Source organism: Doryrhamphus excisus, chromosome 4 (assembly GCF_030265055.1).
Source record: "Doryrhamphus excisus isolate RoL2022-K1 chromosome 4, RoL_Dexc_1.0, whole genome shotgun sequence".
In the NCBI taxonomy this organism is placed as follows: domain Eukaryota; kingdom Metazoa; phylum Chordata; class Actinopteri; order Syngnathiformes; family Syngnathidae; genus Doryrhamphus; species Doryrhamphus excisus.
In genome coordinates this window covers 20508013-20796370 of record NC_080469.1, presented here as the reverse complement: position 1 = coordinate 20796370, position 288358 = coordinate 20508013, and the positions used below count along the sequence as shown (strand labels likewise).

Sequence of the window (288358 nt, the reverse complement as noted above, 5' to 3'; positions counted from 1 at the left end):
GCTGGTGAGATCCGGCATCAGCTTCCCGTCCCAGTGGACTACCAAGGGGCCTTCTACTCGCAGCTTCTCCTTGAGGGCGGAGGCCAGTTGCTCGCGGTGACGACGGCGCTGGCTTTGGATCGATGTCCTGTTGATGTTGTACTCAACTAGACATAACACATAAAGTATGTGTGGTATTTACATGATTAATAAGGGCAATGGAGGGAAGAGTTTCAATAAATTAAAAGAGGAATTCCTTCTCAATCAGAACGCACTCCAGAAACATGCAAACACGTTGAAAAAGTACTGCCAAGCACTAGACAAATCCTACACAGAGGAAAAGGAGCACTAGACGAGAGTTGCCACACACAGTCCTTGGTCCATAGTCCACCAACGAGAGCACCTGAGAACAGAGCCGCGGCATTTGTCACCGACAAAGCCCCTGTATCGTTGAACGTGAAAATGATCTTATATAGTAAAACTTTAAGGTCGTTGAGCACCGGGTAAATATTATTCGATTTAAAAAAAAATTACTCGCGTGGTTTTCTCATGGAGTGGAACAAGAATCCGGGTTTGGAGACTGAATTTTCAAACTTTCGAAAATAAGGGCCACCCTAATGTGGGAGGAAACCGGAGTACCCGGAGAAAACCCACGCATGCACGGGGAGAACATGCAAACTCCACACAGAGATGACCAAGGGTGGAATTGAACCCTGGTCTCTTAGCTGTGAGGTCTGCGCGCTAACCACTAGAAAAAGTCATTTTTAAATAAATTTTAAAAATTAAATTTTTTAAAATATATATCATGGAAGGTGGCACGGCGGTCGAGTGGTTGGCGCGCAGACCTCACAGCGAGGAGACCAGGGTTCAATTCCACCCTCGACCATCTCTGTGTGGAGTTTGCATGTTCTCCCCGTGCATGCGTGGGTTTTCTCCGGGTACTCCGGTTTCCTCCCACATTCCAAAAACATGCTAGGTTAATTGGCGACTCCAAATCGTCCATAGGTATGAATGTGAGTGTGAATGGTTGTTTGTCTATATGTGCCCTGTGATTGGCTGGCCACCAGTCCAGGGTGTAGTGTCCAGTCCCCCGCGACCCTCGTGAGGAAAAAGCGGTAGAAAATGAATGAATGAATATAATAGAACACATAATAGACTAAAGTGTAACATATATTTCAAATAAATAATAACTCAATTTTTTCTAAATAAATAAGTGTACTGTACCTAATCCTGCACTTCCATAGTGTGTGAAAGCAAACTACATTGAATGAGTACCTACAAGTGAGATTAAAATGTTCATTCCCACTTTAAAGGTGTAAAGAAGATGGTGGTGATGGAAAATCGTGTGTACATTCTGGACACAGAGGTGAATTTTCGCTGCTTGTTGACATGCAAAATGATTTTTTTTTAGCTCTAATAATCACCTTGCATTACTTGGTGATGTTCCAGGAAGTCCTGAGCCTTTGGGAGCCGGGATTCCTGTCCATGGTCTGCTTTTGGCCAAACGTTGCTATTTTTGACTTTGAACTAACCCTCGAATGTGGCTCCGCGGCGTTGGTGGGCCGGTACGTATTATCCATGCACGATAGGCACATTGCAGCTACAAAACCGTCCAATGCGGTCACCATGTTGTCATGGTTCCTACTTATTCCAGTCAAGTGGAGGACAGCGTGAAGATGATTACGCTGGAGAAACAAGGAAAGAGTCAGGTAAGGACGACATTGGACAGTTTCTTGGTGAGAACAAGGACTTTTAAACATTGTGTATCTTTTTTTTTTTTTTAGCTCAATTCGCTACGAATCCGAAGTTTACCTTCGATGACTGTTTGCTACTGCCTGGATGTCTTCTCAGTTTCCTGCCTGGTCCACACCAAAATAAGTATGGTGAGTAGTTTGAGGAAAGCAAAAATGTGGAGAGCCCTGTTCAACGTCACTAGTTTCCCCCCCATAATTAGTAATTAATTAGTATTTTATGAAGATTAGCTATGGATGAATCACTTCAGAAGTGAAGTCAAAGTCAACATAGTGAGAAAACTTGACCGGAACCGACCAAAGTGATCATGGAAAACGTACATGATCTTCCCACAGTAAGTTGTGTGCTGCAGTGAAATGCGTCCACGAGGAAACGGCGGAGCAGCATTGTCAAAATTGTGGGGGTGGCCACTGAGGTGGCCAGAGAGTGACCAACGGACAGCCACTGGCTGATGCATGGTCTTCTTTAGACAGCAACCAAGATGTAGTGAAGTAGGAATCACTTCCACATAATCATTCCTTCAGATACTACTATGCCTGTTTCTCCAGGCTTACCTGCCATTCAAGTGCAAAAATAAGTTAACCACTGTTTTTCAGCCCTTTGTATTGAGATGTGGAGTCCTATAGAAAAGCTACAAACAATAATCAGCACTGAAAGCTTTCTAGATCTTGTAGAATCTGCACCTATTCCAGCTGTATTTCCTCGGATTTCCAACACGGCCTGTTTTAATTTACTGTATTCCAAGCACCTTGTACAGCTAACACCTTCACCAAGGCATGCCCGTATAAGGACGTTCGGCTCACTGTGACGTCACAATGAACCAGGCTTCCTTATATGGGATGTTAGGGGAAAAAAACCCTCTGAAACCCAGCATTCAGAGCCATCCCAAACTTCTCTCAGGGCTCACTTCCAAATGCAAACCTCATTATCTGAAACTCTGGCATTGTTTAACACGAGAATACTACATTCTAACTACCTTTATAGATCAGAAAAGTGCAAAAGCATAATAGGTGCCTTTTAACTTTGAGTTTTGGTAAAAATTAAATTTTTGTACAGCCTCCCTAGCGTTGGTGTTCACCAGTGTTGGACACGTTACTTTAAAAAAGTAATTATAGTTACTAGTTACTTCTCCAAAAAGGGAACTGAGTTACCTACCTAGTTACTCCACTCCAAAAGTAACTAGTTTCCAGTCAAAGGTGGGTTTGAGTGGGTTTGAGTTGCTCACACAGGACATGGACAAAGTTTTTTTTTCGGGGACATAATGTACATTTTACCTTTGACGTCAACGAGGTTAAAGTAGTGTCTGTACTTCCATTTGGCAAATGCCGTCTTCTCACTAGAGTCCTCCTCACTCGCCATCTCTCGCTATGCTGTCGCACTTTGGACTTGCTCTAAACACCCGCCCACCCAAGTTCTCTGATTGGCTGAAAACGCAATCTTACTAAACCTTAGCGAATCCTCATTGCTTATTTGCTCTAAACACCCACCCACCCAAGTTCTCTGATTGGCTGAAAACGGAATTTTACAAAAATTTAGCCCAGCCTCATTGCTTATGTGACTGTAAACACCCGCCCACCCTTCTCTGATTGGCTGAAAACGCAATCTTAATAAAACCTGAGCCAATCCTCATTGCTTATGTGGTTGTCTCACTCCCTCCCTTGTCGATCTGCACCACTGTCACTCTCTCACTGCGCTGCAGATTATTTATGAAGTCGGTGATATATTTTTAGGCGGCTTCAGTAACGTGCAGTAAAGGAGTCGAAAATGGTAACGGCGTTATGCTGACAGTAAAAGTAATTAGTTAGATTATCCGTTACTGAAAAAAGTATGCCGTTATTCCCATCACTGGTGTTCACTGTGAATGGTTTCAACTTTTGCATATGAGAATATCGGCACATCATAATATGCAATGTGTTTTATTCCAGGACACCATTTATTTTGCAGAAGGGATTGGTACGGCCTCAGAAAGGTGAATTGTGTGGTTTTTTTTTTAATTTTGTAATATTCAGCTCAATACTAAGGCAAACTAATTCCTTTTTCCATCATTCAGTCAGGGAGAGTGTGTATCATCTGTCGTCGTGCGATGCATGACTGAGGCCATACCTGAGAACAGGTTGGTCATTTCAGCGCCACACTGTAATATTTACACCCCTGTTGTTATTCATGTGATTATTCATGTCACTTCTTTCCAGGCTGAGTCGACTTCTGCACAAGCACAAATTTGAAGAGGCGGAAAGGTTTGCCACGGCCTTTGAACTGGATTTAGAAGTACGTTTGTGTCCCTCTTCCTGTGGAATAATTATTGTAAATAGAGCTTCAAAATGCAAAAAGAAGAAGCTAGTTTTATAGGCTGATGAAAAGTTGAAGAGCACAGCCTCTAAAAGCCGAATTGAATGGCATTTTTCATACTGTCATGATCTCTTGATGGCAAAGGTAAAGATGCTTTCTCTCTTTGTGGTGGGATTGTTGAGCTGCATAAATAAGCAAGGCCTTTCGCAGCGTGCCATTGCTGCTGAGGTTGGACGTGTAAGGCAGTCATTTCAGACTTCTTCAAACACCCTTGAAGCTTAAGGAACACAGCCGGAGGATCCCATCAAAACACAGGACCATCCTCGGCCCAACCATTCTCTTACTGGTGCCAAATGCAGGCCAGTAACCATAAGACGGCTTCTTGGGAGAAGGTTTATAGGAACAAAATAAGGCCTCGTCTGCTTTTGCCTGTTGGGAATTTGAATTTGTGAAGAAAAAATTTAACGTTGACGGCCCTGATGGCTTCCAACGTGACAAGGAGATCCCATCATTGGCGCCATCATGATCCTTCAATGGAACAATGGAGCTTCAGGTTGTGCAGGGGCGTGAAATGGCAGCCGGCTATGAGGAGGTGTTGCAGGGGGGGCATCCCTCATTACTGAAGGCCCTCGTCTGTGTGGTAATGACACCTCACAAAGGACTTCTTCCAGAGGAATAAGCTGACTCCTTTGGACCATCCTGCGTCTTTCCCTGAACTAAATCCACCTGAGAACATCTGAGGAAGGATGGCAAGGGAAGCTCACAACAATGGACATCAGTTCAGACAATGGATGCCCTTCATGAAGCCTACATGAAACACTGGCATCAAGCATGCCTAAAGCCATTTTTGAGATGATTAACTGACTATTTTTTATCTCACTGCTCCTTAAGCTCCTTAAGATCTGGAAATTCTTGCAATTTTTCAACCTGTCTTAAAATTTTGATCAGGTGTGTACATCTGGAGGTTACCTACAGCCAGAGCCATCAATGACTTTTGACCAAGTGCTACTGGTTTTATGGACCACACACCTGGAGATGTCAATTGGAGCATTTACGCTATTCATTCATTCATTTTCTACCGCTTATCCTCACGAGGATCACGGGGGGTGCTGGAGCCTATCCCAGCTGTCTTTGGGCAAGAGGCGGGGTACACCCTGGACTGGTGGCCAGCCAATCACAGGGCACATATAGACAAACAACCATTCACACTCACATTCATACCTATGGACAATTTGGAGTCGCCAATTAACCTAGCATGTTTTTGGAATGTGGGAGGAAACCGGAGTACCAGGAGAAAAGCCACGCATGCACGGAGAACATGCAAACTCCACACAGAGATGGCTGAGGGTGGAATTGAACCCTGGTTTCCTAGCTGTGAGGCCCGTGCTGCTATTGGAGCATTTATTATTCATTCATTCATTGATTCATTTTCTACCTCTTTTCTTCACGATGGGTGGTGGAGCCTATCCCAGCTGTCTTGGGGTGAGGGGCAGGGTACACCCTGGACTGGTGGCCAGCCAATCACAGGACACATATAGACAAACAACCATTCACACTCACATTCATACCTATGGACAATTTGGAGTGACCAATTAACCTAGCATGTTTTTGGAATGTGGGAGGAAACCAGAGTAAAACCCACGCATGCACGGGGAGAACATGCAAACTCCACACAGAGATGGCCGAGGGTGGAATTGAACCCTGGTCTATTAGCTGTGAGGCCTGCAGGTTAACCGATGGACTTTCCTGCTTTTTGTTCAGCTTGTCTACAAAGTGAAGCTGGGCTTCGTGCTGGAGCAGCTGGCCTCGGCATCGGTGGGCGTCTACGGGCAGGAAGTGTGGTCGGAGCTTGTGAAGGAGGCAGAGATCAACCTGATGAAGATCGCCGTGAGTGTCTTTTCAAGACACCGCGTGAAGCCCAATGAAGAATGTTTTGGAGAGTCTTTCCATCGTCTTTTTGCACGCGTGTCTAGGATGAGCAGTACGTGGTGGAATATTGCCTCACCGTTCCGTGGCCGGCCTTTGAGACCGCAGAGAAAATGCTGAACTACGCTGCCACACAGTACTCGTCTTTGCAGGTCCAAGAGGCTTTAGCCAGACTGGGGACCTTCTGCAGCCTTTACGGGCAGGAACAATTCAAGTAAGGCCTTCACAGTCTTGACTGCATTTGCTGTTTGTTGGAAACATAGCACATTTTGCTATATTTTTATTTTTTCTTTAATTCACAGCGGCATTGCCTGGATTGAGTTCCTGAACAACACAGACATGTTAGGAGACATTTTGACCCACCTAAGACAGGGAGACTTGAGGGGTGCACAGCTCCTTTGGCTACGAAATGAGGTACCCAGAAGACCCTTATACACTCGTACCCTGAGAAATGAACTAGTGATGACCACCATCCAACCGTTATTGGAATAACTGGACAGTATGAAAGCATAGCTCCCTTTCACCACATGGTCAATCAGGTTGAAGTGTATTTCGCAACACAGCAGCAACAGAACCAATGTTGTAATTGTGGTAAGGCGCAAAGTGCTCAGCCAGCATTAAAAGTACTGATGAGTTCTTTGTAAACGACACCATGGGAAGTGTAACATGCATGAGTTTCACGCCAACAGCTGTGTAATCGTACCAATATTTGAAAGCGCACGCAGAGCTAGGTAAACTCCTGCATGTCGACCACTCATCAGACTTAGAATGCTGCTACTGCCACCTTGTTTCAGATGCAGCAATTCATAAGACAAACCCACACAGATGTTCAAATCAAATCAAATCAACTTTATTTGTATAGCACTTTTCCTGCAAAGACATGCAACACAAAGTGCTTTACAGAATTAAAACAATTACCACAATTAAAAGGAAAAAACAAAGAAACAAAAGAAAGCCCCTCCTTCCCACCCTCCATACTAGACCCGCACACACACGCACACACACACACACAATCACACAATGACACACAGTAGGGAGACATGGCATGGCACTGAGGAACAAGGAAACGCCACCTTTGGGGCCGTCCACACTGGGAGGAGCTGCAGGCCGTGCCATCGGAGGACCAGCACCCGGGCCCCCGACTCCGACAGACAGGCGGAGCCCCACATTAAAGGGAGGAACCCCCAGCCGGCCGGGTCGAAGGGACCCAAGGATGGCACCCCCTCAGCAGACCCGACACAGCCCCCAGTGTGGAGGACCCCCCCTGAGGAAACACTCGAGTTAAAAGCTGAAGACTAAGAGCATAAAATAGGACTAAAAAGATAAAAAAACATAACACTAGAGTTAAAAGCTGAAGACCAAGAGCATAAAATAGGACTAAAAAGATAAAAAAACATAACACTGAGTTAAAAGCTGAAGACCAAGAGCAAAAAATAGGACTAAAAAGATAAAAACATAACACTGGAGTTAAAAGCTGAAGACCAAGAGCAAAAAAAAATAGGACTAAAAAGATAAAAACAAAACACTGGAGTTAAAAGCTGAAGACCAAGAGCAAAAAAAAATAGGACTAAAAAGATAAAAACAAAACACTGGAGTTAAAAGCTGAAGACTAAGAGCATAAAATAGGACTAAAAAGATAAAAACATAAGAAAAGTTTAAAAATATTAGTTAAAAGCCTGATTAAAAAGGTGCGTCTTTAATCTTTAAAAAAAAAATGATCTTAATGATCTTCCTGTTATAGGTTGCTAAAGACGTATAATATGTGGGGGGGTAGGGGGTACATGACTTCCAGTCATATATCTGAAGGGGTTATGCAACTGTGAAAGGTTTGGGAAGCACTCATGTAATATTTTGGTCCAGGGCCAGATTGCCGCTGATTTCAGCGAGAGCAGCCTCCAGGCCGTCCTCGATGCCATTCCAGAGGTTCTGCCATCCCAGGACCTGTGCCCTTGGTTTAGGACGGTGTTTCTTCCTTTTGTGGGAAGAGTTCTGCCAGCAGGACAGGTTGGGATACCTTGAAAAACACCCACCTTCAGTTCCAGGCTATGTAAACTTCAACCTGTCCTTGTCACAGAGAATCCTGGCCAGATGGATAGAGCAGCGGGCACGCAATCTGGAGTTAACAGAAAAGGTAGCGCTACAACTCGGGAGGTGGAAATGTCTTTCCGCGCTTGAAGGAAGTTGACAATATCAGTTAAACATTTTTTTCCCAGAGCGCTTGGCCCCAGAACGGTTTGGACCTGGCCCAGCTCGGACTGCCGTCTTTATGGTCACTGATGAAATCTGTAAGTTATCATGTCATGATGATGATCATTATTATTATTACATTTACTAGCAAACATTATGTCCTATTGTGCTCTTTTCTCAAAGGGTGCCAATGGTGGCTCAGAGGAGGTGAAAAAACTCACGACTCTGGTGTCCAACCTGCGTCAGTTGCTTGACCTGCACAGGAAATATAACTGCAGACTTTCACTCTCAGAGTTTGAGAAGGTTTGTGGGGGCTTTTCTATACCGTGCGAACGCTGAGAGACGAAGTAGCTCACAGTATCGAGGCTGACGGACGTCATGTTGTCCTTTTAGTACAGTGAATTAGTTGAGACTGACTCACCAGCGCCTCTGCTGGCTGCAGCCAAGTAGTGCACTCCCATTTTGTTCAAGACGTTCATAGTGACGGACCAGTTGTTAATAGGAACCAGAAATGCTGTCATTACAGCCTTTATTTACCTACACTGATAAGAGGGTTCATTGTCAATTGTAGACTTAAAAAACTCATAACTTCTAAGTATAAACTTTAATAGTATAGTCGTCTCTTGCTATGTTGTGGTTTGAATATCACACGCTTTTTCTATTGTGGTTTTCAAATATGAATTCATAAATGAGCACTGTTTCAGGGTCCAATATGGCTTATTATGAGTAAGAAAATGCATATTTAAGCAAATTGGGTGTCTTAATGGCATCAATTAAGCATTCATTAATTCAATCATTTTCTACCGCTTATCCTCACAAGGGTCGCGGGGGTGCTGGAGCCTATCCCAGCTGTCTTGGGGGGAGAGGCGGGGGTACACCCTGGACTGGTGGCCAGCCAATCACAGAGCACATATAGACAAACAACCATTCACACTCACATTCATACCTATGGACAATTTGGAGTGGCCAATTAACCTAGCATGTTTTTGGAATGTGGGAGGAAACTGGAGTACCCGGAGAAAAGCCACACATGCACGGGAGAACATGCAAATTCCACACAGATATGGCCGATATGGAATTGAACCGGGGTCTCCTAGCTGTGAGGTCTGCGCGCTAACCACTAAACCACCGTGCAGCCCCAAATTAAGCACTTCAATCATAAGAACGAACTAAATTAACTGAGAGGCATTTTAATTGTATGTACAATTCTACATTGGCCACTAGGTGTCAGTAATTGTCAGTAATAAAATCGTATCCAGAAGATTGTAAACAGGTTTTCTGTGCCATAACTAAGAAAATATTTCATTTATTCATATTGAATTCTAGTTCAAGGAATGATTAATGATGAGAGACGAGTCATGATTTTGAGTGCATGAGAAAGTGGGAAGAAAAAAAAAAAAGCTTTGTCTGACCACATATTACTCAGTGCAGCAGAAATGGAACCAAGTGCAACGCAGTAAGGAGCAAACTGCTGAGCCGGCATTAATAGCATGACTTTCAAATGCTTTTACTGCCATCTTGTGGAGTAAAAAAAACTACACCAGGAGGTTGTCTACTGCCACAATTGTGTCTTTTTTTTTTGACTTGGTGCTAATTTTATTTGGTAGACCACACACCCCGCTACTTTATAGAACTCTGGTTAATTGGAGCATTGTATCAATTTAAGGGAAATGTACGCCGGGTGGCTTTCCTAATGCTTGACAAAGTGGCGGCGCCGGAGCTGATCTCCGCCACCGTCAACAACAACATCCTGCCTTATGCTGAGGAGCATCACATTTCTTTGGATGAGCTTCTCTTACAGTATATCAAGGTACAGTACCCATCAATAATGTGAAATTGTATGAACAGTTTTCATTTGTAAATATGTGTTTTTTTATGAATTATGTTTTGCCAGGATCTGCTGTGTTGCAGCTCTCAAACCACAACCCTTTTCACAGGATGGCAGGCCAAAGCAGTGGCTGTCCTGGGATGCATGACTGATACCGATGTAAGTACATTTCCTTGTAACGTCCTGTGGCAATTGGTGAAATGTACAATAGAGCAGGTCTTGGAACATGACCTCAGCGATAAAATGCTAATAATCCCTAATAATGGCAACTTTTAAATATGCCTCTCACAGTTATGAAACACATTTTCAATTCAGTTGCACACATTAAGAAACAATTACAGGCATATCATATTCAGCATTGTACATAAAACCTGTAGTTCAGTGGCCTCAAACTTGCGGCCCGCGGGCCAAATGCGGCCCGCAAGATGCTAGTTTGAGGCCCCCACCTTGATACCAAAGTTTAATGTTGAAATGACAGCTTAAAGCTGTGTGCACACCGGACACAATTAACATGATTTTGCCCCGCCCATACTGTCACCCCGCCCTGTTTTGTTTTGGATTAGCAATGAAGCTAAAGGCTTATGATGCTGGGTACAAATAAATGCAGGAAATGATTTGGAATAAAACGGAACATACAAGTCGAGATAAAGCATCTCATCAAACATGTTGTTAAAGTTACGACGCTGCTCCCAAATGGAACTGAGTACGATGCTAACTTGCTAATTGGGTCAAATTATTAAGTTTCATTAATGTTCATGTTAAAGGTTAAATAACTGTTAATACTGTACATTTGAATCTGAAAAACATAATTTCTCTACCAACTATGTGGTTTCTTACGTTTTTCTTATTTGCTGTTTTATTATTATTTTACTTATTTATTACTGATTGATTGATTTATTGTCTTTATTCTTTGTTTATTTATTTTTTTTATCTTATTTTGTGTATAGAAAAATCAAAATTAAGATATTTGAGAACAGTGGAATGTTTTATCAGATACTTTGGTGTGGAAAACCATTGTTATTATAGTTATTACTGATTGATTGATTTTCTTAATCTTGATTTGTTTATTTATTTTTCATCTTATTTTGTGTCGAAAAATAAAAAGTAAGATATTTGAGAACAGTGGAATGTTTTATCAGAGCTTTTCTTGTAGAAAATTGGAACCAAAGCTAAGTTCTTTTTATTTATTTTTTGTTTTTAATAAATGCGTTTTTTTTTTTTTTTGAAAACCTGATGTGGCTCAGTCTCACCCAGACCCGAGCTCCAGTGGCCCCCAAGGAAATTGAGTTTGAAACCCCTGGAGATGGCCGAGGGTGGGATTGAACTCAGGTCTCCTAGCTGTGGTGAGGTCTGCACAGACCACTCGACCACTGTGCAGCCTTTATGCTTCCATAAAAAAAAAAAAAAAAATTTCATTTTGAGGCACACTTGCCACTCTTGGACTGTTATTTGTAACTCCTCCCCTCGTTCCGTGCAGCTGATGGTGGAAGCGGTGCTGGAGATCATGCAGAAAGCTGTCTTACCCTGGAGTGATGTGGTGGAAAAGCTGGTTCAGCAGTTCCTGGACATGAACGGCCCAAAGTAAGTCACTGAAACCATCCATTTGTAGTTTCTCTGATTTTCATGATTATTTTTCTTTCTTTTGCTCCAACAGACAGGCCCTTCTAAAGGAGAGCTACTGTCTGATGGAAATCCGTAAACTCCTCGGGGGCTACGGCATCCGCAACTACAGCCTCTCAAATAAGGGTCAAGTCATGGTAATATACTACCGTTATTCATTTCTGATGCATTTCTCCCTTTAAACTCCGCCTGATATTTTCTGGTAGACGTTAGTCAGGTACATTCTCAAGCAAGACTCGCCAACGTTCCTCGACGACGTCCTGACTTTGGCGCAAGTGTACAAGCTTCCAAAGTCAGAGATCCACTACTTGTATCTCACACAGCTGATACGCCGAGGCACGGTATGTGTGCGAAACGTGTCAATGTCTGCATTTTTCATTTCAAATAACAACGTGATATCTTTTAATTTTTGTATTTTAAGAGAGAAGAGTGTGTCATGGCGCTGAGGAAGCTGCCGGCTGCAGAGGTGGAGTGTGTGATGGAGCGTCTCACATCCTGGGCTATGCTGCAGCTGGAGGACAAAGACCACCTATCTGAGGAGGTGAGATGAAGTATTTTTTTGAAAAAAAAAAAAAAATATATATATATAGATGTGCTAACAAGTTATATATATTTCTATAAGATATTTGCTGTTCTTTTAATATATACACTACCGCTCAAAAGTTTGGGATCACTTGCAAATGTCTTTGTTTTCCAATGAAAAACACATTTTCATGCATTTCACTAACATTTTTTTCCATTTCACCAACATTCATTCATTCATTCATTTTCTACCGCTTTTCCTCACAAGGGTCGCGGGGGTGCTGGAGCCTATCCCAGCTGTCTTTGTGCGAGAGGCGGGGTACACCCTGGACTGGTCGCCAGCCAATCACAGGGCACATATAGACAAACAACCATTCACACTCACATTCATACCTGTGGACAATTTGGAGTCGCCAATTAACCTAGCATGTTTTTGGAATGTGGGAGGAAACCCACGCATGCACGGGGAGAACATGCAAACTCCACACAGAGATGGCCGAGGGTGAAATTGAACCCTGGTCCCCTAGCTGTGAGGTCTGCGCGCTAACCACTCGATCGCCGTGCCGCCCCATTTCACAAACAATTAAAATTAATCAGATGATTTTCAAACAACGATCTACATTTTTGCATAGAGGCCTACTATCAATAACTGTCAGTCCTCTGTATCAATTTCCTGGTATGGCTGCTAATCCAAGTTATGGTAATGGTAATGGTTTAATTTCATTTGAACATGCATCAGATTACAATTGAGTGCATCCCATAATCAGTTCCCAGTTCCACATGTCCAAAAGGAGTAGGAAGCAGCAAAGCTTATTAAATCCTACCCCTCCATCTGGTACTTTTACAATCAGTAACTGTTACATTTGTTCACTTCCTGCTTTCCTAATATAATTATTTTTTTTAAAATGTAGTCTATTTTTATTTTTTATTATTATTATTTGGTATATTTATTATTTTATTTGTATTTATTTTTTTGTTTTTATTATTTATTTATTTTTATTTTTTGTCACGTACCGAAGTATGAGGTGATATGACCATCCAATGACATAATGGGTACCATAGTAAGTGTCAATATAGTGATATATATAGCACATCATGACTGGTTCAAGACTCTTCATCCTTGTATTTAGCAAACATCAACTGCTTGTATTGTTTCTTGAATTGGCTCATCGTTGTGCATTGTTTGAGGGTCTTACTCAATCCATTCCATAGTTTGATTCCACATACTGAAATGCTATAGCTTTTTAACGTAGTCCTAGCATATAAGTGTTTCAAATGTAGTTCTTCCCTGAGATCATAATTCTCCTCTCTTGTAGAGAAGTATTGGATGACATATCACATATAGCTGTTTGAAGCTAAAAGCACATGATTATATACACGTGCACATGCTCTACGGAAGCTACTAAGTTCATCATTTTATAAGGCTAATAGATGATTAGAAAACCCATCTAAAAAATCTAAACTAAAACTAAAATCTCTTACCATGCTGTTAACTACTCCCTTCAGAGAGCAGCACAAACTGGGTCTAACAAGGACAGAAAAACGCTGCACAACTGTGCAAGAAGACAAATATCTGAGAGTGTGTAGTTTAAGACAGGTCGTCACCTGCACTAAATAGTACCCGTCAAACGCCAGTGTCAGTATCAACGGTGAAGCGGCGACTTCAGGATGCTGGACTTCATGGCAGGATTGCCAAGAAAAAGCCATATCTCAGATTGGCCCAAAAAAATGTCCAAGTGATCCCAAACATTTTTAGCGGTAGTGTATATTTTTTTATATTGTGACATCAAGTGAATATTCACAAACATGCCTGCTAGTTGAGCGTTCATGAAATCGGAGTGGTTGCCCCCCATGTGCTTGTCTATGTTAGCACAAGAAACAGAAGATGGTGACTGCTCAGGTGATGGTGGAGGCACTGAAATACCAGCTTGCATTACAGAAAGGTAGGTACCTGATTTACTGATTTACTCTACGGTAGTGATTTTCAACCTTTTTTGAGCCACGGCACGTTTTTTACATTGGAAAAATCTTGTGGCACACCACTAACCAAAAATGTTACAAAATGTCACCACGACCTCACACGTGCATCAATAAGTCTATCGGAGGAACAAGGTAGGTGTTGCCACACGGACCAATATTACATTGCTCTGACAGTCTTTACACCACAGACACTCCACAGTAGCCAAATTTTTACATGACCAGTTTTTCTCTTTCCGAATGACCTTTCGGGAAACAATGGTATCCATAGAAAGGAATATTCCAATCTCTTGTCTACATGCGCCGTGAAAATCCAACAGAATAGTCAATAGGGCATGCCCAGTAAAACGTAAACATAAACATCACGTGATACCGACTTCCCCAAGTTTTTCTTTCACTTGTTTTCGTCTGTCCAGTCTTGAAATTTAGTTTGAATCAAAAATTATAGTCATTTCCACCAATCAAATGTGTCCCCGAGTAGAGCGCTCACATCCTCACTTCCTTGTTTACAGTGACAGCGAAAAACGAAATGACGAAATGTAACGTATCATGGACAGTGTGCCATAATTCTTCCAATTTTTTTTTTATTTTTGGCTGAATATTGACAAAAAAAACAGAGAAATAACCCAGAAATACACTAAAGTAAATTAGCCACGTTTACATGAGGAATTTTTCCTCCTTCCGAATAGAATCTTTCCAAATGACCTTTCCGAAAACAATGGTATACATGGAAAGGAATATTCCAATCTCTCATCTACATGCGGCGTTATAATCCAACAGAATAGTCAATGGGGCATTCATAGTAAAACGTAAACATCAACATCATGTGATACCGACTTCCCCGAGTTTTTCTTCCACTTGTTGGAATAACTCAGTATTGCCGGTTTTTCCTTCGTCCAGTCTTGAAATTTAGTTTGAATCAAAAACAACTGCTTAGTAGTCCAGTGCCGATTGCTGGCCTCCATTTTTAAAAGTGAAGAACGTCTGGATCTGCGTGTTACGTCATATCTGAGCATGCGCTGAAAGAACGCACCCGGGATAAATTTAAACAGGAAAAGATCAAATTCAATCTTGCTAATATTTTATAATTAAACTCAGGACATGTTTTATATAGATATATATTTTCTTTTTTAATAAAACTGCACTTGTGAATGGTGTATAGAAGGGTTTAGATTCTGTTCCACAGATGGCGCTAATGCATACGAAAGCTGCTTGCCAACCGCCAATAAACAACAGAAGAAGAAAAACACCACGAAGAAGAACGCACCCTGACAACTTTCCGTTTGAGCGGATACAAGATACCTCAATCGGATTGGTTAAAGGAATATTCCATCCCTGTTCAATTTTTTCCGTTTGAGCAAATAAACCAAATCCAATGTATACTATTGACATAATGGCTATTGACATAATATTTGCAAATGATGATTAATAAATGTTAATTATAAAAAGTGATATTGGATAATTCCTCACTGCACACCTGACGGTTTCTCAAGGTACACTAGTGTGCCGCGGCACAGTGGTTGAAAATCACTGCTCTACGGTAGCTACTAAATCACAAGGAAGCACATCAACATCCAAGAGTGATTCCCATCTTTCACATGTCCTACAGATGATACTCTTAAAAGCATCGAGTGCGAAAACAACCTGAGCACATTCAAGGTCATCGCCCACTTGCAGGTGAATGTCCCACACCTCAAAGTGTTGCGCTATTTTTCCGTTGATCTTAACATGCCCTACTTTTCAGGAGGATTTTGATCTCTTCATCACCCCCTCCGAATATGAAGATGGCAACATACGCAAACAAATCCAGGAGCACCACATCGCCGCCTACGAGGGAACATGTGGGAAACGCTCATCCGAGAGCAAGGTCGCGGCCGCGCCGGTGGTGGCCAACGATCCCGACGGCAAGACCAAGACCATCTCCACTGAGGCCGGCCTGCGTCGTCTGGGGAGGCAGCTGCAGCGCACCGAACAAGAGCTGTGGTCCGATTTGGCCATGCGCGCTCTGGGGGTGGGCAAGGTGCACAAAGCCCTGAAAATCCTCAGGTAAGCGTGTGTGGATAATGAAGTGGCTTATTTAGACAGAAGGCATATTTAGAATCAGTAAAGCATTTCATAGACAAGGAACAATATTTAGTCCAACCGGATGCCATATTACAGTCCAGTATATCCAATTAGCAAATTAAAGCTGCTAATACAAAGCCGGATCATTACCGTAATTTTGAGGAGCCAATCATGAGGTATGAAAAAACTGACGACGAGCTTGTCAACCCATTGGAAATTGGATATAATTCATTTGATGTAGGGCGGCACGGTGGTCTAGTGGTTAGCACGCAGACCTCACAGCTAGGAGACCAGGGTTCAATTCCGCCCTCGGCCATCTCTGTGTGGAGTTTGCATGTTCTGCCCGTGCATGCGTGGGTTTTCTGCGGGTACTCCGGTTTCCTCCCACATTCCAAATAAAACATGCTAGGTTAATTGGCGACTCCAAATTGTCCATAGGTATGAATGTGCCCTGTGATTGGCTGGCGACCAGTCCAGGGTGTACCGCACCTCTCGCCCAAAGACAGCTGGGATAGGCTCCAGCACCCTCTGTGACCCTCGTGAGGACAAAGCGGTAGAAAATGAATGAATGAATGAATAATTAGATATAATGATCTGACTTACAAAGAACGCTAAAATCATCACACAGCAACTTAACAATCAAAAGGTTGCTAAGTAGTGTACAATACTAGTAGCAATCATGCATTTCATTGGATATGGCTGACGGGGCGCTGCAGTGATTCATCAGCTGCCTCTGTCCACCAGAGGGAGCCCTCTCCCCTGGAAATGTTATCCAGGGACAAAATGCATGATGGGGAGCCCTTAAAATAGGTGTTTACTATTTTAAACTTGCATTGGTACGTGTATATTTCTTAGCTACCTTTTGAGTGTTAATTTGCTGTGTGATGATTTTAGTGTTCTTTGTAAGACAACACCAGACCTCCTGCCTCCATTTCCAATCGTTTTGAGTTTTTTTAATAGCTCATGAGAGGTACCTGGTCCTCACAAACTGGTGTGTGCAACAATCTGCCATTTTATGGATCAGCTTAGCATCTTCGTTTGTTGGCAATGTCAGGGAGCTGTATGAGCACCACTACAACACCAGCACGGGGAAGGTGTTGTTCACGGCTGCCAAGACGTTATGTCAGATGCTGGAGGCGGACGTGCCCATGGTGCTGCCCGATGAAACGGACCTGCCAGCAGTCATCCATGAGCTGGCCTGCCAGGCCATCACCGTGTGCCACCCGGGTAACAGCAGCCGGCTACTTGATTGACGTCTTGCTGATTGTTAGCCCAGCATGTTTGTCACCTATTTTAACACTATTGCAGACCTGCTGCTGGACTGCTTGGAGCTTTGCAAGTCTACACGGATCGCCATGGATGTCTATCATCAGTGTCAGTTATCAGACAACTACGGCTTTGTAGCCAAGGTTATCTTTTTTTGTTGAATTCAACCAAATAATTGAATATCGTGTAAACAAAAATAATAAAATATTTATTTTGTGCACAAAGGATTTGGCGTCGGATGCAGAGAAAGATGTTTATTCTCAGTGGAGCTTCCAAGATGTTTTTAATGAAGACTGCATCGTTTTGGATCCTGTGTCTGCATTACCGGTCCAGTACGAAATCACCAATTGCTTGCTGCCTGTTTCTCAAGGTAACACACACTCAAAGCCGCTATATCAGGGTTTTTTTTTCATTGGCCCCTCAGCACTAATGTTATTTTGGCAGCCATTTTATTTTTAATCTTGTTTGAGTCACATTTTTGACCATTTCCATATGTGATGGTTTTAGTCCAGATTCAGTCGACGGAAACTAAAAATGTTTTAGTCTAGTTTTAAAGATTAAACCGTAAAACCTTTTTAAAAAAACAACAGTCATTTTAGACCGAAGCTATCCTCCTCAACTATAAAGGCCCCCCCTATAGACTTCGGCCCCCTCCAAAACAACATTCGTCCCTCAGCCACCCGCCTTGGCGTCATAATAGACAGTGATTTTAAACTCAACAAACAAATTAATGCAGTTATAAAATCCTGTTTTTATCATCTTCAGCTTTTATCTAAAATTAAATCTTTGCAACACCTTGAGCAAGTCATGCACGCTTTTATTTCATCACGTCTGGACTACTGTAATGCACTTTACTCTGGAATTAGCCAAAAGTCTCTCTCCCGCTTACAGTTAGTCCAGAACTCTGCGGCACGGCTTTTAACAGGAACCAAAAAGGGGGAGCACATCACCCCAATTCTGACCTCCCTGCATTGGTTGCCTGTTCGTTTTAAGATGGATTTTAAGATTTTATTGTTTGTTTTTAAGGCATTGAATGGGCTGGCCCCCAAATACATCTCGGACCTCATCCAAGTTTACTCTCCAGCGTGGTCACTGAGGTCTGAGGGCCAGCTCCAACTTGTGGTGCCTAAGACGAGACTTAAGACCAGGGGGGACCGAGCCTTTTCTGTGGTTGGCCCCAGGCTATGGAACTCTCTCCCCTCCCAAGTAAAAAAGGCCCCCAACATCGAAAGCTTTAAGTCTCGTCTTAAAACCCACTTTTATTCTCTGGCTTTTAACTCGGAGTGAGTCGTATGGTCCTGTGTCTTTTAGTTCTTCGTTTTTATTGTAATTGGTTTTATTTTTTATACTTTTATTGCTTTGTTTCTTGTTTTTAATATTTTAATATCTATTTTACTATTTTATTTCTTAAATGATATTTTAGTTTTGGATGATTACTTTTTATTTTTACTAGTCTGTGCAGCACTTTGGAAACTCTGTTTATAAAATGTGCTATATAAATAAAGTGGATTGGATTTTTACAAGAATATTAGTATAAAAATAGCATGAAGTAGAAATACTAAACACTAAAATGATTTTAAATTTAATTTAATTATTAGTTTATAAGTAATAATTTTAAATAAAAAAATGTTTCTTCTATTATGAGAAACAAAACACAGAATAAAGTAGATTTTAAAATATTTTAAATATAGTCAAAATATTAAGCGAATAAAGACAATATTACAGGAAGAAAGGCGAAACAAGCAAAAAAGTAAGGAGAAAGTAGTCAATCACAAAACATAAAGCTCATCTGGAGGCTGTTTTTTTCTTTAAATATTAAAAAAAACATCTCAGCATATCTTCATGGGTTGGCTTAAAAATTGTATCACTGTCCCTGCATCCTTGTGTTTTTAGAATGCGGCCCTCGATGGAAAAAGTCTGGACACCCCTGATGTATATTTTGTGCACTCAGGATAGGTTGGACCCCAAAAGATGCACATGGGCAGGTGGAATTGCGGTAGAAGAGTCTTTGTGGCTCTCGGCGACCAAACAAGCGAAAGAAAAACAACAAGAAAAACTATGGTGCGACAGTAAAAAAAAAAACACAAAAAGACACCACGAAAAAGCCTAATAAAAGAAACACAAACTGCGAGGAACCATGAGCAGGGAGGAAACAAACAAGCAAAACAACCCAAGAGAAACCAATGAGCTGATTGGTGACGTTGCACTTTGAGAAGTTTTTATTGAGAATACTTGTTTCCTGTCATTGCAGATGCCAAATTGTATCCACTGGACTGCTCCTGCCTCTCACACTGCTCACTTGACGCCGGTAGATATTTACTTTGGTTGTTCAAGGATCTGGCGGCACCGAGGTCGAGTGGTTAGCACGCAGACCTCACAGCTAGCAGACCAGGGTTCAATTCCACCCTCGAGTTTGCATGTTCTCCCCGTGCATGCGTGGGTTTTCTCCGGGTACTCCGGTTTCCTCCCACATTCCAAAAACATGCTAGGTTAATTGGCCACTCCAAATTGTCCATAGGTATGAATGTGAGTATGAATGGTTGTTTGTCTATATGTGCCCTGTGATTGGCTGGCCACCAGTCCAGGGTGTACCCCGCCTCTCGCTCCAAGACAGCTGGGATAGGCTCCAGCACCCCCGCGACTCTCGTGAAGAAAAAGCGGTAGAAAATGAATGAATGAATGAATGAATGAATGAATGTTCAAGGATCCCTTGAAGCAAATTTTGCACGTTGAGAGCTTTTTCCGATCACCTTTTTGTTCTTATTGTGTACAGGTTCAAATTACCTGCAGCCCCTGTTTAGTCCTCTAAACATCATGATGCAGATGTTACAGGAGTGCAGTCAGCTGGAGCTGGCCCTCAGAGTGCTGGTCAGCTGCTACAGCAGCTGCCTGCAGCATGTCACCTCCAACCTTATGGACACAAAGATTACAGTGCGGGTACGCGACCGACGCATAATTTCTTTGATGCATTCTGTCTCATTAGCCACGTATACATGGACCCAAATATGCCAATTCCATTCGGGTTATTAGAATGTAACCTTTGTATACACCTCATATATATTCCGAATGAATATATAATCGGATTCACAGGGGTGGAATATTTCTTTCCCCAATCCGATTGAGGTATCTTGTACCCGCTCAATCGGAAAGTTGTCAGGGTGCGTTTTTTTCAACGCATGCTCAGCTGTGACGTAACACGTAGACGGCTCTGAGGTTTTGATGGTGGCAAGCAGTCAACACTGGACTACAGCGGAAAGTTCGCTTTTGATACAAACTTTAAAAGAACTGAACGTTCAAGAGGGCAGCATGGCGGTCGAGTGGTTAGCGCGCAGACCTCACAGCAAGGAGACCAGGGTTCAATTCCACCCTCGGCCATCTCTGTGTGGAGTTTGCATGTTCTCCCCGTGCATGCGTGGGTTTTCTCCGGGTACTCCGGTTTCCTCCCACATTCCAAAAACATGCTAGGTTAATTGGCGACTCCTTAGGTATGAATGTGAGTGTGAATGGTTGTTTGTCTATATTAAGATATGCCTTTATTCGTCCCTCAGTGGGGAAATTTGCCCTGTGATTGGCTGGCGACCAGTCCAGGGTGTACCCCGCCTCTCGCCCGAAGACAGCTGGGATAGGCTCCAGCACCCCCGCGACCCTCGTGAGGAAAAGCGGTAGAAAATGAATGAATGAACCTTCAAGTTGCTGCTTTAAAAAAAAGCGTAGCAACTATCCCAACAACCGTGGTAATCACACTCTCGTCCGCCATCTTGGATGAATCACGTGATGTTGTTTACATTTTACTGCGCATGCCCCATTGACTATTCTGTTTCATTATAGCTGTGCATGTAGACAGGAGATTGGAATATTCCTTTCCATGTATACACTGTTTTCTGGTACGTCATTTGGAAAGATTCCATTCGGAAAGAGGAAAATCTTCCCATGTAAACGTGGCTAGTGTAGTTGTTGATGATGCACTCATCTTGCTTTTCAGCTCTATGACCCAAAAGAGCTGAGTAAATACAACGTGTCCTTGAATGACCTCCGTACGAGCACCAACTCGGCCCTGAAAAATGTCGCCGTGGGCCTGCTGAACAAGGTGAGCCCAACTGCGCTTTTGGTTATGCGCCATTTAGCATTTTTCCGAGCTGCTTTCTCTTTGATTTGTCCATGGGATGCAGGTGTTGAACTGGAGGATGGTGGATTGTGATTTGGCCCTCGGGTTGTGTACGCTGCTGTCTAAGGAGGAGGTCATGAAAATTCTCTGGAAGGTTATCGACAACACGTGGGAAAACTTTGATAAAATCTTGGTATGTGATATTCCAGAAGAAAAACGCATCTTTAATGCACAAATTGTGTATCAAAGTGGCCCCCCCACAGCCTTGGAGAAGTTTTGGATACCCCCTGGTATTGATGATTACGTTGTCATCCATCAGTTTCTTGATTTATTTCAGGCTGTGGCGAAGATTGGAGCAAATCTGTGCTGCTTGTATGAACAAGCGGCAGCGGAAAAACAGAAGTTTCTGTCTGTCATCACTGAGGCGGAATGGGGCATCAAGCTTGCCAAATTAGAGGTAATGCAGCGCTTATATATATACGTATATATATATTTTACAATACTGTAGTAGCCCAGAGAGCTAAATCACTCAACTGCAGAGGGTGTTGAATACCGTCCATGGGGTGGCTGGGCAACCCCTTAGAGATAAGGTGATAAGGTGGCTCGTGGGGAGGTGTTCTAGCTAGCAAGCCCCAGGGAAGACCCATGTAATGGTAATGGTTTCATTTCATTTGAACATGCATCAGATTACAATTGAGTGCATCCCATAATCAGTTCCCAGTTCCACATGTCCAAAAGGAGTAGGAAGAAGCAAAGCTTATTAAATCCTACCCCTCCATCTGGTACTTTTACAATCAGTAACTGTTACATTTGTTCACTTCCTGCCTTTCTAATATAATTTAATTTTTGTTGTTGTTTGTTTTTGGGTGGCACAGCGGTCGAGTGGTTAGCGCGCAGACCTCACAGCTAGGAGACCAGGGTTCAATTCCACCCTCAGCCATCTCTGTGTGGTGTTTGCATGTTCTCCCTGTGCATGCGTGGGTTTTCTCCGGGTACTCCGGGTTCCTCCCACATTCCAAAATTATGCTAGGTTAATTGGCCACTCCAAATTGTCCATAGGTATGAATGTGAGTGTGAATGGTTGTTTGTCTATATGTGCCCTGTGATTGGCTGGCCACCAGTCCAGGGTGTACCCCGCCTCTCGTCCGAAGACAGCTGGGATAGGCTCCAGCACCCCCGCGACCCTCGTGAGGATAAGCGGTAGAAAATGAATGAATGTTGTTTTTTTTATTATTTTATATTTTTTGTATATATTTCCAAGATTTATATGATTTATAGGTAATTGGTTATTTTTAGCCTTATGCATTATTTTAGCTGTTTGAAGATGAACTATATCAGCAAGTTGAAGTATTAGAAATAAGGAGTTAGTATGTTCTCTGTAGGCGGCATTATGAATTATCCTTACTGACCTTTTTTTGCAGTACATTTAGCGAGTGAAGATTGCTTTTATAGTTATTAGCCCATATTTCCACACAATAAGTAAGATATGGTAGAACCAGAGAGCAATAAAGAGTGTGGAGTGATTCCTGATTGAGAACAAATTTTGCTTTGTTCAATATTGAAATTTTTCTGGCCACCTTTATGTTGTATATTTGTAATATGAGGTTTCCAGCTCATATTTTCATCTATTGTGATCCCCAGAAATGTATTTTCCTTCACCCTTTCAATGTCTACACAGTCTATTTGTATTTGCTGGTGCGTGTTCTTTCTGCTGTTACCAAACAGCATGATTTTAGTTTTACTTAGGTTCAAGGACGATCTATTATCATCAAACCATCTTTTTAATATGACCGTCTCTCCTCTCTCATACATTCAAGTCTGTTCCCAGTATTTAATTTGGCCGTTGTGAGTTCATTCATTCATTTTCTACCGCTTATCCTCACAAGGGTCGTGCAGGGGGGCGTAGTGAGTAAATATTTAAAAATGCCCTTCGTCTCATACGTCTCTCGGTTTTGTTGTCTTTGCCGTCCCAGATATTCATCCAGCCCGAGTTTCGCCAGTGGTCTGACTTGAGCATTGTGATCCCCATTCTGGTAAAGAACAAGAGGATCACTCCAGATATCATCCTCGAGTACTGCAGGTAAAATTGCTAAACTTCCTCCTTCCCCTTTTAGTCGTTGCATTTTGCTCTCCTGATAATAAAACTCCTTTCCTCTACATCATCTGCAGCACATTCGGTCTGGACCGCGACGGCGTCCTCAACCAGTACATTACCACCGTGCTGCTGCTGCAAGAGGAAGACGCAGAGGAGCTCCCGGGTCAGGGCGAGACAGACGCCCAATCCTTGTGTCACGCGGACGCACTGGAGCGTGTCCTGAAGATCATCTCCAAGTTGCATCAAACCAGCGAGCTCATCAGCAATCTGTCTGCTGCTATTTTCAAGGTGCGTGGACATCTCTACCGCTGGGTGCTTGAAAGCCTTCAGAATACTTCAAAGGTCCCTGATGATGCAAAATTGAGTTCATAGTGATGTTATAACAGTAACGTGTGTCCACAGAGCACCAAATGTGAGCAAAATCTATCCTCACACTCACTGCTCACTACTGCAGACACGGGAGTCAGTAAATTTGTACCAAGATGGCTCATTAGCATTAAAGCTACAGACACACAAAAGTCGGTGCTCACTAAAAGCACTTTTAGCAGCAAGACTATAGATTTTGGACAACACACTTCCAATACACTACTGTGGGGCCTCTGCGAAGGTTGAAAAATAGCCAACTACGGGACCTTTACGTAAAAGCCCAATCTACCATTCCAAAATGGGTCTTAGCATTAAAGCTACAGACACACAAAACATGTTCTCCCAGTTGGTGCTCACTAAAAGCACTTTTAGCAGCAAGACTATAGATTTTGGACAACACACTTCCAATACACTCCTGTGGGTTCTCTGTGAAGGTTGAAAAATAGCCAACTACCTTTACCTTTACGTCAAAGCCCAATCTACCAAAATGGGTCTTTGCCATATATAGTAGAATATTTCTGAATGCAGGACTTGAATAATCAGTGGACTCCCATTGTCTTCCTCATGCAGCTCAGTCCTTACAACTACGAGAGGATCGAGGTGGTGGTCAAGATCCTACAGGTTGTAGATGAGAACGTTGCGGTCTTCTCGGTCAATCAGGTAAAAGAAAAAATGCATACATTGGAAATATGATTTCAACACAATTTTTTCGTACTATGACACACCAGCGACCGATGTCTTGTTCTCCACAGGCAATGGGCCTCCTCCAGCACTTAAAGTCCTACAAGCGAATCTCTCCCCCATCGGATGTGGAACAGACATACTTTCTGGAGAACAATCTGCAGCCAAGCCCCCTGAACAAAGTCAGGCTGCCTTTCCACCTGCTCGTGCAGAACAAACACTACTGGAAGATCATCTGTGAGTTGCATGTTGAATGATATGCCTTTATTCGTCCCACAGTGGGGAAATTTGCATGAAGGGGGGGACAACACGAGGAGAGGGGAGGGGAAAAAACAACAACTCCAAACTAGACTCTTAGATGAAGGAGTACAGTGTGGGACCGTTGTGTTGTTAGTAAGACGCTGTATATGTTGTAGATTACAGAGCTGTACAACTTCGCTGCGTTATACACAAACATGTTTGTAGAATCATTCTAGGCCGCCAGAATATTAGAGCAGTGCCAACGACAGCCATCATGTGCCTCACCCACAATGTCAATCAAAGCTAATCTTTGCAAAGGCGCCATTTTACATACAGTTTGTGCGTACAGTTTTCACTGTACCTCATAGTGTGGCTAGGAGATTCTCAAATGTGTTTTGTGTGTTTAGCTCCGGAGCTCAACGAGGAGACCTTCCCAACTCTGCTTCTCATCAGCAAACTGATGAAGGTACGTCTAGTCTCATGACTAGATAGGACACCTCTAGTCAACTAGATAGGCTGTTCTGTCTAGTCAGACAATCCGTCTGTCAGTCTAGTCCAGGGGTCTCAAACTCAATTTACTTGGGGACCACTGGAGCTAGGGTCTGGGTGAGACTGGGCCGCATCAGGTTTTCCAAAAAAAAACAATAAAAACGCATTTATTAAAAACAAAAAAATTTAAAAACTTTGCTTTGGTTCCAATTTTCTACAAGAAAAGCTCTGATAAAACATTCCACATTCCACTCAAATATGAATATTTTTCTACACAAAATAAGATGAAAAATAAATAAACAAATCAAGAATAAAGAAAATCAATCAATCACTAATAAATAAATATAATAATAATAAAATGGAAAATAATAAAAACTTATAGAAAAACTTATATAAGAAACCACATATAGTTGGTGGGTAGACAAATTATTTTTTTCAGATTAAAATTAACAAAGCATTATTAGAGCCCTGTAGACATGACAAAACACGACTATAGTCACATTTATACTCCTTTTTATTTACAACATATTGCGCAACTGCAGGGTCTTGAGACACATGCTAACTCGCAAACTAGAGAGCTAGCGACCTAAACGGTAGCCTTCAAGTTATTTCCTTTAAACTTAAATAGCCAAAAACTTACCACTTCCACACGGATAGGGAGGATAACTATTAACAGTTATTTAACCTTTAACATGAACATTAATCAAACATAATAATTTTTTCTGGGTACATGATACCATACAGCATCCATATCAAACTTGCGCGGGCCGCACTAACATTAAACTTTCATATCAAGGCGGGGCCTCAAACTAGTGTCCTGCGGGCCACATTTGGCCCGCGGGCTGCGTGTTTGAGACCCCTGGTCTAGTCTCTGGCTCTCAAAGTAGTCCATCAGTTTATGCTCAATGACTAGACAGAACAGCTCTAGTCGTGAGCTGTCCTATGATGAAGCCCACTCGGGTGAGAGACAAAACATCTTGGAAGACAACCGGAACAATCCGGTTGTGATGAATTCCATGTCCTGGGAAACGAAATGACTGATCAATCCGCCCCTCCACAGGTGAGCCTGGATAAGCTGTACATGCTTGCAGCCAATCACATGTTTGACACAAAATTGAAGCCCGTGGTCCTCGAGAAAAGGAAGCGGGTTGGCGCTCAAGGTTTCAACAAGGAGACGTTTGAGGTGGCAAAGACGATGATGACGTACATCCACAACATCCAGAATCCGGAGTGGGCGGCAGCCACCGCCCACAAGATCACCCAGGAACTGCCTCCAGGTGAGACCGGCACAAGAGGCACCTGACCCTTTTTGTAGACTAAAATCTTCCTCTGCTCTGCAGGCTATGAGAAGGCACAGTCCCTGAAGTTCTGCATGGCCCTTGGAGATGCCTGGGTCAAGGATCCAAACCTTGATGTGAGGATTTTTCCACAAGTTTGTTTGCAAGAGTTTCTTTAATCCTGCAGCCGTCTGCTCCCCACGCAGGAGGAATCACGCACCCGAGGCGGGGCCTTTCTGTCCAAGCTGAAGCTGCAGCTCCAGCGGTCGGCAACAGAAAGCACGTTGATGGCCAGTCAGCTCAACAGCCCCGAACTCCTCAAGCTCACAGCAGCTCCAGACAAACTCATTACGGCTCTTTACGAGCACAGCAGTGTGGATCAGCGCTTCAGGGACTCTGCAGGACCAACTTATCCCGGTGAGTAAACCTTTCAAGGATATGACATGAGACAAAGAGGGATTCAGACCTTATGAGAAACACCAAACACCCAGATGTGGGACACCGGGGCCCAGGAACACCAGAGGAAGGCCTCACAGGCAAGAACCTGGTGGTCTGGCTTGACATGTGGTGCCCAGCCCAAAGAAGCCACACGGGATCCTTATAGTTTTAGGGTGAGGGGCTCAGAGGAAGCAGTTGAGGTGGTTCGGACATCTCGTCCTGGGCGCCTCCCTGGTGAGGTGCTCCGGGCATGCTCAGCCGGGAGGAGCAGACCTAATACACGCTGGATGGATTACGTCTCCTGGTGGAGCTGTAAGAGGTAGCCGGAGACTGGGAATGTTGTGCTTTATACTACTGACACTGCTGCCCGTGACCCGGACCCAGATCAACGGAAGAAAATGGAACGCATCAGTAGTATTCTGTGATTGAACTTGAACAAGGGTCGTTTCTTTCAGACATACATGCAGTGGTTAAGGAAGTAGCCTCCATCAACAAAGTGGATCTTCTGAAAGTCCGTAATATGATGTTGGAAAAGTGGATCTGCAGAACTGGTCCTGCTGTGGCAAAGGTTTGTCAGGCCTGCAATTGTTTTTGTTTTGTTTTTTTTATTGTTTGTTTATTGGTTTATTGGTTTTTGATGAATTTTGTACTTGGATTTAGGATACCGGCCACTATGACTGTGTCAGCAGCTTCAAGGATGACCCAGACTTAATGAGGTACATTTTAAGATTTATCCATAATACGTCCATCAATAATCAAACTGTGCTTCCGGTATAACAAACAAAAACAGACAGTGTATATATTAAGGATCGACCGATATATCGGGCCGATATTTGCGTTTTCTCCCTGTATCGGCCGATACACGCATGGGTTTGCCGATGTATTTTGCCACCGCATGATCAGGCATCCGCCGGGGCAGCTTTGTGTTGCCTCGGCGGCAGAGGACCCCGCAATAAACGCAGTCGCGGTACTCCGCCCCCACTGTTGAATCACATCAAGGGTGCATTTTCACAATAGAGTTAGCTTGCTTTTAACACTTTACTAAGCCCATCACATTTTAAGTTTAAGTCACGGTGTGACAACAAGAAAGCCCAAAAACATCACATACCAACGCAACAGACGAATAAAAGCACTCTCACTAGTTGAGCAGAACAAGAATGAACAACTATGCAACTTTAAATGCGTGTCGTGTTATGTGTGTGCGCTCTCTCCGAGCACGCACGCACACACGCACAGAAGGAATTGGAGCAGCCGTGTCTGCTTATGAGAGGTCTTTATCGTGCACAACACCAACTTTAATGATGAGAGAAATGTTTTATATATCGTACTTACAGTGCATCCGGAAAGTATTCACAGCGCTTCATTTTTTCTACATTTTATCATGTTACAGCCTCATTCCAAACTGTATTAAATTAATCTCTTACCTCAAAATTCTACACAAAATACTCCATTATGACAATGTGAAAAAATGTTTTTTGACATGTTTTGAATTTATTAAAAATAGAAAACAAAAAAATCACATTTACATAAGTATTCACAGCCTTTGCTTAATACTTTGTTGATCCACCTTTGGCAGCAATTACAGCCTCAAGTCTTTTTGAATATGATCCCACAAGTTTAGCACACCTATCTTTAGGCAGTTTTGCCCATTCTTCTTTGCAATAAGTCTCAAGCTCCATCAGGTTGGATGGGAGACGTCTGTGCACAGCCATTTTCAGATCTCTCCAGAGATGTTCGATCGGATTCAAGTCTGGACTCTGGCTGGGCCACTCCAGGACATTCACGGAGTGGTTCTGAAGCCAATCTTTTGAGATCTTGGCTGTGTGCTTCGGGTCGTTGTCCTGCTGAAAAATGAACCTTCGCCCCAGCCTGAGGTCAAGAGCGCTCTGGAGCAGGTTTTCATCCAGGATATCTCTATATATTGCTGCATTCATTTTTCCTTCTATCCTGACTAGTCTGCCAGTTCCTGCTGCTGAAAAACATCCCCACAGCATGATGCTGCCACCACCATGCTTCACTGTAGGGATGGTATTGGCCTGGTGATGAGCAGTGCCTGGTTTCCTCCAAACATGGCGCCTGGCATTCACACCAAAGAGTTCAATCTTTGTCTCATCAGACCAGAGAATTTTGTTTCTCATGGTCTGAGAGTCATTCAGGTGCTTTTTGGCAAATTCCAGACGGGCTGCCATGTTCCTTTTACTAAGGAGTGGCTTTCGTCTGGCCACTCTACCATACAGGCCTGATTGGTGGATTGCTGCAGAGATGGTTGTCCTTCTGGAAGGCTCTCCTCTCTCCACAGAGGAACGCTGGAGCTCTGACAGAGTGACCATCGGGGCCTTGGTCACCTCCCTGACTAAGGCCCTTCTTCCCCGATCGCTCAGTTGAGAAGGCCGGCCAGCTCTAGGAAGAGTCCTGGTGGTTCCAAACGTCTTCCATTTATGAATAATGGAGGCCACTGTGCTCATTGGGACCTTCAAAGCAGCAGAAATTTTTCTGTATCCTTCCCCAGATTTGTGCCTCAAGACAATCCTGTCTCGCAGGTCTACAGACAGTTCTTTTGACTTCATGCTTGGTGTTTGTGCTCTGACATGCACAGTCAACTGTGGGACCTTATATAGACAGGTGTGTGCCTTTCCAAATCATGTCCAATCAACTGAATTTACTGTAGGTGGACTCCAATTAAGCTGTAGAAAGATCTCAAGGATGATCAGTGGAAAAAAGATGCACCTGAGCTCAATTTTGAGCTTCATGGCAAAGGCTGTGAATACTTATGTAAATGTGATTTCTTGGTTTTCTATTTTTAATAAATTCAAAAAAAGTAAAAAAAAACAACATTGTCATAATGGAGTATTTTGTGTAGAATTTTGAGGTAAGAGATTAAATTAATACAATTTGGAATGAGGCTGTAACATGACAAAATGTGGAAAAAGTGAAGCGCTGTGAATACTTTCCGGATGCACTGTAATTGTGTCAGTGTGATGTGTTGTGTGTGTGGAGGCGGGGGGCAGTCATCACATTGATGCTAGATAAATTTAAACTACGACAGAAATGTTTTGCACATGGTTGAATATTTATTCCTTTTAAAGTTCATAATGCCGTTTAAATGTGTGTTTAAGAAAGCTGAATCCTACTGTGTTCCGTGTTTACATTTCAATAAATATTTGTTTAAACTTTAGACCTGTAATATTTATTATCACATACTACAGTATTAATTGTCCCTGTACCCTAGAAACCGCCCATGAATGATACGGGAAAAGGCCGAAATGATACTGTGTCAAAGCCCAGGGCAGTGATACTGATAAAATATAGAGTTTAACCATGTCCAGTATCAGCCCCCGTAGCTGTCCACTCAGAGCGCGCTACTCTGGTATCGTGCCCGTGAAACAACCAATCAGAGAACAGCGCACGAGCGTGAACACACAGATATTATTGTTGAAATATTTTTGCAATTATTGTGTTTACACTGTTTAGATATAATACATGTAATAAACTGAACATTTTCTGGAAACAAAATGGTCTTTTGATTAAATAGTACATGATAATAAGCTCATGATTAAATAGTATGTGATAATAAGATCATCACATGGTTTGTCTGGTATCAGGCTCAGTATCATGCCCCCGCGTGCCTCGGCTGATATTGACACTTGGGGGCATGATACCTGGCCCGATACCAGACAAACCATGTGATAACCTATAATTATCATGGTCATTTTTTTGAGGGATCAAAAGCAGTATCGGCCCAAGCAAAATCGGCATCGGCCCCCAAAAAAAACATATCGGTCGATCCCTAGTATATATATTTATAATGTATATTTAGTTTTTTCATTTTTAATAGATGTGTCTACACCTTCATTCATTCATTCATTTTCTACCGCTTTTTCCTCACGAGGGTCGCGAGGGTGCTGGAGTCTATCCCAGCTGTCTTTGGGCGAGAGGCGGGGTACACCCTGGACTGGTCGCCAGCCAATCACAGGGCACATATAGACAAACAACCATTCACACTCACATTCATACCTATGGACAATTTGGAGTCGCCAATTAACCTAGCATGTTTTTGGAATGTGGGAGGAAACCGGAGTACCCGGAGAAAACCCATGCATGCACGGGGAGAACATGCAAACTCCACACAGAGATGGCCGAGGGTGGAATTGAGCTCCTATCTGTGAGGTCTGCGCGCTAACCACTCTTCCGCCGTGCAACCCGTGTCTGCACCTTCTTCACCAAAACAAATTCAGAGTATGTGTTTGATCATACCTGGCAATAAACAATTTCTGATTCTGATCATAAATTAGGGCGGCATAGCGGTCTAGTGGTTAGCACGCAGACCTCACAGCTAAGAGACCAGGGTTCATGTTCAGACCAGGGAGCATGTTCTCCCCGTGCTCCAGCACCCCCGCGACCCTCGTGAGGAAAAGCAGTAGAAAATGAATGAATGACTGACAGTAAATAAAAAACCAAACATCCAGGCGAGGGTAAATAAAAGATTGTTCTGAGTGTTCAGGCCAGGAAAAATGAAACCTCGGACCAGACCAGGGAGACTGAAACATGAGTACAGGCTACGGTAAAGCATCCATCTACATCGGGAAAAAAGAAAACATCTTTCCAGGCTAGGCTGAATGAAAAGTCTTGCTAGGCAGGGGTCAATGACGAAAGCTCCTGCGGTCATGGCGTAGAACTGAATAATTTTTAATACTAACCACGTCACTGCTATTTGCTGCTGTCAGGGTGGTCTACATGCTGCAGGCTTCCACCACAGCTGATGCCGTTTGCCTCCTCAGCGCCATCTTGTCTGCTGAAACCTGGGTAAGTTCTCCCTTTTATCTCCAGTGTCTGTATCTGAGATCTTCTGTGTCTTATGCTCTCCTACCTGTAGCCTCTTAGCAGCTCCGGGCCGCGTCTGACATTCTGCCATAGAACCCGAGTGCTCCTTTGTTTCATGCGACTCGCCGACGCCGCCACACTTGAGACACAGTTAAAGATCAACAGGAGTGAACTGGAGTAAGCCGGTTACACACCATTTGATTGCAATGCATTCTTTTCAAGATGTGTAAAAAGCCTTCCATGTATACGTATCTGCAGCTACTACGTGAAGTGCTACATCTTTGTTTCCCGGCTGGAGGCGTTGAACATCCCCCACACGGTGCAGTCATTCCGCAGCAGCCCCAAAGAGGGCTTGATCAAAGGCCTGTGGAAGAACCACAGCCACGAGCCACAGGTACTTTCTGTTTATTAAGTGCCGGGTAATTCAACTGGTGGTCCGCAAGCCACACCCGGCTAATAAAAGTCCTGTTTCTGTGGTAAAATCCTGAAATCATTCAATCCAAAAGCCATCCCCATGCCTACAGGGTAGGGCTGTTTTTGCTGCAAATCCTTAAAAATCTTCTTCTTTGCTCTCGTCATATCCTTGGCAGCCATTATTGCAGGTTATCCTGCAATATCATTAAAAACTGTATCATTAAAAACAGCGGATCTGTCCTGACTCGAATAAAGCAACTTTGACGAATGAGTGGTCCATATATAGAGGATCTTCATGTGCCGTGCTCCTGTCATACTTTAATGTTTGGCTGGCGTTGCCAGGTATGATCAAACACATACTAGGAATTTGTTTTGGTGAAGAAGGTGCAGACACATCTATTAAAAATGAAAAAAAATAAATATACATTATAAATATATATACTAGGGATCAACCGATATGTTTTTTGGGGGGCCGATGCCGATACCAATTTTTTTCCATCACCCGATATTTGTGGCCGATACTGCTTTTGATCCCTTAATTTATATGAAAAAATGACCATGATGATTATAGGTTATCACATGGTTTGTCTGGTATCAGGCCAGTATCAGTCAGTATCAGTCAGTCAGTATCAGCCCTCTGATACTGACACTTGGGGGCATGATACTGAGCCTGATACCAGACAAACCATGTGATGATCTTATTACCACATACTATTTAATCATGAGCTTATTATCACGTACTATTTAATCAAAAGACCATTTTGTTTCCAGAAAATGTTCAGTTTATTACATGTATTATATCTAAACAGTGTAAACACAATAATTGCAAAAATATTTCAACAATAATATTTTATCAACAGTCTTATCTTATCAATGTCTGACAATTAAAGTTCCATTAATCAAGTTTGGGTTTTTTGGTGACTGGAGAAGCACTAGGCACTAAGCACTCGTGTGCTGTTCTCTGATTGGTTGTTTCACGGGCACGATACCAGAGCAGCGCACTCTGAGTGGACAGCTACGGGGGCTGATACTGGACATGGTTAAACTCTATATTTTATCAGTATCACTGCCCTGGGCTTTGACACAGTATCATTTGGGCCTTTTCCCGTATCATTCATGGGCCGTTTCTAGGGTACAGGGACAATTAATACTGTAGTATCATTTTATTGTCGGACTTTATTCCTTTTATTTATTTGTTTTTTAGAGAATGTCCTTTTGTGGAAAATGCCATTTTGTGGATTCCCTGGCCTTGCTATTAAGTGCTTTATTCAAACACAGGTCTTAGTCCTTAGCTTTCTGTGAACCATCATGGACCCTGAAACCCTAATTTAGGTTGGGTTTTTTTTGCACTTGACTTGACCAGGTCTGTCATACTAAAGCAACTTTTTGGTCTTTTCAGGCCGTGCATTTGGTGGCAGACCTGTGCTTGGAGTACAAGGTGTACGACACTCAGCTCTGGAACAGTCTTCTTCAGAAGATGCTCGGCTTCAACTTGGTGAGTAAACGTGCGCCATGCGTTGATTCATATTCATGGTTTGAGTGCCAGTCATAGTTACAATGAATAAAATAAACGTGTATGTTTCTCGACTCCGGTTTCCTCCCACATTCCAAAAACATGCTAGGCTAATTGGCAACTTCAAATTGTCCATAGGTATGAATGTGAGTGTGAATGGTTGTTTGTCTATATGTGCCCTGTGATTGGCTGGCCACCAGTCCAGGGTGTACCCCGTCTCTCGCCCAAAGACAGCTGGGATAGGCTCCAGCACCCTCTGCGACCTCTGGAAAAAACGGTAGAAAATGAATGAATGAATGAATATTTCTCGCTTCTCTCAGATTAGTGATCTCCAGAATGTGCTGGAAGCAGTGGTTGCCGTGCCAGCTCTATGGAAGGTAGTGTTTCACATAAAAATAAAATACATTTTAAAAAGCAATATGTACAGTCTTAATTCTGTCCTTTGTTTCCAGATTTCTAGTTTCTCCAGGACCTGGAAGAGTACGCTTCTAGCACCTTTTGTCTCAGGTATTCCCTGAATATTGCATGATTAACACAAGCAAGAATACTCTAGTACAGGGGTCACCAACCTTTTTGAGGCCGAGGGCTACTTTGTGAGCACGGATAGTATGAAAAGCTACATGACAAGTTTGTGGTGAACTTCCAAAATGACAAAACTGCACGGATCACTTTTTAGTAATCATAACAAAAGGAATAGTAGTAGTAACACTATGTGAAGCGACTGCTCACATATCAATGTTAATTATTTTCCACAATAATTGTAACATTAACATACTTACATACAAAAACATACTTTTTATTTTTTAAGAAACATTTATTTATGTGCTCACATATTTGAAAGTCAGAGGGAACACCTTTCTGTGATTTTTTTCACCTGCCTAGTGAAAAAAGTCCTTTGTTTGTCCAAAGCTGCCTTTAACAAACGGGCCTTTTTCGTCCTTAATTGAAGCTTTCGTGACAAGTTTTGAAGTGTCTCTCGACATTGTGCCGCTTTGGTATTGCAACAGTCGTCCCGCAAATAAGACACATAAATTTTTCTTCAAAATACATAAAGAAAAATTCTTCCTCCCAATCACTGTGGAAAAGTCCTTTTTCGCTTTTCTGTATATATCAGTACTATATCACTATGTACTATATCAGAAAAGCGGTCAGGGGACGCGTGCGAACACATGAACTTTGACTTGAGGTAAGAGTTTGTTATAAAATATTTTTGTTTTAATTTTTGATGTTTTTAAAAAAACGATTAAAAAAAATACATTAATGTAAGCAATTCTGATTCAAAATTTAAAGCACAAAATAACAATGATAATTTGTGACCAGTGCTATTTTTTAGAAGATGCCTCGCAGGCGCCTTAAGTGGTCCACGTGGGCGCATGGTGACCCCTGCTCTAGTAAATGTCTTTTTTGGATTTCCATTGTACTTTCCACTGCCAATCACAGTTGTGCAATACATATACGTATATATATCTCCATTTTAAGACCAGTTGAAAAATTCCAAGAATTTCCATTTTTGCACGGTTGGATGTTCACAAGCTTGGAAGTAGAGCTCAAAATGCAAAAACAAGAAATGGTAGTGAGACCCCAAAACATATTGGAGTAACACGCATTCAACTGAACTGGGCTGTTCATTAGCTGATCAAAGGTTGATCAAACACCATAGCCCCAAAACGCAAATGCCATCCAAGGATTATTGTGTAGTGGACGGATAGCCAGGGCCCCTGACAGGGGCGTCACTAGGTTCTGAGGTCAGGTGGGGCTTAGGCCCCTGGAGACGCACAATGAATGTAGTAGACATTCAAAAAATAATTTTTTTAAATCGAAATATCCAAGAAACTAATAAGGAACAAGAACCGGGATATAACTTTCCCACTTTTGGACAGATTTAGTTTACGTTTAGTGGACGTTTACACAAGTACACACAATCTACACTGTAAAACCAGTGGACAGTGATCAATTATATAATAATCATTATTATATTATTAATTAGCCTATTATTATTGCTATCATCATTATTCTTCTTCTGATTATTACTACTACTAGTACTAGTAGTAGGCTAGTATTAGCCTGCTTATTGGCTTGCTTATTAGCCTGCTTTTGCCCTATTATATGAAATTTGTCAGAGATTTTTTTTGTAAAAAAAAAAAAAAGAAGAATCAATAAAAAATATCAAATTATTTAGGGGGCCTATTTTTTTTAATCAATAAAAATAAAAAAAATAAAATTATTGGCCGCTGATATTTAGTTTGGGTATACCACTTGACAAAAAATGATGTTTGAAGAAGTTTGAAATGACCTTACTCGTCCAACCTCAGCAGCAATAGTGCACTGTGGGACGCCTTGCTTCTGCAGCTCAACCAAATCCACCGCGTTCAAAGAGAGATAGCCTTTTTGCCTTTGCCATCAGATCATGAGATCATGACCGTGTGAATACCTGACAGAAAACAAGATTTTGGCTTTTAAAGGCTGTGCTCTTCAACTGTTGAACAGCCTTTTTAAAGTTCTACTCAGAACCTCAGTTCTCGTCTTAAAATTTGTCATCGGGAATGTCTAAAATGTAATCGTACCTGCTTTGGTTGCAGCTTCTTTACCTTTGAGCTCGGATCAACAAGCAATACTCTACAGGACCTTTGTTCTCCTCCTCAAGTAAGCACCTTTTTTGTTTTTTTCTTGCATGAACAAATATTCTATATTTCTTCAAGTAGTGGCCTCTGCCTTTCCCCAATAAATGTGAAATATTTACTGTATTTTCTGGACTATAAGTCGCACAAGGCCAAAAATGCATCATTAGGTAGAAAAAAAACATCCATAAGTCGCACTGGAGTATAAGTGGCATTTTTTATGGGTAATTTATTTCCCAACTACTTGACCAAAACAGACATTACGTCCTCTTGGAAGGCAAGTTCTAACAATAAAAGAATAGAGAACAGGCTGAATAGGTGTAAGATATGCTAACACAATGCTTATTCAGCTACACCAAAAATAAACATGAACAGAAAAGGTGTCCAGTGTTTATGGAACATCAACACTTTTTTCATTTATAAGTCGCTCTGGAGTATAAGTCGCAGGAACGGCCAACCTATGAAAAAAAGTGCGACTTATAGTCTGGAAAATACGGTACTTGGAAAAAATATAGATATAGTCATCCCTCATTTATCACGATTAATTGCTTTCAGACCCAACTGTACCTAGTTTTGTACTCAGAGCATCGAAAACGTAGAAACGTTTACAAGAATCTAAATACAGTTGTTAACATTATTAGAGACCTCTAAGCTGCACAGTGGATGAGTGGTTAGCATGTACACAATCATGAAATCGGGAACACCTGTGTTCGAGTCCCGCCCCTCCCCGTGCGTGGGTTTTCTTTGGGTACTCCGGCATGCTAGGTTAATTGGCGACTCCAAATTGTCGCTCCGGAGTATAAGTCGCACAAGACCAAAAATGCATCATTAGGTAGAAAAAAAAACATACGTAAGTTGCACTGGAGTATAATACCTAGTTTTGTACTCAGGGCATAGCAAACCTGTTTACAAGATTCAAAATACAGTTTTTAACATTATTAGAGACCTCTAAGCTGCACGGTGGTTGAGTAGTTAGCATGTACACAGGCAGGAAATCAGGAAGACTTGGGTTCGAGTATCCGCTTGAGCATCTCTGTGTGGAGTTTGCATGTCCCACCAAGGCCCCCGGGCGTGGGTTTTCTTTGGGTACTCTGGTATGCTAGGTTAATTGGTGACTCTAAATTGTCCATAGGTATGAATGTGAGTGTGAATGGTTGTTTGTGCACTGTGATTGGCTGGCCACCAGTCGGGGGTGTTCCTAGCCTCTCGCCCGAAGACAGCTGGGATAGGCTACAGCATAAGCGGCATAGAAGCCATTTGTCGGAGATGCTCAAAGTTGAGGTTTAGCTTGGAGCGCAACAGTAGCCCATGTTGTTATTGAAGATTTTTACGAAGGGTTATTGTGTCTGTTGTGAGATCATTCAAACCTGCAATAGACGCCTGTTATTCTGGCGATCAGGTCTGGTGTGTGTGTTTCACTGACCCAGTGACCAGGGTAGAATCCTACATATCCGTCAGTGACTTCCTGCGTTCCTCTCCAGCACCAAATACCTTAACCCTTCAGTCTCACCTGTGTGGTATTTTGGCCTGCTATCCTTTCCAAGGTGTCCGTTCTTGTTGAATATGGAACTGATCGGGATGGCCAAAGGCTTTGCACAGTTCAACCTGCTAGCCTTTGCCCTGGGAACGCTCCTTCTCATCCCCTCGGCCAGCAAGAAAGCTCAGCAGATTCAAGTACGTGAACCTGTTTCTCTTCAAGTCCGACCTGCTGCTTTTTGGTTCTGAGCTCAGTCCTACTATTTCTTTCAGTTTTTTGCTTTGGGCTCACCTGTGTTCCCTCAGACTCCAGTCTATTTGGCTCTGATAAATAGTCTCATCTGTGTCTCTATAGACTTTGGGTCCCATTGGTGGTGCAACCTTGGTCTGACCCGACCCGGCCTACTATTTCAGTTTTTTTATTCTTTCTTTTTTCAGTTGAGTCCCCATCTGCAGCTCTTGGCTCAGATTTACTTGTACCACATTTGTACAACTTTTCCAACCCAACCCAGTGATTTGGGGTCAGATTTCATTTTTAGTCTCACCTCTATCATCAGACCTGATGTACAGTGTCTGGGTCTTATTTTTAGTATCATCTGTTTTAGTTTAGTCTACTGTATTCTTTCTTGTTGTTCTTGATGTTCTCTGAACATTTTCTGGAAACAAAATGGTCTTTTGATTTATAGGTTATCACATACAGGTTATGCCAGTATCAGCCCTCGACCTTTGATCTCGGGCTGATACTGACACTTGGGGGCATGATACCTGGCCTGATACCAGACAAACCATTCGATGATCTTATTACCACATACTATTTAATCATGAGCTTATTATCACGTACTATTTAATCAAAAGACCATTTTGTTTCCAGAAAATGTTCAGTTTATTACATGTATTATATCTAAACAGTGTAAACACAACAATTGCAAAAATATTTCAACAATAATATTTTATCAACAGTCTTATCTTATCAATGTCTGACAATTAAATTTCCATTAATCAAGTTTGGGTTTTTTGGTGACTGGAGAAGCACTAGGCACTAAGCACTCGTGTGCTGTTCTCTGATTGGTTGTTTCACGGGCATGATACCAGAGCAGCGCGCTCTGAGTGGACAGCTACGGGGGCTGATACTGGACATGGTTAAACTCTATATTTTATCAGTATCACTGCCCTGGGCTTTGACACAGTATCATTTGGGCCTTTTCCCGTATCATTCATGGGCGCTTTCTAGGGTACAGGGACAATTAATACTGTAGTATGTGATAATAAGATCATCACATGGTTTGTCTGGTATCAGGCCCAGTATCATGCCCCCAAGTGTCAGTATTAGCCCGAGACCAAAGGTGGCCTGATACCAGACAAACCATGTGATAACCTATAATTACATCACGTTTACATCATGTTTTTGCTGTTTGCAGGGCTTTCTGTCGATGCGTGACCCCGTCACTGTGCTGGATCAGGAGGAGGAGCTTATGAACACGGGGGAATTAGCGGGTATCCCCTCTCAGGTTAGGTGCTCGACCTCTAATTAATTTCTCATGATTGAAGCGTGTTTGATGGGAGAGTAGAATTATAGAGTAGCAATAGAAGTGCCTTGTAGAGGCTTCTTATTAAGTCGGGGCTCTTGTGCAATTGGGCGACACGTGACGAGAGCTGCAAAAGAGGAAACTCAAAGCTGGTTTGATGGTGAGAAGATATGCCATTATTGTTATCCAGGTCATAATATTAGAATTAGGCCAGTACACATACTGTAAACAATCAAAATGAAAAAGTATTTCATCCTAGTAGGGCGTTTGATTAGATTGGATCGGATTGTTACAACACATCTTATTTCTTTTCTACGTTTCAGATTCGGGACACCGTGCTGTCTTTCATCATCCAACATGGCCAACACAGCAAGCTGGTGAAAAGCAAACACTTCTCACGTCTGAAGGAGTTCATGGTGACCAACGGCCAACCGGAGCAGATGGAGGACATGGCCAACTACCTGGTCAACATCAACTGGTTAGTCATGATTAGTAGCTTGGTTAGTTTATAACACTTGCGACTGGGTGGTTCTTTGTCAACAGGTTGCCATGACAACGGCTGTATGGTGTGTAACGTTATTGCTCAACAAGATATTTCCTCATTTATAATTGTGTAATCTTGATATGATCCACCACTAGAGTTTATGAGAGGGTGGGAAACTATCTCCATCATACATTGATGGAGATAGATGTGGCGTCTATGTACCGTATATGCTCCATATTTACCGTACTTATGTTGCATCAACAAACACGAAGACTTTTTAAAATGTACCGCCATTTCCCAACTATAGAGCGCCCCAGTTGGCAAATACATTTAAAGAGGAAAAAAAGATATGCCGCACCTGTTTATAAGTCGCTGGTGTCCATGTTGTATGTAACCTGGGATATTTAGTTCACTGAAAAATTGCAAATTTTATGAATTAAATGAATGCTTTATTTCGGAACTGTACATGAAATATGACTAATTAATAAGGGAAGTCAGTCATTGCTATCATCCTCCTCCTGGGAACTAAAACCGCTAACGTTGTCTTCTTCAGCATCACAATTCAACAGCGTCATTATTCCTTCATCACACATGTTGTCAGTCTCTGTCTCTCTTTTGTTGTCGCTATCGGTGTCACTTTTGCCTGGAGGCAAATTAGCCATTTAGCTTGAGCTATCCTCTTTGTCACGTAGTAGTAGTCCAGCCTTTCGAAACCTGTTGGTTGTAGTAGTAATTATGTTTTTTTATTTAACAATATATGTAATGTGGCTGGTTAAACCGTAGTCGACCACAAAAGTCATTAATTCCTATGGGAACTAAAACCACTAAAGTCGTCTTCTTCAACAACCTTATGATTCCTTCATCACACACGTTGTCAGTCTCTCTCTGTCTTTCGTTGTTGCTCTTGGTGTCACTTTTGCCTGGAGGCAAATTAGCCATTTAGCTTGAGTGATCTTCTTCGTCACGTTGTAGTCCAACATTTCGAAACCTGTTGGTTGTTGGTTTGATCAGTCCAAACAGAAGCTGTAGTAATTCTGTTTTTTTTTTGTTTTTTTTTAGCTTTTAATTAAATGAATGTTTTTTTTAACTGTGTGTAATGTGGCTAGTTAAACCGTAGTCTACCACAAAAGTCATTCATCCTTATGGGAACTAAAACCACTAAAGTCGTCTTCTTCAGCATCACAATTCAACAGCCTCATTATTCCTGCGTCACACACGTTGTCAGTCTCTGTCTGTCTTTTGTAGTCGCTCTTGGTGTCACTTTTGCCTGGAGGCAAATTAGACATTTAGCTTGAGCTATCCTCTTCGTCACGCCTTTTGAAACCCGTCGGTTGTCAGTCCGAACAGTCCAAACAGAAGCTGTAGTAATTCTGTTTTTTTTTTAGCTTTTAATTAAATGAATGGTTTTTTTTTTTACAGTGTGTGTAATGTGGCTAATTAAACCGGAGTCTACCACAAAAGTCATTCATCCCCATGGGAACTAAAACCACTAAAGTCGTCATGTTCATGTTAAAGGTTAAATAACTGTTAATAGTTATCCTCCCTATCCATGTGGAAGTGGTAAGTTCATCATCGTGCACCAAAATGACAATGTTTACTGTGGTCCTCAGTCAGGACGAGGCTCGCTGGCTGGCTCAGGAGTACACCAAACACAGAGAACATCTCACAGGCAAGCACTGACCCCCCCAGCCCCCCACCTGGAGGTAACGACCCTTATTGACGTAAGTTCATACAATTATTACAGTTTTGGTTAAAGTGAATGTTTTTTCCTCTAGGACCATGCAGACTGGAGTTTGTTATTGTTCTTCTGGATGAAAAGTAATATTTATCATACTCCCTCTTTCATATTCAAATAAATATTTCTCCATTGTTGAATATTGTCAGGTGACATTCCTGTATGAAAAGTACTATTTTTATTATACTACTGGAAATGCTCCAATTAGCGCTTCTCATTAACATCCTGGTCTCCTTTAGTGGCTGGGTCTCTGATTAACACCGGGTCAAAAAACATTGGCACCTGTGGCTGTAGGCAACCTCCTGATTTAATTCCACAATTGGTCGAACTGGTCAGCCAGTCCCACAGCTTTATCTCTGCATGCGCTTTAAAATGTTGCGACTCAGCTGTGTGTTCACTTGCCATACTCTTGTTGACCCTGAACTCATCGCTAGTAATGCTGGCTGAGTTCTGTGTTGCGCAATAGACTTGTTCATAAATGACAAAGTCAGAGAGAGCTACGTTTTCCTTTCCACTTTATCATGCACTCCAAATCATTATTAGAGGTACACAAGTAACATACACATACAGTCATCCCTTGTTTATTGCCTTAATTGGTTCCATAAGTGAATTTTTTGATCTTCTAAATATGTTTTTAACATTATTACAGCCCTTGGGACATGATTGTCACACTAGACACAATCTAATAGTCATCATGTGACATAAATAAGATAACATAGACTCGCACGTTAGCACTTCCTTGTTGATTTTCATCAATGCGTTGTAAAGGCGGCTTTAAATGGCTTTACGCTCGTTTTACCTAATATAGTAGACATAAGAGTAAATAGGCTATTTATTCCTATTTATATATTCCTATTATTTTATATAGGAGTAGGCTATTTGAGACTAAAATGTTGTGTGTTGCAATAAATGTGTTCCCTAGGGGACTTTAGTGGCAGGTGGACAGATGTGTGAGGGGACAGGAAGTGGTTCAGAGTTGAGTTTTAGCTTGTCGTGGTTGATGGACCCCAAGAGTAGTCTGTGTTATTATTATTATTATTATTATTAGTAGTAGTAGTAGTAGTATTATTGTGCCTGTTGTGCAATCATTTTAACCTGCAATAAATGCCTGTTCCGGTGATCATGTCTGGTCCTTGTGTCACCAAACAATTACTGACACCTTGTGGCCAATGTGAGATACTACATTCACAATTACAATGCTTCTTCTGCTTTGTGTTTGTAGTTTAAGCTCATTGAGCTAGTTCATTTAGCCATTTTTTATGCTTGAAAACACCAGGAATTAGCGCATTTTGCTTCAATATGCCTTTTTTGAGGTTATAACAGCCTCTCTTCAATTCCTCCAATGAATGGACTCGGTTTTTAGCACTCTTATATACGTACTATTCAACAGAATAAGGTTACTGTGTTTTTGTTGCATTGTTCTCACATCAGCTTCTTTTGACTCTTGGATGACAGTTAAGAAAACATTGCATTTTTGTTTTGTGATGATCACAGTTTGACCCTGGAACAGACTTTTTCCTTGTCAAATGTGAACAAATTGGAGTTCAAGCAGTGGTCTTTTATGTATTTTATTCCAGACAGGACTTGCCCACATTGCATTTTTTTCCTTTGAAATTGTCGCCATATATGGGTCATTTATGAAAGCATTATAACATATTTCAGGCTCTTGCAGCCATTTAAGGAAACAAGACTTGTTTCTGAATGAGCAAAGGAAATGCAGAGTCATCATTGTCATGGTTGCGTTTTTTTGGACAGTTTTTCTATTCTACAGAAGTGTGAATGCTTCAATGGTCTTTCTATGTCTGCCCTGCAATTGGCTGGCGACCAATCCAGGGTGGACCTCGCATCTCACTAGCCATGACCCTGAAGCCTTTCTATATCAACATCTGACATGTCACCACCTTTACTCAGAATCAAACTATTTCATTTCCCCCACTGCTTTTCAGTCGGGGAAATACACTGCAATGTGCTTTCCAGCGTAGAGGTGTGAAATTGGGGGTTTGAATATTTGAAAAGAAAGGAAGCGTGCAGCTCTTATTGGTGATTTTTTTTTTTTTTTGGGGGGGGGGGGGGTGATGTTCTCAGTGTTTATATTGTTTGTTTTTCCCAGCACAATCACCAAAGATGGTCAAGGCCAAAAAATATTTGAAAATGTACTAGGAAATACCATATTTTCTGGACTATAAGTCGCTCCGGTGTATAAGTCGCACACGACCAAAAATGCATCATTAGGTAGAAAAAAACATCCATAAGTCGCACTGGAGTGTCATTTTTTGCGGGTAATTTATTTTCCAAACTACTTGACCAAAACAGACATTACGTCCTCTTGGAAGGCAAGTTCTAACAATAAAAGAATAGAGAACAGGCTGAATAGGTGTAAGATATGCTAACACAATGCTTATTCAGCTACACCAAAAATAAACATGAACAGAAAAGGTGTCCAGTGTTTCTGGAACATAAACAGTTTTTTCATTTATAAGTCGCTCTGGAGTATAAGTCGCAGGAACGGCCAACCTATGAAAAAAAGTGAGACTTGGCAGTTGTGATGTAAAAATTTAAAAATTGCTTTAAAACAGGGGTCTCAAACACACGGTCCGCGGGCCAAATGTGGCCCGCAGGACACTAGTTTGAGGCCCCCGCCTTGATATGAAAGTTTCATGTTAGTGCAGCCCGCGCAAGTTTGATATGGATGCTGTATGGTATCATGTACCCAGAAAAAATTATTACGTTTGATTAATGTTCATGTTAAAGGTTAAATAACTGTTAATAGTTATCCTCCGTATCCGTGTGGAAGTGGTAAGTTTTTGGCTTTTTAAGTTTAAAGGAAATAACTTGAAGGCTACCGTTTAGGTCGCTAGCTCTCTAGTTTGCGAGTTAGCATGTGTCTCAAGACCCTGCAGTTGCGCAATATGTTGTAAATAAAAAGAGTATAAATGTGACTATAGTCGTGTTTTGTCATGTCTACAGGGCTCTAATAATGCTTTGTTCATTTTAATCTGAAAAAAATAATTTGTCTACCCACCAACTATATGTGGTTTCTTACGTTTTTATCATTATTATATTTATTTATTTATTACTGATTGATTGATTTTCTTTATTCTTGATTTGTTTATTTTCCATCTTATTTTGTGTAGAAAAATAAGAAGTAAGATATTTGAGAACAGTGGAATGTTTTATCAGAGCTTTTCTTGTAGAAAATTGGAACCCAAGCAAAGTTTTTTAAATTTTTTTGTTTTTTAATATATGCGTTTTTTTGTTTGTTTGTTTTTTTGAAAACCTGATGTGGCACAGTCTCGTCCAGACCCTAGCTCCAGTGGCCCCCAAGTAAATTGAGTTTGAGACCCCTGGTCTACTACATTCATTCATATCCTGTGCATCTCCCCAAGCCCCCCTCCTCAGAACCTAGTGACGCCCCTGGATTTAGATGAGGGGAACACACAGGATGCGTCGTCCTGTTGAAACAGCCAGTCATTACCACACAGACGAGGCCCTTCAGTCATGTGGGATGCCTCTTGCAACATCTCCCTTTGACGCCCCTGCACAACCTGAATGTGTGTATGTGAAGGGTGTTAAACAACAACAATTTGGGCCATGTTTATTTGGTGTAAAAAAAAAAAAATGACACGTCCTGTTCCGAGCTGAGTCACTGCAACACGTTACCATGACTTCCTGCACAGGTTGACACCAAAAGACGCTCAAGCGTTGCTCATTCAAACGTTTGCCTCCGCAGCAGGCAAGTCAGCCACTCCTCCAGGTCTTATTTCCTCAAATCTGCAGCCGGCTAACTCGACATGCACTGCAACTTCACGGGGACGCTGCTCGTCAGCACGCTCCCCACCATTTTGTCCATAGAGTTTATTTTGGGGGCGCTGAGCAACGGCCTGGCTCTGTGGATCTTCTGCTTCCACCTGAGGCCCTGGAAGAGCAGCACGGTGCTGCTCTTCAACCTGGCCATGGCCGACTTCCTCCTCAACATGATTTTGCCCTTCCGCGCCAGCTACTACAGCTCGGGAATCAAGTGGAGATTCGGGAAAACGCTCTGCAACATCTCACAGTTCATGCTGGCCCTGAACCGCACGGGAAGCACACTCTTCCTGATGGCCATCGCCTTGGACCGCTACATCCGCGTGGTGCACCCGCATCACTTCATCAACTCCATGAGCCCCTCCAAGGCAATGTGTGGAGCGGCCGTGCTGTGGTTGGTCACCGTCTGCATGACCGCCAACGCTTTGACTCTGCAGAACTTCCGCTCGGGCTACTGTGAGAGCTTCCTGGTGGAAACCACGGCCAAGGGGAACCGGCTCTGGCACAAATTCAACTTTCTCTTCTCCTGCTGGATGCCTTTGCTCGTTATCCTGTTCTGCACCATTCGCATCATCTGCCAGCTGAAAGGTAGACAAATGAGCCAGCACGGCAAAATCAAGAAGGCGCTGTGGTTCATCACGGTGGTGGTGGTGGTCTTCACCGTCTGCTTCCTGCCCAGTAACATCACGCAGCTCCTCATTTGGATCGAAACCCAAGAGGCACTTAAAACCCTGCCAGAGTCGGAGGTGTGCGACGCCATGGACAGCCTGACCGTGGCCTTCTACATGACCGTCAGCCTCACTTATCTCAACAGCGCCCTGGACCCTGTCATCTACTACTTCTCCAGCCCGACCTTCAAGAACATCTGCAGGAAGTCCCTCCACCTGCCGCAAGCTGAAACCACAGAAAGCACAGAGAAGAGGACCCGGGAGACTGGTTCGCACTCGTGCAGCCAGATTTAGAAAGCTACAAGAACTCTCGGACGGAAGAAGTTCACTCGGTGTCCGAGGCACTTTCTCTTCTTGCTGTTCTTCTCATCTCTCATGACGCGTTCAAATGATGACCGTACAAGCATAATTAGCCATGTGTTTGTTGCATTCAATGTACGCACCGATGAAAGGAAGCTATTGCTGCTAATTCTGGCATATTTACTGGGATGCTTGTGCTCACGTGTTCATCAATAATTCAATAAATAATGACTTTGAGACCAAGTATTCACATTCGTGTTCATACATCACACTCAAATTTACATGCTGATATTTTTTTTTGCAATAATGATGGTTCGGACGGCACGGTTAAAAACAGAAAAATGAATAAACTTTGCTTTGGTTCCGATTTTCTACAATAAAAGCTCTGATAAAACATTCCACTGTTATCTTAATTTTTATTTTTCTACACAAAATAAGATGAAAAATAAATAAACAAATTAAAAGTAAAGAAAATCAATCAATCAGTAATAAATAAATAAATATAATAATAAAAAAAACTTAAGAAACCACATATAGTTGGTGGGTAGACAAATTATTTTTTTCAGATTAAAATGAACAAAGCATTATTAGAGCCCTGTAGACATGACAAAACACGACTATAGTCACATTTATACTCTTTTTATTTACAACATATTGCGCAACTGCAGGGTCTTGAGACACATGCTAACTCGCAAACTAGAGAGCTAGCGACCTAAACGGTAGCCTTCAAGTTATTTCCTTTAAACTTAAAAAGCCAGAAACTTACCACTTCCACACGGATAGGGAGGATAACTATTAACAGTTACATTTAACCTTTAACATGAACATTAATCAAAGGTAATAATTTTTTCTGGGTACATGATACCATACAGCATCCATATCAAACTTGCGCGGGCCGCACTAACATTAAACTTTCATATCAAGGCGGGGGCCTCAAACTATTGTCCTGCGGGCCACATTTGGCCCGCGGGCCGCGTGTTTGAGACCCCTGTAGTAGACATTCAAAAAAATCCAAAAAACAAATAAGGAACAATAAGGTCGCGGGAGGTTGCTGGAGCCTTTCCCAGCTGTCTTCGGGCGAGAGACGGGGGTACACCCTGGACTGGTGGCCAGCCAATCACAGGGCACATATAGACAAACAACCATTCACACTCACATTCATACCTATGGACAATTTGGAGTCACCAATTAACCTAGCATGTTTTTGGAATGTGGGAGGAAACCGGAGTACCCGGAGAAAACCCACGCAAACTCCACACAGAGATGGCCGAGGGTGGAGGGTGAAATTGAACCCTGGTCTCCTAGCTGTGAGAACATTTTAGGGGGACTGAATCCTTCCTAAAATAGGCCTAATGACTCCACTGTCTAAGTCCAATAGAGAACCTTGGACTCAATACGTGGTCGCCATGACTACCAGTCAGATGCTAACCTGCCAGGCCGCACTGTGGTTGAGTGGGTGGCGTGTGGGTGGCTTAGGTTTGGGTATTTTTTCTTCTCACACCCCAAAACACATCCACGTCTAAATTGTGAATTGTCTTTGTGTTCCCTATGATTGACAAGCAGAGTGGAAAATGCATAGATGCCACACTGCCATCTACTGGCTGTTATGAGAGACTGCATATTCACTAATTATGTCTGGAGTGTTTTTTTTGTACTTTTGACACGTGAGCACGACTAAATAACAATACATTGTTACATTGTTTTTTTAAACAAAAGCAAAAACTGCATAAACGTACATTGGGAATAGTTTTGAGCGTATGTAGTAAAAAGCTTGAGAAGAAAGTTTAAAAAAGATGGATTTGGTAATTTTTTCTTAGGCTCTAAAAATAGCGTCTCCTGCATTATGACGTCATCATCAGCGGCCTGTCATTTAGCACTTCTGCTGTGTTGGGCAGCTTTTTGTAGGTGCAGAAATGTGACCAAGCCAGTTTTGGGTTTTTTGTAGTTGTCCCGTCAGGGCCCCGTACTTCCTTCTACATTCTTGGGAACAAACGACACGCCGCCCCGGCAGTTCCACCCACTTCAGGTAACGGGAAATTCTAGTCTAACATGTTGACAGTTCTTCATTCACTCAACTGTGGGGACATCATTAGATCTTTTGGTTGTTGTTGTGATGCTAATTAGCAGCAGGCCTCATGGTACAATAGTGGCTAGCATGTCTGCCATGTTGGAAGATCCAGTGGAGCATCTCTGCATGGAGTCAACACGTTACCCCACCTTCCTCCTGGGGGGACGGGGGGGTCTCTGCCTCAAAGACAGAATCTGGGGTGCCCAAACAATGATATTTGGTAAAATATTTCAAGAATAAAAACTGTATTTCAGCATTTCAGGTGAAATTAAATGACATTATTTTCTTCATCGTATCACAAGTTTAATTTTGTAAAATTGCAACCAAGTATAAAATTACGACTTTCTACTTTTTCTTTCTCATGATATTATATTATTACATGATAACATTTTTTCTTTAATATTTAACTCTACAGGTGGCACGGCGGTCGAGTGGTTAGCGCGCAGACCTCACAGCAAGGAGACCATGGTTCAATTCCACCCTCGGCCATCTCTGTGTGAAGTTTGCATGTTCTCCCCGTGCATGCGTGGGTTTTCTCCCGGTACTCCGGTTTCCTCCCACATTCCAAAAACATGCTAGGTTAATTGGCCACTCCAAGTTGTCCTTAGGTATGAATGTGAGTGTAAGTGGTTGTTTGTCTCCAGCACCCCCCGCGACCCTCATGAGGAAAAGCGGTAGAAAACGAATGAATGAATTAATTTAACTCTGCTATTAAAATTACATTTTTATTCTAAATATTACAAATATATTTGTTTTTTCTTATTTCATTACAATTTTTTTTCTTTACGTTTTCTCTGGGGTTTTTTTTGTACTTTTCCATATACTTTTCAATTGTCTTCTGATAATTATATTTGGACTTTTCCCCCATCCTAGTTTTCCATATAAAAGACTTTGTTATTTTTTTGTTTCTCACACTATTTCCACAAAAATACATTTACAAATATTTTAATATTTAATGACATTATTTTTACTCATATTTAGTTTACCTTGTAAATTTGCAACCTTTTTTTCTTAGAATATAAAATTTTGCTCTTAATATTTTGACTTTATAAATTCCTTTGTAAATTCCTGCTGTTAGTTAAAGAAAATCCAAATATTTCAACTTTTGGGGGGGTTAAAATTTCTTCACATGAGTAGAAATTTTCCCCAACCTAATCTGACCAAAAATGACAACTTGACTCAAAGTTCTTAATCGGGACAAATTAACCACGCGCGGGCTGCAAGCGGTGCCCTGGCCACACTTTGGACACCCCTGGAGGAGGGTAATTTTGTGTAATGGACTTTCCATAATCCCTGGCGGCAAATGCCTGTGTATGTACAGTATGTAACCATGAAGCATAACGGCAGTATAATTCATAATATGATTGAAAAGTACTACATAAAATGTATAAAATGGCCAACCTAAGAAAATATCTGCTTTGAATTAAAACAGAAACATTGACATTATTTTGTTCGATTAAAAATGTTCAATGTTTCAGGAAAGTACTTTAAATGAATGAACGATTATTTAGAAGCTCAACAATATAGCGAGAGATGGGAGGCCGATGACGTCACGATACATGGCGGTGGGAGGAGGCTCTTCCGGATACGTCAGAAGGCGCCCGGGCTGCAGTTTCCTGCTTTTTGGCCGCTCTTCATCACCGAAGAGGCGGCCCGGGAATGTCTCAGCAGCCGCTCTGAAGAAGGAAGGAGACGGAGAGCTGATAGCGACGTGAACCCGCGTGTCCTTGTGTTTTTTTTCCTTTGTTATCATTTTGACTTTTATGGGGATTCGCTTTATCGGAAGTGGAGGATGAACAACCTCTCGACGCGGGTCAAGTCCAGGCGGACTGAAGCCAGCCTCGGAGCCGAGAGGGAGCACTTTGACAAGCAGCAGGTAAGACAAAATACGATTTGTCATTCATTTTGTTTTGTGTGCGTTTGTTATGAAGAGTGCGTGTCGCGTGACCTTCCAATTAACTCATCAATCAAAATGGAGGTCTCACCTGTGAGTCTCCTGCCTATCACTTACGATATTGGCTGAAAGTGACCCAAAAACGGCATGGCGCCTATAGAATCATTTCTAGTCAAATAGGACATTTGGGAAGCGAACACACCGAGGGTGCTGATCTTGTTGGTCCGGTTTGGCCAGCTCCCTTCAGGATAAGTGTGCTACCGCCTGCCAGCAAGTGCGGAATGACTTATTTTTCTCTCCACCTGACATTGAACTGTTGTCGGTTAGCAGGGTGACACGCAATCCACGTCGAAGGACATTTTTGCCATTAAAGGGGTTCAGGCACATGTAGGGGTCATCCTCGTTAGGGTGTTTGGGCCTTGGTGGAGGTTTCACACCCTCACACACTCCCACTCGTGTGATGAACGTGGGAACCTGAGATTCAAGATGGTTGAATAAAACCGCCACAGTAATAATAGTAAACTTAGTTAAAAATACCCTAGCATACAAAAGCCTGAAATGCCACCCCTCGTTTGTTTGCTCCACATTTGACATCTTTTTATAAAGAAACTAAATCTAGGCTTCGCTACACATCTTATAACAACAAACAGCTACGGACGTTTGCTAATTTTGTTCAGCAAATAGGCTAAGCTAGCATCGTGTAGCTGTTAGCATGTGAGTGTAATGTTAGCACTGAAATGTTTATTGTCCCACAAATTGATGCAAAATGATATTATTTGAGACCAAATACTGCAATATAAAGAATGAATGCTGTGAAGTTGTGGAATTGGCATTTGTCATTGGGCAATTGGTGAAGTCTGTCAAATGTTTGCTGCATTTCTTGAAATGCCACCCCTTGTTTGTTTGCTCCACATTTGACATCTTTTTATGAAGAAACTAAATCTAGGCTTCGCTACACATCTTATAACAACAAACAGCTACGGATGTTTGCTAATTTTGTTCAGCAAATAGGCTAAGCTAGCATCGTGGAGCTGTTAGCATGTGAGTGTAACGCTAGCACTGGGGGGAGAAGAGGCAAGATTTTAACCTTTAACCTTAAGAAAAGTGCAATGAAGAAATATGAATGAACTTTTTCCAATGCAGGTGCGTTTTTAAATGTTTATTGTCCCACAAATTGCTGAAACATTATTTTACTGCAATACAAATACTGCAATATAAAGAATGAATGTGTCATTTCATGCTGTGAAGTTGTGGAATTGGCATTTGTCATTGGGCCATTGGTAAAGTCTGTCAAATGTTTGCTGCATTTCTTGAAATGCTGCCTTTTCAACTGTATTAAAGAGCAGCACCTCTTCTGCGATTACGCACCGGCTCGTTCGTTTTGATGCGCTCCCTTTATTTGCTCATTTTATTCAGCAAATGGGCTAAGCTAGCATCATGTAGCTGTTAGCATGTGAGTGTAGCGCTAGCACTGGGGGGGGCAAGATTTTAACCTTAAGAAAAGTGCAATGAAGAAATATGAATGAACTTTGTGGAATTGGCATTTGTCATTGGGCCATTGGTAAAGCCTGTCAAATATTTGCTGCATTTCTTGAAATGCTGCCTTTTCAACTGTATTAAAGAGCAGCACCTCTTCTGCGATTACGCACCGGCTTGTTAGTTTTGATGCGATCCCTTTATTTGCTCATTTTATTCAGCAAATGGGCTAAGCTAGCATCATGTAGCTGTTAGCATGTGAGTGTAACGCTAGCACGGGGGGGGGGAGATTTTAACCTTTAACCTTAAGAAAAGTGCAATGAAGAAATATGAATGAACTTTGTGGAATTGGCATTTGTCATTGGGCCATTGGTAAAGTCTGTCCAATGTTTGCTGCATTTCTTGAAATGCTGCCTTTTCAACTGTATTAAAGAGCAGCACCTCTTCTGCGATTACGCACCGACTCGTTAGTGTTGATGTGCTCCCTTTATTTGCTCATTTTGTTCAGCAAATAGGCTAAGCTAGCATCATGTAGCTGTTAGCATGTGAGTGTAACGCTAGCACAAATGCTGTAGCATTTGGCTTTGCAAGTGTCTTTTTCCCTCCTAACTTTTAGTATGTTACCTTGCATTCTTCCTCATAACGCTACAGTCTTTTGCTGTGTCTATGCTAGCGTCTAAGAGGTCTGAACCAATGCATTTATTGTTAAATTAGCACTGTAGCTCACATAGCTATGCTAATGTTTGTCCTGCATGTGAATGCCTCCTTGTCCGGTTTGACTCTGCATCGTGCCCAAAGGCACGTGTGCTGGCTTAAAATGAACACACAAGATAGTGAAGAATCTGTATTTATGTATTGTTTAAATGTTGTCACGTTGTTGCGTGTTTTCAGTGAAAATAAACTTTTCTAAGCGCATGTTTTGGAAATACGAGCACTGACAAACACAACAAACGCATCACTGCTCTCCTCGGCAATGAGCAGGAGAAGGCCGAAAGCATGAGGAGTGTAATATTCCCTCGCCACACTCTCACCCAGGCGCTCTGTTTATTCACCACCATCCCGCCTCAACCCTCGCCCTCCCCCACCCGCCTCACCGGTGCTCACTCGGGCAACGAGAAGAGCAAAGGAAAGCAAACACCGCGCCTACACACACACACACGGAGGACGCTGTGCGTATCTGAGATGTTTCACCTTGACTTGAGCGGAGTTCAGCCATCTTTCCCGCATGATTCAGCTACTTGATCACATGCTGCTTCCTGCTTCCTTCTACATAGAGTACATGACGACCTGTTCTTAACAACGTCCTGGCTTCATGGAATGCGTGTCTGTAGCTTTAATGCTAATGAGTAATGTTTGTCCACACCTGTCTTGGACAGATACGCTGTTGTGTATTTCATCTCTGCAATTGTGCAACATAATTGATGCCATATGCCAGGGGTCTCAAACTCAATTTACCTGAGGGCCACTGGAGCTAGGGTCTGGGCAAGGATGGGCCGCATCAGGTTTTCCAAAAAAAACCCCAAAATGCATTTATTAAAAACAGAAAAATATACAAACTTTTTCAGTGCTTTGGTTCCGATTTTCTACAATAAAAGCTCTGATAAAACATTCCACTGTTCTCAAATATCTTAATTTTTATTTTTCTGCACAAAATAAGATGAAAAATAAATAAACAAATCAAGAATAAAGAACATAAATCAATCAGTAATAAATAAATATAATAATATTAATAATAAAACGGCAAATAATAAAAACTTAAGAAACCACATATAGTTGGTGGGTAGACAAATTATTTTTTTCAGATTAAAATTAACAAAGCATTATTAGAGCCCTGTAGACATGACAAAACACGACTATAGTCACATTTATACTCTTTTTATTTACAACATATTGCGCAACTGCAGGGTCTTGAGACACATGCTAACTCGCAAACTAGAGAGCTAGCGACCTAAACGGTAGCCTTCAAGTTATTTCCTTTAAACTTAAATAGCCAAAAACTTACCACTTCCACACGGATAGGGAGGATAACTATTAACAGTTATTTAACCTTTAACATGAACATTAATCAAACGTAATCATTTTTTCTGGGTACATGATACCATACAGCATCCATATCAAACTTGCGCGGGCCGCACTAACATTAAACTTTCATATCAAGGCGGGGGCCTCAAACTAGTGTCCTGTGGGCCACATTTGGCCCGCGGGCCGCATGTTTGAGACCCCTGCCATATGCGATATCACTTATAGCAATGGAACAGTGTGAACAGATACATTTCAAGCATTAAAAAAAATTCAAAAATGTTGTTTTGCACGAATATAAAAATGTATTTACAAATATAAAATGAACCATTTACAATTTTCACATTGGATGTGTTTGCTCATGTGCAGACCAATTTCCCTTCAATCACGGTGGACCTCACATCGCCAACAAGTGGTCTGGCACGAGTATTGCAGTGTTTTAACTGTCAGATTGTTTGTCCCCAACAAGTGAAACTTTTTTACGCCGACATTGTCGTATAAAGCGCAGCTAAGTTGTGCCAGTTAAGTTCACTGATCTTTTGGGCCAGATCCCCTGCTGTTGTGTGTGTTTATTTAAGCTGATAAAGAGCCGCACACAGGGCTATCGTTGTCATCGCAGCAGTTTTGTCCAATGAGAAGCAGAGTTTTGAAAATGTAGATCTGAACAACCTCTCAGTGGGTTCCCCACATGCCTCTAAAGCGCACGGGTGGTGGGTGGACACAAGAGGACACAAAGCAGCATAGATGAGTGAATTAATGGCATTAATTAACAATAATGCGAGCTGGCAACCCACCTTATGGCAGATGGGCGGAGATTAGCTCAGGCTTTGCCTCCTTCTCACTTGTCCTGCACCGGTTATCACCTTTTTAAAACCAATGTGGGATCCTATCATTATGGGGAAGAAAATGTTGTAAAGATTTCCCGTTATTAGTGATGTTGTCAAACAAAGTGTCGTATTTTCTGGACTATGACTTATAGTCTTATAGTATACAAGGCCAAAAATGCATAAGTACGTAGGTAGAAAAAACATACATAAATCGGACTGGAGTATTAGTGGCATTTTTTGCAGGTAATTTATTTTCCAAACTACTTCATCAAAACAGACATTACGTCCTCTTGGAAGGCAAGTTCTAACAATAAAAGAATAGAGAACAGGCTGAATAGGTGTAAGATATGCTAACACAATGCTTATTCAGCTACACCAAAAATAAACATGAACAGAAAAGGTGTCCAGTTTTTTCATTTATAAGTCGCTCTGGAGTATAAGTCGCAGGAACAGCCAACCTATGAAAAAAAGTGCGACTTGGCAGTTGTTGTGATGTAAAAATGAATAAATAAGTTAAATAAATGTGTCTATACTGTGTGTGTGTGTGTTCCGGTCGATCTGCCCCCGTTCGGTATCGGCCGATATCGATACCGTCCTTTTTCACTGATATATACTTGCTTTAAAACAGGGGTCTCAAACACGCGGCCCGCGGGCCAAATGTGGGCCGCAGGACACGAGTTTGAGGCCCCCGCCTTGATATGAAAGTTTAATGTTAGTGCGCCCCGCGCAAGTTTGATATGGATGCTGTATGGTATCATGTACCCAGAAAAAATTATTACGTTTGATTAATGTTCATGTTAAAGGTTAAATAACTGTTAAGTTATCCTCCCTATTCGTGTGGAAGTGGTAAGTTTTTGGCTATTTAAGTTTAAAGGAAATAACTTGAAGGCTACCGTTTAGGTCGCTAGCTCTCTAGTTTGCGAGTTAGCATGTGTCTCAAGACCCCGCAGTTGCGCAATATGTTGTAAATAAAAAGAGTATAAATGTGACCATAGTCGTGTTTTGTCATGTCTACAGGGCTCTAATAATGCTTTGTTAATTTTAATCTGAAAAAAATAATTTGTCTACCCACCAACTATATGTGGTTTCTTAAGTTTTTATTATTTGCCTTATAGTCTTATATTTGACTTATATTCCAGAAAATACAGTATGTCTGCCTTTTATTGGCAATGAATTCAAGAAAGACCCTTGAGCAAAGTAAAGAGGTAAAGGTTCCTTAATTAACTCAGCTTGCAGGGGAGACTGTTTTAAGGGAGACACACAACAGAGAGCGAGTCAGGCCGATGTGTGTAATGATGATCACACCTGCTGAAGTGTACAATAAAGTTTAAGTGGGCTCCAACCGTACGTTTCTAACGGGCGTACATGGAACGTAGTCTTTCTTCTGGCACCCTTTGTGGACTTTTCAACAAAATGCTTTGGGAGCTGGGTCGTCATGGCAACAACTGAGGCCACTCTCCTCCTTACAAGCCTTCATGATGCGCCAAGTAGTTGCCAGTCCCAATAAAAAATAGAATGTACAAAGCCGTTTTGACTGCACTTCCAGCTCTACATGTAGATGGAGTCTTCCACTACTACCACCACCACATTACTACTCCTTTTCCCCCGCGGCCTCGCTGCTCAAGCGTCCATCTGTCAAGGTCTCTGAGCCAGCCTCTGTGTGCCAGAGTCACCCCCCCCACCACCTCCCCCCCCGCTGCATGCCACCCAGCATTCATCCTCTGTACGCTGGCTGCTTTCCTCCCACAAAAACCAACAAGCCCCTCATTGTCACAACGCCATCCACGCCGCCGCCGTCACACTCGCCCTGTGCAAACCGAAGCGAGCGGAAGCTCCATTTGCGTCACCGGGAAGTTTACGCTCACTGTGCTGCTCCAGAAGACCCTCTTTGTGCTTTGTTTTGCTGATCGATAGCCTGGGATGTAGCATTTTTCAAATAATGTACACAGACGGGTTCCCATATATAGAGCAAGGGCTTCACAACTGATCTCACCACATTTTCCCATCAACATTTACAGACGTAAAAGCAGGAATATTAGATTTTTTTTTTGTCATATAAAAATTACCTTCAAAACACATGCAGGTTTTTAAACAAAATACTGTCAACTGTAAGTGCAAAATATATTTCAGAACACATTAGTACATAAAATTAAAAAATTATACATTTGTAAAATATTTAGTATATATCAAGGAAGAAGATACAAATAAAAAAATCTATTTTGGATTTCAATATGAAAAGATTTCTTCAGAATATCAACTTCCATTAATTTATTGCTTATTATTTATTCATTTTATTAACATTGAATTAAATCTTCTAATGCATGATATCATTTATATTTAAAGGGGAGCTATTTTGCTCATTTTTGGGTCCTTTGTATTGAGTAGTAAAGCAGCTACACAACATAAACCTCACAGAAAGCTTTCTAGTTCTTCCAGAATCTGCACCTATTCAGATGTATTTCTTTTGATTTTGTGGTTTCTAATGCACATTAATTTCATTATATAGTGTATATTTAAATGAAATACAGATGTTTTTGGAAATTTGTTGTTGTTTTGAAATACAAATATTTAAAATTACGTAAAATATTTTAGTTTTCTGAGGTAGTTTTTTTTAATATACATTTTGAAACCCAAATATTAAAAATATATATAATTTCTGCCCTTTCTGAAACCCACCTGGAACGGGGCTTTGGGTTATTAAAATATATGTATATTCTAAATGTAATATATTAAAATATATGCAGTATATTTTACAGTCATCAGTGTGGAATCATTTAGGCAAAAACAGATAGTCGGAGATTAAAGTCACATGGGGATTAATGCCTCTACTGGATGAGTGCCTTGCATAACACTGCTGGTTTTGTGTGCACACACACGCACACACACACACAACTCACAGCTAATGTGCAGGCACAATATGTAAAAAAAAAAAAAAAAAAAAAAAAACCATGTAAAAATAGTTGCCACTATTGGCAGTTGTTGCCCGTGTTGTTGTTTTTCTGACAGACACACCACGTGGCGTTGCGGTTTCTAAACCCCATTAGTCAAATGGACTTTGCATTTCTCACACAGCTGAACGAAACACCCACGTTAACTTTGGGATGTTCCGCCCAGTCGTTTGGACGGTCCATGTACAGAATGAATACGTTGTTGTCCCTTCTGTTCCGGGATGGAGCAAGTCAAACGTTGGCACCTGATCTTTTGCGTTTCTTCCTTCCTGTTGTCCTTTCATTGTTGAGTCTTGTCTTACCTGCTGGACCGGTTGCGGAGGAAGCCGAGATCTAGTCTCTTGGCTTCCTTATCTGCACAATGCTTTGTGATATCATCTTCTTGTGTGGGATCATCAGACCTGTTTGACTGGCGATGTACAAGGCCAACCATGCAAATGACTCAGGAGATGCCTTATAGTATAGACTGCAAAAAGATACTGATTGTCCCTGGTGCTTTATAGTTCATACAGAGTAGTCATGCACAAATCCTATACCAGGGGTTTTCAAACACGCGGCCCGCGGGCCAAATGTGGCCCACAGGACACTAGTTTGAGGCCCCCGCCTTGATATGAAAGTATCATGTTAGTGCGGCCCACGCAAGTTTGATATGGATGCTGTATGGTATCATGTACCCAGAAAAAATTATTACGTTTGATTAATGTTCATGTTAAAGGTTAAATAACTGTTAATAGTTATACTCCCTATCCGTGTGGAAGTGGTAAGTTTTTGGCTATTTAAGTTTAAAGGAAATAACTTGAAGGCTACCGTTTAGGTCGCTAGCTCTCTAGTTTGCGAGTTAGCATGTGTCTCAAGACCCTGCAGTTGCGCAATATGTTGTAAAAAGAGTATAAATGTGACTATGGTCGTGTTTTGTCATGTCTACAGGGCTCTAATAATGCTTTGTTCATTTTAATCTGAAAAAAATTTTGTCTACCCACCAACTATATGTGGTTTCTTAAGTTTTTATTATTTGCCGTTTTATTATTATTAGATTTGTTTATTTATTACTGATTGATTTTCTTTATTCTTGATTTGTTTATTTTTCATCTTATTTTGTGTAGAAAAATAAAAAGTAAGATATTTGAGAACAGTGGAATGTTTTATCAGAGCTTTTCTTGTAGAAAATCGAAACCAAAGACCCTAGCTCCATTGGCCCCCAAGTAAATTGAGTTTGAGACCCCTGTCCTATACAGTCGTCCCTCTCTATATTGCTTGGTTTTCATAATGCTAGACTATGGTCTGGTATTAGTTGAAACATTTTCAAATCCAAGTGTTAACCCAAAACATTCAAACATTACATTGCCTTAACACTGCATGGTTGTTTTCCTCCCATTTGTGTGGAAGTGGTAATTTGGGGGCTTCTAAAGAACAAATTTGAGGCTAACTGGTTAGCTTGCTAACTAGCTAGCGGCCCTCACGAGTCCCTGCAACATATGAGTTACGTAAACAAAGAATAATAAGAGTGTAAAGGTGCAAATAGTTGCATTATTTCATGTCTGCAGGTCCGGAACCAGTTAATTGCTATAAACCAGAGACAACTATAATATTGTTGGATTTATTTACTTATTTGTGTTCTCCTCCCCCTCATTTCAGCTGAGCAGCATCAGCAAAGCCATCAATTCTACAGAGACCCCTGTGAAGGAGAAACATGCACGACGTATCCTTGAAAGAAAGGCAAGAGGAGAGACCTCCTCCAAACTTGAACAGTCCGATCTTGACACCTGAATTTGGATATCTACCGATGTTGATGCAATTTCGATAGCGGACCCATGTTGTTGCACTCCAGTTCCACAGGGGGCGGTAATGCACATTTCCAAGTCCTTGACGACTTGTTAACACCTGTTGGAACACTTCAAGACCATGTTTGTTGTCGCAATTTAAGACCTTTCCGTCAGCTCCCTGCTTCAGTTTTATAGCGATGTCTTTCCGTGACGGTGTGAGCGTCCTTAACTGCGCCGTCAGGTATCATCCTGGGCACCCACAGGGAGAAGGGGGCCTTCACCTTCTGGTCCTACGCGCTGGGATTCCCCCTGGCCAGCAGCTCCATCCTCAGCTGGAAGTTCTGCCACGTGCTACACAAAGTCCTGCGTGACGGACACCGCAATGTGAGAAACTCATTATTTCAATTGTTTATGTTTTACAGTGCTTCTTGGAGTGTTTGTTTTGGTTCCATAGTTTTACTATATCTTGTATTCTAAATATTATATGATATATGTTTTGTATTTCTTCATTTGAAGGTGAAATAACTGCATATTTGGGTTTCCTTCACAGGTGCTACAAGACTGCATGAGGCATTACAGCTCTATTGTGGAACTTGGACAGCTTTGGGTAAGTCTGTTCTTATTGGAGATTCATTCATTCATTCATTCATTTTCTACCGCTTTTCGGGGGTCGCGGAGGTTGTTGGAGCCTATCGAGAGGCGGGGTACACCCTGGACTGGTCGCTAGCCAATCACAGGGCACATATAGACAAACAACCATTCACACTCACATTCATACCTATGGACAATTTGGAGTCTCCAATTAACCTAGCATGTTTTTGGAATGTGGGTGGAAACCGGAGTACCCGGAGAAAACCCACGGATGCACGGGGAGAACATGCAAACTCCACACAGAGATGGCCGAGGGTGGAATTGGACCCTGGTCTCCTAGCTGTGAGGTCTGCGCACTAACCACTTGAACACCGTGCCGCCCTATTGGAGATTCATCATATTTCAATTCAACGTCAATGGATTTACTATTTATCTTATTTAAATGTAACTTATTTGAATGTATTGCACTATAATACTTTTTAGCCTATATTTCATAAGTATTCAAATCTGAGATTTGGAGAATATAAAAAAAAAAGTGTAAAGTTTAGAGTGTGCGGCACAAAAAGCAACCAGAAATGGCCCCAGTGCCACACCTGGACACACCTGCCATATTTGATGGCCTATTTACCAGGTTTCCATTTCCAGGGAAACCTCCATGACAGATACGGCCAGCTGGTGGCGCTCTACTCTAAGCTGCTGTGTACCAAAATGCAGTTTCACGCCAAGGTGAGTGCGTCCTCGGTCGCATGACGTGTTGGCATGTTGGACGTGAGTCTTAAACTCGTGCTTTGTGCAGCATTCTGACATTCCGGCCAACTTGGAGGCCGCCGACGAGGTGCTGGAGCGCACGGCGGGAACGGACATCAACAACGTGTGAGTTGAGGAGCAACGATTCAGTCGTGGTGATGTTGAGTGTGCGCCACACAGCCGTGTCCTCCCTGACCACAAGGCTATCAAATTGACTCCCACAGGTTCCAGCTGACTGTGGAGGTGTTTGATTACATGGACGGCGAGTTGAAGTTGGCTGAGACAGGTACAAAAAAAAAACTTCCGAAGACAGGAAACGTGGAGCTGCAGCTTCATAGCGACAGTCTAATGACATTACCCATTCATGAACTCAACTCAGTGCATGGATACTTTCTTTATCACAGGGGTCTCAAACTCAATTTACCTGGGGGCCACCGGAGCTAGGTTCTGGGTGAAGCCGGGCTGCATCAGGTTTAAAAAAAAAAAACAAAAACCCAAAACATTTATTAAAAACTGGAAAAAAAAAAAAATCAAAAAAACTATCTTCAATGCTTTTGCTTCTGCTATACCCTACACTTTTTCAGTACTTTGGTTCCGGTTTTCCACACCAAAATATCTGATAAAACATTCCACTGTTCTCAAATATCTTAATTTTTATTTTTCTATACACAAAATAAGATTAAAAAAAAATTAAGAACAAAGACAATCAGTAATAAGTAAAATAATAATAAAACAGCAAATAAGAAAAACATAAGAAACCACATCCAGTTGGTAGAGAAATTATTTTTTTCAGATTCAAATGTACAGTATTAACAGTTATTTAACCTTTAACATGCACATTAATGAAACTTAATAATTTGACCCAATTAGCAAGTTAGCATCATACTCGGTTCCATTTGGGAGCAGCGTCGTAACTTTAACAACATGTTTGATGAGATGCTGTATCTCGACGTGTATTTTCCGTTTTATTCCAAATCATTTCCTGCATTTATTTGTACCCAGCGTCATAAGCCTTTAGCTTCATTGCTAATCCAAAGCAAAACAGGGTAGGGTAACAGTATGAGCGGGGCAAAATCATGTTAATTGTGTCCGGTGTGCACACAGCTTTAAGCTGTCATTTCAACATTAAACTTTGGTATCAAGGTGGGGGCCTCAAACTAACGTCTCCGCGAGTTTGAGACCCCTGCTTTATCATGTTCTTTTTTTTTTCGCCACATTATATTAGGAAGGGAAGTTCCAACATGCAGCCTCTAGGCTTGATGAGGAAATGCCTGCAATTAGAGGACATTAGTTGCATTTCCTGCAGTTGAGTTGAAATGGTAGACGCCCAGGGAATGTTTTTTCATGGGAATTAATTGCAGGGGTTTCACGTGACAACACTTACGGATGTTGTCGGCCCCACCTGAAAGAGATGCAAGGCCACACAAGCGTATTTGTAGTTAGCGGCATTTGAAACCATCGCACATGAGTTGGTCTCTGTGTAAAAGGGGCCCAAATCCACATTGCACAATACTCAGTGGGTGTCTGCATCATTATTTGAGGATTGCTTTGGAGGCCTATATATATGTATATAAATATATGTGTGTGTGTGTATATGTATGTATATATGTGTGTGTGTATATGTATGTATATATATATATATGTATGTATGTATATATGTGTGTGTATATGTATATATATATATATATATATGTGTGTGTGTATGTATGTACCCCAAAAAGTCCAGTTTAGAAGCATCATTGTCATGATGTCCGATGCCGAAGATGACCTTTCACTGCTTTTCCATCGTGTTTTGTGTCTTCATGCATCACACCGTGTACACTCTCATAAGTGGAGCAAATCGCTTCAACAACATGCACTCCTATTGGCTTTAATCTCCAACGTATTGCACACACGTAGTTGAAACGTAGATCCCCACCTATTTGCTCATCCCGATAATCTTTCCTCCGCTTCCAATCTTAAATAGCAAGTGGCTTCCCCCAAGGTGTACTATAACCTTTGTGACGTGTGAGTACTACACACCGTATATGACGTAGTACATGCTCTGCGCTCTGTCCCCAGTACTCCGACAGCTCAACTCGTCCATCGCCATCTCCACGCTGACGTCAGGCCAGTGTCGCCTGTCGCCGCTCATCCAGGTCATCCAGGACTGCAGCCAACTCTACCACTTCATGGTCAAGCTGCTGTTCAAGCTGCACGCCTGTGAGAAAAGCACCCAACTCACACTTTCTTTGGTTAATTCAGCATATGCTTAATCATTGCTGACACATGCACCCCCCCCCCCCCCCCCCCCCCACACACACACACACATTTGGCCTATTTTACGCCAAATCGCATTCTCAGAACTGAGCCTTTTGTCAGCAAATGTCCAGAAGATGTACCAAGTATCATTTTGTGGATTCCAGGTCTCCCTGCTGACACGTTGCAAGGACACCGGGATCGTTTCCGGGACCAGTTCCAGAGGTACGTGGACTGTAGCTTCAGCACGTCCTCAAGAGGGTAACAAGTGGTGTCAAGTGACGCCATCAAAGAAAGTGTGACACACAACCCGCCATGGACCATTACGCCTCACGCTTCACCCTTTTTTTGAGTCTTCACATTCTCTCATCGACAAGAAAATTGTAGGCGACGGGCCTCCCACTTGGTCCCATGAGCACAGTTCTGGTGGGATTTTGATGAGGGAACGGGGGTGCAGTTGTGGCACAGCGTCAAAGCTTTCGCATCCAGGAAATAATAACCTTTCACCAATTATCACCTGCTTAGCACCTTGTATTATTTGCGCTTTAGGTTAAATAAACAGCCAGGCTGTGATTGGAGCATTTTATAGTCCAAGAAACCCAACAAAGTCTTGCTTCTTCTGTCCCACAGCCTGAAGACCTTCTTCAACAGAGCCAGAGAAATGTACTACTTCAAGAGGCTCATCCAGATTCCCAGACTACCTGACGTGAGTCACAGCAGCAGCAGCTCGCATGTTTTCTGCTAACTGGCTTATTTTTCTTCCAATCAACTGTCGGTGTCCTCCTCAGTCGCCCCCAAACTTCCTGCACGCGGCCTCACTGGCCAAGCACGTCAAGCCCGTGGTGGTCATCGGGGACGAAGACGACGGGGAAGACGACGACGATGACGCCGAGCCGCTCATCGACATCAGCGACTCCAGCAGCTCGCAGACGCAGGCCGCCGTGACGCAGCCCGACATATTCGATCAGACGTTCGGGCCGCCCAACGGGGGCTTTGACGACAGGTATTGAAGTGTCACTTCCTGTCTGCTGCTGTTGATGCATCGTCTAAGGGTGTTTGAGATTCCACACACATGCATAGTTGTAGAACACTATTCTATTTTTAGAATATGCATTAAAGTCCTAGATGTTGCTAGTTTCTCTGACTGATTGAAGAAACGACAAATGTGTTTGTTGCGGACCACCAGAGACCTCCAGATTGAGAGCCTGAAACGGGACTTGGAGCTTCTGAGAGCAGAGCTGGAAAGGGTGAAAGCAGAGGTGAGGAATGGTGATGATGACGAGGCATTCTGTGTGCACAGGAATCTGGGACACCTGTTGGGCGGGTGCAAATGCTCTTCCTCATACGTGGAATGTGGGCCAACGATGAGTGCATCCAACTCGTGTGTCATACTTCCTCCTCCCCGCATTACACATTGCGTCCTCATTGATCGTGTCAGAAGTGGTCAAGCTCGCACTACATCATGTGATGGTGATGTCATGATGCACTCACACAGTTCTTCGTCCTCCCCAAGGCCCAGCGCTACATCACGCAGCTCAAATCTCAGATTAACAGCCTGGAGGCGGAGCTGGAGGAGCAGCGGGCGCAGAAGCAACGCGCGCTGGTGGAGAACGAGCAGCTTCGAATGGCGCTGGAGGCCGCTCGCCGCCGGAACGTGGAGCACGACAGCCTGCAGAGCACCTTCATGGAGGCAGAGCGTAAGATGGTGGAGTGGTCTCCACGTGATGGAGTGGTCTCCTTCTCATGCCTCTCATGCGTTTGTGTGCAGAAAGGGCGCTGGCCACAGAGCAGCGTTACAATAAGCTGAAAGAGAAGCACACCGAGCTGGTGGCCAGCCATGCTGAACTTCTTCGGAAGGTAGAAACGAGACCCATTCACGTACACGGAAAGCACCACGAACATGGCATGAAGTCAAATCACTACACAGCCTGAGTACTTTCTGTACTTAATGCATACTTAACGCATTTTAGCCATTTTCCTCATTTTAAATTTACAGTATAGTGGAACCATGTTAGCGTCGTCAATTTCCCCTTGGTTTGCATGCATTCTCCGGTTAGCGTCTTGGACCTATTATGCTAATTTTTGCATGGCAAAGTATAATTGTGAAACTATAAATAAAAACATTTTTGTCCTTCTAGACAAATTTATTTGATGTACTTGATTTTTTATGGGGAAAAATATATTTGGTTAACATCCATTTTGGTTAGAGTTTAACCTTTTTGGAAGCATGAAAATTACTCTAACCAAGGTTCCACTGTACCTGCATAGGGTGAAGCACTTTCTAGTCTATCTAGTCAGGTGGTAGCCTGCAAACTGTTAGCATTTTATCTTGTTCATGCTTGTCTAAATGCAAATATGTACATGATATGATGTAGGAACATGAAAGGACTGTACTTTTAGGACTTGGAGCTATCTAGCTAGGTGTGCTTTGTTTATTTACCGTTTGCTTCCAGAGTGCAGACACCGTGAAGATGCTGTCGGCCACCCAGCAGACTCAGGAGGAAGTGGAGAGGACCAAGCAGCAGTTGTCCTTTGAGGTGGATCGGATCAGGCAGGAATCGGACATGAAGGTCGGTGGTAGTTTTTTTATTGTGGAATCTCAAAACCCCAAACGTGGAGCAGGTGCTTGATCGGAACGTTGTATTGTAGCTCGAGGAGCAGAAGTTTGAGATGGAGAAGCTGAGGAGAGAGCTGGCAGAAAAGATGGCGGAAATAACACGCATCAACGCCTCCCTGCAGAGCAGCGAGCAGGTAAGCGTGTGTAAGCTGTGATTGTAAGCACCTCGTCGCCGTTGTGTGCCGTTTCACACTCCTCGATCTCTCTGTTGCAGAGTTCGGTGCAGATGAACAGCTCCATGACCGCTCTGCAGGCGGAGAAGGAGCGTCTGATGCGCTCGGTGAGCGAGAAGGAGGCGGAGCTGTCGTCGGTGCGCCAGAGCGCGCAGCTGCAGCAGTCCACTGTTCAGCAGGAGCGAGATAAGAGCGGCAGGGAGCTCAGCGAACTGCAGGCCAAACTCAAAGAGAAGGTTGGTGGCTACAGTGGAGCTCACAATTGAGATCCCCCTGTAAAAATCCCTGATACTTTGTATTGGCCACAGAAGTCCATCAGCAGAGGTAGTGGGGTCCGTAGGTGCGTCACTATATTATACTCAGCTGTAAGAAAAGCTACTGTCATAATCTGTGTACAGGGGAACAGGTACAGGAGTTATATACACATGCGTCATCATTGTAATCATGCATCCTCCTCATCTGCAAAGAGCGACTGCAGTGAGAAGATTAAAATGAGCAAAGCATTATTAGAGCCCTGTAGACATGGCAAAACACGACTATAGTCACAACACTCTTTTTATTTACAACATATTGCGCAACTGCAGGTTCTTGAGACACATGCTAACTCGCACACTAGAGAGCTAGCGACCTAAACGGTAGCCTTCAAGTTATTTCCTTTTAAACTTAAAAAGCCAAAAACTTACCACTTCCACACGGATAGGGAGGATAACTGATAGTGAGAAGATATTTAAGGAAGCTCATCCAGCGCGCCGGGGTGGTTTTGGGATTAAGAGAAAATTTGTGACGTCACACGCCGAGGGGATGCTGAGAGCCGGCGTTTTAGCCACGAGGACCAACTCTGTCAAGCGGTACTTGATGGGATTTCCTTTTCCCTCTCGACTTGAGCTGTTGGACTTTGGGCAAGGTTCCGGACCCAGGGATTGGACTGAGAAGTGGATGCGTGTCCGTGAGTGGAACTGCTTTCACCTCTGTTTTGAGGACAAGCACTGACTCTTTCGGGGTGGGGGGTAAACTTTCGGGATTAATTTGGTGTTTCATGGTTGTCTTTGTTGGCAGGTGGGAGTTAGTTAGTTAGTTAAGTTGGGAGGGGATGATGATGCGGGGTTTGGTTTGGAGTGATTAAACTGCCATGGTGGTGGCAACCAAGCATTTTCGACAGTGTTTCCTTTTTTTTCTTACAGCTGATATCCGCTCCCCCCGCGACCTTCTTGTTTGCGTTGTAGCCTCGTTACCTCTATAGGAGGGTGCAATCGTTACAACTTTAACCCTCATAATATGCCCCTCACAGCCGTGAAATACATTTTCAACTCATTTTAAATGGTTATACACAACTTTTTTTTTTTCTTTGCGCCATCCAGCGTCTTTATTTAAGTCACTATTAAAAACCACAAATAGCTGGGATTCTACTGAATGTAATGACAGATGTTTCAGGTTTGGCTCTGGGGGGACCTCTTGCTGTTGGAAGGCCTTTTGGGCATTGTGGCCATTGAGGACTCAAGAGTGTGTTTGCTTGCAGGCCAGACAAGAGGAGCTGCTGAAGCAAAAGCTTCTGGACGAGCAGTTTGCGTTACTTCAAGGTACGGTGGCAGAAGCGGAGAACATCATTCAAGACGCTGTAGCCAAGCTGGACGATCCTCTCCACATCCAATGCACCAGCTCCCCAGGTCACACCTTTGCTCTTAAAGGAAAACTGCGCCCATCATCCGCAATCCTTTTGTGAGACATAAACATATCTGTGTGTTCTAAAGATATACAAACAGATAAAGAGGGCGGTAATTAATGCATGCAAATCCTGCTATTAAAACCGCTCCAGTAAGGTTTTATATCCAAGAATATTTATGTAGCATTACATTTCAGTCATAATTGTGAGTGTGTGGTGAAGTTAGCCGCTGTGGCGCTACGTCAGTAACATATTTCTTTGGCATAATGTTAACCATAATAAAAACAATGTCGCTGTATCTTTAATATGTAGGTCACATAATATATAAATGGAGCGTTGGTCACTGTTTTCTGAGCTTTTTCAGAAAACTTTATAGGTGGAATAGGTGTGTCCCATGACCTGCATTCTTAGATCTATCTCTTTTTTTTATACATATATATCTTCAGAAAGTACAGCAGTTCATGTCTCACATCTGTAAATGATGGGCAAAATTCCGCTCAAAAGTTTGAACTGGTTGTTGCTTTTTCCAACACAGATTACCTAATAAGTCGAGCGGAGGCAACATTGGGCTCCATCGATAAAGTGAAAAAAGGCCATACGGATTATGTGAGGAACATGAACGGTACATTTCCTGCTTGTAGTACTCGCACAACTACGTACCATTCCTATTAATAGTAATTAGTGACTGTGTGTGACTAATGTTGTGTTGTCGTATTTAGACGCTGGAGGGCTGCTGAGGTCGCTGACCCAGTTTTCTCACTCTGCTGCTGACACCATCATCAACGGCAGCGCTACGGCACACATGGCGCCCACTGATCATGCAGATCGTAAGATACATGTTTATATGTCCCATAATACATTGAATACAATCTGCTCCTTTTTGTAATGTAGAAAACATTCATTCATTCATTTTCTACCGCTTTTCCTCACGAGGGTCGCGGGGGTGCTGGAGCCTATCCCAGCTCTCTTCGGGGTACACCCTGGACTGGTGGCCAGCCAATCACAGGGCACATATAGACAAACAACCATTCACACTCACATTCATACCTATGGACATATTGGACCTAGAATGTTTTTGGAATGTGGGAGGAAACCGGAGTACCAGTAGGGAACCCACACATGCACGGGGAGAACATGCAAACTCTACACAGAGATGGCTGAGGGTGGAATTGAAAAACCTGGTCTCCTAGCTGTGAGGTTTGCGCGCTAACCACTCGACCGCCGTGTAGCCCCACTGTAGAAAACAAAGAAAATATATTTAAATGGCTCAACTTCAGAGTTTTAGATGGGTACAATACTCCCAAAAACATGATGCATTTTTAAAATATTTAAAATATGAAATGTCGATACAGATAGTATTCCAGAAATTGTAATATAATAAGTTTGTCAATTTCTGTACTTTCCAGAAAAAATATCTTAATATTGTCAGGAAATATTCCAAATATTCTCATTGTTATTAACTGTTAGATGGCGGAAATACAAATTAAAACATGCTTTCTTTGTTAAACTAGAACCACGATGTAGTCCCCCCCCCCCCCTCCCAGAAAGCAGATCACACTAAATCAGTGGTCTCAAACACGCGGCCCGTGGGCCAAATGTGGCCCGCACGACACTAGTTTGAGGCCCCTGTCTTGATATGAAAGTTTAATGTTAGTGCGGCCCGCGCAAGTTTGATATGGATGCTGTATGGTATCATAATAAAAAAAAATTATTACGTTTGATTAATGTTCATGCTAAAGGTTAAATAACTGTTAATAGTTATCCTCCCTATCCGTGTGGAAGTGGTAAGTTTTTGGCTATTTAAGTTTAAAGGAAATAACTTGAAGGCTACCGTTTAGGTCGCTAGCTATCTAGTTTGCGAGTTAGCATGTGTCTCAAGACCCTGCAGTTGCGCAATATGTTGTAAATAAAAAGAGTATAAATGTGACTATAGTTGTGTTTTGTCATGTCTACAGGGCTCTAATAATGCTTTGTTAATTTTAATCTGAAAAAAAGAATTTGTCTACCCACCAACTATATGTGGTTTCTTAAGTTTTTATTATTTGCAGTTTTATTATTATTATATGTATTTATTTATTACTGATTGATTTTCTTTATTCTTGATTTGTTTATTTATTTTTCATCTTATTTTGTGCAGAAAAATAAAAATTAAGATATTTGAGAACAGTGGAATGTTTTATCAGAGCTTTTATTGTAGAAAATCGGAACCAAAGCACTGAAAAAGTTTGTATATTTTTCTGTTTTTAATAAATGCGTTTTGGGTTTTTTTTGGAAAAGCTGATGCGGCCCAGCCTTGCCCAAACCCTAGCTCCCGTGGCCCCCAGGTAAATTGAGTTTGAGACACCTGCACTAAATGGACTGTTGTTTCTATTTGCGTCCCCTGCAGGCCTGACTGAGAACTGCAGAGGTTGTGCCACTGAGTGTCTGCAGTTCTTGAAGGAACTCAAGTCCAAGGGCACCCTCCAGAAGGCCGACCCGGCCTCCATTCAAGTCATCATCCACAAGATTCTTCGCTTGGGCCAGGCAAGCACCGATAATACCACTTCCTGTATCTACTGTAGACGCCATCTTTACATCTCCTTGCGCTCAATGTGCAGGAGCTGCGACCAAAAAGCTTGGACGTACGTCAGGAGGAGCTGGGAGATCTGGTGGACAGAGAAATGGCGGCGACGTCGGCAGCCATAGAGGAGGCTGTCCGCCGGATTGCCGTATGTTGCTGCTGTTATTGTGTCTGTCGTGTTCATTTCCTGCCGCCGATTCATCTCTGCATGTTGTATTTGCAGGAAATGATGAACCAAGCCCGAAAAGACACGTCAGGAATCAAGCTGGAGGTCAATGAAAGGTTTGTGTCTTTCTGTGGGAGGTGCCATTTTTTATTTGTATTTTTTTATAGATAAAGCCAATGGGCTGAACCACTAAAACAAAAAAAGTGGGGCCAGAATGATTTACAGGAACCAATTTGGGGGGTTTCCTGCTTACCCAGACTGGGATTCTGTGGAAAGGCAAAGTCCATTGATTTTGCCTGGCGGTGGCTTAGTTAGTTAGGTGACTTAGTTTGTTTTGTTATTAATTTTTTATCATAGGTCCTTTTTTCCTTTGCAGAATCCTGTACAGCTGCACAGACCTTATGGAGGTACCGTGTGGTTTTACTTTTTTTCCCGCCTGGCCCATTTCCTCGTTTCTCATCTTCAGCGTGTTGTTCTTGTGCGTGTAGGCCATCCGCATGTTGGTCATCTCCTCCACCGACCTGCAGAAAGAGATAGTGGAGAGCGGGAGGGTGAGTTGTCCTCCTGTACATCAATGAAAAGCACGCACACACAGAGAGAGAGATCATAAAATGTTGTTTTTGCAGGGTGCAGCCTCCATTAAGGAGTTCTATGCCCGGAACTCTCGCTGGACCGAGGGCCTCATCTCTGCTGCCAAGGCTGTGGGATGGGGGGCCACTGAGATGGTGTAAGTTAGTCGTTTTTTTTTTTTTATTCCAATGCAAAGAGGAGTGAGTTGTGTGTCCCCGGCCCACGTTGATGCCAACAGGAACTCCGCTGACAAAGTGGTGCTACACACCGGCAAATACGAAGAGCTGATCGTTTGCTCTCATGAGATCGCTGCCAGCACAGCACAACTGGTCGCCGCATCAAAGGTAATGTCATCCATTTCCCAAAGTTGCTGGGTCTAAACCAGGGGTCTCAAACTCAATTCTCACATCAGGTTTTCCAAAAAAAAAAAAAAAAACGCATTTATTAAAAACAGAAAAATATACAAACTTTTTCAGTGCTTTGGTTCCGATTTTCTACAATAAAAGCTCTGATAAAACATTCCACTGTTCTCAAATATCTTCATTTTTATTTTTCCGCACAAAATAAGATGAAAAATAAATAAACAAATCAAGAATAAAGAAAATCAATCAATCAGTAATAAGTAAATAAATATAATAATAATAATAAAATGGCAAATAATAAAAACTTAAGAAACCACATATAGTTGGTGGGTTGACAAATTATTTTTTTCGGATTAAAATGAACAAAGCATTATTAGAGCCCTGTAGACATGACTATAGTCACATATATACTTTTTTTATTCACAACATATTGCGCAACTGCAGGGTCATGAGACACATGCTAACTCGCAAACTAGAGACCTAGCGACCTTCAAGTTATTTCCTTTAAACTTAAATAGCCAAAAACTTACCACTTCCACACGGATAGGGAGGATAACTATTAACAGTTATTTAACCTTTAACATGAACATTAATCAAACGTAATAATTTTTTCTGCGTACATGATACCATACAGCATCCATATCAAACTTGTGCGGGCCGCACTAACATTAAACTTTCATATCAAGGCGGGGGCCTCAAACTTGTGTCCTGCGGGCCACATTTGGCCCGCGGGCCGCGTGTTTGAGACCCCTGGTCTAAAAGCGTGGCAGGTTTATCTACCTCTGTATGCGCTTTAAAATGCTGCCACAAACTTTTTAAAAATGATTCTTTTGGTACTATATACCATGTCTATATAGCTCTAGGACACAATATGTTGCGTGCCTTGAAAAATCAGTCAAAATCATCAAAAATGGCTGAGTTGCTTTAAGAAAATGTTCTCTCTCCAATTATGGCCTGCTTCCAATTGTTTTGTGTGTCGTGAATGCAGGTGAAAGCCGACCGTCACAGCAAGAGGCTGACGACGCTCCAGCAGGCTTCTCGTCTCGTCAATGAGAAGGCAGCCAACGTGGTGGCCTCCACCCGCACGGGCCAGGACAACATGGAGGAGAAGGGTACGTATCAATGGAGTGCATATTGGAGTATACGTATTTTTCTATGAGCATACAGTAGATATAGGAGTATATGTATTCTTCTATGAGCATACAGTAGATATTCCAGTGTGCAAGCGTGGCTTTGTGAATGATGCAATTGTTGATGTGCAGATACCATGGACTTCTCTGGAATGTCGCTCATCAAATTAAAAAAGGAAGAAATGGAGTCGCAGGTAATGTTTGGACATCACATATAACTCACTTTTTTTATAGGTCTTTTTATTTGTAATGGACTTTTCCTTTTAGGTGTGTTTTTTCCAGTTAAAATATTATTATATTATATATTATACATATTATATTATATATTGTACAGTAACTTTCAGTTGTATTTTTCATTTGACATTCATTTGAAAAGCGCTATACAAATAAAATGTATTATTATTATTTCTTCTTAATATTTTGATTTTAAAAGGCAGACTTTTATGTAATTGTAAATAATGTAAAAAAAACAAAAAATTTGTTCTCATTTATTCACAATTAAAAAAATTCATTGATTATAACTATTGTAAATAAATAATACATTTGTAAAAAATTATAGAGTTATTTTATTTTATAAAAATAAATAGAAAATAAGTACATTATTTATATTTATAGTATTTGATGTATTTGGAAATAATAATTGTATAATTATATTTAATACAATTCAATTGAATGTTATAATAAATATTAAAATATTATTCTTAAAATATTTTCTATATTTATATTACCCACGTTTTGTTTCATTTTAAAATTAAAATTTTCTGTTAATATTTTTGGAAGGCAGAAATCAAGTAGCACGACAAAGCCTAATTTGAAAAGGAAATGGCAGACGTTTCCTTGGAAAGGCAGCATAGAAGTCAGAGAGATGGATTTGGGACAAAACACGCAAGACAAGTTTGTTTCTGAATCTGCCCTTGATGTACCAACCGCCTCAGCAAGTTGGAAGGAAATGGAATATCAGTGGACCCGTGCTAACATTTCTTGGCCGTGAACCCTCAGGTGAAGGTTCTGGAGTTGGAATCTCAGCTGGAGAACGAGCGTTTACGTTTGGGCGAGCTGAGGAAGCAGCACTACACCCTGGCTGGGGTTCCCCTGGACCAGATCTCCGACGGGAACGGCGAAGCCAACTCTCTGGTCTCCATGTCACCAAAGTTTACCAAACCGGCGCTCATGAAGAAGCCGGCGCTGGCCCAGAAACCCAACGTCCTTCTGAAAAGTCCAGTAAGTCTAACACCAGCTAGACTGTTGCCATGATGACTTTGCATCACCAACTTTTGTGAGCTGTTCAACAATTGTTCACATTCTTTCACCTCACCAAATTGGTAAGAGTCAGAAATATACATATACATTTAAACAAAAGCAATACGTTTATAAGTCAAATATCTTCTATATGACAGGAGCGCTTTGCAGTTTTTAAAGATCTACTTAAAAAATGATACTCAAAGATCCTCTATTTGATGTGTTCTACCGTTTTCAAACATCTACTGCAAAAATGCTTGCCAAAGATCCTCTAGTGCTGCTACTCCAAGATCAACTCCAAAGATGCTAGTCAAAGATTCTCCATGACAGGAGCATTTTGTCGTTTTCAAATATCCACCCATCCATTTTCTACACCGCTTTTCCTATTTACTACAAAAATGCTTGTCAAAGATCCTCTAGCGCTGCTGTTTTTAAAAATTCTTTTTTTTTTACCACTTATCCTCACAAGGGTCACGGGGGTGCTGCAGCCTATCCCAGCTTTCTTGGGCCGAGAGGCGGGGTACACCCTGGACTGGTGGCCAGCCAATCACAGGGCACATATAGACAAACAACCATTCACACTCACATTCATACCTATGGACAATTTGGAGTGGCCAATTAACCTAGCATGTTTTTGGAAGGTGGGAGGAAACCCCCCAACACTAGGGGGAGCCCTGGGGTGTAAACTCTACTGTGTGCCGTGAGACCATGACTTAATGATGCTTTAAACCAGGGGTCTCAAACTCAATTTACCTGGGGGCTACTGGAGCTAGGGTCTGGGCAAGGCTGGGCCGCATCAGGTTTTCCAAAAAAAAAAAAAAAACGCATTTATTAAAAACAGAAAAATATACAAACTTTTTCAGTGCTTTGGTTCCGATTTTCTGAAAAATAAATAAACAAATCAAGAATAAAGAAAATCAATCAATCAGTAATAAATAAATATAATAATAATAATAATAATAATAAAAACTTAAGAAACCACATATAGTTGGTGGGTAGACAAATTATTTTTTTCAGATTAAAATTAACAAAGCATTATTAGAACCCTGTAGACATGACAAAACACGACTATAGTCACATTTATACTCTTTTTATTTACAACATATTGCGCAACTGCAGGGTCTTGAGACACATGCTAACTCGCAAACTAGAGAGCTAGCGACCTAAACGGTAGCCTTCAAGTTATTTCCTTTCAACTTAAATAGCCAAAAACTTACCACTTCCACACGGATAGGGAGGATAACTATTAACAGTTATTTAACCTTTAACATGAACATTAATCAAACGTAATAATTTTTTCTGGGTACATGATACCATACAGCATCCATATCAAACTTGCGCGGGCTGCACTAACATTAAACTTTCATATCAAGGCGGGGGCCTCAAACTAGTGTCCTGCGGGCCACATTTGGCCCGCGGGACGTGTGTTTGAGACCCCTGCTTTAAACACTCACATCCACATTTAATCTGCAGTTATATTTGTGTGACTTCTGTAATAACTTTTGTATTTTTGTGTGTTGCAGTTTAAATAAAACGGCACCAGAGGAAGTGAAGTGAATGCCTTCCGAAAACATTTAATTTGCTTGCTGACAATCCTGCATGTTCTATTTTCCTTCTTTCTCCAAGTGGCATCTTTTTCACCTAAGGCTGGATATTTTTTTTTTTTTTTTTTTTTTACTATTCCTTGGTGCCTATAGACGCTATTACGTTTATTTTAGCATTTGAGAACGGGGAGGAGAGGGCATGTGTTCCAATTTTTAGGCGCCGATCCTGCTTTTAAGATTTTATGATGTTGTACTTTAACAACCTTGAACGATTTTAGTGTTAGAAAGGATGCTAGGAAATGACATCATGTTCCGACCATATTCGACATATACCTCCTGCATTGCCTTCACGATGAATAATGTATCGTCTTCTTTGCAAAACAGTACACTGTTGCCTCGGACTTGGAATGTACTGCACTGATGCATTTATGATTCATAGTAGTAATAATAATAATAATAATACATGTTGTACAGCAATCATGCCAACAGCTTCTCTTGAATGTCTCACTGGATGCTACACGGCAAAACACACACATAGAGTGAGTCAGATGTAGTTGTCCTTTTATTTATCAACACTTCTTTTTAGGATGAATGTAAAGATGCAGGGTGGATCTGTACAATAATATGAAGGTTTCTGTTTGTCTTTGGGAGTTTTTCCTCACAGGGTAGCTCATAATTAGAATAATAATTGCATCTTTTTAATGTCTTCTTTTCCTTCCCCTTCTCTTTATACGCTGCGATCTAGTTGGATATATATTTTAGTAAAGGCAGTGGTGTTTCTTCCTTGTATGAAGTGTAAATGTCAAATTAAATAAATGTTTAATGTAATACCTTTTTTGCATGACTGTTTTTTTTTAATTTTTCTGAAGTTATTCCCTATAAATTAAAAGACAAAGAATTTTCTTGTTAAATGTGGAAGTATTGAAACATTTTTTGGGCTACAAATGTAATAATAATAATACATTTTATTTGTATAGCGCTTTTCAAAATACTCAAAGACACTTTACAGAAGAATGGAGTTGAATAAAGCAAGTAAACAGAGTAGAAGACACACCAAAATACAACATTCATTCGTTAATACACAGTTAAAACATGAGTAAAAGCGGAGCGGGGTACAGCAGTCAGATATAAATATATAAGATAGATAGATATAAATGTACTGCGAATGTGACAATATTCGGACATGCGCAGTAGTCTCTTCAGCCAGCACGGTGGGGGCTGCTACCTTCAAGAACTGTTGGACAGAAAGTCACTTCTCTTTAAACGTAACATAAAAGTATGAAACATTTGCTTCGTTGGCATGCATAATATAAGTAACTGTTGCTTTATTAGAGTAAAGGTGCTGTTATTTGATTATCACAAGGCAACTTTGGAAACGTGTAAAATTACAGCTGCGGTTTCAATATATATAATTACGAGCTTTGACGAGAGTCCTGAACGCAGCACCTAAAGTTGAACCTGTCAACAAGAAGTAGTTCTCCTGTCAACAAAAAAAGTTCTCAAGTACTTCATGGCGTCTTATAGTTCGCCTTTTCTTTAAAATGTGAGTGAAAATATCCGAGAGGAAGACGCAGGTGAAAACCACAGGTGTAATCGTAGCGCGGACACACAACATTAAGGTAATGTCGGCGTTGGATAGGCCAGCGAAAGAGCTGACGGTGTTGGACGTGTATGACATCGCGGCAGTGCTAGCTCAGGAGTTCGAGCGGACCATCGACAGGTTCGGCTGCGAGTCTCTGGTCGGTGTGGTGCCGAAGGTGGTGCGTGTTCTGGAGCTGCTGGAGAAGCTGGTGAGCCACGGGGCCGCCGGGCAGCAGGCCGACGACGAGCTGCAGAGGGAGTTGCTCCGTCTGCGGCAGGAGCGCAGCGACAGGCACGCTCACGAAAGGAAGCACCACCAGGTGGGTGACGGTAGCCGCCCACGGCCCCGTTTTCGATTTAATAGTGCTTTAAAGGAAGACAGTGGATGTATTGTATCATTGTTTAAAAATTAATTAAAATTGTTTTGAGTTAATTTGTTTTTTTAAACTTATGTCGCATATCTACCTAGCTAACACTATCTGCGCATGCTCAAGATGTACACAAGACTTCGATAAATCGTTTGAAAAGTGACAAATTTAGTATATTGCCTTCATCCGACACACTTTAACTTTTAAGAAACGTAAAACCGTAAACTTAATAATGTAACTTAATAATTTAACTGTTAAATATCACTGTTCGCCCTGCTAGCACTTTGCCGCCAGCTAGCTATTTTATGACAAATTAGCAACCAGAAACAGACTATGAATATTACAGCGCCACCTATGGTAGTGGAGGTCACTTCGGCCAACATTTACTCATGCTCATGGCTTTCTATTGTCTCTAAATGTCACTTTGTTTTATTTGTCATATGTAGTTCATGTTTGCAGTATTTTGGCTGTAAACAAACGACTCTAACGTGTCCATAGGTGACATGCATTAGTGTTGTAAGTACACACAGAAGGCCTGGAGCTGTGAGCAAAAGAGCATTAGACGCTATAAAAGGCTATAGCAACAAGTGAGAGCAGAAATATCCTATGCTATTCTACACACCATATATTGAAATAGGAGGCTGACATGCAACATTGTGGCATTTGTAGCCATACATTGTTGGTTTTGTGTTTTGTGGTGTTTGCGATGTTTAGGAGTTGGAGCAGGTGGAGGATGTGTGGCGGGCAGAGGTGCAGGAGCTTCTCTCGCAGGTCACTCGGCTTCAGGCGGAGAACAAGAAGCTTGTGGTGAGCCTCTCGTTCGGTGAAGCTCCGGTGGCTGAAGAAGACGTGGAGAGGCACGAGGGTGGGCATAAATATCACCGTTGATGAAATGTTTTACATGACACAACATACAGCTCCTACTGATTAGCTTATGTTAGCTTATGTTTGCACGTTGACAACCAAAACACAGCACTCATGCGGCAAACTAAACTGACATTATTTTCCTCGTAATATACTGTACACGTTTATTCTTGGAAAATTGCATTATTTTTCTCGTTAGAATACAAATTAATATTTTGACTTTATTTTTGTAAAATTACAGCAGTTTTTTAAATTTCTGTTGTTTTTCTCATTTTTACTATTTTATTGTTTTTTTCAATTTTATTTCTCATAATGTCTTTATATATTTACCTTATTCCAATAATTTTATAAATTTTTTCCCAACCAAGTTTTGTGAAAATTACAACTTTTTTGTATTTTTTCATAAGATTTTGACATTAAATAATTGTTTTTTCTTTGGAATTTCAACTTTATGGTACTAAAAGGATGGTATTTTTCCTCATAATTTTACGACATTATTCTTGTAAAATTCTGACTTTTTCTCATTAGATTCCAACTATTTTTATTTTTATTTATTCATTTATTTTGAGCTTTCTTGTTCAACTAAATTTTTCAAATGTTCCACGGGCCAATAAAAAAACAGCTACCAGCCACAACTGGCGCCTGGGCCACAGTTTGGACATCCCTGCTTTATGGTACTGTCCCCTGAGAAGAGGTACTGTAATGAAAAGACACCATAACATATCTTTGTCCCTTCTCCAGCTCCAGACGCGCGTTGACAACCAAAACACAAGCTATGAGCTAGCAGAGGGGGCTATTTTTGAACAGCAGAATGTAGCTCCTGGGTGACACACTCGGCTATATTTACAGCGCACACACACTGCTTGTAAACGTGTCACGTACAACATAAAGCCTCACTCAGCAAATGTCCTCCATATTGTTTTGGACTTGGGTCCAGAAATGTTTGGACACTCTCCTTGATAGTCTTAATAGAATGTCTTGGATCAACAACACAATATTTTGGTCCCCACAGGTACGTCGGAGGAGGAAAGGCAAGTGACGAAGAACCTGAAAGACTTGGTGGACAAACAGCGGGATGAAATCCGGGCTAAAGACCACGAGCTGATCCTGAAAAATGACGACATCGAGGCGGTGAGCGTCCGTCGCTTTTTTTGTAGCGCATTACTACGACTTTGTCTGTCCCCTCAATGAACCGCATCTCCCCCAGTGTCGGCAGCAGTCATGCGGCGAGACCATGACCATTTTGCTAGCTATTTAGACAATAATGGCGGCATGTTGACTCGTTTTCATTTTCCAAACTTTTTCCAGCGAGGGCCACGTAGTGACTTTTTTCGTGGAAATTTCTGTTATATTCTGTAATATTTTCGTAATGCTTTTTGTAATATTATGACTATATTCTCACAATATTTTGACTTTATTCCCATAATATTCTAACTTTTTCCCAACTAAATTTATTTTGTTTTGTTTTTCCTACTATTATGACTTTTAAAAAAAATAGCATTTTGTCTATAATATTTCTACTCTACGCTACTAAACTGACATTATTTTCCTCGTAATATACTGTACACGTTTATTCTCTGAAAATTGCATTCTTTTTCTTGTTAGAATAAAAATTTATATTTTGACTTTGTTTTTGTAAAATTACAGCAGTTTTTTAAATTTCTGTTGTTTTTCTCATTTTTACTATTCTATTGTTTTTTTCAATTTTATTTCTCGTAATGTCTTTATATATTTATCTTATTCCAATAATTTTATAATTTTTTTCCCAACCAAGTTTTCTGAAAATTACAACTTTTTTGTATTTTTTCGTAATATTTTGACATTAAATAATGTTTTTTTTTTCTTTGGTATTTCAACTTTATGGTACTAAAAGAATGGTATTTTTCCTCATAATTTTACAACATTATTCTCGTAAAATTCTGACTTTTTCTCATTAGATTCCAACTATTTGTATTTTTATTTATTTATTTATTTTGAGTTTTCTTGTTCAACTATATTTTTCAAATGTGCCACGGGCCAATAAACAGTCACAACTGGCGCCCGGGCCACAGTTTGGACATCCCTGCTTTATGGTACTGCCCCCTGAGAAGAGGTACTCTCATGAAAAAGCTTGCGAGACACCATAACATATCTTTGTCCCTTCTCCAGCTCCAGACGCAGCAGCATCGCCTGATCAGGATCAACCAGGATCTGCGTCACAGGTTGGGTGTGATGGAGGCGCAGAGCAAGGCGGTCATGCAGCAGCGGGCCCAGCTGGAAGCGGCGGCGCAGGCCCGTCAGCAGGAGCTGCTCGCACTGCAGGTGGAGGCGAGGCATCTGAGGACGGAGCTGCGAGAGTGGGAGCTGGAGAGAGAAGTAGTGAAGATGGAGAAGAGCTGCTTTTCCTCCACGTGCGCCTCGACCTGGTCTCCATCGCCACGGGTGAGAGTCAGACAAGATGGTGGATCGTGAGCAAACCCGATCACGTGATGATGTTGCTTTTGTGACACCTGTTTAGTCGGCCAACGTGGCGCCGTCCGACGATGCGGTGAAGCCGAGTTCGGTGTGGGCGGAGTGTGGAGGAGATGCTGGCTGCTTGGAAATTCACCACAGTTCCTCCTCCATCATGAGCTCACCCGGGGCAGAAAGAAATGGCGGCACGAGTGACCGAGAGGACGACGTGTCGGCGCTGCTGCTGGTAAAACACTGCAGAAAAGACACTACATTAGGTACACCACACTTTTTACAGCGAGGGCCACAGGAAAGGAAAAGTGAAAGGATGCAACTTTGCCCAAAATTTCGACATTCTTCTTAAATAATCTTTGTAAATTTGTAAAAAAAAAATTTTTTCTAATACTGTGATTTTATTTCCATAATATTTACACATTATTGTCATGATATTATAACATTTTATAACGACCTCATTTTCCAAAAATTACAATTTATTTTTTGTTTTTCATAATATGATGAATTTTAGAAATATTTACACTCTGTGTAACTAAAATGGCTTCATAATGTTATGAGTTTATTCTCTTGTTTTTTTTTACATTTCCAAATATTTAAACTTTATTCTGATATAATATTTGTACATTTTATTTTTGTAATATTATGATTTCATCCCCGTAATATTTTGACTTTTTCCCCATAATATTCTAAGTCTCCCCAACGCAATTTTCCAAAAAATGACTTTGTTTGACTTTGTTTGTTTGTCATATTCCGGCCAATGTATTTTTTCTTGAATAATTCAAATCTATACTACTAAAATGACATTATTTGTCCTCATTATGTCATGAGTTCATTCTCATAAAATTTTGACTTTTTTCTTGTTAGAGCTTTTTTCTCTTAATATTTTTACATTATTATTATATTTTATTTTTAAAAATACTGCGGAATTTCCCATTTCTGCTTGTTTTTTTTGTTTGTTTTTTACATTTTCCAAATATTTCGACTTTATTCTGAAATAATCTTTGTACATTTTATTTTTGTAATATTATGATTTCATCCCCGTAATATTTTGACATTATCCCATAATATTCTAACTCTCCCCAATGCAATTTTCCAAAAAAAAATGACAACTTTGTTTATTTGTCATATTCCAGCCAATGTATTTTTTCTTAAATAATTCAAATCTATAATACTAAAATGACTATTTGTCCTCATTATGTTATGAGTTCATTCTCATAAAATTTTTACTTTTTTCTTGTTAGAGCTTTTTTCTCTTAATTTTTTTTACATTATTATTATATTCTATTTTTAAAAATACTGCGGAATTTCCCATTTCTGCTTGTTTGTTTTTTACATTTTCCAAATATTTCAACTTTATTCTGAAATAATCTATGTACATTTTATTTTTGTAATATTATGATTTCATCCCTGTAATATTTTGACATTATCCCATAATATTCTAACTCTCCCCAATGCAATTATCCAAAAAATGACAACTTTGTTTATTTGTCATATTCCAGCCAATGTATTTTTTCTTGAATAATTCAAATCTATATGACTAAAATGACATTATCTGTCCTCATTATGTCATGATTTCAATCTCATAAAATTATGACTTTTTTCTTGTTAGAGCTTTTTTCTCTTAACATTTTTACATTATTATTATATATATATGTTTTAAATACTGCGGAATTTCCCATTTCTGCTTGTTTTTTGTTTGTTTTTTACATTTTCCAAATATTTCAACTTTATTCTGAAATAATCTTTGTACATTTTATTTTTGTAATATTATGATTTCATCCCTGTAATGTTTTGACTTTTTCCCATAATATTCTAAGTCTCCCCAACGCATTTTTTTCCCCAAAAAATGACTTTGTTTGACTTTGTTTGTTTGTCATATTCCGGCCAATGTATTTTTTCTTGAGTAATTCAAATCTATACTACTAAAATGACATTATTTGTCCTCATTATGTCATGGGTTCATTCCATTAAAATTCCATTGACTTTTTTCTTGTTAGAGCTTTTTTCTCTTCTCTCTATTTTTACATTATTATTATATTTTATTTTTAAAAAATACTGCGGAATTTCCCATTTCTGCTTGGTTTTTTTTGTTTTTTTCCAAATATTACAACTTTCCTCTGAAATAATTTTATTTTTAATTTCCATATTATACATTTTCCCCACCCAATTTTCCCAAACTGACAACTTTAGCAGATTTATTGCACGACGGGCTCATTTCCTGCAATTCTCTCAGGCTGAATGAACAGCAGCAATAACATGACAATAAAAGATGACTTCATGGCTGTGTCAAAACATGTTAGTCAACCAATTACCGGCAGAAATGCAACGCTGGTGACTCTCATTTGAGCTGCTTATTATGACATGACAAAAGGAAGATTTTGAGTGTGTGTATTGTGGGCAGGCGGAGGCCGAGGGGGAGACCGGCAGCCTGGAGCAGGAGTCGGACCGAGCTCCTTGCTTCACCCTGCAGGAGCTCCGTGATGTCCTGTACGAGAGAAATGAACTCAAGTCTCAAGTGTTCCTCCTGCAGGAAGAACTGGCCTATTATAAAAGGTACCAAGTCTTTTTCAACTACAGTCGTCCCTCGTTTACTGTGCTTAATTGGTTCCATACATGACTGCAATAAGTGAATTTCTGCCAAGCGGGGATCAATATTAATAAATGGAATATTGTTGGAGTTATGGCCTAAAAAACAGTCTACCACAGGGGTCTCAAACTCAATTTACTTGGGGGCCACTGGAGCTAGGGTCTGGGTGAGACTGGGCCGCATCAGGTTTTCAAAAAAAAAAAAAAAAAAAAATGTTTTTAAAACTTTGCTTTGGTTCCGATTTTCTACAAGAAAAGCTCTGATAAAGCATTCCACTGTTCTCAAATATCTTACTTTTTATTTTTCTACACAAAATAAGATGGAAAATAAATAAACAAATCAAGAATAAAGAAAATCAATCAATCAGTAATAAATAAATATAATAATAATAATAAAACGGCAAATAATAAAAACTTAAGAAACCACATATAGTTGGTGGGTAGACAAATTATTTTTTTTTCAGATTAAAATTAACAAAGCATTATTAGAGCCCTGTAGACATGACAAAACAGAAACAGAAAGAAACAGAAACAGAAAGAAACAGAAACAGAAAAGGTTTATCGCCAGGTATGATCAAACACATACTAGGAATTTGTTTTGATATAGTAGGTGCAGACACATCTATTAAAAAAGAATGAAAAATACAAAATATGAAAAATACAAAATATACAGAATAACAGTATAAATATATGTACACAGTCTGTTTTTTGTTTGTTATTCCGGAAGTGCAGTCTGATTGTTTTTCCTAAAAGTCCAAACTGGGCGTTAATGTAACGCATATAGTGAAAGTGTCAAAGTGGCAGGATGAGGCAGAGGTGGGGTGTGAAGAGTGTCAGGTGGGGTTCCGGGCCTTGTTGATGAGACTGACAGCAGACGGGAAGAAACTGTTCTTGTGGCGTGAGGTTTTGGTCCTGATGGACCGCAGCCTCCTGCCAGAGGGGAGCGTCTCGAAGAGTCTGTGTCCGGGGTGAGAGGGCCACAATCCTTTCTGTTCCTGCTTAACTTTTGCCATTAAAATGCCATACACGTCAGGTTTCAAGTTACATTTTATTCATTCATTCATTTTCTACCGCTTATCCTCTTAAGACGCTTAAGAGGTGGGGTACACCCTGGACTGGTAGCCAGCCAATCACAGGGCACATATAGACAAACAACCATTCACACTCACATTCATACCTATGGACAATTTGGAGTGGCCAATTAACCTAGCATGTTTTTGGAATGTGGGAGGAAACCGGAGTACCCGAAGAAAACCCACGGGGAGAACATGCAAACTCCACACAGAGATGGCCGAGGGTGGAATTGAACTCGGGTCTCCTAGCTGAGAGATCTGGCGCTAACCACTAGACTGCCGTGCAGCCAACTCGTATTACTGATACAGTAAATATAATATGAGTAACCGAGTCCTGTAAGACATAAGTAAAATTCCTGCTTGCGTGTGTCACAGTAAAAGTGTTCCTAGGGGACCTTAGTGGCGGGTGGACAGATGTATGGAGGACAGAAAGTGACGTCGGAGGTTTGAGCTGTGTTGCTGAGTGTGTGTCTCCAAGAAGCACTATTATATATTTTTTCCATAAGCACAGTAACTGTACTTATCCAATGTAATAGATGCCATACATCACATCAACAAGGTAGCATTAAGGAATGGGACAGGAGGACACAAATGTTAGCAACACTAGCATATGACATTTTAATAGCAACATCATGCTAGGTCGCTAAACAAAATGATCAACAAACTTACAACTCCCACGTTTGTAGCCGATTGGTAGATAGTTGTCGGTGCTCCAGAGTTTAGGTTAAGACAGGAGTCTCAAACACGCGGCCCGCGGGCCAAATGTGGCCCGCAGGAAACTAGTTTGAGGCCCCCACCTTGATATGAAAGTGTAATGTTAGTTTGATATGGATGCTGTATGGTATCATGTACCCAGAAAAAATTATTACGTTTGATTAATGTTCATGTTAAAGGTTAAATAACTGTTAATAGTTATCCTCCCTATCCGTGTGGAAGTGGTAGGTTTTTGGCTATTTAAGTTTAAAGGAAATAACTTGAAAGCTACCGTTTAGGTCGCTAGCTCTCTAGTTTGCGAGTTAGCATGTGTCTCAAGACCCTGCAGTTGCGCAATATGTTGTAAGTAAAAAGAGTATAAATGTGACTATAGTCGTGTTTTGTCATGTCTACAGGGCTCTAATAATGCTTTGTTCATTTTAATCTGAAAAAAATAATTTGTCTACCCACCAACTATATGTGGTTTCTTAACTTTTTATTATTTGCCGTTTTATTATTATTATTATTATATTTATTTATTACTGATTGATTTTCTTTATTCTTGATTTGTTTATTTATTTTTCATCTTATTTTGTGTAGAAAAATAAAAAGTAAGATATTTGAGAACAGTGGAATGTTTTATCAGAGCTTTTATTGTAGAAAATTGGAACCAAAGCGAAGTTTTTTTATTTTTTTTGTTTTTAATAAATTTTTTTTTTTTTTTTTTTTTGAAAACCTGGCCCAGTCTCACCCAGACCCTAGCTCCAGTGTCCCCCAAGTAAATTGAGTTTGAGACCCCTGGTTTAGCGAAGCCTTTTTTTTTTAACAAAATGAAGTGATGGATTAGTGTTTTATAACAACTCAACGGGAGTTTTGTTGTGCTCTCTTCAAGCGAGGAGTTTGAGGAGGATGGGCATGTTGTTGGTGCTTCCTCATCTTCACCGTCGCCTCCTCCACCATGCGGCGCCTCCTCTGATCAGCCCGAATCGGGAATTCGACGCCTGTGAGTGTCACGTGTTTTTATTCGATATATTCCAACGTCACCTTAGCAAGTTGATCATGTCCCACCAACAGGATCTTCACTGCCATCATGCCCATGGTTGCCGCCGGTTTAATCGCAGACGATCCCACATTGTTGCCCATCCGGCGCCTTGTTTCTTTAGTATGACCTTCAAGTTAAATCATTCTCTTCAAATGTTTTTTACAAATGAATGTTTAATTGATATTTTAAGCAAATCTGTATTTATATTTAGGTGTTTATGTCATGGTGACATCGTATGTTATGATTATGTCACCATTATGTCATCTTATCTGTTGCTATAGACGCGCTTCATGAACAGTAAGGGAGCTTTGTATAAGTATGCACTTGTTTTGCATTTTGAGCTCTTGGCTCTTAAATGAACAACGAAATGAAGCCAAATACCAAAACATGTGCAAGCAGGCGACACAATCACCTGTGAAATATTTGTTTAATGTCGTAATAAAGCCTTATTTTCCATTTGTATGGTTTTGTCATATCATATTTGCAATGGGAAAAGTAGATTGGATTCAAATTCCTACCAAATCTGGATCAGATCTGAATTAATCTTGTGACACAGCTTCTCACCCTATATGAGCTCTTTGGGGAAAACAATCAAATCACATAATGTAACCGTTTATTATTTTCACAAATTATACTTCATATATATATATATATATATATATATTAGGGATATTTTATCACACACAAAAAAACAAAAATCAACAATTTGGTCTCAGCCCACAGAAAGACTAAAGTGTTTTTGTGTGTTCACTGATTCGGAATCACTCTGGCATGCTTGTGATAGCAGGTTGCCATGGTGATCCGTCCGGTCAGAAAGGAGGGGGCGGAGCTACTTCGACCGAATGACCCAGCATGCTATTGGCTAACTGTTCAGCAGACCACACCTCAAAGCACTTTTTACGCATCAAAGCGTCGTTGGTCGATTACCTACGGTAACTCTTTTGGGGGGGGGCATGGTTACGCGGAAGTTACTATAGTATTATTGTTAAAGTAAAAGTACTTATAATGGGCTTGAGGGGGGAAAGGAGTTTGAGTGGGAGCGAGCGGTCTTGACTCGGCGTGTATACTCTTTGTGCTCACCTGTAGCTAGGATACTTAGCCCTCCTCTGCTACCGGGCAAAGGACGCCATTGGCGGAAGAGTGATGGGGGATGTTCCGCTCGTCTGGAAGTCACCCGCTCCCACCATAAACACCACTGGAATCGAACAACGAAGCTAGCAAACGGAGTTCCCACACACTCCTGTTGAGTTTTTGTGAGCGGTGGGTGGGCCGCTAACATGGACTTCGCCGAGGAGTCGTCGCCCGCCTTGGCGTTCGAGAAGGACGCCTTCGAGCTGACAGTTGAGGACGTGTACGACATCTCCTACGTCATAGGACGGGACTTGTTGAGGATCAGCCGCACCGGAGAAGAAGTGTCCGACCTCCAGTTTAGGATAGTCCGCGTTTTAGAGATGTTCGAGACCCTGGTCAACAAGTACAACTTGTCCTTAGAGGAGCTGAAAATGGAGAGGGACAACCTGAAGACCGAGCTGGACCGCATCGTCACGGAAAGAGCCACCGTCCAGGGAAGGGTGAGTAGATATATTTTTTTTAAGTCATGTCCCATCTCAACTTGACTGTTTTATATGATTTTAAAAGGGCAACCCGACACGAAAAGTGACAGATTTGTTTATCCTGACCAAAAACCGCTGAAAATGTATTTTATTTTTTTATTATTTATTTTACCTGTAAAAACCACTGTATGAGTTGCTGTCACCAGCATTGTGGGAATGACAAAGATTCATTCATTCATTCATTTTCTGCCGCTTTTCCTCACGAGGGTCGCGGGGGTGCTGGAGCCTATCCCAGCTGTCTTCGGGCGAGAGGCGGGGTACACCCTGGACTGGTGGCCAGCCAATCACAGGGCACATATAGACAAACAACCATTCACACTCACATTCATACCTATGGATAATTTGGAGTGGCCAATTAACCTAGCATGTTTTTGGAATGTGGGAGGAAACCGCAGTACCCGGAGAAAACCCACGCATGCACGGGGAGAACATGCAAACTCCACACAGAGATGGCCGAGGGTGGAATTGAACCCTGGTCTCCTAGCTGTGAGGTCTGTGTGCTAACCACTCGACCCATGTAATACTTATATTTAACATTTAAATTGAGCTCATTCATTCATTCATTCATTTTCTACCGCTTTTTCCTCACGAGGGTCGCGGGGGTGCTGGAGCCTATCCCAGCTGTCTTCGGGCGAGAGGCGGGGTACACCCTGGACTGGTGGCCAGCCAATCACAGGGCACATATAGACAAACAACCATTCACACTCACATTCATACCTATGGACAATTTGGAGTGGCCAATTAACCTGGCATGTTTTTGGAATGTGGGAGGAAACCGGAGTACCCGGAGAAAACCCACGCATGCACGGGGAGAACATGCAAACTCCACACAGAGATGGCTGAGGGTGGAATTGAACCCTGGTCTCCTAGCTGTGAGGTCTGTGTGCTAACCACTCGACCCATGTAATACTTATATTTAACATTTAAATTGAGCTTTTAAATATAATATTTGCATTTAGATTTAAGGTACAGACCGCTCCAGGGTGAACCCCGCCTCTCGCCCGAAGACAGCTGGGATAGGCTCCAGCACCCCCCACGACCCTCGTGAGGAATGAATGAATGTATTTTGTTTTTTTATTATTTATTTTACCTGTACAAACCACTGTATGAGTTGCTGTCACCAGCATTGTGGGAATGACAAAGATTCAGTTTGTATTTAATATTTAGATTTTTATGCCATTTTTCTTTTTAACATTTGTATTTAGATTTAAGATATAGTTTAACATGTAATACTTATAATTAACATTTAAATGGAGCATTTAAATATAATATTTACATTTAGATTTAAGGTACAGATCGGTCCAGGGTGAACCCCGCCTCTCGCTGGGATAGGCTCCAGCATACCCCCGCGGCCCGAATGAGGATACGCGACACAGAATATGGATGGATGAGTTTATTTTTAACATTTATATTTATATTTATTTTCAAGTATTTGTATTTAGAGTTAATATTTAGATTTTGAGTTAAGTTTTATTTTTTGATTTATATTTATAGTTAAGATTTAGTATTGAAATTTAACATTTAAATTTAGCATTATATATGATATTTAGATTCAGATGTTAGATTTATTTTTGCCATTTGTATTTATATCTAAGATATATTTTTAACAATTATATTTAGATTTAAAGTATAGTTTAAGATGTAATACTTATATTTAACATTTAAATGAAGCATTTATATATAATATTTACATTTTGATTTAAGGTACAGATCGGTCCAGGGTGAACCCCGCCTCTCGCTGGGATAGGCTCCAGCATACCCCCGCGGCCCGAATGAGGATACGCGACACAGAATATGGATGGATGAGTTTATTTTTAACATTTATATTTATATTTACTTTCAAGTATTTATATTTAGAGTTAATATTTAGATTTTGAGTTAAGTTTTATTTTTTGATTTATATTTATAGTTAAGATTTAGTATTGAAATTTGACATTTAAATTTAGCATTATATATGATATTTAGATTTAGATGTTAGATTTATTTTTACCATTTGTATTTATATTTAAGATATATTTTTAACAATTATATTTAGATTTAAGGTATAGTTTAAGATGTAATACTTATATTTAACATTTAAATGTAGCATTTATATATAATATTTACATTTTGATTTTAGATTTATTTGTACCATTTGTATTTAGATTTAAGGTACAGATCGGTCCAGGGTGAACCCTGCCTCTCGCTGGGATAGGGTCCAGCATACCCCCGCGGCCCGAATGAGGATATGCGGCATATAATATGGATGGATGAGTTTATTTTTAACATTTATATTTATATTTACTTTCAAGAATCATTTTTAGCATTTGTATTTAGAGTTAATATTTACATTTTGAGTTAGTTGAATTTTTTAGATTTTTTAAGATTTCGTATTTATATTTGACATTTAAATTTAGCAATATATATAATATTTAGATGTTAGATTTATTTTTACCATTTGTATTTATATTTAAGACATATTTTTAACAATTATATTTACATTTAGTTTCAAGATTCGTAGATTTAGATTAAAAAAAAAATATTTACAAATATCAAGTTTAGAAAAAGTGTATTTTAGGTTTATTACAGGCTAATTATCTTTGACGTTTATGATAACTTAAGTAAACCATAACTACCTGTATTTTTTTGGCACAACAAAAACTATAAACAAATGGTAGAAACTCCAATGAAAACATCATTTAAAGATATAAGTATTGTTTAATGACAAGATTCTTTTTGTGATTGTCTCTATCAAGCAAACAGTGGGCCCAAACCAACTAGTAGTGGACCTAAGTGACCCCAACAGGCCACGCTTCACTATGCAGGAGCTGAAGGAGGTTCTTCAGGAGAGGAACCAGCTGAAAGCCCAGCTCATGGTGGCCCAGGAGGAACTGCAGCTCTACAAGAGGTCGTAAAGTCTTTATGTGTACTCGAGTGCCCTCCCCATGCTATGATAATGAAGCATAAAAACAGCTTTTATTGCACCATCATGTGTTTTGTCTCGTAAACATGTTTTTTTGTGTTTGTGCAGTGGGATTCTGCCACCAGGCCAAGCTGCCATGGTGGAAGTGGACCTGGACGCACCAGCAGCACCGGAAAACAGTCCGACGGCGAACAACCATTCGAAAGAGGAGAAGACGGCCATCAGTAAACTGTGAGTAGCGTAGTATTTTATGGAAACTTGTGTTAGAGCAGGGGTCTCAAACTCAATTTACCTGGGGGCCACTGGAGCTAGGGTCTGGGTGAGACTGGGCCGCATCAGGTTTTCCAAAAAAAAAAAAAAAACGCATTTATTGAAAACAGAAAAATGAATAAACTTTGCTTAGGTTCCGATTTTCTACAAGAAAAGCTCTGATAAAACATTCCACTGTTCTCAAATATCTTAATTTTTATTTTTCTACACAAAATAAGATGAAAAATAAATAAACAAATCAAGAATAAAGAAAATCAATCAATCAGTAATAAATAAATATAATAATAATAATAAAACGGCAAATAATAAAAACTTAAGAAACCACATATAGTTGGTGGGTAGACAAATTATTTTTTTCAGATTAAAATGAACAAAGCATTATTAGAGCCCTGTAGACATGACAAAACACGACTATAGTCACATTTATACTCTTTTTATTTACAACATATTACGCAACTGCAGGGTCTTGAGACACATGCTAACTCGCAAACTAGAGAGCTAGCGACCTAAACGGCAGTCTTCAAGTTATTTCCTTTAAACTTAAATAGCCAAAAACTTACCACTTCCACACGGGTAGGGAGGATAACTATTAACAGTTATTTAACCTTTAACATGAACATTAATCAAACGTAATAATTTTTTCTGGGTACATGATACCATACAGCATCCATATCAAACTTGCGCGGACCGCACGAACATTAAACTTTCATATCAAGGCGGGGGCCTCAAACTAGTGTGGCCCGCAGGCCGCGTGTTTGAGACCCCTGTGTTAGAGCTTCAAGGTTTACGAAAACTTGAACCTTAAAGACTGTGATATTTACACAAACACTTGTTATGTCTTGGAAAGAGTGATAACTCATTCAATCCCAGCCACTGGTGGCCAGCCAATCACAGGGCACATATAGACAAACAACCATTCACACTCACATTCATACCTATGGACAATTTGGAGTGGCCAATTAACCTAGCATGTTTTTGGAATGTGGGAGGAAGTCCCTGGAGAAAACCCACACATGCACGGGGAAAACATGCAAACTCACTACACCAACATAAACAACACAAAAACTGTTGTTTTACATCCAAATATCTATTTAGTTACAAATCTAATATCATGAACTATGTACAATATTGACATTTAGAACTCAGCTATGTGTGTGCATCAGTGGCGATTGCTGCAACCGAGTGGGTTGTTCAGTTGCAGAAACTGGACAGTCATTGGATAAATGCTAGGCTTGGTCCCACCCATCCATCGGACGCTCTCAGGCTGTGTTGGAAAGCGCATACTAATTACTCCATACTTCCATGCTCATACTATCCACACTCCATACTGCATACCCAATCCATCAGACAGTATGCAAAGCGTTTACACTACAGTGTACTACATGATAACCCACAATGCATTGCGCTCCTACCCAGGCTGAAGCTGATTTCACTTTAGCTCTAAACTTTTTAAATACATCACTTTATTGAGATTTTATTTTAAATCAGGCGAGAAAGTGGCCGTTTAGATCCCGAGTGTGCCATTTATTTGTTCAAATACCAACCGTTTACAATTTTGTTCAGACGAATCCGGCAAAATTTAAGCTAGCCAAAGTGAGCAACGCACTTTGTTGTTTTCACAAAATAAAACACCGCCTTACTTTTCTCATACAAAAAAACATAGTGATAAATCACTGCTTTTACTTTGAAAAAAAGAAGCGTTAGTAAAAAGAAAAAAGTAGAAAAAGTTAGTATGAGTAGTAGCTAAGTATGCGTTTTTTATATATATTGGTTGGTTCGCTTCTTGTTTTCAAAGTAAAAGTAGTGATTTATCACTATGGTTTTTCAATCATTCATTTTCTACCGCTTATCCTCACGAGGGTCGCGGGGATGCTGGAGCCTATCCCAGCTGTCTTCGGGCCAGAGGTGTGGTACACCCTGGACTGGTGGCCAGCCAATCACAGGGCACATATAGACAAACAACCATTCACACTCACATTCATACCTATGGACAATTTGGAGTGGCCAATTAACCTAGCATGTTTTTGGAATGTGGGAGGAAACCGGAGTACCCGGAGAAAACCCACGCATGCACGGGGAGAACATGCAAACTCCACACAGAGATGGCCGAGGGTGGGATCGAACCCGGGTCTCCTAGCTGTGAGGTCTGCGAGCTAACCACTCGACCGTCGTGCAGCCCACTATGTTTTTTTTGTATGAGAAAAGTAAAGGGGGTGTTTTATTCTGTGAAAATAACCAAAAGTGAATTGCTCACTTTGGCTAGCTTAAATTTAGCCAGATTCGTCCGAACGAAATTGTAACGGTTGGTATTTGGACAAATAAATGGCACACTCGGGATCTAAACGGCCACTTTCTCATCTGATGAAAAAAAAAAGTCAATAAAGTGATTTAAAGACTTTAGAGCTAAAGTGAAATCAGCTTCAGCCTGGGTAGGAGCGCAATGCATTGTGGGTTATCATGTAGTACACTGTAGTGTAAACGCTTTGCATACTGTCTGATGGATTGTGTATGCAGTATGGAGTGTGGTATAGTATGGACATGGAAGTATGTAGTAGTTAGTATGCGGTTTCCAACACAGCCTCTGTGGCCCGGATGCTCAACCTCTGCATGGTAATTGGATGATCTGTCTGAGGCGTAATCCCTTTTTTTTGATTGACAGTGAAATGAGCGAATCAGCAATCTTAACATCTAAACCTCATTTTCCAAGTTTTTCATTCCATTGTTCGGCGACTTTAAAGATCCCCAGCAAATTTGTCTTTGTTAAAACAACTAGCGTTGTGTTTGGCGACTCTCTTCTGTCACTCTGCGGTGTGTTTCCCACGGTCACTGACTCAACCCTCACATTGTCGCCACGGCAGCGGCTCCAGCCGCTAGTAAGCTGCACATCTTGGCAGATAATAGAATTGATATATAAATAAACATTTATAATGTAGGCTCCCCCCTCCCAGCCGCCACCAATGTGTCCTGCATGTCCCTAAAATGTCATAGATCAGTCGTCTATGGGGTAGGCTCCAGCTTCCCTGTGTGTGTGTGAACAGGATAAGCAGTAAAGAGGAAGTGTAACGCAGTAAATCTGCCCCATGACACCGTGTTACCGCATGAGGATGAACTCATCGGTGTCCTAACGATATACTTGTGACCACATCCACTCATGCCGCTGATGCAATCCGCGTTTGGTGCCAACTTTACACTTTCTCTAAACCACCCTTTCTCTCCCCTAGGTTTTCATTTAAACGGAAATGAAGACGACGACGGCGAGACGTCTGGAATACAAACTGGATTTGGTTGCAGGTTTTTCATTGAGTTAACTACTTTCTATTTTTGTACTCGAGGTTTTATATGCAACGCTAACATGGTAGGAGTCTATCATCAAGAAGATCTCTGGACACTTCATTAGGGACTCCTGCACACCTTTTACTGTATTGGATCCAATTCAGCAGTTGTACCTAATGAAGTGTCCGGTGTGCTTATTTTTAACTTTGACTGAAGAGTTCGCCAAGCGATGCCGTGTGATTGGCGCACGTTTTTAACTTTATTTGTTCCAGATGAAAACAAAATGATGTGAATATTTGTGTGGCTGTGACCATGAATATCAGCCACTGCACATTTCTGCTCATAGTGTCTTTTTATTCCGAAGTGTACAGCACAGTTCATAATTTACACACGTGGCCGTGTTAGAAGACATGTAACCTTCCATATTCATGATTGTGGAGGCTACAGTTTCATAAGCAGTTGTAAAAAAAACCCAATAACAGGATTAAAATTTGCAAAAAAATGCACATTCCATTTTTTTTTTACAAGTCATTTAAAAAAATGTAAATTGGAAGGAAATTCATAAGATTTTCCCCCGCATGTGACAAAAAAAAAAAAAAAAGTACCGGTTAGTATCCATGCAAAGTATTCAGTGCTTGAGCCACGGGTGAGCCAAGATGGACGCCTTGCTGCGGTCTCCATAGTCGTAGAGCAGCTCCTCGTCGGCCTGGATGTCTCTGGACGCCACCAGGATGAGGTGAGGGACGCTGTCGATGGCGTGCAGTTTGGTCTGGCAGTTGCCCGCCTTGCTGTGGTTGATGAGTCTCCCCAGGCGGCTCGTCTCCTCGGTGGCGTCCACGCTGCCAGGTGGCCGTAAATTAAAAAAAAAATACAAAAAAATGAATCCTTGGCCCATGTTGTGAGAAGTAAATGCCATTTTAGGACAGTCGTGACCCACCAGTAAGTTTTGGAGTGGTACTGGAAGTAGTACATGTAGCAGCCCGTTCGGGGGTCCTGAGCGTAGCGGGCCTCTCGCTGCTTGGCCTCGGCCAGTTCCAGCAGGTCGCCGTGGTACTCCACCACAAAGTCGCCCTTGGTGAAGGCTCGGGACGCGAACACACCTCGACCTTTGCCCTCGATCACTCGCACCTGTGGTTCACAGATATCAGCAATAGCGCAACAACACAGCTGCAACAGAACCAATGTTGGGACAGTGATGACAGTCGCCATGGCAACGTTCTGTAAAACAGGGAAAAGCTGCTAATGCTGAATACAAAGTGCAGCTGTTTGTTTATTGGCCCATAGCACAGTCTAAAAATAACTCAAAAATTGTACAATTTGCGACAATTTAACAGGAATAAAGTCAAAATACAGAAAAAAGTTGCAACTTTTATATATTTAATGGTCTACGAGGGACCAAGTTGTAAAAAAAAAAAAAAAAACAGTAATAACAAAATAAGTCAACTCTTTTTGCCGAAAACACACATATATATATATATATATATATATATATATATATATATGCACACACATATACACATAAAATATGCAGATATTGTCCAAACGCTCAAATTTTGACACAGATATTGAATGTGTATTGCTTACATTGTATGCATTTTTTTAATATTGTGCTTCATGGGAAAAATATATATTTTATCGGGCCAGTAATTATGGGTACTGATCATTTTTGGAAAATCAAAATATTATGGGAATAAAGTCATACTCTAACATGGCTGCTTTTTAATGAGAATAAACTTGTAGCATGAGGAAAAATGTCATTTTAAAAGGAGACCCATGATGCTTTTTCCACTTTCTGACCTATAAATATAGTTGGAATGTTATATTCTCATGTTAAACCATGCCAAAGTTTCCGATTATGACGTTTATTAATTTGGAAGCGACCCCTGAAAAACGTTTGGGATGTCTCAAAACACTCGGTTTGAAGAGGCGTGGTAAAACTTCCTTTGTGATGTCACAGAGAAGTGGCCTTCATTGTGCTCACTTTTTTTTTTCCCACGTAATTAGTTCCTGCCCGTTAAGGCGCTACTTTTGACAGCCCTAATAATGACCCGAAGTCCCTGCATGCACCGAGGTCGCCTTTATAGCTGCCAAAGAAGAGCGTCTCACCCTTCCGCCGCTAAACGGTAGCCTTCAAGTTATTTCCTTTAAACTTAAATAGCCAAAAACTTACCACTTCCACATGGATAGGGAGGATAACTATTAACAGTTATTTAATCTTTAACATGAACATTCCGCGGGCAACACGGTGGTCGAGTGGTTAGCGCGCCGACCTCACAGCTAATTGACCAGGGTTCAATTCTACCCGCTGCCATCTCTGTGTGGAGTTTGCATGTTCTCCCCGTGCATGCGTGGGTTTTCTCCGGGTACTCCGGTTTCCTCCCACATTCCAAAAACATGCTAGGTTAATTGGCCACAGGTATGAATGTGAGTGTGAATGGTTGTTTGTCTATATGTGCCCTGTGATTGGCTGGCGACCAGTCCAGGGTGTACCCCGCCTCTCGCCCAAAGACAGCTGGGATAGGCTCCAGCACCCCTGTGACCCTCGTGAGGAAAAGCGGTAGAAAATGAATGAATGAATGAATGAACATTCCGCCATGTGTGGGCCATTCCGCCCACAATGCAGACTCGCAGGTACATTTTCATGCCCAGTTCCATCTACTGACCCACGCAGAAGGGTGGTCTGCAGAACAACTGGGCCTCCCATTATTACTAAACTTATTAAAAAATTAAATTTGTATATTTTTAAATTGTACTTTCTGGTGGAATTGCATCAGATTAACTGGACGGGTTGAACAATTTCCACCGGTTGGGTCGCCGCTGGTGCAGCCTCAAAGTCTACTACGGCCTGTCAAATGTTACAAGTGTTTGAAATGGTGCCGAGATGCAATGAGAAGAACGGTGCTGCAAATCATTACCTGCATTCCGTCCTCGACGCCGTTCTTTATGAGGTCGTCTAAGTGCTTGTGCTCTTCATTCTGTTGGCAAAGAGACATGTCAATTATTGCAGCTTATTCAGGTGGAACACTTGGTACCCTCGCTGGCCACCACACCGAAACATGCTAGAGCAGGGGTCTCAAACTTGCGGCCCACGGGCCAAATGCGGCCCGCAGGATGCTAGTTTGAGGCCCCCCGCCTAGTTTGATATGGATGCCATATGGTTTCATGAACCCAGAAATGACAGCTTAAAACTGTGTGTACACCGCACACAATTGACGCCATTTTGCCCTGCCCATACGCAAGCGAACGAGCCCGCCTGTTTTGCTTTTTCTCTCATCATCCATGACTGAGATCAAAGCACTGAAAAAGTGTTTTTTTTTTTTTTTTGAAAACCTGATGCGGCCCAGCCTCACCCAGACCCTAGCTCCAGTGGCCCCCAAGTAAATTGACTTTGAGATCCCTGAGCTAGAGTGTACCTAATGTAGTGTCCGATTTGAGGGCCCCACTAACCTTGAGCTCTCCTTTAGTTTTTCTATGACTTCTCCTGATGGGAAAGAAGTCTGTCACCTTCCTGTTTTGGGTAGCGTTATTCTCCGTCCTGAACACACACACACAATAACTACTTTGTCTTTTCTTTCTTCTCCAGTGGAGAGACATGAGTTGGTTCCTCACGCACTTTTTCCCTTTGACCTTGCGAGGGTTCCGACTGCGGGATTTGGGTGGCGACGCCTTACGGTCTCCCACAGGGGTGACGTTTAAGCGAGTCGTCAACTCTTTTTGCTGAGGTTGATGCGAGACTTCTTTCGACACGCGGTCGTCCCGCTCGGCCCCGCCCACTTTGGCTTCACATACAGTAGATTGGAGCTCATTAGGGATGTCTAAAAAAAAAAAAAAAAAAACAAAGTACACACTTAGCACACACACACACACACGATAGTGTTATTATATTCTAGTCATTTGCCACTCGCCTTTCTTGACATTGGACGCAGCTTCCACATGATTGACGTCTGATGCGTTGCCGTCCTGAATCAACATGCTTGACGTGTCACTCAGAGGCAATCGGGGTTTGCCGGGACCATGCAGACTCTGGAAACTGGACTGTGCTTTTCTTGTGCAGTCCTGTCGGGTTAATTATTCAATAAGCGCAGCTGCAGAGTTAATTGTGCATACTTTTGGTGTTGAGTTGTGTTGACATTTAACCATTGAAACCACTTAAGAAGTTACACTTATGTCAGATTTTTTTTTTTACTTTCTCGGCATCAAATATTCAACAACTTCACACCTAATCATAGTTTCATTTGATTTATTTACTTTAATATTTTTCGCTTTTTGCCATTACCAAAATGTGAAAAGAGGAATATATCTAAAGTATAATTGCTCAGGATTTAAGTACTGTTTTTTTTTAGAATTGGGGTTTAGTGGGAACATCATACTTAGTCCCTGCCAGTAAGGTAAACCAGAATATTAGGAACACCTGCAGTATGAAGTACCTAATTATCCAATTAATTAAAGTGACAAGTGGATTTGATTTGTGCATCTTAAAAGCAGTGTTTTTAATTTTACACCATACTCTAATCTATACCTAAACTAATCCAATATGTATTTATAATAGATTTTATACACAATATCTGGAAGTAAATTAGGTAAATATTAAAAGGGGACATGAAGTTGCATCAATGGTGGTTGCTAGTTCGCGGAAGGATACCTGGTTGGTGGACTAGCGAAAAGAACTATTTGTTTCCGCTTTAGCCGTCAAATATACCTTCTTACTTGAAGCCGGTTGGTTTTCTTTTGTGTCCTCGGCGGCGGTTTTCTGTTCTGGGGTGTTTTCGAGTTTTTTGTCCGTCTTTACTTCATGTTGCTTCTCTGTAAAGCATAAAACACCAGTGCCCGGTGTCGTTATCCATCCTTGTTGTTAGCATGTTAGAGCTAGCCCAGACACCAACAAGATAACATTAAAGCGTTTTTGGGTACCTTTTGCCATTTCAGTTTCACGGATGCATGCCCGGCTTGAGTGGTGGTAAATGAAATATACCCCCCTCGATGTCCGCTTTCCGGTTACTCGTATTGTGCGACGGCACAAACAAACTACTGTGCGGTGGAAACGTGGAGTTTAAAATCCTCCGGCGACTCCGATTGGTCATTTCGTACATATGGGCGGGGTAGTCGCCACCAAGGGCGTTCTCTCATTGGCTGCATTGGAGCCCATGTTATAGTAGTGAGGAAAGTCCGTTTTCTCGGGAAGCTTTTTAGATGAGATTTGATACACCGGGAGAAAATATCAGCATGAAAATCACTCATACTCGGAACCACAAAAAGGGTCACGCACTGGTTTCCCATGCAGTATGCAGCAATATTTAAAGGGACACCATTATGCTCACATTAAAGGCTTTATTTTTCTCATTTAAATTCACGTAGGCTAAAAAATATAAATAATAAAAATCCTTATCCACCAAACAGGCACGTCGGATTAATTGTATGAAACACGGCCAGGATTATTACGTTATATTGTTTTATTTAAAAATGAATGTAGATAATAGGTATTTGTCTTTAGCAACCCTGCTAGAACTGATGAGCTCATCATCCTCATGTTCTGTTTGGGCTGAAGTTGTACAAAAGATTGAATGCTCTTATGAAAGACACCATTTTGGGACTTCATTTTAAAAGGGGCCTCGGGAGTGAAAGTTATTTTTAGCCAGCATTTGCACACATAAAATGACCCAAATGCTTATGTTTTCATTCATATTATTCCAATGGATTTTAAAGAGTGTCATTCCCGGGCTTGGCCTCAGCAAGCAGGGCACCTTTAAACAGTCTTTTCCTCTCCAGGTTCTCATTGGCTTTTCTCCGTTTCTCTTGCTTCTTCGCTTCAGACGCTCTCTTCCTTAAGAGGACTTCGCTTTGCGAGCCTTTGTGAAAAACATCCAGTTTCTCTTGCATGATTTCCCGGGCCCGCTTTCGATTGATGTCCACCGATCTGGTTTGATGACACTGCAAGTGGGAAATAGCATATATTTACTAAATCATGTAAGTATATTATCACTACATGCTGCTGCTGTAACATTGCTGTCAATTGCTGCTACAACTCTTGCATTGGATCTCAATGGATTGTGCAACTGTTGCATAGAGTTGTCTAAATTAAATTAGGTGCAGCATTCAGTGTAGTCACAAACATCATGTGGTATTAAATACTCGGGGAAGGGTAAAAGACACACTAGGAATATAAACAAAAGTATGTCTAACCTTCACCACAAGCCCGGAAGGGATGTGCTTGAGTACCACGCAGTTGCTGGTTTTGTTGGTGGCCTGTCCACCAGGTCCAGAGCCTCTGACAAACTGCTCCTCCAGCTCGCCTTCATCCAAGACGGGGAAGTCGATCAGGTCCTTCTTGCCGGCCACCACGACCCATGTGAGGCCAGCTGGAGGCGGGTAGGGGACGCCTAGAGAGTTCCCCCTCCACGTAACTCGACTCCGTAAATTATTGTACATGTAGCAGAAGAATGAGGGAAGCCGCGACATATTTTAAGTACGTCTGTTGAAAAACTTTAAATATTTAAAGTTTAACAGGGTAACACAAAGCCATCTACAGTCCTTGGGAATAGGTCTTATCGCGTTACCTGTGTTTACATCCGCCATCTATTCTTCTTCATGAACAAAGCATCACAGTGGTATAGACTTTGTCGCCCCCAGCGTCAACTAGCTGAACTGCAGCTGAACTGGACGACAGGTAATTTAACTTAATACGTTTAATTTTACATGAAAAACCACAAAACCACAAGTCCTATTATTAGGGATTAAACAAGATGTGGTATCAAGCATTGTATTTTTCTGCAACTTTAACCCCTTTACCATATTTTAAATCAGTTACTTTTCTATTTCTATTCTATTTTTTACACCTACCAATTTACAGTGTACGCGTTTCACCAGCAGGGGGCGATGTTCTGCTTTGCGCTGATTAATTCTGTCAAGTTGGGGAAAGTCGACAGTATACCGGAAGTTAGGCATCCATAGAGACGGAAAGAGAAGCCAGAAAGAAAGACTCATAGGGTTTTTAAAAATATTTATATGTGTGCAAAAATCAATTTGTCCGTACACATCGTAACGTCCAAAAAACACATTAGCCCTTAAAATGGGTGACTAATTGTGTAACTGCAACCGGAAGTCCTGTCGTGACTTGACACTGTGACGTGCTTGAAAGGAGTGTGAGGTCTCGCATTGCTTCATACTTACTGAGTGGCAACTTAACGATGGCGGACCCTCTTCTGGTTCTCTTACTCCTCCCTCGTCTTCATGCGTCTCCTGTCCTTCGCCCCGCACACTACGGCGGCGCTTCACCTGAGCACCAGAGACGGGTCGTGTTTCCCGGATGAGCCTGGCCGCCAACTCCCGCCAAGCGATGCTAGCTTATTCAAGGACATTTTTTGGTGTTTAAGCTAACTTTAGCCATTTCGGCTGCGGTCTCTTCCGCGTTCACTTAAGATGGGAGGGCAGTGAGCGTGTCAGCAATTACAAAGACAGCGTGGATGTGGACGGTGATGACGACGGCGATGATGATTGCGGACGCGGCATCTGTTGATGTCGAGATGAGGGTCCAAACAGTCGGCGTCGTCAAGGATAGCGCCTGCTGACTTCTTTTCGGAGGGGCACGCTCGTTTCACTTATGGCCTCCTTTGTGGACCTCGCCGGGTGGGCGGTGGCTCCTGCTTGACCCCTGAGAGACCCCCCTCCCCGACATATAAAGGTGGATGGACTTTGGACTTGTTTTTATCCTGTGAAGACTGACAGTGAAGGTGTCGCATCTCAGGTATGTGAAGAGACAGCAAGACACATCACTTTGTCATGACTTGTGCTGCCATGTTGCTAGGTAACTAAGTGCTGGGTTTACTCTCGTTCAAATGCACCTTGGTAAAAAAAAAAAACAACAAAGCAAAACACGGCTTGTTCTCACCTACTTCCTTTTGGTTTCATTTACAAGCCAGTAGCATCAACCCTGGTCATAGGTTGAGGCTCAATCAGTGGATTTTCCTTCCAGCAAGTGCTTGCACTCTCTGCAGTTGAATCCCACCCAAAACACTGGCATCAATCATGTTGTGAAGCTAAAGTTGAACATTGCAAGGAAATGTCCTACGTAAGTAGCAATATTTGTCACATGAAAAAGGATAAAAACATAATATTTGGATAATGAAGACTCATATTTTTACTGGAAGCATCTTATCTTAATCCAGGAATACAGAAGTCCTAATAATACTGTGGTACTACTATGTTATGACAGAAAAAAGGTATTTTTAATTGACTAAAATAACAAAATTAAAGTCCTGTTTTTACACCAATGTGTAAATAAAGCTGTAATATGAGGTCTAAGTTGTAATTGACAAAAGAATGCAGTCGTAATTTCATGAGAATAAAGTAATTTTCAAGGGGGAAAATAAAGTAATATCCAAAAGAAGGTCTGGATTTTATCAGAATAAAGCAATATTACATAAAAATGTACAGGCTTTCATAAGAATGAAGTAACATTACAAGAAAAAAATGCCTGATTTTATGGGAGTAAAGTAATAGCGGGAAAAAAGTTGGGATTTTATGAGAATAGTCATATTACAAGAAAAAAAACAAAATATTCATGAAAATAAATTAATACTACAGGCTTTTATGAGAATAAAGTAATATTATAAGAAAAAAATCCAGCATTAAATAAAAAAGTAATTTTACATTAAAAAAAATGCATGATTTTATGGGAGTAAAGTAATAGCGGGAAAAAAGTTGGGATTTTATGAGAATACTCATATTATAAGACAATAAATTAATACTACAGGCTTTTATGAGAATAAAGTAATATTATAAGAAAAAAAATCCAGCATTAAATTAAAAAAAAAGTAATTTTACATTAAAAAAATGCATGATTTTATGGGAGTAAAGTAATAGCGGGAAAAAAGTTGAAAAAAAAATCAAATATTTATGAAAATAAATTAATACTACAAGAATAATTACAGGCTTTTATGAGAATGAAGTAATATTATAAGAAAAAAAATCCAGCATTAAATTAAAAAAAATAATAATTTTACATGAAAAAATGCATGATTTTATGGGAGTAAAGTTGGAAAAAAAATATTCATGAAAATAAATTAATACAAGAATAAGTACAGGCTTTTATGAGAATAAAGTAATATTATAAGAAAAAAATCCAGCATTAAATGAAAAAAAAAGTAATTTTACATGAAAAAAATGCATGATTTTATGGGAGTAAAGTAATAGCGGGAAAAAAGTTGAAAAAAAAATCAAATATTTATGAAAATAAATTAATACTACAAGAATAATTACAGGCTTTTATGAGAATAAAGTAATATTATAAGAAAAAAATCCAGCATTAAATAATAAAAAAAAAAATTTACATGAAAAAAATGCATGATTTTATGGGAATAAAGTAATAGCGGGAAAAAAGTTGAAAAAAAATCAAATATTCATGAAAATAAGTAATACTACAAGAATAAGTGCAGGCTTTTATGAGAATAAAGTAATATTATAAGAAAAAAATCCAGCATTAAATGAAAAAAAAGTAATTTTACATGAAAAAAATGCATGATTTTATGGGAGTAAAGTAATAGCGGGAAAAAAGTAGGAAAAAAAATATTCATGAAAATAAATTAATACAAGAATAAGTACAGGCTTTTATGAGAATAAAGTAATATTATAAGAAAAAAATCCAGCATTAAATAAAAAAGTAATTTTACATTAAAAAAAATGCATGATTTTATGGGAGTAAAGTAATAGCGGGAAAAAAGTTGGGATTTTATGAGAATACTCATATTATAAGACAATAAATTAATACTACAGGCTTTTATGAGAATAAAGTAATATTATAAGAAAAAAAATCCAGCATTAAATTAAAAAAAAAGTAATTTTACATTAAAAAAATGCATGATTTTATGGGAGTAAAGTAATAGCGGGAAAAAAGTTGAAAAAAAAATCAAATATTTATGAAAATAAATTAATACTACAAGAATAATTACAGGCTTTTATGAGAATGAAGTAATATTATAAGAAAAAAAATCCAGCATTAAATTAAAAAAAATAATAATTTTACATGAAAAAATGCATGATTTTATGGGAGTAAAGTTGGAAAAAAAATATTCATGAAAATAAATTAATACAAGAATAAGTACAGGCTTTTATGAGAATAAAGTAATATTATAAGAAAAAAATCCAGCATTAAATGAAAAAAAAAGTAATTTTACATGAAAAAAATGCATGATTTTATGGGAGTAAAGTAATAGCGGGAAAAAAGTTGAAAAAAAAATCAAATATTTATGAAAATAAATTAATACTACAAGAATAATTACAGGCTTTTATGAGAATAAAGTAATATTATAAGAAAAAAATCCAGCATTAAATAATAAAAAAAAAAATTTACATGAAAAAAATGCATGATTTTATGGGAATAAAGTAATAGCGGGAAAAAAGTTGAAAAAAAATCAAATATTCATGAAAATAAGTAATACTACAAGAATAAGTGCAGGCTTTTATGAGAATAAAGTAATATTATAAGAAAAAAATCCAGCATTAAATGAAAAAAAAGTAATTTTACATGAAAAAAATGCATGATTTTATGGGAGTAAAGTAATAGCGGGAAAAAAGTAGGAAAAAAAATATTCATGAAAATAAATTAATACAAGAATAAGTACAGGCTTTTATGAGAATAAAGTAATATTATAAGAAAAAAAATCCAGCATTAAATAAAAAAAGTCATTTTACATGAAAAAAAATGCATGATTTTATGGGAGTAAAGTAATAGCCGGAAAAAAGTTGAAAAAAAACCCCAAATATTAATGAAAATAAATTAATACTACAAGAATAAGTACAGGCTTTTATGAGGATAAAGTAATATTATAAGAAAATAATTTAAAAAATCCAGGATTTATATAAAAAAAAAGTAATTTTACATGAAAAAGTACAGGTGTTTGTTTGTGAGAAGAAAGTAATATTGCATGAAAAAAAATACAGGATTTTACGAGATAAAGCAAATTAATATTGGAAGAAAACAACAGGGGTGTTTCTTCTATTTTCTTTATTTTACCCAAACAGATGTGGACAGGTGGACAGGTACTGTATGTCCACAGCATCCATAATAGTGACATGAAAATGCATTAATGCATTCATGCAAATTAGATAATGATGCAAAAACACAACCTGGAAAGGATTGCGGTCCTGTCGGCTGTTTCCTGTCCACCTGACTCAACCCCGCTTGCTTACATGATTGAGACACAGCAGGAAGTGGCATGAAACCCTCCGCTGATCTGAAGTCAAGCGCCGTCTTGCACTCACGTCTGTGGAGAAATGCAGCAGGCTGGTGTCAAGACAGTGTTATTGGGAGGGGGGCATGTCGAGGCCCGTGTGCCCCCCCCCCTTCTTGAAGTTGCATGAAATGGCAGCAGTTGAGGGCAGGTATGTGATTTTCTGCAGTGATTAGACTCGTGTTGTCCCTGTTACAAACATATGCAGATTGGACGTTGACATCATCACCGGCGACCATGCCGCCATTAAAAAAAAAACGAACAAACAAAAACAACTCTTTCATAATCCTGCTGTAAACACGGCAGCTCCACAATGCATTTGCCGAACCAGTTTCTAGAATGGGGCGTGCCCCTTTTAGCCCGGAGGAGCTTCTCACACGCGAACGCACACGCAGGGCGTGGCCTGCTCAGTATGCAACACAAGAATCTCTTCATCAAGTTCTAACTAGGCTTGATTGAAGACTTAATACCTAGTCTGTCTCAGGTTATATACTGCATCGTGGAATCAGTAGGCAACGTTTACATGGACGCACGTATCCGGATTGAAAGCCTCAGCGGAATTGCACCAGTTGGGAATATTGGGACCCCGTCATGTTGAGGCAGGTGTGTCCCTTGATGGTTTGTTTGGAGGGTTTCCTCCATAAGTAGAATTAGCTGTAAAGTCTCAGCAATGTCTTTGTTTAGTCGTCCGCATCATGGTGAAGGTGTCTGGGCCGGGGACCACCAGTAATGTTTAGGTGATGCGGGGGGTCGCCATGGCAACAAGAGACACAGTTTTTATAGGCTCGTATCATATGTTGTCTTTATTTATTTATTTATTTATCAGCAGACTGCATTTTACACCTCCCTTGTTTGTCTTCATCGCTCTCGTTCGTCGATGGACACTTTATTAGGTACACCAGCACCGTTTATCATTATTAAGCCTGAGCCAGTGCACAAAATAAGAAATCAACATCATTTAAATCAAAATTTTAAATGGAATGAACATAATGAGAAAAACAAGCACACCTTATGCTCATAGTAATTCTTATAGTAAATAAATATGATCAATAATAATAAATCTAGGCCACCATTCCAGGGTGTACCTCGCCTCTCGCCCGAAGACAGCTGAGATAGGCTCCAGCACCCCCGCGACCCTTGCTAGGAAAAGCGGTAGAAAATGAATGAATGAATAATAAATCTAAATGAAAATAATACCCAGTTTTGATTTATATGTCTAAATGATTGAAATAATTCTTCATATTTTATGCACTTATATTATAAATTACTTTGTTAAATGTCCCCTCAAAGCCGCTATATACAGTAAATCCGTCCATCCGTCATCCATCCATCCATTTATCCGTCCTTCCATCCATTCATCCATCCATTTATCCATCCATCCGTCATCCATCCATCCATTTATCCGTTCTTCCATCCATCCGTCCATTTATCCGTCCCTTTATCCGTCCATTCAGCCATCCATTTATCTGTTCTTCCATCCATCCATCCATCCATCCATTCATGCATCCATTTATCTGGTCTTCCATCCGTCCATCCATCCATCCATCCATGTATCTGGTCTTCCATCTGTCCATCCATCCATTTATCCATCCATTTATCCGTCCATCCATCCGTCATCCATCCATTTATCTGTCCTTCCATCTATCCATCCATCCATCCATTCATCCGTCCATTTATCTGTTCTTCCATCCGTCCATCCATCCATTTATCCATCCATTTATCCGTCCATCCATCCATTTATCCGTCCTTCCATCCATCCATCCATCCATCCATTTATCCGCCCATCCATTTATCCGTCCTTCCATCCATCCATCTATTTATCCATCCATCTGTCCGTCCATCCATCCATTTATCCATCCATCCATCCGTCCATTTATCCATCCATCCATCCGTCCATTTATCCATCCATCCATCCATCCATTTATCCATCTGTCCATCCATCCATCCATTTATCCATCTGTCCATCCATCCATCCATCCATTTATCCGTCCGTCCATCCATTCATTTATCCGTCCATCCATCCATTTATCTGTCCATCCATTTATCCGTCCTTCCATCCATTTATCCGTCCTTCCATCCATCCATCTATTTATCCATCCATCTGTCCGTCCATCCATCCGTCCATTTATCCAGCCATCCGTCCATTTATCCATCCATCCATTTATCCATCCATCCATCCATTTATCCATCTGTCCATCCATCCATTTATCCCTCCGTCCATCCATCCATTTATCCCTCCGTCCATCCATTCATTTATCCGTCCGTCCATCCATCCATCCATCCATCCATTCATTTATCCGTCCATCCATTTATCCGTCCATCCATCCATCCATTTATCCATCCATCCATCCATCCATCTTCTATACCGTTTATCCTCACTAGGTATGCTGGAGCCTATCCCAGCTGGGCGAGAAGCGCGGTACATCCTAGACTGTTTTCAACCGTTGTATTGTTTCTCTCTAATGTGATTGGTGTTTTTCAAACATGGCCGCCACTGGCCTGTCACACGGGTTGACAAACGAGCGTTGAGGAAACAAGCTCAGGCGTGCTTCCTGTCAGTTGGAGTTTGAACGCGGCCACGTGAGAGAGAGATGCGTGAACTTTCTTTCTGGGTGGGCAGCTAGCGAGCTGGAGTTATGTAAGGTAACGTGCTTTTTGTGTCTGCCTTTATCAGCGATGGTCTTGGCTCCTGGATGGGAGCAGATTGAGGGCTATTTTGGAAGCCGGCGTCTTGAATCCCGCCTACTTCACATCCCGCACACCCCAAAGGCAAGGCGGCGGTGTGAATCTTCAAGGGATGCTTCTTCATGCTAGCAAACACAGCACTTGTACCCATCATGCCTCTGGAGTTCTTTAGCTTCCTGTGACGGCTTTATTGTTTGTCACATGAGCAGTCCACAGGCTTTAATGACAAAAACAAGCATCCATGTTCTTTATGCTTGTGTGTTTTGTTTAGTTTTTTACCCCCACGTAGCTAATAACACATAAATGCAAGGACGCACGCCTTCTCTGCGTCACTTGTTTGACAGTCAATAGATTTTTATTGGCACTGACAGCACTGCGGGGGATTCTAACACGTTGTGCCTATGTTTTCCCCTCCAATAGAGCCCACCTGCTCGGGAGGACAGCAGCTACATGAAAGTAACTGTTTATACGGGCCTTTGCTGTCACCTTTTACACACTGTTTTGCCCGCAGCGCTAATGCACTCATGTCCGATGGACAAGGTCAAGGTTGCTGTGTGTGCTCAATGTTCAAATGAAGCTGTTTTTTTAAATTAAATTAGCTTTAATTACACAAAAACACAACGCGGCAATATATTATGATGATAGGTCATGCTTTTTATAAATATAATAATATAATGCACTAGTCAGTGATGCTCAGGAGGACTCATGCCTTGTATGCATTTTCTGGTATGCAATCTTGTGTTGAAATAGGGATGTAATAATGTAAAAATGTCATATTATTATTATTATTATTATTATTATGACCACAGGTATATACAGGTACAGGGTCTGTGGACCAGGCCACACAGTCAGGAGATCGGGAAGACCTGGGTTGGAATCTCCGCTTGGGTATCTCTGTGTGGAGTTTGCATGTTCACCCCCCCCCCCCCCCCCCCATTCCAAAAACATGCATGTTAGGTTAATTGGCGACTCCAAATTGTCTGAATTGAAATTTGATATGGTTTTATATCGTCATATCATTAATTAATTCATTTCATTTCAACCACTTAGGGTGCTGGAGCCTATCCCAGCTGTCTTCGGGCGAGAGGCGGGGTACACTCTGAACTGGTGGCCAGCCAATCACAGGGCACATATAGACAAACAACCATTCACACTCACATTCATACCTATGGCCAATTAACCTAGCATGTTTTTGGAATGTGGGAGGAAACCGGAGTACCCGGAGAAAACCCACGCATGCACGGGGAGAACATGCAAACTCCACACAGAGATGGCCGAGGGTGGGATTGCTAACCACTTGACCACCGTGCAGCCCCGTCATATCATGATCCGTACCAAAACTATCTTTAAGGTCCATATGGCCCAACCCTAACAGTTTATCATTATTATCATAGTATTGTTGAAGTACTGATGCACACTGAAGTTTTATTTTAAAAAATACATTCTTGGCCAAGCCCAACATTGCAAACTGCTACTTCTAGGACTTGAAAAGCCATGTGATGGTGCAATGCATTGTGGGCTATGGATATACAACCTACAGCAGGGGTCTCAAACATGCGGCCTGCGGGCCAATTGTGGCTCGCAGGACACTAGTTTGAGGCCCCCGCCTTGATATGAAAGTTTAATGTTAGTGCGGCCCGCGCAAGTTTGATATGGATGCTGTATGGTATCATGTACCCAGAAAAAATTATTACGTTTGATTAATGTTCATGTTAAAGGTTAAATAACTGTTAATAGTTATCCTCCCTATCCGTGTGGAAGTGGTAAGTTTTTGGCTATTTAAGTTTAAAGGAAATAACTTGAAGGCTACCGTTTAGGTCGCTAGCTCTCTAGTTTGCGAGTTAGCATGTGTCTCAAGACCCTGCAGTTGCGCAATATGTTGTAAATAAAAAGAGTATAAATGTGACTATAGTCGTGTTTTGTCATGTCTACAGGGCTCTAATAATGCTTTGTTCATTTTAATGTGAAAAAAAAAAATAATTTGTCTACCCACCAACTATATGTGGTTTCTTAAGGTTTTATTATTTGCTGTTTTATTATTATTATTATATTTATTTATTACTGATTGATTGATTTTCTTTATTCTTGATTTGTTTATTTATTTTTCATCTTTTTTTGTGTAGAAAAATAAAAATTAAGATATTTGAGAACAGTGGAATGTTTTATCAGAGCTTTTCTTGTAGAAAATCGGAACCAAAGCAAAGTTTATTCATTTTTCTGTTTTTAATAAATGCGTTTTTTTTTTGTTGGAAAACCTGATGCGGCCCAGTCTCACCCAGACCCTAGCTCCAGTGGCCCCCAGGTAAATTGAGTTTGAGACCCCTGACCTACAGTAACTAACAGCTGCTTCTCCAGGAAATGAGGAATGTTGCCGGTTTTACAATCATTTATTTAATCATCCAATCACAGACGGTTTTCAAAAGTGTCCCCCTCGCTAGCGGTCATTTTTGATGCTTTTGACGGATTTCTCAAGGCAGACAGAATATTGTGTTCTTGGGGTTTATAGACATGGTGTCAACCAAAATAAACATTAGACTCTCATCATGCATCAGAAAGAAAAGTTTGTTTCTAGCTTCCTCTGTTCTTTAGTCATTAGCTGTAGAACGTACCATCATGAAAAAAAAACAACTTTGTTTCTCCAGTTTCTTCAGCTTCGTTTTTTCGACTTAAAACTGCACCAAACATGCTCTCTTCCATTGTGGAGTTGCATCATCACCTCTTTGTATAAATTCGTCTTTGTGAGCGAGCGGTCGGGGTTAAAAACAATCTTTAATGGCGAACTGGTTAATTTTCGATGCTGGTCTTTAAAGGATGCAAATCTATCAAGTAAAATCAGGCCTCCGGTCAATAATATTCACTATGATTGTGTTTTTTTTTCCTCATTTGCATGCGCTTTCAGTGCAGCAAGGCACCCGCTGTGACAGTGAAAGGAAGCCGGCAATGAAACATGACGCCACCGTCCCATTGGTGGAGAAAAGTTTGTCATCAATCAATCAAAACATTTGAGGAGAAAGGGTAACTCCTACCCTGGACTGAAATGAATAGTTTTTTTTCTGGTAAATTAAATAGAAAGAGGTTTGATGGCGCTATCCGCAGGTGAAGGACTGCTGCAGCTATACGTTAGAGCAGGGGTCTCAAACTCAATTTACTTGGGGACCACTGGAGCTAGGGTCTGGGTGAGACTGGGCTGCATCAGGTTTTCCAAAAAAAAACAAAAACGCATTTATTAAAAACAGAAAAATGAATAAACTTTGCTTTGGTTCCGATTTTCTACAATAAAAGCTCTGATAAAACATTCCGCTGTTCTCAAATATCTTAATTTTAATTTTTCTACACAAAATAAGATGAAAAATAAATAAACAAATCAAGAATAAAGAAAATCAATCAATCAGTAATAAATAAATATAATAATAATAATAATAAAACGGCAAATAATAAAAACATAAGAAACCACATATAGTTGGTGGGTAGACAAATTATTTTTTTCAGATTAAAATGAACAAAGCATTATTAGAGCCCTGTAGACATGACAAAACACGACTATAGTCACATTTATACTCTTTTTATTTACAACATATTGCGCAACTGCAGGGTCTTGAGACACATGCTAACTCGCAAACTAGAGAGCCTTCAAGTTATTTCCTTTAAACTTAAAAAGCCAAAAACCTACCACTTCCACACGGATAGGGAGGATAACTATTAACAGTTATTTAACCTTTAACATGAACATTAATCAAACGTAATCATTTTTTCTGGGTACATGATACCATACAGCATCCATATCAAACTTGCGCGGGCCGCACTAACATTAAACTTTCATATCAAGGCGGGGGCCTCAAACTAGTGTCCTGTGTGCCTGTCTGGCACGTTAATTCAGTCAATATTTTCCAGCAGGACAATGCTTTGACATGGCTGTGATTGTGTAATACTTAATTTAACAATGGAGTCATATGATTGGGTTTAGTGTGTCAAAAGTAATTATTATTATGGATTTCCCTTATTTGTGTTTTCTGGTTGTGGAACGTCATGGCTCGTAAATAGCCAGGATCTATTGCACTATTAGCCCATCTGTATAATAGACAATCTAAGTTTATCACTCCTGAAGGTAGGAGTGCTGCTTGTTTCTTTGCTTTCTGAAAATGCGAGCTACTTCAACACACGCTAACATTTGCGGTGACTGATAAGAGATGTCCTCTCCGATGTGCAAGGACAGCCGCAACGTTTTCCTTTTGAGCTCGTCATCTTGAGTAGACACTCATCTCGACGGCGTTTCAAATAATCGTCCATCATGCGCTGGAGAGCGTCAGCCAGCGCGGCGCCCAACGGAACATTTTGTTTCCCTCCGTCTATAACACCGAGCTGGCTCAACCTGCCCTCCCACCTCCAGCCAAAGCAGGTGATGCCGCTGTTGATGTGTTGATGAGCCGCCTGATGAATGGAGCTTTTAATGTCGCCCGCGGGGCTGCAACCTGTGTCGGGTCTCCTTCACGCAGCAGCGTTACAAGCGTTACGGCGTTACACAAGCATTTGGAACATGACCACTGTCTTGTGTCCTCCTGGAAGTACGCTATGTGTGCTGCTGTTTCCTGGTGAATCATTTGGCTCCCTGCACGTGAGCTGAATTCAAAGTCTTCCTGCTCACATGACTTCCCTGGAAGGAGAGTTCAGAGGTCGTCAACAGAGATTAACACTGTTTCTGTTCGTCACACTCGTGGATGGTGCTACTTATTTATCTCACAAGAGATGTCATTGAATAGATTGCTACTTTATTGATCCCCTTCAGGAAAATCGGGTATTCGGTTGCTCCAAAAATCTATTAAAAGTCCTAAAACAATACAAATCTCTGCCGTGCTAGTATAAATTTTGCATAAACTTAATCAAAACTATCTAAAATGTAAGAATAATAAATATGAGCATAAATAGAAACTATGAGAAATGGAATCAACATTCAACTTTCATATTTTGGCTGCAGGCATAACTAATATTTTGGTGCACCAAATATTTCTGATATTTTAGGTCTTCCGAATACTTAAGTCTCTGGTGTACCTAATAATATGACAGTTGTTGTCATAATATGTTGGGTGTACCTAATTCTGGACTTGTATGTGCGTTCCTAATAATTTGGGATTCCCAACAATTTCGACCAACGGTGTACCTAATAAATTGGCTGTACCTCACAGTTTGCATAGGGATCCCTTGATCCGAAGCTGATTTCAATCGGCTAGAGCCCATGTGATCACAACAATAGTGTTTGCTAGGATGCTAAAGAAGTAGCAAGAGTGAACATAAAGCGTTGAGTCCGGTGGGTGGTGAGTAAAGTCCGCTTTAAGTGCTTACCTGAGCACCCCATACCTTGCTATATGATGCCTAGCGGCCACTACATTGTGGATAGAACTCTACCATTGTTCCTTCCGTGAGTAATATTAGTTGATGAAGCCTTTTTTTTTTACTGTGATTAAAATGTAACTTGGCTGCACGGTGATCGAGTGGTTAGCGCACAGACCTCACAGCTCAGAGAGCAGGGTCAATTCCACCCTCGACCATCTCTGTGTGGAGTTTGCATGTTTTCCCCGTGCATGTGTGGGTTTTCTCCGGGTACTCCGGTTTCCTCCCACATTCCAAAAACATGCTAGGTTAATTGGCCACTCCAAATTGTCCATAGGTATGAATGTGAGTGTGAATGGTTGTTTGTCTATATGTGCCCTGTGATTGGCTGGCCACCAGTCCAGGGTGTACCCCGCCTCTTGAGCCTCTTAAGAGGATAAGCGGTAAAAAATGAATGAATGAATAAAATGTAACTTGAAACCTGACATGTATGGCATTTAAATGGCAAAAGTTAAGCAGGAACAAATCGGTAGGGTTCTTAGGGTTTTTTGTCTTGGGCGGGGTGTCACTTCCTCTTTCCTTTCCTTTCCACAGGCCACAGACACCACACGTGGACTAAAAATAAGACCACCAGCCCCCTTCCCAGTGTTGCCCCCTCACCTCGCTGTCATAGTACACACTCGTGTCCGTGTTATGAGCATTTTTCTTGTTCAAGGATTGCAGACCAAACCCTTTCTGGTATTGTGTGTGTGTATATATATGTGTGTGTGTGCATGTCCCTGAAGGTGTCAGAGTGATGGGGACCAATTGGTTTTATAGTCTTTGGCTCTGATAAGAAAAGGTGATAAAAGTCTTGTTTTTCCACACAACTAAGAACTTAACCTCTGAAGCCAAAGAGAGGTTTGGGCCAAGTGGCCTTTTATGGTTAAACAGAGAGAGAGAGTGAGAAAGAGAGAGACTCAGCGGAAAGAGCAGTTTTGGGAAGAGAGCACGGTGTGTAGTTCACAGGAGGTTCGGGGTATTTTGACTTGAAGCCAGCAGAGCGTCTCGGCTTGAGCAGCCCTTCCAAACCTTTGTCCATTTTCACATTTGACCGTGTCGGCTAATTCTCCGCAGACCCGCCCTCTTAACCGATGACTCATTCCATATAATAACGAATGTTAGGAAAATGATCATGGCTGTCAGTATCGTCACTATTTGATGAATAGATACACAAAAATATCTCCCAACGCCTTCGGCCATGTTTCATTACAACAGAGTAAACGACGTCTAAAGGCACACTGATAAATCCGATAACTAACATGTTGCAAATGGCCACATCCCCTACACTCACTTGTAAACAAACATGGCGGCAATCGTGTGGGAACTCTCGCGGTTTCAGAAAAAGACATTTTGCCACATGTTCCAAATGCTTTGCAAACAACCCGTGATTAGGAGAAAATGCCAGCATCGTTACGGCGCCCGGGGCTTGTTCCTATTGCCGCGCCATTTGAGGACAAAAGGGCTAAAGGAATCTTAGCAAGTAATTTTATCAAGGAAATGATAAATGAAATAAAATAAATTGTACTGTTGCTAATAGGAGTGATGTCATGATATGTGGTAAAGACAAATCAGCAGGTACGGTTTGTCAAATCCAGGTTTGTTTGAGTCCTTCCTACCTCCAGGTGTTCACAAAGTGCAGTTAAATCCCATTTTGAAAAATAATACTACCGACCTTGAATAATACTTTTACAATCAGTAACTTACATTTGTTCACTTCCTGCTTTCCATAATACAGTTTAAGGCAGGGGTCTCAAACTCAATTTACCTGGGGGCCACTGGAGCTAGGGTCTGGGTGAGACTGGGCTGCATCAGGTTTTCAAAAAAAAACAAAAACGCATTTATTAAAAACAGAAAAATGAATAAACTTTGCTTTGGTTCCGATTTTCTACAAGAAAAGCTCTGATAAAACATTCCACTGTTCTCAAATATCTTAATTTTTATTTTTCTACACAAAATAAGAGGAAAAATAAATAAACAAATCAAGAAAAAAGAAAATCAATCAGTAATAAATAAATATAATAATAATAATAAACCGGCAAATAATAAAAACTTAAGATACCACATATAGTTGGTGGGTAAACAAATTATTTTTTTAAAAATGAACAAAGCATTATTAGAGCCCTGTAGACATGACAAAACACGACTATAGTCACATTTATACTCTTTTTATTTACAACATATTGCACAACTGCAGGGCCTTGAGACACATGCTAACTCGCAAACTAGAGAGCTAGCGACCTAAACGGAAGTTATTTCCGTTAAACTTAAATAACCAAAAACTTACCACTTCCACACGGATAGGGAGGATAACTATTAAAAGTTACTTAACCTTTAACATGAACATTAATCAAACATAATATTTTTTTCTGGGTACATGATACCATACAGCATCCATATCAAACTTGCGCGGGCCGCACTAACATTAAACTTTCATCTCAAGGCGGGGGCCTCAAACTAGTGGCCTGCGGGCCACATTTGGCCCTGGTTTAAGGTTTATTTATTTTTGAAATTTAAATGTTTTGTCCCAAGTATGAGGTGATATGACCATCCAGTGACATAATGTGTACCATAGTAAGTGTCAATATAGTGATATATATAGCACATCATGACTGGTTCAAGACTCTTCATCCTTGTATTTAGCAAACATCAACTGCTTGTATTGTTTCTTGAATTGGCTCATCGTTGTGCATTGTTTGAGGGTCTTACTCAATCCATTCCATAGTTTGATTCCACATACTGAAATGCTATGGCTTTTTAACGTAGTCCTAGCATATAAGTGTTTCAAATGTACTTCTTCCCTGAGATCATATTTCTTCTCTCTTGTAGAGAAGTATTGGATGCATTATGACTTCCGCGTGACCACAATCGCTGAATTAGCCAATAAAAATGGAATGTACGGTCAAACGTGGACAACAAGACCTTTTCTCCCACACTGCACCGATGCAGGAAGGCCATTTTCCATGAAGGCAATGCAAACCACCTCAATGTGACTTCCTATCAGGTTGCTCACTCCTGCTTGTTTGCATAAATAAACCTCGGGGACCGGTCTGCTGCCTTCATGAAAAGGGGGCATGTCATGATTTGCATGGGAGCGCAGGATGTGAGCCTCATGGCCAGTAGCAGCGATGTCCACCCCATCTTTGCTCTGACAAAATTCCATTTTCGCCTCAAAATAAGTCACTTTTCTACCAATTACAGTGCATTGCTTTTTGCAAGCCTTTTCCCAGCCTTCCAGCCTCCAAGCTTCAAGGCATGTAGCAGCTGTTGTTGTCAGTTTGTCTCAGCTGTAAGATGTTTGATGTGATGTGATGCCACGCCCACACTCCGTCTCCTCCGCCTCACGGTTGTGGCTTTAAACCTGCAGCATACCCTAAATCAATCATTGGTATATACAGTATATATGCGTATGTATATTCTATCTGAATGGAAATGATCATAAGCAGAGTGTGAAGGCAGTAGATGCAGCAGCAAGAATCAGGCGCTCGTGGGCTCCACTTCCCTCGTCATTCTGACTTCATCCGGGCAGCCAATGAGATGAGAGGCCTCGGTGTCTCCATGGCAACCCCCCTCCCCTCCAAGCAATGATGGAGAGGATACAGGGGCAGGGAAGAGAATACATTTTGGCCTCAGGCGTAACATTTTGCCTCACGAGGTTGGCAGATTGTGTTCCATATTTGGTGTTTATTTTCCGTGCACTCAAACTCATCGCTGTCTTTTTCAAGCGCGGAAAAGGCAGTCCGTCAGTCTTGATGCCAAATACGCACTGAAGCTGCAAAAATACGCACAGATTTAATTGTGGCGATATGCTACGGGTGAACATGTCAGTGTTGGTAAGCGATGAAAAAACTGAAAAAATATATATATACTTTATATATTATTCATGTTTTTATCTAGATTGTACTGAGCAACCAGGACAGAGATGTGTCAAATATACAAATATTTCCTGGCAGAAATTCTTTTGTGAAATTATGAATGACAGATGTAGTGATGAATAAAATAAGTTTGATTTCTGGTTGGGCGGCACGGCGGTCTAGTGGTTAGCGCGCAGACCTCACAGCTAGGAGACCAGGGTTCAATTCCACCCTCGGCCATCTCTGTGTGGAGTTTTCTCCGGGTACTCCGGTTTCCTCCCACATTCCAAAAACATGCAAATTGACTCCAAATTGTCCATAGGTATGAATGTGAGTGTGAATGGTTGTTTGTCTATATGTGCCCTGTGATTGGCTGGCGATCAGTCCAGGGTGTACCCCGCCTCTCACCCGAAGACAGCTGGGATAGGCTCCAGCACCCCCGCGACCCTCATGAGGAAAAAGCGGTAGAAAATGAATGAATGATTTCAGGTTCGGGCTGCACGGCGGAAGTGGTTAGCCCGCAGACCTCACAGCTAGGAGACCCGAGTTCAATCCCGAGTTCAATGTGTGGAGTTTGCATGTTCTCCCTGTGCATGCTTTCTTCGAGTACTCGAGTACTCTCCCTTTTTTTGTTTTTTTACTGTGATTAAAATGTAACTTGGCTGCACGGTGATCGAGTGGTTAGCGTGCAGACCTCACAGCTAGGAGACCTGAGTTCAATCCCACCCTCGGCCATCTCTGTGTGGAGTTTGCATGTTCTCCCCGTGCATGAGTGGGTTTTCTCCGGGTACTCCGGTTTCCTCCCACATTCCAAAAACATGCTAGGTTAATTGGCGACTCCAAATTGTCCATAGGTATGAATGTGAGTGTGAATGGTTGTTGGCCACCAGTCCAGGATGTACCCGAAGACAACTGGGATAGGCTCCAGCACACCTGCGACCCTTGTGAGGATAAGCGGTAGAAAATGAATGATTGATTTCTGGTTCTGTGGCTTTCATCACAGTTTCTGTCTTTGCTGTCAATAATATCATTTATGGCGTTTGTCCTTTAAAGAGCACCCATGTTTTACGATCCTGGAACATGAATACATATTTCTTTAGAATTTGAACCGTGACGTAGCAAGGGACGACTGACACTGCATTGTGTGTAAAATGACGGTTTGCTGCCTTAAATGTAGCGTTTGAGTCAAATATATTTTACACACACACAGTAAGGGATTCCGGCAAGACTTCCCTCCCAGCTCTTCAGTCACGTTTTAGAGCTGTCAAGTGTACTCGTCACAAACATCACACAGCCCTAAGGCCCCGCTCTGAATCAGCATCTTGTTGCCAGCACACACACACACACACACACACTCATACTCATAGAGGGTTTGATTGTGATGTTGAAAGGAAAAAGAGTGTGTGGCGAAACAGAAGCCTTTGCCGAGAGCGGCCCGTGGGCTGAATGAATTAGCTAATGGGCTGGTCAGAATGCCAGCACAGCCACGCTTTCCGTTACCGGGCCCCCAAGTTATGTAAGAACGTTCCTCGTGGAGCTGATGTGGGCTGCCTGAGCGATCCTCGTTTAACCTCCACACGTAACTGATTAATGCGAGTGTAATTTGCATACAAGGTCATCTAATTTTGGACGTTGATGAGAGTGAGGTATGCGACGGGCCCTATCGGGAAATGTCAGGCTAATGTGCGCCGGCGAGGCGTAAGTAAACAATGGCTCATTTTTTAAGGTGTGTGTACATTTTAATTACAGCAAATATATCTTTGAGAGGCAAAAATGCACACACGATGTTCCCAAAATAACCGTATTGGCAGTCTAGGGACACACTAATCATTTAGGGGGATGGACCAAACCCCTTAATTCTCCATCATTTGCTTCCAATTTTGTAGGTGGTAACAGTTGGTGAAGGCCTTTCCCAAAAGAGCAGACGTTTCTTTTGTGCAACTTCCTGGTGGTGGAATGGGAACGCAGCCCAATGCTTTTGGTTAATGTGTTGTACTTTACACACATGCCGACTCACACTTTTAGAGGAGTTGGTGTGAGTGGTGGGTCCTACCTCCAGGATTTTGCAGCTCTCGCAAATTTCAACCATTTGCTAATTATAGTCATTTCCACCAATCAAATGTGTCCCTGAGTAGCGCGCTCACATCTTCACTTCCGTGTTTACAGTGACAGCGAAAAACGAAATGTAACGTATCATGGACACATAATTCGTTCTCACTTTTTTATTATTGGCTGAATATTGACAAAAAAACAGAGAAATAACCCAGAAATACACTAAAGTAAATTAGCCATGTTTACATGAGGATTTTTTTTTCCTTCCAGATAGAATCTTTCCGAATGACCTTTCTGGTATACATCAGGGGTCTCAAACACGCGGCCCGCGGGCCAAATGTGGCCCGCAGGACACTAGTTTGAGGCCCCCGCCTTGATGTGAAAGTTTAATGTTAGTGCGGCCCGCGCAAGTTTGATATGGATGCTGTATGGTATCATGTACCCAGAAAAAATTATTATGTTTTGATTAATGTTCATGTTAAAGGTTAAATAACTGTTAATAGTTATCCTCCCTATCCGTGTGGAAGTGGTAAGTTTTTGGCTATTTTTGTTTATGTATTTTTCATCTTATTTTGTGTAGAAAAATAAAAAGTAAGATATTTGAGTACAGTGGAATGTTTTATCAGAGCTTTTCTTGTAGAAAATTGGAACCAAAGCGAAGTTCAAGTTCAAGTTCCCGAGCTCCAGTGGCCCCCGAGTTAAATTGAGTTTGAGACCCCTGGTATCATGGAAAGGAATATTCCAATCTCTCGTCTACATGCGGTGCTGTAATCCAACAGAATAGTCAATGGGGCATTCATAGTAAAACGTAAACATCAACACCACGTGATACAGACTTCCCCAAGTGTTTCTCCCACTTGTTGGAATAACTCTGTATTGACAGTTTTCCCTTTGTCCAGTCTTGAAATTTAGTTTGGATCAAAAACAAACTTTGCTTAGTCCAGTGCCGATTGCTGGCCTCCATTTTTAAAAGTGAAGAACGTCTGGATCTGCGTGTTACGTCATATCTGAGCTTGCGCTGAAAGAACGCACCCGGGATAAATTTAAACAGGAAAAGATCAAATTCAATTTTGCTAATATTTTATAATTAAACTCAGGACATGTTTTATATAGATATATATTTTCTTTTTTAATAAAACTGGATTTGTGAATAAACTATAGAAGGGTTTAGATTCTGTTCCACAGATGGCGCTAATGTACACGAAAGCTGCTTGCCAACCGCCAATAAACAACAGAAGAAGAAAAACACCACGAAGAAGAACGCACCCTGACAACTTTCCGTTTGAGCGGGTACAAGATACCTCAACCGGATTGGGGAAAGGAATATTCCACCCCTGGGAATCCCATTATATGTTAATTTGGATTGGCACTTTTCTTTGGGAATGAGGTGTATACAAAGGTTACATTCTTAAAAAGTCAAATAAACCGAATGCAATCGGAATATTTGGGTCCATGTATACGTGGCTAATGTGTATCAATGCAGATGTCTGCCCATTGGCATATACACCTTCTTGGGTGACTTTTAGCAAAATTGTTTTGTCTGAGTTGGGTCAAAATGGCGGCCTGTAAATAAGTCGCGTAGCTTTGATTGATTTGTATTTTCTTGTGACAAGATGCAATAAAATAGTGACTGAAATATGAGGCATGTGCTCACTTTTGGGAGGTACTATAAATGTTTCCTTTCTAAGTCTATTTTTAAGAAGCATTCCTTACTGTAGGAGGAAAAGGAGGCGGAGGAACACAATGGAGAAGATGCTCAGAGGGTGTCGGGGTATTTTTAGCTCATCCCCTCGTACTGCAATGATGACTAAAGAACAAGGGCAGGTTGCACATCCCACCTCCTTTTGAGCCTGTGGAGATGCTGCTGCTGCTTCTTCTTCATCTTCATTGTGGTGGTTGGCGACACGATAGCCTGTTTGTTGAGCTTGGCTTCCCACACCCTTGCCCTACCTGTCATATGAGGTTAAGATGATTTAGTAGAATGTATTTGCTGGCACTGCCTGAACATCATTGACGTCAAACGGCAAACTTTGTAAGAAACCACAAAATAGTTGATTGCAGCATTTCACAATTTTTACTGAGTGAAAATACAAATTTATATTGGAAAAATTATTATTTTATTATTATTATTTTGTTTTAGGTTGCATACAGTTTATTTCCAAAATAATTCTATGCAGTTTTCCCTATAAGAAAGTACTGTAAATAGTTCCATATTCAGTTCCAGAGTCAAACTGATACCACCTAAAAACCTGTGTTAACTTTACAGGCCTTTTACAGTAACATGAAATGTAAAGGCGGCACGGCGGTCTAGTGGTTAGCGCGCAGACCTCACAGCTAGGAGACCAGAGTTCAATCCCAAGTTCAATGTGTGGAGTTTGCATGTTCTCCCCGTGCATGCGTGGGTTTTCTCCGGGTACTCCGGTTTCCTCCCACATTCCAAAAACATGCTAGGTTAATTAGCGACTCCAAATTGACCATAGGTATGAATGTGAGTGTGAATGGTTGTTTGTCTATATGTGCCCTGTGATTGGCTGGCCACCAGTCCAGGGTGTACCCTGCCTCTCGCCCGAAGACAGCTGGGATAGGCTCCAGCACCCCCACGACCCTCGTGAGGAAAAAACGGTAGAAAATGAATGAATGAATGAAATGTAAAGAGTAGGTTACAGTCAATTCCAGACTATAAACCACTCCTTTTTTCACATGCTTTGAACCCTGCGGCTTCCACAACAAAGCGGCTAATTTATGGTTTTAGTTGCAGTTCCCATGATGCTTCAGGAAGTAGTGAGTTGGATGCTAATGTCACGTTTTGAAGTCTTATGGATCTGACAAATCTAAGTGAGTTTGAGCAAGTGGAGAAGTTTTTGCACGGGCTATTGCTGGTAAGCAAAAAAACACGGCATGTCTCATGAGAGATGACTAGTGATGCCGGGAACAAGTTTTATAGTGTGTATTTCTGTGTGAATATCCCATATTGCAGTGTGTACACCTCTATGCACTTTTCTTTTTTTAAATTTGATGGATGTGGCTTACATTCAGATGCACTCAATAGTCTGTAAAATAATACGTTAACCACTGAGTTGGTTGTAAAGGTCCTCCATTATGCACAATGTTGTGTCTTAAGAGCCTGTTTATGAGAAGCAATCATGTTTTAAGGGTGCTGAAACGCTCACGTTTGAAGTTGTGGTTTTTCATGACATCATGCTAGCAAGATTAACCTGCCTCTCGCATACGCCCACCACTTTGTAAAACAAGTCGCCAGCTATCCGTCAGTCAGCTTCAGATGTGGGAGCTGCAGGGTTGAACACTTGAAACTACAGCGTATAATAAAAGCACCTTTAAACCAAACTGCACCACCATAGATAAATAGATAGATCAGTAAATAGTAATAGTAAATAATAATAGAACTAGTAAATTGCACAATAAATAATAGTACAGTAAATTGCACAAATAATTTAAATAAATAAATAATAATATAATAAATAAAAATTATTTATTTATTAAATTAGTGAATAAATAATAATAATAATATAATAAATAAAATTATATTATTTATTTATTTATTGTAGAGTTACAGCTGTTTATTTCAGGGTTTTTTTCAACTATTTCAACATAGATAGATAGATAGATAGATAATCAGTAAATAGTAATAGTAAATAATAATAGAACTAGTAAAGTGCACAGTAAATAATAGTAGAGTAAATTGCACAAATAATTTAGATAGATAGATAGATAGATAGATAGATAGATAGATAGATAGATAGATAGATAGATAGATAGATAGATAGATAGATAGATAGATAGATAGATAGATAGATCAGTAAATAGTAATAGTAAATAATAGAACTGGTAAATTGCACAATAAATAATAGTACAGTAAATTGCACAAATAATTTAAACAAACAAATAATAATATAATAATAATATATTAAAAATTATATCACATATATATTTATTAAATAAATAAATAAATAATAAATAAATAATAATATAATAAATAAAATTATATTACATATTTATTTTTTTATTGTAGAGTTACAGCTTTTTATTTCAGTTTTTTTTCAACTATTTCAACTTAGATAGATAGATCAGTAAATAGTAATAGTAAATAATAGAACTAGTAAATTGCACAGTAAATAATAGTACAGTAAATTGCACAAATAATTTAAAGAAATAATAATATAATAAATAAAATTATATCACTTATTTATTTAATAGACATCAAATATAAACAACAATGTACCGCGTAAACAGTAAATTGCACATATAATTGAAATAATTTTGAATAAATGATAATAATTTCAAGTTTTGCGTGTGGAGACGGATACGGATACTTCCGAACACACTATTGTTGGACATCTGTCCCGTACTTCAAAATGGTTCTAATGTGGGACCTTTCATTGACAAGAGGGGCGCCAATCCAACGTGTACCTGGCCAGTCTTTGCCCATGTAGACCGTCTATATCTGTCTCATTTTATCCAGCTTAATTTTCCTTCATGCTTTGCTCTCATTAGACCGGACAGAAATCACAGAACACACACATTGACACACACACACACACAGTATTGTCGTAAGCCCTTTGACATTTTAACTGGATTGGCGGATAAGCGCATCAATCCAATCAAGGGGTGTTGTTGTGTCGGGCCTGCGGCTGTCCTGGCAGCGGTTGCTATGGCTGAAGTTGTCCCCCACCACCACCATGCCCAGGCAGGGCCAGTGATTGATGGTATTTTAGACGCGCCACGTAACAATTTTCCGAGCGTGTTCAAGGGAGAGCATGGATAGCGGAGTGAGAGGTGGAAAACAAGACCGTTAGTCTTAGCCCTTGTAGGCCAAGATTTTTGTTGTGCCTTGTAAATGGAACTTGTGGCGCCCTGATGGGTTGCTGTCTTTGGAAGACATGCTAGCATACATAATAATACAGATCCCAAAATGGTATAATCATTAGACAAATGGTTAATGACTTTAGTTTGTTTAGTTGAGTTGCTATGTCCCCCCCATGCCCCTGCGAAGACGTTTTGCTTGAAGTTGGCCATGTTTTTCAACCATTCATTCATTCATTTTCTACCGCTTTTCCTCACGAGGGTCACGGGGGGTGCTGGAGCCTATCCCAGCTGTCTTTGGGCGAGAGGCGGGGTACACCCTGGACTGGTGGCCAGCCAATCACAGGGCACTGTGCTGATATCAAAACTTGGATGGAACAAAATTTTCTTAAACTTAATAGTGACAAAACAGATATTATCATCATCGGTCCCAAAAACACCACAACACCCACCCATAACTTTTATCTTCAGTTTGACAGCGCCACCCTCACTCCATCCCCGCTCATCCGCAACCTTGGTATCCTCCTAGACCCCACCCTTTCATTTGAACCCCACATCAAACAGTTAACCCAGACTGCATTTTTCCATCTTAAGAACATAGCCCGACTCCGTCCATCACTTACATTCTCTGCCACTGAATCCCTGATCCATGCATTCATCACAACCAGAATGCCACTTATACTCCAGTGCGACTTATATATGTTTTTTTCTACCTAATGATGCATTTTTGCATTTTTGGCCTTATACTCCGGAGCGACTTATATTCCAGAAAATACGGTAATAATATATGTATCTTGGTTTTTCAAGTTTAAAAAAAAAACAAAAAACAAACCCTGCCTGCTTTTATTTTATTGTGCCACTGCGCCGTAATCAATTCATGTAGCGGAAACCTTACTTGGGGTTCTGAGCTAAACCTCCAAATGTACGAGCAAATGAAGGTGAACAGAGTGTACTATATATGTTGGAGCTATTTGTTAGTGTGTTCCTAGGTTTTTATATCTGTTGATTTATTTTTTGTTGTTGTTGTTTTGTTTGGATTACTTGATAATATTTTCTTGTTAGTTATTTATTTGCTTATCTATCATATTTTGTTGGGGTTAATTAGTAGTTAATTTGTGGGTTTATTTCATTGGATAACACCCTGGGCGTCTGCAATATATTTAGGTAGGCATTGCTCACAGGACCAGCATGCACCGGGGTGGGCCTATGTTTTGTACCAGCGCAAGAGAGGCAACAGGAGACAAGGCCCTTGTTCCTTTTTTGTTTGTTTGTTTGCTTGCTTGGTAATAAAAGGAAAGAAGAAGAAACGGAACAAGATTGTTTGGGCAATGACTCTCTTGCCTGCGTAAAACACAACCCGTGGTGCATCAGTGGCCTTTTGATTATAGTTTAAGTTACGTTATTTTTTGAAAGACAAATAGCCACTACAATATATGTTTCATTCGGCCCGTTTGGGTGGCCGTAAGAAACGGTTCCCATGATGCAACAGTGAATTTCATCATTACTTCATTGCCTCAAGCTTATTATGCAACACAAACAAATGTCAGATGTCCTGAGTTCTTATGATCAGTTGCTTTGGAATCAATAAAACCTGCCTGTCGCTGCAGTTTAATCCTCTCTGTCATAGGAAATAAAATACAAATGGTCTTTTTTGTGTCACAAAAACATTGTGCAGAATATTTTTCAAGACATCTTTATTCAAAGTTTTCTAGATTTATTTATCAGTCCCTAATGGAGCGTACCAATTTCAGCTAAACACCCGAAAGTTACAGTGGCTGTGTTGTAGGGCTGTGAGAGAGATTTCAAGCCAAAGCCAATTATGGGGTCAAACCTGTTGTACCGGTTGCCCTGAGGTACCTCGGATGGGTCAGGACCTTTTCCAAGAAAGCAGCTGCGATGCCGAGACCCCCACCCGTCTCGTAAGGCTCCGCTTAGCGGGAGCGGGGAACCTTGTTAGCTGCTTTGCGATGAGCGGCGCTGTGTGCTGCTCTTGCGTCACAGCCTCCGGGGGAATGGTGGGGGCGGGGGAGGCGGGCTGTATTTTTAGAAGGGAATGAGCATATTCTCTGAGCAAACAACGTCAAGCATTCTGCTTGCGTATGGTGGGATTATTGTGACTGGGCTATTTTTATGCTCCGTGTGTGTGAGTGTTTTTTTTTTTTTTTCTGGGTCAAGCACAGTACTTGCACACTGGAGACTGGCGAGTGGATTGAGGATTGCAGGTCTTGCAAACCACCAAGCAGCGGCGTTTGCACATCTCTGGAATGAGGCTGCTGGAAAAGCGATGACACGTATCGATTATGTTAATGGAGTAGCCAAGCTCCGAAAGCCTCATCAATGGAGTGCAATGGAGAGAAGAGGCTGCATGCTAAATAAGCCAAAAGCTGGAGTCAGCATCGCCACGGAGTGTCTGTGGGCAGAGACAATCTTCCATAAAATAGGACATTATTTAGTCATGGTTATGTTTGTTTTGAATATGAAGGAACATCACACGATTACACTTGCACAATTTAGCATGCCCGAGATTGTTTAATCGTACTCTTTCGCCATGTCTCTGCAATTACTGATACAGTGGAACCTGTTTATTTTGTAGGCATACCCGATATTGACTCAAACTGGTCCGGTTCACTTAGACCAGGGGTGTCCAAACTTTTTCCACCAAGGGCAGCATACTGAAAAATCAAAGGATGCTGGCGCCACTTTTGAATTTTTGAAACCAACCCATGCAGGGCTCGACAATAACGATGTACCGATGGCCCGGGGCAAGTTAAAACAAAATTTGGGCAAGTAAATCCAATCAGTGATATTCCCGTTGGGCAAGTGCGAAGAGTTTTTTTTAAAGCGGTTCTTGTTGGGTGTTGGTAAAACACGGACTGCGTAATTCCGGTGGTAATTTGCAAACCAATCCTTGCAAATCTTGAAATGGACCAATCAGAATCGTTTATTTAGACCGCGGTCCGCGGTCCGCGGTCCGCAGTCCACGTTTAACCCACACCCGTTCTTGTTCACGATCAACCAATCAGCGATCGTTTAACTACGAAAACATCTATCATGGCGTCCCTGCCAACAACACGATATCATTATGGCAGTTTTTTCATTTGACATGGGGCAAGTTCGGGCAAGTAGTTCTCACCTTAAGGATTCCCCATGGGCAAGTCATTTTTGTTTTTAATGTAGAGCCCTGCCATGTAGATAAGCAGAGACGTCTTTTGTATGTAAAAAAACAAAACAGACCCTCAGCTTTGCGTTATCGGTAACAAAGCATATTAATATGAACTTTTTCTTTTTACAATTTCTTTACACTTTTTTTTTGCTGTTTAAAAATTTTTTTTTACAAATATTTTTTATTTATCCTCTTATTAGTATGGTTTTATTCTATGAATATTTTGACTTCATTATCATAATATTCAAACTTTTTCCCCAACCTAATTTGCCTAATTAGTCCCCCCCCATATTATGAGTTTTCTCCTAATATTATGACTTTACTTTCTTATAGGCGTAATTTGACTTGAAGCAGTTTGACAGCCCCATCGGCAGTAGCCACGTATACATGGACCCAAATATTCCAATTCCATTCGGGTTATTTGCTCAAACGGAAAGAATGTAACCTTTGTATACACCTCATTCCCAAAGAAAAGTGCCAATCCGAATGAATATATAATCGGATTCACAGGGGTGGAATATTCCTTTCCCCAATCCGATTGAGGTATCTTGTACCCGCTCAATCGGAAAGTTGTCAGGGTGCGTTCTTTCAGCGCATGCTCAGCTGTGACGTTCTCTCAGGTTTTGAAAATGGCGGCGAGCAGTCATCACTGGACTACAGTAGAAAGTTCGTTTTTGATACAAACTTTAAAGAACTGAACGTTCGGGTTGTTGCTTAAAAAAAAGCGTAGCAACTGTCCCAACAACCGTGGTAATCACACTCTCGTCCGCCATCTTTAATGAATCACGTGATGTTGTTTACGTTTTACTGCACATGCTCCATTGACTATTCCGTTTGATTGTAGTGGTGCATGTAGACAGGAGATTGGAATATTCCTTTCCATGTATACACCGTTTTCTGGTACGTCATTCGGAAAGAGGAAAATCTCCTCATGTAAACGTGGCTAGAGTAGTGTATCAATGGTGACTTACCCCCCCACTTTGTTCTTTGAGCAGCGTCACAAAACCGTTTCTAACAAAAAAGTCTATGTCAGGGGTCTCAAACACGTGGGCCAAATGTGGCCCGCAGGACACTAGTTTGAGGCCCCCGCCTTGATATGAAAGTTTAATGTTAGTGCGGCCCGCGCAAGTTTGATATGGATGCTGTATGGTATCATGTACCCAGAAAAAATGATTACGTTTGATTAATGTTCATGTTAAAGGTTAAATAACTGTTAATAGTTATCCTCCCTATCCGTGGGGAAGTGGTAAGTTTTTGGCTTTTTTAAGTTTAAAGGAAATAACTTGGAGGCTACCGTTTAGGTGGCTAGCTCTCTATTTTGCGAGTTAGCATGTGTCTCAAGACCCTGCAGTTGCGCAATATGTTGTAAATAAAAAGAGTATAAATGTGACTATAGTCGTGTTTTGTCATGTCTACAGGGCTCTAATAATGCTTTGTTCATTTTAATCTGAAAAAAAAATGGTCTACCCACCAACTATATGTGGTTTCTTAAGTTTTTATTATTTGCTGTTTTATTATTATTATTATTATTATATTTATTTATTACTGATTGATTTTCTTTATTCTTGATTTGTTTATTTATTTTTCATCTTATTTTGTGCAGAAAAATAAAAATTAAGATATTTGAGAACAGTGGAATGTTTTATCAGCGTAGAAAAAGTTTGTATATTTTTCTGTTTTTAATAAATGCGTTTTTTTTGTTTTTTTGTTTTGGAAAACCTGATGTGGCCCAGTCTCACCCAGACCCTAGCTCCAGTGGCCCCCAAGTAAATTGAGTTTGAGACCCCTGGTCTATGTGTTCCATAGTGTTGATGTGCGGGAATGGAGACTGCCGTGACGAAAGAGTCCCCAGTTTATTCCAATTTGTCTCATTCTGCCACACTAAAATATTTCCTAAACATCCTGGCTAAGAGGAAGCGTCTGAGGGAGTTCTCAGAAGGTGGTAGCAGCATCAGCCGTCGTTTGAGCTGCTGCCACCGAGTTGATGCATGCTCCAAGTGGAACAAACCTTGTGACCTTCCCCTCTAAATTCAGCCTCCTGCGTCCTGAGACCTCTCGGGCTTCGATGCCGCAGGCTTTCCTTTTGGGCCTTTTCAGCTTAGCCTACTTATATCCTCGCTTCTCCCGAGAGGACAGTTATTCTCGGCGAAACGTGGCGCCCTGCTCTGATTTTGATCCACTGCATTGCAACGATGATATAATTCCAAAACAAGCATTGTAGCCTGTTAGGTAAGCGCTTTGGTTGCACGCGTCCGCAAGCTTAGAGTATAAGGGCGCCCACACAGGAACACGGAAGACCAGAGCTCCGTGCGACTCCAGGTGCCTCACCAATGCTGGCCTTTGTTTGCCGGATAAGTGACGCGGTGGGAATATTAGTGCGATTATGGCTGCCTGCCAAGGAAACGTGGTCAGGAATGAGTGGACATTGAGCTTATGCAATGCAACTGTTTCTATGTGCAGCTACTGTTTTCTTATGGTGTTGATAAAAACCCCATCAGGAGGTTGCCTACAGCCACAGCTGTTAATACAAATGTTTTCTGCTATTCAGACATGCTATTTTAATATATTTTGTTGCCCACGCACCCGGCAACCACAGGAGTTAAACGGGACATTTAGACTACATCACAAAAATAACAAATATATAACATTTTTCACCTTAGAGGTGCCCTGACTGGTCCACTAATATTATTTAATAATACATCAGGAGGTTGCCTCCAGCCACAGCTGTTAATATGAATGTTTTATGCTATTCAGAGAAAATATTATATTTTGTTGCCCACCCACCCGGCGACTATAGGAATAAAATGGAACGTTTACACTACAGCACCAAATTACATCACATTAGAGGTGTCCTGGCTGGTCCACTGAGTCCACTTTTTCTCTCTACAAATGACACCGACACAGATTATGGGGAATGGGTTGGAAAGGTGGTTTGAAAGGTGGTATCAAACCTGGGTCAGGGTCTTTTCCAGACTAAATTGACTAAATTCTTCATGAAGTTATGTGATCACTGGATGCAATGTGGAGGCACACGTAGTTAATGGTAGAATCCCCAACGCAAAGGCATTGAAATGCTGTTAGGGTCAATGCGGGACATTTGTGACAACGTTGGACATCCATTTTTTTTGGCGTCTCTCATTTTTTTTGTAGACTTAAGTCTTTCCACACAATGATGATGTTTCTTCACCTGTCTTGAAAGCGTTCTTTCTATCAGGCTTGTGCAACTCACACGCCACCCACATGTTGCGCATGTATAACCCACGCCACCGCCTTCCACCCTCACCCAGCGCTGGCCCGGCCTGGGCTATTTGTGCAACCTCAATCATGCACTGGGGTAGGAGGAGATTGGGGCGGGGGGACTTTTACGTAATGCTCCCCCCCACTAAACTGTAATCCCTTGTATGCTGAGTGACCCCCCCAACATGTGACATGGCTGAAAGTTTGGGCGATTGTTAGGGACCGTTGGCGAAGAAGGCTTTAAGGTCCGGCCACCCGCCCCCTCACACACACACACACACACACACACACACACTCACACACCAAGCTGTGGTCCTGTGTATAAGTAGAGAAGTTTACCAAGGGAAGTGCTTTACTTGGGAGATGCTGGATGGATGCAGCACATCCCACTGTGAGCCTCCACTTCTTGGAATTTGATCCTTCGCGTGCTTTTTTTTTTTTTTCTTCACACTTCTGAGTGATGGATGCTGTCAGAGAAGGACTTTAGTCGGTCCTTTCTTCTTTTTTTTATTTTTAACTCCATTGATGAGGTGTTATTATTAATTCTCCAAGTACGGCTTCCTTGGTTTCTTAATGTCTTCCTTTCTTCTCACAGGAGCCATCAATGTGGACCTCAGCGGCTGGTTTGACGAACCGTTTGTAGGAGCCTCCGGAGTTTCCCACCCTACTCCCTTCCCTCCTTCCCTAACCCCCCCTTCCCTTCCGTCCTTTTCCTATACCACTCCTTTTCCACCCCAAGTCACCATGCTTATCAAGGAGTACCGCATCCCCATGCCCATGAGTGTGGAGGAGTACCGCATCGCCCAGCTCTACATGATCCAGGTGAGGTCCCGCCATCACCCGCACCACCACCCTGACCCCCGTAGCCCCGCCTTTTCGTCATCCAGCGCTCACACTCCCAGCAAGTGTGACCAATTGTGAAAACGGGTGCTGGTATGATGTTGATGCTGGTGGCGGAGTAACGGAACAAAGAGCCCTTGTGTGCGGCTTAGATTATCCAATCTAAGCCGCCCGTTTCCACCCGTCATGTTTCCTCTCGAGGAGGGAGGAGTGGGGGCACACATACTGCAGTGTTTGGGTTCTGACCACAGCTAACTTTTTAGGGTCAAAACGCTTCAAGGTTACACCTTTTTTTGTGTGTGTGTGGGGTGGCTTCATCCACTGGAAACAGACTTTCTTCTCATTTGGTGTACGCACATGCTGGAGGATTTATTTAATCCAGCGGCGCTGCCAGCTGATCCTCCCTACACAGGAGAAGCCGACTCAGACCGTCATAACAATCTGCATGATTTAACTGTGGCTGAGTGGCCAATATTTTGCAGATGTGTTATGTAGCTGGACTTCAACGGAAAAAGCTACTGGACCATTGACTGACACTTGTGGAGCTACCTGGAAATTCACCTTTCCAATCATTCATTCATTCATTTTCTACCGCTTTTCCTCATGAGGTTCGCGGGCGGTGCTGGAGCCTATCCCAGCTGTCTTCGGGCTAGAGGCGGGGTACACCCTGGACTGGTGGCCAGCCAATCACAGGGCACATATAGACAAACAACCATTCACACTCACATTCATACCTATGGACAATCTGGAGTCGCCAATTAACCTAGCATGTTTTTGGAATGTGGGAGGAAACCGGAGTACCCGGAGAAAAGCCACGCATGCACGGGGAGAACATGCAAACTCCACACAGAGATGGCCGAGGGTGGAATTGAACCCTGTTCTCCTAGCTGTGAGGTCTGTGGGCTAACCAGTGGACCGCTGTGCAGTCCGATCCAGAAATCATTAATTCATTCATTTTCTACCGCTTTTTCCTCATGAGGGCCGCGGGCGGTGCTGGAGCCTATCCCAGCTGTCTTCGGGCTAGAGGCGGGGTACACCCTGGACTGGTGGCCAGCCAATCACAGGGCACATATAGACAAACAACCATTCACACTCACATTCATACCTATGGACAATTTGGAGTAGAGGTCGACACGGCTGTGCTTTTCCTTGGCCGCCCTGCCCCACAGCCGTGGCACGACAGCCACGGAACAAGAAACAAATGAGGCTATCAGTATTTTTTTATATTAGTTTTCCATAGCTGTGGCCACAGCCGTGGCCATGTTCTTGAGATTTCTTCATCCTGCCCTGCCCCGTTAGCCGAGGAGTCCAGCCAGCCGCTCCGTGTAGACCTCTAATTTGGAGTGGCCAATTAACCTAGCATGTTTTTGGAATGTGGGAGGAAACCGTAGTACCCGGAGAAAACCCACACATGCACGGGGAGAACATGCAAACTCCACACAGAGATGGCTGACGGTGGGATTGAACCCTGGTCTCCTCCTTTCCAATCATTATGTCAGGAAATGGAAAAGGGAAAAGGGTCAATCTGTGTCCATTATAAACAATGTATGATTTAACATGTACCGGCAATGTTTTATCTAACATTGTAACATAATAAGTGTCCTATACAGATATCCTCAACAAATGATTAATGACTTATGGACAATTCGTGGTTAAGTCCCGCCCGTTCCCCTGCAAAGATGTTTCGTTTGATGGCGGCCATGTTTTTCAATCTTGCTCAAACTTCGCTTTGGTTCCAATTTTCTACAAGAAAAGCTCTGATAAAACATTCCACTGTTCTCAAATATCTTACTTTTTATTTTTCTACACAAAATAAGATGAAAAATAAATAAACAAATCAAGAATAAAGAAAATCAATCAATCTGTAATGAATAAATAAATATAATAATAATAATAAAACAGCAAATAATAAAAACTTAAGAAACCACATATAGTTGGTGGGTAGACAAATTATTTTTTTCAGATTAAAATGAACAAAGCATTATTAGAGCCCTGTAGACATGACAAAACACGACTATAGTCACATTTATACTCTTTTTATTTACAACATATTGCGCAACTGCAGGGTCTTGAGACACATGCTAACTCGCAAACTAGAGAGCTAGCGACCTAAACGGTAGCCTTCAAGTTATTTCCTTTAAACTTAAATAGCCAAAAACTTACCACTTCCACACGGATAGGGAGGATAACTATTAACAGTTATTTAACCTTTAACATGAACATTAATCAAACGTAATAATTTTTTCTGGGTACATGATACCATACAGCATCCATATCAAATTTGCGCTGGCCGCACTAACATTAAACTTTCATATCAAGGCGGGGGCCTCAAACTAGTGTCCTGCGGGCCACATTTGGCCCGCGGGCCGCATGTTTGAGATCCCTGCCTTAGCGCAACAGTGGGTGTTTTGTAAAGCAGCGCATTGAGCTGTGTTGAGAAATTTCAAGTTGATCCTTAGACTTATGGAGTCGGACTTTAATAAGTGGTGTGTTTGTCAGACAAATAATAGCACAGGCAGTACAGTAGGCCTGCATGTTTTGACAAATGTTCACACCTTTGTTTGCAGTGGTTCAGGATTATTGTAATTTCCGGACAATAGAGCACACCGGTATATAAACCACTAAATGACCTCTAATGATCTATAAGCTGCAGGTGTGCACGTCATAACATGGGATATTTGGTAATGGTAATGGTTTTATTTCACTTGAACATGCATCAGATTACAATTGAGTCCAAAAGGAGTAGGAAGAAGCAAAGCTTATTAAATCCTACCCCTCCATCTGGTACTTTTACAATCAGTAACTGATACATTTGTTCACTTCCTGCTTTCCATAATACAGTTTAAGGTTTTTTTTTTTAATAATGTACCTTGCACCAAAGTACAAGGTGATATGACCATACAATGACATTATGTAGACCATACTAAATGTCAATACTATATATTTAGTATACAGATAGATTTTTTAAAACTTTAAATTAAATAAATGCAGTGATGAGCTGTGCATGTAACACGGCCGGTTGAACGGTAGCCTACCAGAACTAAAACCCCTTAAGTCATCTTCTTCAGTGTCAGAACCAAACAGCCCGAAAATCTCTCCTTCTTTCGTGTCACGATGAGTATTGATGTGCTGATCGATACGGAAACATTGATACCTTCAATATCAAAATGTTGATTGTTCAGTCATTTAAGGTAATGCATATCATTAACAGGAACACAGTTTATTTTATGAGCTATGCTCTGATTTGAAAGACAATACTTTTTAATATGCACCCGTAATTGCACAAAGCATTGGTATCAGATCGGAATCGGAAAAGGACAAAAGAGTAGCAACTTATACAACTGAAATGAGTTAGCTTACATCAACAAAACGTTATTGCGGTTAACATAATTAATATAAGTCATTTCATTCACAACTTCAGTTTGTATTCCATCTGCTTTTGCTCATTTGTTTTTAAACATATTTGCTCTCCATAGACTCCCATCAAAATTGTTTTAACACTGTGGTTGCTGCACAGCGATGGAGTGGTTAGCACGCAGACCTCACAGCTAGGAGACCCGAGTTCAATCCCACTCTTGGGCATCTCTGTGTGGAGTTTGCATGTTCTCCCCGTGCATGTGTGGGTTTTTTTCCGGGTACTCCGGTTTCCTCCCACATTCCAAAAACATGCTAGGTTAATTGGCGACTCCAAATTGTCCATAGGTATGAATGTGAGTGTGAATGGTTGTTTGTCTATATGTGCCCTGTGATTGGCTGGCCACTAGTCCAGGGTGTACCCGAAGACAGCTGGGATAGGCTCCAGCACACCCGCGACCCTCGTGAGGATAAGCGGTAGAAAATGAATGAATATTTTCTTTATTCTCTTAATCTTTTGACGTTATTATTTTAATATTAGAACTTTTACCCAAAGTAATTTTCCTAAAATTTCGTTTGATTGTCATCATAGTATGACAAACGTATTTTAGTCTTGAATATTTCAGCTTTACATCTTTTTTCCCTGAATATTATGACTTTATTGCCGTAATATTTTGTCTTTATTCTTATAAAACGACTGCTCTTTTTAAGCCGCACTTTGGACACCCCTGCTGTAGATTGTTTTTTTTGACAACATGACTCAGTGGCTCATGCCCCAAAGCAATCAGCAAACTAATCGTGCATCACGCAGTATCTGCAACCCATTGACTCAAATGATTTATAATTGTAGTGATGTTATGCATTTTTATGTGTCAAGCATGCATAGGAGGGGAGCTTGTACATGAGTGGCCTGTAGTTACCGTTCCCCTGACCTTACCCTTGCTGCATCGCCTCGTTGCTGTGAGGCTTCGGTCTCCATGGCAACCGTGACATCAGCAGCAGCAGCAGCAGACGCGTGCTTGCGGTCAGGAGGGGTTGAATGAAGGAAGGAAATGGACGACGGAGAGAGGAGAGAAAAGTTCTGCATTCAGGGTTTGACTTGTGCCTGTAGATTCCTTGGCTCCGTCGCTGCCTGGTTACCAGGGCAACTGCAGCATTTAAGGCCTCCCCGCTTGCCTGCAAGCCGTCGTAGTGGTATAGACGGAGCTGTATATAATGGCCAGGTCGTACATTCTCTCCTCCCTTTTAGTCTCCCGTCTTCTTTTGACAACTCATTTCAAATTCATCATCGCCGCATTGGGATTTACAAGCGTGAGGGACGTGTGACAAATGAAATATGGTCGCATCTCGCCGCGTCTCCTTCTCTCACCTCGCCCGCATCCATGGCGTTCTGACCGCTGTGTCTGCGGAGCCAAGTGAAAAGCTGCATCTCAATCAGGAAACTCTGTGAACTAACTTGACGCCAGGAAGGGACAAAAAGAAAAAAAAAAAAAAACAGGATGTGACTCCCATCCTGTCGGAGAAGTCGGATTTTAACACATACAGCAGCAGCCTTTCACGGTGACGGATGGCGGTAGAGCGAAAATGTGAGGTTGACAGCGCAGTGTGATGCAGCATTTCTGGTAGAAGCCCCAGTGTGCTGCTGTTCAACCAAATTGTCCACCGATCACCAAATGGCTAACACGGTAAAAATTATGCTACTGTAAGCACTCCTGTAATACCGAGCAGGGGGCCCCCAACCACCGGGTCTGTAGGTGGGGCCGAACCAAGCCGCTGTGATTCAAAATACTGCACACTTGTAACATGTAAATACCGTATTTTCGGGATTATAAGTCGCACTTTTTTTCATAGGTTGGCTGTTCCTGCGACTTATACTCCAGAGCGACTTATAAATGAAAAAACCTTTTCTGTTCATGTTTATTTTTGGTGTAGCTGAATAAGCATTGTGTTAGCATATCTTACACCTATTCAGCCTGTTCTCTATTCTTTTATTGTTAGGACTTGCCTTCCAAGAGGACGTAATGTCTGTTTTGGTCAAGTAGTTTGGAAAATAAATTACCCGCAAAAAATGCCACTTATACTCCAGTGCGACTGTTTTTTTCTACCTAATGATGCATTTTTGGCCTTGTGCTACTTATACTCCGGAGCGACTTATAGTCCAGAAAATACGGTAGTTTGTAAAATAAATTACCCGCAAAAAATGCCACTTATACTACAGTGCGACTTATGGATGTTTTTTTCTACCTAATGATGCATTTCTGGCCTTGTGCGACTTATACTCCGGAGCGACTTATAGCCCAGAAAATACGGTAACTACATTTAATTTATTCATTCAGTAATTTTCTACCACTTTTCCTCACAAGGGGGTTGCTGGAGCCTATCCCAGCTGTCTTCGGGCGAGAGGCGGGGTACACCCTGGACTGGTGGCCAGCCAATCACAGGGCACATAAACAAACAACCATTCACACTCACATTACGGTACCTACCGGAACGGTAACTACAGGCCACTCATGTACAAGCTCCCCTCCTATGCATGCTTGACACATAAAAATGCATAACATCACTACAATTATAAATCATTTGAGTCAATGGGTTGCAGATACTGCGTGATGCACGATTAGTTTGCTGATTGCTTTGGGGTATGAGCCACTGAGTCATGTTGTCAAAAAAACAATCTACAGCAGGGGTGTCCAAAGTGCGGCTTAAAAAGAGTAGTCGTTTTATAAGAATAAAGACAAAATATTACGGCAATAAAGTCATAATATTCAGGGGAAAAAGATGTAAAGCTGAAATATTCAAGACTAAAATACGTTTGTCGTACTATGATGACAAACAAACGAAACAAAGAATAATGTTGCAATTTTAGAAAAATTACGTTGGGTAAAAGTTCTAATATTAAAATAATAAAGTCAAAAGATTATGAGAATAAAGACATAATATTAGAAGAAAATATTCATTCATTTTCTACCGCTTATCCTCACGAAGGTTGCGGGGGTTGCTGGAGCCTATCCCAGCTGTCTTGGGGCGAGAGGCGGGGTACACACTGGACTGGTGGCCAAACAACCATTCACACTCACATTCATACCTATGGACAATTTGGAGTCGCCAATTAACCTAGCATGTTTTTGGAATGTGGGAGGAAACCGGAGTACCCGGAGAAAACCCACGCATGCACGGGGAGAACATGCAAACTCCACACAGAGATGGCTGAGGGTGGAATTGAACTTGGATCTCCTAGCTGTGAGGTCTGCGCGCTAACCACTCGACCGCCATTCAATTTAATGCATATCAATTTAAATATGGTCCATTATTTATTCCCCCTCAAAAATATTCGGTTAAAAATCCCCCAGTTGCATGTTTATGTTGTTTTGTTTTGTTGTTTCAGCGAGCGCCAAGCCTTGAATGCACCGTACATTGATTTTCGCTGTTTTTTTCTGCGACTACGTTGGAATGCATAACGCTGCCTTTTGATGATGTTATTGAGGGAGTTAATGTGCTTGCCGCCACACACATCAAACGGCGACATCATAATCTCTCTGAATAACTCTTGGAGTAACTGCTGGATGGCGATGAGTCTTATTCATTGTGTGATTTGATGTCGTTCCTGTCTTAGTTTGACATAATAAGATTGCTCGAGGTGTATGTGACTGTACCACGCCTCCTGGCGAAGGTTTGCGGGAACACGAGCCTGTCCGTGGATCCAAAAAGGATCTTTTGACTAGTGTAAACATATTGCTCATGTGCCCATCAAAGCTCTCCACCATCACGGGCAAGACCAAAGAGCTGTCGAAGGACCTCAGGGACAAGATTGTGGACCTGTATAAGACTGGAATGGGCCACAACAACATTTGGGTCACCCAGGGTCACCTAGAAAAAGGTCTGGACTCGACTCGGCGTGTTTGGAGGTCGAAACATTGTGCTTTGCAGCAAGAAGTCCTGATATGGATGGTTGAATATCGGATGAGAACTCCAGCATGGCACTGACCCAAAACATGCAGCCAGACCTTTTCTGTGGCGTCTGGGTTGCGTCTGCGTTGCTGTTGAGAGCCGTGCCAGTGGCTAATGAATGACCTGTCAGAGATAATGAGGTCTGGTGCGCCGGAACGCCTCGTGTTCTTCTCCTCCTCCAGCAGACTCCACAGATCCCTCGGAATTGACTGTAGGCATCAGGTTGACAATTACTCCACGCTAAATGTTGCAGGCGCTCCCGTTGTTAAGCATATTTGACCACATTGGACAACGACTGATAAGACATAATCCTTTAATATTGTTTATAGCTTCTCGCTCTTTGCTATCTGTCAGCACTTGGACTATGCCCAAGGTTTTACAACTGCCAAAGTTCCGTTTTGAATGTTGTGTGTGTGTGTGTGTGTGTGTGTGTGTGTTTGTGCTCAACTGCACCCGAAGGCGCCACCTCTATGAGCACCTGGAATGCAAATATGGAAAAGGCGTGGCACCTTGTTGGCTGTCAAGACTATAAGTCGAGCGAAGCATCTGAATAAGGACAATCACGGCTTGATGCCTTTTGATCACTTGATCACTACCATGTACCATTTCACAGACCAAAGACAAAATGTATGCAAACTGTACACATTTTGCCTACAGTTAAGCATTTTAAAGCATAGAAAATGCAAAATTAACTAAATATCAATAATATTCATTCATTCATTTTCTACCGCTTTTTCCTCACGAGGGTCGCGGGGGTGCTGGAGCCTATCCCAGCTGTCTTCGGGCGGGAGGCGGGGTACAAAAGATATATTTTTTAATATTAAGATAAACAAAACAGTGAATGAAGTTCTAATTTCTGGGAAATTTGGTTGCAGAAAAAGTTAAGAATAAAGTATGGAAATAAAGTCATAATTATGAAAAGACATCAGAAATCAACAGCAGAAGTGCGGAAAAGAGCTGTAATTTTTTGGAGAATATAGTCAAAATATTAAGAAGAAAAAAGGCATACTCAGGAGAAAAATAAGCGGCAATTTTACGAGAATAAATGTAATTAAAAGACAAAAATATTGAGTCATAATATTACAGGAAACAAAACTAAATAAAGTTGTAATTTTTTATGGGGTTGGGGGAAAGTTATATTAGAATAATATGAAAAATACATAATATACGTATATATAAGTTATATTAAAATAAAAGAATAAAGTAAAAAATATGAGGGATTAAAGTCATAATGTGAAAAAAGTACAAATTTATATAAGTAATATAATCATAATATTACAGCAAACAAACAAAACTAAATAAAGTTGTAATTTTTTATCGGGTTGGGGGAAGTTATATTAAAATAAAAGAATAAAGTAAAAAATATGAGGGATTAAAGTCATAATATGAAAAAAGTGCACCCTGGACTGGTGGCCAGCCAATCACAGGGCACATATAGACAAACAACCATTCACACTCACATTCATACCTATGGACAATTTGGAGTCGCCAATTAACCTAGCATGTTTTTGGAATGTGGGAGGAAACCGGAGTACCCGGAGAAAACCCACGCATGCACGGGGAGAACATGCAAACTCCACACAGAGATGGCTGAGGGTGGAATTGAACCCTGGTCTCCTAGCTGTGAGGTCTGCGTGTTAACCACTAGACCGCCGTGCCGCCAATATCAATAATATATATATATATATCTAATATATATATATATATATATATATATATATATATATATATATATATATATATATATATATATATATATATATATATATATATATATATATATATATATATATATATATATATATTATATATTAGATATATATTAGATTTTCTCAAATATGAACACATGTCAATGTAATATATTTGTTCTTTTTCTTTTTCTTGCAGAAGAAGAGCAGAGAGGAGAGTTCTGGCGAGGGCAGCGGGGTGGAGATCTTAAAAAACAAACCCTACACGGATGGTCCTGGTGGAAGCGGCCAGTACACCCACAAGGTTTACCACATTGGCATGCACATTCCGAGCTGGTTCCGCTCCATCTTGCCCAAAGCGGCACTTCGGGTTGAAGAGGAGTCGTGGAACGCCTACCCTTACACCCGCACCCGGTGAGCTCTGGCAGAGGTGTAGCGTACAACCTTGTGAAGCTTTAAAGGTCCCATGTAAGACTATTTTTTCAACCATTGAAGTGTCTCAAAGGTACTACAGCAGTGTATTGGAAGTATGTTTTCCAAAATCTAGCCTCAGTGCTTTTTAGCAAGCCCCACTGGGGCCCTCCGTAGCTTTAATGCTAATGAGTTTGTATCTCCAATAAGCATTATTATATTTTACTGTGCACATAATAGATACATATAACATATATGACACATATAAAACCACATTGGTAGCTCCCTTGTCTGTGATATTGCTGAAAAAGCCTGTTATTAACTTATTATTATCAACTTTGGTCTTTGCTCTTTTTTCCCTTTTTAATTTTTTGGTAATTTCCAAATATTTCAACTTTTATTACTATTTGAATTTACTCAACCTAACCCCCCCCCCCCCCCCCCCCAAGAAAATGTTTTGTGTGTTTCTCATAATATTATGAAGTATTTTTTCTTTAATATTTCAATTCTATGCTACTATAATGATATTATTTTTCCTCATAATATTCCAAGTTTGTCATTTTTCTTCTTAAATAATTTTTTACTTTTTTTCATATTATCACTTTAATCCCTCATATTCTTTTTACTTTATTCCTTTATTTTAATATAACTTTCCCCCAACCGCATAAAAAATTACAACTTTAGTTTTGTTTGTTTCCTGTAATATTATGACTTAAAATAATATTTTTTTTCTTTTAATTACAACTTTATTCCCGTAAAATTGCCGCTTTTTTTCTCCCGAGTATGCCCTTTTTCTTCTTAATATTTTGACTATATTCTCAAAAAAATTACAGCTTTTCCACACTTCTGCTGTTGATTTTTTTTCCCCCCAACTTTTTCAACTTTTTTTCTCATAATTATGACTTTATTTCCATACTTTATTCTTCACTTTTTCTGCAACCAAATTTCCCAGAAATTAGACCTTCATTCACTGTTTTGTTTATGTTAATATTAAAACTATTAAAAAATATATCTTTATTCTTTAATAGTTGGACTTTATCATACTAAAATGAAATTTTTTGGGTGTTTTTGTATTGTAGTTTTCTTGTTAAATAAATTTTTTTTCTTTTAATTACAACTTTATTCCCTTAAAATTGCAGCTTTTTTTCCCTCCCGAGTATGCCCTTTTTCTTCTTTATATTTTGACTATATTCTCAAAAAAATTACAGCTCTTTTCCGCACTTCTGCTGTTGATTTTTCCCCCCAACTTTTTCAACTTTCTTCTCATAATTATGACTTTATTTCCATACTTTATTCTTAACTTTTTCTGCAACCAAATTTCCCAGAAATTAGAACTTCATTCACTGTTTTGTTTATGTTAATATTAAAACTATTAAAAAATATCTTTATTCTTGAATAGTTGGACTTTATCATACTAAAATGAAATTTTTGGGTTTTTTTTGTAATTGTAGTTTTCTTGTTAATTTATATTTTTTTCTTTTAATTACAACTTCATTCCCGTAAAATTGCAGCTTTTTTTCCTCCCGAGTATGCCTTTTTTCTTCTTAATATTTTGACTATATTCTCAAAAAAATTACAGCTTTTCCGCACTTCTGCTGTTGATTTTTTTCCCTCAACTTTTTCAACTTTCTTCTCATAATTATGACGTTATTTCCATACTTTATTCTTAACTTTTTCTGCAACCAAATTTCCCAGAAATTAGAACTTCATTCACTGTTTTGTTAATCTTAATATTAAAACTATTAAAAGATATATCTTCATTCTTTAATGGACTTTATCATACTAAAATGAAATTTTTTGGGTGTTAGTTTTCTTGTTAAATTATATTTTTTTCTTTTAATTACAACTTTATTCCCGTAAAATTGCAGCCTTTTTTCCTCCCGAGTATGCCCCACTTTTTCTTCTTAATATTTTGACTATATTCTCAAAACAATTACAGCTTTTCCGCACTTCTGCTGTTGATTTTTTCCCCCAACTTTTTCAACTTTCTTCTCATAATTATGACGTTATTTCCATACTTTATTCATAACTTTTTCTGCAACCAAATTTCCCAGAAATTAGAACTTCATTCACTGTTTTGTTTATGTTAATATCAAAACCATTAAAAATATATATCTTTATTCTTGAATATTGGACTTTATCATACTAAAATGTTTTTGTATTTGTAGTTGTCTTGTTAAATTATATTTTTATGTTTATATTTTTATGGGCTGCAAATGACCCCCAGGCTGCACTTTGGACACTCCTCCCCTATAGGGTACTAAAGTGTATGTACATTCTACCTTGACAATACAACACAATTTTAGCTTGTGTACTACTTTGAAGTCGATGCCAATCATTCACAGCGGCACCAAGAATAAATTCAGACTGACATCAGACATCAGAACAGGTGTAAAAGTATTTCTGAAGGAGCTCCCAGGCCGTCTGATCTCCCGGGCTCTCTCGTTTGGGAGAACGCCAACATACAGGTGCCAAAAAGAGCCCGCCTGCCTGCCCTTGACTGTACTGTCGGGGACTTGATAGACTACGAGTAAGTGCCTTGTTGACGCGTGCATTCAAGCACTGACAGTTCAGCTGCAGGCGCCTCAGATGGGCACACGTTAATCCTCAGCAGCGAGAGGGCGTTGTCGCTCAAAGAGAGACAAGCAGTTGTGATTACGAGTAAGACCTGCCCCATGTAGTACGGGTTCAAAGTAAGACCATAATGGCGCCCAGAGTCAGGAGTGATGCAAAATTTGTCTTGTCCTTTCAGATACACGTGTCCCTTTGTGGAGAAGTTCTCCATCGACATCGAGACGTACTACATGGCCGACACCGGCACCCAAGCAGACGTTTTCAACATGTCTTCTGCAGACAAGAGGCAGAGGACCATTGGTGAGACCATTGGCTTGTTCATCCACAAGCATTTCATATCATCTTCCAATTCCTGCATCAACCTTATTGTTACCTTTTCATGTCAAAAAAATATTACCAAATGTTGTTCTGTGACTTCTTACAATGGCTTCATAGTTTCTCAAGTTGAGGGGCAGCTGAGGCCCACTTGTGGCCAAACTGTGCTACTACGACTATTTTGCCAATGTTTGCAGTGAGAGCGGCAAATGTTATCATGAGCTACGTTTGGCGACCATTACATATTATTATATCTGCTATTACCAACATTCCTTCCTGGCTCTGCCCAAGAACATAAGGTGGCCAGAAATATTTCAATATTGTACAAAGCAAATTGTGTTCTCAATCAGAAATCACTCCACACTCTTTATTGCTCTCTGGTTCTACCATATCTTACTTATTGTGTGGAAATATGGGCTAATAACTATAAAAGCAATCTTCACTCGCTAAATGTACTGCAAAAAAGGTCAGTAAGGATAATTCATAATGCCGCATGCAGAGAACATACTAACTCCTTATTTCTAAAATCACAAATACTTCAACTTGCTGATATAGTTCATCTTCAAACAGCTAAAATAATGCATAAGACTAAAAATAACCAATTACCTAAAAATGTCATCCAATACTTCTCTACAAGAGAGGAGAAATATGATCTCAGGGAGGAACTACATTTGAAACACTTATATGCTAGGACTACGTTAAAAAGCCATAGCATTTCAGTATGTGGAATCAAACTATGGAATGGATTGAGTAAGACCCTCAAACAATGCACAACGATGAGCCAATTCAAGAAACAATACAAGCAGTTGATGTTTGCTAAATACAAGGATGAAGAGTCTTGAACCAGTCATTATGTGCTATATATATCACTATATTGACACTTACTATGGTACCCATTATGTCATTGGATGGTCATATCACCTCATACTTCGGTATGTGAAAAAAAAACCTAAAATTGTATTATGGAAAGCAGGAAGTGAACAAATGTAACAGTTACTGATTGTAAAAGTACCAGATGGAGGGGTAGGATTTAATAAGCTTTACTTCTTCCTACTCCTTTTGGACATGTGGAACTGGGAACTGATTATGGGATGCACTCAATTGTGATACTAAAGTTGTGTTGTATTGTCAAGGTAGAATGTACATACACTTTAGTACCCTATAGGGGAGGAGTGTCCAAAGTGCAGCCTGGGGGTCATTTGCAGCCAATAAAAATATAAACATAAAAATATAATTTAACAAGACAACTACAAATACAAAAACACCCAAAACATTTCATTTTCGTATGATAAAGTCCAACTATTAAAGAATAAAGATATATTTTTAATAGTTTTAATATTAACATAAACAAAACAGTGAATGAAGTTCTAATTTCTGGGAAATTTGGTTGCAGAAAAAGTTAAGAATAAAGTATGGAAAAAAAGTCATAATTATGAGAAGAAAGTTGAAAAAGTTGAGGGAAAAAAATCAACAGCAGAAGTGCGGAAAAGAGCTGTAATTTTTTTGAGAATATATTCAAAATACTAAGAAGAAAAAAGGCAATTTTACGGGAATAAAGTTGTAATTAAAAGAAAAAAATATTATTTTAAGTCATAATATTACAGGAAACAAACAAAACTAAATAAAGTTGTAATTTTTTTATGGGGTTGGGAGAAAGTTATCTTAAAATAAAGGAATAAAGTAAAAAATATGAGGGATTAAAGTCATAATATGAAAAAAAAATCTGATAATCATTGTCACAAAATAACATTTGATGCCATTTGGTATCATAAAAATAAAGTTATATTGACATTTTTTTTTGTGTGTTTGTTTTGCTGCAGACCCCATCGACATCGTGACCGACCCTATCCCTCCTCATGAGTATAAAGCCGAGGAAGACCCTCGCTTCTACAAGTCCGCCAAGACTCAAAGGGGTCCTCTGATGGATGACTGGATCGAAGAATACAACAACAATCCCGGAAAGACCCCCATCATGTGTGCCTATAAGCTCTGCAAGGTGGAGTTCCGCTACTGGGGAATGCAGTCCAAGATTGAACGCTTCATCCATGATGTTGGTGCGTGCTCAGAGCTTCGAGCAGCATCTTTGAATTCTTCAGGCTTCTAAAGTTTTTTTTGCCCCCAGGTTTGAGAAAGGTGATGGTGCGTGCCCACCGGCAGGCCTGGTGCTGGCAGGACGAGTGGTACGGCTTGACCATGGAGGACATCCGGCAGCTGGAGCTGGAGACTCAGCGCACCCTGGCCGCCAAGATGGCGCAGTTCTGCCAGGTGGAGGAGGCCACCGAGGCCAACGGAGGCACGGCGCCGCCGGTCATAGAGCAGGAGGCGCAGGATACAAGTAGCTGCATCGAGGCAGAGGAGGTGGTCGTCACCACGGTTACAGACACCCTCCAGCCCCGAGGGGTGCTCACCAAGCAGTGGTCCACCTCGTCCAGATCCTCACGTTCTTCCAAAAGAGGAGGTGAGTTGATGTACCGTATCATAGCATCACTTGATCATCACAGCTATCTTAATGTTGCTGTGTTGTGACAATGCCTTACCTTAGTACTGTCGCTCATTAGTTATGCTAGTGTTATGTTATGTTAGTTTGTGACCTCGGTGCTTGTCAGACGCACACAAAGGCATGGAAAAACACAGCTCATTAGCATTAGCGCTACAGTTGTATACTAACTGTGTGGAATTGTTTATTTGAATACAGGCAAAGTGGAGTTCTGGTCTGTTTTTTAATAACGATGAATAAAATCATTGGAAAATATGGCTTCCCTGTCCCGCCATGCCCATTGGATAAATAAAAATTCACATTACAACAACCCAACTCGGCTATAAGCCAACCCCCGCGACCCTTGTGAGGAAAAAGCGGTAGAAAATGAATGAATAATTCTAATTATCACAAGAAATGCTACATTTCCTCCATGACTACAGGAAAAAAAAATGTGAGATATTTAAATATAGCTATCCTTATGACAACACATCTTCCTCGATTATGAGAAAATAAATTATATCTATTAAAATTATACATACTATATATATTTGTATTCCAAAAACATGCTAGGTTAATTGGCGACTCGATATTGTCCATAGGTATGAATGTGAGTGTGAATGGTTGTTTGTCTATATGTGCCCCGTGATTGGCTGGCAACCAGTCCAGGGTGTACACCGCCTCTCGCCCGAAGACAGCTGGGATAGGCTCCAGCACCCCCCGCGACCCTCGTGAGGAAAAGCGGCAGAAAATGAATGAATGAATGAATAAATACATATTTATTTCTTATATATTATTAATATTATTATTTTATCTATTTGTATTATCTTTATTATCTTGACCCATTAAACATGAAATGCTGATTTAACAGCAAGTATTTCCTTCATGATTAATCATTAATTGGTTGCTCCCAATCGACAGCATTCATAACAATCAGTTGACTAAATGATTAGTTATAGAGGTGTTTTGCGTATTGTAGCTCCTTGTATTGTTAAGTAGGTACCCGTAATCCAAAAAGCGAGCGTTATTATCTTTATAAAGGCAGCTCTGGTATCAGATGTCATGCGATTGTGCAGCCAATGTTGTAATAGGCCACTCTATAGACCGATGGAGCCTTATTAATTGACGCATGTTTCCAGCTCATTAGCATTAGCGCTACAGTTGTATACTAACTGTGTGGAATTGTTTATTTGAATACAGGCAAAGTGGAGTTCTGGTCGTTTTTTTAATAACGATGAATAAAATCATTGGAAAATGTGGCTTCCCTGTCCCACCATGCCCATTGGATAAATACAAATTCACATTACAACAACCCAACTCGGCTATAAGCCATCCTCCACATTCATAGTATTACGTAACTTACCTCCAATCATCACTCACAACCTGTTGGGTTACTTTTAGCGCCGCTCTCACCCCCTGGCTTGTGGTGGTGGTCTGCCAGCTGTACCCCACCCCACCCCACTCTACACACACTCACACTCGTGGTTCCTCTTTGGCTATTCTTAGCAATCTTGCTGACATCACAGACTTGGCAGTGACAGCCACAGCTGTAATCCCACCGCCCCTTCACAGCGACGCCTCTCAGTGCATCCCCCTGCCGCCATTGGCTGTAAGCGCTCACGATTGATGAGAGCTGCTTTTAGTGTGCATGGACAATTTCCTCTAATTTGCGCTGAGCCTCTCTTTTCACACACCCGCATGACCACCGAGCAGTCCATCTGCCGTGAAACAGTGCACCACAGAGACTGTTGCATGTTTATATAACACTGTGTGTGTGTGTGTGTGTGTGTGTGGGCCAGTGGAAGCAATATTTCTTTGGTCTTAGAGAGTGTGTTAAAATAGGGAATGAGAGGGAGACTCGAAACACATGTCCCACTTCAATAACAGCTAATTTATGTGTTCCCACAGTGAGCCCATCCCGCCACAGCATCTCGGAGTGGAGGATGCAGAGTATCGCGCGAGACTCGGACGACAGCTCGGATGAGGAGTTCTTTGATGCTCATGGTAAGCGGCGGGCTCGGATCGCCGATTTGTGCCGGCACGAGCTGTATGACAAAGTCTGCCTTTATAAGAAGAAGCACACCCGAGACATGTACGTGAGAGATGTTCCTCTACAGTCCTGTAGGTGGCAGTCATGCGTCTTACATAGTGGCGGCCCCAATTGACCCCAATGCAAGCAGATTGTAACACAATTTAAAATAATTATTCATAATAAATTTTGTGGTTTTGTTTACAAATGTAACTCTTTTTTAATTTATTAATTAATTTTTTAATTAAATTAATTTATTTTTTATATTTATTTTTAAAAATGTACAAAAAATAATTCAAATTATTAATTAATTAATAATTAATTCTAATTATCACAAGAAATGCTACATTTCTTCCATGACTACAGGGGAAAAAAAATTTTATGTGAGATATTTAAATATAGCTATCCTTATGACAACACATTTTCTTCCTCGATTATGAGAAAATAAATTATATCTATTAAAATTATACATACTATATATATTTGTAGATATATAAATAAATATTTATTTCCTATATTTTATTAATGTTATTATTTGATCTATTTGTATTATTTTTACGTGACCCATTAAACATGAAATGCTGATTTAACAGCAAGTATTTCCTTCATGATTAATCATTAATTGTTTGCTCACAATCGACAGCATTCATAACAATGAGTTGACTAAATGATTAGTTATATAGGTGTTTTGCATATTGTAGCCCCTTGTGTTGTTAAGTAGGTACCCATAATCCAAAAAGCCAGCGTTATTATCTCTATAAAGGCAGTTCTGGTATCAGATGTCATGCGATTGTGCAGCCAATGTTGTAATAGGCCACGCTATAGACCGATGGAGCCTTATTAATTGACGCATGTTTCCAGGAAACTGACTCTGCATGCATCTCTTTAACCACAGACCAGTTCTTAAGCTTCCCAGATACCCAGCATGCTTTGGGCTGCAGTTGAAATAACGTCCGCCTCACCCAGCGCTCTCTGCCCGATGAATCTGGCCGAGGACTCATCGTAACGTCAAGTTCATAAATCACAAGCACATTTAGTCCCAGTCATGATACACCCCAGCAATAAAAGACCCTCACCACCTCCCTCAGTGGTCCATTATTGATTGTTTGACACATTCTCTGTTTGTTTGATCCATCTGAATAAAGTTATCACTGCGTGCCTTCCAAATACGTCCTTCTAACCTTACATTATCCACGTCTCATAAAGTGCAGTGGCTGTAGTTTACCATTCACAGATATCCTTTCTGCACATTGAGGTGACATCCCAAAATACTTTTAATGATGATGACCGGATCAAGTAGTACTGTCACTGTAATGAATGCTTGATCTTTAAATGTACAAACATGATACAGTACATTCAGCACATTACTACAGGAGCATCTGCTATTGGAATAAAAAGCCAGTCTTATTTAATATACATACATATACATGTACTGTTATACTGTATGTATATTACACTCAAAGAACGAAATATTAAGCTGGTAACACTTTACAATAAGGTACACAAAATTACAGTACCAAAGTTAACAAGGAATGAACCCACCTAACCACTACTCACAGTTCCTTTGTAACTGCTCATTAGTTCCTCGGTAACTACTCTAGATGTATGTGCCTTAGTTCCTCAGTAACTACTCTACTCATTTGTTCCTTGGCAACTACTCTTAATTGTCTGTGCCTTACTTCCTTTGTAACTACTCATTAGTTCCTCAGTAACTACTCTAGATGTATGTGCCTTAGTTCCTCAGTAACTACTCATTTGTTCTTTGGCAACTACTCTTAATTGTCTGTGCCTTACTTCCTCAGTAACTACTCATTAGTTCCTCAGTAACTACTCTAGATGTATGTGCCTTAGCTCCTCAGTAACTACTCTACTTATCTGTTCTTTGGCAAGTACTCTTAATTGTCTGTGCCTTACTTCCTCAGTAACTACTCATTAGTTCCTCAGTAACTACTCTAGATGTATGTGCCTTAGTTCCTCAGTAACTACTCTACTCATTTGTTCTTTGGCAACTACTCTTAATTGTCTGTGCCTTACTTCCTCAGTAACTACTCATTAGTTCCTCAGTAACTACTCTAGATGTATTTGCCTTAGTTCCTCAGTAAGTACTCTACTCATTTGTTCTTTGGCAACTACTCTTAATTGTCTGTGCCTTACTTCCTCAATAACTACTAATTAGTTCCTCAGTAACTACTCTAGATGTATGTGCCTTAGTTCCTCAGTAACTACTCTGCTCATTTGTTCTTTGGCAACTACTCATAATTGTCTCTGCCTTACTTCCTCAGTAACTACTCATTAGTTCCTCAGTAACTACTCTAGATGTATGTGCCTTAGTTCCTCAGTAACTACTCATTTGTTCTTTGGCAACTACTCGTAATTGTCTGTGCCTTACTTCCTTTGTAACTACTCATTAGTTCCTCAGTAACTACTCTACATGTATGTGCTTTAGTTCCTCAGTAACTACTCTATTCATTTGTTCTTTGGCAACTACTCTTAATTGTCTGTGCCTTACTTCCTCAGTAACTACTCATTAGTTCCTCAGTAACTACTCTAGATGTATGTGCCTTAGCTCCTCAGTAACTACTCTACTTATTTGTTCTTTGGCAACTACTCTTAATTGTCTGTGCCTTACTTCCTCAGTAACTACTCATTAGTTCCTCAGTAACTACCCTAGATGTATGTGCCTTAGTTCCTCAGTAACTACTCTACTCATTTGTTCTTTGGCAACTACTCTTAATTGTCTGTGCCTTACTTCCTCAATAACTACTCATTAGTTCCTCAGTAACTACTCTACATGTATGTGCCTTAGTTCCTCAGTAACTACTCTACTCATTTGTTCTTCGGCAACTACTCTTAATTGTCTGTGCCTTACTTCCTCAGTAACTACTCATTAGTTCCTCAGTAACTACTCTGCATGTATGTGCCTTAGTTCCTCAGTAACTACTCTATTCATTTGTTCTTTGGCAACTACTCTTAATTGTCTGTGCCTTACTTCCTCAGTAACTACTCATTAGTTCCTCAGTAACTACTCTAGATGTATGTGCCTTAGTTCCTCAGTAACTACTCTATTCATTTGTTCTTTGACAACTACTCTTAATTGTCTGTGCCTTACTTCCTCAGTAACTACTCATTAGTTCCTCAGTAACTACTCTAGATGTATGTGCCTTAGTTCCTCAGTAACTACTCATTTGTTCTTTGGCAACTACTCTTAATTGTGCCTTACTTCCTGTGTAACTACTCATTAGTTCCTCAGTAACTACTCTACATGTATTGCCTTAGTTCCTCAGTATCTACTCTATTTGTTCTTTGGCAACTACTCTTAATTGTCTGTGACTTACTTCCTCAGTAACTACTCATTAGTTCCTCAGTAACTACTCTAGATGTATGTGCCTTAGTTCCTCAGTAACTACTCTACACATTTGTTCTTTGGCAACTACTCTTAATTGTCTGTGCCTTACTTCCTTTGTAACTACTCATTAGTTCCTCAGTAACTACTTTAGATGTATGTGCCTTAGTTCCTCAGTAACTACTCTACTCATTTGTTCTTTGGCAACTACTCTTAATTGTCTCTGCCTTACTTCCTCAGTAACTACTCATTAGTTCCTCAGTAACTACTCTAGATGTATGTGCCTTAGTTCCTCAGTAACTACTCATTTGTTCTTTGGCAACTACTCTTAATTGTCTGTGCCTTACTTCCTTTGTAACTACTCATTAGTTCCTCAGTAACTACTCTACATGTATGTGCCTTAGATCCTCAGTAACTACTCTACTCATTTGTTATTTGGCAACTACTCTTAATTGCCTGTGCCTTACTTCCCCAGTAACTACTCATTTGTTCCTCAAAGACTACTCTATAAATGTCTGTGCCTTAATTCATAAGTAAACACTGTACTCCTTCTACATCACTCCATCAGTAACTAGTCTAAATGTATGTGCCTAAGTTCCTTAGTGACTACTCTACCAATTAGTTCCTCAGTAACTACTCTAAATATATATGCCTTAGTCATTAGCTCCTCATTAGCTCTTCATTAGTTCCTAGTAAGTACTGTATTTTTGTGTACCTTATTGTAAAGTGAGACCATTAGGCTCTCTAGTTTGGTCACCATATAAATATATAAAGTGACTACATACGTGAAATACCTCTCATTATGCAATGAAATATTGCTATGATTACAGGAATCCCTTGTTTAATCCCATGGTTAATTGGTTCCAGCCCCAGCCGCGTGTAAGTAAGTGAATTTCCACTAAGTGGGATTCCTGAAATGTGTAGCTATGGCATGGAAAACCTGTTTATGACAGATTTGAAAATTATTAGAGCCGTCTAGACATGAAATAACACCTCTATAGTCACCTTTATACTAACTGGGGATGTAAAGATTACCGGTCTTAATGATTAATCGTAGTAAAACCCGTGGCAGTAGTACCATTTCAAATGAATATTATTGTAAAATCGTGATTGATAAACGTACTTGGATAAACTTGCAGACCAGTGGCACTGTTCATTTCTTGTTGAAGCAGCCATTTCTTATGTTGTGTATGTCTCTCTCTCTCTCTCTTAAAGCACTAACTCTGATGTCAACAAAAGCTCTTGCCCTCAAAAATGGCACCCGCAGCTGCCCACAATACATTGTGCCCTTTCGAGCGCTATACGCAATACTACATTGACAATTTCAATGCGTCTTCCTTATGCCTTATATTTGTATTTAGCTTGATTTTATGCTTGGAAATTCTTTATTGTGGGTGGCACGGCGGTCGAGTGGTTAGCGCGCAGACCTCACAGCTAGGAGACCAGGGTTCAATTCCACCATCGGCCATCTCTGTGTGGAGTTTGCATGTTCTCCCCGTGCATGCGTGGGTTTGGCGACTCCAAATTGTCCATAGGTATGAATGTGAGTGTGAATGGTTGTTTGTCTATATGTGCCCTGTGATTGGCTGGCCACCAGTCCAGGGTGTACCCCGCCTCTCGCCCGAAAACAGCTGGGATAGGCTCCAGCACCCCCGCGACCCTTGTGAGGAAAAAGCGGTAGAAAATGAATGAATGAATGAAATTGTCCATCGGTATGAATGTGAGTGTGAATGGTTGCTTGTCTATATGTGCCCTGTGATTGGCTGGCAACCAGTCCAGGGTGTACCGAAGACAGCTGGGATAGGCTCCAGCACCCCCGCGACCCTTGTGAGGAAAAGCGGTAAAAAATGACTGAATGAATGAATTCTTTATTGAGGCTAAAATGCATACAATATTTTCTAATAATAGGCTAAAAATATTAAACCACAAAACAGCCTTATTTGTTAATATGTTTGAAAACCAGTGATGGAGTAAAGCTGTGAAATTGGAAGCGTGAGGGACTAAAAGTATTGTTAACTTACCACAGATGCTACAGTTGGTGAGTCTCCTGTGGTGGGTGGGTTATCTACAAAAGCCAATAACTGCCAGGGACTAGAATTGGCGGCGGGAACAGAAACAGTTGTGGCTGTAAGCAACTTCTCGACGTCCTGCAACATGGTCGTATCATGAGTGGCCAGCTTCATCTCCCTCTTTTCACCGCCTCTGTACTTTTAGTCAGGCAGAATATTGATACATTGTATAAATCGTACACAGGAAGTGAAGCTATGAGAATGACCTCCACTGTATTATGTAATTAAAAAGCATGTGTCTCCTGCAGAGGACTTCTCAGACGGTGAGGAGGTCTTACCCAAACCCATCACCAAGTGGAATTCCAATGAATTCATAGACAAGATCGAAGCTTCAGACATGGAAGAAACTCCCGGTAAGACAGTCACGGCATCTTAATGTCAACATCCAGGCTATGATGGCGAGTCAAAGGTATCATGTGTGTTTGTGTTTGCAGGTGAGATAGCAGTGGACTACGACACAGTGACCAGCGGGGAAAGGCTAGACGAGGTACATTTGTGTCTTATGACGCTGGCTGAAAAGCGACTCCTCTCCAGAACTCCACATCCCGATGGAAACCCCAATTACTTTTGGAGAGGGCTCCTACGTCCCTGAGCCCCTCTGTCCTCTTGTGTTCAGATGCGAGGCTGCGTTAGCGTCCCAGCCGATAGCTCTCCCATTCCTACCATCACAGTAACACCACACCAGTCAGTAAGTAGCTCAGACCCAGTAGTTCCCACAAAGTCCTCCCTGACTTACTATCCCACCCCCCCTTCCCGCCCATCCGTGTGCCGTCGCCCAGAACCCAGTCCATGGTACTGCTCGACTTCACCACCTTGTGTTCAGCTCCTGTGTCCTTGTAGCTGTGACCTTGTTTACATTCCCAATGTGACATTTTGGGTCAAACCTGTGCAACAAGACTGCTTTGTGGTGTTAGTTGAACAGCAAATTGACTCCGTTTTGTTTCCCTTCGTGTTTGGTTGTCTGTTGGATGTTCTTCTTTACGTACCGGCGATAAAATAGAACTAGGAACTAGCCCTCACATGTCATTCTATTTTGTAACAGGACCATATGACAAAGAGTGAACATGGCTATACTTGCTATACTATAGGTTATCACATGGTTTGTCTGGTATCAGGCGGTCTCGGGCTGATACTGACACTTGGGGGCATGATACTGCGCCTGATACCAGACAAACCATGTGATGATCTTATTATCACATACTATTTAATCATGAGCTTATTATCACGTACTATTTAATCAAAAGACCATTTTGTTTCCAGAAAATGTTCAGTTTATTACATGTATTATATCTAAACAGCGTAAACACAACAATTGCAAAAATATTTCAACAATAATATTTTATCAACACTCTTATCTTATCAAAGTTCCATTAATCAAGTTTGGGTTTTTTGGTGACTGGAGAAGCACTAGGCACTAAGCACTCGTGTGCTGTTCTCTGATTGGTTGTTTCACGGGCACGATACCAGAGCAGCGCGCTCTGAGTGAACAGCTACCGGGGCTGATACTGGACATGGTTAAACTCTATATTTTATCAGTATCACTGGCCAGGTATCATGCCCCCAAGTGTCAGTATCAGCCCGAGATCGAAGTTCGAGGGCTGATACTGGCACGTGGGGGCATGATACTGGGCCTGATACCAGACAAACCATGTGATGATCTTATCACATACTACAGTATTAATTGTCCCTGTACCCTAGAAAGCGCCCATGAATGATACGGGAAAAGGCCCAAATGATACTGTGTCAAAGCCCAGGGCAGTGATACTGATAAAATATAGAGTTTAACCATGTCCAGTATCAGCCCCCGTAGCTGTCCACTCAGAGCGCGCTGCTCTGGTATCGTGCCTGTGAAACAACCAATCAGAGAACAGCGCACGAGCGTGAACACACAGTTTACACTGTTTAGATATAATACATGTAATAAACTGAAAATTTTCTGGAAACAAAATGGTCTTTTGATTAAATAAGATATGCCTTTATTCGTCCCTCAGTGGGGAAATTTGTAAATTTGTAAATAGTATGAGATAATAAGCTCATGATTAAATAGTATGTGATAATAAGATCATCCAAAAAAAAGAAAATGTTCAGTTTATTACATGTATTATATCTAAACAGTGTAAACACAATAATTGCAAAAATATTTCAACAATAATATTTTATCAACAGTCTTATCTTATCAGAGTGTCCTCCTCATTAATGGTGATAAAACGTTCCATTTCTAATATTCTGTTTGCTATTTTCCCGATTTGTCTTTCGCCGGGAGTGTCAACCGCTGACATGTTGACAGAGCACAGACGGCAGCAAAACAAACGCTGTGTGTTCACGCTTGTGCGCTGTTCTCTGATTGGTTGTTTCACAGGCACGATACCAGAGCAGCACGCTCTGAGTGGACAGCTACGGGGGCTGATACTGGACATGGTTAAACTCTATATTTTATCAGTATCACTGCCCTGGGCTTTGACACAGTATCATTTGGGCCTTTTCCCGTATCATTCATGGGCGGTTTCTAGGGTACAGGGACAATTAATACTGTAGTATGTGATAATTTAGAGTAGTCAGTGTACAGCTTGTATAGCTTTACTGTTATTATGAAAACAGCCGGCAACACAAGTTAGAGCAATGTGATCTTATTCCTCTTGGACATGGAATTCCCTAGATTAGATTATAATAATTCTGACTACTGTTAAGCTTATGCAAGATCCAAATAAAAGTGGGACCTGTTTTGTGCTTCAATACCCCAATGAAGCCAACGTATCCTCCATTATCGTATTTCATCATCACTTTTGCTTCTGCTCACAGGAGAGCTCGGCCCAGCAGTGCCTGCAGCCATCCAAGATCCACGTACTCATCCTGGTTCTCCACGGAGGCAATATCCTCGACACGGGCGGCGGCGAACATAGCGGCAAGCAAGCCGACGTCAACACCATCAGCACGGCTTTCGAGACGGTCATGCGTGTTCACTACCCGGCCGCTCTGGGACGCCTTGCCATCCGACTGGTCCCGTGTCCCGCCATCTGCGCTGAGGCCTTCTCGCTGGTGTCCAAGTAAGACGGCGCTCATAGTTGCTTCAATGCTTCTGGTCTTCCTCTACAAGCTGGTTTAGGATCTGTTACATTTGTGCAACAGTAAATCCTGATTATCATTGGGGTTTTCTAGTTCCAGCTGGGATAGGCTCCAGCATTACAAGCGACCTTAGTGAGGATAAGCGGCATATAATACCATGCCCAGTTAGTAATGCTGCATATGGCAATTGGCATTCCCTATCACAGTATTCCTCACTTTTTTATTTTTTTTAATTTTTAATTTCTGTTTTATTCTCTGGATTTTTTTTTTATTATTATCATGGTATGACTTCATCCCAAAGTAATTTATTTTTTATATTTATTCTTTGAATATAACAGCATTTGTACCCTAATTGCACATTAATTTTTGTTGTTTTCTCACAATATTCCATCTTTTAGTTCTTTGTTTCAAATCTATGCTTATAAACTAATTATTCCCTCATATTACTTTTTTGAATTTATCTTATTTTTATAACTTTATTCTCCTAATATTTTGACATTATTCTTGTGAAATTACTGTTTTTGTCGTCCAGTTTTTTTTTTGTTTTTGTTTTCCTGTTTAATTCCTGTTTTATTCTCTGGATTTTTATTTTTTTTTATTATCATGGTATGACTTCATCCCAAAGTAATTTATTTTTTATATTTATTCTTTGAATATAACAGCATTTGTACCCTAATTGCACATTAATTGTTTAGTTGTTTTCTCACAATATTACATCTTTTAGTTCTATCATCGTGTTTTAATTCGTAGCAGCGGCAATCTATAATTCTTAACAACATGCAGCATACCATACATTAGCGTGACTCTCCAGCAACTACCGCTAACTTTAAGTTGGCATCTGGGTAAAAATCAGTTAGCCAATCATAACTAGAGTGTTAGCATTCCTTGTGTAGAGTCCAATGAAAACGTGTCATCTTTTGCGGCAGCCTGAGCCCATACAGCTACGATGAAGGCTGTCTGTCCAGCATCCAAGATCACATCCCGTTGGCGGCTTTACCCCTCCTGGCCACCTCGTCGCCACAATACCAGGATGCCGTAGCCACCGTCATCGTCAGAGCCAACCAGGTGTTTGCCGACTTTATCAAGTCTCTGGATGGGGCCGCTTTCTCGGGCCAGGTTGGTTACCGCACCTTCATATTTGCTTTTTCTATTGTTGTCATTGGTTCCTGAAGCAATTACATTGAGGCTGAATATTTGCTTTCAGGTCTGCCTCATCGGGGACTGTGTAGGAGGAATATTAGGGTTCGATGCTCTATGCAGCAGCAACCAGACGGTCAATGAAAGCCAGAACAGCAGCCGGCGAGGCAGTATAGTCAGTGTCCAGGTAAGAAAGAGTCAACTTCTACAAAAGCATCTAAACGTCTCACATTTGTGTGTGTCATTACACGCAGGACCAGGACCTCCTCTCTCCAGGCACCATTATGAATTTCGGACCAGGTTCCGCCTCACCGACGCTGGAGGGCAGCCGCCACTTGAGTCGCAGTAACATCGATATCCCTCGTACGATGTCGGGCGAGGAGAACAAGAGACAACTGGCACGCAAGAGGAGCGACTCCTCCACCTACGAGCTGGACACCATAAAGCAGCATCAGGCCTTCCTGTCCAGGTACGTAGACGCTGAAGAACAATGCTGGTCCCTGAATATTATGATAGTCTCCGGTATGATTTAGTATTTTCCTTCCAGTTTGCATTCCAGCGTCCTGCGGAGTGATGCCACCTCACGCAGGTCCAGCAGCAGCACCATGCTGGATGGGGGCGCGCAGGGGAAGTTTGAATTTGAAGTGTCCGACTTTTTCCTCTTCGGCTCGCCGTTGGGGTTGGTGCTGGCTCTGAGGAAGACCGTCATTCCAATGCTGGATGGTAAGCCGCAGTACTGGAGTCGTAACAATCTCAGTTTATGTTTAGGCGGGGGTGGCCAACCTCAAAAATACACATCAAAAATACACTTAAAAAATACAATCAATCAATCAATTTTGGAACTAAGGTCATCGTTTGATTTTTAAAATAATATACAGTTACAAATACCTTAGTTTTTGCACATATGAGTTGTTTGTTGCGAGTGGCGAACCGCTTCGTTTGTGGGTCCTTGAAGTCCTTATATTGCACTTCTTTGCTCATTGTTGTGTTTTACATTTTTCCCCATCTTTATTGTCTGGATTTTTTTATTATTATTATCATGGTATGACTTTATCCCAAAGTATTTTATTTTTTATATTTATTTATATAAGTATTTTTGCTTTATTCTTTGACTATAACAGCATTTGTACCTTAATTGCACATTAATTATTTAGTTGTTTTTTCACAATATTACATCTTTTAGTTCTTTGTTTCAAATCTATGCTTCTAAACTAATTTTCCCCTCTTATTATTTTATTCTTATCAAATTTTCGAATTCATTTATCTTATTTCTATAACTTTATTCTCCTAACATTTTGACATTATTCTTGTGAAATTACTGTTCTTGTCCTCCAGTTTTTTGTTTTTTTTCCCGTTTCATTTTCCTGTTTAATTCCTGTTTTATTCTCTGGATTTTTTTTTATTTATTATTATCATGGTATGACTTTATCCTAAAGTAATTTATTTTTTATATTTATTCTTTGAATATAACAGCATTTGTACCCTAATTGCACATTAATTATTTAGTTGTTTTCTCACAATATTACATCTTTTAGTTCTTTGTTTCAAATCTATGCTTCTAAACTAATTTTCCCCTCTTATTATTTTATTCTTATCAAATTTTCGAATTCATTTATCTTATTTTTATAACTTTATTCTCCTAACATTTTGACATTATTCTTGTGAAATTACTGTTCTTGTCTTCCAGTTTTGTTTTTTTGTTTTTTTAGTTTTCTTGTTTAATTTTCCTGTTTAATTCCTGTTTTATTCTCTGGATTTTTATTTTTTTATTATTATCATAGTATGACTTTATCCTAAAGTAATTTATTTTTTATACTTATTATTTGAATATAACAGCATTTGTACCCTAATTACACATTAATTATTTAGTTGTTTTCTCACAATATTCTATCTTTTAGGTCTTTGTTTCAAATCTATGCTTCTAAACTAATTTTTCCCTCATATTACGTTATTCTTATCAAATTTTTGAATTCATTTATCTTATTTCTATAACTTTATTCTCCTAACATTTTGACATTGTTCTTGTGAAATTCCTGTTCTTGTCTTGCAGTTTTGTTTTTTTTGTTTTCCTGTTTAATTTTCCTGTTTAATTCCTGTTTTATTCTCTGGATTTTTATTTTTTATTATTATTATCATGGTATGACTTCATCCCAAAGTAATTTATTTTTTATATTTATTCTTTGAATATAACAGCATTTGTACCCTAATTGCACATTAATTGTTTAGTTGTTTTCTCTCAATATTACATCTTTTAGTTCTTTGTTTCAAATATATGCTTCTAAACTAATTTTTCCCTCTTATTACTTTATTCTTATGAAATTTTTAAATTCATTTATCTTATTTTTATAACTTTATTCTCCTAACATTTTGCCATTATTCTTGTGAAATTACTGTTCTTGTCTTCCAGTTTTTTTTTGTTCTTTTGTTTTCCTGTTTAATTCCTGTTTTATTCTCTGGATTTTTATTTTTTTATTATTATCATGGTATGACTTCATCCCAAAGTAATTTATTTTTTATACTTATTATTTGAATATAACAGCATGTGTACCCTAATTGCACATTAATTTTTTAGTTGTTTTCTCACAATATTACATCTTTTAGTTCTTTGTTTCAAATCTATGCTTCTAAACTAATTTTTCCCTCATATTACTTTTTTGAATTTATCTTATTTTTATAACTTAATTCTCATAATATTTTGACATTTTGATATTCTTGTGAAATTACTGTTCTTGTCCCCCAGTTTTGTTGTTTTGTTTTTTAGTTTTCCTGTTTAATTATATTTTTGAAATGTGCCGACTGCCATTAAAAATACAATTGGCCCCTAGAACCGCACCTTGGGCACCCCTGCTTTAAAGGAACTTTTTTTTCTGTCATTGTGCTTTTATGTGGCATTGTTGACACATACCGTTGGCTATAATACATGTCTGTCATCACAAGCATTATATTAGGGCATTTAGAAAGTTGATCATGCACTGAAGTATTAAGTGCATCATATTGAATATTTTGCTCCTCTAATGTTGAGCTAATTCATGAATCAAAAGTGAGCAGAGTGTCTGTGACAGTTGAGCATGTTCTCATGTCTTTTGCGTCTTTGCATCGCCCCCCCAGTGGCCCAGCTGCGTCCCGCCTGTCAGCAGGTGTACAACTTGTTCCATCCTGCCGATCCTTCCGCTTCCCGCCTGGAGCCTCTGCTGGAGAGGAAGTTCCACCTGTTACCTCCCTTCAACGTGCCCAGATACCAGCGCTTCCCCCTGGGGGATGGAAATTCGGCTCTGCTGGGTGAGCACCCTCCTCCCTGCCACTGTGACGTACTCATTCTGGTAGACGCGATAAAAATAGCCTTGCTTAATCATATGCAGTCACGACTGCTGAATGTGTTTCTGCCTTACAGTACACACACATAGACAAAAATAAGACACTGCAACGTTTGAGTGTTGTCTTGTTTTTCCATCATCATGCCCGAAAAATGTTTTTGTGGCACACTGTATGCATTATCTCACGGGAAAAATGCAACATTTTTCTTCTGTTTGTGCTTCAGCGTCTCTTGTGAAGCATTTAATTCATACAAACCTCCCGACTGCGTGTGTGTGTGGCTTCAAGGAGCGCTATTGCTCACTTTACCCACTTTTTACATATACGGTTGAACTCTTCGCTTGTCCAATGTAATAGATGTCACATACAGTTGTCCCTCTTTTATTGCTGATAATTGGTTCCAGACCTGGCCGCAATAAGTGAATTTCCGCAAAATAGGATTAGGATATAGATAAAGTTAATATTTTTGTATTTGTGGCACACAAAACCTGTTGACTATCTTCTAAAATCAGTTTTTAACATAATTAGAGCCCTCTAGATATGTAATAACACCCATATAATCACCTTTACATTTGCATTAGCCATTATAGTAAATATAATAAGAGAAAATAAGAACAGAACAGAAGCCTGTGTTATTATGATTATTATGTTATTCAAATCAAATCAACTTTATTTGTATAGCACTTTTCCTGCAAAGACATGCAACACAAAGTGCTTTACAGAATGAAAACAATTACCACAATTAAAAGGAAAAAGCAAAGAAACAAAAGAAAGCCCCTCCTTCCCACCCTCCATACTAGACACACACACACAATCACAATCACACAATCACACACAGTAGGGAGACATGGCATGGCACTGAGGATCAAGGAAACGCCACCTTTGGGGCCGTCCACACTGGGAGGAGCTGCAGGCCGTGCCATCGGGGGACCAGCACCCGGGCCCCCCGACTCCGACAGACGGGCGAACCCCCACATTAAAGGGAGGAACCCCCAGCCGGCCGGGTCGAAGGGACCCAAGGATGGCACCCCCTCAGCAGACCCGACACAGCCCCCAGTGTGGAGGACCCCCCCTGAGGAAACACTGGAGTTAAAAGCTGAAGACTAAGAGCATAAAATAGGACTAAAAAGATAAAAAAAATATTATTATTGTGCCCATTGAAACCAGTAATAAATGCCTGTTCTGGCAATCATGTTCGGTGCTTGTCTCACTGAACAATTACTGACACCTAGTGGCCAAAGTAGAGGACTACATTCACAGTTGGAACGCTTGTTCTGCCTTGTGGTTGTATTGTAGTTCATTGAGCCATTTTTATGCTTGGAAATGCTTAGTTAAGTCCAAGAATATTTTTTTTTTTTTTACTAATAGGCTGTATTCAACCACAAAGCAGCAATGATTGATTAATACATTTTGGAAAAACCATCAAAGTGAGGACTGTAATGTGGGGAGTGGCGATTGTATAACATACACCAACGTAACATCAAGGAGTGGGACTGTATAGCTATGTGAGCTACATTGCTAACATGACACTCACATTTTAAAGGTAAGCCTATTTGCTGAAGGAAAAAGCAAATAAAGCGCCCATGTTTGTAGCTGACCGACGGGGAAAAAAAAAAAATTGCATCTCACATTGGGTGCTCATAGACGGGGACCCAATGCTGTTAGAAAGTTATTTTAAGTCACCTTTGCATAATAAACACTGGAGCTAGGGTTGGGCCACATCAGGTCCCCCCCCCCCAAAAAATGCATTTATTAAAACCAAAAAAAAATTAAAAACTTTGCTTTGGTTTTCAATTTTCTACATGAAAAGCTCCGATAAAGCATTCCACTGTTCTCAAATATCTTACTTTTTATTTTTCTGCACAAAATAAGATGAAAAATAAATAAACAAATCAGGAATAAATAAAATAAATCAATCAGTAATAAATAAATAAATATAATAATAATAATAAAATGGCAAATAATAAAAACTTAAGAAACCACATATAATTGGGTAGACAATTTTTTTTTTCAGATTAAAATGAACAAAGCATTATTAGAGCCCTGTAGACATGACAAAACACGACTATAGTCACATTTATACTCTTTTTATTTACAACATATTGTGCAACTGCAGGGTCTTGAGACACCATGCTAACTCGCAAACTAGAGCGCTAGCGATCTAAACGGTAGCCTTCAAGTTATTTCCTTTAAACTTAAATAGCCAAAAACTTACCACTTCCACGCGGATAGGGAGGATAACTATTAACAGTTATTTAACCTTTAACATGAACATGAATCAAACGTAATCATTTTTTCTGGGTACATGATACCATACAGCATCCATATCAAACTTGCGCAGGCTGCACTAACTTTCATATCAAGGCGGGGGCCTCAAACTAGTGTCCTGCGGGCCACATTTGGCCCGCGGGCCGCGTGTTTGAGACCCCTGCCCTACAGGTAATGTCTTATGCAGCACTTTGGCACACCAAAAAGCAAACATTTATTTTGGTAATCAGGTTGATCTCCATGAATGTTTAATCATGAATAACAATAACAGAAGTTAAAAAAGACCAGCACTCCACTAAGGCCTTGACTTGCCTTTCTGTCTCTTTCTTGCTTCATATGTTTTTGTGTCTTCCTTGTCCTCCTCTCTTCCTCTGACCTCTGACCTCCCTCTGTAGTGGAGACAGTCCAGAGCAACGCTCAGCTGCTACTTGACAGCGGGCCCCCTCTGTCGCTTCGCTGTCAGGAGACCATCAGCGAGACGTGCATCCCCGTGCCGGTGCTAAACTGGCAGGAGGGTGGCCTCAAAGCCATACCCGTCACTCTGGAGTGTGTGTAGCCTCTCCCGTCACCTGCTTCCCCTCCGTCGTCCTCGCTCGCTTATCATCTTCATGTTGTCCCGTTCCCCTTATTGTGTCCACCTCAGTCAAAATATATGAATGTGGTACTATTCTAAATGCTCCAATTAACGCCACAAATCACTTAACCGCAGTCGCCGGGCGCATGGTCCACAAAAGCAAATGCCCACTGAGGTCTCCAATTAGCGCCAAGCTAAACAATATTAGCATTAACTCCTGTGGCTGACGGTAATGTAGTTGGATGGCATTTGACGTATCGGGATCGGGAGTGGTTAGCATCCAGCGTCTGCATGCTCATTATACGTGTCACACCTTGCAGTGAACTCATCACCGCTACTAATGCTAATGCAGCATTGGTTCTGTTGCTGCTGTTTTGTGCAATATACTGGTTCCCAAATGACAGCTATGATTTCCTTTCCACTTAGAATCAATTAATTCATATACAATAATGACTCAAATTTAGGACATAACTGCATCTCTCCAATTATGATCTAGGTCAGGGGTCTCAAACTCAATTTACTTGGGGGCCACTGGAGCTAGGGTCTGGGTGAGACTGGGCCGCATCAGGTTTTCCAGAAAAAAACAACAAAAAAACGCATTTATTAAAAACAAAAAAATTTAAAAAACTGCTTTGGTTCCAATTTTCTACAAGAAAAGCTCTGATAAAACATTCCACTGTTCTCAAATGTCTTACTTTTTATTTTTCTACACAAAATAAAAATAAATAAATATAAATATAAATTTATAGAATATAATATATTCTATAAATAAGAATAAAGAAAAATCAATCAATCAGTAATAAATAAATAAATATAATGATAATAATAATAAAACGGCAAATAATAAAAACTTAAGAAACCACATATAGTTGGTGGGTAGACAAATTATTTTTTTCAGATTAAAATGAACAAAGCATTATTAGAGCCCTGTAGACATGACAAAACACGACTATAGTCACATTTATACTCTTTTTATTTACAACATATTGCACAACTGCAGGGCCTTGAGACACATGCTAACTCGCAAACTAGAGAGCTAGCGACCTAAACGGAAGTTATTTCCGTTAAACTTAAATAACCAAAAACTTACCACTTCCACACGGATAGGGAGGATAACTATTAAAAGTTACTTAACCTTTAACATGAACATTAATCAAACATAATATTTTTTTCTGGGTACATGATACCATACAGCATCCATATCAAACTTGCGCGGGCCGCACTAACATTAAACTTTCATCTCAAGGCGGGGGCCTCAAACTAGTGGCCTGCGGGCCACATTTGGCCCTGGTTTAAGGTTTATTTATTTTTGAAATTTAAATGTTTTGTCCCAAGTATGAGGTGATATGACCATCCAGTGACATAATGTGTACCATAGTAAGTGTCAATATAGTGATATATATAGCACATCATGACTGGTTCAAGACTCTTCATCCTTGTATTTAGCAAACATCAACTGCTTGTATTGTTTCTTGAATTGGCTCATCGTTGTGCATTGTTTGAGGGTCTTACTCAATCCATTCCATAGTTTGATTCCACATACTGAAATGCTATGGCTTTTTAACGTAGTCCTAGCATATAAGTGTTTCAAATGTACTTCTTCCCTGAGATCATATTTCTTCTCTCTTGTAGAGAAGTATTGGATGCATTATGACTTCCGCGTGACCACAATCGCTGAATTAGCCAATAAAAATGGAATGTACGGTCAAACGTGGACAACAAGACCTTTTCTCCCACACTGCACCGATGCAGGAAGGCCATTTTCCATGAAGGCAATGCAAACCACCTCAATGTGACTTCCTATCAGGTTGCTCACTCCTGCTTGTTTGCATAAATAAACCTCGGGGACCGGTCTGCTGCCTTCATGAAAAGGGGGCATGTCATGATTTGCATGGGAGCGCAGGATGTGAGCCTCATGGCCAGTAGCAGCGATGTCCACCCCATCTTTGCTCTGACATTTATTTACAACATATTGCGCAACTGCTAACCCGCAAACTAGAGAGCTAGCGACCTAAACGGTAGCCTTCAAGTTATTTCCTTTAAACTTAAATAGCCAAAAACTTACCACTTCCACACGGATAGGGAGGATAACTATTAACAGTTATTTAACCTTTAACATGAACATTAATCAAATGTAATAATTTTTTCTGGGTACATGATACCATACAGCATCCATATCAAACTTGCGCGGGCCGCACTAACATTAAACTTTCATATCAAGGCGGGGCCTCAAACTAGTGTCCTGCGGGCCACATTTGGCCCGCGGGCCGCGTGTTTGTGCTCTAGGTCATTAAACACCCTGGGTATAAGTACAGCATTCATGGTATTGCAACAAGTAAACAAACGGCCATCAGAACAACAGCACCTTTATGCTAGGTGCAGATAATAATATTTAATACCTGTGTTTTGAATCACAAAGGTGTTTATAAATGTGTTTATTATTATGGTTGGAGTTCGCGGTGATGTCAAACTATAAGGAAATATTCATTTTGAATTATTAGTGTGAAGCATTGCTGTACTAAACCACGCATATGTACCTAATGTGGTGGACAGTGAGTGTGACCACATATATTTTTATTGAAATAACAATTTATTCTAATTACTGCAACAGTCAACATGTAAATGTGTCAAATCTCCTCTGTGGTTATCATCACCTTTGTGTTGTGTGCTGTTGTGTGACGATGGTGTGGTGTGGTGTGCATTTGTACGCAGTGATACTTGTGGTGACGCTTCAGAGGTCATCTGATTTCATAACATGGGACGCCACATTGCTAAAGTTTTCTACCAGATGTCCATCCTCTGAAAGCATCACACGTCTCCGTTAGCCAACCACCCCCACCCCTCCCCCCTCATCACTGTGTGAGTGTCGTCCTTGCCCGTGTCTCATGTCTAACGGGATCTCCTTGTTTCGGCTCAATAGCGGATGTTGTTCAGTCTCATGGTGGTGTCTTCATGGAAAGTTCGTACCCCTCATCCCCCGTAATGGGCCCCTTCTCGCGGGGCCAGCGGCGAGCCAGTGAGGTCAGCATTGCCAGCCAAGTGTCAGGAATGGCAGACAGTTACACTGCCAGCAACATAGCCAACAGTAAGTGTTCTCAATGCCAAACGGTCTACCCCGCCCTTCACACACACACACACTCTACTCTTCCTACCTCTCTATTCTATCCCGAACCTTCCACAGTAGGGATGGGCATCCTTCTTTGCTGGGAAGATGAATTATCGTTACTTATTTGGTTATGTATTTACCGTGTAGAAGTCTTGGGCCACCATCAGATGTATTATTGTAGATATGCTGCACAGTGTTCAAGTGGTTAGCGCACAGACCTCACAGCTAGAAGACCCTAGTTCAATTCCACCCTCGGCCATCTCTGTGTGGAGTTTGCATGTTCTCCCCGTCCGGGTACTCCGGTTTCCTCCCACATTCCAAAAACATGCTAGGTTAATTGGCGACTCCAAATTGTCCATAGGTATGAATGTGAGTGTGAATGGTTGTTTGTCTATATGTGCCCTGTGATTGGCTGGCCAACAGTCCAGGGTGTACCCCGCCTCTCGCCTGAAGACAGCTGGGATAGGCTCCAGCACCCCACGACCTTCATGAAGATAAGCGGTAGAAAATGAATGAATGAATAAATGGAATATTTTGGTAGTTATATTATAGTAATAGGGTTTTTAACATTATTAGAGCCCTCTAGACATAAAATAACACCCCTATAGTCACCTTTACATTTGTATTACCCAATATTGTAGACATAAACAGAGAAAATATGACTATTAGACATAAAAAAGATAACATAGGCTCACACGTTAGCAGTTCCTTGCTCACTTCCTGTGGTGGCTATTGTCTCATCATGTAATGGCGGCTTTAAAGGGCTTTACACTCGTATTCCCCAATATAGCAGACATGAGAGTAAATAATCCATTTAAGATGTAAATAAAACTCCAGTTCATGTGTGTCACATTAAATGTGTTCCCTCGGGGGCCTTAGTAACGAGCGGACAGAACAGGAAGTGGCGTCAGAGGTTCAGCTATGAAAAGCGGCAGAAAATGAATGAATGATTATTGTTTATGATAATATTTAGATTCGTTGTGATCACGTGGTTAAGGGAAGTAGTTGGCTGGCCACCAGTCCAGGGTGTACCCCGCCTCTCGCCTCAAGACAGCTGGGATAGGCTCCAGCACCCCCCGCGACCCTCGCGAGGAAAAGCGGCAGAAAACTAATGAATGAATGAATGAATTTTTGTTATTGTTTATGATAATATTTAGATTCGTTGTGATCACGTGGATAAGGGAAGTAGTTGGCTGGCCACCAGTTTAAGGTGTACCCCGCCTCTTGCCTCAAGACAGCTGGGATAGGCTCCAGCACCCCCCGCGACCCTTGCGAGGAAAAGCGGCAGAAAATGAATGAATGAATGAATGTTTGTTATTGTTTATGATAATATTTAGATTCGTTGTGATCACGTGGATAAGGGAAGTAGTTGGCTGGCCACCAGTCCAGGGTGTACCCCGCCTCTCGCCTCAAGACAGCTGGGATAGGCTCCAGCACCCTCGTGACCCTCGTGAGGATAAGCGGTAGAAAATGAATGAATGAATGCTGCATTCTATGTCATTCAATAGAGAAGAGCGTCGTATTTCTTCCCGTCATATGCCCATCCCTACTCCTCACACACACCTGCTTAGCCAGGTAGACACGAAGACCCCCCGTGAATCCTGGCCCTCATAGAGCAGGCAGAGGTCTAATGAAAGAGCGCCCCCTGTCCACTGTCCACTGTCTCACTCGACGTCACTGTCTTCAATGTTGAATGCATTAATGTAATGCTGCTTGACCAAACCAAGTTGTGTTGTGTTTTATGTGTGATTGTCCCACATACGCACTGTAAGATCTGTTCCACACGCAGCCCCCCCATGCTGGATGATCACGTCTTCTAACTGATAATTTTGTCAGCTTCCAGATGGACACGCCCGGGTACAAATGTTCACATGCTTCTATTTGTTTTTTTTCTCCCCCCGTAGCCAAAACACAGCAGTTTAATCAATCCAAAAGGGTTGGCCTTTTGTCCCAGCTGGCTCTGTCGTCTCAAAGCAAATTCTTCCTGAAAAGCCCCCCGAAATCCCGTAAGAAACAAAAGGCCAAGCAGGCCTTGCCTGAATCCCCCGAGAAAGATCACCACGCGGCCGAGCTGGACTGGACTGAGACTGAAACATACGGCGGTTTGAATCCCGCCGGCCAGTACGATACCATGCTGTCACCCGGCCTGGACTTTGCTATATGTGACCTGGTCTCGCTGGACTCCCAGGCGGAGGTGGATCAAGGTATTGCACCTGGAAGAGGTCTACGAAAGCTCTGTTCTCCAATCCAAACCGTCTTCATCTGTTTCTGTAAAAGCGTAACACAGAAATCCAGATGCCTTCTTTCCAAATATTCATACTAAATCAAATAACCTTCCCTGGGTGTGTCTCTTTTTCCTCGCCTGCTCTTGGATGTTTTTCGGTGTCTAACCTCCACAAAACCTCTCCTTTGGTTAGATGAAGAACTGCTGGGATTTGTGGCGGGTTTTTTTTTTTTTAACTTCCTCTTTCCCGTGCAACAATTAACAGTTGACTCTTTTAAACGTGACTCCTTGTGCAACCCGACTCACTGCTCACTGCGTCCCAGTTGCAGCACGTTGGTGGGGCACCAAGCGGATGGACTTTGCCCTCTACTGCCCCGACGCTCTGACAGCCTTCCCCACCGTGGCTTTGCCTCATCTCTTCCACGCGTCCTACTGGGAGTCCACCGACGTGGTGTCCTTTCTTTTGAGACAGGTGAGGAAACATTCCCAAGCCCGAATGCTCATTTTCCATTGCATGGCTCTAGAATGAATCAGTAGTGACTGTGGAGGGCTCGGCTTCTGCATGATGATTGGATGATCTGTCTGAGGTGGAATCCCTTTTTGATTGACAGTGAATTGAGCGAATCAGCCATTTTGACGATAAACCTCCAATGGAGCATTTCCCAAGTTTGTCATTCCGTTGTTCTGAACTGATCTTTGTTAAAAACGACAAACGCAGGGGTCTCAAACTCAATTTACTTGGAGGCCACTGGAGCTAGGGTCTGGGTGAGACTGGGCCACATCAGGTTTTCCCAAAAAAAAAACGCATTTATTAAAAACAATTTTTTTTTAAACTTTGCTTTGGTTCCAATTTTCTACAAGAAAAGCTCTGATAAAACATTCCACTGTTCTCAAATATCTTACTTTTTATTTTTCTGCACAAAATAAGATGAAAAATAAATAAACAAATCAAGAATAAAGAAAATCAATCAATCAGTAATAAATAAATAAATATAATAATAATAAAACGGCAAATAATAAAAACTTAAGAAACCACATATAGTTGGTGGGTAGACAAATTATTTTTTTCAGATTAAAATGAACAAAGCATTATTAGAGCCCTGTAGACATGACAAAACACGACTATAGTCACATTTATACTCTTTTTATTTACAACATATTGCGCAACTGCAGGGTTTTGAGAACTCGCAAACTAGAGAGCTAGCGACCTAAACGGTAGCCTTCAAGTTATTTCCTTTAAACTTAAATAGCCAAAAACTTACCACTTCCACATGGATAGGGAAGATAACTATTAACAGTTATTTAACCTTTAACATGAACATTAATCAAACATAATAATTTTTTCTGGGTACATGATACCATACAGCATCCATATCAAACTTGCGCGGGCCGCACTAACATTAAACTTTCATATCAAGGCGGGGGCCTCAAACTAGTGTCCTGCGCGTGTTTGAGACCCCTGGACTAACGTGTTTGTTGTGTCACTCTGTGGAGTGGATTCTTTCCCCAACGGCTGCAGAGCTTCTGCGCCCGTCACACAGTAACCTTGCTAGCAGCTCCAGCCGCACTTCATGGCAGATACTAGAATAAACACATTTATATGATGTAGGCCAGAAAAAAGAAGCTTCCCCGCCTTGAATGACCAGCAGCTGTAACTGGTATGAATACTACCAGATACTACCACATAAATGATCTCATTAGAGCAGGGGTCGGGAACCTTTTTGGCTAAGAGAGCCATGAAGGCCAGATATTTTAAAATGTGTATCTGTGAGAGCCATATACATTTTTTTAAACATTGAATGCAATAAAATGTGTGCATTTTTATGTAAGACCAACAGTTTTAGATATAATGGGCTCTAATTATGTAGACCAGGCACACTACCCCACGCCAATGGGGTGTGGCCAGCACACTTTCGTGAGCAGCGCAGTGTCTAATAATAAATCAAATACTTGCTGCCATTAATACAACTTCTGCTGCTGCATAGTTTTGCACCGTACTCAGTATATTTCATTCTTTTGGCCATCTTCACCAGAAGGCTTGGTTCTGCAGCTTTAGCTATTTGACTAAAGGAGGAAAGTTTACATTTACATGTTTTTTTGACATCTCAATGACCGAGGTAGACTTACAGCATTACCCAGTAATAATCAAGTTTTGGTGTTTGACCTGGAAAATATCATCAGGAAAGATAGATATGGTTGGCCGTATTGCAGCAGAATATAGATGGACGAATTAAAATGCATAAGAAAGTTGTTGATTTTGAATATTATTTTTAACAGTCATTTCTGTGATGGTTTACTTTAAAATGTTAGCAAAAATGCATTTTTATTGTGGTAAGAAATGCTTGAGAGCCAGATACAGTCATCAAAAGAGCCCTACCTGGCTCCCGAGCCATAGGTTCCCTACCTCTGCATTAGAGTGTCCGGTGTGACACTGGAGGCATCAGGGAGTGGCTCTACCAACATATGGGTACAGCAAAGCTCTGAATACTGCAGTTTTGTTTTACTCTCCTCTTGGATAAAATGTGTCTTAACAGAAGTAAACAGAGGAGAGAATTAGTATTCTTCTTTGTTTGTGTCTCATTCTCATTGATTTTCCGGTTTGCGCACTTCATTATGAGCTACGCCCGGCCTGTCAATCATCTTACAAATGACTGATGATCTGTTGCAGGTCATGAGACACGAGAACTCCAGTATCCTGGAACTTGACGGAAAAGAAGTATCCGAGTTTACACCCTCCAAACCTCGGGAGAAGTGGCTCCGCAAGAGGACTCACGTGAAGATCAGGGTGAGCGTGGATTCTGACGGGGTTGGGGGTCATCGAGCATGTAAACTCAGGTTGGAAAAAAACCTAAAACAAACACTATAGTACAGTCATCCTCCGGATATCTTAAAAAATGAATTTATAAACATTAGCTGTTTTGTGGTAGAATACCACTTATTATCAGAAAAAATACATACTGTGTAATGCATATGTCAGCAAATATTATTGGCTTAAATGAAGCCTTTTCAAGCATAAAAAATGTTAAAATGAACTAAAATCCAAATGCAAGACAGAAGAAGCTTTCTAATTGTGAATGTATTATTTTGCATTGGCCACTAGGTGTCAGTAATTGTTTGGTGAGCTGTGATCGCCGTAACTACTACAGGTTTAAATGATCTCACGACAGCCACAATAATTCATTCATTTTCTACCGCTGGTCGCGGGGGTGCTGGAGCCTATCCCAGCTGTCGGGGTACACCCTGAACTGGTGGCCAGCCAATCACAGGGCACATATAGACAAACAACCATTCACACTCACATTCATACCTATGGACAATTTGGATTGGCCAATTAACCTAGCATGTTTTTGGAATGTGGGAGGAAACCGGAGTACCCGGAGAAAACCCACGCATGCACGGGGAGAACATGCAAACGCCGGGGGTGGGATTGAACCCTGGTCTCCTAGCTGTGAGGTCTGCGCGCTAACCACTCGACCAGCCACAATAATAATAGTCATAATTATAGCGACTTCATACAAAAGAGTCCCTGAGAGGCTGAAGCCGGGCCTTTACTTTGTCTGACGCGCCGCACATAAAAAAATCTCTGAGATACAAAAAATGAGTTTAACCTTTTATTAAAGAAAAATAATAATCAACTTATGATACCGTGCACAAACTCATAATCAAAGTAATCACACAGATCAAAGGAATTAGCGGTCAACAAAAAATACGGCAACCCTGCTCACCCTCTCGCTTTGTCTCTCTGGCCACACAGGTGAACAGGTGCCTATATTAACGAAACGTCACCGCCCATAACCATTTGACCTACTTCTCTTATCCACGTGATCACAACAAATCTAAATATTATCATAAACAATAACAAACACCACTATTCAAATTTAAACTATCATTCACTTACAAAAATCAATCCTAATTCATTCATGGCTCCGACAATAATAATAACACCGGCTACTGTTGGGGCAATAACCCACAAGGAGCTAAAACTCATAGCTGAACCTCTGACGCCACTTCCTGTTCTGTCCGCCCGTTACTAAGGCCCCCGAGGGAACACATTTAATGTGACACACATGAACTGGAGTTTTATTTACATCTTAATTGGATTATTTACTCTCATGTCTGCTATATTGGGGAATATGAGTGTAAAGCCCTTTAAAGCCGCCATTACATGATGAGACAATAGCCACCACAGGAAGTGAGCAAGGAACTGCTAACGTGTGAGCCTATGTTATCTTTTTTATGTCTAATATGTCATATTTACTCTGATTATGTCTACAATATTGGGTAATACAAATGTAAAGGTGACTATAGGGGTGTTATTTCATGTCTAGAGGGCTCTAATAATGTTAAAAACCCTATTACTATAATATAACTACCAAAATATTCCATTTATTCATTCATTCATTTTCTACCGCTTATCTTCATGAAGGTCGTGGGGTGCTGGAGCCTATCCCAGCTGTCTTGGGGCGAGAGGCGGGGTACACCCTGGACTGGTGGCCAGCCAATCACAGGGCACATGTAGAGCATGTCACCTAGCATGTTTTTGGAATGTGGGAGGAAACCGGAGTTGCGGGGGGTGCTGGAGCCTATCCCAGCTATGTTGTTTCGTTTCTCATAATGTTATGACTTTTAAGCAGCTTTTTTAATATTTTGATATTATTTACGTAAAAATTGCATCTGTTTTTTTTTTTCAATTTTTCCACTTATTTCAACTCTCTTCTCATAATTCTGACTTTATTCCCAGAATAATTTCACTATATTGTCATGACATTGTCAACCGCAAAAAAAAAAAAATTACCAAAAATTTTTTTACCAATTTTTTTTTTACCCGGAGAAAACCCACGCATGCACGTGGAGAACATGTAAACTCCACACAGAGATGGCTGAGGGTGGGATTGAACTCCGGTCTCCTAGCTGTGAGGCCTGCACACTAACCACTTGTCCGCCGTGCAGCCCTCCATTTATTAATATTGAATCCTATTTCACGGAAATTCCCTCACCACGGTTGGATCTGCAGCCAGTTAATTGTGCTAAACGAGGGATGACTGTAGGTAGCAGTACATCACAGCAAATCATAACAACTCCCAGATATTATGAAAGTGGTTTCTCTGCATGAAATACTTCCTGAATGCCATATTCAAGTGTTTGTGTGTTTTTTTGACAGAATGTGACGGCCAACCACCGCGTGAACGATGCCGTGTTCACTGAAGACTGCCAACAAGTGGTGACCGGCCGTTTCATGTACGGCCCGCTGGACATGGTCACCTTGGCCGGAGAGAAGGTGACTTCTTGTTTCCACGGCAACACACACCCACACATATTTTATGAATGTCTGTGACGTGTTTGGTGTCCTCACCCAGGTTGACCTGCACATCATGACTCAGCCGCCATCGGGAGAATGGGTTTACTTCAACACGGAGGTGACCAACAGCAGCGGCCGCGTGTCCTTTGTCCTCCCCAACGACAAACGTCTGGGCGTGGGCGTCTACCCTGTTAAAATGGTCGTTAGGTATGTTAACGACACTGGTCTCCGCTTGTGATCCGCCCCACTCAACTTGGAGTTCTTTCACATCAGGGGCGACCACACGTTTGCAGACAGCTACCTGACTGTGATCCCTCGCGGTACAGAGTTTGTTGTGTTCAGCATCGACGGCTCCTTTGCCGCTAGCGTCTCCATCATGGGCAGCGACCCCAAAGTACGGGCAGGAGCTGTCGACGTAGTCAGGTAGAGTCTAGGTCTAGAACCGATGATGATGTTGTGTTTTTGAAATGATGCATCTGACTTGCTGTGTGCAGGCACTGGCAGGATTTGGGCTATCTGATCATCTACGTGACGGGACGACCTGACATGCAGAAGCAACGCGTGGTGGCTTGGCTGTCGCAGCACAACTTCCCTCACGGCATCGTGTCCTTCTGCGACGGCCTGGTCCACGACCCGCTAAGACACAAGGCCAACTTCCTTAAGTCCTTGACAGAGGTCAGAACACGGGGGGTTTGCTCTTTCTACACCGTATGTGGAAAAGTCCTGGGACACATGACACTGGGGTGTCCAAGGTGGCCCCACTATGTGCCCCCCTCCCCACTGTTTGCACACCCCTGTTTTATCATCCTCTTCTGGTTCTGCTTTCAGGCTCACATGAAGATATTTGCTGGTTACGGTTCAACCAAAGACATCTCGGTCTACACGTCCATCAATCTGCCTGCTTCTCACATCTACATCGTTGGAAGACCCTCCAAGAAGATGCAACACCAGTGTCAGGTATTCATATGGAGTTCAAACCTTCTGAACATTATTGTGGTGTGAATTGTGCACGGCGGTCGAGTGGTTCGTGCGCAGACCTCACAGCTAGGAGACAAGGGTTCAATTCCACCCTCGGGCATCTCTGTGTGGAGTTTGCATGTTCTCCCCGTGCATGCGTGGGTTTTCTCCGGGTACTCCGGTTTCCTCCCACATTCCAAAAACATGCTAGGTTAATTAGCGACTCCAAATTGTCCATAGGTATGAATGTGAGTGTGAATGGTTGTTTGACTATATGTGCCCTGTGATTGGCTGGCCACCAGTCTCCCGAAGACAGCTGGGATAGGCTCCAGCAATAACTGAATGTACACTTTCCACTTTTAATTATACTAGGTGTTGGCATGCTAATGTTATCATTGCTAGGATTGTCATTGTAGCCTTTTTAGCCATTTTCATAAGTAGACATTTAAAGACGTAGCACTATCATGCTTGTTGTTAGCATGCTAATTTTGGCACTTCAGCATTGCTAGCATGCTAACAGTAGCATAGTAGCATTTTTATACATTTTTATAGCTAGTCAACAGATATAAACACTGTGAGCACTGTGATGCTATGTGTCTGCATGCTAATGTTAGCATTGCTAGCATTCTAAAATAAGCGATCTCAACATGTAGATAAAATACATACATACATGTCGATAAAATACATCGGCGAACCCACGCGCGGATCGGTCGATACCGATTCAAGTAAAGAACACAAATATCGGGCCGATATATCGGTCGATCCTTAGTTATGACCATCATACCTTAAGCCAGATCAGGTTTTACCATTGCAAAGATTAAACTCGGTTTTCTCCGAGTACTCCAGTTTCCTCCCACATTCCAAAAACATGCTAGGTTAATTGGCGACTCCAAATTGTCCATAGGTATGAATGTGAGTGTGAATGGTTGTTTGTCTATATGTGTCCTGTAATTGGCTGGCCACCAGTCCAGGGTGTACCCCGCCTCCCGCCCAAAAGACAGCTGGGATAGGCTCCAGCACCCCCCACGACCCTCGTGAGGAAAAAGCGGTAGAAAATGAATGAATGAATGAAGGAATGAATTGTGTATATTTGTGAAAGAGAGATGTTGGAAGCGCGTGATTGGCTCTCTCTGCGCCCACAGTTCATCACCGAGGGTTACGCCACCCACCTGTCCCAGCTGGAGTACAACCAGCGCTCGCGGCCGGCCAAGCCCAGCAGCACGCGCATGGTGCTCCGCAAGGGCAGCTTCGGCGTCGGTGCCAACAGCGACTTCCTGAGGAAGCGCAACCTCCTGCGCACCATCTCCTCCCAGCCGGCCCCCAGCTCCCCCACCACGGGGAACATCCACGGCCGGCCCGAGCGCACGCAGAGCCAGTCAGACAGCGAGCGTCTGGAGCGCGAGCGCCTGGAGCGCGTACACGGCCACGTCCATGGGGCGGCGCAGCGCAGCATGAGCATCACGGCTGGCTGCTGGGGGCGCAGCAGCAGCACCAAGATGGAACCCGGGATACTCAGCCCCAAATGAGGTGGGGGGGTAACGCCGCTAACGATGACCAGGTGCTCTTTTCAGGTTGCTAGCTTAGCACGCATTTCAACACACAGTCGGCCATGTTTCATCGATGTTTCTCTTGGATGATACCGCCATCCGGAGTAGCGCCATGCTGTATACATCTGCACTAAACTTCCAAGCTTTTACGGCTGCAAGCACAACTCGGAATAGCGGAAAACTGGACTTCCCCTCCCTTCCCCCACAAAAGACGGATCATTGATAACCCTTTAACTGCACCTCCCCCCCCCCCAGGAGAACCATGTGACTCCTACCCAGTGAATGTGCCAAAGTACTCAAGCACAGAGCGGAATATCTGTGCAGGGATGTGATTGGACAAGGTGTACAGTATGTTTGTACAATGCTGTTCTACTGTAAATATACCTATTATAAATTATAAATGGGTGCAGGTCTGCTGGTCTACCGGAGACCCGCGTCAAGTGTCTTCTTCCTAATCGGGATGGCACCTCCTTGTTCTTTCATGGACATATTTTCTTCTAATGTGGAGGAAACGTCTTCTTTTAATCAATGACTTTGGGGGTTCTTTTATCCTTCTTGCCATATTGACCCGAATCTAAGACCGCTCTTAATATAAGACGACCACCTCTTTGTGAAAAGTACATTTTTAAGACAACGTGAGTCACACGCATTAGGGCCACCATTGGCAGGACGTTTCAATTTATGAGAAATATTACCATATTACCAAGGCCAAAGGTCACATTAGTACCCGCTTTTCATAGCTGTCTCAGGCAATGCCTATTATGACGGATGATTAAAATCATCTGAGAGTTTGACAATAAAGTGGGAAATTTATGAGAATAAAGTCATGAATGTATGAGAAGAACTCGTAATATTAAGAGATAACATTTATGAGAAAAAAAAGTCTGAGATTTAGGAGAGTAAAGTTCTACATTTAAAGGAAAAAAGTGAAAAACCTTTGCCCAAGACCAAAGTACCAAAGTCACATGAGTACCTGCTATTAACGGTGCCTGTTAGGACGTAGGAATAAGATTTATTTTGAGAATAAAGTCATAAATCTATGACAAAAACTCGTAACATTACAATTTACGATAAAGTCATAAATTTACAAGAATAAAGTTATACATTTGAGAATAAAGTTGTACAAATGTATGAGAAAAACTTATCAAGTCCTACATTTACGAGAAAAAGTCTTTACGACTATTCTCATAATATTATGAGTCGTGAATTTACGATTAAAGAAAACATACATTTACAAGAATACAAATATTTTTTTTATTTACGAGAAAAAAGTCGGAATATAAACTTTGCCCAAGGCCGAAGGTCCCCCTTGTCTTAGCTGTCTCAGGCAATGCCTATTACGACGGATGATTAAAATCATGTAAGAGTTTGACAATAAAGTGGGAAGTTTATGAGAATAAAGTCATGAATGTATGAGAAGAACTTGTAATATTAAGAGATAAAGTCCTACATTTATGAGAAAAAAAAGTCTGAGATTTAGGAGAGTAAAGTTCTACATTTACGGGAAAAAAGTGAAAAACTTTTGCTCAAGTAGTAACGGTGCCTGTTATGATGTAGGATTAAGATTTATTTTGAGAATAAAGTTGTAAATGTATGACAAAAACTCGTAATATTACAATTTACGATAAAGTCATAAATTTACAAGAACAAAGTTGTACAAATGTAGGACTTGATAAGTTTTTCTCATACATTTACGAGAAAAAGTCTTTACGACTATTCTCATAATATTATGAGTCGCAAATTTACGATTAAAGAAAACATACATTTACAAGACTACAAATAATTTTTTTATTTACGAGAAAAAAGTCTGAATATAAACTTTGCCAAAGGCCGAAGGTCACCCATAGCTGTCTCAGGCAATGCCTGTTACCACGGAAGCTTAAAATAATATTGACAGTTTGAGAATAAAGTTGTAAATTTATGAGAAAGTCGCACATGTACGAGAAAAAGTCAATGTTACGACAAAGTCTTAAATTCGCAAGAAAGTGGTTACGACATTTTTCTCGTAAATCTCGGACTTCATTTGTCGAAATCTCAGATGATAAATGTGGCTCTAATCCTCCTTTGTACAAGAAACATCATGTTTCTTCCAACTAGCATAGCATCACTGTTCACATAGCATCACAAGGCTGCTTTCATATACTCCACGTGTGTTTACGTGGCTAATTTTGATTGGCAGTTTTGATGACAAAACTCTTAATATTCCAACACACAATGAATACGTTGATATATTTACCGGCTCAGATTTCATCAAAAGCTTCTAAAATATACTTTTCAAGTACACTGTTGCTTGTACGAAGAAAAGACTAGCAATCTAGCGGTCTTATATTCAGGTCAGTATGGAATTTCTGGTTCTTTTTGATTTGATTTTGTCATTGTTTCCTTGCCAATCAGCACACTTGTGTTCTATTTATTATTCTTCTGCTATATTGTCATTTTAAGCTATTTTGGAACTCCGGGAAGTGGCTTCTCTCTTTTTCTGCTTTAGCCTCCAGTGTTGAATGTGCTCCTTTTAGTCTCTTTTGAAAGACTTAAAAGCTGTAAATGTCGTGTATAAAAATGTCGGAACACAGCGATGAGACTTGATGATGATGTTTCTAATCATGACGGGGCATGTCCCAAAGTGACTGCCATGGACCAACAACATGGGCGTAAATGTAAAAGGGAAAATGTGCAATATTTCCTATTATTTATTGATCACCACCACGTCCATCACACTGCATCCCAGTGCTCTGACAATCACTCCAATCAGGAATATCACCACTCCCCTTTTTGCACAAAGGCCTGGAAAGTTGGACTTACTACTGTAACTGTTTGGACAAATGTATTGGGACACAAGGTCACCTTCGGGTGGTGTGTCCCTATACTTTTGTTGGCAAAAAAATCAACATAAAATTGTACTGATGAGGTGACGTGAGAAGAAATCAGACAATTAAGACGTAAATACTTCAACCTTTTGCCCCAACTCATTGAACTTTTCGAGGCCTTAAGTTGTTTTCTTTGCCTTTTGTTCATCATGTATGACAACAGCAACGCGTGTACGGACAAGCGAGTCTTATTTCAAACTAGCTAACAATAAAACACACAAGTCACACTGCTATGATGATGATGACACTTGGCAAATATGTATTTCCATTGTACAGGGTGTGTGTGTGTGTGTGTATTTTGTAGGTTTTGGATAACTGCACACTTGATTTAGCTCACTTGATTTCCATTCCCTTGTTTTTATGCAGTGTATAAAGAACATCAATCCATGCAACAAAACAAAAAGTTCATTTGAGCCTTGTTTCCACGTGTGTGTGTGTGTGTTTTCTCCACATAGATACACAAGGTAAGTGAAGTCTTTTAATTGGCTGCAATCATTTGACATAACATGACGCGTGTGATAATTGGGATAAAAAATATTTTTTTTTTCCACTGGTATGGATTTTGAAAAAAAAAAAGTTTTATCTCTTTTAGTTCGGTCATTAATATAGCATCAACCGAGGTCAAAGTGCGTTGTGTGCACCGATCACCACGTTGCCGCATCTTCTACCTGTTGAGTCCAAGCGTTCTCTGGAAGGAGTTGCCGTCCCCCTTGGTGGCTTGCTGCAGGACCAACAAACTCTGGTGTTATACATAATACACACAATTCTACATTTTTTTTGTATATTTGTTTCTAATGTCTGTGTCGCACCTTGTTTATGTCCTTGTGTCTTTCACGGCTGACTATCTCCTCGATGATCTCTCCCTCGCCACGAACCAGCCTGCCAAAGAACACAGATGTAGCAAGAAAACACTTTTTTTCTTTCTATTTGGAAAATGTCAACAGGTTTTTAAATGTGTGATTTTGAAAAATTGATATTTTTAATGGATGTATTATTGAGATGACTTAACACGACATACTATGTAATAATATCGCATGGTGTAGTACCAGGATAGAACTGTGGGGGGCAGCACTTGTGTGCTGCCGTGGGTCACCCAGCCTCACGTGCGGGAAGATGGAAAGAAGGATGCTAGCTAGTAGCTGTCGGGTACATTAGTACCTACGTCGCGATGGCCAAGTCTTCTTGTCTTCATTAGTATTGAGGTAAGACCCGTTAGGCGGGTTATACATAAATGAATATTAAAAAAAAACCTAAAAGGCTGCTGCTCTAACGAATTCAGTCTCGTTTTTTAACTTTGCGCGTTTGTCGGTCGCTATGTGTTAGCATTGCTACCGGCTTCAGCCAGCTCGCTTATGATTGGCTAGTTTTGTCCCACCTGACAAATTCCGGATGTTATTGAGCCCATGCTCATGCCCATGATTTTTATTGTGTTATCAAGAACCATCAGTTTGTTTTTTGTTTTTATTTTTACCTGGTTCGTCCCGTTTCGGGGTCCACCACCTTGCGGATGACACTCTGCCGGGCATCGTATTCCTCCTTGGTAAGAGGCCTCCTAGTGGCCAAGCGGGCCTTCTGCTCGTCTGTCATCACTACTCGGACAAAACAAAACAAGACACTATGGCGTCCTTCATCTCAAACTGGTGCAACAGAATATTGTGTCTACGTCGCCATGGTTACAGACTGTTTATGTTAGCAGACATTAGATGTTACCTGGGCCGAGCTCCACTCCGCCATCATCAGTCTGCCACACCTCCAATGAGGATGGAAGTTTTTGTACAGGGAGGCTACAGGACTCGATCTTCTTCTTCTCCTCCTCCTCCTTTTTCCTTTTCAGCTTCTCTTTCTTCTTTTTCTTCTCCTTCTTACGCTGTTTTTTCAGCTTGGCCTTTTTCTTCTTTGAGAGTTTCTTCTTCTTCTTTCCTTTGCTCTTCTTCTTGCTCCTTTCATCGCTCGACGAAGACGAGGAAGAGGAAGACGATGATGAAGAAAAAGAGGAGGACGAGCTTCGTCTGCGCTTCTTTCTTTGTGTTTTTCCATCTGATATGATATGCAAGGGCATATGTACTTCATTAAACAGTACATAGTTACCTTTAAGGATGTAGTTAATCCATTAAGTAGTACATAATCACTACATAGTTACCTTTAAGGACGTAGTTAATCCATTAAATAATACATCATCACTTCATAGTTACCTTTAAGGATGTAGTTAATCCATTAAGTAGTACATCATCACTACATAATTACCTTTAAGGATGTAGTTAATCCATTAAATAATACATCATCACTTCATAGTTACCTTTAAGGATGTAGTTAATCCATTAAGTAGTACATAATCACTACATAGTTACCTTTAAGGACGTAGTTAATCCATTAAGTAATACATCATCACTTCATAGTTACCTTTAAGGATGTAGTTAATCCATTAAGTAGTACATCATCACTACATAGTTACCTTTAAGGACGTAGTTAATCCATTAAGTAGTACATCATCACTACATAGTTACCTTTAAGGACGTAGTTAATCCATTAAGTAGTACATAATCACTACATAGTTACCTTTAAGGAGTTCATCATACACACAGTATTAGTATACTGTATGTATGTGTATATGTATGTATGTGTATATATATATATATGTATGTATATGTATGTTATGTATATATGTGTATGTGTATACATGTATGTATACGTGTGTGTATATATATATGTCTGTATATGTATGTGTGTATGTATGTATACATATATATGTATGTTTGTATGTATATATATATATATGTGTATACGTGTGTGTGTAAATATATACACACACATGTATGTATACATATATATGTATGTTTGTGTGTATATATATATGTGTATACGTGTGTGTGTAAATATATATACACACATGTATGTATACATATATATGTATGTTTGTGTGTATATATATATGTGTATACGTGTGTGTGTAAATATATACACACACATGTATGTATACATATATATGTATGTTTGTGTGTATATATATATGTGTATACGTGTGTGTGTAAATATATATACACACATGTATGTATACATATATATGTATGTTTGTGTGTATATATATATGTGTATACGTGTGTGTGTAAATATATACACACACATGTATGTATACATATATATGTATGTTTGTATGTATATATATATGTGTATACGTGTGTGTGTGTGTAAATATATATACACACATGTATGTATGTATATACATGTATGTGTATGTATGTATATGCATGTATATATATGTACATATATAAATAATATAATATTTATATTATATTATAACTCTGCACGAACCTTGACTTTTGTGCAATGTTGTCTTCTTCGTTCTGCTCGGACTTGTGCTGCTGGATGAAGAAGTGGACGATGAAGACGACGAAGAAGATGATCTCCTTCGTTTCTTCTTCTTCTTGTCGTTTTGGTCCACTTTACGGCCTCTTTTGGGGGATCTGCTCCTGTCCATTGCGGTTCAAACGACGTTTTTACCTTTATAAGAAGCTTCAGGTTCACAGTAGCTGCGACTCCATTGTTGCAGCTTTGTTGCAGCTATTTGGTGTCGACGGGAAGCAGCGTCACTTTACTTTTCAGTTCCGACCTCGACGGGAAACGGTTACGTATAAATTATAGTATTAAAATAAGCTAAGATAGCGGAAGACCGCTATAAACACAGAAGTTTGAACAGGGATGACGCTACTTTTGGTTGGGATTATTATTATTATTATCCATTTTCCGTACCGCCTATCATCACTATTATCTCGGTATCTATTATATAGGTTCTGGCGAGGTGGTTTTAATTAGGATTAGGTTATGAGAAGCACTTACTTACATTTACAACTTAAATTCTAGTATTTGTTCCATGAAATTGTGTAGATATTCCAGTACTTGAAAGTGTATGTTATATTTTTTTGTCCAATGAGATTTCAGCTTCTATGTGTTGCTATGACAATACAATCTACCAGGTGCCTCCAGAGTGCACACAGGCCATTTTTCGTCCTCTGGTTGCCTGAAGGCCTAACACTCAAAAGTTACGCATTACGCTTGAACGTCTCATCACGTGAATATTATTGTACTATATATGAACAATAAACGCAAGCGTACTGTATTTATGTTTTATATGTGGGTCAGCCCGGGAAAGCATAAGTCTTTTAAAAATATGTGTAAAATGATTACACACAATGCGTGATTTTAAAAACATTATATTATATATTTATATTTTATTAGTGATATGATGCACTGCGTTCGAGTGGTTAGCACGCAGACCTCACAGCGAGGAGACCCGAGTTCAATCCCACCCTCAGCCATCTCTGTGTGGAGTTTGCATGTTCTCCCCGTGCATGCGTGGGTTTTCTCCGGGTACTCCGGTTTCCTCCCACATTCCAAAAACATGCTAGGTTAATTGGCCACTCCAAATTGTCCATAGGTATGAATGTGAGTGTGAATCGGTGTTTGTTATATGTGTCCTGTGATTGGCTGGCGGGTCCAGGCTGTATCCCGCCTCTGCCCGAATACAGCTGGGATAGGCTCCAGCACCCCCGCGACCCTCGTGAGGATAAGCGGTAGAAAATGAATGAATGAATGACCAACACGCCATACTGTACGTATTATCATTGCCTTGATGTAGTACCAGGACAGAACTGTGGGGGGCAGCACTTGTGTGCCGCGGGTCACCCAGCCTCAGGTGAGGGGGAATAAAAGAAGCGAGGTTAGCTAGTAGCTTGTCATTTGGCGATGGCCAACTCTTCTTATTAGTATTGAGGTAAGACCCGTTAGACGGGTTATACATTAATAGAGACACAACAAAACCCAAAAGGCTGCCCCGCTAACGAATTCTGTCTCATTTTTTTTATCTTAACGCGTTTACCGGTTGCGATTTGTTAGCTTCGCGTCCGGCTTCAGCTAACTCGCTTACCGATTGGCTAGTTTGCTCCCATCTGACAAATCCCACGCAACATGATTTTTACCGTAATTTCAAGACCCATTCGGTTTTAAGTTTTAACTGAAGTATTTTTACCTGGTGTAATGTAAATAATGTAACGATTTTATATATGCGGCCACACGTTCAGAAATTGGGAAGATCTGGGTTCGAGCCTCTGTGTGGCTTTTGCATGTTCTCTCCGTGTGTGCGTGAGTTTCCTCCCACATTCCAAACATGCATGTTAACTGGAGACTCTAAATTGTGTTTTGAGTATAGCTCTTACTCTAAAAAAACAAAAGAAGTTGAGCCAACACATGACTGTCCCCGTTTAGGGTCCTCATTTGTTGTCGTTGCTTCGCCAAAAGCAATTAGTAGTTACTGAGATGTGAATGGACAGAGAAGATAAACATTGGGGAAGAATTTCCCTGCAAAGTGGGCCTTGCTCATTGGCACCTTAGTTTAGTAGGTCAGGATTGTGCAACACCTCATTGTTTATTTTGGTCGAGAAGAGAATCATCACATTGGAGGCCGCTAAAAGATCATGACGACTCGGGTTGAGAACATAGTTGTATTTATTTCAAAGTCTTTTTGAAACAAAAAGGCATTAGTGAATCTTTAAAGCTTGTATTACTGGTGAACAAAGTCCTGATCAAGTTAGCCCTTGTCACTCCTGCTCCCAATTAGGCTCAACAACTCTAAATTGCACCGCTTTGCTCTCACTGCCGACCAGCCAGGTGAACGCCGCCCTCACGCCCTGCCATGAACATGGCTTAAATATTATTATGTAACAATGAATAAATAAAAACACTCTCATGATCCCGTTAAAAAGTCCCAAATTCATCCAGAAGGAGGTCAACAGCAATTGATAAATACTGAAGATTCTGTTACAGATGGTCAGTGTAACAGTCCAACATGGCTGCATGTGTGGAAAGGTCAGCCTTCCAGTCCGTGTGCAAGAGGGGAAACAAAAAAAAAAAATCTGAGGGCGACGAGAGGTGGGGATGTTGTATGTGGTGGAATGTTGCCGGGATTCAACTCCCCTCGCTGGCCCTTTAAGACGCGGCCGCCATGCGGATCCTCTCGGGTGGAAAGAGCAGAACGTTCTTGGCTGCTTTGATGGTGTTCTTCATGAGCATGGCCACCGTCATCGGCCCCACGCCTCCCGGGACCGGCGTGATGAAGCTCGCCTTCTGTCTGACACCTGACGAGACACAAACAAAAAACGTTAACTCGAGCTCAACCGCAATGGAGCTTATATTTTTCATCATAATCTTTACAAAGTCAAAAGCTTGATATACAAACTGTTCACTTGGCAAAAATGGCGCCGCAATAGTAAGCAAGGCGTGTATCCTACTGAAACAGAATGCGACCGCAGACGACTCGTTACACATGTAGCAAATGTCCGACATTTACAAAAAAGACACAAAGTATACCCACACTTGTGTGGCCATTTTCGCCAAGTGAATTAGGCGCCACTTGTGGCACGTGTGCAGTTTGTGTCTCATAATTTCGACTTTTAATCTCATAATTGTGATTTAGCATCAGGAGAACTTGATGAATGGCGATAACTTAATGATGGAGACAGGCTTCCATCATTTTCATACGTTGACTTTATCGTAAAGCAACTCTGTGCCCAAGCTAACTTGCAACTTTATTCTTTGTTTTGCTTGTTTCTCGTGTTAAAAAGTTGATTTTTAGCCTTTAGCATTTCAACTCTGTCATTTTTACTTATGCATTTTGTTTTCCTAATATTTTGCCTGACAAACCAAAAGTAGGGACAAACTCCTTACATCTACACAAAATGTTGTGGGTTTGGAAAAAACTGTAAACCCGAGGTGTCCAAAGTGTGGCCTGGTGGCCATTTGTGGCCCGTAGCTAGTTTTCAATCGGCTTACGGCACATTCCAAAGATGTAAAGACAGGAAGAACCAGCAGCCATTTTACAGTCAAAATAGAATTTTACCAGAATAACATAATATGATGAAAAACATCATTTTAGTAGCATAAAGATGAAATATTCATGAAAAGCTGGAATATAAAGTTGTAATTACAAATTTTAATTAAAAAAAAAAGTTTAAACAGCTGTAATAGTTGGACATAAAACTACTAATTTGACAAGACTAAAGTCAAAATATCAAGAGAAAAAAAACCTGAATTCTAAATCGGAAAAAATGCGCAATTTGATGAGAATAAAAAAATAAAACGCAAGTCGTAATATAAGAAAAAAAAAAAATTAGGTTACTACTGTAGGAAAAATCAATGATCCTTTGACCCTTTAAAAAAAAAAAAAAATTATTGTTTAAAAATTATATTGTTAGAATGCGCCTATGTGCCTATGGCCAATTACAAACAAATAAATAAATAAAAAACCCAGCCATCCCTGCCATGGGACGAGTTAACTGAAGTATGAGCACAGGAAATGGGCGTATCATAAACGGAGTTGGGGCTGTATATCCGTCTACGATACCCAGCTGGGCTGAGTTCCAACCGCAGGAAAAAGCCAAAACACGACCACTAGGAGGTGCCATTCAATCCACTCGTTGCCTCCACGAGCTGCTCTAAAAACCCGAGAGTACTCGCGTCGTCATGAAAGACTGCAGGCACCTTCAAAATCCACGTCTCCGACCAGTCTGCTTTTCCCAGTGACTGGATCCTGGATCCGGTTTATGCCCACGTCAATGACGGCCGCTCCCTCTTTGATCATGTCTGCCGTGATGAGGTTGGGAATTCCTGAAGGCGGAATAAAGAAAACCGGTTCCACAACAAGCCATGACTCAGGATCTTTAGGGAAATGAACCCGAGTCAGATACCTGCAGCCGCCACAACGATGTCCGCTATTTGCGTGTGTTGCCTGAGCTGTTCCTTGGGCGTGTATCGATGCGAGATGGTGACTGTGGCGTCGCCTGGAAGACACGTCGGTTAGCATTTCGCACACAAACACTTGCGGGTGACAACGTTATACCTCCTGGTCTCTCGTGGCGGCCGTCCGTGTGCAGCAGCATGGCGATGGGCATGCCCACGTTCTTGGAGCGCCCTGCCACCACCACGTTCTTCCCCAGCGTGGGGATACCTGGAGGAGGAACACGGTCACCTTGTAAAGACGTGTCAGATCATTAGAAGAACGGCGTGCTTACCTGTGCGTTTGATGATTTCCCACACCCCCCAGGGAGTGGCGGGCAACATGGTGGACTGATCCAGGCACATGCGGCCCACGTTGACCACGTGGAAGCCGTCCACGTCCTTGGTGGGGGACACGGCGTTGCAGATGGTGCGTTCGTCAATGTGGTCTGTGGGAAGGAGGCCCAAAAGAGAAGTTAAGATCACGTTTGATGTTTTGCAGAGTCGAGTATCACGTGAAGTCTTCGTGTACCCGGCAGAGGAAGCTGCACCAGCAGGCCGTCCACACGGTGGTCTGTGTTGAGTTTGAAGATCAGGTCCAGTAACTCTTCCTCGCTGATGTCGGAATGCTTGAGGATGGTCTCGCTGGAGATTCCTGAAGGAGGTCCGAGACACAAACTGACATCTGCTCTTTCCGCTTAGTCTTCACAGTGTGTGTGTGTGTGTGTGTGTTTTCTCACCGACATCGGCGGCCGCTCTGGTCTTATTGAGGACGTAGGAGTGACTGGCCGGGTTGTCTCCGACCAGAACCACGCTGAGATGAGGCCTCCTGTGTCCGGCCATCATCCACTTCTCCACGTCGGCCCGCGCCTCGTCCCGGATCTGACGTGCCAGCTTCTTTCCTGAGATGACCACGGCCTCCTGCCTGCGGGGACACACGGAGACACACTTTGACAGCTCTGCTTTTGTGGTACTTCTTTAGAAATCTTCTAATTAGTATTCATTTTAACTCTTCGTTAGCTGGACCCCAATTTGCTGACGTAGCCTGGCAAACCAAAAGCAGGGACAAACTCCTTGCATCTACACAAAATGTTCGGGGTTTGGAAAAACTGTAAACCTGGGAGGTGTCCAAAGTGCGGCCCGGTTGCCATTTGTGGCCCGTAGCTAGTTTTCATTCGGCTTGCGGCACATTCCAAAAATATAAGACAGGAAGAACCAGCAGCCATTTTATAAAACAACATAATAATATGATGAAAAACATCATTTTAGGAGCACAGAGATTAAATATTCATGAAAAGCTGGAATACAAAGTTGTAATTAAAAAAATTTATAAAAAAGGAAAAAAAAAACAGCTCAAAGTTGGAAATAAAACTAATTTGACAAGACTAAAGTCAAAATATCAAGAGAAAAAAATGAATTTTAAAATCAGAAAAAAGACGAAATTTGAAGAGAATAAAATAAACGCAGGTCATAATATAAGAAACAAAAAAAGTATTTGTAAAATGAGGTTAATATTGTCGGAATAAAGTCATAATAATCAGATCAGAAGAAATTGGAGTTTTTTTCTTGAAATACATAAATATAGAAGTTCTTAATATATCTTTATTATATTTATATTATTAGAAAGTAGCCAAGTGCCCCCCTTTCATCCATAACTGGGTGTCCCTGGCACGCCAGGCCAGGAGACGGTAGCGTCCCCCTGCAGAGAAACAGTAGGCCTTCCCACCAGGACGCCTTGTTCCCCTTGGAGGTCTTTTCAACGTCACGGAAACACCAACGCTACTCCTACCAACAACGTGACAAAAAAAAGCCACCATTGTCATGCTAATATTTGCAAATGTTCTTTAAGGCCAAGTACCCGAAGTACTCTGCATTTGCATTCTAGTACAGTAAGTCCTCTAGAACCTTGAGCCTCTAAAATTAGCTGCCGTCAAGCTGACAGAGACATCTGCTGGCAGTAACTCCTGTCAGATGCAAATAGCCGAGCGGTAAAAGGAGGACAGAAAGAAGTAGTGTGAGAAGGGCCGGGGGCCAGGGGCCGGGGGCCAGGGCCAGCTGAGGTACAGTATAATTTACTTTGTGGCGCTTTCTTGGGCCCGGACGCAGCCCCCGGCGCCAACTTGGGCTCTTACATAAGACGACACCAGAGAATGCTAACCAATAACCCAGGAGCAATGAGCCGTCGGCCGTGATGTAACCACTCTTTTGTTCCGCCAACAGCAATTACAGTGTTGCAAAAAGTAGCACATCACCAGCCCCTACCTTCAGTTGCACCCCCCCCCCCCCCCAAAAAAAAACTCACCTTCCAACTAATTCAACTTTAAAAAAACAAATGCATTGGCTTCTCTTGACATAAACAAAATGGGCGTACTTTGGGGTAGAAAGAGTGGTGGCTAATCTAATAGATTTCCCCTTGGGTATGAAAAAAAAAAAAAAAACTTATATACGCATAATAAAAAAGTGCATTCTATCGTATTAAAGTGGAAAAAGAATAAAAAGGACATTATTTTAATCTGCTTGCTTGTTTCTCTTCCAAGTCTCTCTACTTTATTATTTAAGTGATAATAAAAGTCCATCGTCATTAATGTGCCAATTTTTTTAAAAAGTTGTATTTTCCTAGGGTTTGCCAATAGAATACAGTTAAAATGCAGGGTGTGACCAAAAGTGACTTCTAAAGATCATCCTTGTGACTGGATCATCCTTGGATCATCTGGATCACACGACTTGAGTTTACGTCCGTGAGGTGAGTTCAGGTTTGGGACGCCTCAAGGAAAATAGGCTACTTGAAAAATTGGATTCAATTGTTTGTTTTTTTTTAACACTAAAAATGTTAAAAGAGAGGTTAGGTTAAAGTAGTATAATACATATAGGTGTGTATATATGTGAATGCCCCCCCCCCCCCCAACCCACCTCGGCCCCTCCTCCCCGCAGCCAACAGGGTGCAAACGCTCAAGCAGATTTCATCAGCCACACTGCTCTTGCTGTGATACCGGCATACCGCTAGGGGGCGCAACGTATTATGGGAAGCAAGTGCGGGAAATTAGTGCACAATTTGCTACCGAAAAACGTCACGAACAAACACCCATTTTCGCTAAGAGGATCCCACAACATCAAAGAAGACAACTGAGAAGATGCGAGAAGGAAGAAATCGACGAGGAGAAGCGCCAAAGTGTGTAAAAAGCCGCCCCATGCAGGGTGCAGCATTAGGCAGATGGCGGCGGCGGCGGCTCGTGCTCACCTCGAGGCGGACGTGTGGAGCTGACACAGTTGATGGCGGGAGTGTTGACACGCTTTCCTGAGAGTCCTGCAAACCGCTGCCATTGCGACGAGAGACTGAGAGGAGGACAGGAGAGTCGAGGGTTGGAAAAGCGGGTTCGGACAGAGCGTCGTCTGTGAGCCAGGAAGAGCCGCAGCCTCCGCTTTTAAGTAAGGCCCCGCCCCTCGCCCTCCGCGCACATGTGACGTCACAAGTCGAGTGACGCCGCGCCCCCACTGATAAAAGATAATACTTGTCGTTTTTCTTTATTGTCGTTGGTTATTCTTTATTGCGTCACACTAACTCTAGTAAAAAAACTGAATTAATAAAGTCTAAATATAATATCCATAAAAATATATAGCATATAGTGTATATCCCACTGGATATAGCACATAGATCATGCTCAATACAGAGCATGTATTAAGGCTCTCCTTTAGTCGTAAAGTAAAGAGTAAAAATAATTGATAAATAACAATGGAGAAAATTATTCATCCATTTTCTACACCACTTATCCTAACTAGGGTATGCTGGAGCCTATCCCAGCTGTCTTTGGGCAAGAGGCGGGGTACAAACAACACACAATTTGCGAGTATTTATTTCAGCACATATTCCTTCTGTAATAGTGTAATACTTTACTTTTAGTACGGTGGCAAAAAGTAGTGTCGGCTGTGTTGGGCGTGTCGATCGCTTAAAAACAGATGGTCAGAAAGTTAGTGCTAAACTTCCCAATGCTGTAAAAGTGAGGGCGCCCTCTGCTGGACACTTGCTTTCATTGCACTCTATGCTTTAATGTTATGATAGGTTAGTGTTTTTCAACCGTTTTTGAGCCACGGCACGTTTTTTGTACATTGGAAAAATCTTGCGGCACAACAATAACTAAAAATGTTACAAAATAACACTCTGTACAGTATATTTTAATTATATAATTTCTCAATTTATGTGCACTCAGTGTGAAACCAAGGTCTGTTTAAATGAACACAAAGCAGGAATAGAACGTTTTTAAAAAGTGATATTGGATAATTCCTCACAGCACACTAGTGTGCTCACTGTGCTCAGCAACAGAATAGATGTTTTTCTTTGATAGTCACAATAATGACTTTAATGCAATAGTGATTTGGATGTCATGTGATGTATAGTGGACAGACCGTGACAACATATTGCATAGGTTGCTCGCCTGCATGAAAAACCAGTAATAAGAGCAACACGTTCACTGTGTGTGTGTATGTGTGTATTTGAATAGACAACAAAACAAAGCTGGCCATCATCATTGATGACGGTCAGCCCAGTGAACACCACCAGTCCATAAAAACCTTTTTTTCCACATTCATAGATTAGCTAAAAATTGTATAAATAACACATTTGTAATAATTAGTTTGGCTTTCATATAAATAACAAACACCTTTCACTGTTGTCCAATATTGCATTTAAGAAAGCCTAACATCCTGCTGTGTTCTGATTGGTAATTCAAAAAAAAAAAACAAAAAAAAACCCAAAACACTTCTAGACAAACTCTTTAAAGCCATTTGTTTCAGGAAGCAGGAAAAAGAAAACACACAACCTCAGCCTCCCTGAGCAGAAAAACACATCAATACCACATTGTTTTAAATAGAGATCATAAAACCCTCAAAGCTTGGCAGAAACACGCACGCACGCATGCACGCACACACAAGCCCCCCCTCAGTCATAACATTGGGATAATAATATAGCATTTATACACCCTTTCATCTTTAAAGGTCAACCCTTGCTTGCTATTGCACACAAACACGTATTTGAGAGAAGACATTTTGGTTCGTACTAAGTCAATAAAGTTCACTGGCGTCAAAGGAAACCGTCAACACCAAGAACGCCATGAACTCATCCATTCGGTCAGCAGAAGTGTGTCCAGCTCGTGATTATCTCCAGAAAGAATATTTGTGCTGAATGTTGGCGTACAGTGATGGACGGTAGCGTCCGGCGGCGACCCAAGACATTAAAAGGACATGACGACGTATTGCAACAAACGTGTGGCGTAAACATTGAAGGTTTGTGTCCGTGGTTGAAGGTGGCAAAATGTTGTAAAAGACGAGAACTGTCCTCGTTAAATTGTAAAAACAAACTAGCAAATAGAACTCTGTATCATTGCTGCTGTAATCATAATCAGAATAATAATAATAATAATGTTAAATTTGCTCTGTATACATTTGTTTCTCTATAAATATTTCATGTATTGGTAGAACATCTCTGGCATCAACAATACTTGTGTCTCACACATGCACACAGCTGCCACAGTCACACATCACGGAGACGGAGGAGGAGGAGGAGGGGGAGGAAGAGGAGTAGGAGAATGGCCTCTATGTGCGATTGAGAGTCTGGAAGATTCTGGATATCTGGAGCATGACGGGGCCGGTCTCGGGGTCGTTCATCCACTGGGTGCTGTTGAGGGGGTTCTCCAGCATGTCTTCAAACGCTGCAACGGGCAAGACAAGTCATGCACGTCAGTTACATGGACGTGAAGCACTTCCTCCCAAAGTCCGGTACCCGGTACCCAGTACCCGGTACCCTTGGCACACAGCAAAGACAGAAGACAAAGCAAAGAGTGCGGCGGGCACGCGTACCCAGCAGAGTCTTGGGGTTGGTCAAGCCCAGCTGGACCACAGGGTTCTCCAGGATGGCCTGGAACAGCGGACTGTTGGTGTCAATGCCTTTGTCCAGGTCCTCTGGGGACGGCTTCTTGTCCCCCAGCAGCCACTCACACTGGAACACACGAGACACGCACACGGGGCTTTGAGTCAGGTGACCCGCATCACTGGAGTCACATGCTGAGTGACGAAAGCTTTGAGGAGGAACAAATAGGTTCCACGAGTACAGTCGCTTAATCGGTAATCGGTTCCGGACCCGAGCGTGATCAGTGAATGTCTGCAGAGTAGGATTCATGATCAATACAGTGAATATTTTTGGAGGTGGAGCGTATTATTGTTATTATTAGAGTCCTCCAGACATGAAACAACACCCCTACAGTCAATGGAATGTCATGACGGCTTTAATTGGCCTTAGGTATCATATGACCATAATGACCGCAGTGCTTCTCGGAGATATACCATCTTTCCAAAGACGGGCGTGGATAACCACGGTAGCCAGTCTTGCTAAAAACCCTCACTTCCAGACCCAGGACGTTCTTCTTAAATAATGCTCTTTCATTTTCCACTCGGAATATTAGGAATATTAGGACTTTATTCCCATCATATTAGAACATTACAAATGTGGTTTTGTTTGTTTTTCATAATATGATAAGATTATTCATTCATTTTCTACCGCTTTTCCTCACAAGGGTCGCAGGGGTGCTGGAGCCTATCCCAGCTGTCTTTGGGCGAAAGGCGGGGTACACCCTGGACTGGTGGCCAGCCAATCACAGGGCACATATAGACAAACAACCATTCACACTCACATTCATACCTATGGACAATTTGGAGTGGCCAATTAACCTAGCATGTTTTTGGAATGTGGGAGGAAACCGGAGTACCCGGAGAAAACCCACGCATGCACGGGGAGAACATGCAAACTCCATGGCCAAGGGTTGAATTGAACCCTGGTCTCCTAGCTGTGAGGTCTGCGCGCTATGATAAGATTATTTTTCTCTAAAATTTCAACTCTATACAACAAAAATTAGCATATTTTTCCTCATAGTATAAGAAAATTATTCTTTTTACAAATTACAACTTTTTTGCTGTTTTTCTGCTGTTGTTTTTTTTGTTTCATTTTCCAAATACTTCAACTTTCTTCTTCTTTATTCCCACCATATTTACCAAATTTGGAGAACTTTTTCCTCAGCTTTATTTTCCAAAATTGGACAATGAAAAAGCAGCCCCCGGGCCACAGTGTGGGCATTCCTGTTGTAGCCAATGCAGTGAAATGGACTGCCCTCTGCTGGCCAGGTAGTGTATTGACATCTATTGTGGTGGAATAATCCAATGGGTGCGTTGGCTGAGTGTTTAAACAGGAACGACAAAGTGGAATGGTCCCACCTACCGCAGCGTCCTGCTGGTTGTTGTTGACTTTGAGCGCGTCAATCACCTGCTTTTCCTCGAAGCCCATCTCCATGAGTGCAAACACCGCCTGGCAACAGCAAAAGTCAACATGTCAACACGCACTTCCAAGCAGTTCCGATCGGAAACGATCAATCGTAAACACACTCTGGAGTCGGGCCTGAATTCCCTTTTCCTGCGAATCCTCTTGAAGATCTCCGTCAGCTCGTCTTGTCTGCTGCTCTCATCCGAGGACGACAAGGTGCGACGGAGCGTGGAGGAGGAGCTTCTGGACGAGTTTGAGTAAGATGAGCCTGGCGTGGCCGCGGCTGAGGCTGCGTGGGCGGCGGCTGAGGCGGAGGCTCCGGCTGCGGCGGAAAGGTCCTGACCGGGTAGAGGCGTGTCCACCGAGGGGTCGTCCATGTGCTCAATCAGCCATTCCATCGCTTGTGTCACCGACATGCTGGAAAGCAACACACACACATAGCCCGTGTACCGTAATAACTTCCATAGAGGAGCACCACCTTTTCGTAAAAAGACTTGATTTGATTTTGGATTACAATAAAAATATTTCGGAGCTTGCGTCCCTGATCACCATTATCTTAAAATGAGCATGTTGCCCGCCATCAACGTGCAGGACGCTCATTCAGGCCCGGTTGGGACTTACTGGTTTAGTCGGAGGGCTTTGACGGCTCTGCTCTCGGGGAAACCCATCTCGGTGAGCTGCTGGAGGGCCGTGTCGTCCACGCGATCCTCATCATCCTCGTCCAGCATGTCTACAAGGACAGCGGAGACGCGACAAGCTCAGGGGGGGAGGAGGGTCTCGGCGGGGGGGCACTACAATCTCTCCACCTTACCGTTGGCCTTTTTGAAAAGCTCCACAGCATCGGGGTTGAGGGCCAGAAGCTTCTGGGCAACTTCTATGAGGGACACCAGGATTTTCCTGAGCTCCGTTTGGAACTGGACAACATACAGAACACCATCGTTCAATGAGACGCGGTCACGCAAACATTCGGGAAAGGAAATATTCGACATCACCCACGATGCTAGCGACCGACTGTTGTGGTGTTGCGGTGTGAGCGTGAGCAGAGGGGCTTACGTCTCTGATGTTGTGCTGCGTCACAGTGCGGTCCGAGTGGCGAGTGCTGAGGTTGGCGGTGGCCTTCATGATGGCGTCCTTGTCCGGCGCCTTGTTGTCCTGTTTCTTCTGACACCAAAGGGGGTGGGGGGGCAATGGATATCAGCAGCCCAAACAGTGTTTTTGTTGATCAGACCTACCTTTTCATCCGCGCTCACTTCTGCCATCTTGGGAGGCGTGGGCGGCGGCCTTTTCTTGATAAGCAGCAGAACATCTGGACGGAGGAAAACGAGGTGGGTTCACAGAGTGGATCATCTCATTGGGACATTTTTCCATACCTTTGTCTTTCAGACTTTCATCTGCGACTGTTTTCGTGTCGCTGAGCACCCGCTCTGTAGCAGCATGGATGAGTTTATGGTGGGTCAGCGTCTTGGGGTCTTCCAGGTTTCCGTGAACACACTGTTGGGGGAGAGACAGCAGACATGCATACATGTGAAATTTTCATGGCATTTTTGTCACATGAACATCAACGATCCAAAACAAACCAGCGAGTCCACCTTTGAATGGATGAAGAAAAACCAAATGAAGATTTTGGAGTGGCGTAGTTGTACCTTGTTTTCACAGAAGGCCACGTCTTTTTTCCCTCCCTTAATAATAAAGTTTCTTTTAAAAAGTGCATTTTGTGTCCAGTTGTGTTGTCATTGACTATTATGTCAATTTGTTTGATGATCTGAAACATGGAAGTGTGACAAACATGCAAAAATTAAGAACTTCATGTACACTGGCCACCAAGTGTGACTAGTAACCAGTCTTACTAAAAACCCTCACTTCCAGACCCAGGACGTTGCTCATTCATTTTCCACTCGGAATATTAGGACTTTATTCCCATCATATTACAACATTACAAATGTGGTTTTGTTTGTTTCTCATAATATGATGAATAAGATGTTTTTTCTCTAATATTATATTGTAAATAATAAATAATAATAATTCAGGGTCGCAGGGGTGCTGGAGCCTATCCCAGCTGTCTTTGGGCAAGAGGCGGGGTACACCCTGGACTGGTGGCCAGCCTATCACAGGGCACATATAGACAAACAACCATTCACACTCACATTCATACCTATGGACAATTTGGAGTGGCCAATTAACCTAGCATGTTTTTGGAATGTGGGAGGAAACCGGAGTACCCGGAGAAAAGCCACGCATGCACGGGGAGAACATGCAAACTCCACACAGAGATGGCCGAAGGTGGAATTGAACCCTGGTCTCCTAGCTGTGAGGTCTGCGTGCTAACCCCTCAAACACCGTGCCACCCTAAATAATAATAATAAATAATAACAATAATATAAATATATATAAATACATAAATAATAATAAAACTCTATGCAACTAAAATTTGCATATTTTTCCTCATAGTAGAAGAAAATTTTGGTTTTTACAAATTACAACTTTTTTTCTGCTGATATTTGGACTTTACATTTCTGCTGTTGTTTTTTTTGTTTCATTTTCCAAATACTTCAACTTTCTTATTCCCACCATATTTGTAGAACTTTTCCCTCATCTTTATTTTCCCAAATTGGCCAATGAAAAAGCGGCCCCCGGGCCACAGTGTGGGCATCACTGGTTGTAGCCAATGCAGTGAAATGGACTGCCCTCTGCTGGCCAGGTAGCGTATTGACATCTATTCTGGTGGAATAATCCAATGGGTGCGTTGGATGAGTGTTTTAACAGCAGACTGCTGTCAAGTTCTAACAATAAAAGAATAGAGAACAGGCTGAATAGGTGTAAGATATGCTAACACAATGCTTATTCAGCTACACCAAAAATAAACATGAACAGAAAAGGTGTCCAGTGTTTATGGAACATAAACACTTTTTTCATTTATAAGTCTTTCTGGAGTATAAGTCGCAGGAACAGCCAACCTATGAAAAAAAGTGTGACTTATAGTCCAGAAAATACGGTAATCACCAATGACAGGCTTTTATCATTTTATAATTATTTATAATAATAACATAACAATAATAATTATAGTTATCATCATCATCATAACAGGCTACTGTTGGGGCTCAACTCCCTGACGTATCTTCTTGTCTACACGTCCTGCTTATTTTATCAACAATATTGGGTGATATGCATGTAAAGGTGACTGTAGGGGTGTTATTTCACGTCTCGAGGTCTCTAATCGTGATAAAAAGACACAAGCGTCTTTTCTCGGCGCTAATGTCAAAAATATTCTGTTTATTGATATTGAACCTTACATCGTGGAACTTCACTTATCACTAAGGAATACTCTACCTAAGTATTTCAGTACGTTTCACTTTGTTGTTTGCTAAATTTGTACACTTGTTTCTTATTTTTTTACATTTAAGTTTTTTTTACATAAGTCTACTCTACTGGGATTACAGGCCCAATGTGTTAATAGACTAGCAAAGTGTGAAAATAATAAGATATAAGGCAACACAAAGGTACTAAAAACGTCAAATCCTAGCCTGGTTTCCTCGTGGTTAATGAGGCGAGCAAAACAGCAGGCACACCTCGTACCTCAAAGCTGAGCATTATTATGATTATGATTATTATTATTATCATCTTCGTACATGTATACTATTGAGAGACAGCTGATGTATGTGATGAGATTGTGTAGGTCTAAAGTCATGTCAAAAAGTCCCAAGGCTACAAACATCACACCCCAGGCTGACTGTCATAAAGGGACCGACTGCTGTCAAACTAGCATGAAAATGTAAAGTAGTCGAAGTTAGCAGCGAGCATGCCATGTCTATTAGCAGCCTATATAGAGAGAGGTCTGGCTACTATAAATAAGAGGACACTGTCGGGTGGCCAGCAAGACGAGGGGCACCAAAAAAGGATGACACAGGAGAGCACCACAAACACTCCCACCGTGAAAACCTACATGTTTCAAGCACTTCTCCTTCAGTTTCTCCACGGTGGTGTCTTCCGGAATCTCCTCCAGCCACTCGACGCCGTCCATGGTGCAGATATGTATTTTCAACACTTTACCCGCAAAGATTTTCTCCTCCTGGACGAACATCTCGACCAACAGACAAGATGTTAGCAGCCTGACGTTAGCTAGCAGCGGTTGCTATGAGCTCCTCGCTAGCGTTAGCCCCCCCCCCTCCTCTCCAAGCTAGCCGTTGTTGTGTGTCCAAAAAAACCCAGCCAGCACGGCCGCCGATTAGCTGAGGGCCATTTTAGGGACGTTTTATCCGTCTTCTGTGAGGGCGGCGGCCGATAAGCTTGCTCCGCGCCCGCCAGGTGCTTAATTTCCCGCAGTAATGCAGCGAACGGCCAGCCAGAGAGCACTCTATTTTTACTGTCACGGTTGACCTTTGAACTTCAACTGTTGTGGCGTGTGGTGCATCATGGGAAATGTAGTGTACAAGTCAAAATGTAGCCGTATAAATTCCCTCGCAACATTCAAAAGACCTGTTTTGATGTTAAATTGTTTTTAATTTTTTAGTTATTTTTATATACATAAGATATATACATATACACTGCATTAAAGGTGGTTGGTGTGCCACTCATGCTTGTTAAACTACGTACTGTTATTATTCATCAGCGCTATTAATGCTAGCTTGCGCCTTGCTGCTATAACAACATTGGTTTTGTTGTTGTGGTGTTGTGCAATTTACTTGCTAATAAACGACAATAAACTGTGGTCAAAGAGAGCTACGTTTTCCTTTCCACGTGCTTATGTGGCTATGAGGGTGAATGATGCATTATGTTCTGTGATTATATGCCCTATGATTAGATTCCATTGACATGTTGCAGTTGACGTCTGGCAGAGGGTAATAATACCATTCCACCACTAGAGGGAGACACTATTCAAGTTCTATTTTTGTTCTTTATGGTCCTGCATTGCTAATAATTCCTAATTGATTTAAAAAGCAAGACAAGTATCAATTGTAAGATTTTGAGACACAAACAGGTGCCATTTATTATAACAAGAAACATTTACAGGCGGAAAATAAAAGAAGAAAGTGTTTAGGTTTTGCCAATCACATCTTTGTACAGAAGAGAAAATATACAATTTCACTACAAATAGTTTTAAATTTAAAAAAAATTGTTGCGACTCAAAACGTACTGCAGGACACGTTTTTCAACAGAACTGTAAATAAATATTTAAATTTAATTAAACCTCATTAATATTTTGAAGACAATTTTTCCCAATGTTATATAGTTCATATGAAGGAATGCACACAATAGATGTGTCCATCCGCTTTGACTTTTTATAGCAGGGGTGCCCGACATTTTTATTGGGGGGGGGGTGGCTTTGATAAATGTTCTACATTTGTAAAGATGCAAAAAACAATTGCATGCAAAACTATGTGAACAAAACAAACACTTTGGACACCCCTGCTTCAAATGAACGAATGCATCACGTTTGTCCTGTTTGACATTTGAGAGGCAAAACAAGGCATGCTTAAGACATCGGATTTCTTCAACAAAATCCTGCTTACAGGGGAAATGCATGACCTCGACTATTTACAAAGAGTGGAAAGAACACAGCCATAGGCTCCAACGTACAGGAGAGAGAGAGACAGGGGACGTTTCCTTTATCTCCCTCCGGACAACAACAATACACACAGTGGCCAAAACAGGGCCAGTTGTCTTTTAATTGCCAATCTCTAAGATGGCCTTAAAGCGTACGACACAGCAATCACCCACCACTGGATGCAATGTCTGGCATTCTTCCTTCTTGTCAAGAAATTGAACTAAAAATTGAAATTGAAATGTGTGTGCCAACATCATACAGGACATATTTATGTCAACATGCATTATCTTTACTAAGAAATGCCCCTTTAACAATATTTTTGTTGAGAAAAAATCTATATACAAAGATGGAGAAAAATGTGAGTGCGAAGAAAATAAATAGCCCGTGTATGAGCATAAAAGAAGAGAAGGAAGACCCCAAATTTCTGTAGTCAGGCAAGGCGTATAAATAAGACATTAATAAATTAACAAAAAAAAAAAAAGAATGGATGAAACGCTGTTAGTACAAAAGCATATAAAGTGTTCTATTAAGTCTTGTTTACAGCTTTGCCCTTTTTATAAAAATATATGGATAAGAGTTTTTTATTTGAACTGTTCGGGAATGTGTCCCATCTGAGACTGCATGCTGGTGGGCGGACTGGAGATGCCCTCCGACCAGTCGGACATATTGGAGTGAGGAGAGGAACTTGACCACTGATCCGGGGAGCCCGGAGAAGGCGTCAGAAAGGGGTGGTCGGAGACTTGGACCTGATGGCTCGGGGTGTTGTCCATGGTGCCCGTGTAACTGTGCTGGGAGGGTGGGGTGAGGAACTGGGTACTGGGGATGGACTGGGTGATGATCTGGGCCTCCTGGGGCAGGATGGTGCGGATGGGGATGCCGGAGGTGCCGCCGCCTTGCTGGAGCTCCGGGGAGCTCAGCTCGCCGCTGATGAAGTTCTGGCTGTTGCTTGCGTTTGAGCTCTGGTTCTGCAGCTGGATGCTTTGTTGTTGCTGCTGCTGTTGGAGCTGCTGGAGGTTCTGCATCTGCTGCATGATGTGAGGCTGGGGACCCAGGCGGGCGTTCTGCATCCCTGTGTATGTCATCATCTGAGACATGTTGGCGGCAGGGTGGCCATTGTGGAGGGCGCTCATCATTCCCAACCCCCCCTGGCTCCCTCCTCTCAGGGCGTTGAATTGGCTCATGTTGCCGTGCATCCTGGACAGCCAGTCGCACTGGCCCGTCATGGTGGCCTGCCCGCCTGAGCCGGACACAGGCAGGTGGGTGAGGCGGGGAGGAAGTGGGTCAAACTGCATGCGTGCCAGCTCCTGCTTGTTGGGCATCACCATGTGGTTGACGGCTAGGTGTGCATCAGACATGGCCTGCAGGTGACTGAGCGAGACGGGCGGCGACTGCTGGAACGGCGACGTCATCATGGGAGGGGACGCCACATCCGATGCGTAGCCATGTGGCGACGCCAGTGAATCCACCGGAGAAAGCACGGCCGAGCTGTCCAGGAGGTTGCCGGACTTCCCGTCTTGTGAGTTCTTCTTCTTCACTTTCATGTCCTTGCCGTCCTTGCAGCCCTTGGCACCGGGCTTCCGGGCCTTCTTGCCCAGGCCTTGACCCTGCGGCTGGGGTTGTTTCATGTTTCCCAGGTAGCCGTTGGGCGAGCAGAGAGCGGGCGACAACGCGGTGCTCAGGGAGCCCCCGTGCATGGGAGGGCTTCGCACCAGGTTGTACTCGTCCATCAGCCTCACGATGTCATGGTGCATTCTCTCCTGGGCGATGTCTCTTGGAAGGCGATCCATGTGGTCGGTTATCTCCCGGTTGGCAAAGTGGTCCAGGAGGACCTTGGCTGTCTCGTAGCTTCCCTCCCTGGCCGCCAGGAAGAGCGGCGTCTCCTCCTGAGACGAACAGAAAGAATACGGTACGTTAATGATGCAAAAGTGATGAGAACGGATGAAGCGGGAAACGTTTTGGTACCTTGTTGTTCTGCATGTCCTTGTTGGCGCCGCTCTTGAGCAACACAATGGCAGCCTCCACGTTATTTACAGCAGCCGCCCAGTGTAACGCCGATTTTCCTGACAGGGCAGACACAAGCCGATCAGACCAAGACCTTTATTTTGCATTCCTTCAACTCCTTTACCGAAATCATCGATGGCGTTGACGTCGGCGTGGCAGTTGATGAGCTCGTCTACCATGCCCTCCACCGCCAGCCGGGCAGCCAAGATCAGGGGGGTGGTGCCGTCATGCATGCGGGCGTCCAGGTCGGTGGCACGGTTCCTGATGAGAATCTGTGGAAAGCATGGACAACATCAGTAAAGTAATCCTTCGTTTATCACGCCTCATTTGTTTCAGACCCGACCATGATGGGTCTTATTTATGAATCAAATATTCTGTTTACCACCTTCTACATACTGTTATTAAAGCCCTCTTGACATGAACTAACACCCCTATAGTCACCTTTACACTCATATTACTTAACATTCATTCATTTTCTCCCACTTTTCCTCACGAGGGTCGCGGGGGGTGCTGGTACACCCTGGACTGGTGGCCAGCCAATCACAGGGCACATATAGACAAACAACCATTCACACTCACATTCATACCTATGGACAATTTGGAGTCGCCAATTAACCTAGCATGTTTTTGGAAAGTGGGAGGAAACCGGAGTACCTGGAGAAAACCCACGCATGCACAGGGAGAACATGCAAACTCCACACAGAGATCAAACGTAATAATTTTTTCTGGGTACATGATACCATACAGCATCCATATCAAACTTGTGCGGGCCTCAAACTAGTGTCCTGCGGGCCACATTTGGCCCGCGGGCCGCGTGTTTGAAACCCCTGCTGTACATTGAATGCGTCTTTTCAATGCCTTATATTTACATTGTAGTTCATTTGGACATTTTGAAGCCAGAAAATGCTTAATTTAGCTTGCTAGAAAAATCTAGAAATGACCTCTGAAATTGGTTTTAGCATCTTCAATGTCCAAAATGTCCCCCTCATTTCTCTGTAATTTGGACACCTCTGTTCTGGGGTGTGAGTGCAACATGTCCCAAATGACCCTCCACTGACCTGGAAGACACCCTGGGCGTCAGCCGCCACGGCCGCATGCAGCGGCGTCCTGCCCATGTTGTCCTGGATGTTGGCATCAGCGCTGGCCTCCAGCAAGCGCTTGGCGGCGTCGGAGCGGGCGTAGCGGGCGGCCAGGTGCAGCGCGGTCTCACCGGTGCGGTCGGTCTGGTTGTGAAGGTTGGCGCCCTGGTAGATGAAGTCGTTGATCACGTTGGCTGAGGCGTCTTCTTCCTCCTCGCTGTTGCCCGTTTCTAAGCCGCCGCCGCTGCAGGACGCAATCATCAGGGGTGTGAATCCATCTGGAGAGAGAGAGTGGGGGAAAAAAAGTGAAAGACTGCACGCTCAGCAGAAGGAAGACGACAGGATGCACTTCAAAGCAGCGGCCCCATCAAAACAAACCAACAAACAAATCGAATCATAGATTCCGATCGTGGCTCCCGCGCCGTAGAGCTTCAGAAGAAAAGTGAAGCTGGGGGGATCGAGGCCATAAAAGCCCACAAAACCTTCATATCTGACTGAGAGGCAGCTCAGTCCGTCGACTTGGAGGAGCTTTTCTCCTCTTCAAAAGGATAGCGAGCCGCAGATCCTGCAGATTTGGTCGATTCAAGTGCATCGATCCGCGACGGGGGCGAAAAAAGTCTGCTCTCAGGTTGTTAACCCTATTACTTTGATTTGTCATCGCCTCTCTGCTGGGAATTCAGCACTTACTGCAAAATTGGATTTTGAATGTGATGCCTTCATTGTTTTTTTCGGTGTTTAAAATGTGGAACAGGAAGAAGGGTGGAAAAAAAAGAAGCCCATTACTGGTCCAATGACGAACCTGATCAGGAATCAGCGTCTTACCCCGCCCCCAGGCGCCGGCTGCTTTGAAGAAGATCCCTCACCCCGAGGACTTGGGCCTCTAGCAACTCCCACTAGTGCACCCACGCACCATCACAGCAGCAATGTAAATACCACTCTAATTTGACATCCAACTGGCATTTCTACGACAGCTAGACAGGACTAATCAGTCTTTTACCACCATGAAAAACAATATGGAGGATGTTAATACTGTAGCGGAAGGGAGGGAATGTTTTATCCTGTGGATCTGATGGAACAAAATGTAAGAAGATCCATTATCACATACTACAGTATTAATTGTCCCTGTACCCTAGAAAGCGCCCATGAATGATACAGGAAAAGGCCGAAATGATACTGTGTCAAAGCCCAGGGCAGTGATACTGATAAAATATAGAGTTTAACCATGTCCAGTATCAGCCCCCGTAGCTGTCCACTCCACTGGCATCGTGCCCATGAAACAACCAATCAGAGAACAGCGCACGAGCGTGAACACACACTGTAAATATTCCTAGTGCTTCTCCAGTCACCAAAAAACCCAAACTTGATTAATGGAACTTTAATTGTCAGACATTGATAAGATAAGACTGTTGATAAAATATTATTGTTGAAATATTTTTGCAATTGTTGTGTTTACACTGTTTAGATATAATACATGTAATAAACTGAACATTTTCTGGAAACAAAATGGTCTTTTGATTAAATAGTACGTGATAATAAGCTCATGATTAAATAGTATGTGATAATAAGATCATCACATGGTTTGTCTGGTATCAGGCCCAGTATCATCCCCCCAAGTGTCAGTATCTGATACTGGCACAAATATAACCACAACAAATGACTCTATAGAACACTATAGAACACTGATCTGATCAGATGTGACACAGATAGGATCATTCCATTTCCGTGTTAAATGGCAGGATCAAAAGCTCATCTCGTCCAATTTTATCGATGATTTCAACATTTTTAACTAGGCCATTTGTGCAGAAAGTTTCACAAAAACAAAAAGTAGCATTTGGCTGCATAAGCATCTTGGCAGAGATAAATAATTATCCAATTTAACAATTTTTTTTTTAAATAATATAATGACATGTTCTTATTCATTTGGAGGTTTGCTTGCAATGCCGGATCACTTAAGATTAGCATAAAATAAATATATATATATATTATTTTTAAGTCCTCATAACGACGAAAGCCGAGGTCACCCACCTGGCCCCCGGACGTTGACGTCCATGCAGTCGTTCTCAATCTCGCCCTGGGGGGGTGTGGGCGCGATGGAGGGAATGCGAAGGTCGGCGGCGTCCAGGTGCTGCTGCGTCCACTGTCGGTTGTCCGTCTTGTCATCCACCTCCAGGACAGCTTGCTCGTCAAAGTGCTGCAGCGGGGGATGACGTGAGGTTTAGGGTTAAGAAAAAAAAAAATGTAATCCAGTCTATGTCTTTTTCATCTGGATTTATGTGTGATGTGTAGGAAAAACTAGCGTAAAAAAAAGTCCAGGTTCTGAATTTGTCGTATTTGAAGGAGGGGTTCTTACCCTGAAGCGTTTGGCGTCTGAGGGCTCATCTTCTCCCCAGTCATTGTGGCCGTCATCCATGAGCGAAATGTCTGAGGTGTTTTTCAGCGGCCTGTGACCAAGATGAGAATCTGGTGAAACTCCTCCATCTCCTCCGAGCCGTGCAGTGTTAATGGTTTAAAAAAAAAAAAGAAAAAACAGCATCCAAAAGCATTGATCACCTCCATTCCCCACCCCTTTGCCCGCCATGTCAATTAAAGAGCTCCTCAACCGCCTGTATCATTATCATTAATGATCCGGCAAAAACCCCCCTCGCCCAAAATTGAAGGGTCATGGGTCACACCCACACGCCATCCTTAGAAGTAGCCCTTCACCTAAAAGAGCGACAGAAAGAAACTTACTTTAATCCCACCGAATCCTCCCCGACGGGCTCCCGTCTTTTCTTTTTGCTGGTCTCCGTGGTCTTGAATCCTTCGGGGAGCCAAAGGCGCCCGTGTTCGTGGCGTCGCTTTCGGGCGGCCACCATGCCCACACCGACGAAGGCCAACATCAGCAAAGCGCCCACGACCACGTAGATGGGGTAGAGTTCCCGAGACGGCTGAGGGTCCACACCGCCTGGCAGAAGAAGGCACAACATGGTCACGGCGGGCTGGCGGCGGCGTGGTGGGGGGGTAACGGACAGACGTGGACCGACGACAGACAGACCAGAAGTGAGCGTGTGCGAGCAGAGCTGGTTGGGCTCTTCTTTGCTCGCAAGGTCCTCCTCCGAACCGCACTGGTTTGTAAAGCTAGCTTCTATCTGCTTCGTAATAATCACACTTGCTAACCGCTTTCCATCAAAAAAAAAAAAAAAAAAAAGGATGGGCGTGATAAAAAAAAAAAGACAAAAAAGGGAAAAAAGACCACTACCACTAACTCCCTTTTCAACTCAGGGTACCGAGAGACAACTTTACCATTTCTTCTTTAAGGGAAAAAAAGAGAAGGGGATTAATGAACTTCAAATTACTGCACGCGCTTTAAGCTGTAAAGACGGTGGATTTATTAGGATTTTCCAGATAACAAAGACTCCCAACTTCTAGCACACTCCCGATCAATTTTTCACCTTCCTTTTTTTTCCACTAACGATTTTGAAATGATAAACTCCCCCCCCCCCAACCTAAACCCTTGGAGATGCATTAAGTCCTGGTATTACATTCACTGAGGTGAAGGTTGCAGCAGCCCCTCATGCTGCTGGGTGAAGCGTGCATGGGCACGCGTGCATGTGGGGAGTGTGTGTGTGTGGGTGTGTGTGTGCATGTGAACATGTCTGAGATAGAAACAGAGATGGAGAGCTGTATTCTATGAGTGAATGAGGGTGGGGGGGTTGGACTAGTTGATTTGCAGCAATTAACCATTTTGGAGCCTGGAGCCAGTGGATTTAGACGGCGGGGAAAGGATTGATTGTTTAGGCCATGAGATTCTGAGATTCACAACTGCATTTGTTCTCTGCTGCATAACAAATACACAATCAAAGAGCGTTAGGGTTAGGACCTGACCGGGGGGTGGGGTGGGGGTGCAAGGCACGTGTCCCACCTGTGCGTATGAACATGTATGGGAAGGCCTGACGCGATCACGGCGGTGGTCACGGCGATCACAAGCCTCTAATTGTGTCGTTTTGATCCACTCCAAAAGCTGGCATCCAGCAGCTTTATCTACCTTTGCGTGCGCTTTAAAATGTTGCCGTGTGAATCTCAGGCTTGTTAAACTTGTTGTAACTCATCTGTGTTATCGGAACAGTGGCTGAGAGGTGTGAGTCTTACCGCTACTACAACATTGGTTCTGATGCTGCTGTGTTGTGCAATACATTTGTAAATAATACATTTGTTAATACATGACCGTGTGAAGACAGCTATGTTTTCCTTTCAGCTTTATCATGCGTCTGGGCTGTAATCTTTAGTCATTATTTAAGTTTAAAAATTGAATTATTTTAAACAGTATAATTAATTTTTAACAACCTCTACCCAATTACCGGCCCGTCCACTTTGCAGTCTTGCAAAATTCACATATGACTGCTGTTTTGTGTGGTTGACTACGGCTCTTTATTGGTTAAAAAAATATGTATATTTAGAAAATGTTACATATTCTTGTTAGGGATGTCCGATAATTATTGGTTTACATGATGGGGCGGGGGGATCTGATACCAATATTAACCGATATCAGCATAATGCAATATCGGTATCAGATTCCCCCGCCCCCATCATGAAAATTTATATTAAAAAAACAACACAAGTGTTCATTCCACCACAGGAGTTATGTCATGCTACACATGTCGGTATCGGTAACAGTATCGGCTGATATCGGTATCGGAAATTGAGAGTCAGACAATATCGGCATATGGGTTTTCGTCAAAAAAGCCAATATCAGACATCCCTTATTCTCGTCCTATAATAAGCATCTTCAAGGATAAAAATGACTACATTTAAGGGATGAAAGGACGTTGATGAACTGTCCAGTCTACACTGGTCGCTAGGTGCTGCAGGAGTAACACTTGGAATTATATCACAACAGGCACAATAATGATGATCATCATCATCAGAATAAAAACACTGGGCACTGTTGTGTCTGTAGTCCACCTAAAACTTAACTCTGAATCCCCGTCACTTTCTGACATTTAATGAAACACGCACAGCTGTGGGTCTTATTTATGTCTTAAGTGACATATTTTCTCTGATTATGTGTACTATATTGGGTAATATGAGTGTAAAGATGACTATAGGGGGGTTATTCTATGTCTACAGGGCTCTAATAATATTAAGAAGGGTATGCAGAAGGTCGTAACAGGTTTTCTATGCTGTAATAACAAAATGTTTTATTGAAAAATAAAAATATAAATAGCATAAATATATAAAATAATATAAAATAATAATATAAAAATTGCCTTTTTTGTGGTGAGGGCCAATAAAAAAAACAGTTGCATGCCATAAATGGCCCCTGGGCTGCACTTTAGAAGTCAAACTCACTGTAAACGGCTTCGATGGTGTAGGGAACATCCAGTTTGCCGCTGGAGGCCAGGGCCCCGAGGAAGGCGGCGGCATCGGTGGTGCTCTGGAAACACTCACTGGACTGCTGGATGCACTGGCGGTTATCCACCTCCAAGTGCACGATCGAACTGCAGGGAGAAGAGAAGCCATGCAATGTGTTATTTTGGAAAATAGCAGCAAAAATTCTAAATAGTCCCACTCACCCTTTTATCTGCAAATGATCCAGCTCCCTTTTCGTCCTCCAGCTCCTTCCAACAGCATCATACAAGCTCCTCTTTACTACGGTCAGCACCTTGCCGGGAACGTCTGACCAGGTGTCCATTGAGTGCTTGACGTTGTACTTCTTCAGCTCCTGCTCGTTGCCGTAGTAGGGATAAACCATCGTGCCGCCATCCGCGTCCTTCCTGAACACCACGTTTGTGCGGAGGACACGGCTAAGCTCGCGTAAAAAGCCAAACGAGTTGTTGAGGAGCTGCTCGGGCGTGATGTGGACCACCACCACCAACTGGCCCATGGCGAGCTTCTCTGGCATGTTGTTGGCACAGTCCAAGCCGTCCCACTCGCACTCGGCGTTGTTGCAGCCCTGGTCGCAGTGGTTGTCGGCGTAGTGGTCCTTGCAGTACTGGTCGTATAAAGGGCTAGAAAAAAAGGAGGGCATCGTCATGTTTTCCTTTCAGCTTTATCATGCGTCTGGGCTTTAATCTTTAGTCATTATTTTAGTTTAAAAATGGAATTGTTATAAACAGTATAATTAATTTTTAACAACCTCTACCCAATTACCGGCCCGTCCACTTTGCAAAATTCACATATGACTGTTGTTTTGTGTGGTTGACTACGGCTCTTTATTGGTCAAAAATGGTGGCTCATTTTCATTCATTCCTTCATTCATTTTCTACCGCTTATCCTCACGAGGGTCGCGGGGGGTGCTGGAGCCTATCCCAGCTGTCTTTGGGCGAGAGGCGGGGTACACCCTGGACTGGTGGCCAGCCAATCACAGGGCACATATAGACAACAACCATTCACACTCACATTCATACCTATGGACAATTTGGAGTCGTCAATTGACCTAGCATGTTTTTGGAATGTGGGAGGAAACCGTAGTACCCGGAGAAAACCCACGCATGCACGGGGAGAACATGCAAACTCCACACAGAGATGGCCGAGGGTGGAATTGAACCCTGGTCTCCTAGCTGATTGCGCGCTTACCACTAGACCGCCGTGCCGCCCGGCTCATTTTGGATAGTAAATCTGTACTCATTACTAATAATTGGACATCGTCGACCACAAACTGATCATTCATTCATTTTCTACCGCTTTTTCCTCACGAGGGTCGCGGGGGTGCTAGAGCGTATCCCAGCTGTCTTCGGGCGAGAGGCGGGGTACACCCTGGACTGGTCGCCAGCCAATCACAGGGCACATATAGACAAACAACCATACACACTCACATTCATACCTATGGACAATTTAACTAATTAACCTAGCATGTTTTTGGAATGTGGGAGGAAAACGGAGTACCCGGAGAAAACCCAAACTGCAAACTCCACACAGAGATGGCCGAGGGTGGAATTGAACCCTGGTCTCCTAGCTGTGAGGTCTGCGCGCTAACCACTAGCCGCCATGCCGCCCGGCTCATTTTCAGTGGATAGTAAATCTGTACTCATTACTAATAATTGGACATCGTCGACTACAAACTGATCATTTATTCATTAAAGAATATTCGGAAAACCGCAAAGAGTGAAGGAGCGATGTGCGAACCGCGATGTAGCGAGGGAAGACTGTACTGTAGTATTTCTCTTGAGAAGAAGAAAATAGAATGCCCTTACTTGCATTGTCCTTCTAGGTTCTGGCAGTCGAATCCATCATAGAGGCATCCGGCATTGTCACACTGTGAGTCGCACTTGCCGTCGTTGAAGTAGCGCCAGCACTGCAGCGAGGCCGAGCAGTTCTTCCATGGGTCGTCGAAGTTGAGCGAGCAGTCGCCGTTGTCCCAGCCGCAGGCGTGGTTGTTGCACAGCACGTCACACACCTGGTTGTGCTTGCGCTCTTCGCACTGCGGGATCTCGCAGGTGTCGTCCACCTCCACCGGCGGCGGCGTGATGTCGTGGCCGGGCCCCCCCGGGGAGCTGTAGTCCAGGATGTGGCACCGGAGGCCGTTGAAGTTGGCGGGGCAGACGCAGTGGTAGTAGGGTTCCTCCGAGGTGTTCTCGCACGTGCCGAAGTTGTAGCAGGGGTTGGAGTTGCAGGGGCTGTCGGTGGGGTACTGGCACTCGGGTCCCGTGAAGGATGGTGCGCAGAGACACTTGGGACTCTTTTGGCCGGAGATGCACGTGCCCCCGTTGTGGCAGTGGAGGCTGCCGCAAGACTGGGCGTCATATTCGCATGAGGAGCCAGTAAATCCCTTTGTGAAAAAACGTAGAATGAATAAACATGATTATTTATTTATTTATTTAAATTATTTTTATTATCCTTGTGTGCTGTGTGAGCGTGTATGAGCAGACTCACAGGAGGACATTTGCATATGAAGCCATAGGGGGTGTTGCTGGCGACAGCACAGGTCCCCCCGTTACGACAGGGTCTACCCTTACAGCCATCGAACACGGCTTCACAGCGCTGACCTGCAGTGGCATCACAAATACACTAGGTTATAAATACACTTGCTTCCATATGGACAAAATCAATAAAAATTCAAACGCCATGAAAACGCTCCCACTCCCGGCGTGTGCGTTTATGCGGTACCTGTGAACCCTGTGCGACACTCGCAGCGGTAGTTGTTGGCGAGCTGGATGCATCGGTGTGTGCCCCGCGGGTCGCACGGGTTGGAAAGACACTCGTTGACGTCCCCCTCGCAGCGCTCTCCAACGTATCCCGGGGGGCAAATGCAGTGGTAGCCCCCTACCCCGTCCACACACTTCCCGTGGTTGAAACACTTGGGCTCTTTGGTGACGGGATCGGCGAACGGGGTGCAGTCGTCGATGTTGATCTCGCAGTTAACACCTAGTACGGTTAGTACGGAAAAATCAGGGCAAAGTTTGGAATATTTTCCGAGGGTCATTGAAAAGTGGAGGACAGGGAGGATTTTCCTAATTAATGAGGCAAGGAGCGGATGTACGTATATGTGTAGATGTGTGTGTGCGGGGGGTCTGCTGACCTTGGGTTCCTCGGGGACAGGAGCATTTGTAGGTATTGATCAGGTCAATGCAGGTGCCCCCGTTCTGGCACGGCTGGGAGAAACACTCATTGATCTCATCCGAGCAGTTGGTCCCCATGAAGCCTGGCATGCACTGCCACGCCAAGATGGAGGAAGAAGAAGACAAGAAGAAGAGGAGAAGGGAAGAGTTCAATCAATGGCTGACATGAAACAAAGATTTTGTTTACCTGGCTTTTTTTTTTTTTTATTAACTCCCTGGCCTCCATCCTGCTAAGGCCGGTCTATCCTTTATTGAGGGGAGATTAACATAACTGGAGGTGGATGCTGCTGTTTATAAATAGGCCTGTTCATTAAGGCGGCCTTGTGTTTGAAAAAAAATAGTATCTTATCAACTAAAGTTGACATTATTTGGTCGAGGCTGGTATAGACGGCAGAATCACATGACCCTGCTTTCCAGGAAATAGATGGATGGATGAAATGAATTAGTTTACATGATTTGGCTCAACCAAATTAATGTTTTGAGGTCCTGGACTTTGTGGTTTTGTGTTCCCCACCCAATGGAGGCCTGTACAAAACCACTTTAAGCCTTGATTGACAGTACCAATCAAAAGTTAGGACACAACTCTGGTTCTATATGTAAAAATTCAATGGAATATGATTTAAATACGGCGGCACGGCAGTCTAGTGGTTAGCACGCAGACCTCACAGCTAGGAGACCAGGGTTCAATTCCACCCTCGGCCATCTCTGTGTGGAGTTTGCATTTTTTACCAATGCGTGCGTGGGTTTTCTCCGGGTACTCCGGTTTCCTCCCACACTCCAAAAACATGCTAGGTTAATTGGCGACTCCAAATTGTCCATGGGTGTGAGTGTGAATGGTTGTTTGTCTATGTGTGCCCTGTGATTGGCTGGCGACCAGTCCAGGGTGTACCCTGCCTTTCGCCCGAAGACAGCTGGGATAGGCTCCAGCACCCCCGCAACCCTCGTGAGGAAAAAGCGGTAGAAAATGAATGAATGAATGATTTAAATACCACTACGTTCATACCAAACAAATAGTACAATAGTGTTGTTGCAGTTATAATAGTGATATATGGGTAAATATAATGATGAAAAAAAAACACCAATTACGCGTCGCGAGTGATGCTGGGGACACCAAGTAAAGGTAGGATTGTGAGGATTAGTGTGCATAAAGCACTTCCGAATTAGACGATAGCTCATAGCCTGATAGCATTCTGGCTGCCCTCTCGTGACACAAGATCTCGTAACTCTCCCATTGAATAATTCATATTGCTCTCTCTCACCTTGCATGAATATCCTCCCAAAAAGTCGGTACACGTGGCTCCGTTCTGACACGGGTTGGGAGTACATTCATCCACTTGCTCTTCACAGTAGCTTCCCGTGTAACCAGCCTGGCAGCGGCACCGGTGAACGTTTCCGGCGTCCAGACACTGGCCCGAGTTACGACACAGGTTGGCTACATCAACCCCTGCCGGAGAAGGACGGCGTGATTCACTTCAGGAGTTGGTTTTTTTCGAAGATGAAGGGGAAATTAATATCTTTACCTCTCTGTTTGGCTGCAACCTCGCAGGAGACACTAGGTATGTCACAGTAGACCCCCGCCCAGCCGCTTTGGCACTGGCAGCTGTAGGTAGTACCCCTTTGCCAGCAACTGCCCCCATTCTTACAGGGTGACGAGTCACACCAGCGTACCAGATGCTGAAGTAGCAAAATGTTTACAATTTCAATGTAAAAAAAAACGCAGTAAAAATAGAAATAAAACACATACACACTGCAGTATAGTACACTTACCTGACAGTTGAGTCCTGTGTGGCCATGAGGACATGTACACTTGTAGGTGCCGTAGCTGTCCTGGCAGGTTCCGCCGTTTAGGCAAGGCCTGGAGTCGCACTCGTTGATGTCGTGCTGACAGTAGCTGCCGGTGAAGCCGGATGGGCACAAGCAGGTGAAGGTGTTGATGCCGTCCACGCATGTGCCACCATTAAAACAGGAGCTGCAGATAAAAAAGATCATATTCAGACAAAAGAAAGTGTAAAAATAGTGTCAAATAAGTGAAGATGTTGTAATTGAGTATTTGACCAGAGGGGGCATCAGTGGACCAGAAAACCTCTTCCCGCCATACCTCTCTGTGCAGTCAGGAGTGTTGTTTTCACAGTGGATGCCACTGAAGCCTGGCGGGCAGGTGCAGGTGTAACTGTTGACACAGTCGGTGCAGTTGGCGCCGTTCTTGCACGGGTTGCTCTCGCACTCGTTGATGTCCTCGTCGCACGTGTTGCCCCGAAAGCCCGGCTGGCACGTACACAAGAAGCCGCCAACCTCGTCCTCGCACAGGCCCCCGTTGCTGCACGGGTCTGAAGGAGAGAAGGAATGGGTTTTTCATTCATTCATTCATTTTCTACCGTTTTTTCCTCACAAGGGTCGCGGGGGTGCTGGAGCCTATCCCAGCTGTCTTCCGGCGAGAGGCGGGGTACACCCTGGACTGGTGGCCAGCCAATCACAGGGCACATATAGACAAACAACCATTCACACTCACATTCATACCTATGGACAATTTGGAGTGGCCAATTAACCTAGCATGTTTTTGGAATGTGGGAGGAAACCGGAGTACCCGGAGAAAACCCACGCATGCACGGGGAGAACATACAAACTCCACACAGAGATGGCCGATGGTGGAATTGAACCCTGGTCTCCTAGCTGTGAGGTCTGCGTGCTAACCACTAGACCGCCGTGCCGCCGTATTTAAATCATATTTCATTGAATTTTTACATATAGAACCACAGTTGTGTCCTAACTTTTGACTGGTACTGTCGGTCAAGGTTTTGTACAGGCCTCCATTGGGTGGGGAACACAAAACCACAAAGTCCAGGGCCCCAAAACACAAATTTGGTTGAGTCAAATCATGTAAACACCTTCATTTCATCCATCCATCCATTTCATGGAAAGCAGGGTCATGTGATTCTGCCGAAACCGGAGTTCCCGGAGAAAACCCATGCATGCACGGGGAGAACATGCAAACACCACACAGATGGCCGAGGGTGGAATTGAACCCTGGTCTCCTAGCTGTGAGGTCTGCGCGCTAACCACTCGACCGCTGTGCCGCGAAATGGGTTTTTCTTTTAGTCTAAAATGTACATACGTACATACATAATACAGACAAGAAGCCTTACTGGGCTTGCAGTCATCAATGTCGGTTTCACAGTTGCGTCCGGTGAAGCCGGGTTTGCAGCCGCAGCGGTAACTCCCCATGGTGTTCTGGCAAATCGCTCCATTGCGGCAGGGATTCTTCACACACTCTTTAATGTCCACTTCACAGGTTTGCCCTGATAATGCATGAGAGAAAGACGCTTGATTAACAGGAAACAACCATAAACAACCCGATTAACATCTCTCATTGGTCTTCCACAACGATGATTCCCAACCACTGCGCGGCAGCACATTAGTGTACGTGAGAGATCATCAGGTGTGCCACGGGAAATTATCCAATTTCACATAATTGGTCCTAAATGATTATTTATTGACTATAAATAATGTATCTTTGTTCATCTTTCTATGCCAACGACAAATATACGACAAAAACGACAAAAAATTTAACGCTCTTCTATTAGATGGCAGAAGGTACAAAATGAACCTACAACAGAAATCATGAAGATTGTTCTTGGTTCTATAAAGGTTAGGAAATACTGTCCTACAGTGCCGGGTAAATAACTGCCAGGGTCTAGTGTAGGGTCAAAATCTATGTCAATAGCCATTATGTCAATAGTATACATGGACCCAAATATTCCAATTGCATTTGGTTTATTTGCTCAAAAGGAAAGAATTGAACAGGGATGGAATATTCCTTTAACCAATCCGGTTGAGGTATCTTGTACCCGCTCAAACGGAAAGTTGTCAGGGTGCATTCTTCTTCGTGGTGTTTTTCTTCTTCTGTTGTTTATTGGCGGTTGGCAAGCAGCTATCGTGTGCATTAGCGCCATCTGTGGAACAGAATCTAAACCCTTCTATACGCCATTCACAAGTGCAGTTTTATTAAAAAAGAAAATATATATCTATATAAAACATGTCCTGAGTTTAATTATAAAATATTAGCAAGATTGAATTTGATCTTTTCCTGTTTAAATTTATCCCGGGTGCGTTCTTTCAGCGCATGCTCAGATATGACGTAACACGCAGATCCAGACGTTCTTCACTTTTAAAAATGGAGGCCAGCAATCGGCACTGGACTAAGCAAAGTCTGTTTTTGATTCAAACTAAATTTCAAGACTGGACAGACGAAAAACTGTCAATATGGAGTTATTCCAACAAGTGAAAGAAAAACTTGGGGAAGTCGGTATCACGTGATGTTGATGTTTACGTTTTACTGCGCATGCCCTATTGACTATTCTGGTTGATTTTCACGGCGCATGTAGACAAGAGATTGGAATATTCCTTTCTATGGATACCATTGTTTCCCGAAAGGTCATTCGGAAAGAGAAAAACTGGTCATGTAAACGTGGCTACTGTGGAGTGTCTGTGGTGTAAAGACTGGCAGAGCAATGTAATATTGGTCCGTGTGGCAACACCTACCTTGTTCCTCCGATACACTTATTGATGCACGTGTGAGGTCATGGTGACATTTTGTAACATTTTTGGTTAATGGTGTGCCACAAGATTTTTCCAATGTAAAAAAGAGGTTGAAAAACACTGGTCTATATAATTTTTGGAAAAAAAACTACTGAAATGAATGCAACACATTGTGTCACTTAAAAGTCATCAAAGAAAGTCCCCTGAGAGGAAGTTACCACACCAACAACCTTCTTGCTGCTGTGCTAAAGAAAATATTTCACATGTCATGTGATGATACCGAGGCTTTTCCATTGGGCCCCACTGAGATAGCGAGGTTTGCTGATATCACTGTTTACCTTGCCATCCTTCTGGGCAGACGCAGGAAAAGCTCTGATAGTCCTCAGACTCCTGACACACTGCTCCGTGTTTGCAAGGTTTGGAGCTACAAGGGGCCATAACGCTTTCACAATTCTCTCCTGTAACACACAAACATATCACAACACAAATGACGACAATGTATGCTCCACCTGAACCGTGTGACATTGCAAAAAGCCGTCGTGAACTCGGGAGATAACCCGAAAGAAAGTGGAGCGATCTTTCAATCGCTGCTATCGCAGGATTTTCTCCAGGTTCCGTCACTATTAGTGGCCTGCGGAGACATTTCCCTATCTTTTTCCACAACGCACGCCTCGTACAGGAAGCCGTCTGCAGCTTCCGGCCATTGTGAGGGCATTTGCTGTTCTGTGAGACGGGAAGCAGGCAAACAGGAAATGTGTCAAGCGACCTGTTCCCACCCGAGTACAGGCAGAAGACTTTTGTCCTGTGTGGATTGTTCCAGCAGAAAAAAAAAAGACGACTCAAATTGAAATACAAGAATGGCGCTTTTCCATTGCTATCTGCTCAAATAACATGTGAGATGTGATGACAATGTTTTCCAGGGATGCATGTATCATAGGAGGTCAAAGCTTCGGAGGCATGGAGCCCTCAGGAAGTCTTGTTGCTGATCTTTAATGGAAAGCTGTTGAATTTGTGGCTCATTTTTTCTCCTGTTTGGCCAATAAGTCAAAGCACACAAGCGGAGGAAACTGCCCTTCACTGGAAAAATGCCAGAACCCGTGTAGAATAACATTTTCATACCAGTGTAAGGCAGGATACAGTTGCACTTGTAGCCTGCCACATCGTCGATGCAGGTCCCTTGGTTGAGGCAGGGGTTGGAGGCGCATTCGTTGATGTTGGTTTGGCAGTTTGGTCCTGCGGTCCACACAAAAATAACATGTCTCACACGTTTAAAAACAGCGGCGGTATTGTAGGTGTGCATGTAGGACACACTAACCAGTGAAGCCTATGCGGCAGGTGCAAACGTATCCGCTTGTCATGTCCTTGCACGTGCCTCCGTTCATGCACGGGTTGGACTCGCACTCATTGTTGTTGATGTCGCAGTTTTTGCCGCTCCAGCCGGAGTCACACAGGCATTTGTATCTGAAATGGAAAAGACATGATAAAATACCAGACACCTTTGCCGCAAATGTTCAAGAAAAAAGGCTCCAACAACATTCAAGAAAGCTAAATTTTTGGTTTGTATGCAGGAATTATTATAATATACTTTTGAACATGCCTAAAGTTGAACAATTTGGAAAACAAGTCATCCAGAAAACACAGATGTCAAACCGATATCATGCATAACATGAGACTACAGCACTCAGGGCAGTGAGTTGCAAAACAAGTGCATTTTTCTTTGGCTTTTTGTGATGACGTCTATAAAGGCGGAAATGGAGCAAAAATAAACGTGGTACACGCGTCTCTGTCCAGGTACCTCAGTACAATATGGCTAAGTCACCAATAAGTTCACAATATTCATTCATTCATTCATTTTCTACCGCTTTTCCTCACCAGGGTCGCAGGGGGTGCTGGAGCCTATCCCAGCCGTCTTCGGGCGAGAGGCGGGGTACACCCTGGACTGGTCGCCAGCCAATCACAGGGCACATATAGACAAACAACCATTCTCACTCACATTCATACCTATGGACAATTTGGAGTCACCAATTAACCTAGCATGTTTTTGGAATGTGGGAGAAAACCGAGTTTAATATTTGCAATGGTAAAACCTGATCTGGCTTAAGGTATGATGGTCATAACTAAGGATCGACCGATATATCGGGCCAATATTTGCGTTCTTTCCTTTAATTGTATCGGCCGATATGCGCATGGGTTCGCCGATGGATTTTATCTACATGTATGTATGTATTTTATCTACATGTTTAGATTGCTAATTTTAGAATGTAAGCAATGCTAACGTTAGCATGCAAACACATAGCTTCACAGTGCCAAGTGTTTATATATGTGTCTAGCTATAAAAAATGTATAAAAAATGCTACAATGCTACTGTTAGCATGCTAAGTGACAAAATTAGCATGCTAACAACAAGCATGATAGTGCTACGTCTTTAAATGTCTACTTGTGAAAATGGTGAAAATTACTAAAAATGCTACTATGACAATGTTAACATGCTAGCAATACTAACATTAGCATGCCAACACCTAGGATAATAGTGGTAAGTGTTCATTCATTCATTCATTTTCTACCGCTTATCCTCACCAGGGTCGCGGGGTGTGCTGGAGCCTATCCCAGCTGTCTTTGGGCGAGAGCCAGGGTACACCCTGGACTGGTAGCCAGCCAATCACAGGGCACATATAGACAAACAACCATTCACACTCACATTCATACCTATGGACAATTTGGAGTCACAATGGAGTCGAATTAACCTAGCATGTTTTTGGAATGTGGGAGGAAACCGGAGTACTCAGAGAAAACCCACGCATGCACGGGGAGAACATGCAAACTCCACACAGAGATGGCCGAGGGTGGAATTGAACCCTGGTCTCCTAGCTGTGAGGTCTGCGCGCTAACCACTTGTCCGCCGTGCCGCCCGTTCACAATATTAAATATCAATTTTTTTTTGTCGGCGCCTATATGGGAACACTTTAACCAATACGTGTGCATATCAGCCCGGCTGCTCAGTACAACATGGAGAAGTCGACAATAAAGTTCCTCAGTGGGTGTGGCCTCACCCGTTGACCTTGTCCTCGCAGTGACCGTGGATGCAGGGGTTGCTGAGGCACTCGTTGACCTGCGAGAAGCAGGTGGGGTCATGGTAACCCTCGGGACAAACGCAGGTGAAGCTGTTGATGCCGTCAATGCAGGTGCCGCCATTGTGGCACGGGCTGACGGCACACTCGTCAATGTTGATGTTGCACATGGTGCCTACAGGGAAAGAAGAGCGTGCATTATTCCTATTGTGATTTTTGTTACCTTCTTTCATCTTCAACAGGTAGTTTACAATTTCGGCTCCTATTGTCGGCGACTTGAAGTGGCCGTACCGTTCAGGCCGGTGCCACGCATGACATAAAAGGAAGCCTTTTAGCTTTAATTCCAGGAAGGGACTTCCAAAGCTTTTAAAAGCTCAACTTTCAGGAATCTTTCAGTGAATCTTTTCTTCGACTCAAATCCCCAGAGACGGTGTGCGCCACAGACTGTATGTGTGTGTTCTCTTTGTGCAAGTCGGGAAGCTTGCATGTCCGAACAGCAGCAGGTTGGGGACAGGGTGGAGCGGGAAAATGGACCCGGCTCGAGCCTCAGAGGAGTGTGCTCACTAGTCGGCTAGCTTACCATCTGTCGGTCTCCTCCCTCCATACCTTGGTTCCCTAACACTGCGTCTTTTTTGTCATCAGATCAACTGAGATACCCAAACAACCTGGCTTAAAAATCACACTTTCAACTCATCGTGGAAGAGGTATTTTTCATGAGTTGGGTTTCCCACAGCAGACGTGAATGTTTTTGTTTTGAAGGAAGTGGGAGGAAGACACTGCCAAAGACAGTTAGTTTGGTCAAGACACTACATAGCACCAAAGGCTCGCTGTGGGCTTGCACAGGTGATCAGATATCGTGATCGGTGTTGCCGGGCTTTGATTGACCTATGCCGATTTTTTATTGATCGGTGGTCAGAGCATCCCTTCTGCTATTTAAATTTAGTGGGTGCAGCTTATATACCGGGAAATAGTCCGGAAATGAGTCAATGTGACATTCCAGCTTCCGAACATGCGTACACCAGGGCTCGACAATAACGATGTACCGATGGCCCGGGGCAAATTAAAACAAAATTGGGGCAAGTAAATCCAATCAGTGATATTCCCGTCGGGCAAGTGCACTTTGGCATGCCATATTACGAAGAGTTTTTTTTTAAAAAAGCGGTTCTTGTTGGGTGTTGGTAAAACATGGACTGTGTAATTCTGGTGGTAATTTGCAAACCAATCCTTGCAAATCTTGAAATGGACCAATCAGAATCGTTTATTTAGACCACAGTCCGCGTTTTACCCACACCCGTTCTTGTTCGCGATCAACCAATCAGAGATCGTTTGACTACGAAAACATCATGGCGTCCCTGCCAACATCGTCTAATTCTTCAACAACTTGTGAAGGAAAACAGCAAAAAGTGATGAACCAGTGCCTCCTAAACAAGTATTTTATTAGCGGCAGCAAATCAAATGATGGCACATGTGAGTGAATCACATTGCTGTGACAATTTTTGGTCACAATGAAACACCACCAATTACATCCAATACCAAGTGCTGATTTTGCACAATCATTTATTATTTAATAAGCACAATGTTTATTCAATCATGAATGTACTTTTATTTATCAAGTCAAAGTGCCAAGAAGTCTCTTGACAATCCAGATTTCCATGCAACGTCATGATCTACCGATTAGATCCAATACCAAGTGCTGATTTTGCACAAGCTACAAAATCTAGCGCTTCCATTTCTCTGTGTATTTTTCTCACCTTTGCTTCACAAATTATTGTTTGACCATTGAGCATTTTTTTCTGGATTAAAAACACTTTACTAGTACACAAATGTGTCTATTCAATAATGTTCCATTGTGGTGCACAACTTATAAATATCACTGCTTACTACGACAACGACCATGTTAACATACATCTCCACTATTTTTCAGACATTCCTCCAAATTAAATACATCAGTACTATTATCTGATGAATTATCTATGAGGATCTATGTAGGAAAACAAACACAAGAAATTAGATATCATTATGGCAGTCTTTTCGTTTTATATGGGACAAGTTCGGGCAAGTAGTTCTCACCTTAAGGATTCCCCATGGGCAAGTCATTTTTGTTTTTAATGTAGAGCATTGTACAATGTACAATTTTTTTCCCATTATTATTTGGAACCTCTTCTCTAAAAGCATGCAAGAGAGACTTCAGCTGCCAAAAAACTGCTTCCCAGCTTTTGTTAAACCTTGCAGAGCCTGATCCACATCCCCTGCCAAATAACAGGTTTAACCCGGGCCTTATATTAAACACATAGAAGTTTCTTACCAGTGTAGCCGGCCTTGCAGGCACACTCATAGCCATTGATCTTGTCAATGCAGGTCCCATAGTCACATGGGTTGCTCTTGCAGTCATCAGTGTTGATTTCACAGTTGATTCCTGGCAGAAACAACACATTCAGTCACCATGAAAGAAAGGTTAGCACTTCCAAAAAACCTGTTTGATCCGCTTGCCTGTGGTCCCCTTGGGGCAGTTGCAGATGTAAGCGTTTTCTCTGTCCTGGCAGACGCCGCCGTTTCTGCACGGTTGGCTCAGACACTCGTTGATGTTGGTCTCGCACAGTCGGCCAGTGTAACCGGGGTGGCAGTGGCAGCTGAAGGAGGCCAGGCCGTCAATGCAGGAGCCATAGTGGCATGGATCCGAGTAACATTCGTTGATGTCCGTCTCGCAGTGCCTCCCGGTGTAGCCTGACAAAAATGATTCATTTTAATAGGGTGTCACAAATCTGTAGTTTCTTGGGGTGTAACGCCATGTTACGCCATAAGTCTACTCAAAAAACAAACACAGCCAGAGCTTGAAAATCTTCTTAACTGTCCCTGTTTGGGATACTTGGGCTTGCTTGTGAAATACGTAATCGGACAAGTGGATAAGACGAAAGCAGAGTGCCACCATTGTTCAGTAGAAATGGAGAACGGGGCTCCAAGCTGCAACTATTAATGCTGCACTGCTGTCAATAAGGAAGTTACATTTAGTCAAAATAAAATATGGCCTAAAAAGAAACATTGTGAATAGGGGTGCACCGATCTGATAATTATAGGTTATCACATGGTTTGTCTGGTATCAGGCCAGGTATCATGCCCCCAAGTGCCAGTCTCACCTTTGGTCTCGGGCTGATACTGGCACGATGTGATACTGGCCTGATGTGATGATCTTATTATCACATACTATTTAATCATGAGCTTATTATCACGTACTAGTTAATCAAAAGACCATTTTGTTTCCAGAAAATTTTCAGTTTATTACATGTATTATATCAGGCTCATATTCATCCCCATTTTCTTTTCTGATTGATAAAATAAACATAGACACGTATTTGTCTAACTCAGGCGGGGGAATACTTTCTACCAGTCTTCGTTCTTTCTTGCAGTTGATGAGCCATTCAGAAAAAAGCTTGAGGTCGCCCTTGGTTTTCCGACTTGTATTTGCATTTTTAGTTTTTTCGATCATTTCAAGAGTGTCCTCCTCATTAATGGTGATAAAACGTTCCATTTCTAATATTCTGTTTGCTATTTTCCTGATTTGTCTTTTGCCGGGAGTGTCAACCGTGTTCACGCTCGTGCGCTGTTCTCTGATTGGTTGTTTCACGGGCACGATACCAGAGCAGCGCGCTCTGAGTGGACAGCTACGGGGGCTGATACTGGACATGGTTAAACTCTATATTTTATCAGTATCACTGCCCTGGGCTTTGACACAGTATCATTTGGGCCTTTTCCCGTATCATTCATGGGCGCTTTCTAGGGTACAGGGACAATTAATACTGTAGTATGTGATAATATTAGATATCGGATATTAGCCACAAAAAATATCAGCCAGCATTGGATATTCCAAATCTACTTTTTAACATTATTAGAGCCATGTAGACATGAACTAACACACATATATTCACCTTTACACTCGTATCCATTGTTTACATCACAATTCTTATGCTGCAGGGACTCAAGGCCGGTATAGCTACCAATTTAGCAAGCTAGTGACCTAACACGCTAGCGATCTAACCAGTTAGCCTCAAGTTAGTTTACAACCCCAAACTTACCACTTCCACATGGAATGGGAGGAGAGCCTTTTTTCACTCTTTCATGTCGGGCATGCCATGGCTGAAGACATGCATTGTTAAGCTAATGTAATGTAAGGTAATGACTACATATCATTTGAATTTTAATATATTATGATCATTAAAGCTGTTTACTCATAAGCTAAGCATTACATTTGTTTCCCTCACTGTGGCCCAAAACCAACCGAAGCGTGACTTTAAAACTGCGGTACTACCGAGCCGTGATTATGGCGTTAGCTTACCGTCCGTGCACTCGCAGTTGTACTTATTTGGCCCGTCTGTGCACTTGGCGCCATTCTTGCACGGCGTGCTGGCACACTCATCAATGTCTATCTGGCAAAGGTGGCCGCTGAAGCCTGGGAAGAAGAACAACAAGAGGGTGTAATTGTGTGCATGGGTGCGTTAAAGAGTGTGTGTGTGTGTGTGTGTGTGTGTGCGCACACAAAGACATGGCTCCTGTTTTGTCACCATATCCAACTGCTCTTACTCGTAATCCTGAATCAGAAACCTGCATGTTAATTAACAACCACTCCAACCCTACGAGTTCTTTCCATTCAACACCATTCAACAAGGGTTTTGGGGGAGAGAGAGAGAGAGCGAGAGAGAGAGAGGAGGGGGTCATTTGTGGGGGGGCCGGGGTGTAAGAAGAGAGTGAAAGTTGCACAGCCTCCTGATCAAGACGGCCAGACAAAGGAAGGCCTGTCTGCCGAACGCAAGGCCAAACTGCTGCTGGGATGCTGCCCCCACCACCCCCTTCAAAAAAAAACCTTTCCATCACAATGTGCATTCTCCAGCTTGGCCTTTCACCCTCTACTATTGAAACCTCCTTTTGATTAAAAAAATCTAACAGCAGGCCCTCTCTTTCTCTGCAGTCCCGGGCTACTCTCATCTCAGATGTTTCCCCTTCCACCTTTTTTTCTCCCCTCTTTTGTCCCATGATGGTACAATCCAAAGACGAGTAAGATGTTATCTGATGAAGAGATAAAGTGCTTCTTATGGATGGGGACACACAGGTGGTTTCAAGCTAATGAAACAGAATCAGTACAGGCAAATCTGGCAAGGACGTCAAGAAGTGGGCTTCTGCTAAAACCCCCAACATAACCTCAATGTCCTTATGAGGGTCTATTCCAGATGATTTAGGGCAGGGGTCTCAAACTCAATTTACTTGGGGGGCACTGGAGCTCGGGTCTGGGTGAGACTGGGCCGCATCAGGTTTTCAAAAAAAAAAAAAAAAAACGCATTTATTTAAAACAGAAAAATATACAAACGTTTTCAGTGCTTTGGTTCCGATTTTCTACAATAAAAGCTCTGATAAAACATTCCACTGTTCTCAAATATCTTAATTTTTTTTCTGCACAAAATAAGATGAAAAATAAATAAACAAATCAAGAATCAATCAATCAGAAATAAATAAATATTATAATAATAAAACAGCAAATAATAAAAACTTAGGAAACCACATATAGTTGGTGGGTAGACAAATTATTTTTTCAGATTAAAATTAACAAAGCATTATTAGAGCCCTGTAGACATGACAAAACACGACTATAGTCACATTTATACTTTTTTATTTACAACATATTGCGCAACCGCAGGGTCTTGAGACACATGCTAACTCGCAAACTAGAGAGCTAGCGACCTAAACGGTAGCCTTCAAGTTATTTCCTTTAAACTTAAAAAAGCCAAAAATGTACCACTTCCACACCGATAGGGAGGATAACTATTAACAGTTATTTAACCTTTAACATGAACATTAATCAAACGTAATATTTTTTTCTGGGTACATGATACCATACAGCATCCATATCAAACTTGCGCGGGCCGCACTAACATTAAACTTTCATATCAAGGCGGGGCCTCAAAGTAGTGTCCTGCGGGCCACATTTGGCGGGCCGCGTGTGTTTTAAGTGCTGTTTTTGATTTTTTTTTGTTTTGACTGGGGCTGCACGGCGGTCGACTGGTTAGCGCGCAGACCTCACAGCTAGGACACCCGAGTTCAATTCCACCCTCGGCCATCTCTGTGTGGAGTTTGCATGTTCTCCCCGTGCATGCGTGGGTTTTCTCCGGGAACTCCGGTTTCCTCCCACATTCCAAAAACATGCTAGGTTAATTGGCGACTCCAAATTGTCCATAGGTATGAATGTGAGTGTGAATGGTTGTTTGTCTATATGTGCCCTGTGATTGGCTGGCCACCAGTCCAGGGTGTACCCCGCCTCTCGCCCGAAGACAGCTGGGATAGGCTCCAGCACCCCTTCGTGAGGATAAGCGGTAGAAAATGAATGAATGAATGTTTTGATTGATTTGATTGATAGCGGCTCTTCATGCTCTAAAGTCGATTGATACTTTTAATACTTCAGATATATGATTTTGTCCTGTTTTTTTCTGTATTTTGATTAGATTTTACCTCAACATACTTCAGGTTTGAAAATAAATGAATAAATTACTATGATGTCCTGTATTCTTTATGCTATGAACGGTGTGCGTGAATGTATGAATGTTTCCTTTATATATTTGGTCACCATGTCACGTGTCACAAACAGTGAAAACAGAATCACACACACACTAACCTCAGCAATCAAAGACCCCCCCCACCCTCAAACTGCAGGAATGACAAATTTCAATGGCTCTCAGTGGGGTTTCCATGGCTATTGCGTGTACACAAATGGAACGAGGGGACCCTCGTCTCAGCCTCTCAACTGTGAGAAATTTACATTTCAAGCACGGTGGTTCAGAAGCCCCCCCCCCCAAGCCCCTTCTTCACTCCTCCCTTCCTGCTTCTGCATTAACGGCCAGCACGTCTCATCCCACCATCCCGCCATCCCGCCACCCACCCAAAACATTTCACCGCCACCACTTCCTCACATAATCCCAACACTTCTCAGGCGTCTTTTGCTTCTTTTTTTTCCTTTACGTCCTTCTTCTTTTCTTTTCAGAATCCTGTTTCTCCCCACCCACCCCGCCTTTGATCCTTGCAGAAAAATAAAAGAATGAGGTCGAAAAAAAAATCATTTCCACCTCAATGAGCATGTTTGGTGAAACATTCAATATGCTTTTTTTTATCCCCCTTTCTTTTTTGTCGGTGGTACATTCCTTCACTGAACAAAACACAGACACGTCTTGTCCAAATAGTGATACTCAAAGAGGAATTTGTGCACCAAAACAACCAGTGAGCTGGAACAAACGACCATGTCAACACAGAAAATACCAGTAATGTCTGACTATATCAACTTTCCCTGTTCCCAGTCGCAATTCAGTCCACCAGTCACCCATATAACTTTGTTAAAAGATACAAAAAAAACTTGTAGAAAGAGTTGAAACTTCCTCAAGCCTCGCACCCCATAGATTTTGCTCTTCTTCTACTTTTCCGTTGCAGCTTTGGTTGAGGGCTAGCAGGGCCTGTGTAAGCCTGCCTCAGGGCTTGGGATTAGCTGCCATCCACGGGGCTGTTTGTGTCTGCGCCAGTGTGTTTGTGTTTTAGTGTGTTGGAGGGGGGGGCGGGGCGGGAGAGACAGCGAGAGATCGACCTCCGTGCCCCCTGGCCCAGCGATCCCCCCCTCACCCAACCCCTCCCTTCGCCGCTCGACGGCGGCCTCACCTGTGGGGCACTGGCAGTGGAAGGCGTTGATCTTGTCGATACACTTGCCGCTGTTCAGGCAGGGGCTGTGGGCGCACTCGTCCGTATCGATCTCGCAGAACTCCCCCTCGTAGCCTGGCCAATTAGCAAGGGAGGAACGAGGAGGGGGGGGGGCGTGTGTTAGACCAGAGATGCACTCACGCTGGGAAGTTTTCTCACACTCCTGTTACTAACTTGAACACAGGGATCGGAGCGTGTATTTAGCGGTACAAACCAATTCATTGGTTAATAAGTTATAAGGGCAAAAGTATCAAGGGACGTCATCATTTATATATATTAGCATAATGTAAATGTGCAATATTTCCATCACTGCCTCTGTTACTACCTCAATCATATTTATTTATTTAACAACCCATTACAATACACTCATATGTAACTTTACTCATCTGTACACACCAGTCATTATTTGCACTATGACCCATTGATCATTGCACTAAAATTAATATATCTGCTCCTGCATATGCTCCTGTGCAATACTATGTGTATATTTTGGATATTTTGTATATATCTTGTATATATCTTGTTAAATTGTCTTTTTACTCTACTTTATATACTTTTTTGTTTTTTAAACTTGACTACTGCACTGAAAAGAGAAGCTCTCCAATTTCGTTGTACATCTTGTATAATGACAATAAAGGCCATTCCATTCCATCAAGAATGTCTCGAGCCAGTCAGTGAAAGTCAGAAAGTTCACCATCCTACAACACAAACCTGGCATGCAGATGCAGTGGAAGTCCCCTATTTGGTCCAGGCAGGTGGCCTCGTTCATGCACGGGTTGGCCAGGCACTCGTTGATGTCCAGCTCGCAGCGCGCCCCCAAGTATCCTCGCTGGCACTTACACTGGAACGAGCCCTTGGTGTTTATGCACTTGCCGGCGTGCTCACAAGGGTTGGGACCTGTTCAAAACAGGAGTTATTGAACGTTAACAAACGGCTGAGTGAAGACTACCGTAAATTCTGGACTATAAGCCGCTACTTTTTTCCCAAACTTTCAACCCCAGTGATGCGGCCAATTTATGTAATTTTTCTAACGGCCGCCAGGGGCTCTTGAGTAGAAAAGGTAAGATTAAGACCGGTGGAATATATGAGTCGAGGAAGACTGCAACTTCTTGTCTTCTGCATAAATTAAATTAGCGTGAACATTCCCTCATCATGAAAAATGCAAAAAGAAAGACATATGACGCAGCTTGCGGCACGGCGGTCTAGTGGTTAGCGCGCAGACCTCACAGCTAGGAGATCAGGGTTCAATTCCACCCTCGGCCATCTCTGTGTGGAGTTTGCATGTTCTCCCCGTGCATGCGTGGGTTTTCTCCGGGTACTCCGGTTTCCTCCCACATTCCAAAAACATGCTAGGTTAATTGGCGACTCCAAATTGTCCATAGGTATGAATGTGAGTGTGAATGGTTGTTTGTCTATATGTGCCCTGTGATTGGCGACCAGTCCAGGGTGTACCCCGCCTCTCGCCCAAAGACAGCTGGGATAGGCTCCAGCACCCCCGCGACCCTCATGAGGAAAAAGCGGTAGAAAATGAATGAATGAATGACGCAGCTTTCAGGGGAAGATGAGACGGCTTACCGTGATTTCTACCAGTATGTTCTTTTACCAGACCTGTTATACTGTGTTGCTATTGTGTTGCTAGCGTGTTGTTACCATGTTGCTACCGTTTTACTGCCGCGTCACAGTCACCGTTTGTGAAGAAAGTTATATTATTATTATGGTTAAGTTATATTATTAAAACTTTGAAAACTCTCTCTGTGTACCGTCTTTCTTTGTAAATATGTTTACATGTTTTAATGTGGGCACAGGAGCGGCTTGTGTATGTACAAAATCGTTTTTCCTCTAAAAATGTAGTGTGAGGCTTATAATCAGGTGCGCTCTATAGTCCGGAAATTATGGTAGTCTGGCGCAAGAAGAGTGATGCTAACATAAACAAATAAAATCTGATCGACTTGTGCATTAGAATAGCTTGGTGCATGTGGTTGGAGTTTTTACCCAGTGAGCACTCGTCAACGTCTTGATCACAGGAGACCCCCAAGTAGCCCGGAGGGCAAGTGCAGACGTGATTCCCACTGACGGGGTTGGTGTCACAGTTGGAGCCCTTCTGACAAGGGTTGCTGATGCAGGCGTCATCAAGCTGGCACAGCAGACCTGCAGCAAAACACACACTCAATAAAGCCAAACCACGGAAGTCCATTTCATACAATATACCGTATATACCTGCAGGTAATGATGTAGGGCCCCTATTTTGCAAAATTGATATTTTAATGATGTTTTCTAACAGAAAACCTTCTAATAAGTTGAACAAATGCAATTACAGCGTACATAATAATCTAGAGGGCGGCACAGCGATCTAGTGGTTAGCGCACAGACCCCACAGCTAGGAGACCAGAGTTCAAATCCACCCTCGGCCATCTCTGTGTGGAGTTTGCATGTTCTCCCCGTGCATGCGTGGGTTTTCTCCGGGTACTCCGGTTTCCTCCCACATTCCAAAAACATGCTAGGTTAATTGGCGACTCCAAATTGTCCATAGGTATGAATGTGAGTGTGAATGGTTGTTTGTCTATATGTGCCCTGTGATTGACTGGCGACCAGTCCAGGGTGTACCCCGCCTCTCGCCCGAAGACAGCTGGGATAGGCTCCAGCACCCCCGCGACCCTCGTGAGGAAAAGCGGTAGAAAATGAATGAATGAATGAATGAATAATAATCTAGATACTTCCGATACCAGCTCTTCGATACTTCATTCATTTGAGGTAATAATGAATAATGAATTTATAATGAATCCACCCAGGCTGGCTTTGGGCGGGAGGCGAGGGGCGCCCTGGATTGGTTGCCAGCCAATCGCCAACCAATCAAACCATCATTTCTCCAACTACCCGGAGCAAACAAGCAAAACTCCACATAGTGTGGCCTACATGCTAACCACTATCCACCATGCCGCCATTTAAATCATTCATATATTTAAATTAATCATTTATTTCATTAATGAATTGAATAAATGCCTTGTGTTATTTATGCTATGATATGAAAAACACAAACATACTTTTAAAAATTTACCACAGACGCTGAATTTACACAAAGAATTTTACTTACTATCTGATCATAAACTAAATCAGTGGTATTGCACATCACTCATAAAACATAAATAAAGTGCACAAGATCACACAGAAAACAGCTTTGAAGTGTTTGAAAACAGCAAACATATTCCCCAACCTGTGCGGCCATGAGGACACTCGCAGAAGAAAGAGGCAACGCGATCATGGCAGGTGGACCCGTGGTGGCAAGCGGCGCTTGGGCAGTCGTCGATGTTTTCGCTGCAGTCGTCCCCTGTCCACCCGTTCACGCACACACACTGGAAGCTGCCGTAGGTGTTGTGGCACGTGCCGCCATTTTGGCAGGCGTTGGGCATCAGCTGGCACTCGTCCACGTCTTCTGTGCAGAGCTGACCTGGTGAGGGGACACGGGCAAATCTATATTTTTGGCGCCGGCATTTTTCTCTCATTTGCTGTTACAGTTGTCCCTCGCTGCATCTCAGTTACAAAAGACGCATTCGTGTTGTGAATGCAGTATTGCACATAGACCACTAGGTGTCAGTAATTGTTCAGGCACGCGACATGATTATTATGTCTACTACATTGGGTAATATGAGTGTAAAAGCCATTTAAAACCATCACTACAATACATTGATGACACTATAGGTTCCACAGGTTCCATAAAAGGTTCCATAAAAGGTTCCATAAAAAACATGTGAGTCTATGTTATCTTATTTATGTCTATTTTTTTCTGATTACATCTTCTATATAGCACAAATGAAAGGTACATGTGACTATAGGGGTGTTATATCATGTCTAGAGGGCTCTAATAAAGTTGTAACCATATTTAGAAACTCGTAAACAGGTTTTCTATGCCATAACTACAAATATATTCCATTTAATCATATTGAATATTGAATCCTCCTCCAGAAATCCACTTGCCATGGTCAGGTCTGGAACTAATTATAACGGCGATAAACGAGGGACGACTGCATAAGTGTTTTGACACCCTCACCTGTGAATTCAGGTCTACACTGGCAGTTGTAGGTGTTGACTCCATCCACACAGGTCCCCCCGTTCTGGCACTCGTGGCCTGGACAATCATCGACGTTCTGGTTGCAGTTTTTCCCGGCAAAGCCTACCACCAAGATGTTAAATGATGTCAATGGGTTAATATCGATGCGCTGGACGGACACCTCAGAATGACAGTTATTCTTCCCTGCTGGTGCGGCCAAGCACAGTAGAGAGATGAAAGAATGAAACTACAGTTAACCGTCTTTTTCCTCCCCATCTGTGCTCTTGAGGTCTGTGGCAACTTCACCGTGTAGTAAACGTTAAAAATGAGTGACATTAAGAGGAGTTGGTATCAGAAGCCAAAAGAGTAGGGGTGTAACGGTAGTCATGCTGGTCATCACGTTGACAGCTTTCATTTGGTGGGCCCTAGATCAGCGTTATACTCAGGTTCAGGTTCATTCTAGCAGGATGGGAAGCCGATATGTTGCATTAACTTCAGGACTCGGGCCAAAAACAAGGCAATTTATGTGTGTGTGTGTTTGGAGGTGATGAGACGGTAGGAGGGATCATAATCCCAGCGAGCTGGTCCTCGCTGTGCTATGAGCAAAGGATGTTGTCCTTTGACCATTTCCTTATGATAAGCCCAGATGCCTTCCTGCTTTCCCCCCCGTTCACACACTGCGCGCGCCAAAACACGCACAAATACCTGCACACACTGCGTGACGTGACATCATTGAAATGGCATTTAAATAAGAGGAAATTTAACCCGGAATTATGCCATATTTCCACAGTGTATTGCTTTTTGTTACGAACCTTTATTGTACTGTAAAAAGTTGTGAAGGGCTACCAAAACAACTTTTCCATCCCACTTTTTAGCCAATATGGTGGCATCTGTAGTGATATCTACAGCAGGGGGTCCGAACATCTTCCACTGAAGATGGGGGGACCACTTTGATACATTTGGTACATTAAGATTAAGGATCAACTGATACATTGGCTGGCCGATATATCGGGCCGATATTTGCGTTTTTTCCTTGTATCGGTATCGGCCGATACGCGTGTGGGTTTACCGATGTATTTTTCCGCCACATGATTTACAGTCAGGCATCCGCCCCGTGTTGCCCCGGCGGCAGAGGACCCAGCAACCCACGTAGTCGCGGTACCCCGCCCCCACTCTTGAATCACATCAAGGGCGCGTTTTCACAAGTAATAGAGTTAGCTTGCTTTTAACACTTTACCAAGCCCATCACATTTCACTGGGTGATCGCTAGGCATAACAGTTTAAGTCATGGTGGGACAACAAGAAAGCCCAAAAACATCACATACCAACGCAACAGACGAATAAAAGCACTCTCACTAGTTGAGCAGAACAAGAATGAACAACTATGCAACTTTAAATGCTCTCCGAGCACGCACACACACACACAGAAGGAATTGGAGCAGTATCAGATCAAAAGCAGTATCGGCCACAAATATCGGCCCAAGCAAAATTGGCCATCGGCTAAGGGTGATGGAAAAAAATCGGTATCGGCCCCAAAAAAACCATATCAGTCGATCCATAATTAGGATGCTCAAACCAATCCAATGAAGGTCAATATGTTATAGTAAATTAGTGTAATAGCTAATAATGTATTAGGGTACGTGATGTTTACCTGGCACACACGTGCACTCATAGTTGGTATCTCCCTTCTGGACGCAGGTACCTCCATTTTGGCAAGGCGACGGGTTGCAGGGCAGGTAGCGGCTCTCGCAGTGTTTGCCCGTGTACTCTGCCAAGCACTGGCAGCGGTAGCCGCCGACCACGTTGACGCAAACGCCGCCGTTCTTGCAAGGGGGCGGGCTGGCATCGCACTCGTTGACGTCCTGCTTGCAGGTCTTTCCGGAGAAGAAAGGCGTGCAGGAGCAGACGTAATGGGACTCGATGGCGGAGCACTGGCCGTCATTGGCACACGGGTTGGAAGCACAGGGGTCGGGATGCTGGCACTGATGACCTAGGAGTACAAAATATGGTGAACTATCCGTCACAAAGCACTAGAGCCTGAAAAGCCTTACCTGACCATCCAGGCGGGCAGCGGCATTTGTACGTCTGCAGGCTCTCCACCTCGCAGGTGCCACCGTTGCGACACGGCATGCCGATGCAGGCAATGTTGACTGGCGTTTGGCAGCGGCGGTCGGTGAAGCCCAGCTTGCAGGTGCAGCTGAAGTCCACCGTGTTCGCCTTTGTCACCACGCTGCACGTGGCGCCGTTCATGCACGGCCCCGTGGTGCACGGGTCATGGAACTGGCACCTGCTTCCGGCGAATCCATCAGCACACCTAACGAGGGGAAAGCATCCAACCCAAAGTGAGACGCTACCTCGCTTTATAGTACGCTCTTCTCCAGCAGATATCTACAGCTGTGTGCCGGGCACACATAAACATGGCACCTCGTGGCGGCGTAGCAAGCTAATAGCACAGACAAGAATGCAAGGTGCATTCACGGACATCGAGACATTACTGTACTTTTTTTTTTTGCAATAGGCATAGTACACCCGCAAATTAAATTATTATTATTAATCATTTAATTACTATTATATATTTTTTATATTTTATTACTTTTGGTTTGGGTTACTTATTAAAATTAATAATTGTTTAATTAAATTAAATTATTAATTAAAAATTATTATGTTCATATTAAATATATAATATAATATATATTAAATATTAATATATTTAATATATATTAATTACAAACAGCTACAATAATTTCATATTTTTTATTGTAGAATTTAAATTCCAATAATTTTATGTCACCAAATAAAATCACACATTTTTTACACCTATTATTGCGCAATAAGAAGACTAAATTGTCTTTTATAAATAGCAGAGAGTGATGAAGTAAACCACAAAGTACTGATTTACTCACATTTATTTCTACTGCTATTTGTTGACCATTTGAGGCACTTTATCCTCCTTTACCCAAAACGTGATCACGTTTTAATCCCTGAAAAGCAAAGACAACACTGGGAATTATTTCACTTGGGAATTAAAGCCCAGTCAATGAGAATTCCTGAACCAATTCGAGGGAAGACACTACTTTAAGTTCAGTTAGGGTCAACCCTCTGTGTGCTTCTGCGCTCGTAAATCAGCGTTCGGGCCAATAGCTTGATCCAATAAGGCCCACGTCTCTTAAAAAGGTCTCGCTATGGTGCTTTTTCACAAGATGGCAGCCCATGGTTGAGAAAGCGGGCTTTAAACAGGAGATCCTTCTTCCCGTCGTCACCCTTTGCAAACAATGTGTTTTTCTGGCAGTAAATCAGAGCGGTCTGAACAGAGGGAGGCGGTGGGGAGGGAACAAAAGTCCTGTGATGTTTCTCACAGATCGTGTCTGCGTAGTAAACGCCGCTCTGACCCCTGCCAATAAGTTCCCATAGTGGGACAGAAAGGCACACATTCACATACATTTCAAATGACAATGAGGGGCGACCCCGAGAGGATACGCTACAATGAGGCTAATGGCAACAACAAACCCAGAAGTACACACTGTAACACACAGTTCCTGTGAACAAAAATAACAACAGAACAACCCCATGTTAGGGGCTTCGCTACACATCTTAAAATACCGACTGGAGCTCTTACTAAAATTACTCTTACTCTCGGGCTTACATTGGATCCGTCGCGGCTGTGCTGTCCTGATCCGCAAAGTGCCACTCACACTCGCTCCACTAGGCACTAAGCGTCCACTCTGGCTGCGGAAACTATTCACGTGATAACTAGCCTTGTATACAGGAAGTTCTTGTAAACAATAGCCGTATTTGGCTGCACAGCTGCGGGGTCGTAGATTTCAGTAACCTGTATCTTTTGTCGTGTTTATTATTAATACATTGACCAGACAGTGCTCCGGCGTCTGTGACGTCTGCGCCCCACCCGACCCCCAAAAGCTACAACCTGAAGGGATTTTTTTTATTAAAAAAAAAATAAAATACAGCCTGCATCTTACCTTTGTTTTTTTTTTTCTACTTTCTTCACATCTATTTTTTCTCATAATATTTTCCGACTTTATTCTCGTATTTCGACTTTATCATCATAACATTACAACTGTTTTTCCAAAAAAATTTCAAAAATTGCAACATTATTCTTTGTTTTGTTTGGTTCCCATATTATGACTTTTGTCCTTCAATTTTTCAACATCATGTTATTTTTTTCCTCTACAATATTTACTCTCTTAAGATTTAATCTTTATTCTTGCTTTTTCTGCTGTCATTTTTTTGTCTTTTTGTTTAATTGGATTTTTAAACAAACCTCTGTGGGATGTGATATTTGACATCTATTAGGCTGGACAAGTGCATCATTCCAATGTATATGCAAAAAGTGGATAAAGTACACAATAGCGCTTCTTGGAGACACACACACTCTATCAAAGATGGATGGACAAACACAGCTCATTAGCATTAAAGCTACAGACACACAAAACAGCGCATTCCCAGTAGGGCTTACTTAAAGCACTCTTAGCACCAATGCTAGATTTTGGACAACACACGTCCAATACACTATTCTGGGACCTCCGACAATGACATTAGAGACAATATGGCCACCAAATTGGCTTTCCCATAGTGCCGCTGTCACATCAAATACCTGACGGCACTCAGTGAGTCTGAAGTGCCCCCCCTCTTTTTTGGGACAGACGGGTGTTTGGACAGTTGCTCTGTCGAGGGATTATGCAGCCTTAGGATTGTGGCAAGCAAAAGATAACATCACACGCTAGACCGCCCATTGATGATACCTTGGCTAAACTGGAATCACTGGAATCACTCAATACGTCCACTTCCCATCACTTCCTAAAATTCATAGCATACCACATACAGCATGTCCACCCATCTTGTATACATCATTATTATTATATTATCATACAGACTATTATGTTCTATGGTTATATATAGAAACAGAACCTACCAAAAGAAAGATTAGACTCCCTTCTTTCATCAGGAAAGTGAAATGCATTATGGACAGTTGCATCATCACCTCTTTTTGCCTCTTCCACAAAAATCATAAAATACGTAAGAATATGTTGTTGGGATCGGGCCATCGGGCTTATAAAAACATATACATAAGTCTTTGGTATGTAATGGCTTAATGGCGATAATGAATTACCAAGAAAAGGAGATTAGTACTCAGTGATTAGTCACGGACTTTGACCTATGAAACAATGAGGCGGAGTGTTCCACTGACACAAAAGTGAAAATCAATTTCACAATTCCCACCTTTGTCCAGATCTGCACCAAACATGCACGCTCTTTTGGTACACATTTGGTAAGAAGTGACTTCTTAACAAACTTGCGCTTGATAAAGAATGAAAGTTATCTGGGAGGGGCTCAGAGTTGAGACGCTGCTCCGTCACATGAGAGGAGCCAGTTGAGGTGACTTGGGCATTTGGTCCTGGTGAGGCGTTCTGGGCATGCCCAGCCGGGAGAAGGTCCCGGGGGAAAAGACCTAGGACACGCTGGAGGGATTATGTCTCACAGCTGGCCTGGGAACGCCTTGGTGTCCTACTGGTGGAACTGGAGGAGGTGGTTGGGGACTGGGGACTCTGGGCTTCCCTACTGAGACTGAAAATGGATGGATGAATGGATGGATGGATGGTAAAAATGAAAGCTGCAACCCAGAAAATGTTGAATTGGTTGTGAAATGTGAAATTCAGTCAATAAGCTCTCCATTAGTTTAGCGCCATTAACTCCATTAGCCAACTAATGATGGTTTATTATTTGAAATATGCTCCAAAGTTCATTTCCATTTCAGGTTTTTTAACAGTCGGCGTAGTAGTAGCACCTACAACAAACTTAGCCGCCACTTATTAGATGTTCCCATAGTGACTAGAGATGGGCATTAAAACAGAAAGCAAAAATCAAGAGTCATTTCTTATATGTCCAATCTTAAAGTAGCATGAAAACCTGTTGTGTCCAAATGCTTCCACACCCCAGCGGTGGCGGGGGCTGTGGTTGTTGTGAGGCGCCACACGAGCTCGCTGCAGAAAGGCAGCAGGTGCGCATGTTAATGAGGAGACGGCAGCTGCTGCCCTGGCACAGTCTACGGCCCCGCTCAAAAGCCCCCCCCCCCGCCCCGTATTCCCACCAGCACTCTTCCTTCCATCCTTCCTCCTCATGGCCCCCCCATTCCACCACTGTCTGAACACAACATACAGGCCAGGATGACCAACATTTATTCCTACGAAGGCTACATACAGAAAACTTGAAGGCTGTGGGAGCCACTTTGATATTCTTTATTCTTCTTTTATTATTAAAACAGCTACAACCAATGGAAGCAACTGTTGGTATGCTCTATGTAAGCGGCATTATGGATTATTCTAACTGACCTTTTTTGTAGCACAGTCAGTGAGCCAAGTGTACGAGGCTAATAAGATATGGGCTAATAGCATGAGAAAATAGGTCATAAAACATTCAGAGGACAAACACTTCATTCCAAACTGATTTGGAAAAAGGCAAAAGGGGCTCACTACTTGGAAAAACTTTTGTGTTTACTCCAGGGATGTCAAAAGTGCAAACCGTGGCTTGTTTTTATTGGCCTGAAGCACAATATACAGTAAACCTCGGATATATCGGACTCGGATATATCGGAAATTCGCTCACAACGGACAGATAAAAAAGAACCAATTTTTCTGTAATGCATTTCCAATAAAAATTCATTGCATATATCGGATTTTTTATAACAGATTTCGCCTATTTCGGACAAAATCTCCAGTCCCGTTCCAATGCATTTCCATTAAATTTCCCTCGCATATATCGGATGGCCGCATCGTGGCGCTCCGATTCGCCGAATCGTGGCAGCGTTTGCAGCGTTGCCTGCGCGTCCAGGTACATTGGAAACATAGTCAAGGAAGTGCCTTTTTATAACGGATAAAATCCGATTTACGCATATACCGGATATAAATCCGATATATGCATAAAACGGACATTTTCCGGTATACGCATATAACGGATTTCGCTTATATCGGACAAAACCAGTGGGAACAATTGAATCCGATATATCCGAGGTTTACTGTAGATATAAAATTAAACTAAAAAAAGGAAAAAAATTAGCAAAAAGATAGAGGGCTTTAATTGCAAAATTTTAAACAGGGTGTGGCCAGTACAGTTGGCAATTTTTGTGAGAAGCGCAGTCCGGCGCACCCACGCCCCCGTCCCTCCCAAGGGGCAAAGCGGGAGGAGAGGAGGCATGAGAGGGTTTAAACACAGCCGATTGTAATCTTAACCAATCAAATGAACACCTCTCATTGCCTTTAAAAGCGCAGGGCTGGACTGCGCATCAGAGGCCAACATGCGTGTCATGCACCACGTACATCACCTCGTGGGACACGCCATCTGTTCCTGACAGTTACATTAAACACAGCATCAGCATCATTCCTGCTCTACATCACCAAAAAGGAGAACCTCATCCTGGTTGAGTTCCCATTATGCCTGACGTCTTTGATCTGTCTTTACACTGTGCGCCCGTCAGCCAATTTACCACTGTGCAGGGTGCGCTTCGCCAAGAATAAACCAGGTCAAAGATGCCGAGCTTTCAGCACACTTTTGGCGCACTGTTTTGTCACTGCGCCAAGCTGAAAATGTGGACACCTCCCATGGTGCGCCACCACACCCATTTCGCCGCAGTCCAATTTACCAAATGGGCTGGACAATGGAGTTACCATGGAGTTGGCTGCGCCACCTTCTGCTGCGCCCCAAAAATAGAGCCCAGAATGTGAAGATGAAAACATAACATGTTGTTGATACTAATAACTGTTAATAAAACAAAGCTTTGTCCTGACATTTTGTTTGTAGTTTTACAAAAGCAAAATAAACATACAAATATCAAAGTGGCCCCTGGCTATTTTTGATTGTATTATTTGTGAAAGTTTGGCCACATCTGGGCAGCACGGCGGTCGAGTGGTTAGCGCGCAGACCTCACAGCTAGGAGACCAGGGTTCAATTCCACCCTCGGCCATCTCTGTGTGGAGTTTGCATGTTCTCCCTGTGCATGAGTGGGTTTTCTCCGGGTACTCCGGTTTCCTCCCACATTCCAAAAACATGCTAGGTTAATTTGGCGACTCCAAATTGTCCATACGTATGAATGTGAGTGTGAATGGTTGTTTGTCTATATGTGCCCTGTGATTGGCTGGCGACCAGTCCAGGGTGTACCCCGCCGCTCGCCCGAAGACAGCTGGGATAGGCTCGAGCACCCCCGCGACCCTTGTGAGGAAAAAGCGGTAGAAAATGAATGAATGAATGATTGGCCACATCTGATTTACTCCATCTTTTTCAACATATGAAACCTCATCACAGGCTTGCTGCCAACCTCACGTTATGCGTCACTTTAAAAAACAAAAACAAAAAAAAATTTGCATGCCCTCGCCAAACTGCCCAACGTCTCACACGAGGCCTCAAAGACAAACAGATAGCGAAGCTGCGCCTTTGCTCAAGTGCACGTGGACACGCTATCCAAACACGGTCTCAAGCCAAGTGAAGCACACAGTCTGCAAAGAATGCTTACAGTTTGCTCTTTAACTTGGCGAGGCCCGGTCAAATACGGCACAAAGTAGCCTTTGCTGATGAACTTTGACAAAATAAATAAATAAATAAATGAATGAAGCGGAATGAGACAAAAGATAGTCAACGGTGCTTTTATGGAGTCTTAGCGGCGGCGCTCAAAGCAAACAGGCCAAGAGCAGCTGCTTCAACAAGAGAAATGTGCAGGCCCCCGTGAGCATGCTAATCTCAGCAGCAGCAGGTGAGGCAGGCTGCTGGAAAAGGTAAACAACAAGGAGCACAAATCAGAAGCTGGGCGAATATCAGGTGTTTGGGGGCTATCGTATAACTGCGGGACAGCAGTGGAATTATCCCAGGGTAAGTCCGATACTGTTATTATCTCCTCTGTCATCCCTGCTCAGTGGGCTTCATTGTTGCAACACCCCTCCCGCCCACGCGCTCTCCTCGCTGTAGCTCACGGCAACAGGTCCGTAACGTTTATGGGATGCATAACAAGACCGAAGCGCTGGCTCGAGCCAACAACAGATGCTATGCTGACATTTGACCGTGGGCCAGGCATCACGTTAAAAAGGGGTTTTCCTCAATGCCGACCCAATCCGCCATCTGCTCCCCACAGGAGGGGGTGGAGTTATAGTATACATAGGACTGTATGAAGGCTACACATGTGGACTTTACACAAACAAACAGCTGGCACGAGCACCCACATTTGACAGCTGGACCACTCTGTCTGTACCCCCTTCTTAAGGAGCTTAGCCACATAGCCTGTGGTGCATTTCATTATTATTATTATTTGATTATTGTGCCATGTGGATCCCTGTGGGAGACTGAATTGGCGTCGAGTTCCATTTCTGGATTGGCATAATTGGGAATACTTCAGGATAATCTGCTGTTTCTGAATACACCAGGATAAAATAACACTTCAATAAATGATGACCACAGTTAAGCTTGTTGTTAAAGGCATATTATGCAGAAGTGACCTTTAATCATTCATTCATTTTCTACCGCTTATACTCATGAGAGTCACGGGGGGTGCTGGAGCCTATCCCAGCTGTCGGGCGAGAGACAACCATTCCCACTCACATTCATACCTATGGACAATTTGGAGACTGCAATTAAACTAGCATGTTTTTGAATGAAAACATGCAAACTCGGGCGGCACGGCGGTCTAGTGGTTAGACCTCACAGCTAGGAGACCAGGGTTCAATCCCACCCTCGGCCATCTCTGTGTGGAGTTTGCATGTTCTCCCCGTGCATGCGTGGGTTTTCTCCGGGTACTCCGGTTTCCTCCCACATTCCAAAAACATGCTAGGTTAATTGGCCACTCCAAATTGTCCATAGGTATGAATGTGAGTGTGAATGGTTGTTTGTCTGTATGTGCCCTGTGATTGGCTGGCGACCAGTCCAGGGTGTACCCCGCCTCTCGCCCAAAGACAGCTGGGATAGGCTCCAGCACCCCCGCGACCCTTGTGAGGAAAAAGCGGTAGAAAATGAATGAATGAATGAACATGCAAACTCCACACAGAGATGGCCGAGGGTGGAATTGAACTCGGGTCTCCTAGCTCTCCTAGCTCATCACACATGAATTCAAGTGGAAAAGATTATTAAGCCACTTTAGGACTCCAGCAAACCACAGTGAGAGCCATTAATTTATCTTCTTCTTTCTTTCCTCTTCTTCTCTTTTTTTGAGCAGTGTTTAGGGTCACTGCCTTGGGTGGCCAGAGATGGCCGAGGATGGACTTGAACTCGTGTCTCCGAGCTGTGAGGCCTGCACGCTAACCACTCGATAGCCGTGCAGCCACTTTTTAGTTTAACAAATGTTTTTAACATGTGTCTTCCTAAGGGAAGAGTAAAAACCTACTGGACACAATACCACCTCTGACCTGCCGGAGGAGCCTGCTGAGCAAAAGAAATCAGGCTTTGCTACACATCTTAAAGTAGAGCACAACTATCTGTCAATCAGCTACAGACGTGGGCGCTGTAAGTTGATCATTTAATATTAATAGTGATTAACTTATTTCTACACTTGTACAGTTAATCAGGGTCTCTGCGGGTTGTAACAAAGACTTTTTAAGGCCACAACAAATACAAAGGACCCAAATAGAAAGAATACGGTATGGAGAGTTAAGCTGGAAAGCTGAAGAAAGGGTCTCCTTTCAAACGTCAACATGGCTAAGGTTACGGTGGTGGATATGAACAGGATGGATCGTGTAAGCCATTTTAGTAAGATGGAAAAGTAATTGAAGAGGTCGACAACCCTAACCCTAACCTTAACCGTAACCATCACCATTACCATAACCATAACCGTAACCCTAACTCTAACCGTAACCCTAACCTATGAGAAAAATGACTTAAAATTCCAACCAGATTTTCAAATGTAGAAGTTCCACTGAAATCTAGATCAGGGTTCTCAAACACGCGGCCCGCGGGCCAAATGTGGCAAGCAGGACACTAGTTTGAGGCCCCCGCCTTGATATGAAAGTTTAATGTTAGTGCGGCCCGTGCAAGTTTGATATGGATGCTGTATGGTATCATGTACCCAGAAAAAATTATTACGTTTGATTAATGTTCATGTTAAAGGTTAAATAACTGTTAATAGTTATCCTCCCTATCCGTGTGGAAGTGGTAAGTTTTTGGCTATTTAAGTTTAAAGGAAGTAACTTGAAGGCTACCGTTTAGGTCGCTAGCTCTCTAGTTTGCGAGTTAGCATGTGTCTCAAGACCCTGCAGTTGCGCAATATGTTGTAAATAAAAGTATAAATGTGACTATAGTCGTGTTTTGTCATGTCTACAGGGCTCTAATAATGCTTTGTTCATTTTAATCTAAAAAAAAATAATTTGTCTACCCACCAACTATATGTGGTTTCTTAAGTTTTTATTATTTGCCGTTTTATTATTATTATTATTATATTTATTTATTTAGGATTGATTTTCTTTATTCTTGATTTGTTTATTTATTTATCTTATTTTGTGTAGAAAAATAAAAAGTAAGATATTTGAGAACAGTAGGATGTTTTATCAGAGCTTTTCTTGTAGAAAATCGAAACCAAAGCAAAGTTTATTCATTTTTCTGTTTTTAATAAATGCGTTTTTTTGTTTGTTTTTTTTGGAAAACCTGAAGCGGCCCAGTCTCGCCCAGACCCTAGCTCCAGTGGCCCCCAAGTAAATTGAGTTTGAGACCCCTGATCTAGATGGTGAACTATCCACTGGTCCAGACAGTCCAGACTTACAGGGTCTCCTTCTGTGCTACTTATTAACGTACTTAACGTAATACCATAAAAGAAGGTCTCTTTTGTCTATAATACTTATGTAACATTGCCTCGTCAACAACTTGATTTGCTGCACATTTGGTTTGAACAAACTTTGCTCCTTTTTTTTAGGGCTCGAGCACTGACCAGTGCGAAAGCCCTATTGTAATCGTAATGTTTATTAGGGCTCGAGCACTGACCAGTGCGAAAGCCCTATTGTAATCGTAATGTTTATTATTATTATTAGGGCTCGAGCACTGACCAGTGCGAAAGCCCTATTGTAATCGTTCCGTTTCTTTTTCTTATTATTAGGGCTCGAGCACTGACCAGTGCGAAAGCCCTATTGTAATCGTAATGTTTTTTATTATTATTATTCTTCTCCCAAAATGAACGCCATTTTGAGGGCCTCAACATGCCCGAAAACTCACCAAATTTGGCGAGCGCATCAGGTCTGGCGAAAAATTTGATATTTTATGGGTTTCAAATATAATGTTCCAAAATTGCCTCTCTAGCGCCACCTTGAATTTTAAAAAAAATTAGCCCCCGCCACCACTTTCACCGATCGTCACGAAACTTGGTGGAGACGTCTATCGTGACAGGACGGACCAAAAAGTCTCAAGAACCCACATTGGAAAACGAACAGGAAGTCGGCCATTTTGGATGGCGCCGGCCTTTTTCGGGCCAGAAGTTGGGGTCGTATCTCGACGAACTCCTCCTAGGGGGTTTGACCGAATGAGTCCGTTGTTGCATCAACGGACACTAGACGGATGGCCGACGTTAAATTGCGAAGGATTTTGGGATATTCCGTACGATGTGGGCGTGGCACGCCCCCAAATTTTGCCCTTTTTCATCTGTCCGGGCCTTGCACGCTGAGCGTAACTGTAGACGTGAATAACTTGGCTCCACGTGGTCAGATCTTCATCATACTTGGTACATGTGATCATGGCCCCGCCCCGAAGGTCCCCGTAGGTCACTTCCTGATTTCGTCGCAGCGCCACCTATTGGCGACAGGCTAAAGGCGTGTCATCTACATGAGGCCTTTTCTGGCAGGAGAATCATCAGATGAACACCGAGGTCACAAGGTCACTGCCTGACAGCCTGGTGAAGCCTGTTAATGGAGCATGATGCAGGGAAAGCGCACGTGGTGGGCGTGGCCTGGCGGCGAATGCTCAGGCCTCGCCGTTTACAAAGAAAGGGTCATCATTCGCCCGCAGAAGGTCGCATGTGCTTGAAAACTCATAAGGGGGGGCAGATTCCAGGCCTGAGGGCCCTGGTGGGGCCCCCATTTGAAACCAAGCCAAATTGACTCACTAGCGCCACCTACAAGTTTTAAAATAATTATCCCTCGCCTCCCGTTGCACGTATGGGCATGATTTTCGGAGGAGACATCACTCGTGACAGGACGCACAAAAAAGTCTCAAGAACCCATGTTCAAAAACCAACAGGAAGTCGGCCATTTTAGGTGGCGGCCGCCATTTGGGGGAGGATGTAGGGGTCGTATCTCGACGAACTCCTCCTAGAGGGTTTGACCGAATGAGTCCGTTGTAGCATCAACGGACACTAGACGGATGGCTCACGTTAAATTGCGAAGGATTTTGGGCTGCTACTTAGGATGTGGGCGTGGCACGCCACCAAACTTTTACTTTAACCTTAACTTTTACCATATCTGGCCCTGCCTGGTGTCTGGCCTTGCCTTGAAGCAATGTACATCAAAGTCAATACACAGTTTGACTGACAGACTGATGATGTCAGTCGATGGACTGTGATGTGTGTAAAGCACATGTGGTGGGCGTGGCCACGGCGAATGGTCAGCCTTCGCCATTGACCATCGAAGGCTCATATTTTGCCCGCAGAAGGTCACAGGCTGCTGAAATCTTACACGTAAGGTCATGATCCAGGCCTGAGCGCCCTGGTGGTGCTCCCATGTGACACCAATCTAAATTGACACACTAGCGCCACCTAGAACTTTCAATTCATTATCCCTCGCCACCCGTTGCACGTATCACTATGATTTTCGGTGGAGACGTCTATCATGACAGGACGCACCTAACGCTCCAGAACCCATGTTCAAAACACAGCGCCACCAACTGGTGGAAATGTATATCTGCTGTAACTTCCTCACGCATGGTCGGATCGTCCCCTAATTTTTTTGGGTGGGTTTGGTCACCCTCCAGTCTGTGACTGTGTGTGTATATGGACTCTATAGCGCCACCAACTGGTGGAAATGTATATCTGCCATAACTTCCGGATTCATGGTCAGATTGTCTTGAAATTTTTTTTGGTGTGTTGGGTCAATCTCTGGTCTGTTATACTGTGTGTACATAGCCTGTATAGCACCACCTATTGGTGGCAATGTATATCAGCTGTAACTTCCTTCCACATGGTCGGATCTGCCCCAAATTTTTTCTGGTGGTTTGGGATACCCTCCAGTCTATGACTGGGTGTGTACATAGACTCTATAGCGCCACCAACTGGTGAAAATGTATATCTGCCGTAACTTCCTCCCACATGGTCGGGTCTGCCCCAATTTTTTTCTGGTGGTTCGGGGTACCCTCTGGTCTATGACAGTGTGTGTACATACGCTATAGCGCCTCCAACTGGTGGATATGTATATCAGCTGTAACTTCCTTCCACATGGTCAGATCGGTCCCAAATTTTTTCTGGTGGTTCGGGGTACCCTCTGGTCTTTGACTGTGTGTATACATAGACTCTATAGCGCCACCAACTGGTGGAAATGTATATAGCCGTAACTTCCTTCCACATGGTCGGATCGTCTCTAAAATTTTTTTGGTCGGTCGGGTCACCCTCCACTCTTTGAATCTGCGTGTCCATAGACTCTATAGCGCCACCAACTGGTGGAAATGTATATCTGCCGTAACTTCCTCCCACATGGTCGGATCTGCCCGAATTTTTTTCTGGTGGTTCGGGGTACCCTCTGGTCTATGACAGTGTGTGTACATACGCTATAGCGCCACCAACTGGTGGAAATGTATATCAGCCGTAACTTCCTTCCGCACGGTCGGATCGGCACCTAATTTTTTCTGGTGGTTCGGGGTACCCTCCGTTCCGTTACCGTGTGGGCGCATAGACTGTATAGCGCCACCCACAGGCGGAAACGTATATCCGCCGCAAGTACCTACCGCACGGTCCGATCGGCGCAACTTTTTTTATGGCGGTTCGGGGCGCCGGACGGGACGTGACTGCGCACCAGCCTCGCCGCCGGCGTCACCCCCTCCGGGCGGAAAATTGCAAGTGCCGTAACTCCCTTACCGCTTATCCCATCGTTGCGGTTTTTCGTACGGTGCGTCCGCGCGCCCGTCCGAACACGCGCGCGCCCCCGACCCGCGTGTACCCCCGACCCGCGTGTACCCCCGACCGCGTCGGGGTGCTCGAGCCCGCTCATCACTGCTTGCAGTTTTAATTATTATTATTATTCTTCCGCGCCTTTGAGCGCCATTTTGAGGGCCTTAACATGCCCGAAAACTCACCAAATTTGGCGAGCGCATCAGGTCTGGCGAAAAATTTGATATTTTATGGGTTACAAATATAATGTTCCAAAATTGGCTCTCTAGCGCCACCTTGAATTTTAAAAAAAATTAGCCCCCGCCACCAGTTTCACCGATCGTCACGAAACTTGGTGGAGACGTCTATCGTGACAGGACGGACCAAAAAGTCTCAAGAACCCATATTGGAAAACGAACAGGAAGTCGGCCATTTTGGATGGCGCCGGCCTTTTTCGGGCCAGAAGTTGGGGTCGTATCTCGACGAACTCCTCCTAGGGGGTTTGACCGAATGAGTCCGTTGTTGCATCAACGGACACTAGACGGATGGCTGACGTTAAATTGCGAAGGATTTTGGGATATTCCATACGATGTGGGCGTGGCACGCCCCCAAATTTTGCCCTTTTTCATCTGTCCGGGCCTTGCACGCTGAGCGTAACTGTAGACGTGAATAACTTGGCTCCACGTGGCCAGATTTTCATCATACTTGGTACATGTGATCATGGCCCCGCCCCGAAGGTCCCCGTAGGTCACTTCCTGATTTCGTCGCAGCGCCACCTATTGGCGACAGGCTAAAGGCGTGTGATCTACATGAGGCCTTTTCTGGCAGGAGATTCATCAGATGAACACCGAGGTCACAAGGTCACTGCCTGAAAGCCTGGTGAAGCCTGTTGATGGACCATGATGCAGGAAAAGCGCACGTGGTGGGCGTGGCCTGGCGGCGAATGCTCAGGCCTCGCCGTTTACAAAGAAAGGGTCATCATTCGCCCGCAGAAGGTCGCATGTGCTTGAAAACTCATAAGGGGGGGCAGATTCCAGGCCTGAGGGCCCTGGTGGGGCCCCCATTTGAAACCAAGCCAAATTGACTCACTAGCGCCACCTACAAGTTTTAAAATAATTATCCCTCGCCTCCCGTTGCACGTATGGGCATGATTTTCGGAGGAGACATCACTCGTGACAGGACGCACAAAAAAGTCTCAAGAACCCATGTTCAAAAACCAACAGGAAGTCGGCCATTTTAGGTGGCGGCGGCCATTTGGGGGAGGATGTATCTCGACGAACTCCTCCTAGGGGGTTTGACCGAATGAGTCCGTTGTAGCATCAACGGACACTAGACGGATGGCCCACGTTAAATTGCGAAGGATTTTGGGCTGCTACTTAGGATGTGGGCGTGGCACGCCACCAAACTTTTACTTTAACCTTAACTTTTACCTTATCTGGCCCTGCCTGGTGTCTGGCCTTGCCTTGAAGCAATGTACATCAAAGTCAATACACAGTTTGACCGACAGACTGATGATGTCAGTCGATGGACTGTGATGTGTGTAAAGCACATGTGGTGGGCGTGGCCACGGCGAATGGTCAGCCTTCGCCATTGACCATCGAAGGCTCATATTTTGCCCGCAGAAGGTCACAGGCTGCTGAAATCTTACACGTAAGGTCATAATCCAGGCCTGAGCGCCCTGGTGGTGCTCCCATGTGACACCAATCTAAATTGACACACTAGCGCCACCTAGAAGTTTCAATTCATTATCCCTCGCCACCCGTGGCACGTATCACTATGATTTTCGGTGGAGACGTCTATCATGACAGGACGCACCTAACGCTCCAGAACCCATGTTCAAAACACAGCGCCACCAACTGGTGGAAATGTATATCACCTGTAACTTCCTTCCACATGGTCGGATCGTCTCCAAATTTTTTTGGGTGGGTTCGGTCACCCTCCAGTCTGTGACTGTGTGTGTACATCGACTCTATAGCGCCACAACTGGTGGAAATGTATATCAGATGTAACTTCCTTCCACATGGTCGGATCTGCCCCCAATTTTTTCTGGTGGTTTGGGATACCCTCCGGTCTATGACTGGGTGTGTACATAGACTCTATAGCGCCACCAACTGGTGAAAATGTATATCTGCCGTAACTTCCTCCCACTTGGTCCGATCTGCCCAAATTTTTTTCTGGTGGTTTGGGGTACCCTCTGGTCTATGACTGTGTGTGTACATACACTATAGCGCCACCAACTGGTGGAAATGTATATCAGCTGTAACTTCCTTCCACATGGTCGCATCAGCCCCAAATTTTTTGTGGTGGTTTGGGGTACCCTCTGGTCTATGACTGTGTGTGTACATAGACTGTATAGCGCCACCAACTGGTGGAAATGTATATCTGCCGTAACTTTCTCCCACATGGTTGGATCTGCCCCAAATTTTTTCTGGTGTTTCGGGGTACCCTCTGGTCTATGACTTTGTGTATACATATACTCTATAGCGCCACCAACTGGTGGAAATGTATATAGCCATAACTTCCTTCCACATGGTCGCATCGTCTCTAAATTTTTTTTGGTGGTTCGGGGTACCCTCTGGTCTATGACTGTGTGTATACATAGACTCTCTAGCGCCACCAACTGGTGGAAATGTATATAGCCATAACTTCCTTCCACATGGTCGCATCGTCTCTAAATTTTTTTTGGTGGTTCGGGGTACCCTCTGGTCTATGACTGTGTGTATACATAGACTCTCTAGCGCCACCAACTGGTGAAAATGTATATCTGCCGTCACTTCCTCCCACTTGGTCCGATCTGCCCAAATTTTTTTCTGGTGGTTTGGGGTACCCTCAGGTCTATGACTGTGTGTGTACATACACTATAGCGCCACCAACTGGTGGAAATGTATATCAGCTGTAACTTCCTTCCACATGGTCGCATCGGACCCAAATTTTTTTCTGGTTGTTCGGGGTACCCTCTGGTCTATGACAGTGTGTGTACATACGCTATAGCGCCTCCAACTGGTGGATATGTATATCAGCTGTAACTTCCTTCCACATGGTCGGATCGGTCCCAAATTTTTTCTGGTGGTTCGGGGTACCCTCTGGTCTATGACTGTGTGTATACATAGACTCTATAGCGCCACCAACTGGTGGAAATGTATATAGCCGTAACTTCCTTTCACATGGTCGGATCGTCTCTAAATTTTTTTGGGTCGGTCGGGTCACCCTCCACTCTTTGAATCTGCGTGTCCATAGACTCTAGAGCGCCACCAACTGGTGGAAATGTATATCTGCCGTAACTTCGTCCCACATGGTCGGATCTGCCCGAATTTTTTTCTGGTGGTTCGGGGTACCCTTTGGTCTATGACAGTGTGTGTACATACGCTATAGCGCCACCAACTGGTGGAAATGTATATCAGCCGTAACTTCCTTCCGCACGGTCGGATCGGCACATAATTTTTTCTGGTGGTTCGGGGTACCCTCCGGTCCGTTACCGTGTGGACGCATAGACTGTATAGCGCCACCCACAGGCGGAAACGTATATCCGCCGCAAGTACCTACCGCACGGTCCGATCGTCGTGAATTTTTTTATGGCGGTTCGGGGCACCGGACGGGACGTGACCGCGCACCAGCCTCGCCGCCGGCGTCGCCCCCTCCGGGCGGAAAATTGCAAGTGCCGTAACTCCCTTACCGCTTATCCCATCGTTGCGGTTTTCCGTACGGTGCGTCCGCGCGCCCGTCCGAACACGCGCGCGCCCCCGACCCGCGCGTACCCCCGACCCGCGCGTACCCCCGACCGCGTCGGGGTGCTCGAGCCCGCTCATCACTGCTTGCAGTTTTAATTATTAGGGCTCGAGCACTGACCAGTGCGAAAGCCCTATTGTAATCGTAATGTTTATTATTATTATTATTATTATTATTATTATTATTATTATTATTATTATTCTGCCAACCGTCGGCCTTTTTGAGGGCCTCAACATGCCCGAAAACTCACCAAATTTGGCGAGCGCATCAGGTCTGGCGAAAAATTTGATATTTTATGGGTTTCAAATATAATGTCCCAAAATTGGCTCTCTAGCGCCACCTTGAATTTTAAAAAAAATTAGCCCCCGCCACCACTTTCACCGATCGTCACGAAACTTGGTGGAGACGTCTATCGTGACAGGACGGACCAAAAAGTCTCAAGAACCCATATTGGAAAACGAACAGGAAGTCGGCCATTTTGGATGGCGCCGGCCTTTTTCGGGCCAGAAGTTGGGGTCGTATCTCGACGAACTCCTCCTAGGGGGTTTGACCGAATGAGTCCGTTGTTGCATCAACGGACACTAGACGGATGGCCGACGTTAAATTGCGAAGGATTTTGGGATATTCCATACGATGTGGGCGTGGCACGCCCCCAAATTTTGCCCTTTTTCATTTGTCCGGGCCTTGCACGCTGAGCGTAACTGTAGACGTGAATAACTTGGCTCCACGTGGTCAGATCTTCATCATACTTGGTACATGTGATCATGTTCCCGCCCCGAAGGTCCCCGTAGGTCACTTCCTGATTTCGTCGCAGCGCCACCTATTGGCGACAGGCTAAAGGCGTGTCATCTACATGAGGCCTTTTCTGGCAGGAGATTCATCAGATGAACACCGAGGTCACAAGGTCACTGCCTGACAGCCTGGTGAAGCCTGTTGATGGAGCATGATGCAGGAAAAGCGCACGTGGTGGGCGTGGCCTGGCGGCGAATGCTCAGGCCTCGCCGTTTACAAAGAAAGGGTCATCATTCGCCCGCAGAAGATCGCATGTGCTTGAAAACTCATAAGGGGGGGCAGATTCCAGGCCTGAGGGCCCTGGTGGGGCCCCCATTTGAAACCAAGCCAAACTGACTCACTAGCGCCACCTACAAGTTTTAAAATAATTATCCCTCGCCTCCCGTTGCACGTATGGGCATGATTTTCGGAGGAGACATCACTCGTGACAGGACGCACAAAAAAGTCTCAAGAACCCATGTTCAAAAACCAACAGGAAGTCGGCCATTTTAGGTGGCGGCGGCCATTTGGGGGAGGATGTAGGGGTCGTATCTCGACGAACTCCTCCTAGGGGGTTTGACCGAATGAGTCCGTTGTAGCATCAACGGACACTAGACGGATGGCCCACGTTAAATTGCGAAGGATTTTGGGCTGCTACTTAGGATGTGGGCGTGGCACGCCACCAAACTTTTACTTTAACCTTAACTTTTACCTTATCTGGCCCTGCCTGGTGTCTGGCCTTGCCTTGAAGCAATGTACATCAAAGTCAATACACAGTTTGACTGACAGACTGATGATGTCAGTTGATGGACTGTGATGTGTGTAAAGCACATGTGGTGGGCGTGGCCACGGCGAATGGTCAGCCTTCGCCATTGACCATCGAAGGCTCATAATTTGCCCGCAGAAGGTCACAGGCTGCTGAAATCTTACACGTAAGGTCAGAATCCAGGCCTGAGCGCCCTGGTGGTGCTCCCATGTGACACCAATCTAAATTGACACACTAGCGCCACCTAGAAGTTTCAATTCATTATCCCTCGCCACCCGTGGCACGTATCACTATGATTTTCGGTGGAGAAGTCTATCATGACAGGACGCACCTAACGCTCCAGAACCCATGTTCAAAACACAGCGCCACCAACTGGTGGAAATGTATATCTGCTGTAACTTCCTGATTCATGGTCAGATTCTCTTGAAATTTTTTTTGGTGTCTTGGGTCAATCTCTGGTCTGTTACACTGTGTGTACATAGACTGTATAGCGCCACCAACTGGTGGAAATGTACATCAGCTGTAACTTCCTTCCACATGGTCGGATCGGCCCCAAATTTTTTCTGGTGGTTTGGGGTACCCTCTGGTCTATGACTGTGTGTGTACATAGACTGTATAGCGCCACCAACTGGCGAAAATGTATATCTGCCGTAACTTCCTTATGCATGGTCGGATCGTCTCCACATTTTTTTGGCTGGGTTGGGTCAATCTCTGGTCTGTTATACTGTGTGTACATAGACTCTAGAGCGCCACCAACTGGTGGAAATGAATATCAGCCGTATCTTCCTTCCACATGGTCGGATCGGTCCCAAATTTTTTTTGCTGGGTTGGGTCACCCTCCACTCTGTGACTGTGTGTGTACATAGACTCTATACCGCCACCAACTGGTGAAAATGTATATCTGCCGTAACTTCCTTCCACATGGTCGGATCGGTCCCAAATTTTTTCTGGTGGTTTGGGGTACCCTCTGGTCTATGACTGTGTGTGTACATAGACTCTATAGCGCCACCAACTGGTGGAAATGTATATCTGCTGTAACTTCCTCACGCATGGTCGGATTGTCTCCTAATTTTTTTGGGTGGGTTCGGTCACCCTCCAGTCTGTGACTGTTTGTGTATATGGACTCTATAGCGCCACCAAGTGGTGGAAATGTATATCTGCCATAACTTCCTGATTCATGGTCAGATTGTCTTGAAATTTTTTTTGGTGTGTTGGGTCAATCTCTGGTCTGTTATACTGTGTGTACATAGACTGTATAGGACCACCTATTGGTGGCAATGTATATCAGCTGTAACTTCCTTCCACATGGTCGGATCTGCCCCAAATTTTTTCTGGTGGTTTGGGATACCCTCCAGTCTATGACTGGGTGTGTACATAGACTCTATAGCGCCACCAACTGGTGGAAATGTATATCAGCTGTAACTTCCTTCCACATGGTCGCATCGGCCCCAAATTTTTTCTGGTGGTTTGGGGTACCATCTGGTCTATGACTGTGTGTGTACATAGACTGTATAGCGCCACCAACTGGTGGAAATTTATATCTGCCGTAACTTTCTCCCACATGGTCGGATCTGCCCGAATTTTTTTCTGGTGGTTCGGGGTACCCTCTGGTCTATGACAGTGTGTGTACATACGCTATAGCGCCTCCAACTGGTGGATATGTATATCAGCTGTAACTTCCTTCCACATGGTCGGATCTGCCCCAAATTTTTTCTGGTGGTTTGGGAGGGTACTCCAGTCTATGACTGGGTGTGTACATAGACTCTATAGCGCCACCACCTGGTGAAAATGTATATCTGCCATCACTTCCTCCCACTTGGTCCGATCTGCCCAAATTTTTTTCTGGTGGTTCGGGGTACCCTCTGGTCTATGACTGTGTGTGTACATACACTATAGCGCCACCAACTGGTGGAAATGTATATCAGCTGTAACTTCCTTCCACATGGTCGCATCGGCCCCAATTTTTTTCTGGTGGTTTGGGGTACCCTCTGGTCTATGACTGTGTGTGTACATAGACACTATAGCGCCACCAACTGGTGGAAATGTATATAGCCGTAACTTCCGTCCACATGGTCGGATCGTCTCTAAATTTTTTTTGGTCGGTCGGGTCACCCTCCACTCTTTGAATCTGCGTGTCCATAGACTCTATAGCGCCACCAACTGGTGGAAATGTATATCTGCCGTAACTTCCTCCCACATGGTCGGATCTGCCCGAATTTTTTTATGGTGGTTCGGGGTACCCTCTGGTCTATGACAGTGTGTGTACATACGCTATAGCGCCACCAACTGGTGGAAATGTATATCAGCCGTAACTTCCTTCCGCACGGTCGGATCGGCACCTAATTTTTTCTGGTGGTTCGGGGTACCGTCCGGTCCGTTACCGTGTGGGCGCATAGACTTTATAGCGCCACCCACAGGCGGAAACGTATATCCGCCGCATGTACCTACCGCACGGTCCGATCGTCGCGAATTTTTTTATGGCGGTTCGGGGTGCCAGACGGGACGTGACCGCGCACCAGCCTCGCCGCCGGCGTCGCCCCCTCCTGGCGGAAAATTGCAAGTGCCGTAACTCCCTTACCGCTTATCCCATCGCCGCCGTTTTTCGTACGGTGCGTCCGCGCGCCCGTCCGAACACGCGCGCGCCCCCGACCCGCGCGTACCCCCCACCCGCGCGTACCCCCGACCGCGTCGGGGTGCTCGAGCCCGCTCATCACTGCTTGCAGTTTTAATTAGGGCTCGAGCACTGACCAGTGCGAAAGCCCTATTGTAATCGTAATGTTTATTATTATTATTATTATTAGGGCTCGAGCACTGACCAGTGCGAAAGCCCTATTGTAATCGTTCCGTTTCTTTTTATTATTATTATTATTCTTCTCCGCCTTTGAGCGCCATTTTGAGGGCCTGAACATGCCCGAAAACTCACCAAATTTGGCGAGCGCATCAGGTCTGGCGAAAAATTTGATATTTTATGGGTTTCAAATATAATGTTCCAAAATTGGCTCTCTAGCGCCACCTTGAAATTTAAAAAAAATTGGCCCCCGCCACCAGTTTCACCGATCGTCACGAAACTTGGTGGAGACGTCTATCGTGACAGGACGGACCAAAAAGTCTCAAGAACCCATATTGGAAAACGAACAGGAAGTCGGCCATTTTGGATGGCGCCGGCCTTTTTCGGGCCAGAAGTTGGGGTCGTATCTCGACGAACTCCTCCTAGGGGGTTTGACCGATTGAGTCCGTTGTTGCATCAACGGACACTTGACGGATGGCCGACGTTAAATTGCGAAGGATTTTGGGATATTCCATACGATGTGGGCGTGGCACGCCCCCAAATTTTTCCCTTTTTCATCTGTCCGGGCCTTGCACGCTGAGCGTAACTGTAGACGTGAATAACTTGGCTCCACGTGGCCAGATCTTCATCATACTTGGTACATGTGATCATGTTCCCGCCCCGAAGGTCCCCCTAGGTCACTTCCTGATTTTGTCGCAGCGCCACCTATTGGCGACAGGCTAAAGGCGTGTGATCTACATGAGGCTTTTTCTGGCAGGAGATTCATCAGATGAACACCGAGGTCACAAGGACACTTCCTGACAGCCTGGTGAAGCCTGTTGATGGACCATGATGCAGGAAAAGTGCACGTGGTGGGCGTGGCCTGGCGGCGAATGCTCAGGCCTCGCCGTTTACAAAGAAAGGGTCATCATTCGCCCGCAGAAGGTCGCATGTGCTTGAAAACTCATAAGGGGGGGCAGATTCCAGGCCTGAGGGCCCTGGTGGGGCCCCCATTTGAAACCAAGCCAAATTGACTCACTAGCGCCACCTACAAGTTTTAAAATCATTATCCCTCGCCTCCTGTTGCACGTATGGGCATGATTTTCGGAGGAGACATCACTCGTGACAGGACGCACAAAAAAGTCTCAAGAACCCATGTTCAAAAACCAACAGGAAGTCCGCCATTTTAGGTGGCGGCGGCCATTTGGGGGAGGATGTAGGGGTCTTATCTCGACGAACTCCTCCTAGGGGGTTTGACCGAATGAGTCCGTTGTAGCATCAACGAACACTAGACGGATGGCCCATGTTAAATTGCGAAGGATTTTGGGCTGCTACTTAGGATGTGGGCGTGGCACGCCACCAAACTTTTACTTTAACCTTAACTTTTACCTTATCTGGCCCTGCCTGGTGTCTGGCCTTGCCTTGAAGCAATGTACATCAAAGTCAATACACAGTTTGACTGACAGACTAATGATGTCAGTCGATGGACTGTGATGTGTGTAAGGCACATGTGGTGGGCGTGGCCACGGCGAATGGTCAGCCTTCGCCATTGACCATCGAACGCTCATATTTCGCCCGCAGAAGGTCACAGGCTGCTGAAATCTTACAGGTAAGGTCAGAATCCAGGCCTGAGCGCCCTGGTGGTGCTCCCATGTGACACCAATCTAAATTGACACACTAGCGCCACCTAGAAGTTTCAATTCATTATCCCTCGCCACCCGTTGCACGTATCACTATGATTTTCGGTGGAGACGTCTATCATGACAAGACGCACCTAACGCTCCAGAACCCATGTTCAAAACACAGCGCCACCAACTGGTGGAAATGTATATCTGCCGTAACTTCCTTATACATGGTCGGATCGTCTCCAATTTTTTTTGGGTGGGTTCGGTCATCCTCCAGTCTGTGACTGTGTGTGTATATAGACTCTATAGCGCCAACAACTGGTGGAAATGTATATCTGCCGTAACTTCCTGATTCATGGTCAGATTGTCTTGAAATTTTTTTTGGTGTGTTGGGTCAATCTCTGGTCTGTTATACAGTGTGTACATAGACTCTATAGCGCCACCAACTGGTGGAAATGTACATCAGCTGTAACTTCCTTCCACATGGTCGGATCGGCCCCAAATTTTTTCTGGTGGTTTGGGGTACCCTCTGGTCTTTGACTGTGTGTGTACATAGACTGTATAGCGCCACCAACTGGCGAAAATGTATATCTGCCGTAACTTCCTTATGCATGGTCGGATCGTCTCCACATTTTTTTGGCTGGGTTGGGTCAATCTCTGGTCTGTTATACTGTGTGTACATAGACTCTATAGCGCCACCAACTGGTGGAAATGTATATCAGCCGTATCTTCCTTCCACATGGTCGGATCGGTACCAATTTTTTTTTGCTGGGTTGGGTCACCCTCCACTCTGTGACTGTGTGTGTACGTAGACTCTATAGCGCACCCAACTGGTGAAAATGTATATCTGCCGTAACTTCCTTCCACATGGTCGGATCGGTCCCAAATTTTTTCTGGTGGTTTGGGGTACCCTCTGGTCTATTACTGTGTGTGTACATACACTCTATAGCGCCACCAACTGGCGGAAATGTATATAGCCATAGCTTCCTTCCACATGGTCGGATCGTATCTAAATTTTTTTTGGTCGGTCCGGTCACCCACCACTCTTTGAATCTGCGTGTCCATAGACTCTATAGCGCCACCAACTGGTGGAAATGTATATCTGCCGTAACTTCCTCCCACATGGTCGGATCTGCCCAAATTTTTTTCTGGTGGTTCGGGGTACCCTCTGGTCTATGACAGTGTGTGTAACTCCCTTACCGCTTATCCGATCGCCGCGGTTTTTCGTACGGCGCGTCCGCACGCCCGTCCGGTCACGCGCGCGCCCCCGACCCGCGCGTACCCCCGACCGCGTCGGGGTGCTCGAGCCCGCTCATCACTGCTTGCAGTTTTAATTATTATTATTATTATTATTCTGCCGATTCGACGGCCATTTTGAGGGCCTGAACATGCCCGAAAACTCACCAAATTTTGCAAGCGCGTCAGGTCTGCCGAAAATTGCGATCTGGTGGGGGTCCCGAAAACAATGTTCCAAAATTGACTCTCTAGCGCCACCTTTTATTTTTGAAAAAATTGGCCCCCGACACCAGTTTCACCTATCGTCACGAAACTTTGTGGAGACGTCTATCGTGACAGGACGGACCAAAAAGTCTCAAGAACCCATATTGTAAAACGAACAGGAAGTCGGCCATTTTGGATGGCGCCGGCCTTTTTCGGGCCAGAAGTTGGGGTCGTATCTCGACGAACTCCTCCTAGGGGGTTTGACCGAATGAGTCCGTTGTTGCATCAACGGACACTAGACGGCTGGCCGACGTTAAATTGCGAAGGATTTTGGGATATTCCATACGATGTGGGCGTGGCACGCCCCCAAATTTTGCCCTTTTTCATCTGCCCGGGCCTTGCACGCTGAGCGTAACTGTAGACGTGAATAACTTGCCTCCACATGGTCAGATCTTCATCATACTTGGTACATGTGATCATGGCCCCGCCCCGAAGGTCCCCGTAGGTCACTTCCTGATTTCGTCGCAGCGCCACCTATTGGCGACAGGCTAAAGGCGTGTCATCTACATGAGGCCTTTTCTGGCAGGAGATTCATCAGATGAACACCGAGGTCACAAGGTCACTGCCTGACAGCCTGGTGAAGCCTGTTGATGGACCATGATGCAGGAAAAGCGCACGTGGTGGGCGTGGCCTGGCGGCGAATGCTCAGGCCTCGCCGTTTACAAAGAAAGGGTCATCATTCGCCCGCAGAAGGTCGCATGTGCTTGAAAACTCATAAGGGGGGGCAGATTCCAGGCCTGAGGGCCCTGGTGGGGCCCCCATTTGAAACCAAGCCAAATTGACTCACTAGCGCCACCTACAAGTTTTAAAATAATTATCCCTCGCCTCCCGTTGCACGTATGGGCATGATTTTCGGAGGAGACATCACTCGTGACAGGACGCACAAAAAAGTCTCAAGAACCCATGTTCAAAAACCAACAGGAAGTCGGCCATTTTAGGTGGCGGCGGCCATTTGGGGGAGGATGTAGGGGTCGTATCTCGACGAACTCCTCCTAGGGGGTTTGACCGAATGAGTCCGTTGTAGCATCAACGGACACTAGACGGATGGCCCACGTTAAATTGCGAAGGATTTTGGGCTGCTACTTAGGATGTGGGCGTGGCACGCCACCAAACTTTTACTTTAACCTTAACTTTTACCTTATCTGGCCCTGCCTGGTGTCTGGCCTTGCCTTGAAGCAATGTACATCAAAGTCAATACACAGTTTGACTGACAGACTGATGATGTCAGTCGATGGACTGTGATGTGTGTAAAGCACATTTGGTGGGCGTGGCCACGGCGAATGGTCAGCCTTCGCCATTGACCATCGAAGGCTCATATTTTGCCCGCAGAAGGTCACAGGCTGCTGAAATCTTACACGTAAGGTCAGAATCCAGGCCTGAGCGCCCTGGTGGTGCTCCCATGTGACACCAATCTAAATTGACACACTAGCGCCACCTAGAAGTTTCAATTCATTATCCCTCGCCACCCGTTGCACGTATCACTATGATTTTCGGTGGAGAAGTCTATCATGACAGGACGCACCTAACGCTCCAGAACCCATGTTCAAAACACAGCGCCACCAACTGGTGGAAATGTATATCTGCTGTAACTTCCTCACGCAGGGTCGGATCGTCCCCTAATTTTTGTTGGGTGGGTTCGGTCACCCTCCAGTCTGTGACTGTGTGTGTATATGGACTCTATAGCGCCACCAACTGGTGGAAATGTATATCTGCCGTAACTTCCTGATTCATGGTCAGATTGTCTTGAAATTTTTTTTGGTGTGTTGGGTCAATCTCTGGTCTGTTATACTGTGTGTACATAGCCTGTATAGCACCACCTATTGGTGGCAATGTATATCAGCTGTAACTTCCTTCCACATGGTCGGATCTGCCCCAAATTTTTTCTGGTGGTTTGGGATACCCTCCAGTCTATGACTGGGTGTGTATATAGACTCTATAGCGCCACCAACTGGTGAAAATGTATATCTGCCGTCACTTCCTCCCACTTGGTCCGATCTGCCCAAATTTTTTTCTGGTGGTTTGGGGTACCCTCTGGTCTATGACTGTGTGTGTACATAGACTGTATAGCACCACCAACTGGTGGAAATTTATATCTGCCGTAACTTCCTCCCACATGGTCGGGTCTGCCCCAATTTTTTTCTGGTGGTTCGGGGTACCCTCTGGTCTATGACTGTGTGTATACATAGACTCTATAGCGCCACCAACTGGTGGAAATGTATATAGCCGTAACTTCCTTCCACATGGTCGGATCGTCTCTAAATTTTTTTTGGTCGGTCGGGTCACCCTCCACTCTTTGAATCTGCGTGTCCATAGACTCTATAGCGCCACCGACTGGTGGAAATGTATATCTGCCGTAACTTCCTCCCACATGGTCGGATCTGCCCGAATTTTTTTCTGGTGGTTCGGGGTACCCTCTGGTCTATGACAGTGTGTGTACATACGCTATAGCGCCACCAACTGGTGGAAATGTATATCAGCCGTAGCTTCCTTCCGCACGGTCGGATCGGCACCTAATTTTTTCTGGTGGTTCGGGGTACCCTCCGGTCCGTTACCGTGTGGGCGCATAGACTGTATAGCGCCACCCACAGGCGGAAACGTATATCCGCCGCAAGTACCTACCGCACGGTCCGATCGTCGCATTTTTTTTTATGGCGGTTCGGGGCGCCGGACGGGACGTGACTGCGCACCAGCCTCGCCGCCGGCGTCACCCCCTCCGGGCGGAAATTTGCAAGTGCCGTAACTCCCTTACCGCTTATCCCATCGTTGCGGTTTTTCGTACGGTGCGTCCGCGCGCCCGTCCGAACACGCGCGCGCCCCCGACCCGCGTGTACCCCCGACCCGCGCGTACCCCCGACCGCGTCGGGGTGCTCGAGCCCGCTCATCACTGCTTGCAGTTTTAATTATTATTATTATTATTATTATTATTCTGCCGATTCGACGGCCATTTTGAGGGCCTGAACATGCCCGAAAACTCACCAAATTTTGCAAGCGCGTCAGGTCATCCGAAAATTGCGATCTGGTGGGGGTCCCGAAAACAATGTTCCAAAATTGACTCTCTAGCGCCACCTTTTATTTTTGAAAAAATTGGCCCCCGACACCAGTTTCACCTATCGTCACGAAACTTTGTGGAGACGTCTATCGTGACAGGACGGACCAAAAAGTCTCAAGAACCCATATTGTAAAACGAACAGGAAGTCGGCCATTTTGGATGGCGCCGGCCTTTTTCGGGCCAGAAGTTGGGGTCGTATCTCGACGAACTCCTCCTAGGGGGTTTGACCGAATGAGTCCGTTGTTGCATCAACGGACACTAGACGGCTGGCCGACGTTAAATTGCGAAGGATTTTGGGATATTCCATACGATGTGGGCGTGGCACGCCCCCAAATTTTGCCCTTTTTCATCTGCCCGGGCCTTGCACGCTGAGCGTAACTGTAGACGTGAATAACTTGCCTCCACATGGTCAGATCTTCATCATACTTGGTACATGTGATCATGGCCCCACCCCGAAGGTCCCCGTAGGTCACCTCCTGATTTCGTCGCAGCGCCACCTATTGGCGACAGGCTAAAGGCGTGTCATCTACATGAGGCCTTTTCTGGCAGGAGATTCATCAGATGAACACCGAGGTCACAAGGTCACTGCCTGACAGCCTGGTGAAGCCTGTTGATGGACCATGATGCAGGAAAAGCGCACGTGGTGGGCGTGGCCTGGCGGCGAATGCTCAGGCCTCGCCGTTTACAAAGAAAGGGTCATCATTCGCCCGCAGAAGGTCGCATGTGCTTGAAAACTCATAAGGGGGGGCAGATTCCAGGCCTGAGGGCCCTGGTGGGGCCCCCATTTGAAACCAAGCCAAATTGACTCACTAGCGCCACCTACAAGTTTTAAAATAATTATCCCTCGCCTCCCGTTGCACGTATGGGCATGATTTTCGGAGGAGACATCACTCGTGACAGGACGCACAAAAAAGTCTCAAGAACCCATGTTCAAAAACCAACAGGAAGTCGGCCATTTTAGGTGGCGGCGGCCATTTGGGGGAGGATGTAGGGGTCGTATCTCGACGAACTCCTCCTAGGGGGTTTGACCGAATGAGTCCGTTGTAGCATCAACGGACACTAGACGGATGGCCCACGTTAAATTGCGAAGGATTTTGGGCTGCTACTTAGGATGTGGGCGTGGCACGCCACCAAACTTTTACTTTAACCTTAACTTTTACCTTATCTGGCCCTGCCTGGTGTCTGGCCTTGCCTTGAAGCAATGTACATCAAAGTCAATACACAGTTTGACTGACAGACTGATGATGTCAGTTGATGGACTGTGATGTGTGTAAAGCACATGTGGTGGGCGTGGCCACGGCGAATGGTCAGCCTTCGCCATTGACCATCGAAGGCTCATATTTCGCCCGCAGAAGGTCACAGGCTGCTGAAATCTTACACGTAAGCTCAGAATCCAGGCCTGAGCGCCCTGGTGGTGCTCCCATGTGACACCAATCTAAATTGACACACTAGCGCCACCTAGAAGTTTCAATTCATTATCCCTCGCCACCCGTGGCACGTATCACTATGATTTTCGGTGGAGACGTCTATCATGACAGGACGCACCTAACGCTCCAGAACCCATGTTCAAAACACAGCGCCACCAACTGGTGGAAATGTATATCTGCCATAACTTCCTGATTCATGGTCAAATTGTCTTGAAATTTTTTTTGGTGTGTTGGGTCAATCTCTGGTCTGTTATACTGTGTGTACATAGACTGTATAGCACCACCTATTGGTGGCAATGTATATCAGCTGTAACTTCCTTCCACATGGTCGGATCTGCCCCAAATTTTTTCTGGTGGTTTGGGATACCCTCCAGTCTATGACTGGGTGTGTACATAGACTCTATAGCGCCACCAACTGGTGAAAATGTATATCTGCCGTCACTTCCTTCCACTTGGTCCGATCTGCCCAATTTTTTCTGGTGGTTCGGGGTACCCTCTGGTCTATGACTGTGTGTATACATAGACTCTATAGCGCCACCAACTGGTGGAAATGTATATAGCCGTAACTTCCTTCCACATGGTCGGATCGTCTCTAAATTTTTTTTGGTCGGTCGGGTCACCCTCCACTCTTTGGATCTGCGTGTCCATAGATTGTATAGCGCCACCAACAGGCGGAAACGTATATCCGCCACAAGTACCTACCGCACGGTCCGATCGTTGCGAATTTTTTTATGGCGGTTGGGGACGTCGGACGGGACGTGACCGTGCACCCGCATCGCCGCCGGCGTCGCCCCCTCCTGGCGGAAATTTGTAAATGCGGTAACTCCCTTACCGCTTATCCGATCGCCGCGGTTTTTCGTACGGCGCGTCCGCACGCCCGTCCGGTCGCGTGCGCGCCCCCGACCCGCGCGCACCCCCGACCCGCGCGTACCCCCGACCGCGTCGGGGTGCTCGAGCCCGCTCATCACTGCTCGCAGTTTTAATTAGGGCTCGAGCACTGACCAGTGCGAAAGCCCTATTGTAATCGTAATGTTTATTATTATTATTATTATTATTCTCCCGAAATGATCGCCTTTTTGGGGGCCTTAACATGCCCCAAAACTCACCAATTTTTGCAGGCGCGTCAGGTCTGGCGAAAAATTTGATATTTTAGGGGTCCCAAATATCATGTTCCAAATTTGGCTCTCTAGCGCCACCTTTTAATTTGGAAAAAATTGGCCCCCGCCACCAGTTTAACCTATCGTCACGAAACTTGGCGGAGACGTCTATTGTGACAGGACGGACCAAAAAGTCTCAAGAACCCATATTGTAAAACGAACAGGAAGTCGGCCATTTTGGATGGCGGCGGCCTTTTTCGGGCCAGAAGTTGGGGTCGTATCTCGACGAACTCCTCCTAGGGGGTTTGACCGAATGAGTCCGTTGTTGCATCAACGGACACTAGACGGATGGCCGACGTTAAATTGCGAAGGATTTTGGGATATTCCGTACGATGTGGGCGTGGCACGCCCCCAAATTTTGCCCTTTTTCATCTGTCCGGGCCTTGCACGCTGAGCGTAACTGTAGACGTGAATAACTTGGCTCCACGTGGTCAGATCTTCATCATACTTGGTACATGTGATCATGGCCCCGCCCCGAAGGTCCCCGTAGGTCACTTCCTGATTTCGTCACAGCGCCACCTATTGGCGACAGGCTAAAGGCGTGTCATCTACATGAGGCCTTTTCTGGCAGGAGATTCATCAGATGAACACCGAGGTCACAAGGTCACTGCCTGACAGCCTGGTGAAGCCTGTTGATGGACCATGGTGCAGGAAAAGCGCACGTGGTGGGCGTGGCCTGGCGGCGAATGCTCAGGCCTCGCCGTTTACAAAGAAAGGGTCATCATTCGCCCGCAGAAGATCGCATGTGCTTGAAAACTCATAAGGGGGGGCAGATTCCAGGCCCGAGGGCCCTGGTGGGGCCCCCATTTGAAACCAAGCCTAATTGACTCACTAGCGCCACCTACAAGTTTTAAAATAATTATCCCTCGCCTCCCGTTGCACGTATGGGCATGATTTTCGGAGGAGACATCACTCGTGACAGGACGCACAAAAAAGTCTCAAGAACCCATGTTCAAAAACCAACAGGAAGTCGGCCATTTTAGGTGGCGGCGGCCATTTGGGGGAGGATGTAGGGGTCGTATCTCGACGAACTCCTCCTAGGGGGTTTGACCGAATGAGTCCGTTGTAGCATCAACGGACACTAGACGGATGGCCCACGTTAAATTGCGAAGGATTTTGGGCTGCTACTTAGGATGTGGGCGTGGCACGCCACCAAACTTTTACTTTAACCTTAACTTTTACCTTATCTGGCCCTGCCTGGTGTCTGGCCTTGCCTTGAAGCAATGTACATCAAAGTCAATACACAGTTTGACTGACAGACTGATGATGTCAGTTGATGGACTGTGATGTGTGTAAAGCACATGTGGTGGGCGTGGCCACGGCGAATGGTCAGCCTTCGCCATTGACCATCGAAGGCTCATATTTCACAGGCTGCTGAAATCTTACACGTAAGGTCAGAATCCAGGCCTGAGCGCCCTGGTGGTGCTCCCATGTGACACCAATCTAAATTGACACACTAGCGCCACCTAGAAGTTTCAAATCATTATCCCTCGCCACCCGTTGCACGTATCACTATGATTTTCGGTGGAGAAGTCTATCATGACAGGACGCACCTAACGCTCCAGAACCCATGTTCAAAACACAGCGCCACCAACTGGTGGAAATGTATATCTGCCATAACTTCCTGATTCATGGTCAGATTGTCTTGAAATTTTTTTTGGTGTGTTGGGTCAATCTCTGGTCTGTTATACTGTGTGTACATAGACTGTATAGCACCACCTATTGGTGGCAATGTATATCAGCTGTAACTTCCTTCCACATGGTCGGATCGTCTCTAAATTTTTTTGGGTCGGTCGGGTCACCCTCCACTCTTTGAATCTGCGTGTCCATAGACTCTAGAGCGCCACCAACTGGTGGAAATGTATATCTGCCGTAACTTCCTCCCACATGGTTGGATCTGCCCGAATTTTTTTCTGGTGGTTCGGGGTACCCTCTGGTCTATGACAGTGTGGGTACATACGCTATAGCGCCACCAACTGGTGGAAATGTATATCAGCCGTAACTTCCTTCCGCACGGTCGGATCGGCACCTAATTTTTTCTGGTGGTTCGGGGTACCCTCCGGTCCGTTACCGTGTGGACGCATAGACTGTATAGCGCCACCCACAGGCGGAAACGTATATCCGCCGCAAGTACCTACCGCACGGTCCAATCGTCGTGAATTTTTTTATGGTGGTTCGGGGCGCCGGACGGAACGTGACCGCGCACCAGCCTCGCCGCCGGCGTCGCCCCCTCCGGGCGGAAAATTGCAAGTGCCGTAACTCCCTTACCGCTTATCCCATCGTTGCGGTTTTTCGTACGGTGCGTCCGCGCGCCCGTCCGAACATGCGCGCGCCCCCGACCCGCGTGTACCCCCGACCGCGTCGGGGTGCTCGAGCCCGCTCATCACTGCTTGCAGTTTTAATTATTAGGGCTCGAGCACTGACCAGTGCGAAAGCCCTATTGTAATCGTAATGTTTATTATTATTATTATTATTATTATTATTATTCTGCCAACCGTCGGCCTTTTTGAGGGCCTCAACATGCCCGAAAACTCACCAAATTTGGCGAGCGCATCAGGTCTGGCGAAAAATTTTATATTTTATGGGTTTCAAATATAATGTTCCAAAATTGGCTCTCTAGCGCCACCTTGAATTTTAAAAAAAATTAGCCCCCGCCACCACTTTCACCGATCGTCACGAAACTTGGTGGAGACGTCTATCGTGACAGGACGGACCAAAAAGTCTCAAGAACCCATATTGGAAAACGAACAGGAAGTCGGCCATTTTGGATGGCGCCGGCCTTTTTCGGGCCAGAAGTTGGGGTCGTATCTCGACGAACTCCTCCTAGGGGGTTTGACCGAATGAGTCCGTTGTTGCATCAACGGACACTAGACGGATGGCCGACGTTAAATTGCGAAGGATTTTGGGATATTCCATACGATGTGGGCGTGGCACGCCCTCAAATTTTGCCCTTTTTCATCTGTCCGGGCCTTGCAAGCTGAGCGTAACTGTAGACGTGAATAACTTGGCTCCACGTGGTCAGATCTTCATCATACTTGGTACATGTGATCATGTTCTCGCCCCGAAGGTCCCCGTAGGTCACTTCCTGATTTCATCGCAGCGCCACCTATTGGCGACAGGCTAAAGGCGTGTCATCTACATGAGGCCTTTTCTGGCAGGAGATTCATCAGATGAACACCGAGGTCACAAGGTCACTGCCTGACAGCCTGGTGAAGCCTGTTGATGGACCATGATGCAGGAAAAGCGCACGTGGTGGGCGTGGCCTGGCGGCGAATGCTCAGGCCTCGCCGTTTACAAAGAAAGGGTCATCATTCGCCCGCAGAAGGTCGCATGTGCTTGAAAACTCATAAGGGGGGGCAGATTCCAGGCCTGAGGGCCCTGGTGGGGCCCCCATTTGAAACCAAGCCAAATTGACTCACTAGCGCCACCTACAACTTTTAAAATAATTATCCCTCGCCTCCCGTTGCACGTATGGGCATGATTTTCGGAGGAGACATCACTCGTGACAGGACGCACAAAAAAGTCTCAAGAACCCATGTTCAAAAACCAACAGGAAGTCAGCCATTTTAGGTGGCGGCGGCCATTTGGGGGAGGATGTAGGGGTCGTATCTCGACGAACTCCTCCTAGGGGGTTTGACCGAATGAGTCCCTTGTAGCATCAACGGACACTAGACGGATGGCCCACGTTAAATTGCGAAGGATTTTGGGCTGCTACTTAGGATGTGGGCGTGGCACGCCACCAAACTTTTACTTTAACCTTAACTTTTACCTTATCTGGCCCTGCCTGGTGTCTGGCCTTGCCTTGAAGCAATGTACATCAAAGTCAATACACAGTTTGACTGACAGACTGATGATGTCAGTTGATGGACTGTGATGTGTGTAAAGCACATGTGGTGGGCGTGGCCACGGCGAATGGTCAGCCTTCGCCATTGACCATCGAAGGCTCATATTTTGCCCGCAGAAGGTCACAGGCTGCTGAAGTCTTACACGTAAGGTCAGAATCCAGGCCTGAGCGCCCTGGTGGTGCTCCCATGTGACACCAATCTAAATTGACACACTAGCGCCACCTAGAAGTTTCAATTCATTATCCCTCGCCACCCGTGGCACGTATCACTATGATTTTCGGTGGTGACGACTATCATGACGGGACGCACCTAACGCTCCAGAACCCATGTTCAAAACACAGCGCCACCAACTGGTGGAAATGTATATCTGCCGTAACTTCCTGATTCATGGTCAGATTGTCTTGAAATTTTTTTTGGTGTGTTGGGTCAATCTCTGGTCTGTTATACTGTGTGTACATAGACTGTATAGCACCACCAACTGGTGGAAATGTACATCAGCTGTAACTTCCTTCCACATGGTCGGATCGGCCCCAAATTTTTTCTGGTGGTTTGGGGTACCCTCTGGTCTATGACTGTGTGTGTACATAGACTGTATAGCGCCACCAACTGGTGAAAATGTATATCTGCCGTAACTTCTTTATGCATGGTCGGATCGTCTCCACATTTTTTTTGCTGGGTTGGGTCAATCTCTGGTCTGTTATACTGTGTGTACATAGACTCTATAGTGCCACCAACTGGTGGAAATGTATATCAGCCGTATCTTCCTTCCACATGGTCGGTTCGGTCCCAAATTTTTTTGCTGGGTTGGGTCACCCTCCACTCTGTGACTGTGTGTGTATATAGACTCTATAGCGCCACAACTGGTGGAAATGTATATCAGCTGTAACTTCCTTCCACATGGTCGGATCTGCCCCAAATTTTTTCTGGTGGTTTGGGGTACCCTCTGGTCTATGACTGTGTGTGTACATAGACTGTATAGCGCCACCAACTGGTCAAAATGTATATCTGCCGTAACTTCCTCCCACATGGTCGGATTTGCCCAAATTTTTTTCTGGTGGTTCAGGGTACCCTCTGGTCTATGACTGTGTGTGTACACACACTATAGCGCCACCAACGTGTGGAAATGTATATCAGCTGTAACTTCCTTCCACATGGTCGCATCGGCCCCAAATTTTTTCTGGTGGTTTGGGGTACCCTCTGGTCTATGACTGTGTGTGTACATAGACTGTATAGCGCCACCAACTGGTGGAAATGTATATCTGCCGTAACTTTCTCCCACATGGTCAAATCTGCCCAAATTTTTTTCTGGTGGTTCGGGGTACCCTCTGGTCTATGACAGTGTCTGTACATACGCTATAGCGCCACCAACTGGTGGAAATGTATATCTGCCGTAACTTCCTTCCACATGGTCGGATCGGCACCAAATTTTTTCTGGCGGTTTGGGGTACCCTCTGGTCTATGACTGTGTGTGTACATAGACTGTATAGCGCCACCAACTGGTGGAAATATATATCTGCCGTAACTTCCTCCCACATGGTCGGATCGGTCACAAATTTTTTTTGCTGGGTTGGGTCACCCTCCACTCTGTGACTGGGTGTGTACATACACTCTATAGCGCCACCAACTGGTGAAAATGTATATCTGCCGTAACTTCCTTCCACATGGTCGGATCGCTCCCACATTTTTTTCCGGTGGTTCTGGGTACCCTCTGGTCTATGACAGTGTGTGTACATACGCTATAGCGCCACCAACTGGTGGAAATGTATATCAGCCATAACTTCCTTCCGCACGGTCCAATCGGCCCCAAATTTTTTCTGGTGGTTTGGGGTACCCTCTGGTCTATGACTGTGTGTGTACATAGACTGTATAGCGCCACCAACTGGTCAAAATGTATATCTGCCGTAACTTCCTCCCACATGGTCGGATCTGCCCAAATTTTTTTCTGGTGGTTCAGGGTACCCTCTGGTCTATGACTGTGTGTGTACACACACTATAGCGCCACCAACGTGTGGAAATGTATATCAGCTGTAACTTCCTTCCACATGGTCGCATCGGCCCCAAATTTTTTCTGGTGGTTTGGGGTACCCTCTGGTCTATGACTGTGTGTGTACATAGACTGTATAGCGCCACCAACTGGTGGAAATGTATATCTGCCGTAACTTTCTCCCACATGGTCAAATCTGCCCAAATTTTTTTCTGGTGGTTCGGGGTACCCTCTGGTCTATGACAGTGTCTGTACATACGCTATAGCGCCACCAACTGGTGGAAATGTATATCTGCCGTAACTTCCTTCCACATGGTCGGATCGGCACCAAATTTTTTCTGGCGGTTTGGGGTACCCTCTGGTCTATGACTGTGTGTGTACATAGACTGTATAGCGCCACCAACTGGTGGAAATATATATCTGCCGTAACTTCCTCCCACATGGTCGGATCGGTCACAATTTTTTTTTGCTGGGTTGGGTCACCCTCCACTCTGTGACTGGGTGTGTACATACACTCTATAGCGCCACCAACTGGTGAAAATGTATATCTGCCGTAACTTCCTTCCACATGGTCGGATCGCTCCCACATTTTTTTCCGGTGGTTCTGGGTACCCTCTGGTCTATGACAGTGTGTGTACATACGCTATAGCGCCACCAACTGGTGGAAATGTATATCAGCCATAACTTCCTTCCGCACGGTCCAATCGGCACCTAATTTTTTCTGAAGGTTCGGGGTACCCTCCGGTCTGTTACTGTGTGGGCGCATAGACTGTATAGCGCCACCCACAGGCGGAAACGTATATCCGCCGCAAGTACCTACCGCACGGTCCGATTGTCGCGAATTTTTTTATGGCGGTTCGGGGCGTCGGACGGGATGTGACCGCACACCCGCCTCGCCGCCGGCGTCGCCCCCTCCTGGCGGAAAATTGCAAGTGCCGTGACTCCCTTACCGCTTATCCCATCGCCGCAGTTTTTCGTACGGCGCGTCCACGTGCCCATCCGGTCGCACGCGCGCCCCCGACCCGCGCGTACCCCCGACCAGCTGGTACCCCCGACCCGCCCGTACCCCCGAGCGCGTCGGGGTGCTCGAGCCCGCTCATCACTGCTTGCAGTTTTAATTATTATTATTATTATTATTATTATTATTCTGCCGATTCGACGGCCATTTTGAGGGCCTGAACATGCCCGAAAACTCACCAAATTTTGCAAGCGCGTCAGGTCTGCCGAAAATTGCGATCTGGTGGGGGTCCCGAAAACAATGTTCCAAAATTGACTCTCTAGCGCCACCTTTTATTTTTGAAAAAATTGGCCCCCGACACCAGTTTCACCTATCGTCACGAAACTTTGTGGAGACGTCTATCGTGACAGGACGGACCAAAAAGTCTCAAGAACCCATATTGGAAAACGAACAGGAAGTCGGCCATTTTGGATGGCGCCGGCCTTTTTCGGGCCAGAAGTTGGGGTCGTATCTCGACGAACTCCTCCTAGGGGGTTTGACCGAATGAGTCCGTTGTTGCATCAACGGACACTAGACGGCTGGCCGACGTTAAATTGCGAAGGATTTTGGGATATTCCATACGATGTGGGCGTGGCACGCCCCCAAATTTTGCCCTTTTTCATCTGCCCGGGCCTTGCACGCTGAGCGTAACTGTAGACGTGAATAACTTGCCTCCACATGGTCAGATCTTCATCATACTTGGTACATGTGATCATGGCCCCGCCCCGAAGGTCCCCGTAGGTCACTTCCTGATTTCGTCGCAGCGCCACCTATTGGCGACAGGCTAAAGGCGTGTGATCTACATGAGGCCTTTTCTGGCAGGAGATTCATCAGATGAACACCGAGGTCACAAGGTCACTGCCTGACAGCCTGGTGAAGCCTGTTGATGGACCATGATGCAGGAAAAGCGCACGTGGTGGGCGTGGCCTGGCGGCGAATGCTCAGGCCTCGCCGTTTACAAAGAAAGGGTCATCATTCGCCCGCAGAAGGTCGCATGTGCTTGAAAACTCATAAGGGGGGGCAGATTCCAGGCCTGAGGGCCCTGGTGGGGCCCCCATTTGAAACCAAGCCAAATTGACTCACTAGCGCCACCTACAAGTTTTAAAATAATTATCCCTCGCCTCCTGTTGCACGTATGGGCATGATTTTCGGAGGAGACATCACTCGTGACAGGACGCACAAAAAAGTCTCAAGAACCCATGTTCTAAAACCAACAGGAAGTCGGCCATTTTAGGTGGCGGCGGCCATTTGGGGGAGGATGTAGGGGTCGTATCTCGACAAACTCCTCCTAGGGGGTTTGACCGAATGAGTCCGTTGTAGCATCAACGGACACTAGACGGATGGCCCACGTTAAATTGCGAAGGATTTTGGGCTGCTACTTAGGATGTGGGCGTGGCACGCCACCAAACTTTTACTTTAACCTTAACTTTTACCTTATCTGGCCCTGCCTGGTGTCTGGCCTTGCCTTGAAGCAATGTACATCAAAGTCAATACACAGTTTGACTGACAGACTGATGATGTCAGTTGATGGACTGTGATGTGTGTAAAGCACATGTGGTGGGCGTGGCCACGGCGAATGGTCAGCCTTCGCCATTTACCATCGAAGGCTCATATTTCGCCCGCAGAAGGTCACAGGCTGCTGAAATCTTACACGTAAGGTCAGAATCCAGGCCTGAGCGCCCTGGTGGTGCTCCCATGTGACACCAATCTAAATTGACACACTAGCGCCACCTAGAAGTTTCAAATCATTATCCCTCGCCACCCGTTGCACGTATCACTATGATTTTCGGTGGAGAAGTCTATCATGACAGGACGCACCTAACGCTCCAGAACCCATGTTCAAAACACAGCGCCACCAACTGGTGGAAATGTATATCTGCTGTAACTTCCTCACGCATGGTCGGATCTGCCCGAATTTTTTTCTGGTGGTTCGGGGTACCCTCTGGTCTATGACAGTGTGTGTACATACGCTATAGCGCCTCCAACTGGAGGATATGTATATCAGCTGTAACTTCCTTCCACATGGTCGGATCGGTCCCAAATTTTTTCTGGTGGTTCGGGGTACCCTCTGGTCTATGACTGTGTGTATACATAGACTCTATAGCGCCACCAACTGGTGGAAATGTATATAGCCGTAACTTCCTTCCACATGGTCGGATCGTCTCTAAATATTTTTTGGTCGGTCGGGTCACCCTCCACTCTTTGAATCTGCGTGTCCATAGTCTCTATAGCGCCACCAACTGGTGGAAATGTATATCTGCCGTAACTTCCTCCCACATGGTCGGATCTGCCCGAATTTTTTTCTGGTGGTTCGGGTTACCCTTTGGTCTATGACAGTGTGTGTACATACGCTATAGCGCCACCAACTGGTGGAAATGTATATCAGCCGTAACTTCCTTCTGCACAGTCGGATCGGCACCTAATTTTTTCTGGTGGTTCGGGGTACCCTCCGGTCCGTTACCGTGTGGGCGCATAGACTGTATAGCGCCACCCACAGGCGGAAACGTATATCCGCCGCAAGTACCTACCGCATGGTCCGATCGTCGCAAATTTTTTTATGGCGGTTCGGGGCGCCGGACGGGACGTGACCGCGCACCAGCCTCGCCGCCGGCGTCGCCCCCTCCGGGCGGAAAATTGCAAGTGCCGTAACTCCCTTACCGCTTATCCCATCGCCGCGGTTTTTCGTACGGCGCGTCCGCGCGCCCGTCCGGACACGCGCGCGCCCCCGACCCGCGCGTGCCCCCGACCCGCGCGTACCCCCGACCGCGTCGGGGTGCTCGAGCCCGCTCATCACTGCTTGCAGTTTTAATTTTAACTTGGTATTTATGTCTTGCATTCTGGCGCTCCTGGCCGGGAGTGGAACTGAGTTAGTTTTGTTTGTGCTCTTGTCTCCACCACCCAAATCTCATTTCCTGCCTATTTGGTCCTGCGCCCGTCTGATCTGTTAAAAGTGTCACCCGAGGGCAGTAGCTCTCCTCTGCTGTTCCTTCACACTTCCCATCGGCGGCCATCATGGGAAAGCACGCATAAGTAAGTCCAGCGGCTGTGTAAATCACACAAAGTCAACTTGTTTGTTGTGCAACTCAAAATACCCGAGCATCTCATCGCTCCCCCTTTGGCACAACGAATGACAGGGGAAACACTGACGCTTATTTGCCTCGCCTTTCATCAATCTTTCGTTTCTTTGCACTCTAATTGCACAGGAGAGCTGAACTGGCTAGCCCACATCTGCAAGTCGTCATTAGAGACCCTCTTTATTTGGGAACATTAGAGAGGCAGGGTCAGCTCGGACAGTCACACCACTATGTATGTATGTGTGTGTGTGTGTGTTGAGGGTCACTGCAGTGCTAATGACTTATCTTTACAAGTCTGGGAAACACTTTACAGTTGTCTGGAGGTGGAATGACCGCACTCCAGTATCATTACATTGTTCCTATGCTACGTATACATAGAGGATGACTCCAAAGTGTGTCGCAGCTGAAAACCACTGCAGAACCTGCAGTGTGTTCATCCCGAAATACCTGCTTTCTACACTAACAGGCCACTTTAGTCAGAAGAAAGTCCTTTCAGGAAAAAAACACGATTAGGACCATAACCGGTTACTCAGATTCAAGGGTAACAACCAAACTGAGGAGCTGTGTGGTCACTTGAACCTGCAAAAGAAGTTGTAACCTACTTTATCACATACTACAGTATTAATTGTCCATGTACCCTAGAAACCGCCCATGAATGATACGGGAAAAGGCCGAAATGATACTGTGTCAAAGCCCAGGGCAGTGATACTGATAAAATATAGAGTTTAACCATGTCCAGTATCAGCCCCCGTAGCTGTCCACTCAGAGCGCGCTGCTCTGGTATCATGCCTGTGAAACAACCAATCAGAGAACAGCGCACGAGCGTGAACACACAGCGTTCAGCGTTTGTTGAAATATTTTTGCAATTATTGTGTTTACACTGTTTAGATATAATACATGTAATAAACTGAACATTTTCTGGAAACAAAATGGTCTTTTGATTAAATACTGATACTAATGATACTGACACTTGGGGGCATGATACCTGGCCTGATACCAGACAAACCATGTGATAACCTATAAGTATGGCAGGAAGTACGTTTGAAGCATTCAGCATCGTTATCGAGCTCTGCATTTTCTTTAAAATGTTGCATTGTGCTATTCTCCTGTTGTATGAGACTCATTTGTTTCATTTGCCGTACTGTTGTTTTCAATGCCTTACCGCTATTACAACATCGGTTCTGCTGTTCTACATAGTACTCTACATTAAAAACAAAAATGACTTGCCCATGGGGAATCCTTAAGGTGAGAACTACTTGCCCGAACTTGCCCCATGGAAAATGAAAAGACTACCATAATGATATCATCTAATTTTTTTGGCATCACAATCTCAAATAAAGATTAAATGATTATCATTTCTTGTGGTTGTTCTCCTACATAGATCATGACGTTGCATGGAAATCTGGATTGTCAAGAGACTTCTTGGCACTTTATTAAATAAAAGTACATTCATGATTGAATAAACATTGTGCTGATTAAATAATAAATGCTTGTGCAAAATCAGCACTTGGTATTGGATCTAATCGGTGGTGTTTCATTGTGACCACTTCAAATTGTCACAGCAATGTGATTCACTCACCTGTGCCATCATTTGATTTGCTGCCGCTAATAAAATACTTGTTTAGGAGGCACTGGTTCATCACTTTTTGCTGTTTTCCTTCACAAGTTGTTGAAGAATTAGACCATGTTGGCAGGGACGCCATGATAGATGTTTTCCTAGTCAAACCATCGCTGATTGGTTGATCGCGAACAAGAAAGGGTGTGGGTAAAACGCGGACTGTGGACTGCGGACCGCGGTCTAAATAAACAATTCTGATTGGTCCATTTCAAGATTTGCAAGGATTGGTTTGCAAATTACCATGTTTTTTTACCAACACCCAACAAGAACCGCTTTTAAAAAAACTCTTGGCAGTACGGCATGCCAAAGTGCACTTGCCCGACGGGAATATCACTGATTGGATTTATTTGCCCGAAATTTGTTTTAACTTGCCCCGGGCCATCGATACATCGTTATTGTCCAGCCCTGGTACTTGTGAATAAATTACCACGTGGTCAAAGCTACATGTTTCTTTCCACTTGATAATGCACTCCAAATCATTATTAATTGACCTTTATAGTGGGGTGCACACAATAAGTTGTATCGCATCAATTATGCCGGCTGCAGCTAGGAGACCCAAGTTCAATCCCACCCTCAAGTTTGCATGTTTTCCCCGTGCATGCGTGGGTTTTCTCCGGGTACTCCAGTTTCCTCCCACATTCCAAAAACATGCTAGGTTAATTGGCGACTCCAAATTGTCCATAGGTATGAATGTGAGTGTGAATGGTTGTTTGTCTATATGTGCCCTGTGATTGGCTGGCTACCAGTCCAGGGTGTACCCCGCCTCTCGCCGCAAGACAGCTGGGATAGGCTCCAGCAACCCCCGCGACGCCTTGTGAGGATAAGCGGTAGAAAATTGATGAATTAATGAATTATGCCATTTTATGTTTGAAAATGCTTAATTTAGGCCAAGACATGTGTTTTTTGTTACAAATAATAGGCCGGCAAAAACAGCCAAGTTATTGTATAATGCCACGTTTAGGTCAATAAAATGAGAGCAAGTATGCTTTTACTGATGCAATATTATATAGCCGTTGGCCATTGTTGTTTTGGTCACAATGTACTTCTACATGCTTACACTGTGTCATCCGTTATGAATACCGTTATGAATACCATTTTCATTGTTTACACTGAAACAATAGTTGCCTAAACCGTATTGTGTAAATAGTTTTGTCCAAATACCACTTGAATATGAATATGCTCATAATTGCATGTGAACAAATCATACAGGAAAAACGAGTGTGTCGCACACCTGTTTAAGTCCGTTTTTATGTCAAGCTGAATGGGCAAAATCGCAGTGCGCTTCTGCGTGGGTGAGCGCGCGTCCTTCGTCATTCCAACCAAGCCTGCAGACAGGTGGTCTGACGGGGGTCTGGGTGTGGACCAACCGACTGTCACTCCTTCCGGGAAGCAATCAAGGATTGGCAGATTACTCTCGGCGAAAACCATACAGCCAACATATAATACTCAGCGTTGGGATTCGTTAAACAATCAACTCCTTCCACATCAAATAAACTTTCCGAAGGGAATCCGACACTGTCGGCAGACATGAATAAAAAAAAAAAAAAAAGCCTGTGTGTTTCCTCATTGTGTGATCATATGATGAGATACGGCATCTTTTCTTCCTTCGCACCACTCTGAGGCTATTTCCTGACTCTCAATGGAGGTGTGTGTCAATATGTGGTGATGGGGGGGTGCGGGGGGGTAAAGACAGACTCATCTGACCACAGCAAACAGAGGTGCCATTGAAGAATCTGCAGAACTGGAAAGACAAGGGCTCACTTTCATTGAAGTGGTGGTATATTGTAGCATTCACCGCACATACCAACAGGGAATTAATGGCCCTGTTTGTTATTGGAGAAGGGCACTCCCCCCACCCCCACATCCACCCCCCCCCCCCCCCACATCTCCTGCACGTGAAGGAAAACGTACAAATCCTTGAACACATTAAGCTTTAACATTTACATAGCTGTATGAAGCGAAATCATGCATCCAGCATGAGGTGAGAAGCAGGTGTTAAAGATCCCATATTATTGTATTTTTTTAATATTTTGAATAAGTCTTGGAGGTCCTAAAATAGCGTATAAGGAATGTCAATGGTTGAAAGGTACTTCTAGTAAGTCTGACTTGGGCACACCGTTTTGTGTGTGTAGCTTTAATGCTAATGAGTTGTGTTTGCCCATACCCATCGTTTCTGTTATCCAATTATTACATTTACACTATCGCTCTGCATCTGTCCAACATGGTTGAATCCATATATCACATACAGCAGGGGTCTCAAACACGCGGCCCGCGGGCCAAATGTGGCCCGCAGGACACTAGTTTGAGGCCCCCGCCTTGATATGAAAGTTTAATGTTAGTGCGGCCCGCGCAAGTTTGATATGGATGCTGTATGGTATCATGTACCCAGAAAAAATTATTACGTTTGATTAATGTTCATGTTAAAGGTTAAATAACTGTTAATAGTTATCCTCCCTATCCGTGTGGAAGTGGTAAGTTTTTGGCTATTTAAGTTTACAGGAAATAACTTGAAAGCTACCATTTAGGTCGCTAGCTCTCTAGTTTGCGAGTTAGCATGTGTCTCAAGACCCTGCAGTTGCGCAATATGTTGTAAATAAAAAGAGTATAAATGTGACTATAGTCGTGTTTTGTCATGTCTACAGGGCTCTAATAAAGCTTTGTCAATTTTAATCTGAAAAAATCATTTGTCTACCCACCAACTATATGTGGTTTCTTAAGTTTTTATTATTTGCCGTTTTATTATTATTATTATATTTATTTATTTATTACTGATTGATTGATTTTTTTATTCTTGATTTGTTTATTTTTCATCTTATTTTGTGCAGAAAAATAAAAATTAAGATATTTGAGAAAAGTAGAATGTTTTATCAGAGCTTTTATTGTAGAAAATCAGAACAAAAGCACTGAAAAGGTTTGTATATTTTTCTGTTTTTGCAACTGGCTGACTTTATTTTAAGATGTGTAGCGAAACCTGCTTTTTTACAAAGCCGTGCCCCTGTGAAGTGGTGGGCACATTCTGTACAAGGGGCAAAGTTGGGTTGGGAGAGGCGGGGTGTCTAACTTAAAAAGTTAACCTTTTCCCTCAAAAGTGGATCAAACAAGTAACGGATACTGATGCTCATAAACTCTAAGACTCTATGGATGCATATTACTTACTCACTGTAGAGCATCATTAAAAAGTCAATTTTGCGTAAAAGGAGGCCTTAAAGAATCTATGACGCTCAGTATGTTGTTCAGTGGCTAAGTAGCTAACTTGGTTTGTAGCATATCATCTAACATGGGACTTTACTCACCAGTCATATGATTACATTTGTTTACATGAACACAGGCACACTAAGTCCTGGGGTGGATGTCTTTACACGGCAGACAACAAATCATCTGTTTGTTATTGACAACAATTACTTGTACTATATTGAATCCAGTTTGAGAGCAGAAGCCAACAAACACCATCAAAGGGGAATTTGTTGCATGAGTAAACTAAATGACTGATTAGCGTTAAGTAGAACAAGCTAGGTCTTGTAACATCTGCATCTGGCCAAACAAGTTCCCTCCTGGAGATTGTGGTTCCTGCTCTGCAGAAATCTTATTTGGAGAGCATTTTCAGTCAGATATGAGAAGCAGGTGGTATTTCGGGGATGGAATGTCAAGTAGGTATGGCTGTCGACTGAAGCATCCAATGCCGCTCACTTGACCTCCACATATCATGTCAAGTTCAATTCCTTGAAGCTTTAAAAAGCTTTTAAAAACAATGTTTGAGTACGCCGCGCTGACAGAACACATGACACGCACTCACCGCGGATGCCAACCATTTCTGGAGGCATGTTTTTGGGAAGTTTGTGTGAAAGGGCGTGCCGTTATGAAGTAGCCTAGTGCAGGTGTCAGGAGAGGCGGAGAGAAGCTAGCAGTTTGCTAACAGTAAGAAGGCAAACAGTTATATAATGTCTCCAACAACATTGAGGAGGTTTATTTTTCACCCCCTGCCTCTGAGGCTGAGAATGGAATCCTATTCATGTGAGACCAATCACAGTCTTCATTGAACTTTTTGTTCCCAATTTACAACAGATTACAATCTCATTTGATGGGACTTGGGAACATATTAGGGACTTTCCAAGCTCCGGACTAGGAATGAATTAATCCCTTGTTGCCAAAAGAAGTATATAATGAAACTGATCTAAACCTGGTCGAGTGGTTAGCATGTTGGCCACACAGTCAGGCTATTGGGAAGACCTGGGCATCTCTGTGTGGTTTACAAGCCGTAGGTGTCCACGCCGTAAGATGGAATATTTAGTACACAGAAAGATCTTAGACAATTTTTTTTGTCATTTTTGATTAAATACTTCAGCATCAGCAAACAGTGCATGTCACACGGCTAGTAGCTGACCGGAAAAAACATTAAACATTACTGGGAACTTCAATAAAGTTCTCTTCTTCAACCTCATAATTCCTTCATCACACACTTTGTCAGTCTCTCCCTCTCCCTCATTGTCACTCTTGGTGTCACTTTCGCCTCGAGGCAAATTGACCCCTTAGCTTGAGCTATCCTTTTCATCACGAACTAGTCTAGTCTTTTGTAAACATGATCGCTGCATATGACTTCAAAACGGGATATTTGATGTTTGCTAAATACAAGGATGAAGAGTCTTGAACCAGTCATGTTGTGCTATATATATCACTATATTGACACTAAGTATGGTACCCATTATGTCATTGGATGGTCATATCACCTCGTACTTGACAAAAAAAAATAAAAATAATAATAAATAAATATATTTAAAAAAAAATAAATAATAAAAAATTAAAAATTATAAAATTAAAAATAAATGATAGATATATCATATTAGGAATAGCAGGAATATATTAGGAAAGCAAGAAGTGAACAAATGTAACAGTTACTGATTGTAAAAGTACCAGATGGAGGGGTAGGATTTAATAAGCTTTGCTTCTTCTTCTACTCCTTTTGGACATGTGGAACTGTGAACTGATTATGGGATGCACTCAATTGTAATCTGATGCATGTTCAAATGAAATTAAACCACTACCATTTGTGTCCAAATAACTACTTTCTACTTGTTGCACCGCACTGTAGATCTTTTAGTCATAGGTGAGTTGCATCACGGTTTAAGCCGCAGGGTTCAGAACGTGAGAAAATGTAGGGCTTACATATTGAAAATTACAGTACATGCCAAAATCAAAAGCACCACAGATGAAAAGCGGGTCTCCACAATTTGACTTAAACTCTTAAAATGACTTAAAATTGTTTTTTTTTATTCTGATTACGAGCGAGGGAAGGTTGGAGCGTGAGGTCGACAGGCGGATCGGCACAGCGTCACTGTACCACACCATTTGGTGAAATCTGAGCTGGAAGGCAAAGCTCTCAATTTACCGGTCGAACAATGTTCCCACCCTCACCTGTGGTCATGAGGTTTGGGTTGTGACCGAAAGAACGAAACCGAGACACAAACGGCTCCTCCGTAGGAGGGCTGGACTCACCCTAAGAGATGGGGTGAGGAGCTCAGTCATCCGGGAGGGGCTCAGAGTCGAGCCCTGCTCTTTCACATCAGAGTAGCCAGTTGAAGTGACTTGAGTATAAATGTATGTCAGATCCCCCTTTTATTGTCTACAAGTGGCTAAAATAACAAGTTTATTTGTTTTTATTTCAAAATGGTCTGAGTTAAACAAACCTTTGGGTTCTTCCATGGATCCCAATGGAAACAAATGGCATAAAACTATGAATGAAATTGATTTATATGAATAATCATTCTGCTGTCACACTAACCTCACACATGCACACAATATACTTGATGCGCCCGCTAAAACCTTTTCAAACTGGAGCGAGCAGCTCATCTCCATGTTTAATTGGAGAAGTCTGAGAGGGAGGAGAGAGCTGAAGCACAATGACGGCTTTGTGGCCCCCCCCAAAAAGGAGAAGACGGGGAAAAGCAGGGAGGGGTTGGACAGTAGTGGGTGTTGATGAGGCGTGGGGAGGCCATAAAAAGGGGGAGCAGAACAGAACCACAACAAATGAAGTTGTGGCGGGAAACCAAAGCAGTGAGCTAAAGTGCTAACCTTAAAGTCACATTTTAACAGCAACATCGTGCTATGTTAGCCTAGTCACTGAAAACCAACGCAAAGGGATCAAGCTTCCACATATAAAAGGCTGTATTTTGAGATGTGTAGCGAAGCCTTTTTAAAAAAAAAAACTAAATCTGTACACCAGCTGTATTCCATAAGGAAGGAGGTCCTTCAAAAGCAACCATCCACTTTATTCAAAAACAGGAGTTGGAGCCTATCCCAGACTACATCCTGGACCAACCCATACACTTCCTGTGGCCCTACCGAAAAGGAGAGTAAAGGCACTTGACAGCAGACAAAGTGCATAACCTGTCTCCATGTTAGAAACCCTTTCCACCATCTGTCCAGTGGGAGTATGAGGGAGACTGAGGGCCACTTAGGGACAAAATCCCAGGAGAGAGGGTGAGAGTAGGGGGGGGCTGTGTCTACAAGGACAGGGTCTGATGGTCTGGTCTCTCTGGGAAGCCTCACCCAGATTAGTCACACAGAATTAATCGCAGCCGAGAACAATGGCCGCCGGGCTTCTGGCAACCCCAGCTGTCGCACGGTGAAAGAAAAGCGAAAACAAGATTTAGTGCAGAGGTGTCCAACCCCAGACCCCGAAATAGTGACACTGACATGTGTGAGGACCAAAACATGACTCGACTGACTCCAAAAAATGAGATAATTTTTCTACTTACGTGCACTGTCCATTGCCATCCGGGGTGGCCTCACACCTCCCCTGGTTTAAACACGACTCCGTGGGCATGGAGCATCTTAGGCCTGTGAAGGAAAGGTTTTAATAACAACAAACACCTCCAACTACTTTAAAGAACTTTATGAGCCCGTTTGCAGGTGATGCACACAAAAAATGTCAAGTCTAGGTGTCATTATTTGTCTGTAACTATGTGGGGTTTGACAGCGGTTTGGCAGGGTGGGGGGGCACAGAGCACAACAGTGGAGCATCTATAATAATACAAGAAAAAAAACACCAAACACATATAATTCTACATATATAGTATATGTATGTATATATGCACATTTAAGAGGACTGAGCAGATGTTGAAATGTGATGCAAAGTGAATTCATGAGTGATGAAACCTGCAGCAAGTCTCCTCACATTGGCAACAGGTTGGACTTCATCACAGTTAATAATAATAATCAATAATATCAACTAAACAACATTTGGACGTTACTCACCTCGCGTAAGTCCTGTCAGCCACAACAATAAAGTTAGTTTTAGCAACAAAATAGGCATTCCTTCTGGTTTAAAGCGATTGAACAAGTCCACATGGGTTTTTCATACATCCGACCGATGAGTGTCTGCAAAAATGCAAAAAAAAAAACACACTAAAGTTTAATCCACAAATGAGATCCACGGACGGACAAAGTTAAGAACACGTGATGTTGTCACTTCACTTGTCGGGCTGGGAATGACCCGATGGCCACCCTGCTCTGCTCGCTGCTTCACATCTGGGAGTGGGGAGGGCCTTTCCTCCATGCTGTCCCACGGTAACACCCCCCCAACATACACACACACACACGTACACACACACCACCACGCTGGATGAAGAGATAGCGCGGAAAGTTTGTGTTGTTTCACCCACTCTACGCTTCGCTTCCAGCAATTAGTCCGCGCCGGCGGGTAGCGTCTACCGCTTAGCATCACATTCGAAAAAGTTAGCATCAGCTTACTTCGGCAAAACTACCAAAAAGTAAGTATAATAGATGAAAAAGTGAATGACGTTGTCATTTCATTTTTGTAAATATGTAAATTGTCGTATTCTAGGAGCAGTATTAATAAAGTAGTAACAATATTTATCAGACCGTTACTTGTAAATAACTTAGAAGGGAAGTTGTTACAGCACGCATGCGCAAGTGGGATGGGTTGCTCCTACGTCAGGGGTCTCAAACTCAATTTACCTAGGGGGCCACTGGAGCTAGGGTCTGGGCGAGGCTGGGCCGCATCAGGTTTTCAAAAAAAAACGCATTTATTAAAAACAGAAAAATGAATAAACTTTTCTTTGGTTCCGGTTTTCTACAAGAAAAGCTCTGATAAAACATTCCACTGTTCTCAAATATCTTACTTTTTATTTTTCTACACAAAATAAGAAATAAGAAATAAAATAAATAAACAAATCAAGAATAAAGAAAATCAATCAGTAATAAATCAATCAAATAATAATAATAAAACAGCAAATAATAAAAACTAATAAACCACATATAGTTGGTGGGTAGACAAATTATTTTTTTCAGATTAAAATTAACAAAGCATTATTAGAGCCCTGTAGACATGACAAAACACGACTATAGTCACATTTATACTCTTTTTATTTACAACATATTGCGCAACTGCAGGGTCTTGAGACACATGCTAACTCGCAAACTAGAGAGCTAGCGACCTAAACAGTAGCCTTCCAGTTATTTCCTTTAAACTTAAATAGCCAAAAACTTACCACTTCCACACGGATAGGGAGGATAACTATTAACAGTTATTTAACCTTTAACATGAACATTAATCAAACGTAATATTTTTTTCTGGGTACATGATACCATTCAGCATCCATATCAAACTTGTGCGCGCCGCACTAACATTAAACTTTCATATCAAGGCGGGGGCCTCAAACTAGTGTCCTGTGGGCCACATTTGGCCCGCGGGCCGCGTGTTTGAGACCCCTGTCCTACGTCAATAGTCTGGATGCCGAGGGTTTGTCAACCAATGGGTCGCAGACCGTTAGTCAAAAATTACCTTACAATATGTAATATACAACTGATGTCTGACTTGCTTTTTCATTTTGAAGTATAGCAGGAATATTTCTGTCATCTTCCTTTTTGGTATATACTACTTATTACATTTTGCCCACCCCTGCATTGGACAGTTATATGTGAGATATCTGATTTGGTGAATATTTACTTAAAATGTATCTATTATTATGCATGCAGTTATCATGGTCCTCGTTTATCCTTAATAAATTCATTTATGGACAATTATCCATATTTTCCTGGTGTCAGAGTGAAACTCAAGGTTAAAAAAGTTTTATTTGTATTAATTTCCATGTGTTCATCAGAACAATACTGAACTTGTACAAGGGGAAAATGAAACAACGCATCATGACATAAAAGCCTGGGAAAGATTCTACGCTGATAAAGTAATGCTGATGAAGTGAGTAAAGTTGTTATTTGGCAGAGTCAGCAGAAGCAGGTTTATATTCCCATCAGGCAAGTCCCAGGTACGTAACTGCTGTCACGGTACAGCAAACATAGCGGCTTTCACACAGGCCCAATCATCTCGTTTCAGGACTGTTTGTTGTATTGTTTTCAAGTAAACGACACGCTGCCACGGGCTCACAGGTGAAACAGCCGCAGGAGGCCAAAATCAGGAAGCAGACGTTGAAAGCCTGAGGGGCAGACACAGCACTTACAGAAGCGCAGACGATGTGAAACAATCTAAGACGGCGTACCCAGCGTGTAAAGTGATTTCATACACATTAATACCATCATTTAATCAGATCGTATGCGTATTGTCATGTAAATGTATGATATTAACTATCACACTAAGCACATAATCTGCTTTTGATTTCTAGCTCAGTCAGTCGCTTATTTTATAGATTTTAACCCGGTTTGCTGCTTTAAATGTGTTCCCAAGGGAATTAATGCTTCACAACAATGGCTATCACGCATTACACTGGAAGTCCAATATCCTTACCTTTGTCAATATTTGACCATAATGTGCAAGGAAAATTGTTATTTTACACTTAAAAATCATGTTAACATTTTTATTGGTTGTACTTGGTTGAATTATGAGCTGAATATGAAAAGTGTGCGGTTATAACCAGGGATGTCCCATAATCATCGGTACCGATAATTATCGGCCCCATATCAGCATAAAAATACAATATTGGAATATGATTTTTTTCCCCAATCATGAAAACCGATATTTATTTGAATTCAACACATATGTGTTGATTCCATCACAGGAGATTGGTACTTATGGCGTGTTACACATATCGCTATTGGCTGATATCGGTATCGGAAATTGAGAGTCATCCCAAGTTATTACCCCAACGCCATAACGTGTCCAATGTGTTGCTCGGATGCCATGTTTTTTTATTGCCCTGCTACACATTAATAATTAAAAAAAAAAAGAAAAAAAACAGCAGTCATTTTACAAGAATAAAGTGAAAATGTTAAAGGAAAAAAGTTGTAATCTAAGGAGAAAAAAAATAGTAATTTATAAATATAAATAATTACATAAATAAATATCCTGAGGAAAAATCATGCTATTTTAGTAGCTATTTAATAGCTATATACGTAACTATTTTTGATGTAATATTTAGAAAAACAAAAAAAACAATTAATAATGTAATTTTTGGAAAATCAGTGCGGAAAAAGTTATGACATTATGGGACTAATAATATTCATAATTATAAGGAACATTTGAAGAAGAAAGTTGAATTAAATAACAGAAATGGGAAAACAACATTTTTACAAGATTAAGCAGAAAAAGTTGCACTCTAATGAAGAAAAAATCAGAAATTTACAATAATAAACTCCTAATGTTATGAGGAAAACATTTTGCCATTTAAGTAGGAGAGATGTACTATTACATTTTTTTTTTTACTTTTTTAAACTTCATAATGTTTTGAGAAATAAAACAAAATAAAGTTTGAAACATCAGGTTGCCGAAAAAGTTATAACAATATGGGAATAAAATCCATTTATTTAAAAAAAATACCTTAAACTGTATTATGGAAAGCAGGAAGTGAACAAATGGATGGAGGGTTAGGATTTAATAAGCTTTGCTTCTTCCTACTCCTTTTGGACATGTGGAAATAATAAACTCCTAATGTTATGAGGAAAAAAATATGCTATTTAAGTAGGAGAGATGTTGAACTATTAAATTTTTTTAAACTTTTTTAAACTCCATAATGTTTTGAGAAATACAACAAAATAACGTTGGAAACTGTGAAACATCAGGTTGCGGAAAAAGTTATAATATTTTGGGAATAAAATCCATTTATTTAAAAAAAAACTTTAAACTGTATTATGGAAAGCAGGAAGTGAACAAATGTAAGAGTTACTGATTGTAAAAGTACCAGATGGAGGGGTAGGATTTAATAAGCTTTGCTTCTTCCTACTCCTTTTGGACATGTGGAACTGAGAACTGATTATGGGATGCATTCAATTGTAATCTGATGCTTGTTCGAATGAAATAATACCATTACCATTACCAAATATTATCGGAATAAAGTCATAATATTACAAGAAGATAATTTCCGAATGTTATTTATGAAGACTTACTGATCCAGGAGTGTCAGGCTTGAAGCAAATTAGCATGGCACCATTGTTTAGCAGCATTGACCTGCTATTGGAATGATGATGTCCTGCCCATTGACCCCACTTGACAGGTTCAATGCTGAACTGGTGATCAGAGTCCTAATAGTGATCCATCATCAGGACATCATCTCAGCGTCACGTTACTTCATGTGACAAAAAATACATTTTATTGACCAAAAAAGATAATGACGCCTTGGGCAAGTCATGATAATTTTTTTTTACATAACTCCCCATTGTGCTTGCCGTCCATTGTGACGAAGGCCAAAAGGTGTTTATGGTTCTGCATTGTGAGGTGGTGTGTAAACAGGATTTGTCTCGATTTCCTCCCCTATTGTGTCGACCTGGGGTTCTGGGGTCTGTCCCCACAACTGGCGCAGATGGAGCAACCTGTTCTACTTTATCAGCTTTACAAGCGTCGACAGCTGCTGGAGGTTTGGGTCAAACCGCAAGACTTAAATCACAGTCTGTTGGCGCTAATACAGCAGCCCTCGTTATTTAATAAGCAATGCATGAATGGGTTAGCGGGCCACACAGCTGGGTTGAATGTAACACCTTCAATTACGATTAGGTGGGATTTGTTTTGGCTTCATGTATCATGTCGTGGTACATGATGTATGGAATTTTGGGATGCTTCTGATCCAAGAATGGAAAGTTTTTAATAACATCTTCTTATTATAGGAATTTTATCAACTGCCACATTCCCCACCAGAATGTCTCCCTAAAGCAAAGGACGCAACAAGGTACGAAAACACTTACTTTGCATAAAGGCCATTTCGTGAGAGAGGGAGGGAGCATGTTTGCGGAGCCCACCAACCCAGCAGCAGGTGTGTGACGGCACAAGTCCGGGCATGTACTGTGTGTAAGTCATGTCATGTTTAGCTTGTAACCCTTCATCTGCTGGAACTTGGCATTGTAAGTAAGAATACTCTTTTACACTGGAAACAAACTCACCAAGTTAATAGCTGCTGACAAAAGTATACAGCTGTCACATGTATTATAAGCGGCAATACAACAGAAAGTAACTGCTTCCCCAGTACTGGCAGCACTCATGCAGCCCCAGACCATGACGTGACCATCTCCAAGTGAGCAGCTCCTCAGAATGTCACAGTAGATGTTGTTATTTATGTTTCCCCTCTCTTAACCGCGGCTTCCCCAGTGCTAGCAGCAGTCAAGCAGCCCCAACCCCTACAACCTAGGGAGCAGATCTTCAAAATATCACACTACATGTTGTAATCCATGTTTCCACTCCTTCAAACACAGCTTCCCCAATGTCGGCAGCATTCATGCAGCCCCAGGCCATGATGCCACAAACACCACGTGAGCAGATCTTAAAAATGTCACACTAAAATGTTGTAATCCATGTTTCCGCTCCTTCAAACACAGCTTCCCCAATGTCGGAAGCACTCATGCAGCCCCAGGCTGTGATGCTACAACCACAAAGGGCGCATATCTTCAAAACATCACGGTAAATGTTGTAATTGATGTTTCCACTCCTTCAAACACAACATCCCAAATATCGGAAGCACTCATGCAGCCCCAGGCTGTGATGCTACAACCACAAAGGGCACATATCTTCAAAACGTCACAGTAAATGTTATAATTGATGTTTTCACTCCTTCAAACACAGCTTCCCCAATGTAGGAAGCACTCATGCTGCCCGAAGACGTGATGCCACAACCACAAAGGGTGCATATCTTCAAAACGTCACGATAAATGTTGTCATTGATGTTTCCATTCCTTCAAACACAGCTTCCCCAATGTCGGAAGCACTCATGCAGCCCGAGGCCATGATGCCACAACCACAAAGGGTGCATATCTTCAGAACGTCACAGTAAATGTTGTAATTGACGTTTCCCCTCAGTCAAACACTGGCTTCCCCAGTGCTGGTAGCAGTCATGCACCCCCAGACCTTGATGCTACCTCCACCACCAAGGGAGCCAATCTTCAGAATGTCACATGACCCCCACAATCAACTCAATAATCAGCTTCTTCCCCAGTGCCGGCAGCACTCATGCACTATGCTTGACTGTAGGTAAGACACGATTATCATACTACTTCCAGCTATTTAGACAATAATGGCTGTGTGTTGATGAATTGTCAGTGAATAAATCCATACAGTCAGATACAGTAAGCTGTGCACTGACTTCTCTAAACTATATCCCAGTTGACTTTCTACTTGAACTTGAGGCAATTGAGTCCCCTCAATCAACACACAAACCTCCAAACAAATCACTTCCTCAGCCATTTCTAATTATATGCGCTTGTTTACTACTGAGAGATTCACAGGCCTGTGACGAGACGCAAGGACGGGGGAAATAGTCAACCTCTGTGGCCTCAGCATCCCTTGTGGGACTATTATTAGTGCTGAGACCCTTGTGCAGGAAAACATCCACAGAGAATAAGAAGTGCCGTGGTCATGGGTATGAATATGTTTGGGTTTTGGCAGTTTTTACAAGGTCA

The 288358-nt window shown here is 42.6% G+C and overlaps 12 protein-coding genes across 18 annotated transcripts in view; 6 read left to right on the top strand and 6 right to left on the bottom strand.

The window, feature by feature from the left end:
- Nucleotides 1-42808, top strand: part of kntc1 (kinetochore associated 1) — a 48716-nt gene extending 5908 nt beyond the window's left edge. The window contains exons 9-61 of the mRNA XM_058071398.1: nucleotides 1293-1345; nucleotides 1429-1544; nucleotides 1634-1688; nucleotides 1764-1862; nucleotides 3657-3700; nucleotides 3782-3844; nucleotides 3924-3999; nucleotides 5782-5907; nucleotides 5994-6160; nucleotides 6249-6360; nucleotides 7807-7950; nucleotides 8021-8077; nucleotides 8160-8231; nucleotides 8317-8436; nucleotides 9800-9943; nucleotides 10028-10120; nucleotides 11439-11542; nucleotides 11616-11718; nucleotides 11788-11922; nucleotides 12003-12122; nucleotides 13974-14046; nucleotides 15690-15757; nucleotides 15825-16126; nucleotides 17199-17371; nucleotides 17453-17553; nucleotides 17636-17780; nucleotides 19662-19718; nucleotides 20184-20347; nucleotides 21393-21497; nucleotides 21580-21708; nucleotides 21853-21972; nucleotides 23489-23595; nucleotides 23685-23898; nucleotides 24547-24636; nucleotides 24729-24894; nucleotides 25305-25363; nucleotides 26447-26663; nucleotides 26727-26800; nucleotides 26870-27080; nucleotides 27557-27669; nucleotides 27762-27817; nucleotides 31826-31904; nucleotides 31975-32099; nucleotides 32181-32316; nucleotides 33736-33831; nucleotides 34170-34226; nucleotides 34302-34356; nucleotides 36429-36492; nucleotides 38012-38141; nucleotides 39362-39451; nucleotides 39793-39947; nucleotides 41564-41656; nucleotides 41729-42808. Of these exons, the coding sequence (XP_057927381.1) occupies nucleotides 1293-1345; nucleotides 1429-1544; nucleotides 1634-1688; nucleotides 1764-1862; nucleotides 3657-3700; nucleotides 3782-3844; nucleotides 3924-3999; nucleotides 5782-5907; nucleotides 5994-6160; nucleotides 6249-6360; nucleotides 7807-7950; nucleotides 8021-8077; nucleotides 8160-8231; nucleotides 8317-8436; nucleotides 9800-9943; nucleotides 10028-10120; nucleotides 11439-11542; nucleotides 11616-11718; nucleotides 11788-11922; nucleotides 12003-12122; nucleotides 13974-14046; nucleotides 15690-15757; nucleotides 15825-16126; nucleotides 17199-17371; nucleotides 17453-17553; nucleotides 17636-17780; nucleotides 19662-19718; nucleotides 20184-20347; nucleotides 21393-21497; nucleotides 21580-21708; nucleotides 21853-21972; nucleotides 23489-23595; nucleotides 23685-23898; nucleotides 24547-24636; nucleotides 24729-24894; nucleotides 25305-25363; nucleotides 26447-26663; nucleotides 26727-26800; nucleotides 26870-27080; nucleotides 27557-27669; nucleotides 27762-27817; nucleotides 31826-31904; nucleotides 31975-32099; nucleotides 32181-32316; nucleotides 33736-33831; nucleotides 34170-34226; nucleotides 34302-34356; nucleotides 36429-36492; nucleotides 38012-38141; nucleotides 39362-39451; nucleotides 39793-39947; nucleotides 41564-41633 (5804 nt within the window). The 3' untranslated portion in view covers nucleotides 41634-41656; nucleotides 41729-42808. The remainder of the gene's footprint in view (nucleotides 1-1292; nucleotides 1346-1428; nucleotides 1545-1633; nucleotides 1689-1763; nucleotides 1863-3656; nucleotides 3701-3781; nucleotides 3845-3923; nucleotides 4000-5781; nucleotides 5908-5993; nucleotides 6161-6248; nucleotides 6361-7806; nucleotides 7951-8020; nucleotides 8078-8159; nucleotides 8232-8316; nucleotides 8437-9799; nucleotides 9944-10027; nucleotides 10121-11438; nucleotides 11543-11615; nucleotides 11719-11787; nucleotides 11923-12002; nucleotides 12123-13973; nucleotides 14047-15689; nucleotides 15758-15824; nucleotides 16127-17198; nucleotides 17372-17452; nucleotides 17554-17635; nucleotides 17781-19661; nucleotides 19719-20183; nucleotides 20348-21392; nucleotides 21498-21579; nucleotides 21709-21852; nucleotides 21973-23488; nucleotides 23596-23684; nucleotides 23899-24546; nucleotides 24637-24728; nucleotides 24895-25304; nucleotides 25364-26446; nucleotides 26664-26726; nucleotides 26801-26869; nucleotides 27081-27556; nucleotides 27670-27761; nucleotides 27818-31825; nucleotides 31905-31974; nucleotides 32100-32180; nucleotides 32317-33735; nucleotides 33832-34169; nucleotides 34227-34301; nucleotides 34357-36428; nucleotides 36493-38011; nucleotides 38142-39361; nucleotides 39452-39792; nucleotides 39948-41563; nucleotides 41657-41728) is intronic.
- A 2618-nt stretch (nucleotides 42809-45426) lies between these two features.
- On the top strand, nucleotides 45427-46692 carry LOC131128332 (hydroxycarboxylic acid receptor 2-like). Its single transcript, XM_058071072.1, has one exon. The coding sequence runs from the start codon at nucleotides 45480-45482 to the stop codon at nucleotides 46452-46454; it is 975 nt and encodes a 324-aa protein (XP_057927055.1). The 5' UTR covers nucleotides 45427-45479; the 3' UTR covers nucleotides 46455-46692.
- A 3423-nt stretch (nucleotides 46693-50115) lies between these two features.
- hip1rb (huntingtin interacting protein 1 related b) lies at nucleotides 50116-75874 on the top strand. Its single transcript, XM_058071010.1, has 31 exons — nucleotides 50116-50404; nucleotides 59328-59391; nucleotides 59697-59839; nucleotides 60006-60062; nucleotides 60692-60772; nucleotides 60843-60919; nucleotides 61018-61079; nucleotides 62855-62995; nucleotides 63199-63256; nucleotides 63662-63737; nucleotides 63820-64034; nucleotides 64218-64290; nucleotides 64545-64728; nucleotides 64800-64888; nucleotides 65485-65601; nucleotides 65681-65782; nucleotides 65863-66057; nucleotides 67338-67485; nucleotides 68017-68103; nucleotides 68201-68308; nucleotides 69868-70004; nucleotides 70079-70189; nucleotides 70265-70323; nucleotides 70584-70614; nucleotides 70696-70758; nucleotides 70834-70934; nucleotides 71016-71121; nucleotides 72128-72251; nucleotides 72402-72463; nucleotides 73269-73490; nucleotides 75032-75874. Exons 1-31 carry the CDS (start codon nucleotides 50321-50323, stop codon nucleotides 75038-75040), a joined length of 3186 nt encoding a protein of 1061 aa, XP_057926993.1. The 5' UTR covers nucleotides 50116-50320; the 3' UTR covers nucleotides 75041-75874.
- Nucleotides 75875-76393: 519 nt separating this feature from the next.
- LOC131127835 (RILP-like protein 1) lies at nucleotides 76394-86160 on the top strand. The gene is made up of 8 exons (XM_058070116.1): nucleotides 76394-76953; nucleotides 77716-77866; nucleotides 78878-78996; nucleotides 80014-80286; nucleotides 80363-80542; nucleotides 82712-82863; nucleotides 85555-85665; nucleotides 85737-86160. The coding sequence occupies exons 1-8, from the start codon at nucleotides 76675-76677 to the stop codon at nucleotides 85828-85830; spliced, it is 1359 nt and encodes a 452-aa protein (XP_057926099.1). The 5' UTR covers nucleotides 76394-76674; the 3' UTR covers nucleotides 85831-86160.
- Nucleotides 86161-86642: 482 nt separating this feature from the next.
- Nucleotides 86643-95181, top strand: rilpl2 (Rab interacting lysosomal protein-like 2). The gene is made up of 4 exons (XM_058070122.1): nucleotides 86643-87275; nucleotides 90053-90204; nucleotides 90328-90450; nucleotides 93711-95181. The coding sequence occupies exons 1-4, from the start codon at nucleotides 86982-86984 to the stop codon at nucleotides 93730-93732; spliced, it is 591 nt and encodes a 196-aa protein (XP_057926105.1). The 5' UTR covers nucleotides 86643-86981; the 3' UTR covers nucleotides 93733-95181.
- Nucleotides 94075-98821, bottom strand: kmt5ab (lysine methyltransferase 5Ab). The gene is made up of 8 exons (XM_058070120.1): nucleotides 98674-98821; nucleotides 98462-98565; nucleotides 97668-97818; nucleotides 97376-97577; nucleotides 97210-97297; nucleotides 96678-96737; nucleotides 94700-94890; nucleotides 94075-94601 (listed from the first exon to the last, which is right to left on the bottom strand). Exons 1-8 carry the CDS (start codon nucleotides 98681-98683, stop codon nucleotides 94391-94393), a joined length of 1017 nt encoding a protein of 338 aa, XP_057926103.1. The 5' UTR covers nucleotides 98684-98821; the 3' UTR covers nucleotides 94075-94390.
- A 169-nt stretch (nucleotides 98822-98990) lies between these two features.
- Nucleotides 98991-100370, bottom strand: mtrfr (mitochondrial translation release factor in rescue). The gene is made up of 2 exons (XM_058070123.1): nucleotides 99943-100370; nucleotides 98991-99690 (listed from the first exon to the last, which is right to left on the bottom strand). Exons 1-2 carry the CDS (start codon nucleotides 100216-100218, stop codon nucleotides 99460-99462), a joined length of 507 nt encoding a protein of 168 aa, XP_057926106.1. The 5' UTR covers nucleotides 100219-100370; the 3' UTR covers nucleotides 98991-99459.
- A 216-nt stretch (nucleotides 100371-100586) lies between these two features.
- Nucleotides 100587-180386, top strand: LOC131127834 (membrane-associated phosphatidylinositol transfer protein 2-like). Of its 6 annotated transcripts, XM_058070109.1 has the most exons (27): nucleotides 100587-101503; nucleotides 130759-130985; nucleotides 140193-140407; nucleotides 143157-143278; nucleotides 145114-145347; nucleotides 145416-145751; nucleotides 147678-147773; nucleotides 153459-153563; nucleotides 153645-153697; nucleotides 153827-153898; nucleotides 156010-156254; nucleotides 157200-157389; nucleotides 157478-157597; nucleotides 157665-157879; nucleotides 157958-158133; nucleotides 160519-160689; nucleotides 163386-163538; nucleotides 166485-166649; nucleotides 168575-168874; nucleotides 169218-169366; nucleotides 171563-171679; nucleotides 174056-174172; nucleotides 174252-174400; nucleotides 174467-174616; nucleotides 174688-174868; nucleotides 175022-175150; nucleotides 176293-180386. In XM_058070109.1, exons 2-27 carry the CDS (start codon nucleotides 130908-130910, stop codon nucleotides 176674-176676), a joined length of 4422 nt encoding a protein of 1473 aa, XP_057926092.1. In that variant the 5' UTR covers nucleotides 100587-101503; nucleotides 130759-130907; the 3' UTR covers nucleotides 176677-180386. The 6 variants fall into 6 exon arrangements, with proteins under 6 accessions (XP_057926092.1, XP_057926093.1, XP_057926094.1 ...); XM_058070110.1 differs by lacking the exon at nucleotides 153827-153898 and having other exon boundaries at nucleotides 100588-101503; nucleotides 176293-180384; XM_058070111.1 differs by lacking the exon at nucleotides 163386-163538 and having other exon boundaries at nucleotides 100588-101503; nucleotides 176293-180384.
- On the bottom strand, nucleotides 179429-183144 carry arl6ip4 (ADP-ribosylation factor-like 6 interacting protein 4). The gene is made up of 5 exons (XM_058070121.1): nucleotides 182874-183144; nucleotides 181275-181601; nucleotides 181036-181153; nucleotides 180374-180443; nucleotides 179429-180285 (listed from the first exon to the last, which is right to left on the bottom strand). Exons 1-5 carry the CDS (start codon nucleotides 183037-183039, stop codon nucleotides 180229-180231), a joined length of 738 nt encoding a protein of 245 aa, XP_057926104.1. The 5' UTR covers nucleotides 183040-183144; the 3' UTR covers nucleotides 179429-180228.
- A 1901-nt stretch (nucleotides 183145-185045) lies between these two features.
- On the bottom strand, nucleotides 185046-190734 carry mthfd2 (methylenetetrahydrofolate dehydrogenase (NADP+ dependent) 2, methenyltetrahydrofolate cyclohydrolase). Its single transcript, XM_058070119.1, has 8 exons — nucleotides 190567-190734; nucleotides 188069-188253; nucleotides 187861-187983; nucleotides 187625-187777; nucleotides 187453-187560; nucleotides 187301-187393; nucleotides 187095-187220; nucleotides 185046-185692 (listed from the first exon to the last, which is right to left on the bottom strand). The coding sequence occupies exons 1-8, from the start codon at nucleotides 190647-190649 to the stop codon at nucleotides 185544-185546; spliced, it is 1020 nt and encodes a 339-aa protein (XP_057926102.1). The 5' UTR covers nucleotides 190650-190734; the 3' UTR covers nucleotides 185046-185543.
- Nucleotides 190735-192044: 1310 nt separating this feature from the next.
- ubac1 (UBA domain containing 1) lies at nucleotides 192045-199018 on the bottom strand. Of its 2 annotated transcripts, none has more exons than XM_058070117.1 (10): nucleotides 198572-199018; nucleotides 196002-196122; nucleotides 195864-195937; nucleotides 195685-195792; nucleotides 195443-195545; nucleotides 195253-195361; nucleotides 194754-195048; nucleotides 194590-194676; nucleotides 193179-193317; nucleotides 192045-193030 (listed from the first exon to the last, which is right to left on the bottom strand). In XM_058070117.1, exons 1-10 carry the CDS (start codon nucleotides 198707-198709, stop codon nucleotides 192915-192917), a joined length of 1290 nt encoding a protein of 429 aa, XP_057926100.1. In that variant the 5' UTR covers nucleotides 198710-199018; the 3' UTR covers nucleotides 192045-192914. The 2 variants fall into 2 exon arrangements, with proteins under 2 accessions (XP_057926100.1, XP_057926101.1); XM_058070118.1 differs by having other exon boundaries at nucleotides 195685-195789.
- A 583-nt stretch (nucleotides 199019-199601) lies between these two features.
- LOC131127832 (neurogenic locus notch homolog protein 1-like) lies at nucleotides 199602-282414 on the bottom strand. The gene is made up of 35 exons (XM_058070108.1): nucleotides 281981-282414; nucleotides 281762-281884; nucleotides 281263-281344; nucleotides 233213-233475; nucleotides 232813-233151; nucleotides 231162-231284; nucleotides 230328-230561; nucleotides 229109-229264; nucleotides 227828-228013; nucleotides 227078-227191; nucleotides 223725-223838; nucleotides 221885-222118; nucleotides 221700-221810; nucleotides 219377-219569; nucleotides 217642-217787; nucleotides 217446-217559; nucleotides 216665-216784; nucleotides 214934-215086; nucleotides 213889-214117; nucleotides 213558-213759; nucleotides 213311-213464; nucleotides 213050-213234; nucleotides 211751-211883; nucleotides 211339-211596; nucleotides 211105-211217; nucleotides 210426-211000; nucleotides 208806-209240; nucleotides 208582-208730; nucleotides 205984-206197; nucleotides 205604-205694; nucleotides 205279-205444; nucleotides 203233-203531; nucleotides 202299-202446; nucleotides 202136-202233; nucleotides 199602-202056 (listed from the first exon to the last, which is right to left on the bottom strand). Exons 2-35 carry the CDS (start codon nucleotides 281817-281819, stop codon nucleotides 200755-200757), a joined length of 7491 nt encoding a protein of 2496 aa, XP_057926091.1. The 5' UTR covers nucleotides 281820-281884; nucleotides 281981-282414; the 3' UTR covers nucleotides 199602-200754.
- Nucleotides 282415-288358: the final 5944 nt, after the last annotated feature.

Bases quoted from the DNA above. Each gene is read 5' to 3' on its own strand.
- LOC131128332 (XM_058071072.1), top strand. From the start codon at position 45,480: ATGCACTGCAACTTCACGGGGACGCTGCTCGTCAGCACGCTCCCCACC.
- hip1rb (XM_058071010.1), top strand. From the start codon at position 50,321: ATGAACAACCTCTCGACGCGGGTCAAGTCCAGGCGGACTGAAGCCAGC. The intron at 50,405-59,327 runs GTAAGACAAAAT...CCCTCATTTCAG, and splicing joins AGCACTTTGACAAGCAGCAG to CTGAGCAGCATCAGCAAAGC. The intron at 63,738-63,819 runs GTGAGTCACAGC...TGTCCTCCTCAG, and splicing joins AGATTCCCAGACTACCTGAC to TCGCCCCCAAACTTCCTGCA.
- LOC131127835 (XM_058070116.1), top strand. From the start codon at position 76,675: ATGTCGGCGTTGGATAGGCCAGCGAAAGAGCTGACGGTGTTGGACGTG. The intron at 78,997-80,013 runs GTGAGCGTCCGT...TCCCTTCTCCAG, and splicing joins AAAATGACGACATCGAGGCG to CTCCAGACGCAGCAGCATCG. The intron at 85,666-85,736 runs GTGAGTGTCACG...TCCCACCAACAG, and splicing joins GAATCGGGAATTCGACGCCT to GATCTTCACTGCCATCATGC.
- rilpl2 (XM_058070122.1), top strand. From the start codon at position 86,982: ATGGACTTCGCCGAGGAGTCGTCGCCCGCCTTGGCGTTCGAGAAGGAC. The intron at 90,205-90,327 runs GTCGTAAAGTCT...GTGTTTGTGCAG, and splicing joins GAACTGCAGCTCTACAAGAG to TGGGATTCTGCCACCAGGCC. The intron at 90,451-93,710 runs GTGAGTAGCGTA...TCTCTCCCCTAG, and splicing joins AAGACGGCCATCAGTAAACT to GTTTTCATTTAAACGGAAAT.
- kmt5ab (XM_058070120.1), bottom strand. The intron at 97,578-97,667 runs GCGAGTGGCAAA...TTTTTTTTTTAG, and splicing joins TGCGTCCAATGTCAAGAAAG to ACATCCCTAATGAGCTCCAA. The intron at 94,891-96,677 runs GTAATGATTTGC...TGTGAACCACAG, and splicing joins GCGTCGAGGACGGAATGCAG to GTGCGAGTGATCGAGGGCAA.
- mtrfr (XM_058070123.1), bottom strand. From the start codon at position 100,218: ATGTCGCGGCTTCCCTCATTCTTCTGCTACATGTACAATAATTTACGG. The intron at 99,691-99,942 runs GTTAGACATACT...TCCCACTTGCAG, and splicing joins CTTCCGGGCTTGTGGTGAAG to TGTCATCAAACCAGATCGGT.
- LOC131127834 (XM_058070109.1), top strand. From the start codon at position 130,908: ATGCTTATCAAGGAGTACCGCATCCCCATGCCCATGAGTGTGGAGGAG. The intron at 130,986-140,192 runs GTGAGGTCCCGC...TTTTTCTTGCAG, and splicing joins CCCAGCTCTACATGATCCAG to AAGAAGAGCAGAGAGGAGAG. The intron at 163,539-166,484 runs GTGTGTAGCCTC...TCGGCTCAATAG, and splicing joins CATACCCGTCACTCTGGAGT to CGGATGTTGTTCAGTCTCAT.
- arl6ip4 (XM_058070121.1), bottom strand. From the start codon at position 183,039: ATGGACAGGAGCAGATCCCCCAAAAGAGGCCGTAAAGTGGACCAAAAC. The intron at 180,444-181,035 runs GTAAAAATAAAA...GTTCTTTGGCAG, and splicing joins CCCGAAACGGGACGAACCAG to GCTGGTTCGTGGCGAGGGAG. The intron at 180,286-180,373 runs GTGCGACACAGA...TTGGTCCTGCAG, and splicing joins GACACAAGGACATAAACAAG to CAAGCCACCAAGGGGGACGG.
- mthfd2 (XM_058070119.1), bottom strand. From the start codon at position 190,649: ATGGCAGCGGTTTGCAGGACTCTCAGGAAAGCGTGTCAACACTCCCGC. The intron at 188,254-190,566 runs GTGAGCACGAGC...GTGTCCCCGCAG, and splicing joins CTCCACACGTCCGCCTCGAG to GCAGGAGGCCGTGGTCATCT. The intron at 187,778-187,860 runs GTACACGAAGAC...TCCTTCCCACAG, and splicing joins GGTGCAGCTTCCTCTGCCGG to ACCACATTGACGAACGCACC.
- ubac1 (XM_058070117.1), bottom strand. From the start codon at position 198,709: ATGTTCGTCCAGGAGGAGAAAATCTTTGCGGGTAAAGTGTTGAAAATA. The intron at 196,123-198,571 runs GTAGGTTTTCAC...CTCCCCCAACAG, and splicing joins AGGAGAAGTGCTTGAAACAT to TGTGTTCACGGAAACCTGGA. The intron at 195,546-195,684 runs GTAAGCCCCTCT...TATGTTGTCCAG, and splicing joins CGCAGCACAACATCAGAGAC to TTCCAAACGGAGCTCAGGAA.
- LOC131127832 (XM_058070108.1), bottom strand. From the start codon at position 281,819: ATGCCTATTTTGTTGCTAAAACTAACTTTATTGTTGTGGCTGACAGGA. The intron at 216,785-217,445 runs GTATGAAAATGT...TGTGTGTTACAG, and splicing joins CTGTATCCTGCCTTACACTG to GAGAGAATTGTGAAAGCGTT. The intron at 211,001-211,104 runs GTGAGTCTGCTC...TTTTTCACAAAG, and splicing joins TCATATGCAAATGTCCTCCT to GGATTTACTGGCTCCTCATG.